This window comes from Ammospiza caudacuta, chromosome 2 (assembly GCF_027887145.1).
Source record: "Ammospiza caudacuta isolate bAmmCau1 chromosome 2, bAmmCau1.pri, whole genome shotgun sequence".
Classification (NCBI taxonomy): domain Eukaryota; kingdom Metazoa; phylum Chordata; class Aves; order Passeriformes; family Passerellidae; genus Ammospiza; species Ammospiza caudacuta.
Genome location: NC_080594.1, coordinates 17,057,062 through 17,270,566, shown reverse-complemented (window position 1 = coordinate 17,270,566; position 213,505 = coordinate 17,057,062). Strand labels below are relative to the sequence as shown.

At 38.0% G+C, this 213,505-nt stretch overlaps 2 protein-coding genes across 28 annotated transcripts; one reads left to right on the top strand and one right to left on the bottom strand.

Moving 5' to 3' along the window:
- Positions 1-54,918: 54,918 nt before the first annotated feature.
- On the top strand, positions 54,919-190,553 carry ABI3BP (ABI family member 3 binding protein). 24 transcript variants are annotated; one of them, XM_058800280.1, is made up of 58 exons: positions 54,919-55,090; positions 75,324-75,503; positions 82,561-82,629; positions 84,660-84,792; positions 93,853-94,034; positions 96,938-96,999; positions 101,853-101,904; positions 102,281-102,343; positions 103,369-103,464; positions 103,788-103,865; positions 108,897-108,977; positions 110,286-110,360; positions 112,909-112,974; positions 113,469-113,543; positions 114,712-114,780; positions 116,210-116,284; positions 117,720-117,779; positions 118,152-118,217; positions 119,800-119,874; positions 121,873-121,938; positions 122,457-122,531; positions 126,397-126,462; positions 127,952-128,011; positions 128,382-128,447; positions 129,382-129,456; positions 130,533-130,607; positions 131,547-131,621; positions 132,456-132,530; positions 133,061-133,135; positions 133,311-133,376; positions 134,613-134,693; positions 137,899-137,964; positions 140,613-140,660; positions 141,135-141,209; positions 142,771-142,818; positions 143,299-143,373; positions 145,546-145,620; positions 146,456-146,530; positions 147,800-147,874; positions 148,491-148,565; positions 150,175-150,249; positions 150,879-150,953; positions 151,436-151,510; positions 153,195-153,269; positions 153,749-153,823; positions 154,934-154,999; positions 155,325-155,399; positions 160,694-160,789; positions 164,832-164,942; positions 167,706-167,789; positions 169,244-169,312; positions 169,958-170,170; positions 171,620-171,731; positions 180,603-180,682; positions 182,123-182,152; positions 183,133-183,294; positions 187,008-187,121; positions 189,205-190,553. In XM_058800280.1, the coding sequence occupies exons 1-58, from the start codon at positions 55,015-55,017 to the stop codon at positions 189,318-189,320; spliced, it is 4,803 nt and encodes a 1,600-aa protein (XP_058656263.1). In that variant the 5' UTR covers positions 54,919-55,014; the 3' UTR covers positions 189,321-190,553. The 24 variants fall into 24 exon arrangements, with proteins under 24 accessions (XP_058656263.1, XP_058656262.1, XP_058656261.1 ...); XM_058800279.1 differs by having other exon boundaries at positions 132,453-132,530; XM_058800278.1 differs by having other exon boundaries at positions 130,533-130,613.
- Positions 190,554-191,394: 841 nt separating this feature from the next.
- Positions 191,395-212,980, bottom strand: TFG (trafficking from ER to golgi regulator). 4 transcript variants are annotated; one of them, XM_058800303.1, is made up of 9 exons: positions 212,875-212,980; positions 210,494-210,596; positions 208,608-208,815; positions 203,656-203,739; positions 202,636-202,782; positions 201,011-201,178; positions 198,631-198,771; positions 194,608-194,697; positions 191,395-192,174 (listed from the first exon to the last, which is right to left on the bottom strand). In XM_058800303.1, exons 3-9 carry the CDS (start codon positions 208,789-208,791, stop codon positions 191,816-191,818), a joined length of 1,173 nt encoding a protein of 390 aa, XP_058656286.1. In that variant the 5' UTR covers positions 208,792-208,815; positions 210,494-210,596; positions 212,875-212,980; the 3' UTR covers positions 191,395-191,815. The 4 variants fall into 4 exon arrangements, with proteins under 4 accessions (XP_058656286.1, XP_058656288.1, XP_058656287.1 ...); XM_058800305.1 differs by having other exon boundaries at positions 191,395-192,171; XM_058800304.1 differs by lacking the exon at positions 212,875-212,980 and adding an exon at positions 212,145-212,309.
- Between the last annotated feature and the right edge of the window lie 525 nt (positions 212,981-213,505).

Sequence of the window (213,505 nt, the reverse complement as noted above, 5' to 3'; positions counted from 1 at the left end):
GCAGGGGATGGGTATCAGAGCCACACATCTGTCAAAGAAATGCTTATATAAACCACTGAAAGCCAAATAATGCCAGACAGCAGGAAATATTATGGTGCTGCTGAACACTGTGAGCAGATGTTATGAGACAGAGTTCTGCTGGCAGGCCCAGGGGCTGTCAGAGTCTGAGGCACTGCCCAATCCTCGTGGCCCTGAGCATCCCATAATGCCAGGGCCTGTGATCAGAGCAGAGAATTCCTGGGCTCAGGGTGGGCAGCAGCCTGGGACTTGTTTCTGTGCAGCTCAGCTGCCAGCCTGGGAGATTTGGTGATGCTCCTGCTGGGTGCAGCTGGGGTCACAGAGGTTTTCCAGGTGTTCTGCTGTGCACAAGCTGAGATGAGGCTTGGTTACACTGAGTGTGAGGTGGTTCAGTGAACATACAGTGATATTTTCTTTGTGTGTGTGTGTATACATATGAACATGATGGTATGTTTTCACTACAATAAAAAATTATTTCCAAAATATTTTCTCTATAACATTCATGTAGAGACTATGAGTTGATACGGAGAAGGTGTCTTAGCCATGAGCATTTGTGTGTGTGTAAGATCAGAAATTAGAGTTGGCTAAGCTGTTAAACTCCTTTGCTAACAAAAGTGCCAAATAGAGTCCATTAACACTTGCAAGGTTATAGACTGAAAATTCATGCTGGAAAGTACATACCTGGGTGCTTTGCTTTCAGTTAAACTCTTTTGAAGGTGTTTCAATCAAAAAGCCAAGAACTTAATGAATGATTGAGTTTCTAAACAACAAAAAAAGCCAACGACCACCCAACCAGGTCTGTGTACAAGTCTATCAGTCTGTTATCAGTGAGCATGCACTTTTTCACTAGATAAAAGTAATGACTTGAATGAGTTGGCTTAATTTAAGAGCATGGAGAAAAGCAGGTATTGTTTACCAAATGCTGACAGGTCTATCTGCATCTGTGGCTCCCCTCAAGGCTGGAAACATGGGAGAAAATGAGGTCCCCCAGGATGCTGCCAGCTGCCCCTTTAACAGAGGATCTCAAACACACAGAGCCCAGGCTGGATCTCTCAAGGCCTCATTTTTAAACCTCAAGGCACTAATCCACAGTGGCAGAATTCTACCAGGGCCAGAAATTCTAAGAGAAAACAAGTGTTCAGAGCTGCAAGTCTAGCACACAAGCCTGCCAGGAATTGTGTGCTTGTTCTGTATTTGTTTTTTCACATAGTATAGAGCCTTTCCCAGCAAGAAGCTAGAAGATATCAAGTGACTCAGTCTCTATTCCATGAAGCCCCAGACTGTGAGATTCCTGTACTGCTGGATAACAGTTTAGTTCCAGAAATAAAGGCTTTTTCAGGTTCTCAGAGACAGCTGAAGCTACACATTTCTCCTATCTCCTTCAAGCCAAGGAAGTGCATGAATAAACTATTTAGGTTTTAAGAACTTACAGCTGAAATGTTAAAATGAAAAAAGACTTTAATAATCAAGACTTTCATTACCATTTCTCATCAGACTTGCTGGAAATGGTCCTTATTCTAAAGGGCTGCAGGAGTATGAGAGGACTGTGAGCCCTCTGCCCCATGGATGCTGTGAAGAGGGGCACACAAAGGTGCTAGAGCTCCAGCGTAGGTAGAGTCATCTCATCCTATAAAACACAAAACAAAAATATTCACCAATCCAAATTCATTTGTCTATCTGTAAGCATCATAGGACAGACACAGACTGACTCTGTACAGCATAGGAAATGGCTCAGGGCATTGTTGCTGTTTTAAATATTAGTAAAAAACTCACAGGGCTTTTGTGGTGTTTGTTTTATTTGAAGAGTACACAACACCAGCAGCATTTCTGTCTTATCCTTCTGCTACTCGATCCAGTTTGGGAACAGATGCATCATCTTCTATATTACATTGATCCATTTGCTTTGGTTTTGCAGCTGGAAAAAAATTCCAAAGCTATTCCTGTGCCAGTTTTTTTTAAATTTGTTAGACCAAGTGGGAAAATTTTCGTTTTGCCATATTTACCACTAATTAGCTCTCCTATTCCAGATTATTAATGACCCCCAGGAATTTTTGCTGAGTTCCTGTCCTCTTGGACTCTTGTTTGTGCTGCTACTCATCCTCCTCGCTGGGTCACCCACCACACTGAGCAGTGCAGGCAGCTCTGCCTGGGGGATGGCAGCAGGTTGCAGAACTAAAATTGTCATCTTGCCTGAGGTGCTACCGCTGATCTGAGCCTGTTCTTTTAGTTTTCCTGTGTTTCCAGTTAAACACAAAAGTAGATTTCACCTCTTAGTTGTTTCAGGATGAGAAATACCCTCAATACTAGAATTTTGTGAGACATATGCCAATTTATATTTTTTAAAACTCAATTCTACCATCAGCATATCTAAGGACTTTGTTTCTGTACTAAATATATAAGTTGGAGTGAACTACACTTAAAGCCTGACCTTTATAGAAGGGGACACTGCCCCTAGCTCTCATTCATACAACTAAACCAACAAAATTTGACTATCTGTCTTGAATCATTGGAGGTTTAAATGTTGTTCAAAAATCTATTAAGCACAAATTAGAGCTGGTGTTAATTAGGCTTGCAGTTGCATCTCCACAGCTGATTACCAGATGGGGAAACCATGTCTTTCTGGAAAGGCTGACATACCTTGAACAGAAATTAAAATGGGAGCAATAAAGGATATGTCTGTACATCAAAACGTTATGTGGTAGCACGGGCTTGTGGCTGGATAAAAGAGTAAGTGAAGAGGTAGATTTTCAGAGGTGAGCTTACAAGCAATCTGAAGTGGGAAATATTTCCATTTTGAGGACATCCACTCAGCCCCACCTAAAGATTACACAGTGATTGGATGGAATCTTGTCTCAGAAAGGGAGGGGGATGCAGAGCACTCCCAGCAGCAGCACAGGACTCCTCTCCTGCCATGACCTGCAGGTGACTGACTGCACTTCACTCTTTGTACATCCCCTCATCTGCTCAGTAAGGCAGTGGCTTTTCTTCCCATCCCAGGTTTCACATGGAAAGATCAGAATGTTTTGATCCAGAAGAATGCTTTATACAGCTCTCCAGTAAACCAGAGACTGATGCACAGCTTTCTCTTTTTCCTTTTTTATCCTTTATTATTTAAAGCTTTGATTAAAAAATTAAACTAAAACAACCAGAAACAACAACAAAAATGACAACAAAAGTCAACAAAACCTTCCCACACTTATCTTGAGTGTTTGCTTAACATGTGTGCTATACAAACTCCTTAGTCATGGAGGCAAACCCACAGCCATGATGGGAAGGCAGTGTGGTCTACAGAACTTTTCCACATGGAATTCTCACTTTGCTCTTCTTCCCACCACAGCAACATTTACAAAGTCAGCACATGAATATCTGTTAAAAAAAACATCAAGTTTCAAAAATGATCCCACACTGGAATGTCCTCCCGGGGCTGGGAGGGAATGTGAATGGGATCCTCATAAACACAGAGACTGACCCTAAAACCTTTAGCATTGCACACATAGCTCCTGATGGGACATGCCCAATGCACCACTGAATACACCAAGCTAACAAAAGCAGAAGCAGTGGGTATGTGACTTCAGAGTAAGGTGGATGGTAAATGCTTTGGGGTTATCTCTAAGAATATTGATGGACATTTTTCAAAGAGCAAAGCACATGAGAGCTTTTCACTTATCTGCCAAGAAAAGAAAGGAAATAAAACTCTTGGTAAGGTGTTCAAAGCAGAGAACCCATCCACAGTTTTCAACCAGACCAAACCAGTCTCTAAAAGGGAATCACTTAGCCTGGAAAGATGGACTAAAGTCATGTCAGGAGAAACAAAGTAAACAAAGAGGTTATATTTTAAAGGGTTTTTTTCCTATATAAGGAAGCGGAGAAATACCCCCCAACCATTATGATTTGATAAACCTTCTAGTAAGTCAAGCTGTTATGTAATTATCCTTAATATTGCTTTGCAAAGGGGAGGGCAGAACTCTGAGAATTTTGCCCAGTCAGGCCCTGTGCAGCCTGCTCTGCACACAGAGATGAGCAGGGAGGATGAAGTATGCTGTGTGCATCTGTCCTTGGAGGTTACATGGAAAATTTTACTTCTGAAATATTAGTGAGGGATGTGCATGACCCAGTAGAGCAGAGGTTCTGCAGCTTCACTGCTCAGCACCTGTTCAAGAACTGCCTTGTATCAGGTACTCTCAGCTGCTTGTGAACTGTGCACTGTTCCTCTGCAGGTGGAGCACTGCAGCACCCCTTGCCATCATATAAAAACCTGATTAGCTGTGATGACCAGTATGGTTCAGAAGCACTTAACAAAACTTCCCACTCTTTAATTACTAGTGTGCAAAAACCAGGTGATTTTATAACAGGAGAAACTTGGTCATTGGGGAAATGACCAGCAAAAATAGGAGAGCTGTTCAGCCCTGTAATATAGAAAACCAAAGATGAGAATTCTCCAACACTCATGTGAACCTCTCATGAACATTCCTTAAACAAGCTCTAGGTAACTAAGCCTTCTGACATACAATGGTTGTGCCCTGTCCCCATTCTGCTCTGGGAAAAGGGAAATCTCAAATTTAGCAAAGATCGGTCATCAGAGGATGCATTCAGGGACCAAATCTGAAAATCAGAAGTATTTATCCAGCTTTAAATGAAAGATCATGCAAAATCCCACAGAAAATTAATGCTGAAAAACAGAACTGATACAGAAAAATGCCATTACTTTGGCTGCACTTTATAAGACCATCAGCTGTCTCAGGCATCTGGGATTATTTGATCATTTCAGGACATCTGCTTATCTCCGGGGTGCTTGCCTCAAAACCCTGCCACTCTGAGCTTTCTTCCCTCTAGTTAGTATCAAAGAGAAAGGCCTAATCAAAACTTGGTTCAAATTAAAGAAGCAGCCCAGCCCAGTAGCAACAGCAATACTAACTGCTCTACATCCATATCAATTGGATCCCACTTTGGGGTGCTTTTGAGGCTGGGAGGAAGGAGCAAAAGAAGGGGAGAAAAACAGAGAAAAGACAAAGCTACAGTCTGAGTCATCAACAACAGCTTAGATACAAGTCTATGAGAAACTGTAGAAAGGGAAAGAAGTCTCATCCACCTGTGTTTATAGGGTCTTTCCAAGGGCAGGACAAAGAACTGATACCAGCCTACACTAGTTAAAAGATTTTTGGCTGATTCCAACTGATTACATCTCATTTAGAGTTATTTTCAAAATAAGTTATGGACAAACAGGGTTCTCCTGAGCAACAGCAAGGAGACCAAAGCGTTACAGCCTACCAAGCAAGTGTCAGCCTACTAAGCAAGTGACGCTGCCATAAAAGATGCAGACCACAAAAAGATATCATACTGAGAGGGAAGATTGCCAGCCTAGCTTGGGTTCAGGGCAGAGGTCTAGAGATAAAGGCCTGTTCAGGGTAGCACAGTCTGAAGTTCAGTGAAGGCCAACTTGCCCTCTTGGGTAAGCTATTCCACATGGACTGTAAAGTTGCTCAGGTTGCTGCCAGACTAGGGGACCTCACAGAACACACAAGTGATGGTTTGATCAGTGCTGATCTGGTGCCTTGATCAGCAGCTGAGCTCTGGAAAAGCAGGTTGGCTGCAGCTGGCAATTGCTGGCCTGGAAAGGCTCATCCCATGGGGCAGCCACATCACCCTGGTCATTTCACCTGCACTGATGGCAGCTGTCCTCTCAGCAAGAGCCCTATCCACACCTTCCCACGGGTAGGGAGGCCAAGCTCCCTCCCCAGAGATGGCAGAGCAGTTCAGCCTGGCCAAGAAGGGTGCCCTGGCTTTGGTGGGTGCTCACATCTGGCACACACAGCATTGTACTGGTTCTCCAGATGGCACAGGCTGGAAGGATGCTGGACACTGCTCCTGCCAAGGGTGGACACGCTGCAGCTGTCAAACAGACATTTTCCAGGGTCTCCTGAGCAGACAGAACTACAAAGACAAAAGTGTTCTCTGGTTTCAGGATCTGACAGTTCACCTCATAGCTTGTTATGGAGAGTGGTTTCATGACTAACTCCTCTGCAGAAGACATCAACTACTGCCTTCACTTCTTAAAGGAAGACTGAATAAATGCAGTTCTATTCCAACTGTCAGCACAAGGTTTGACATTTTACTTGCTTTGAAATTATTTCTTTAAATCATGCTGAAAATCTTACGCTTATCACTTTTAGAAAGCGACCTGTTAACTCAGATATTGACACATTACTGAGAAATCTGCCACAAGGTGTTTCTAGGGGCACTGTGTTGTAGCCAGGGTGCTTTGTGCAGAAAGTTGGCTGAATATCACCCTGGACACTTAGTAGCCAGAAGAACATCCAGCCATTGAACAAACCCCTGAGAGTTGTCCCAGAATTAATCATGACCCAGTCTTGAAAAATTCTGACCTAGGTAAACTCCTTCAACACTAAATCCTTTCCTCCACAGCTCCCTCCAAAACTGCCATCTACCCACACAATCACCAAGATCCAATCTTATTGTATCTTCAATAAGTTCTGCTTCCAGAACCTCAGAGCAGTCTCATCCCAGTCTAGTAGGTCCTTCCCAGCAGGGACAGTAAGCACCACTGCTCACAGTAAAACATTTTCAGTAGTAATAATTAGCTATTTTCCACCCAAACACGTATCACTTTCCAAGTTATCACACTTATCTGCAGTTTGCCTCTCTGCTGAGCTGCTGGTGACAATCCATAGCCACAGGAGACTGCCATGGAGACCATTTCACATAAACCACCAAAGCACTATCCAAGGAAAATTGATTTTCTAGTTGGCACTGAATCTCATGAGCACTCACACAAAACCCCATGTACTCAAAGTTACACTTCATCTGAACATTACCCACATAAATAAGTATGGATGTTAATAAAAGGGAGATGTCAGCACTAAAAGGTGTTGAAAATTATTTTAGGAATAATGAATACTTTGGGGATTAACAGTAGCATATGGTACCTTTCACCTCCAATTTACTGGTACAAATCCAGCTAGAGCAGCATGGATAAAAACCTTTACCATCTGGTGACTTATTGCTTTATGGAAAATAAGCAAAATCCACCACCATAACTGGAAGTCTTGTTGGCTTTCTCAGCAGACAGATCAAAGAGGGGTAGAACACTCTTCTCCCCCTCCAGTACAACTGGTCTATTGACCTGAGAAGTGAGGACAGCTGAATGCCAAATACTACTACCAATTCAATACCAGAAATTAAAATATGACATACTTTATTCCCTTTACTAGGGAACAGGATGATTTATGGTTTTCAACCCAAAACCTCATCTATTTCTTTCGTCCATCACAATCCCCCAAAGCAGTAGGTGTAACAATATTCTCCTTTTCTAAAAGCTTTATCTAGCTTCTTAAATCATTGCTGCTATGGCAGGGCTACTTTACCATGATTCACATTTAGTAGCTCTCATATCACCCATAACAAGGAAGCCTGCAGTAATCAGCTTCCATGCCACTGTGAATTCTTTTGAACATGATGCTTTTTTATTCAAGAGTACCATCCAAGTTTGAGTTACCTGGTTTGTTTATAAATTTGCTCTCTCATGCGCCAATTTCTCCCTATGAGTTAGAAAGGTTTTTTTCTAAAAGAAATATTATCATTAATGTTGTAGGAAACATGCAAGCAGTTACTATCTGTTTTAAAATTAATAGCAACAGGTGCATAAAAGTCCTCTGAATTTCCTTCTAATTTATCACTTGGAAATCACCTTATATATAGCAGAAGTTACTAGCTGTTTAATATATCTGATCTTTCTTAATGGCATATGGGAGCTTCTCTGAATAACTTGAAACTGGGGTAGTCAGAAGATAATTTGCTTGCCTTCTTTAAAGCTTTATTTTTATCCCAGAGCAACAAGTGTGTTTTTGGCTAAGGCTGAGAGCAGCTACTTTCCCATCATGTAAGGACCAGGAACACAAATCCCATCAGAGAAATCCCTTAAGTTTCCTTGGCAAATCTGCACCTGTTGTTTTGGAGCCTCTTAATAAAAACCCCCAATAAGGGTTCTTATTTCATTACCCCATGTACACTTTAAGCACTACTGATCAAAGGCATGACAATGCAAACTGGAGACTTTCTGTTCTCTCTACTTTGCCCGTTTTATCGGGATGATTAACACATGCCAAGTAAGACAAAGCTAGAAATAACTAAAAGGGATTGAGATCTGCCAGAAACACCATCTCACAGATCATATTATGTCTTTTCATACTCCAGCCACACCAGCTCCCTGTTCTGACCACCTGTGTCTGGATACACTGTCTGGCAGGGCTCCCCAGGGAACATTTTCATGCATTTGCTAAACTTTCCAGGTATCTTTGGGCTTTTATCCTTAATCTAAGAAAAATAATATTAAAATAAAGCATCAGTAACTACTCAGTCACCGAATATTTGGAGCCAAAAGTAGCCCTGTACAACAGAGAACAGTCTGCATCACTTCATAGTGACCAAACTCCAGGCTGCAGTTTAAACACAGTGGTCTCTGTAATGACTTCTCCCTTCCAGCTTTAATATGCTATGAATTACACAGCTGCTGAACCACAGTGGAATTCCTGGCTGAAGGAATGTGCAAAGTTTCAAGGGGTGCTCTTCTGAAAATAAAGTGCAACGCATGAGAAGTTACTCAAGAATTTCAAGGGCCAGAAAGTGCACGGGCCCAGATGCCTGCCCATAACTGCATGGCCTGCTAGAAAGACAACTCAATTTAGCATTTGCTTGACACTTTTCCTGTTGGAATCCTTAAGGTTAGAGGGTTTTTAGGAAATGGTTAAAAAAGTATAGGCCTCAGACTGAAGTTTTGTTAGCATTGCAAATACAGCAGAAAAGTTTCCCATGCAAGCAGAAAAGTTTCCCAAGCAGTAGACATGACAAACCACAATAGGTCTTTGTGGAATTGGCTTTAGGATGGCAACAAGGTTATTTAATGTATATCTTTAGAAGGTTAGCATGAATAGAACTCTGTTCTTTGTCTCTTATGAACTAGTCTTTGTTTTAGCTACGATTACGTATGTTTTATAAGATTGGATAGAATGCTTGTCAATATGTGTTTTCTGTGTCTGATTGGCTAAATTCTAGTCTGAGATGATTTTATGTATTGCTGTACCAGCGCTGTTGAGGGAGACATTTTTGGTGTGGATCAGTGAGCTGTCATGTCTCCATTTTGTATTTTGAGACTGATGTGCTGGAAATAAAAGCAAAAATCTCTTCACTGGTCTGGTTACAATGTTATCCATATTTGGATATTTTGCCGCGGCCTAGTGGGTTCCTTTTTTAAGGCGTGGGTTCCTGACACCATTGGACTTATACCTGTCCTGTCCCCCGCATTTTCCATTTAAGACTTCAATGCACAGCCCTTGTCCTTCAGATTCTTTTATGTATTTGTGGCACAGACAAAAGGAAAGACTGCTTAATTTGAGCCTTGCTTTCAGATAGTCCTGACAAGTTTCCTGTCTCTCATCAATAATGATCTGAATATTTTAGACTTGAGGAGAAACTGAACCTTTCTTTAGTGTTACATCTTCTTTAAACACAATCATAGAGCATGGTTGTATGAATGGCAATATAAGTTTGATAGCATTATATGTTACTGAATGTCTATTAATCAAAGTAAATGGCTTCTTTAAGGCTCTCTGTCAGCTGGTGCACTGCTCTAGCAAGTTTTGCAGGAAAAAAACAACAATAACATAAATACAAAACCAGAATGGAAAAGTAACCAATTGACACAGGTTTAAATACAATTACAAGCTGGCTGAAACTAGATGGAGTCCTAGAAAAGAGATAAAGGGGCAAAGTTTGCTTTGAAATGGACCACAAAACTTCAACACAAGCTTGTGCTCTTTTAACAAAAGGCAAACCAGAAGGACAGGGGGTACCAGAGACTCACTGCCATCCCCACAAAACCAGCTCAAACCAGAGTGCAGTGGCATTTGCAAGGCAAACCAGGTGTCTTACTGGATGTTGTGTAAAACCAGAGCAAAGATCCCAAGAGGTTTGGTAAGGTGTCCAATTCACAGAGTCTAAGCTAGCAGTGGCTTCCCACAATTTGCAGCTCCTCTGGGACCAAGCTTTCCAAAAGCCAGAGAAATTAATTCATGATTGGTGCCTCTGCACATTGCAAAGACTTCTGCAGTGAACTCTCAGAAGCCTTGGGCTCCATGTTGGAGCACACATCATCACAGCCATGGATGCAGGAATATTCTTCTAGCTGAGCCTAAACTCAGAGTGCACACCTTGGTGCTAGAGTCACTTTTGGATTTACATTTGCAGTAATAAGCAAGGAAAACTGCCTCTAACTTTGTAATTAGCAAGCTTCCTCACTGAGAGGACTCAGCCTGTGGAAACTGCTGAGCCTGTTATGCCTTGTTAACTCTTTTAGCTCAGTCTCCAAGTGAATAAATAAATAAGTAAAATAAAATATCAAATGTGAATTTCAAAAAAATGACATACAACAACTGCAGCAGACTTCAATGGTATTAGAAGTACCAGAAAACACTCAGAGAAAAAAGGGGTGTGTGCTAAGACTATATTCTCTATTTCTTACTGTTTTCCTCACCCCAGTTTCTCTTTTAGTTTCTGATTTTTTGCTCCTTTAATTTTCTCAACTTCTCCCACTTCTTAACTGCATTTCTTATAGTACAGGTACAATCTAGTATAATATTTCATTTTCTCCTGTCACAAAGCGGGACTTGAATGTGTGTTGCACACTGAATGGTTGCTGATTTTCTCAGGTGTCTCAACTTTAAACAGTATTTTGTATCCCCTTATATCCAGTTGCTTTTCCTTGATCAGATTGTTATGCCTCAATATTGTTGTTATCATGAGCTAATAATTGAAAATAAGGAGTAAAATCTTGCTATTCACCTGTAATAAAAGAAACTTTCTGAGACTGGAGGACTTTGCATACAAAGACATTTAACAAGATCCTGTGACCTGACAATGAACTTAAGAGAATTGGGCAACAAATGAGAAATACTCAGGCATTTAAACACACAGTGGCTCTGGAGGGGTTGCATGGATTCTGGACTCCCACTTGGAGTCCTCAAACCTAAATACTGTTTCCCCCAGCTTTCTAAAGTGGGACAGCTGAGCTTCACTTCCAAGAGGGAAATGTGATGGGCACCCTTGAAGGCATCTGACAGCAATACCTTTGAGCACGAGCATGCATGTGGACTTCATCCTTGTCCTCATTTACACCCCTGACTGAGCTGACCACACCAAAGTGACATATTGCTTCAGCCATCACCATCTCTCCTCATCTGCCTTTGGCAATTCTGCTCCACATTCTGCACATGGCTGCTGTGATATAGCTGAGCCTCAGGGTACAGAAACACTTACGTGAGACTGCGTTTACTTAGCATAAAAATCAGCATATCTGCGTCGTACCCATAAAAAATCATGTACACACCCAGAGCTATCCCAGCCAGCAAGTTTGCACTGTCCTGTTCTCTGTAACAAAGATGGAAACCAGTGCCAAAGGGAACAAAGCTCTGGAAAGTTAATGCATGCACATTCTGCTAGAAGTTTTCTCACATTCTCATGACTCACATTCTTAACTCTGTTAGATCCTAAGGGGGCTTCTTCCCTCAAAAATTGTGAATTTCACAAACTGTTCACAAAGAAAAAAAATTTTGATCCATCTTTTGTCAGCTCCTGGATCCTGACGAAAGGTTCACTTTTTATTTTTTCCAGACATTCTGTAATGGTTTTAATACAACATGGTCAAAAACAAAATTGGATTCTTCCTCTGTAAAGATATCACACTTGTGACACTGACCACAGCATTTTTCGTGTGTGTCTCATCTCCAGCCTGTGCCTGCTATTTCTTTCTTTGTAATACCTATAGAATCTGATCCCTCTCATCAGCTTGATATTTTTTCTTTCAGCCCCATCACCACTGGCCTTTCTACACTCATCACGTTTCCTCACAGCTATTCAGTGTAGCACTGTTTATATAGTTACCCTAAGCAGGGCTTCAATTACATTTTCTTCATTGATCAGTCATCCTCATAAGCCTGGGAGCTGTACCAGGACTCATGCTCTGCCTCCAGGAACATACCTTGTCTTACCCTGTACTGCTTTACTGTGCTGCCATCCATCCCATCTAGTGCCACCACCCTTTGTTGTCCCACTCTCTGTACCACCTCCAATGGAAAACTCTTGTCCACATCTCTCTGTGGAGATTTCCCTGTCTTCCTTTTTGGAACACTTTTAATGATTGGGGTGACTGGGCTGGTTTCCCAACCCCACAGACATGGTTTCCCAGAAGGAAATCTACCCAACAGATGTATCAAATGAGCACTGCTAACTTAAAAAAAATCCTACCAATCCCAACTTACAAAAGTAAGAAAAGAAAATTGAACTTCCTTTTAATAACACAGAGAAGAGGATCCCATTTCCAGTTTTTTATATAGTTATAAACACACCATTCTTATATTATGAAATTATGTCTGGCCTTGTACATTTAGTTTACAGAATCACATTCAGTTTTCTCTGCTCTGGGCCACATTCCTAGCTGTCACAGGGTTTCTGTGTTGTTCTGGGCAAGCTGCTAAGTTACTAAATATCGGGAAATCTGGAGCACTTACTTCCTCTTCCACAGAACCAAGGGAAGTACTCAGCTTTCTCAGGTTAATGGTAGGCCAAATTATATTTATGTGTATGCCTTTTCCTCAGTTCTCCCCTAATAATTAGACAGAGATTATATTAGTGCCTCATTTGGGTGCTGAAGAGGCCCCTTAAGCATTTGAGGAAAGTTCACATAGAAGCTGTACAAATTAATTTTGGTAAAAGAGCAAAACTAAAACCCAACAAAAGCCATTAAATCTGGCCAAAACTAAACAGAAAAGCAAAACAGTGAAACACCTCAATCCCTAATAGTGCAGGACAAGTAAAGTTTTATGAAAGCTTGTATAACCTGTTAAACATATATTACCTCTCCTCCAAATTACATGTAGAAAATTCTCTGCATTTACATGGTTCTCTTCATGTCTCACTAACCACAGTGTCAGGGTCTTTGCAAGCTGTCAGCTGACATAAGGAGTAACAGTTGTCTTAAATTAAGATTGCATGCTGAACTAGCAGCACGAGGGCTCATTAGAAAGAATGAAGGAGAAAACCTGGCCAAACTTCTCTTCAATTTTCATTTATCCTTTAAGGACAATCAGGAGAGCAGATGGTGTATCATTCCTGCACAGCTTCTGAGTAAAGAAAGCTGATCCATTTATTTAATAGTCTTACCTCCTGTCAGTCCTGTCTTTGGCAAATGGCATAGTGCAAGCTTTCCCCTCACTACAAGACTTCTTTCCTGACAGGCATGGAAAAATTTAAGCTTTCCTGTCAGTCAGATGAGTCCCTTTATCCCATTTGGCAACAAACCAGCAAGTCTGTAAAAATAGACTGCCATCTGACTAAGCAACTGTGAGGCTGTAGGACATGCTGGAATGCCAACCTGAATGCAGTTTATCAGCTGGTGCCTTTCCAGCAACACCTTCTGGCTGCTCATAAAGCACAGGAAACCTCTTTCAATGGTGCACTTAAAAGAACATATTTAAAATGGCTATTTGCTTTGCTTTCTTTGGTGTGAGGATGTGTGTGTGTGTTTTTGTGGCTGTAATTGTGCTCTGATTTTAAAGATTTGTTAACTTGAGCCTTTCTCATGAGATCTCTCTAGAAAGTCTCGTGCTATTTCTTTTCACCTTTTGTGCTTTGGGACAAAAGGGAAAGATAAGAGACTCAAACCCAGACATAGTTCAGAAGGCTTTAGTTCAGAAGACTTCTACATAAAGGCTGTTTGATGTAGTGCATACTGGTTTGGCAGACAGGAATGACCATTGTTGGCTATTAGGAAGGCAGCAGACAAACATGGATCAATTTTGTGAAAGTGAAGTATTATTGTAAAATCAGGACCCCTGATGAAGGAAGTGATTGGCATCTGACTCCATGGAATGCTGAATTCTCACTTTATTAAAAGTATATTATATTACATTATACTATAACTATACTACATCATACTTACGTCTAACTAACGACTGAAAAACTCGTGACTGTCAGCCAACAGTCCTGACACCCACACGTGGATCCAACTGGTCAATGAATCAAAACCCCCTCACCAGAATCCAATCAAGTGATCACCTTGGGTAAACAATCTTCCAACATATTCCACATGTTCAAAAACACAGGAGCAGCAAATGAAATAAGAATTGTTTTGACCATTCTTTTCTCTGCTTCTCTCTGTTCAGAGGGCATGTGAATACCACAAAGTAGTTCATGGTATCTGACAGTATCAAGAGTATTTTGGTATTATTGACAGAAAATGTTTCCATTTAAAATAAATTAAACTCCCTCCATTCAGATCAATCACCAAGACAAGCTAGAAAGAGTCAATAAAGTAACTGGAGTGAAAGACACTCCTCCTTCCTCTCAATATCTGCTTCACCAGTTTAGTCTCCTAAACAGGGTTACCTTGAATAAAGAAGTAAAATGTAAATTACTTGCTGACATCAATCTATTCTGTTATTTCAGGCTGAATAATAAAATGTGATGGCTTCAAATAAATAAAATAATTCTACAGCTATGAAATGTAACAATTAATAAAAACACCTGAGAAATTTTTGAGGTATGTATACAGGCTCTACTTCGCTATCTGAAATTCACATTTTGGATCACAGGGAAACACTCACCTGCCTTTCCAACACTGCTTCTATTCCCTCACTCTCAAATGCATTTAAGCAGATAACCTACAGCACACTCTGCTGGAATTTCTAGGCTGGTACTTAACTAAGAATTTTTTCACTCATGCTTTTCCAAGTAATTTACTTTTATACCTATACAAATGATAATTACAATTAAAAGCATAATATTATTACATTGTGCCCTGGAGATGCATTACAAAAGGTACCTGCTCTTCAAATAATGAGCACACAATTTTAATTAGAAGTAAGCACCAGTGTGGGACAACAGGGAAGGAAATTTCAGGGAAGAAGTCAATACCTACTGTCTTAAGGACAGGGCACAGACTAGACTGTTACATCTAGACTGCTGTCCCAAATTACTACAGAAGACTTCACTTCAACGATAACTTTCAAGAAAAATGGAAAAAAATGCTATGTCAAATATGAGAGGAAAAGTCAACTTGCAAGAGAAAAGTGGAGACGCAGTATTCATTTAATTATTTTTTATCATGATTATCTGTACTGAAGGGAAGAGTGGAAAGAAGAAAGTTCCTAAATTTTGCTGTTGCCCACCCCATTATTTTATTATTATTATTATTGTCTCAAAGACATACCATGGCACTCTACAAGACTAGGTGAGCTATTAAATCAATACATCTCCAGAAAATAACCATGCATTTAGAGTTACACAGAAAAAATTGTTAATTATAGAGTAAAATATGTGTATCTCAGTCCTCTACTGAAGTCTTTGAGGAGAGAAACACATCTCCAAGATATAACTAAAATTAGGTGAGGAAAATTTGCCACTTTCTACTAAACTCCACAACAGAGAAATTCTGACTGGAAATTGTGCATCGCTATGAATATTGTGAGAAGGCAGAGAAAGCTGTTCACCATTTTGCAACTGGGCACAACCCATTTGTGATGTAGGAGTTTTGTTTGCTTGGTTTCTTTTTAAAAACTAAAAATAACATCCTTTTGCAAACAGATGGTAGCAACTAGTTTGACACAAACATTAAATGTAAAATTTCCCTGTTTTGCCTACTCCCTGTGTAATTTTATTGGGGCAAATGTTCCAGATCTTGCCGAGGCTATGTCCATAGATCCCAGAGCAGACAGGCAAAGTCCAAATTAACTTCCTTTTAAACATGGTGATTAGTTCTTGGTCTCAACTTTTTTTAAATTGGGATACCAAAAAAGATACCAAGAATCAAATTTTGCTACCTAGAACTGGAAAGCCTGTAAAGAGCAAGTGTATACACTAAAAAAGAAGAGATGTCTAAATCACAGCAAGAACGTGAGCTCCTCATTTCTCCAGATGATACTCTAATCTGTTAGAAGGAAGGTCAGTTTAGGATTATTGTGGTATGTACTTTCCTTTAGCTGGGGGCCTCCTGCTCCCCCAAATGCTGTTTTTCCTTTTAAGTGCAGGAAGGAATGTTCATTCCAGTTGTGGAGCATGCAGTCAGTCTAATTTATTGCATTTGGGCTGAAAAGGATCAAATTAACATTTAAGGCCAAAAACCCTGTAGCTGTTAAGCTAATTATAGCAGGGGTGAGTGTGTGGGAGGAGAGATGAGAGTTGCTGGACTTGAACAGGAGATGTAGCAAACCTGCACAAGTGGAAATGTCAAGGGTTGGCTGCAATGCAAATGCTGGCATGGAAGCTTGAGCAGGACCTGTCTCCTAGACCAAAAAGACAGGAAATGTGAGCTGCTGGAACATCTTCCCATCTTCCAGCAGCATGAGCAAAAAGAGCACATCCTATTGCCAATTTTTCTCCCTTTTTCTCTGAGCACTTGTTTTTGAGGCATGTGCTTTCCAGTACCTATTTTTTGGGGGAAGTGTGCTTTCCATCATCTATGAAAGCATTCATCAGTGTGCTTTGAGAGACAGCTCCCCAGTCCTTCCTCTTATTGAATTTCCTGCCCTAAATAACTAAGCATTCTTACCGCTCACCAATATCTCAATGTTTATAATCTTCAATTTCCATCTTCATGTCGTGTGGAAAATCACACTATGAAAAGCCACTGCTCACAAAAGAGACACCAAAGTCCTGCACCTTTGCTCAAATAAAGGGAGAGAGGCCACTGGGGACTCATGGGGTTTCTCTCTCAAGGTTTCGGAGGCTGCAGCCTCCTTTTACCCTAAACTCCCCGTGCATATTGCCCCATTGGCTGAGGTACTGCGAAGGTACAGCCTTTCCAAACAGCCTAGCATGTATTTATAGTATTTGCAGGAGCCCCCAGTGAGGGGAGAGAATGATGCATCTGACTCCATCTGATCAGAAGGCTAATTAATTATCATATTATATTACATTACATCTAAACTGAATCTGCCAAGCACTCAACTCTGCACTCCACTGCACAGAATCTCGTGGCTGTCAGCCGACAGTCCCAACACACACACACGCTTGGCCGTGATAGGCCAAGGAAGCAAAACACCATCACTTTGGGTAAACAATCTCCATACTGCATTCTACTTTTGCACAAACACAGGCACAGCAAATGATAAGAATTGTTTTTCCTTTCTCTGAGGTTCAGAGGATGCGAACCCCAGAAATATTCTTGGGAAGAATTGTGCCTTGCTTTTCTCTGTGAAGAGAAATGTGGCAACACCTATTCCCCCACAAACCTCTCCATTTCCTCCAAAGTTTCTAAGCCCAGGTTATCTGGGTTCTGCAATAGACTCTGTGGGGACACATTTGTCCAATTACCCTAAAGTTCACGAGCTCCAACACAGCTTCCCTTGCCCCAAGCAGCAGCGCCTGGGCAGCGGCCCTGCCCCGCTACAGTCCCGAGACCTCTGCGGGGTCCCTGGCTGAGGTGATGGCTGTATTCTCTTCTGAATGGCTGATGCTCTCCCATGGTTTGTGGTGGGGTTTGCTCCGATGCTCTGAGGCCTTTTTGGGTTCTCAGAGTGTATGTGTGTGGGGGGGAGTTGTGTGTTGATTTGGGTTTGCCAGCACGTAGGATTGACACTGGGATGCCCGAGATGTAAGGCTCATTTTGTTGTTCGCTCATTTATTGATGCATGGCTGAGTGAATTTTGGGGTTTTGTGGCAACTGCTGTCCACTGTGCTTTGATTTCTGTGTGTGTAGCTGAAATTGCATCTGTGGGTGTGAAGTGCCCTCTTGTTTCAGTCTTAGTGATTGCAAGATCTGGTATGGGTTTAGAATTTTCATCGCAGGCTCCAGACAGAGGAATACCAAGAAGTTCACCTCTAGATTGTATTTTTCAAGGCTGGAAGAGGTTTGAAGGGGAGCATTTAACAACTGATGTTGTCTTGTGCTAGCCTTGTGTACACTGCATGTGCTCTCTATGCACTCTGAGGAGCTGCAGCTGTGCCAATCACCAAAGATTAGGAACAGGCTGCTCTTAACAGGCCACAGCTGTGTCCAATGAGGAGTGCTACAAAAGAGTGGGTTAGCTGGGTGAGGAGGGAGTTGGAGTTTGTTGGCTGTGCTCTGAGGAAGAAGTAGTCAGTGCTGTGAGGAGCTGCCTACGAGCAATCACTGAGAAGGTATGGGAACTTTGCAATTAGATGATAATATATATTGGAGGCTCAGATTGAATTTAAAGATGGAAAAATATAGTTATTGGTACCCAGGACTAAAGCCATTGAGGCAAGGAATTTTATGTTACAGGGAACACTGAAACTAGGCAATTGTGGAAGAATACCAGAAGCCACAGAAAATGCAGTAGCACCCTTGATTTGGGCTGGCAGAGGTCCAGGTTGTTCTGCTGAGCTCAGTCTGTGAACATTACCCTAAAACTACTCTGCAAGGCACATCAATGTGGGGATTCACAAATTCACATAGGAAGTAGACTTGCACAGAAAGCTGTGAGAGAGGTTGTACGACAGGGCATCTTAGCATTGGTTGATAATCGCTACCCTGAGATGCGTAGGATGTCTCTGAAGAACGAGTCTGGACTCTTCACTTTTTGGTCTTGAGGTTGTTTATTATTTCCTATCTATAAAATTTTCTTTCTGCCCGGCAGAGATCTGCTCTGCAGGGCAGCCACGAGCGCTCTGACCGGCCCCGAGGCGGTGCTGTCCTTTTATACTACAAACTACGTATATCCTATTTACACTTAATTCCCAATACCTATCACCTATGTTGGACAGTGCACTTCTACTCTAGACCAATCCCAAAGTGCCAACATCCCAGCAGAAAATGGAGAACAAGAAGAAAAAGGAGGAAGGTCAGACATGCCCAGATTCCTCCATCTTGTCCCCATAACCCCTGTACCAAAAATCCTAAAATCTACATTTTCACCCTGTGATCATTTTATTATTACACTATTTAAACATCTGTGACTTTTAGGTCCTCATACAAAGTTGGCAACTTGCTCCAAGGGTCAAAATCAAATCCCCAGGTGTTCTGGGCAGCATGCCAAGGTCTCCGGGGTCCTTGGCAACTCTGGACACCCAGAGGGATGTACTGGGTTCTGACAAGCATTAATGCATAAGAAAGTTCTTTCATTCCAGAAGTTAACCCTGGATACAGTCAAGCTGTTTCAAAGTTAACTACTTAGCTCAAAGCCCAGAATAGAGGGTGGGTAGTTGGTGACTCCCATCACAACTGGTGTTGCAAATTGTGAAAGAGAAACATCAGCAAACCCACTGGGGAACTGCTGCTATGGTGATTGGTCTGTGGATTCAAATACTTGGTGTACATGACAAAAATTGTCAGGTCTGTTATAGAAAAATGCCTGATATGTCTTAAAAATAGCATTTTGAATTCAAAAAGGCTGCCCCAGGAATTACTAAGAGAAAAACGCTCCTGGGGGTTACTGGCAAGTTAATTTTTCTGAGCTACCATGCCAAGGATACAAGTATTTCCTGGTATCAGTAGATACTTTTTCCAGGTGTCCAGAAACTTTCCCCTGCTGCACCAACAAAGTTATGGAAGTCACCAAGGTACTCCTCAAAGAGATCATACCCAGGTCTGGACGTGACCTGATAGGGCACCTGTGGTGGTGCTCACAGGGGTTTTCAGGTGGGGGAAGAGACGAGAATGTTGACTCCATGTTCAGAAGGCTTGTTTTATTATTTTATGATATACATTACATTAAAACTATAGTAAAAAGAATAGAAGTTTCATCTCAGAAGGCTAGCTAAGCTAAGAATAGAACAGAAAAGAATGCTAACAAAGGCAGCTGCCTCAGATTCTCTGTCTGAGTCAGCTCTGTTTGGCCATTAATTACAAACAACCACATGAGACCAATCACAGATGCACCTGTTGCATTCCAGGGCAGCAGATAACTATTGTTTACATTTTGTTCCTGAAGCCCCTCAACTTCTCAGGAAGAAAAAATCTTAAGGAAAGATTTTTAATGAAAAGATGTCTGCAACAGGCATCCCATTTTATATCTGATGTGTTACATCAGCTTAGTAAGCATTGGGTATTAGTTGGGATTTGCATAGTCCATGGAGACCACAGTCTAATGGAATGGTTCCACAAATGAATCAAACCTTGAAAGGGAACATTAGCAAAATGTGTCAGGAAACTTTCTTGAAATGGTTTTTCCACTGGCCTAGTTATAAATTTGAGTACTGGCCTGAACTGCCCTGAAGGTGAGCCCTTATCAGTTTATGTTTGGGAGACTATTGCAACCTTCCTTGGGTCTAAGGAACAAATTTGGAATCAGGAAATAAAATATTTAATTTCATTAGAGAAATCCTTGAATTAACATGGAAGGTTTATCTTTCTCTCAGAATGATAAATCTCTCTTACCCTACACACTCCAGTTCATTGATTTCAGCCAGGGATCACATATACATCATGACCTGGAAATGTGAGCCACTTCAGGAGCACTGGGAAAGAACTTTTCTGGTTTTGTTGACTAGAAGAATTGCCGTGAAAGGAATTAACTCCTGGATATATTGCACCCAAATTAAGAGGGCTCTCAACCCAGAGTAGACAATGGAAAACACCACACCTTGGTAGCTGAAAATTTCAAGAACAACTGTAAATGAGCAGCAAAACGTATAGATTAATGTTTATGGGAATAATTTTATCTTTAGGTGACTGTAGTGTTGAAGAAAATTTAATATTGACTTTAATCCAGGGGTTTGGCAAAATGTGCAATCTGTTCAGCATTACAGCCTGCTTCCCTATCCCCAGTTCAGAAGGGGAACGTATTCCTTGGGGAATTATCCCCATAGGTCTGTCAATGATTCAATATGATAATCTGACTAATGTAATGGCAAAGAAACTTGGTAAGTAAGGAAACTATCCAAAGTCACAGAAAAGGGATTCCAGGTTTTAAACAGATACTAAAATAGTATTACAAACCAGAATGGCCTTGGATCTATTATTGGCCAAAGAACAAGGGGTTTGTAGATAGAGATCATTGTTGTATGCACATCCCAAATGTAAAAGAGGATCTCCAAAGACAACAAAATAGAGCAAGTTGCTGACAGCAATGCTATCCAAACAGCCTCTGAAACTAAATGACTCAATAAAATTTTCCAAGAAATAAGAGAATGGTCTCTGAAAGGATGGCTGGCTAAGGTACAGGAAACCACTATAATGGTGATTATAATTGTAATAATTATCAGCATTGCAATTGGTTGTGTTCACAAAAGGATTGAGCTTAAACTTGCAGGAATATATGTACTTGGATAAAACCTGAGTTGAGACTTATCAAATGGCCTTAAGGAATTTGAGAAGTTTCAAATGGGGGAATTGATTTCAAAGGATTAATCTAAGAACAAGGAGTTCTACTGCATCTATGCTCTCTTAGCAACGCAACAGGGTGCAGAGGATGTGCTCGCTGAGCAAGGACAGAAGGGAGACAAAGGAACCTTGGAGGGGAGTGTGCCAGGCTTGGAATGCAGCCAAAGACCATGAAAGGGGCTGAACCAGGGGAGGGTTTTATGGTAATGAACAATTATAACATGTAATGGCTTTCTGGGAATTGTGATGGCTTGCAGAGGATGGGAGCGCACGCTGGATGGAGCTGTGCCCTGCGGGTACAGCTGACAATGTTCACTCCCTGCTTGATGCTGCACTGCTGCTCAGGAGCTCTGTTTACCCGGCTTTCCTCGTTTTCGGTGGCAGAACTGCCAGAACACCGTCTTTAATAATACTTCTGACAACACTATAAGAGATGAATGTGGTTTATAATCATTCTAACATGTGTATAAAACTGAATAATTGATGCTGCATTGTTTGCAGGGAGGTTCTGTAGTATTGTCAGTGCTGTCTAGGACACTTCCCACATTCGGCTCTCTGCTGGGAGTCAGAGCCAACAGTAGTGATTCAACTAGTGGAAACCTTTGAAAAAATGATCATGATTCTACTTCTGTCATCTTGATTTATTAACAAGAAGTAATGCAGAAACAATTGTGCCAATGCAGATGTTGCTACAATTAAGATGATGTAGCATGTTTTCCTCAAGAGTATGGTACAGTGACAGAGCACAGCAAGGGCTCTCCTGACTATGTTGAGTTCATTCTCTATGTTTGCAGCATGTTTACAGGATCTTTAAAGGATAAATAATGCCTGCAAGAGTCACTTCCACAGAAATCCAGCATAGTGGCATACCTATGACATGATGAGTTTTTGATGTGGGTGTGTCCTTTTTAACAGGAGGATCAGATTCTGTTGTTCTAGGGATTAGAGTTGAGATTTACATTTTACTTTGTAAGCCCTGTCAAAATGGTAGAACTACCTTTGTGAGTTGCTGAGATAACAAATATCTTGCCCAGTTACCTTGTTAGTTGGGGTTTTTTATAATTTTTTAAAAGCTGCGAGAGTTAATAGCAGGAAAAGTTAGGAACACCTAAGGGCCCTGCTTGCTTCTATGCTGTTATAAAAACTCCTTCAAGCTTATCTGTTGACAAATAATGTAACATTAATTAATATCATGTTTTTGGCATGTTCCAGTTGTCAATAGGGGAGATAGTAAAAGAGCCAAGTTGTCTTAAGATTCTTCTTAATACTTTTTCTCATCTTTGTGTTGTTTCTGAAAATAATGTGCACATTGGCATTCTCATGTTTTTAATACACATGAGCTGAGCCAGCTATCTTTAAAGAGAGATTTGAACATCAAAAACTTTAAAAGCATTGTTACTTATGACACTCTCACCTAAAAATAGCATATGATGTTTGTGACAAAATATAATCTGCTGAGAAAGGACTTGAATGTTCTCCGTTTTTTCCTTATTTAATCATCATTGGTTAAATTTACTCCATATGTAAGCAACGCCTACATTTGGATTCCCTTTTAACCAAACAACAAATGCTTAAAAGCAGCATATTGCTGTCACCTGAGTAAGATGCTGACAAAGCTGCAAGTAAAGAAAGCTCATTTTTAAAATAATTCTCTCCAGGGTTTAGAAGTACAAAAGTAACGAAGGGGTAAAGGTGGCAGGGGCAGAAATAGCTTTTGCTCTCTCTGTTAAGAATCGGTGCCTTTTTCTGTATTAAAGTGGTAAAGTTTAATTAATAGAAAAGCTGTTCTTTTACTGAGTCCACATGTTCTTTTGAGGGTGAATTTTAGAATGCTTTACTTCACCTCAAGAAGCCCTTAACATTGAACCATGGCTGTCCTTTAATATTTTTGGCTGTAATATGAGTAATAGAATTGGGACCATACTATGGCAAAGAAAATTATGGATGTTAATGCTAAAAAAATCCCACATGAGAATGATAACATTTTTCATGCCTTGCAGATTGAAGTTCTTATGCTGCTCCAAAAGGAGTAAGAGGTGACATATTTTTCTATTTCCTGACTTGCTTTCAAATAATTTCAAGAGATTTATGCTTTTAAGTAATAGCTCAGTTTTCAGGGAAATTATGGTGTGGTGATGTACAGTGATTTGGAAATACTGAGATAGGAGAAAGAATTGGTGACAGAGGGATTTATGCACATAGATAAATTTTTTTATTTTTGTTACCATAATCACTTCCTTTGAAAACTGATTGAATTAATGAAGGTGGTATTCTTTCTATGTTTTTCTCTTCAAATTTTAAGATATGCTCTTTGAGATTTGTTTTCAAGTTGCAAAACCATTTGTTTATAAAAGCAATCCTAAAATAACATAGAGGTCTTGTTTCTTTTGGGAAGGGCTCAAGGTTCCAAGGCTTGATGGCTGGTTCTTACTGCTCTAAACTTTGTTCTCCTGACATGCTGGACTGATAGAAAAAAGCCCCTAAGGAATAAGGCCCACAAGAAAGATGAGAGATCAGCCCAAAGTGGAATGTCTGAGCGCTGACTCCTTGGCTCACCATTTAATGGCAAAGTTTTCCTCTGCTTCCCTCATGTGTTGTTCCCTTCTAAGCTGTCTGTATGGCACTGGTTTACTTCCCAGATAGGACTGCCCTGGTTAATTCCTCTGACACAGTCTAATAGGGTGCCAGCCATGGTCAAAACTTTTTGAATCTTTAAGACCTCAAAGACTTTTAATCTTTGAGAGTTAACCTTTGCAGTTTTACACAGGCTAAGCTATGCAGTAATCTTCTTTGTTTTTCCCTTTGGCATGCAGAAGTTGGATTGTGTATTGTGCTTGTGTGGACTGTGTTTTGAGACAATGTTCAGAGAACTTAATCAACAGCTGGTTCCTACATTGCCAATTACATCTATTTTAATGACAGAAAATGAGATGTTATGAATAGATATGGAGAGTATATTAATTGGAGAATATGGAAGTATATGCATAGAATTAACATCTCTAAGTTAAAGACTGGACTAATTCAATATCCTCAATTACTGATTTATATCTGGTGAACTTTCATAATCTATTAACAATTGCTTTGCTGCTGCTAGGAGTGTTAAAATCCCATTCAGCCACTGACATCCATGAAACCCTGTGCAAATACAAATTTATGTCTAAAACAGTCTCCCAATGCTTGTTTCGTAGTCTGTTGTGTCTTGTTTGCATCAATTCCTCTCCCAGCAGGCAGCTCTCTAAACTGCACAAGTAACTACTGTTTATGGTGTTGATATCTTTGTTGGCAGCTTTTGCTAAATAAACAGCTGAACTGGTTGGGCATTAAACTTGGCATTAAACAGGTAGAGCAGTCACCAGACATTCTGGAAGAGGCCATACTAAACACTGAACGTGTTCTGTCTGTATCAGCTTCTCTGCTGTATCTTCTCACCTGTCATGTGCAGCTCCATGCACATGTATTTTCTTCCAAATGTCATATTCAGCAAAACATATTAATGGAAAAAGACACTAATCCATGTACTCTGACAGATTCCACCAGTAATCTGAGAGTCCTGCATCACTGAAACTCAACAGACCTTTTAAACTTAACATGTGGCCAAGCATTGAAACATGGCTGTGCTTGATCTAGGTGTTTATCTAATATTTACCTAGTAGTTTAGCTATTTAAGTATACTGCATATTGTTTTATATCTGGCACCAAGTGGATCAAATCCTACACTTTTTTGTATTGTGCAAATTATTTTAATCTTGACTTGGGAAAGCTTTAGAAATTGTGGTTCTTCTAATGGGAAATTGTGAAAAAAAAATCCTTTGACAAGTCTCTGGTTTGGCACAGTAGCATATTTTTGGTTTTGGTTTGTTGTGTTTTTCTGAGGTTTGTAATTTTTAATTTGGCTTGGTTAACTAAGTCTGGACTGCTGACCAAAAATTTAATGTTTAAATGCTTTAGTTCTGTCTATTTTCCTTCAGGGAAATATGAGTCAAATGAGGTATTTGATCTCTCTCACTCTATGCTAAATTAAATCTTTAATATAAGACTACGAAGTATTTGACTTTTTCTACAGACTTAGTTAATTACATGTAGTAAAAAAAATGCAGCTAGCATTTTTAAGTTCCTCTATAGGAAGTGAAATAATCAATTTGTGTAATAAGTAAGTTAACATTTAGAAATGAACTGCATTATTAGCATTGAGAGATTGTAGTGACAGGTGCCACACTTTATTTCACCTCTTTGCTCTTTATGTTGTTTATTTTTGTACTGACAGGATGGCTTATGTGGTCACAGTGCTGCTGAACAAATGAACCTCAGTCACGAGTTGAGTAGACTGTGAATTGTTTTCCCTTTGCACCACCCCAGATTTTGAGAAGGGTGCCAGCAAGCTGTTACAGATGTTGATGTGTAGAGCAATTGTTTTTACTACTTAGACCAGAACAGAGATATACTTATAATGTCAGTTGATAAAAGTGGCCTATAAAGGTTTTGTAAAATATTATCTGAAATAATGTATTTAATTTGCCATCTTAGTTTTAGTCTTTCTTGCAGATCATGTCATTCAAAATTCACATAATTATGAGAACAACAACACGTTTGCAATTCTAGCCTAGGTTAAACTGGTTGCTGTTTGTGTCTAGTTTTACCAGTCACTGTGTTGATGCACAGCAGACTTGAAAGGAAAAGTCTAATTAAATTTTTCCTAGGGAATTTCTGCTGAGTTGATTTCCTATATGACTAAGTTCTAATCTTAATTTGTAAAAGAAAGATGGATGTATATGATCTCTTTAATTGGGTCAAACAACAGATGATAATTATGTTGATATGATGCTGAGTTTCATATTTTCATTGCTTATCAGTCTAAAACTTCGGTGATTCCCATTTTTATCAGTATCTGGTTTTGTTGAGAGTAACCTGTTTTTTATTTAAGATTAATTTTTCTTTGGGGCAAGGCTGCTTCTTTACTCTGTTTTTCTATTATTTCATGTGTCAGTTCTAACTTTTGATTTTTTTGGACAGTGCTGTCCACTGTAGTACAGCCATATGTTATGTCTATAAACACTTTGTTAATGATATAAAGGGCTTTGTATTAAATGTTTTTTGTATTAAGCTTAAGTGTTCTGAAATGAAACCTGGTATTGATTCATACGCTTAGATTGATTATATTTGTAAATCTGTAAGTATAAAAAAGGCAATGGCTATTTGTAGTACCAGTAAAAATGTTTTGCAATTTGAGTGTTATATATATTTTGGTTCACTTCTATTCTCTAGGTCTTCAATAATTAATATCCTTTAAAATGTTGTGAATGTAAACCACAGCTATTTTGATTCTTTGTGACATAGTTTACTGTATTTTACAACTTTGGTGTCCCCCAAGAACTTTTCTTTCTTTGTCCCTGGAGTGAGGTTGAAACAGTCTCCAGACCTCTCAGAAGAGTGTTTCAATAAAATAGATGTCTCTCAGAGTTAAATGACTTCCACTGGTTTCTTGTCCTCAGTCATCTCTGAGCCTAGCACCTCTTTTCCAATTGTTCAAAAAGAATAAGGAGCTGCAGGTTATGTTTTGCTGTGGGTATCAACTGCATTTATATCAGGAGCAATATGGCCTTGGGGTTATTAGGATTACATACTGGGAAGATGGAATACAAAAATATCACCCTCTACCTACCACTGTTCTGGAGGTATCTCCTTCCTTTTGTCACAGCCTCCTAGGAGTAGACCTTTACTATTCCCTTTGTCATGACATAGCATGTTGCCTCTCAGAAATTCACTGTTAAAACTTCCTGAGCAAAGAGTGGAGAACTTTGCCAGTAATCTGAAAGTTTTGTTTCTTCTTGTGTAGCTTCTTCCAGTTGCTCTCACAGTAAACAGTACCAGCTCCTGCTACCATGGCCCTTCACAGGGCTGATTTAGTCTTAAGAGGTGTAGAAATGCACATGTTTCAAATGAGTATATGTGTCAGGAAATTACAAATATCAGTCATCTTGGCATTTATGATGCTTAGTAAGAAAGAATGCTCATAATATGGAAGAAAATTCAAAATGTAAAGGATAAATGGTATATCATATTTCATAATAATTTGCATATAGAATTGATTTGTCCTTGGTAGTTTGATCAACTAACATTGTGCATGTGATCTCCAGTTGTTAGTAGCTCTGTAGTAGCTGACTATGCATTCCTCAGAATCAGATTTCCTTTATACAATCAAGAGGCCGTTTATATAAAGTTAGGTTCAGGGGTCAGTGTGTAAGATGGTGCTATGCATCTTTGAGTTTTTATTCCACTCCTGTTTATCTGATTGTTGCATAGGTGAGTAGTTTTGAAATGCTAACTTCATGATTCATGAATGAGTCTTAGGCTAATTCAAAATTACTTCCATTTGGGATTCAATTTTGGCAAGTGTTCTTGTAGCTAGCCCCAAGTAACATTTTCTATATAAATAATAAACTGTGGTGTCTAGTGGAAATTTTCTGCCATTTATAACAAGCATGTTGTACCATAAGCAATACTGTGTACAGTGTGATCTTTCATAACTGGTACAAGTTGTTACTCTGGTTATGCTTTTTCACTTTGGCATCAAAGAATTGGCTCCATTGGTGTTTCCCTCCCCTAAAGAATTTCATGTGTAGGTAACAGTAGGCAACTCTAGGCTTTGAATTTCCATAGAAAGTACTGCATTTATTAAAGCTACTTTCTACTATCCCTTCTTTGATGTGAAGTGCTCTTACCTTTTATTCAGACTTTTCCAGGAATATTAGATAATTTCTTTTTTCTATTAAGAATGTGCATTTTCCAAAACTGGAATTACTTTTGGAAAAGGATTACATATATGAATTCATTAACTTCAAGAAAAAAAGAAATAATTCAAACTCATGGATATTTATATTCCATAAATGGCTGTTGGGCTTTTTAGTTTTAGTTTTTTAGTTTTTCAGCACAATGAAAAAATTATGCTGGAATTACCAGTATTACTATTTCTTAAAATGGTTGTGTTTATTTTTTTTCTAGTTTAGGTATATGATACACTTTAAGACTTTCCTTATAGCTTTCTTTGGATTGGATCCCACTACCCACAAAAGATGAAAGTAAAAATCCACTTTGTGTACTTTTTCAGAGTATGAAAACAATCCTCCTGATTTTGTTCACATTCCCTAAACTGACAAGTTTGGGTCTCACAATTGTACTTTTTTCTATTTCTTGTCTGTATTTTTTTATCTTTAATCTTTCTTACCCATTTAGAACCCATTAAAAGTGTGAACATAGAACACCTATGAGATTTGTGCAAAAAGAGATTTCTTCCAATCTACTCATCTTCCCCCCCACACACTGTAAATTTTTTAATTTAGTATATTAATATATAATGATAATAGTGCATTTAAGACTATTACCATCCACAGTACACTTGAATTCAAACCAGATGAAATGTGGAAGAGAGCACATGGAATAAAACTATTTTGAAGCACTTGGTTTACCAGAACTGTCTGAGGACCAATGTACCATTTTTGGTCTGATTTTCTAAGAAAATGAAGCTGTTATGAGCATATATTTTGCTTACATTGTTGTCCTTTATGTAAATGTCCTTTATGCTACAGCAATATTAACATTCTGTAAACATCCAGAGAGAAAGTAGCAGAGCGAAATTGTTAAATGCATGCTGTTTTGAATCCCATACTATTTTTAAAGTAAGTACTTTAGGAGAAAAAAAGAAACAAGAGGCATGTTTCATTTCTGCCCTTGAAAGTTCAGTTCAATTGTTTCTGGCCTCATGATTAGGGAGAAAGGAAAAAATTGCTTCCCTTTCACCTTTAAGATTCCACTACTGATTCACACATCTTTAGGGTAGGAGCCTTCAGCTGCTGTTTCCCCTGTTGAAAAGTTTTGGGTGGGGTTTTTTCGGTTGCCTTATTTACTCATTTATTTTGAAATAAATTTATTCTTCTTTTATTCTTCTTGTGGATTCGACTTCTGAACTTTGCCCACTGTTGCTTTTTTTCTTCATCTTTTCACTTCTGCCATCTCCATTTTATTGAGTTTGGGGCATGGGGCAGAGACAGCTGCATCACTTGTACCTTCTGTGCTTTATACAGTTTTTAGGCACAGTGATATTCTTTGTTGCCTCTTTCTTAATGATTTATATTCATTCAACTGTCTTTTATTGCTGATTTGTGTAGCTAGATCAACAGCATATTTTGTTGCATTACAGTTTCTCTTTTTTTTCTTAAACTTGTATTTTGAGGAACACAGGTTTGAAGGACACTTTTACAGATAGTATTCTCTAAGTAGATAAAAGTAGATATCAATGTATTAAATCTTTCCATTTGGTATTTATGGTGTTCAGTTTTACCATGTGTATTTAAATTTGTAATCAAGTCAGCGTAATTCCTGTTTGTAATGTTTCTTTCATTCTGGTTTAATTCAGTATTTTTTCAGTCATTACGAACAGGCAAGACAAAAAACCTTAGTAATGGATGCGCTCTTTTTAAAAAGACAGTTTACAAGTTCATGTGGGTGTTGGCTTTTCTGGGATTATTGTTTTGGCATGCTCTGAGGGGAAGTGGTGCTTGAGGAAGCTGTGAGCCTTTGAACGCAGTGTACTCAGTCGGGGTGGGGTTTGTGAGGCACACATTGCACGTGCCTCTGGGAATTTGTGGGTTTTCCAGGGGTAGTAATGGCTTTTTGTTAAATTGCACCTTCCCCCAGCTGTGAACCACGGGGGCGCTGGCTGATGAGTAAGGATGGAGAGCCAGCGCAGGGCTTGGCCAGGAGAGATGATTGGGATCTCATCTGTCACTTGCTTTGTGTGACCCGATTTAAGGAAAAATTGTGAATGGCATTGTAATATATGTTATAAAATAGTTAGTGCTAAAGGAAATTAAAAACCACTGCATTTTGTGTACTAAAGCCAGTGTCAGACAGCAAGCAGTTACAGGCTAAGTGATAAGGATGGAGATTGAAACACCAGGAGGACACTGTCTCCAGAGATTAATATTTCAAGGGATTTTTTCATCTGACAAGACCCCAGCAGGAGGCAATTTGATAGGCATCATCAATAAGATATTAGACACCATAAGTTTATCCCAGATGATTTTCACCTGACAGGATTTCAGCAATTATTCACCAGTTCCAAAAACATGGCAACAAGAAAAAAAACCCTACAATAATATGCTAAAGAAGGGCCCCTTCCAGAGCCCAAAAGCCTGCACAAAATGAACCCCCTAGAAATGACATTTGTAGACCCACGGGGACTTTGGTGTGATAGAGGCCAAGTCCTGGGTTTCCCAACTCTGATCGCCCGGTTCAGAGTTGAATTGGCTTGTGGCTTTTTCCAAATTTATACTTTGATTATTTAATAAATTTCCTTATTATTAAATTGGAGTATTCATTTATAACAGCATTTTCCAAAACATGTTTGAATTTATTTTAGAAGGGCTGGCTCACTGTGTTGAGGTCTGGAGAAGCAAAGAAGCCCAAGTTAGTACCAAGATTTTGATACTGTGTGTCCAACCCACCATTCTGTTAGGTGATATGTTATCTCCTTGCCCTTCTAGACAGATATAATTTAGATCACCTTTCTGATTTTTTTATGAAAAAAAAACCTTTTCAGTGTGTGCTTGCAGACAGGGCATAATAGCAAGGAAATGATGTTATGGCTTGAATAAGTAAATAATTTGAAATTTGTAGTTTCTTCATCACCACCATGTTGTTTTGCACAATAGAAGAGCAGGAAGAGGGTATTCAAAATCACTCTTGAGGAGGACAGCATGTTTAGGAATATAAATTCTGTGTTGTCATTACAGGCCTTCTACTACACTTTCATTAACTGGCCATTTCTGCCACTGATCTGGTTAACTTTGTCTGGTTTAATAATTCCAAACTTACTTCAAGACAATTTCAGCAGCTCTGAACAGCAGAGCTTTTAATTCCCAAGCCTATTCTTTCACTATCAGTAAATTGTGGTATAATTTCAGCTTACTCCTTTGGTTTCTAGAATTGCAGTTTCTTCTTGCAATAGCCTGAATGTTCTAGATGCTGAAGGATGCCAGTTTCATATTTTGCCTGTATTCTCCTCTTATCCTAATAAATAGATTAATTAATTCATATCAATACTCAGATCTGACAGATGATATTGTTTATCTATGTTTCTTGTCTCAAGATTGCACCAGTTCTACTTCACTGCTCTGTGGCTGGATGATTTGACTTTAATTAAAAGACAGAGATTTTGTCTACCAAAAATTTACAGCTTGCACAGCTCATAGTTGTTCTTCCTTCTTCTAAACCACTCAAACATTTTACCAGCTTAGAAAGAGAAGGTATATAAATGAAGTGAATACCCAGAAGATGTGAGTGGAAGGATCTAGTGACTTAGAGAGTCTTTTCTGCATTGCAGAGACCAGCTCAAATCCTGATCATCCTCCCTTTCTTTGGCGCTTTGTCAAGAAAGGGACACCCTTAAATGAAACTCTTTGTTTCATTGGTTGGTTATGTGTTTTTTCTTTAATGTACCTATCCAAATTCTAGGCAGTGCCAAGTCAGAAAAAAGTGCAAACTATTTACATGGATTCAGGATGTTGTCAGCACTCACTAACATTTTATCTAAAGTAAAAAATCTATCATCATCATTGCACCTGTGTTTTATCTTGAAAAATATAATTGAAGAAGATGGGGGAAGCATCTTGTTTGGTTTGCAATTTGGCAAGGCACATCCATGTAAAATATCAGGAGTGAAATTAAAAGGTTTCAGGAGAGAAAAGTGAAATGTTTCTGACGTGGAAATACTTATTTTATGGCAGAAAATCATTACTGTATGCCCGCCCAAATAAAAGGATTCTAACACAAAGCTTGGAAGCCGGAATGGAGGTACAGGCTTACTCTGTTAAACAAGTACACACTTTGTCCAGCCATCTCTTTAGGAAGTGACTTTAGATGGTGTAAATTTTACCCTGGATCTGGGCCTGACTTGGGATTTGTTTTTTGTTGCTGAGGAGCATATTTATTTAAAGGACACTTGGGTTAGGAAAATTGTTGGACAGCTGAAACCTTGTAGAAATGGAAAAAGTATAAATAATTGAAAAACTGCTCAGCCTAATTCAGCAAACTGTGACATTAACTAGTATCCTTTTGCCAGTGAAAGCTATGTCTACATTAGGATATTTTGGAACTATAGCTAGGCCAAATATTGTGCATCTGAGTCTTTGCCACAGCAGAAAGAAAAACTTTCATATTTTCTCCTCTAGTTGCACTGCTGAAGGAAAACAGTGCAAAAGATTATCTAAATATAAAAACCTCAAAAAATCAACTGAAGTAACTGTCAATTGTTCTTTGCATAGAAAATAAACTGTGGTATCACAAATGGATCTGGATGAGCTTTCAAGCACCTCCTGCTTGCCTCAGGCTGATCAAACCTCCAGGCATTTGTCCAAGCATAGCAGGCTTGGTAACTCTGCCTGGAGTTAAAAGGCAAGGAGTAAACAATGACATTTTTGCTCTGGAAAGTGCCTGGTCTCTGCCAAAAGGCTCTTTCCTTCCCCATGTGGAAGTTGTATAGCAATGGAATTACGTTGTCAGGGCTTTAATCTCTGAACTGAGAGATTATTCCAGCAATTGACCCTCTCAGTTTAGGACTGAAGCTGTGGGTTCTGTCAGGAAGTATTAGTGGGTGGAGATTTGCAGCTTTCTGCAAACAGCACTGGTGTGAAAAGCTTTCTGCACACTCCACTGTGGTTTGTAGGACATGCCAGCAGCTGCAGTGGTGATCAGGAAAATGATCTGGAATCCTGCTACCTGTAATTAAAGAGAGAACAACCATGTGCAATTAGATACAATTAACATTAATAATTCAAATTAAGTAAGTGAAAGAATTCAAACAATACCCTTATCATCAAATGGTTGTTATATAGATGTGGTTTATGTCTCACCTGGCTACTGAAGACAAAAATGTTGAAAGTTGAGGCAAGCTAAAAGGAGGGAAGCCCTATTGATGCAAGCCTAAAGCTGCAGGGAAGTAATTTTTCCCTGGGAAAGTGGTTATTGGTGTACCTATGTATATGTATAATTATGTATGGATAAATAGTTGTATTTATTTGGGATTTTAAAACGTGCATCATCGTTCTTGCACATAGTATCTTTCCAGACTAATGTTATGTTCTGAATAAGCATGTAAATGGTGCGCATTAAAGCAGAGGACAATTTTTTTTTAGCAGATTTGATTGCTTCATGGTTTAACTTCTGCCTAAACATTTTGACTTTGAGAGAGTACTGGGGACCAAAGAGTTTCCCAACAAATTTTAGTTATTTAGGTTGTTCCTACAGACACATTTATGTGAACACTTTCTCAGGGTCAGTTTGGATATGTAGCTCCTTCCCCCCAAACTAGGTGAATCCAGGACTCTCTAGGATGAGAATTAGGCACTGATTTACAGAACTGCTACTGCCTCTACAATGAGCAGAACAGAAGATGTAGTGTTTTGAATTAAGGATGTACATGGCTCCCCTGCTGTGGATTTTTAATGCAATATTTCTAATATCACGTCCTCCCTGTCACATGTAAAAAACAAAAAATTTCCCAAAGCAAAATATATGTTCCCTCATACAAGAATCATGTAAATAGCTAGGAATAATTATGAATTTGTTAGAAGCTGCTTTGCTTCTGTCATAGGTATTATTTTAAAAATATAAAAGAAGAGGAAGTTCTGGGATTTACAGCTTAACAATCATCATAAAAGACAAGCCAACAAAACCTTCAAGTAGGTGGACAAAAGGAGACAAAAAATGTCTTCTGTGAATCTGCTCTACTCTGATATCAGATAAACTTACTCAATTTAAAATTATTCTATTGAAACACAGGCTTTCCAAATTTGCCATGCATGGTCACTAAAACAAAGTAAATGAACATATTTTCTGTATTGTTTAAAGGCTTTCGTTCCATATCTTGCCATTTTTAAAGAGTCTCTAGTTAGCAAGCCTGAAAATAAACTTTGAAAGAAGCAAATCTCTTGCATGCATGTTTTACTCAAAAGGAGCCCAAGCTTCCAAGACAGAAACACTAGCCTCAGTAGGTGCTTTTATTTAAGGTCTTCATCTCATTTTGCTGTTTTTTAGAGTTCTCTGTGTAAATCTTTGCATGGGCTAAGGTCTTGCTGCTCATCAGAATTGCAGTCCCCAAATGCAGTCAGAATGTGAGGCCTTATCAATGACCAGCTCATTTTTAATATTGTTTTTTAAGGATTGCAGCTTCCTGAAGACTTGACCAAGCCAAAATTTGCTTTAATATGCAGGAAGCTATTTGAATACTACTCAGATGTGAGTTTTTGTGATGTCAACCTTCTCCATTTCACGATACCTTTTCTCTCTGACTTTTATATCTGAAAGTGAATATTATTTTTAGATTCTATCTGAGTCAGATGCTTGAGTAGGAGTTTTTATTCACTGGCAAGAAGAGTAGTTTCATGTTAGACTAAACAAGATATGGTGACAAAGCAGCCAGATAAGCATTCAGCAATGTCATCAGAAAAAGTGAGTTTTCTTTTTTCGTCCTCTGCTTTGCAGTCAAACTTCAGCAGTATTGTTTAATCTGTGTAATGAAGATTGAAAAGTGTATCAGTGGAGTGTCTGCTCCTTTCAGGTTAATCAGCAGGGCCAGACTGTTCAACCACACCAATTTTTTTTGGTTCTTTTAGGGTTCATCAAGAACAATGTTACACAGTGTTCTTCCCTTGCTCTTCATCTGGCTTGGCTTACTTGCACAATGAGGGAGTGTCAGATGCATCTGCTAGGGAAAAAAATAAATCTATTTGAGCACAATATACAGGAGTTTTTTCCAAGTCTCAGCTTTTAGACAGTGAAGTTGTTAGTCATTCCTGAGCCAAGAAGATAAACAAATGAATTCCCTTGCTTTTGACAACTCTTGCCACTTAAGGATGGTGATTCTAAATACTACAGGCACTATGCACGAGTAAGCCATGGGTTCCAGGATTGTGCAAGCAGAAAAGTCTGATGTTTAGCCCTAAGTATGTTCAGAAAAAATGGAATTTCTGGAATAATTTCCAGTAAGCTAAAATTTCTTGACTTTTACAGTCACAATGCCAAATTAATTCAGCCTAAGATGAGAAAAAAGACCACATGTGACCACTTAAAAAAATCCTTGTGGCTTAATCGTCAATGATCAGAACTAAGACAATGGCATTTACTTGTAGGCTGACAAATTAATTCTCTTGTGGTAATTGAGCCCACACTGGAAATTTAGGGGAACATAAATTTTATTTTAAAATAGAATTTGTATAACACAATACTGAGTAAATGTTCATGAGCTTGGGCAGGCATCACTTTGTGACTGTGTAACAATAAGTTTTTGTTGGTGATGCTGCTTATTGAAGCTGTTTTTATTCTGATTGCTATTCTTGTCTTCTGTGAGAAGAGGAGAGGATCTTTCTGTAGTTCCAACCTAGGAAAACACTTCCCTTCTCTGTATGTGGCATGTTTAAAACTGGTTAAAATATGGATGTCTCATTTGAAATACATGTCTTTAATGTACATGAGAGGAGTAGGAAGTGATCAAGCTGGAAAGGACAATTGTGTGGTTCACAGAAAATATCTGTAAAGATTTTAAATAGAACTTATTTATTGTTTGGCTGCCTGTGGGGAAAGGCTTAAAATGGTAAGAGCCATCTAGTCTGTCTTTTTGGCATTCTGCCCACCAGAGGAACAGAGAGTGGGAGTGTTGTTATAGGACTGGTGACAGTTTCTAATGCAAAATGTACCAGAAAATCAGTCAGAGAACTCTTAACAGAGCATCAATGCCTTGCCTCAGAGAAATGGCATCATGCTAGCGTGGTTAGAAGTGTTTGAACCAGATGGATTCTCCCACTGGCAAATGAGAGAATCAAGTTGTGATTGTTCAACAGAGATTCTGATAAAAGTATCAGAGTGTGAGTGTGGAAAGTCTGCACGTGTCCTAAACCACCTAGGGAGTTATGAGCAAGCAGCATCTTCCTCTTGAACTTGATTGTAAAATACGCTGATTGTTTTGTTTGCTTGGGGCAGGGTACTGACAAGAAGTTCCTTTTGACTCATCTCTACTTCTTTAGCCAAAAATATAGTAAGTATTCTTCAGTCTCAAAGTCATATCCACTGTGTCTTCTATTCATAAAATCATGTTTTTAAGATGATGAATGAACTTGTTTGAAAAGCCTCACCATGAGTATTTTCTTAGACTAAGCAGAAAAAGCATGAAAGAACATGTAGCTGAGAGATTTCTTTCTCTGGATGCACAGGCTGTTTCCGTCTGCGAGAGAAGGCAACTGGTTCAGGGAGCAGATTTCAGAGTGTGAATGTGTCATAGCTTCCCTGCATTTTTCAAACCCACTGTATTCAAATATTTCATCAAAATTTACATCAAGATCAGCTGGTGTATACCACCATACAAAAAATAATTATTTTCTGAGCTCTTTTTGAGTTATTTTCTTGGTTTTTCTGTGCTTTTACATTTCCATCTTGGTTTTTCAGTGTTCATTAGCATATGTTTTATTTTCCTGCTGTTCCATCTCTGTTTGCCCCTTCAGAGAGCAGAGTGACTGAGGAACAGCAGAATCCTATCATGACTATCATATACTTCAAATAAAATAAGGGGGCAGAGGACTCATGCTGCTTCAACTAATTTATTATGTTTGCAAACTAATACCAATTAATTCAGCTTTTGTGTAATAAAGTCCCTACCTAGTTACCTGTCCATTTAAATAAGTATTCTCTTATTGTAACTGTGTACATAGGCAACTACACTGTACAAGGATACATTATTTTGTTACCATGCAGAAATACTTCAGTTATCCTGTATTGTCAATCCTCTTCCACATTTAAATTGCATTTGCTCAGAAGGCTGTGCTAGAATCTTACAATACTCCAACATTTCTTATTGAGAAACATGCATTTCATTTAAAGCCACAGATGAGAGGGGATTTTATAATTACCTTATTTTGTTATGACTGTATGGCCTCAGGGTGATTAACAGTGTTAGTCAAAAATCCTATCCAGGCATGTATTTAATGATGTGTAATAAATAAATTATGTGTTCTCACAGAAGGAAGTTTGTAGTTTTTTTAAACATAGGGTAATAGGCTACCAAATATGAAAACTGGACAGTATTATTTGAAAATAATAATTTGAAAATTGGTATTTGATACTGGGGTATCTACCACATTATATAAATGATGCTGCATGGTGTAGCTATTTTGGAAGTCTTGTAAAATGCAGTGGGGCAACTTAAACATGAGCCATACACTAATTTTTTTGGTTGATTTTGCTCAAGTTTTTTGGTCCCTCATTTCCTTGCTAATTAGTTTAAATAAGTATTGGGTATGGGGCTTTATTGCCAGCTGAATAAGGTTAGAAAAGCTATAAAAGCTGAGTTGAGTTCATCCCTGGGGACGTACAAGCCTTTTGCCACCCTCAGTTTTGCTTCTGCTTGTCACAGGTGTGACTCCTAAAGACAAGACTCAGGGATGATGAACATTGGGATGTTTTGCCTGAAGAAGTAACCACAGCACCAAAGTCTCACTAGAAAAGATTGAAGTGGAAAGTGTAAACTGCTTGGAGCTGTAAGTATCAAATTAATTGGTATTTATGAAATCAAAAGTGCTACTTTGCTTTATCTTTTTTGGTTTTTTTAAATCTGTACAATTTTCTTCAAGAGATGTTACTTTTGTATCTTTACTTGTAATAGTACCACACATTCTTGTGCACTTGATTTTCTTGCATTCTGTGATTTAAAGTCTTGTTTGTGGCTTTTAAATTTTTATGTGCCACTGGCAGAGTATTCCTAAGGTTCAGATGAAACCTGTCTCTTATATGGGATCTTTGCATTACAGAAAAATTCTTGCTTTTTGGAATGAATCTCAAACCTTGTTCCCAACGTTGTCGGTTCAGCCAGATGCTAAATTTCTGTGTTCTGTTAATTTTGCCTTTCTGTCATAGTATAAGCTGTATGAGGTCTCTCAAATCACGTTGCTTTACATCTGTGTCATCATACTCTGGTGGAGGCATTAAAAGGATTTCCTCACACCAGGGTATGGGAACTGCCATAAGTGATCATGCCCATGCTTAGCATACCTTATCTTCAGAGAAGAATATAGTAAAAAGCCTCAAACTCGGAACCATTTCCATAGGAATGCTCTCTCCTAATTCCTTTTTGGCTTGGCACATTTATTGTAAATTAGTATCTTCAGTGTTAATGTTAATGGTTATCTTCAGTGTTAATGTTTATGGTATGGTAAACTCTAACTGAGAATTAAGGGAGTTCTGAAATCGTGTTGGAATTGGAGTTCATATATGGTCAATATTTACTAAGCAGGTCTTTGAAATACATTTTTTTCCCAGCAATTTCATGTTGACAATTACCAGGCCCAAAAGAGACAAAGTACTGTATCTCTGCATCCTTTAGAACATATTTTTGCTAATGATAAATTTGCATCATCCGAGATCTTGACACTGGCATTTTGATTTAAGTGTTCCTTGTTTTAGCAACATGCCACTAGCTTCTGACATGAGATTCTGTTAGTCTTATTTCTGGAATAGCTCAACATGGGTGTCTTTCTGGTTTCAGAACCCTCAGAATTCTTTAGAGTCCTTTAAGTCACAACCTGAGGGACTGAATTTATGGACATGTTTGCCATTCATTAATTTTCTTCCCTTCTTAGAACAGCTGACAGCCTTTCTCTGCAGTACCAAGGTTCTGGCAGCAGAAGCAGGTATTGAAGATTAAAATGCTGGAATTATAAAATTATGGATTGTTGAGCAGTAGCCTGCTTAAGGTTCCACACTATTATTCCTCATGATTTACTACTCATGGCTTTCTTATGCACAGATTTAGAGCTATTGAGCACCAGTTTTGAAATTAGGAAGCCTTTATAAAGTTTGGAACCATCTCAGTCAAGGACAAACCCACTTTTCTCATTAACAGTGACTTGCAGTGCAACAGCTGATGTAATGATGGGTGTGTATAAACAAATTGCTCATTTCCTAGCAAATATTCTGATACCACTGCCTTGCCTTCATTGCTATCAGGTTTCCTCGGGATGGTTACAGCTTTTACTTTTTTCTTTTTTGGTTCCCATAAGGAGCTTGCATAAGAGTCATGTGTATGTATAATCTCATACAAGTATTTCTGGTATTTGTCTAGCTTAGTCACAACATACACTGGATTTCAGGACTGCTGTGCAGAATACTTATGAACAAAATCAAAGTTATTATGGGCAGTCATGTGGTCTCTAAGGCAATAAGAGACTATTACATCATTTGGTCTTACTGCCTGTGTATAACAAATCGTTTTCCGTAAAAGCAGAAATTGCCTTTAATGAAAGTTTTTTGAGTGGGGAGGTCTTGTCCAGTTATTGTTTGAATCCCAATTGGTGGTCTTCTTAATTTTTTTCTTCCTTTGCATTGAAGAGCAGAGCATAGCTGTAAGTTGATCTGAACACCAAGGAGAGATCTGCTGCTTTGACTTTCCTCCATGTGGTACCTGTTCAAGGTGTTTGATCCACAAGTTCTCAGTGCTGCAATGTTTCCCTGACACTGTGGATTTTGTCTGTGTGTGTAAGCCCTGCACCGTGGAATCAGCAGGTTCTGGAAATACACAGAGGCCAGCAGACCCATCCACACTGTCCTCTTTGCTCACCTGAACCTGCATGTGGGGACAGCCTGCACATTAGTTTGGGACTGGTCCTGTTCCTGACCACTACTTTCTCCTCAGTATCCCCCTTTGGTAGAAGAAGGGTTATTGATCATCTATAAAGCTTGTTCAGCATGAGTAGTAAGTCATGAGGGAGAATAATGTGGAACCTTAAGCAGGTTACTGCTCAACAATCCATAATTTTACCATGCCAGCATTTTAAACTTCAACATCTGCTTCTACATCCAGAAACTTGGTACTGCAGAGAAAGTCAGCTGTTCTAAGAAAGGGGGAAAAAAATGAATAGCAAACATCTCAGCAAATTCAGTCCCTCAGGCTTGGACTTACCTGAGGGAAAGGAATCCCAGGAAACAGTGTCAAAAGCCTTACTAAAGTTGAGTTGAACATCTGCCACTCTTCCCTCATCTAAGGGAAGATTATCACCAAGATAATCACCATTGAAGAAGATTTGTAGGCTTATTAAGCATGATTTCCCCTTCATAAATCCATGTTTACTACTCCCAGTGGCATTAATGTATCTGGAAATTGTTTCCAAGATTAATTCCTCCTCGCCTTATTGTGGACTGGCTTCCTGTTGCCTAAATCCTCCTTCTCGCCTTTCTTGAAGACTGTGACACTTACTTCTTCTGATCATGGGGAATCTCTCCTGATCACCACAACATTTCAAAGATACTCAAGTGTGGTCTTGCAAATTCATCAGTCAGCTTTCTCAGCATCCATGGATTCCTTCTGTCAGGCTCCATGGACTTACATACACTCAGGTATTTTGCTGAGGTGAAGCTTTCCTTGCATCTAGGCATGATTAGATCATCAGTTCCATTGTGTTTCTGGCAAATATGTAATTCAGCACTACTCCCTCCTCTCTATGTAGAAATACACATATATATAAACTCATGAGACTCCAGCAACCTCTTCTAGACTTTTCTGTTCTCCTGTCAAAGATCTTCCTTAAGAGATAACTTGAATTTTATTTTAAGGAGTATTCAATAGTATTCATGTTATTAAAATTTTATTAGAAGTAGTTACACAGAAAAGCTCCAGATACAGAAAAATATTACTGTACTTAAGACTATAATGATCATGTTTTGGTCAAATCCTTATTGGCATTCTCTTTAGACTTTTAAAAAAGGTCCCAACAGAATATTGAGACAGCAATAGCTGTCCTGTGTATTTTTGATTAGCCCTTAAAATTCAACTAGAAAGAGAAAAAAATCAGCAGAAATCTCACAAATACCTTGGTAGGATGAACATCAGACAAGGGTAAAAAGGATCAAGAAATAGGGAACAGGATTCACACCACAGATCAATACAATCTGTTTTGAGTAATTCAGCTGCTACTTCTAACTCCTTTTTGCCTTTCAAAGGATGCTGCAGACACTACTTAAAACACAGGATGGTCTGGGATTCCTTCTGTGTCCTGTGAAATCCTAATAGACCAACTGGCAAATTATGGCTTAGATAAGTGGATAGTGAGATAGATTGAAAACGCAAAAGCCTTTGCTGTTTCGAGCCAGAATTGTGAGTGTTTTGACAGTTATTCATTGGATGAAGGCAGAGGTAATGAAATCCAGGACATCTTTGTTGCAGTTTGCTAGGATTATTTTGACTTTTGGCAATCCTCAAGGTGAATGTTCAAAATTGTTTCGTTTAATGATTAAGTATTACTTAACAGAAATCTGCCTACTATAGTAAAATTCTTCATCATAGTTAAAAGGATGGTATGAAAAATTTCACAATGCAACAGAAGGGCTATTGCCTTTGTATCAATAAAGCAGAGCAAGCATAAAATGAATGCTGTAACAGGAGCATGTAAGGGACATGATGGTGACTAAGAAGAATTTTTTCTTTTTAGAAAAGGATAAAGTAAGATGAATGAAAAATAAAGGCTAACTTAGGCTCACATAACCAGGTGAATACATTTGTAATACTCATTTTGAATATGGAGATCTCAAGGCAGTTGTTTCATGCACATTTTTGTGTACGGATTTTAATATTCATCCAGCCATGCACTGCTCTGAAGGGGACAATCTTGATCTAAGCCTGGAGTTGTTACTTTTGACTTCATTCTTTTGGTCAGTGCTGGAGAAGATAAAAGCTCTCTCTTTCTCAGTCTCCCCCAACTCCTTCCCTCCATTAACTTGATAATGCATTGAGTAACAGTTGGCAGCTTTGTGAGTTGTTTTGAAAGCTAAAAAAAACCCATTTTGTACCTTAGAGACTAAATGCTGCTTGTGAAATAAGTGATGCTGTATGCTTTGTCAGTTTATTGGCCGCTTTCTCACATGCTCTTTTGGAAAATCCCTGTAGTCCTCATGCACTTCTTCCCACCATTCCCTTCCCCTACTTGCACACTACAGAAGATACCTCCAGTTTTTCTATTGTCATGTTGCTTGAAAAGCTTTTGTCTTTTAGCATCCAAATGCTGTTCCCAGGGGATCTTCTAGAAATTGTTCACCCTGACTCATGTGAAACTGAGCTAAATCTCTTCCGATCAAAAGAGTTTAAAACTGTTTTTCTGAGAAAATGATGTCTGACACTGTAATTTCCATTTGAAAACAGCTAACATCTGTGGAAAGTACATAACCAATGCCTGAGGAATTTCTGCGAATTAAGTCCATGTCATGTTTGACTTTTTTCAGTTCTCCTATAGAAGAAAAGGGTGGGTGGGGGGAACAGGGGGAAGAAGCCTCTGACCCAAGACTGAGCTAATTTTGATTTCAGCATACCCTGGAGCATGAAGAGGTCGTTTTTGTTTCTGCTGTTTTTCTCTTTTTTTAGGACTGCTCTACACTTGCAGCACTTGTTCCCTTGTCCCTGGTTCACTGAGGGTGAGCCAACATCTTGAATACTGATTGAAGAATTGATTCAGTAGATTAACTCCATTTTTGTACTGCTCACACGATACCACTGATGCTGCGGGCTTTTCCCCTTAACTACTTTTACTCATCATTGCCCACAAATTTTTAGGGATATGGCAGATGACAGAATATTTTGCTGTTAAAGGAAAGGCTTGTTACAAAAGGTATGCCTGTATGCCCATGTGTAGTTAATAAAAAGGTTTATCTCCATCTACTAAATGATTCCAGTAGCCAAGACTGGGTTGTAATTTGGAGCAGTAGCAAAAATGATGTGCATTATGTTATTCTGTAACATTTTTATACCATTCCAGGAGTTCTGTTTGAAGACAGAGAGCTTTTGATGCCCTTTTATGTTCCAAATTTTCTAAACCAAATCTCCTGGTATTATCAGAGTTGTTATAAATTATACAGGGGAATGCAAGCTATTTAGCTGTTGTGATACTATCCAAAGGCCAGACACATCCCACTAGTAATTTGAAGTTTTGAGTACTTTCCTGAGTTGGCTAGGGAAATTTTCATCCATGGGGAAGCATGCACACTGCTTTAATTGAAAAGTGATTTCATCATGTAATGAGAGTGGAATCCATTCTGTTTGGACAAACTATGACTTCTTTGAACACCAATTATTTTGCACATCTGTCTCTTCATGTTCTCATCAAATTAAACTAAGAAATGGTGGTACTGTAATTCTTTTCTGCCTTTACAGTCTGAAGAGTTTTCTTACCAAGTGGTATTCTTTTCTTTGTACGTTCTGATGGTTTATCTTATGCCACACTCAAACTAGGAAATCTCTTTGTCAATTCTTTTTTAAAGCTCATCTGTGCAAAAGCATGTTCAGCATCTGCTTATAAAAATAAAAATGGCATATGCAAGATGAGAATATATTTCCAATTTCATAGGTATGTGAAAGGAGATTTAGATCCATTTTGATCCATACTGATTCTGATCTGGAATGCACAGATTTGTGGCTAAGATTCAGAGATTCAGTTTCTCACGGTATGCCAGTAAGTAGCTTTTAACTAAAATAAAAAGGGAGATTTTTTTTTCCCCCTGTGCACTGGAGAGGTTATAGCAAGACAGTTGCAATGTGAAAAGGAAGGAAAAGATTGAATGAATCAAATCCACAAATTATCTTCATATTCTCTCTTAATTGCAAGATTAAAATTGAAAATCTATGCAATGGTGAGCAGGCATGTGTTAATGTTTCTCCATATGTATTTAACTAGTATTTCTCATCATTGAATCCTTCACTTTTTCATTGGTGTAGCAGTAACAGAGCTTATTTAAAAACTTCTAGTTTTTCTATTAATTGATGCAAATTTGAACTTATTTGGAACAAATGTAATTTGCTATCCATTAAGTGTCCCAAAATTCTTATTTTTTTATGCCAGGGCATAGTCATGTATGTGGTTATGTGGCTTCTTGTGCCTTGCCAGTGAGGGTTTTATACTGTCATGTAATAGTCATCCAGAAGATTTGGTTTTGTGGTGTTTCATGCGTTTGCCATAATTTGAGAGCAGGTCAGGGTCCTCTGCAAACATCTCTGTGGTGAGCTGGTAGTGACTGCAGGCAGGTGCCAGGGCTGTAAAATGAACACAATGCTCAGAGTTCTCTGCAGTGACACCAAAGATTAACAGCTTGAGAGAGGAAGTCTCCTTGTTTGGAGAATGTCCTTGCATTTTATGGCTGATGCAAACTGGCAGAATACAGTTACTGACCTAGTAAAGTATTTGTGCAGTGATTAAACAGGAATTCATAGTTGAGGGTCATCTGGCACTCTGTGCTCCATTCAGGAATCCTTCAGAATTGTCCTACTCTGTGCTGTCAACCTTTCTCTGAAAATAGAGAAACAATAATTTTGTGGGAAAAGGTTTTGAAATGAGCTCTAAGTTTGCGTGCATGTTTCTGTTTGTTCACTCATGTTTGCTGTAACATAAACACAGATGCTGGTATTATTTGATAAATATTAGTATCAACTGTTACAAAAATACCTCACTGTTGCACAAGAAGAGATTTCCAAAATGTGCTATTACAACTGGGTGTACTCCAGAGAGTGTCCATGTCTCTGTAGCAGTTCCCAGCTCTTACAGACTGTCTGAGCTCTCAAAGACTTGCATTTTGGACACTATGCTTCTTGAAAGCTTTTCAAGATCCTGAGGTACAACAGGTTCAAGAGGTTCTACATATTTTCACAAAATCCAACTTTATATGAAAGTCTTGCAGGATTTTAAACTGGCAAAGAACTCAGAATTCAGTTTCTCAGCTTTTCAAATTATGAGACAGTTCCCAAACTCTAGGTTTCCCAAATACTAGGGATTTTTTAAGACAAATTATGTTAAAATGGGCTTTGTTCTGGACATGCGATGTTATAACTCTTCTGTGTTGCAGTTCCCTTTCATTTGGTAGACTGTTGGATTTCTTTAGCTGTCAATATTACTTTAAATTTAGAAATTTACAGAATTCTAAATTTTTAAATTTACAGAAAAGATTGTATTCTCCAATATTGACTTTACATGCTAGGAAGTATTCTGGTTCAATTTTTACATACATATATATATGAATGCCTGGAAAGATACTCTCCTACTCATCCCCACTTAATTTTGTTGATGTGATGGGAATGTTTTGGACAGCATAGCTGGACTATTTTAAAATGGAACTGAATTAGAAAGTAAGATCCATTTTATAGGGTGCAACCCTCCATAGCCACTTGGGTTTGCTTGGCTTGACTTTGGTAGCAGGGATGGCCACAGCAGTGGCTTCTGTGAGAAGCTGCTAGAAGGTTCCACTGTGTCCAACAGAGTCAATTCCTGGCAATTCCAAAGACAGATATGCTGCTGGGCTAATTGGAGATGGTGGTAAGGTCTCTTTGATAATAGATACAAAAAGAAATCATAACAAAGGTGATGGCACAGTTTAAATGACAGTCATAGGAGTGGAAATGAGAATACGTGAGAACAACTCTGCAGACACTGAGTCAGTGGACAGGGAAGGAGAGGAGGTGCTCCTGGCACTGAGATTCCTCTGCAGGCCATGGTGATGACCATGGTGTGAAGCAGGTTGTCCCTATGGATGTCTACCAGGGATGCAGAGATCCACCCACAGCCTGTGGAGAAGGTGCTCACACTGGAGCAGGTGGATGCCTGGAGGAGGCTGTGACCCTGTGGGAGACCCCTGGAGAGAGAAGCCCTGGCTCCCAGGCTGGAGCAGCCTGTCCTTGAGGGACTGCACCCCATGGAAGAGTGACCCACCCCACAGCAGTTTTGGGAGGAATGCTGCCCATGGGAAGGACTCTGGTTGCAGCAGTTTTGGGAGGGCTATTGCTTGTGAGATTGAGCCACATCAGAGAAGTTCATGGAGAACTGTCTCCCATGGGAGGGATCCCCTGAAGCAGCAGAGGAACAACTCCTCTCTCTGAGCAGCAGGAGGAGCTTCAGGTGATGAACTGACCATAACCCCCATTCCTTGTCTCCTGGTGCCACTGGGGTAGGTGGCAGAGCTGGGAAGGAGGGAAGGGTGAGGGGAAGGTGGTTTTTAAGGGCTTATTTTACTTCTCATTATCCTGCTCTGATTTTGTTAGTAATAAATCCACTTTATATCTCCAAGTTGAGCCTGATTTGCCTGTGATGGTATTTAATGAGTGATCTCTCCAAGTCCTTATCGCAACCCATAGACCCTTGGTTAAATTTCCTCTCCTCTGTCCAGGTGCAGAGGGGGATGAGTGAGTGGCTTTTGTGGGTGTCTGGCATCAGGCTTGGGTCAGCCCATGACACCACCACTGGCCATCTGGGCCACAGACCAAGGTCAAGACCAGTATTAAGTAACTTATGCTTGACCGTACAAAGCCATTTCTTTTAAGCTGTGCTTTTTTGCTAAAGAAAAGCACAGACCTTGGCATAAAAGAAATCTTCTAACACACATTTGAGAGCTACCTGTTGGAAATGTGCAGTTGCTGCTCATTTTTGAAGTGAAACATAATCCCTTTCCTCTACAGACAATATGCTTTGAGCATAATGTTTCAGAGTTGTTTTGATTAGATTTACAGTTGTTAAATACTTGCTCCAAGAATGCCATGCAAATAATTTTTTTCTAAAGATAGCATTTAGAGTTTATTTAATCCTGGGTTTAGTTTGCTTCAAACAAATTGTGCATGCACTGTTACATTAATCTTCATGTAATATAACTTCCTATTTTTTTATCCCTGGATACAGAAGACAATTATGACAAGTAAACATATGAATTTCATATTAATGTGTACAAGTCCTTTATTATAAATGTGCTGCGTACTTTACAATAATGTGTTTCTGTTACTTATTGGCTGCCTTTTTCAGCTTTAAGTGAAGTGTATAGTTCATAGTGTTTTTTAGATGTTTAAATCCTGTGCACAGTAGTGACAAGCAATGACACTTGAATGTTATTCACAGTATTCTGACCTAGATAAGCCTGCTGATGTCGAGTGCAAACTAATGTAGCCAAATTCAGCCAAAAAGTTTCTGGAAGATGTGTTTTAGGCCAAAATGACTCATAAGGAGAGAGGAAAAAACATGAATTATTTCCCTCCTGTCTTTGCATGCATTCATCAAATCTGTGCATCCTAGCCAAAGAACTAATTTTCTTATGCCAAGAAAATAATATCTTTTATTAAAACTAAGAATCTGGTCGTATTCCTTCATATAACTTGGAGATAACTTTTATGAAAAGTGGAGAAGTCGACAGTGTTTTGTTTTTATTATTTGCTCTAGTTTTTGCAGGGCTTCCCCTGGCTTTTTGTCGGAATATTTGAGAGATTGGTGTAGAGAAAGGGAGGAGGGAAGAGGGAAATAAGCACAGTTTAAGGCTGCACCTGCTGTCTCTGGAGTGGGCCAGATTCAGCGCTGAGCTGCATTCAGTTCAGTGTCCCCATTGTAGTGAGGCAGAACTTAAACCTTTTCTTTTTTTTTTTTTTTTTTTCTGTGATGAATTGAGCCAGCAGCCATGGGGAAGAATAAATTTTTCTATTTTAAGTAAAAGAGCAACAGCCTTGTAGGCTTTTATGCACTGCCTCGATACAAGAGCAGTTTGGCGTCTCCCTCCATTCTCTCCTTGGAGCTTATGCTGGGAGGCGCCACGAAATACACAGGGAAAAGCCCAACAGGCCACGGGCAGAGCCAGCAGGGCTTGGTGGCCGCCACTGTCCGTGTGTGGCTACAGGAGGAGCAGCTTGAGCAGCAGCAATCCTCCCGGCCCTTCCTGTCTCCAGAGACACGGACTGCGCTGTGTAGGGGCACACCTCGCTCTCCTGCCGGGGCCCAGCGGGATCGCCGAGCCCTTCCTTGAGGGCTCTGCGGAGCGCGCCGCGGCCCGGCTGGGCAGCCGGACGCGGCCCGGTGCTCTCCCCGCTGTCCCTGTCCCAGGTGTCCCCGCTGTCCCAGGTGTCCCCCTTGTCCCTGTCCCGCTGTCCCGAGGCCGCGCCCTGGCGGCCGGCGGCGGCAGCGCCCGGGGCGGGATCCCCGGAGCTGGAACGCTGGGAAGGCCGCTAAGGAGCGAGCCCAGGTAAAGGCGCAGGGCACAGAAAAATGGTAGATGTATTGAGAAGTAAGGAAGCGTATTAAATCTCTTTGAGATGGAAGCCAGAAGTGCTTGATAGAATGTGGCTGAGCAATGAGAAGCGGTAGCATAAGGGCATAGTAGTTTGTCCTGTGGCAATAATCCAAAATAAAGCGAATCTGTGTCAGATATGTGATATGACATGGGGCATGTGGTATTTACTCCTGTACAAACCCACTATAATATAACTTGGCAAGCATCAGAGAAGTCAATCATTAGCACTTCACTGTTATCTTCTGAGGTGAGTGCTTCTGCAAGATCTGTGATACAGACAGATCTCTCTTCTTCAAAACAGAATTGCCAATGGCATCAACATTCATGTTCTAAACGTATAAACAGATTTTGTATCCTATCCTAGTGTGTAGTAATAGACTCCAGACTTCACATCTGAGTTCACTAATCTGGACTGTGATCTTACATTATCTGCACAAGTCAGAACATATTGTGGAAAGAGACTGAAAGAGACCAGGACGTGCTGACTTCTGCAAAGGAAGATTGTAACAGAGTACTGAAAGACCAAGACTCAGTATAGCATGGATTATGAAGCCCACCTTCCAAAGCAATCTGAGACAGGACTGTGCTTAAAGTCTTTGCTCATATTTTAAGCATGTGTAGAATAATTGAATTATAATTGAGAATAATTTAGGCTATCCAAAATTCATTCTAATCATAGGAAAATCAATATATGCTAAGATTTATTTGATTCATGCAATTACTCTGCTAAAGGCTCATTACTGTCACATACCTTTTTGCTTCTGCCTGTATTTCAAGTTAATCAGATTGTGTTTAGAGATATGATGGTGGGAAAGGCTGAGGCAAAAGATGTTTGGAAGGCACGTTCAGAGGAAATCCAATAATAGAGAGGCTGTAATTGTGTTAATTACCTCAAGTGGCACAAAGGTATTGATAGAAGAGGAGAATAAAGTTGTTTTCTTCACAGACAGAAGCAATGTCTTCAGAACTTAGTAATTACATAGTGCTTGAAAGGCCAGTCTTTGGTTTTGCTCTAGAGACTTGATGAGGTGGGCAGATTTATTTCTGTTAAGATGTAACAATGAAAGGGAAGCTTTCAGGTGAGGAACCCATTTGATGTGTTGAGTGTTTGCTTAAAGAAGCTAGGTTTCTAGATAGTGTTCTAAAATATAAATTGTAGCACATGTCATGTGTTTGATGGAGTGCACCTGTACCAAAGTGGCTCACATAGACTGTGATCAACTATCTGGCCAAGTAAGTGGTTGGATGCTTGGGCTCAGGGAGCAGTAGTTAATGCATCATACACTACCTAGATGGGGGTAACAAGTGGAGCACCATAGCTGGTTATCTTAGGATAAACCTATTGGTTTAGCATCTTTGACACAAATTTGGATGATCGCTTGATACTCCTTAGGGCAGGGATGCTCCCACCACACTGGAGGAATGGGCTGACAGGAACATAATGAAATTCAACAAGCACAACTGCAAAGTGCTGTATCTGTTTGGGATTAACCCCTGCAGTGACACAGGCTGGGGACTGCTGGTTGGAGCAGCCCTGGTGAAAAGCAGGGGGATCTTGGTGGGCAGGAGGCTGCACAGGAGCCAGCAGTGGGTCCTGGCAGCAAGGCAGGTCAGCAGTGCCCAGGGCTGTATGAACAGGAGCATGGCCAGGAGAGTGAGGGAAGTCATTTCCCCCACTACTCGTCGCTTGGTGAATTACACAGCTAGGCAGCATCCAGTGTTGGTCTCTCACCCCACCCCCAAATTCAGGATAGACAACAATAAACTGGAGCAAGTCTAGAGAAGGGCAAGCAAGATGGTCAGGGACTTGCTCAGGTGGGATAAGGGAACCTAACAGCAGCCCTTACAGGGTTTCCCAAGAGGTGTCCAAGAACTTGGAGGCAGGCTCCTCACATTGCTGTGATGGGAGCATGAGAAAAAACAGGCATGAGCTAAAACAAGGGGGGTTTAGACTGGTTATAAGGGAAAAATGTTTTTCCCCTGTGTGGATGGTACCAGGAGCCTAGTGACACTCTGCAGAGTCCTTCCTTGGAGTCAGTCAAAACCTGATAGTTAAAAAATAATTTTAAAAGGCAAATAAAATAATACAAAGCCTTGGTAACGGGGAGGAGTGGCGCTGTGGAAAACCTGGAATTGTGTTGGTTCTTCATGTGGCAGGTCATGATAATGTTATCAAAACTGCAGAACTGAGTGTAGCAGGTTATTTGCATTACAAAGGGAGCAATAAGTCAATACTTAATAGAGACAATAAATACTTAATAGAGAAATTAAATAAATGGGATTTTGTTATTTCACTCCATGTTGTACAGAATTTTGGTGAAATACACTGCCTGTTAGAAAAGATGAGTCACTGTCTGAAATGATGAGTGTCACATGAGTGAGTGCTGAAAGAGTTTGAACTATGTAAAACATGTCACAGAAACCAGTTAGTCTGTCCACGCCTTTTCACTGAAATTCTTCTTTTCACTTTGTCTCAAATCCCATTAATTTGGAAATCTGGAAATCAGTTTGGGATAAGGACACTAGAATGCCCTGTGTTTGTCTTTTATGCTATGAAATGAGTTTACTTACATTTGACTAATAGACTAATGTGTGAACCCTGTATTTTTGATAGCGTGAGAGCTCAAATATTTGCTTACCAAAATGAGAATGGAATATTGGAAAAAAGTAATTACAGACTTCTAGTAAGTGGAGTTACAGTTTTCTTTTTTCTTTTTCTTCTATAAACAGCACATCTGAAAGAATGTTCCTTGGCATCTCTTTTTCCTGAAGGTCTTTAGAGGAAATCCCATGATATTTGCAAGAGAGAGTCCAATAATTGAGTCACCCATAAGAGAATGGAAATTATAATTAACATTTATATAGCATATTTTATGAAAAACACGCTTCACAAATAATTGAAAAACATTGCTGAAGTGTACAGTATCAACCAGAAATTTTCTGAGAAAAAGCAGATCAAGTGTACTGTAAGTCTTTACCCTTGGAGAGCTCCACATGCCATTATTGTGCTTTTCAAAGTGAAGACAGGATTTTGTTTGTTAATGTTATTCTTTGCACCTTCTTCCTGCTTTAAATTAGAGCAGCAAGGAGTTGAGGCACCTTGGCTTTTGCTTGTCAAAATAATCAGGAATGATAGGTGAATTGTGACTGAGCCCAAATCTCAACAAAAGCATATTTGTATTTGGAAACAGAATGTAAAATCTTGTCTCCTGCTCTTCTTCCTCTTCTTCATCTTTTCTTCCCATACTTTTGTTTTCGTTGTACTTGCTAGGACTAGACAAGCTCTGCTTTGCCCCCAGATGTGCTGTGATACTATCTTGTTGGAATCTCCATTTTTGAGATCTAACGCACAGAGAACCAGTTGAGGTAATCAAGTAAACTTTTGAGTGCTTGAATTTGTTACTTAAACATTAGCTTGGTGCTGAAAAGGAGGAGTCACTAGAGGATCAGAGGGTTTGTCTTTTCCTGTTTGATCTGCTTGAGACTTCTCATTCCTGCACTTAGCTCAGTATTCTTGCCTTTTATGTTAAAAGTGCAACACAAAACTGTCATTAACTGAATCTTCTTGGTTTAATGTTTTCCTTCTGAGGAGTCAAGGGATGGGTAATGTACTTCTAGGTCTGTGTGAATGAGAGAAACCTGAGGAATGTGCTAGGTTTGATAACTTTGTGAATGGAAATCAGATTCTCTCTCTGTTTCAATGGAGGAGAGAGTTGGATACCTGAGGAGGTAAATTGGAGGAGAAATTGGATACCTGAACAGCATTTATGGAAGTGCAGGGTAGTGTTTGAAGTCCCAGGAACTCCCTTATGTTCCCTTGTTTAGTTTTGCATTGTCAACATCCATTGAAATGGCAGGAGGATTTAGGAGAAAGGAAAGCAGAAGCTTTCCTTTAGGAGAAAGAAAATAAAGATTTTTTTTTTCTTTTTTCATTTTTCATGTAGAAGAGGTTTCCTAGGAAAGGTTAGTCCTGCAAGAAAAGAAGTGGACAAAATCAGCGATATTCTATTTGTCATCTATGGATGGTGCAGATGAGGGGACCATATTAGAAAATGAGAAGATGATATTATATAACTGATTCTTGTACTCCTGATGTATATTAAATGGAAAGTTACACTTGCATCTGCTTATACCAAAATGGTTCCTGACAAAGCTTGATAAGACAGAAGAAAATGCATCTTGGCATGGGTTTTTGAACTCTGGGCTGGGAAGGGCTGTGTTCCACAGGGATCAGAGGGAAAGGGACCTGCACAGTCTGCCAGGGTCTCAAGGGGAAGGTTAAATATCTGTATGGAACACCTAAGCAGAGAAGACATGGTTGGATGATGCACCAAGAAGGAAGAAGTAAGATGTAAGTGGCACCAGAGAAGCAAGTGTTTGTGAAAACAGGGATGGGACCATATTTATCTATGAGAGGGCTTGTGAGCTAGGCAAGTAATTAATATGTTTGTTTCACTGATTTCTCTGAGTAGAAGTTGGCCTCTGTGCATTTTTTTTGGAAGGTGTTGTGTAATCTTGTGAAGGAAAGTGAGTTTGCCCTAAGACAAATAGGAGAGTCCAGTTTTCACTAATACAAAGACAGCTCTGTGTAACCATGGAGCAATTTTTCTCATTATTCGTCCCAAGAGACAGTTACATCAAATTACTGATTTCTTATTTTTAAATTTTGAGGAGAAAAAATAGAATATGGTCTCTGGAACATTTTTGAAAATAGTACTTCAACTTAAAAAACAATAAGAATGACATGTTTTCTTCTTGTATCCATCTTTCTGCCATTTAACACTCTTTTGGTGTGTTGTTTTGGGAGACCCCTGTCTAACTGTATGGCCTTTCAAATGTCTTTTCATCTCCTTCTAATTGTACCTGTCTCATTTACCTGTTCAGAGTGTTCATATTTAAGATCTGAATCCTCCCAAAGATGCTTCAGGTAATAGTGCTTGGGGATTTTTTGGAGTCTGTCTCAAATATTGACTTTCAAGTTGCTCTTCCCAGACTTGGTTAGTGAATAATAAAAAACTTTTCCTTATGTCCAAATTCAGATAGTATGATGAGTCTGGAACACATTCCCATAGTCCAGCTGGTTTTGTTATAGCCGTGTGCTGTCCATATTGATTAGAAGAGCTTGAAATTCCTCAGGTTTGCCTCTAAGACAATGACTGCTGCTTTCTTTAGTGAAGTTCTTCTTGAATTATGGCAAACACGGGGTCTTTTTAAGTACCTGATTGATCTGATCTTTAAGAAATGTTCTCATATGTTTCAAGATATTATTTTTTATTTTAAACTACTAGTTTCCAACCCAGGTATGAGCTCTGTGATTTTCCCTGCTTATAAACACTATGGAAGCAGAACAATGTCAGGTCCAGTCAAGCAGGGAGTGGGAGCAGATTAAGCCTACTGAAGAACTTCACATATTGTAAGCAAGAGATATATTTAAGTTTGGTTGTTGATAATTCTTTTGGTTTGGTTTTGGTTAGATTTTTTTGTGTTATTTTTTTCCCCTTGGGGACAGCCTTGGGTTTTCTTTGTTTGTTGGGTTGTTCCTTGATTGGTTTTGGGGTTTTTATTTTGAGGCAGAGACAGAGAGAGCTATCGCTACTTAGTTGAATAGATTTAATCTCTTTGGAAACTTTTCCAGATACTGAGACTAAATTCTTCCTTTTCTTCTGCTTTACCCTTTCCTTCCCACCTTCTCACTTGTGAGTGGGACCAAATGCTGTGCTTACTTGGCTCATTGTAAACCTGGAATACAACAGCTTTTAATGGAAAAATGGAACAACTTTTCTATCTAAAGTTATGAAACTGGTGAGAAGATCACCCTGGAATGGGAAGTGTTGCTTTATTCCTTTCAATGTGCGTTGTACCCATTAACTCACCAGACACTTATGAAAGGGAAAATTATAAAGTATTTTTAAATTGCCAGCACTAGATACAAGTGAAAAAATGACATTTAGATTTTTCAAGTCCAGTTCTTTTTCTGAATAAATATTTACAATGCCTGTTTATAATGTCATGTCAAATTAAACTAGTATTTATTTTGCCTGGACGAAAGCCACAAGTAGCCTGAATTAACCTTAAGAAAAATGTTGAGATTGCAAAAATACTGAGGTCAATATAGCAAACAGTTCTCTGAGTACTGCAAATGCTGTTTTTGCAGTTTAAGTCCAGCTCTCTTGGATAAAACAGTGAAAATGTCTCTCAGATCAGTTTTCCATTAACAGAAAGTTTGATACTCATAATTTTATTTTCATGAAATATAAGTAATAAAATGGTAATGTGTTACACTTAGTGATGGAAAAGATTTTGTAACAAACTCCAGAAAACTATCACAGGGGGAGGCTGATAATATTTTTTTATGCTAATTCTGGTTTTGCAGTGGGAGTGAATGATGTCATCCTGTCTCCTCCCACTGTGTAAACTCAGCTCGTGTCAAAGTGTTGCTGCCTCTTGTCACAGAGAGAACGGTTCCCTTAAATGCAGCTGCAGTCCTTCTGTGTGGTACCTGTCAGAGCCATTCCCAGTGCGAGGTTGGGTTTGTGACCATCATGTCAAGATTTGTCTGTCTGCTTGTCTGTGGATATATTGCACTAAATCTGGGAAATACTCAGAAATTGCCAAGAGGCAAGTAGCTATGAACGACTTTCTGGGGGTTTGTTTGTTTTTCTGTTGTGGGACTTGGGGGAGTTTTTAAAGTCTGTGTTTTGTTATGGAAATTTGCTTTCAACGTGTTAGAAATGATTAAAGGTAATAGACAAGATGAAAGGAGGTCAGGGAAATGGGCAAATCCCGGTATGACAGCAACCTTAAAGCTCTTGTATAAAATAAGCTCAAAAGTTTTCATGGTATCTTGTGACTGTAATGAGAATTATCATGACAAAGTTACTGTATTTAATGATTTTATAGTGATTTGGACAGCAGTGTGCAGGTCTGTGGTTTAATATCTTAAAGACAATGTGACTTGGAGGCACCCTGTGCTGCTGGTGGAAGATTTCAGTTCCGTCTTTGAAAGAACTTGTATACTCTCCCTTTATCTCTATCCTAACAATTCAGTAGGAATTGACTAGTGTTGGGCAGGTTGCATGCATTTTGAGGGAGAGAAATATGACTGATTAAAATTTATACAAGTAGAAAAAACCCTCCAAACTTGTGTGAATATTTGTTTACCCATTCCTTTCTCCCAGAGTCTGGAAGTACAGTAGATTTGCAAAGCTGGCAGTGATCTCTTCTTCTCCATGGTTATATGACACATGTAACATTGGCATTTTAATAGTATTTTATTGCTTACTGCATGAAGAGCAGTAAGAGCATAAAATTAAAAGAATATTTCTCTATCTGGATGGTAAAACACTTTGTAGTGCCTTGGCATTAAGGCAGCAATTTCACAACTGTTTCTGTGCTGCACGTATTGCTCTCACTTTGTGGCAGTGCTTGCCTGAGTCCACTGTGCTTTGTAATGCATTTCACATCTGCATTCTCCTGCAGCCACCGACTGCAGAAGAACCTGTGATTCAGTTATGAGAGTGTTTATTGACAAATAAGCACTTTGAGGGCTTCCTAGGAGATTCTCTTTCATAGAAGGGAAATCTAAAGGTATTTTGGGGAGTTGAGGTGATTTTTGATCCCCACCCCTCTTTAAGATACTTTCTTTTTCCAGAATTTCATTATTTTTCTTTCTTTCCTATGATGATGTTCTTTTGAAATTATCTTCCTTTTAACCTCGTGTTCTGGAGCCAGTGTGGAGATTTTTTTGCATACTGGTAATAGTAGAACAGTGTGTAGTCTGCAAGTAATAGATATGCAGTTCAAGTCAAGCTAACTCTAAGAATTTAGTTTTGTCAAAAAAGGACTTAAGAGAGGATTATGTTGACCAGACAGGAATCTTGTATGTGTTGCCTAGACTGAGGGAAGGAACTTTTCCAGTGCTTGTCTTTTTAAATGATTTCACTGGCCTTTCTGCTCACTACTGTAGAATAGTGGCTCTAAGTTTATGCTAACTGTGAAATTCAGACAAAGCTTCTAATCCACTGCAAGATTAACTCTGGCATGCATTTTTTCTGTCCTAAAATAACATTGCAGAAGTGAAGTTCTGTTTGCCAAGTGCATAAAACTGCAGGTGGAAACTTCATTTCTTTTCAGTGAAATAACGTTTTTAAGATCCTCCCATTGCAGTCTAATTCTTTTGTTTGTAGCTGCCTCTCCAGTTACTATTTTCAAATAATGCATTGAAAACACAAGTGTATTAGTACTTAGCTGCTATCCAGAAATGTTGAAAGGATTGTCTTCTACAGCACTGTCTTGTTTGATAGGGATTACAGACTTTTTTTTGTAAGCAAAGAGAATGTGTGGATCTTAAAGTGTTTTAAAAATGAAAATATGTACTAGTAATATTCTGTTTTAAGAGGGCTTCTCTGCCTTGCTCTGCAAGCTTAAATTCCAGTGAACTCCTGTGCTCTTTAAGTCCCAAAGCATGTAACTGAGGTTTCAGAGTCACTCTTGCTCTCTGGGGAGCAATGGAATCAAGTTCATAACTTGAAGGAGAGCAATCTGGCAAATTCACTTTCTGGTGGTGCAGGTACTTGTGGGAACAGGTTATCAGAGTAAATCTTGCCCTTCTTACCAGCACTTTGCAATTCTAGTGCTCAAATCTTCTCTCCCAGAGGTGAAACACATTGACCCCATGTCTCATGGACTGGGATTTCCTTGCACTGGTACAAGGTGGAAGGAACATCTTGCCTCCTGCAGCTGCAAAGGAACAGAGCCAGCACAGTGACTTCCAGAGCTGTTTGAGAGACATGTGCAAATGTGCTGGTCAGAGGGCTGGAACACAAATTGCTTCCCTTTTCCCAAAGTGTTTTTGTACTTTCACCTCCATACGTGTGTGTTTTACTAGGATAAAAAAGGAAATATTATTGCTGCTCTCAAAAGTGTTTTTTTATTAATGAATTCTTTCATTGTTTTGACATGAAAGATTAAGGTATTGTTGGAGGAATAATAATGACAAGTGAAGACAATATAATTGGGGAAGGAAGGCTGATGGGTAGTGTGTTCTAGTAAGAAGGCAGTGGTTTTTTTGCACTTATGTTTGTGTTTCGTTTGAGGGATCAGCTGCTAAGAAAATTCTGCAGTGCCTTTGGATGCTGAGTGAGGGATCACAGAACATCAGAGTGAGAGATGGTGGTACCATTACAGATGACATTTCATCCAGTATTTCAGCAGCTATCTGTTTAACTTTGTCTAGCCTCTAAAGTTTTCTTCTAATTAGAATTTTTCTACTTATTTTTCTCATTATGCCATTATGCCAGTGCCACCCAACGTACATGATTCTAAAGTTCAACACTGCTGTGCTTTATTGATGGATGGCAACATGCTCTAATTTTTATGGTTCTGCATAACAGAAAAGTTCCATTCTTAAAGAGCTCAGTATTGTGTCTCTAGACAGGAATTAAGTACAGACAAAAAGACTTCTCTTTAGAGAATGAGTTGGTAAGCAGATCATCCCAGATCTGAGACAGAGATGAGAAAACAAAGCCACAGAATCCAGAACAAACAAGTTACAGGATGTAATCCCCGAGATTGTACTGCCCTATAAACCGTGTTTCATTGTCATCTTTCCAGTTGGAGCTGATACAATTGTTGAAGGAACAACTGAAGAATAAGTTTTTAGTGTTTGGTAAAACAGGATTTCATGTTTTTGATTTTGTCACTTGACTTTCCAGTTACAGCACAGAGGCACATGGAAATGTGGTTTTTCACTAGAATCTTTGTTTGTGATAGCTTTGTCTATCTTCAGGTTCTGTTTTACTTTGTTAGAGCTGAAAAGAATTTGGGGTTGATCCCTTCTTATAAAATTTCAGTTTTAGGAAGTTATTTACGAAAAGAGTCTCAATGTTTTTTCTGTTTTTTTTTTCAGGGGATTTTTTGACATATTTCTGACCACTGTGGTTTTCCTACTATTTGAATTAGTCATCAGGTACAGTGGAATTCAGGTCCATCCTGGTTCTACTTTCCAGGACTCAGACCTATCCTACTGTGCTGTCTAGGAAGGACTCAGGAAACCCTAATTTGGCTTTCTCCTGGTTGCTGTCTTCTTAGGGAAAGAGAATATGGACTTGGCATGTCTTAGGGGACCATGTGAAAAAGCCTGATTTACAAACTCGTGTAGGGAAAACCAGATCCAAAACTTCCTTGTATCTACAGTTGTCAGCAGTGGGGTTAAGTGGGAAAAAGAATTGTTTTGCACTGAGGATTTGTTTCTTTGTTTGGAATCCTGAATACGTTTGGTCTGATATTGTAGATAGCTACTAGCTAATATTTGTACTTAAGGTAATTATAACTGACATGCCTTTTAGAGTGAATGCTTTATTTACAGTAGACTCCCAAACTTTGACATTTGAGAAAAGGAGGAGACTAATTTTATTCCTAGCTAAGTTTGCTGGCTGTGCTATGTTACGTAATGCATCTTACTAAGCTGAGCATGTGTTTTCATTTACTAGTGTCAAATAGTTAAAACAATGTGGAGTTATTGCAATGTATCACAGTTATTATATTGCAACAGCCAAACTTTAAACTTTTGTGCTGCCCCCTCTCCCTTCCTGCCTTTGGTAGCAGTAGGGTGGCAGGGCAAAAACTGTAAGACAGGGAAAAGTCTCCTGGAAGTTGTGGCTTTTGAGCATGCAATGAAGCTGGCGTATCAAAATATCACAAAAGGATTGAAATGACGAGTGGTTTATAGGTTACTGTCCCCATGGTTTATAAAACATCTTTCTGGGAACTATTTTTCAAAATGCACAATGCATTAACCTTTTAAAAAATGTTCTTGAGAAGAAGAGCCAGTTTGAACCAAATTATTCAACTTCATTTTTTGTTGTGTCTGGAAAAAGAAGTGCAAAATTAATTTGGGGTTTTTGTGAAATATTTTTCTTATGTTTAATGACACATAAGTGACAAGTCCAACAGGAAATTTAAAAGGTATCCTTTATCTGGTGTCAGAGAGTGAGACAAGGGTTTTCAGTCACTAGGTATGTCGTGGCAAATTTGGCTGATTCTTGCTGAGAGTGAAAACAGCCCATAAGAATGTAACAATTATAGCAGTTCATTTAATCAAAGTTATCTTATCACGCAGACAGTTGTGTCCTAGGCTTGCACATAAACATATCAAAAGCCAGTACTGAGTGTCAGGCTTCTGAGTTCAAAGATAATCTGTAGTACCAGAATTCCATTTTTGTATTGGCACATGCAGTGGTGCAACATTGTGATGATACATATGGGTGGATTCTGCCAGAATTAAATTCCACTGCATGTGAATGCCTCCAAAATGATCTCACTGCTGGGTAATCTATATAACCTTCCACCTCTGCATTTTAATTTTCGTTTTCCCAAGTATCTCTTTTCAAACCTTATTTTTCAGCTCTCCTTCATATAATCTTTGACTCTAGCTGTTCCAGAAGGACAAGCTACATAATTCACTTGAGGGGAGAGCTTTAGGCTAAATCCTGCTGCTGCTGTGGGGCCAGACCTACTGTTTATGGATGGTACAGTCTGTGTATCTGTTGACTGATAATACAGTGAATGGACAATGGGTTTGAGCCTTCTTGGACCTTTTGGGCTCACCAGGTGTGCACTGCATATGGCAACAAAAACCTCTGCCCGCTCCAGGGGGAAAAGATGGCTAGCAGTGACCTGCCATAGTCAGAACTGTTCATGCAGCTCCTAGAGGATTTATTTTCCTTGGGGGAATTCAAGTGCAGACTTGAAATTGTTTGTGAGCAAGACAGATTTGTTGCTGTGGAACAGCATTCTTGACTGCTGCCTTTTACAGAAGACAGTTGGAGTCCTCCTCACTGGCATGGTGGATAATGGTGAGACCAGAAGCAGGTATTTGTGCTCTGGACAGCCTGCAGCCTAAAACAGGTGCCATTAAGCATAACAGCCCAGTCTGCAATGTCTTCCCAAGTGAAAAGGGCAGCTGGAAACAGGCCAAATCCTATTCACACTTGCTTGGCAGGCCTTAGTTCAAATGGTCTTAGTTAAAATTGCTTTTTCTACAATACAGGATAACATGTATGTAATGCTAGTTTGCATTGTGAGATACGTATTTGCCTTTTTGGGCTGTGAGATGGTGCTTGTGAAGATGGCTACTGGCAGCATCATGAATGAAACCAGTGCGTGGGCAGGGCCTGGGCCAACTTTTCCTGTACTGCCATCCCTCAAAACAAAACAATGATGTGCCATTTTACTCTGGCTACATCAATTCTAAACCTCCTCATTTGAGCAAACTAGAGTGTGTCATATCAAGGGGAAGAAAAAACAGCTCAAGTTTTGAACCCATAAATGAATTTCTACTGTTCATGAAGTCGTGATTGTAGTTATGGTCACCAGAACTGAATGCTTTTGCACTCACTGCTTCACCAAAGTGATGTGATCAGAGTGTGCAGGTATCCAGGCAAGGTTGTGGAAGGATGGTTGCATTAAGAATATCAACACAGTCTTCACCCATTCAGAGCTGCTGAATAAAATGCTGGTGAAGAGTTGAGGCTCTAGCTACGAAGATTCTAGACCTAAGGGCAGGGAGTAGGGAATGCTCTTCTATGAGAGGAAAACTACTTTCTTCCCGGTCTGGAGAGGAGTTTTACTGCATTTCTTCAGAGGTTGGTAGACAAAATATAACCTGTGTTCTCTAAAATGCTTTGGAGTTGTTGCTGAGGTCCATCACTTTGCAAGAATTTAGTATTATTTACAGCATCTTCTGGAAGAAAAATAAATGAGGCAAGTGAATCCATAAATTATTTTTAGACTAATTGTAGCCATGGCTCTTATATTAATACTGTTTACCTTGAACAAACATGTCATTAGGGCTCCATGTGAATAAATCCACTTTGATAAAACCCAACTTATGACATGCATAAACCTCTGTGTGTGATTTGATTTTTATTTATTTTGTGTGTGTATGGGGTATGCTAACACTAGGGTGTCACTGCATGTACTTAAAAAGAAATTGTAATTCTATACTCTTTCTCAAGCTGAAGAGTAGATAGAATAGGCAAAATAGAATCTCAAAGTATGAGGGAATTATTTTTTAGGGCTATTCCAGAATTTAATATGGTTCTAAGGTTTTGCATTATTCTTAAAAATCTGCTCAGGAATAGCATGATTAAATAGAGTGGGAAAAGATTCTTTCCAATCACCTGCAATTGTGGCATTAGTTTATGAATCTATAAATGGCCACAGAATGCTTGATATGAGTTTACATAATTAATACTTTGGGAACCTGGCCAATTTTAAAGGACTGAGAGTGTATGTGGGATAACATTATTTTTAAACTCACATTTGGAAAAGACTTTTCTTCTTTTGTCAGCTGCTTGCAATATCTGCCTTATATTAATTATTCACTTTCATTTTTCTTTCTGTGATGGAAATGTCTGGAGTAATTTTAGAACACATAAAATTGTGGTTGGTTCAAAAATACACATATGTGTACTTGAAATGTCCCAGAAGATAGTTTTCTGACTCCGAAGTTAAAACATTTTCTGGCAATTTAGATTACCTCATTAGCACGGTTCAAGCCTATACATGAACAAGAAAAATGCACACTGAGAAAATGACAAGACTTTCAGACTTTATCACTTGTCACTGTTCTTTTGAAAGCTCAGTGTCAGTACAACATGAACAAACACACTGAAAACAAAGGCAGGGGTGCAATAGTCTGAAAGTTGATAAGAAATTGAGCTTTGAGATAGAAATAATAGAAATAAAACTGCTGTGTGACCTGAACGTTTTGGCAGAGTTCCATTCTGTGGCTCATACAAACCCTGAAGTAGTTGGATTAAATGGCAGGGCAGAGTTTTTATTTATAGCACAGTGTGCAGCTTGCTTCACAGTCAGGGAAGTGGCTGCAGTCAGGCTCAAGAGCCATTAATTCCCTTGGTTTGATGGAGAGCTGACTCAGGTAAAAGTGGTGAGGTTTCATATTCAGCTTGAATCAACAGGTCTCCTTCTTCTGTCATAAAGCTAATTAAGAGACATTTACTGTGTGAACATGTCTGTGAAATTGCTCCACAGTGACAGCTCATCATTTGCTACCTTACAGATGAGCACTAGCTTTTAGCTATGATCTGACAAGCACCAATAGTGCATCCCTTCAGCAATCCTTCCTTCTCTTGGTTGAGTTACAAGGAGCACAAGAACTGGCAATTCTAATAGAAATGTCTTCTTGCTTGTGTTGGTTATGTAACTCAGTTGCTGTTATGGAGTAGGAGGTAATTTATGTCCTTTGTGAATCAAGCCTGTATAAACATAAGATTTTTTTTTTCCCAGAAGATTAAAATGCTAATTATGCAATTAATTTTAGCTGAAGAACTTGTTTTGAATTGTTGGCAGATTTGGGGATTTTTACTCCTAACAGAAAATCTGTGCTCACCTTGCACACAAGTAACCAAGTCATGAGTGTGATTTCACACAGACTCTCTGGTACACTAAGGCATACCCGTGCACACACAAATGCAGTGTGAGATCTTGCTCATTTGATTTTGGTAAATGCATTTCATAAAAAATTGCCTTTTTAAATGTTTCACACTTTGATCAATCCCCTGTACTCTCACAATTTTGGTAACCTGATCAAATGGCAGTTGATAAAAGCATTAGTATGTTGTTAATGTACAGCCATGAATTCTTAGAAAGCAGCTTCTCAGTAATGTAGCAGATGTTTGTGTTCCCTTTCCACTCAGAAATACTTACAGCAACTAGCAAGGGAGATGATATGCTATTATTATACTTATTTGAAGGCAATGTGAGGTTGCTCATAGTATTAAGGATAAGAAAAGTTGCATATAGGGAATAGATAATATAGGGAATAGATAATCTCATTTATGCCCTGTTGAAACTTTGGGCATTGTGAATAATTTTTTCTGTGACGTGGCCCTTCTAATTTTTTTTCAAATAATTTGTTTTTGCAGTATTAAAACACTTGTCAAAAACACTGGCACAGGGAATACATCTTATGTGAAGATTCTGAAGTTGTGAAGCATTATTTATGTGCTTAATACACTCTTAAGTGAGAGAGCATTCCTTGGGAATTAATGTAATCTACTGCACACTGGGTTACAAGATCAGTAATGAGAGAGACATAGCTTCCTACATACCATAAATTCTCCATGAGCATTTGGATAAATGCCTGAGAGAAGTACAAGTAAAAGTGCAAAGTCAGGCCTACAAGGATTGCTTAGCTGATGGTGTGCATAGATGTACATGCCCCTATCCCACCCCAAAGTTTTCAAAAGCCTGCCTTTTGTGTAGCTGATAGTGTTCTTCATTGGCATTTTTCTTTCAATGAAACACCAGCTGGAGAATTTATTTTAAAAAATAATATAGGCATAGGAAGATAGCTTGGGAAGAGAGATTACTTCCTGCAGCTTTCTTTGATCTCTGTAGAAAAAAGGCAATATGGTGAAAATAGAGCAGGTGATGTAACAGATAAAGAATTTGGAAATATAGTCAGAGAGCATGAACTTTATGCCATGTCCTGGGTAGGAAGGGAAATATGTGGGAGAAAAGATGAAACACCTTCATTATAAAAATAAAAAAAACTATTTGTCTTATCTTAGCACTCCATTAATCATAGACATAGCTTTTATTTTATGTCTGGTACATTTACTAGGATTGGTGTCCATTATTGTCTATTTGATTTAGTGGATAGCAGATTTAGTGGAACAATTTACTTCATATTTTAGTTTTCTTAAGATAAGTTAACAATGCCTCTGCTTCACAGTGTGTTCATAAAGCTGAAAAAGAATTTCTGTCAAATTTAGGAATTCTAAACATATGATGTATTTATTAGTACTTTTTAAATTAAAGATGTAATTCGTTGCTTCTTTTCTCCAGATGTGTTTGAACTGTAGGATCTTTCCTTTGATATCTGCAAACTCAAAATGTGGAAGAATATAGAAGAAGATTAAAAGGATCACCTCTGATTTTTCCTAATCTGTTGGGGTTTTTGTTGGGTTTATTTTAAAGTAGTAGTAAAAAGCCAGGTCATCAGTCCTGAGATCTGTCTCATCTAATGGTGCAAGATAAGATATATTTTCCAGCTGGGAAAACTATTTGCAGTTGGAATCAATCCTTATAGGATTGGCTGCATCCAGCAAGTGTCACAGACATGTGTGAGAACGTTCAGTTTGGAGACCAGGAACATAAGTGAAACCACTTTATTTTGACTGCTCTTTTGGAAACATAGGGCAATTTTTTAAATTTACATTTCGTTTGTTTGTTTGTGTCTACAGCTTTCTAAACCAAAGGAAAGTAACTGGCTGAAAGCTTTTTTGACTCCATTGACTAGCCCAATCAATAGAATTTAATATTTCAGTACTGCTTTTGTTACTGACAGAGTTTTCTTACTCTTTCTGAGTTTAGCATTTGATATACAACACTGCCCAGGAATTCTTATGTGTGCTTCAGATATTTAATTGCTTTATCATCTGTCTGCTTTTTAAAAGTGGGGAATTTATTCCAAAGTTAACACAGAATATTGCAAACACCTTTGCCAAGTGCCATTCGGAGCTGTTAATCCTTGCTCTATTTGAAGTCCTGGGTGTTGGGTGTTATTTGGAGCAGAGAACACAGGTATTTTGGGTGATCATGTGTGGGTTGCAATGCTGGAAGTGGAAAACAATTGTGACTTCAGAAAAAGGATAATCCCATTCCATTTCCATATTTTTGCATATTATTTTAAAGATTCTTGCTTCAATTATACCCAGCATAGTGGGGGGACTTATAAACAGAATATCACCTATTTCTGAATGGGCGTCAGCATCTAATTTTCCTTCAATTCCTAAGCAGGTCATTATGGACAACTCATCTGCTTCTATTCTTTTCCACAACCCAAGTTCTTTCCCCAGTGTACACAAAGCACAAAACATTCTCCCTCACTGAAGTGAGAATAGGAATTACACTGGATGTTGCTCAAGAACCAGAAAGAGCTTCTTAAGCAATATCAAAGAGGTATCAAAAGGGACTTGGACTTTTAAGCACTGACTGCAATTCTTTGAGCCCAGTTTTCCATCTCCCCTGTAATGTAGGCATTTCTGCATTTGTCCAGTCTGACAGGAAGGATACCTGTGGAAATTGTGCCAAAGTTGAAGTAAATGATGTTCACCCCTTTCCCATTGTTTGCAAAGCCAGGAATAACATTACAGAAGGCAGCAAGCTTTGCCAGACAGCCTGGCCTTGGTAAATTTGCTCTGGCTGTTTCAAATCACCTTCTTGTTTATCATGTGCATAGGTGGGACTGTTCCTGGTGACTGAGCCTAGGGACAACAGCTTGCAGTTTCCTGGATGCTCTTTCTTGCCTTTACTCAATCGATTGCACAGAGATATTTTTCTCTTCTCCATAATAAATAAATCTTACTTCTCCCTGGCAGTTCTCTTATGCCTATATATCTAGTGAAGAGACCATGCCTTATTGGATTTTCATTTTCTATGTCTTAGAGACAGGAAGTAGGATACTGGGATTCGTGCAGGACACTGAGGAGGGCAGCCCTCCTTGATGCTTTATGGTATATACTTAGATGTGCAGAGCAAAAGCAGTAACTATTGGAAAAAGAGCATTTTTTGCAAGGAAACTTAGGACTGAAATGGACTTCCTGAACTTATTTTGACCACTTCATTCTTATTCTCAAGACCATTTGTTCCAGAGTGTATCTCCCTGTATCAGTTTTCCAGGTATATTCCTTGCTGCAGTTTGTCTCTTCTCTTCACAAATATGGAGCAGAAGTAATTTATGCTGCTTTTCCTCAGGGCTTTGTTTGTTTGCCGTGTGTATTTGGATACTGTTTTCATATCTGTCTATGTACTTTTCCTCCAAGCTCAATGACTCCTATTTTCTCAGGCTTCTTTCCTGGGTAATATACTCTGTACCTCTAGTCATTGAATTTGATTTTTTTCCTGAATTTATCAAGATGATCTGTTTTGCATTGCTTATCTAGTGGATGACAAACTATGTATTTATCCATTAGTGATAAGAGACCTTTTTAGAAGTAAGAACTAACATAAAAGGACTGGGATCCATTTCTTCAGATTTCAAATAGAGAAGGCAACAATTTTGAAACATACCTAGACATGTTGGGGATTCTGAGACTCATAGATTAATTTACAACTGAAGGGTTGGAAGTACGTCTTGGTTTCAAATTTATTCTGTTGCTACAGCTTGTAAATCCTCCTAGTTGTCTAAATACTACTATCTTTAAGCAGGTTTGTCCCTAAAAAATAACCATGTGCTTAATCAGAGAAGGAGGTAAAACAAAGTTAGCTTTAAAATCATCTAACCCCATGTTACCGAATACTCAGCTAAAGACTTGCTCCTTCATTTGCTTGGATTCTGGCAAATAAGGTAATACTTATCACAGAAGAGGATTTCAGTGTACGACTACCTATTTTGTTCTATTAATGCAGATAAACCTGCACATTTCAATTTATTACTGCTTGAAGTTTTTTAACTGTTGATTTGGAGCTGCCTTATTGTAACACAGTAGAATTTATACTTTCTGGCTGTTGGTTATTTTGATATTCTTCTTTTGAATGATTCCTCCCAAAGTGTTTCAAAAGATCCCCTGATGAATAGTCACAGAGTGGAAAAAAAATTAAGTATTATGATGTAATAAATGGTGATGACATGTAAGGAATAGACTCCAAATTGGCTGTTGGAAATGAGTCCCTCACTACAACCTGGGTACACAGTAACTCATAAAGTAGATTATCTGTGCACTCAGTGATAAACACTACATCCTGGATTGTCAGGTGTAGTGTCCTCACCCTTCTCACAGAACCAAAGATGGCTGCAGTTCCAGACTGTTTTTATTAGGCCTTCAATTTTCGACTCTTTACAAATCTTTGTAAATTGGAGGTGCTGAAGGAAGTGGAGGTGCCAAACAGTGCCTGGCACTGAGCAGGTAATGGCAGTGATAATGAGCACAGTCATGGGAGACTTCCTGCATTCAGGTCTGTGGTCTTTAATACCAATTGCTTCAATACATTTGAAGTTTATGGGCAGAGCCAGTCCAACAGCATCAGAATTCTTCACCTGCTCAAGTTCTTAGTATTTTGTTGAACTTTTCCTATTGAGGAGAGGCTGTTAAAGAAAGTCCCTGATTTTATTCAACTGATCAACTCTAAAGTATGACCACCTTGTATGAGGCCAGGTCCAAAGACCACATTTCTTTTTTGGTGTTTCCATCGGCTTTTTAAAGGCTTAAAAAAGGGATTTAGCCCTAGAAAATTTGTGAGACTCTCCATGCTCTGCACAGTCTTCTGCTTGCCTTTACTGAATATATTTCAGCAGAATCTGTCAGGTTCTTTGGCCAGGACACAGTTTTCTCCATAGCCCAGCCTGGGTGGAGTTGCCTTGGACTTGTTTCCTTGGACAGGAGAAGGAGCCAGGATTGGAAAGACAGCTCTTCTGGGCAAGATGCAGTCACTGTCTCATCAGCTCTGTCCAGGTGAAATTACATCCTGAAAAATACATACCAGGCCAGTCTGGAAAAAGCAACAACAAATAATGAGCTTTGAGAGAAAAGCCAGGGGAATAAGGCCCTGGATAACCTAAAGACATCAGATCAAAATTAAGATTTATCCTAATACAAATAAGTGATCCATAATCTAAATTGAAATAAGAATTTCAAGTTTCTTTATTAACAAGTAGTTTTTGTCTTGTCCTTTTAAATTTGTACACTGGTTTTTCTTTAGAAGTTATCTATCAAAAATTATTCAGCTTGAAGGAGTTTCAAAGGGCATTATGCATTGAAAATAATGAATAGGCTTGATTTTGTCCCTATCTTTCAAAAATGTTGAAATGTTCAATGTTGAATTTTATAAATTTTTACCATCAAACACCAAACTAAGTTTACTAACTGGACACATAAAGGAGCTGAATTTTCTGAGGTTCAAAATAAAAATGAAACAGAATCCCACAAGAGGAGCCAGGGTCAGGTTCTTTTAAATCATACCAAAGAAGTTTTCAGAGGTCTAACTCCTCTTCCCTTTTCTAGAGGTGCAGGCTTGGTTATTTTCAAACAACAGTTTTCTTCCTTGTTTTCAGTTTTGTTTTGTATTTTAATAAGTGATGGAAAATGACCTGCAGAATGGAAGATGGAATTGGGGGTTGGACCACTGAAATGGGATCCCAAGGTTAAATCCAGACTGTTTTCAGCTTTTCATCCTGAAAATAAGGACAATTACTTTACTAAGTCAACTAAGAAGTAACTTTAAACCAGCATGTTTAAGGAGCCTTGTGAAGGAGATAAAGATGGAAGTGGAACTTCAGTGAAGTTCTTGAATGACCTGAAAACTGGTGAAACAGATGGCAACATTTGAGCAATGAATTTCCTATGTACAATTGTTTCTGTACCTGGAATAGAAGCTGGAATTGCTAATACATCTTTACCTCTGCATTGACCTAACTGGTCCTAAAATACTAATGAATACAGCTTATTCACACAGTTCTGAACTGTAATAACCACTGGAGAGGGAGTGGCAAAATAAGTTTTAAAACCTTGTAATTTTGTAATATAAATGCTCTAACAATTCTCCTTCAGAAGTATATGTTTAGTTTATAACATTAAAGAGCAGCATATTTTTGATTAGCATTAATAAATCTAAATATGCATAGCAACTGGAGGGAAAGGTGTGAGTAACCTTGGAATAGAGCTGTGAGAAAGGATGCAGGAAGGGATGGGGCTATGAGGACCCTGGGCCCTCACAGGGCATCTCTTCCTTTTGGGTCACTACCTTCAGCTGAACACCAATATTGAGGAGTTTCCCTACTGCATATTTCAGCTACTCCTGAAATTCCTATTCATTTATTAGTGAATTTCTTCAGTATGAAATTAATTTAGTAGTGAATTTCTCTATAATTTAAATTACTAAAATGCCCCCAGATATGAAAGAAATATGGAAGGAATTACAGTTTATGCTATTTTATTTGCTGTGTGCATTCTGTTAAGAATGTTGATACATCTAAGAAAAGTTGCCCTCTTTGAAATGAAAGTAGTTCACTTCAGGTGGAAGTTGAGAGCTCAAGGGTTAGGTTTTTGTAGATAGACATGTTTGTTTTGTACTGCTGCATGTTGACAGCTAATTCTTCTGAAGCAATGTTAGACTTGTGTAGGCATAATAATACTTTGAAAAAAATGATTGGGGAACTTCATTTGCAAATGACAAAACTACATGCAAGGCTGTTAGCTCACCCTCCCCTAAAAAGGTATTCTTGGTTGCCCTCTTCATATGGTACCTACTTTAATCATTCAGAGTATTTGTGAATGTGAATTTCATGCTAGGAACCTTAGTGTTTGATGTAATCTCTTATGAGAAAGGATCCTCAGCTATCTTATTGGAGAGTACAAAGATTTTCTGCAGAAGTGCAGAGTAATTTGGCAAGAGGCGCTGGGCACAAACTGGAATACGGGAAATTCCAGTTAGATATTAGGACTTTTCTTTTAAACAGAAGTATGCTAAGCACTGAAACAGATTACCCCAGAGATGTTAAGGAATCTGTGTCCTCAGAGGTGTTCAAGACTCAGCTGGATGTGGCCCTGAGCAGCTTGAGGCTTTGAGCAGGGAGTTGAACTAGATGACTTAGAGAAGTTCCTTCCACCCAAAGTTATTCCATTATTCTGTGCTTGTGGCTGCTTTAGAAGTGTCTTGTTTATTGTAGTACATAGAAACAGAACTATTTTTAAATGTTTCCCATTTTAAGATATATTTGGGTTGCAGCCAAACAACCAATATTTCTCCATGTTTGGCAGCCAAAATAAATACAAAAATATAAAAGAGCAGAAAAGAAAAGTTTCATAGTTTTAGATTATCATTGAAAACTTGCCTGGTGGTACTATGACACCAGATTTGGAAAAATCAAAGCACTGCTGTGAATGATTTGGATAAATGAGGTAGTGCTCACAAATAGATGGTGGTAATATATTTTCATAAGGCACACTTCATCTGTCTAGCACTCTGGGAGGCAGTGCTGGGTCTTGCCTTCATGCCCCTTAAAATCTTTGAAATAGTGGAAAATAAACACTTCCAATGTAAGGCAAAAGGAATTCTGGCAACAAAGCCAAATTTGGTGTAATACACTACAGCTGTATTCACCCTCTAGTTCTGTAGGGCAGAGTTCAAGGATCCTCACTCTATGGATAAAACAAAAAATAGGACTGTATTTGGTCACAAGAGAACCATGCACACCTAAAGCACACAGCAGAATCCTGATGTGAGTGAGAGGAACACCTAAACTTTTAAAAGTTTCAATATATTCTTGCCTTTGTTTCCTGTTGCCTATGCATTCCAACTAGCCAAACTATGGTGCTCCCAGCTGGATTCTTTGAGCCATTGGTAGCTATTTTCTTCTTTCTGAAGAGCTGGTGGTGGCTGGTCCTCTGATGATGCAGCTGATTCATTATTAAGCTGTTTTACATTCCCTCCTAGTACAGGCAGGCTCCTTTTCTCAGAGTGAATCCAACACTCCAAGTGCTCTGATGCACTTAATGTTGTGCTTTTACTTCAGATGTGCTTTGCACAGTTTCTCCTGCTGATCTTGGCCATCAGCTGACTTTTGTTGAAGAGAATACTTGCAGATCAGTGTGGAATTTCTGTTGGCAAGCATGGGGGGAAAGATTGTGTTTCGGAGGCAGCCATAGATCTCAGAATCTTCCATTTGGAAATGGGCTCAATGTAAAAGAATTGCATTACAAATGCAAATTCTTAAGACCAGGATTTCACTAATAAATGCCAAAACCTGACACAAATGAATGAAATTAGACAGCATCTAGTTTATCATTTGAGTCTTTCAGCAGGGAAAAAAAGGTCTCCCGGATTCCTAAGACAAAAAAAAAATTCTCAAAATCAAATAGATTCTTATCATAGTATCATAAGAATTAAGATCCTATGATTTCCCTTGTCTATTCAATCATATTTAATGAATCTTTATCTGAGTGATGATTAAAAGAGACATATTACTCAGAATGGGAATGCTTTCCTGGTTAATTGTTCAAAACACTGTGAGATCAGCACAAGTGAAATCTATATTGCTAATATGCTGACTGGGGCAGTCCCCATTTACCAAGATAATTTATAAATAATTTATATCTGCCTTGTTCCAGGCTGGCCCTCTCTTGATTAGACTGGCAGTGTCTGTGCAGCAAGTAGGATTGAGCTCTCCTTGTCCTTGGTTGCTCCACTCTGTACACTTCCAGAAACTGTCATTTATTCTTTTACCAGTTAATATTCATCCCTCACTCTCCCTGATTCTGGAATGCACACAGCCCACGAATAGGAATGGGGTTTAGTCATATGAAGTGTGGCATCTGTGTTGTTGCTTTAGCAGTTATTTTCCCTGAAAAACATGTGGCCAACTTAAAGTGAAGAAGGAGATTTGTCTGCTTGCTCTTCACTGCTCTTTGGGTCCGGTTTTAGGAAAGACAGGTCCTCCTTGCTTAACCTGATCTCCTCTTATGGCAGGGTCACACACTTACCGGATGAGAAAAAGGTTGTGGATATTGTGGATATCTTCACCAGGCCAAATGCTGCACCTGTCTCATGACAACCCAAAGCTGCCTGGTCAGAAAGGACTTGGGTATGCTGGTCACCAGCAGCTGAGCACGAGTCAGGGGGTACCCAGGTGGCCAAGAGCCCAGTGGAAGCCCATTTATCAGCAACAGTTTGCCAAGCAGAACCAGGGAAGTGGTCACCCCCCTGCACTTGGCACTGGTAGGGCTGCACTCTAAATTCTATATTGAGTTTTGAGTCCCTCTCTACAAGAAAGATGTTGAGGAGCTGAAGCATGTCCACAGAAGGGTCACAAAGCTGCTGAAGGGACTGGAGCAAAAGTCTTATGAGGAGGCATTGAGGGAGCTGGAGAAAAGGAGGTTTGGGGGGACCTCATCTCTCTCTCTACAAATCCCTGAAAGGAGGGTGTGGGGGCCAGGTCGGGGTCAGCCTCTTCTCCCAAGTAACAAGTGACAGGACAAGGGCAAATGGCCTCAAGTTGTGCCGGGGGAGCTTTAAGTTGGGTACTAGGAAAAATATCTTCACCAAAACATGAAACATTGGCACAGACTGATGATGTTTGAGGCACGATCCTGGGAGGTATTTGAAGGTTGTGTAGATGTGGTGCTTGGGGACATGGTTTAGTGGTGGACTTCACAGTGCTGGGTTTATGGTTGAACTTGATGATCTTGATGGTCTTTTCCAACCTAAATAATTTTGTCTTTTTTTTGTTTTTTCTAAAGTCTGCAATACTTTTTGCCATCGCTGTACTTAAAAGTAAATTAGCAGAAAATGACCTACCCTATCAAGACAGGGTGGTGAGGACAAGGATTTATTTTTTAAATTTCAAGTGCATCTCCTTCTTTCCTGCTCTATTTTCCTTTTTAAAATAAATATATATATTATTCCTGTTTATTTTCTTCTAGAACTGTCTTTGATTTTAAAAGCTCTCATGGTGGTTTTGATATGCTAGCTATAAAAAAGAGGTCTAAAAGGTATTATCTCAAAGCTAGTACTGTTTTAGGATCCCATTTGAACTTTCTAATTGCAGAAACCTCACTGAGTTTTAAGGCTTTAACAAAATCAAGACTCTTTGTCACTAATTGACTGCTTATGAATAAACAACGGTATCCATCTATCTGAAGTCAGACCCAGTTGAATAAAATCTTGATACAGAATTAAGTCTTCAAATTGATGTAAAGTACAACAGAGATACATAGATACAATTGTGGGGAGAAATGGTTTAAATTGTTGTAAATTTAAAATTAAATAGATGTTCTCTAACTTTTTTTAATAAATTCAGGTCTAAGGCTGATTAAGAAATTTATTATGGAACTCAAATTACCATATTTGAATTAAGTTCTGTAAGTCTTCTTTTATCCTTAGGCATGAATACTCAATAGTGAGCAGGAGACCATCATTTCAATGATGCTTAATGGGTTTTGAAGAATCCATAATTTAAACAGATGTAGCTCACTGTCAGTCAGAGATAAAAATCCTAAACTTTGTTACCAGTTTTTACTAAGTGTCTTTATGAAGCCTGTTTGGGGTACTTGAAGTGTGTTGTGTTTTCTTCCTGGTTTGTGCTGTCTGGAGCCCTGTCAATATTCAGAGTTGCCCATCCTCAGCAGTCTGGTGTACTGAAAATAAACGAGCTAGGATGTCACAGAGATTAGAAGCCACTGCCACCCTTTTCCCTGTGAAGGTATTGCTCTGCTGAAAATGCCAGAGAACTGAATTTTCTAGAAGCCTTGCAGTCTTCTGGAACCTGGCAGAGTTGCCTTTGGAAAACTGTGACAGTTTCCTGGCTGAATGATTTTTCTTGATCAGTCTTTAGATAAAGGAAGGGAGGCAGATGTTTTCCATCAATTTTACTTGTACGCTTCTTTCTGTAAAGGGAAGAGGCATAAAGTGTTGGCTTTTGGCTTTACATTCTGTGTGCAGACAACTGCAGATGCTCAAATCATCTACTAAAACAAAGTGAGGGTTTTGGTCACTTGGCAACTCTAGTCATTAGAATTTCTCTAAAAAAAGCAGGGTATGTTGGGGTGATACCAGAGAATCAATATGTGCTTGTCTAGAGTAAGTTGAATATCAGTCTGCAATTACAATTATTGAGAAATAAGAGAAAGAGAGAGAAAGGGAAAGAAGGAAAGAAAGAAAAAGTTTAGTATCGTTCTATCCTATTATGCAATGATATATGATTTATCATTTATCTCAATATATCATTCAATGATATATTATTTAACATTTATCTTATAGGTGTTCTTCAGGATTTAGTTCCCAAAGCAAAATGATTATCTGAGAAATTCTGGTTTTTCCTGATAAGTTCATTTCAACCCTCATGTTTGAACAGATGCCTGAAAATCTGCTGGGGATAAAAATGTATATTTTGAGAATGAGAAGAGAAATAACAACAGAAAATGTACTAGCCCAGTACTGGTGTTGTAAGTTTGGGGGAAAGCCAGCAATTCAACAGTTCTGAAAATATGATAGGCCTAACAGTAACAAGGGAGTACTAAAATTGTACATACCAAGGAAGGAAAAGGGAAAAGCCAGTCCTCCCTTACCCCGGCAAGAGAAAGCCAAAACACCAACTTGTAGCCTAAAAAGTTATTTATTCTATTGTGAAGTCATTCTCTGTTGCTAGAAGTTAAATTTTTACAGATGGATATACAAGATGTTTCTTACTTTATGTGCTGTTCCCCTGGAAAGCATAAAAATGAATGTTTAAAAAGAGTTTCTTCGTAGTTTTGAGTAAAGTAGTTATGTTAGTTAGGTGTCCTGGTATAATTCCAAATACAAAATTACATTTCCAGCCCAACATAGCAGGAAAATTTTAGAAGATTTATTTGGATCTAGTTGCTGTTTATCCACTAACATAATTTTTGAGTGTGATTAACTGATTAACTTAGTTTTAAAACTTCATGTTTTCTACTAATAAGCAAAAAAAAAAATCAAACAAAAAACTTGGACATTTAACTCCTGTGGGTCTTACATATGGCTAATACTGCTATAACTCTTGCATTTAAAGGAAAAAATACTTGCATTTTTTCCACTTACTTCATGCATGGTTTTACTACTGCAATTGTAGATGTTAAAGCAAATGATAATGCTGAACTAGTGGAAAAACAGTCATGTTGGCAACCACTCTTATACATGACTGTTAGTTCACCTTTATAAATACATTGTGTTTCTAGGAGACATCACCTATAAGAAATTTTTCAGTTGCATGCTATTAGCAAATTAAATTGTTATATTGTCATGTTCCATTACTGAATGATGGCAAGGCAATGCATTCTGATCTCCTCTTTTTCCCCTCTTTCCCCAGTGAAAAGGCAGAGCCTGAAGGTTCAGATCAATGCCACAGATGACACTGTTTGCATGAGGTTTCTTCGACCAAGTCAAAGCACCAAACTAGAAGGTTTTGTCCTGGGTTATGGAAGCAACTTCTTTTCTAATCAGTACATCCCTTTACCTTCAGAAGGAAAAAACTATATAACAGAGCTTGGTAAGACATATTTGCTTTGCATGCTGTTGTTGTAATGAATTATGGGAAGAGACTGAGGAGAATATGAATCTTTTGTTCACCTAATTTTTTGTTTTATTGGGTTGTTGCTCACGGTTTCTTTGTCTTTATAAGGTTACTGTCAAGAATTTCAGTGGAAAGTGGAATTAGCAGATCCTTCAAGGAGAACAACTAGTTCTTGTTGTCTGGAAATTTTGCTTACTGGTATTTGTTTTGGGGATTTTTGCTTTAGTGAGAGCCTGCACTATACTTGAACAAATCACACGTCAGATGGGATGGTTTGCCCAAAAATGCAGATATAAAGGAGACTACAAGGAAGATGTACATGCTTTTAACAAACAATAGAAAAAGCAGTGAAAGAGTCTGGAGAATTGTGTGGTTGATAGCTTTTGACAGAAACATTCATATTAACGTGATGCCTCTTCTTGTAGGGATCTACTCCAGGATTGCATGTTATAGATTAACCTCTAGCTTCCATGTCAGAAGGTACCGATGGAATTCCATGGGCTGTTTTATGGAAGAGATTAAACCATGTCATGAATGCTATATCCTGTTATCTGGAATAGAGAGAAGGAAGACTGAATTATTAAAACATTGATTTATCAGGATTTGACCTTTTGAGAAATCTGTTAAATCCCTAAGGATTTTCCTATTGATTTCTTTATGTTTTTCTAGCCTGAAATGAATCAATTTACCCTCATCATTGAAATGCTTGTGATCTTGGTGTGAAGCAAGCTGGAGGAAAGGATGCATGAGCATACAAGTAATAATTGCCATGTTTTTGATGTGTTCAGTTAAGGCCATTGTGGGTGTCTGCTCCAGGCTGAAACCTGCAGAATAAAAACTGAAAAAATAAGATGTTAGACACAGGATAATTAATAAATTGGAGACTGATAGGATCACTGTGGCAAAAGTTAACTTTCCTTTTTGTGAGTTGGTACTCCTGGGATCTCTCTGTAATTCTATCACCCATCTGGCATACCTGATTCATCCTATGTGTAACTTCTGAATCAGTTTTCTAAGAATGATGTACAGGATTTTCTGTAGTATACTGTGCATTAGGCATAACAATGCCTGCTGTAGGAGTAGTGAGGATTAATTTTTGAGGATTAATTTTTTTGGTACTCGGAGATCTTAAGGAAGAGCAAAAAAAGGACTGAATGTAATATTGTGTAAGATCATTTTAACTCCCTATGTAATAGAAAATTTTATACCTAATGTTTTGCAAAACTGAAAGTTCAAGGTCACCTGGAATTTCAGCTATATTGATATTTTGTAGCTTTAACCTTAACAGTTAATGGCTGGACTCTAGGCACCTTTCTTTAGTTCCACAGCACATCAGAGCACTGACCATATGCATATCCATTTGCTGTAAGGTGTCTGGAGAGGGAAAAGCACAAATGTTGAGGAATGCTCTTCCTTTATGGTTATTTCAAAGGAGAATAATGTCAAAATTTTATCTCCCTCACGCTAATAGAAATTGTTAGTTTCCTTGCGACAATAAATCTATGTTTGTGACTTCTGAATGTCCAGTAACTAAACATGCAAAATGCAACATAATATAGATAGCAAGACAAGCATTTCTAACCTTCAGAAAAATGCCACCTTTGAAAAGACAGGAGTAAAAGAAGTTATCAGCAATATGTACTTCATGTGGCAAACATTTATTTGAGGCAATTACCAGTATGTTTATTGGAACTGTTGCTTTTAGTTGAGAGGTTTAGGGTTTGATTGAATGCCTTGGGGACTTTTTATTGGAAGCGGAGAGTGCATAATCATTCCATTTCACAAATATTAAACACAACATTAAACTTCAGCTTTGACTGCGCCTTCCAAATATGTATGGAACACGAGCTAAAGCAATAAACATCAGTTGTGCTTTGGCTCTACTTTAGAGTGACTTGTGTGGCAGAAATGAAGACAGAGATGATTGCTAGCACACTCCCTCCTCCCCATCATATTTAGGGATCAGTTGCTGGCAGAAACTGGAAGAACTGCAGAATGGTTTGCAATTCTAGGAACAATGAGTAAGTTTTATTGTGGCAACCAGAGACCTCAGCTCTAGCATACACTTTATATTGATTTTAGAAAAAGCAAGGTGTTGGAGAGGGACAATAAAAATACTCTCAAGAAATATGCCAAAGATTTAAACCCTCTAGACTCTATTGCTGAAAAATTTCAGATTATCTTTGTACTCCTAGTACAATTTGATGAAGTTGGCCTAGTATGTTGTCTTCATATTAAAACAATGTACTTTTAAATTTCACACTCAAGGTTGTCAATCCCATGTTCTAGATATTCGGTGATCCAAATGCCACTGCACACTCTGAAAATAGTCTTCAGTGTGTTCCACACATTTTTCTACAGTCAAAACTTCTAGGTTTAGACAAAAAAAAAATTAATTTTTGCCCTGAGAACTCCTTTTTGGTTCTCTCATGCTTTGACCTATCCGAATTTTACAGAAAGCAGGTGAGTTTATAGGCTTCCCTGAACAGTGATGGGTGTAGCTTTTATTGAGCAGACTGTGGAAGAAGTGGTTCCTTCCTTGTGATTTAAGGATCACAGCCTTAAATCAGTGAAAGGTAAAGATGAGAAATGGACGTTTAAGGGCATTTGTTACTCTCTGAAAGGTTTGTGTATTTTTCTAATGCATTAAGGAGCAATGCTGTGGAATATAATCCCCTGGGAGAGAGATTACATCCAGGAAAATGGAAGATCCATGAAAGTGGATCTTGTGCTGGTAATATTAAAATTGTTTATTCTGTGAAAATTTTAAAGGAAAAATTGTACAGATATGCAATCAGCTGTAGACTCCCAAAAAATATGGGAGCAGGAAATAACCGTTCTTTAACAGGGAAGAAAAATAAAAGGATGAAATAAACAATGCAGTACACTAGAACAACACTGACAGAGTCAGAACACAACCTGACCCTGTGGGTCAGGGTGTTGGTAGCAGTCCAAATGGAATTGTGGCTGCAGTGCTCCTGGTGTGGTTCTGTTGGAGCCGGGGGTGGGGGGGGTCCTGTAGAGAAGGATGTATTCTTCTGAAGATCCAGTGGAAGAAGAGGCAGCTGCTGTTCCTCTGGGGAATCCAGTGGGGAAAGCTGCGCTGGTGTCTCAAAAACTTCCAGATTATATCTGGGTAGGAATGCTTGGCTCCTTCCTCTGGGTGGAGCATCTCACAATGGGATGTTATAGTTTTTATCAGTCATGCAGTGACATTCAATAGCCTGTTATCAGCAGGTGTCCCCTCCTGAGGGAGGAGTGGTTGTAATCACTCAAAGAGAGAGAAAAAGCAAACTGCCCACTTGACAAAAGACAACTGCCATACAGATGGTAATAGAATATGCCCTGCCTGGCAATCTGGAACAATGGTAAATTTTTAGCAATCCCTAAATACAGATTAAGGACTTGCAGCCTGAAGCAAAAAAAGACTTTGTTTTGATTTCTGAATCCAATGGTCCATGAATTGTAATGATGCAGTTGTAACATCTTCAACATTTGTAACATCATTCTTGTATTTTAAGATTTATTCTAAGTTCATCAGTCAGTTCATACTTATATTGTGTTACTTGCAAGTGCATACTGGCTGGGCCCTGAATAGTGTGCTTGAACAGAAGCAGAATTTCCTAGCATTTTGTGGTGCCTGTTGGTTGCCTGCTGCCACTGATTTGATAGCCTAGCTCAAGGCATGTGAAAATGCTCTCCTTTGTTAATCTGATATGTCAGTGGCATGTATTTTTGTTACATTCTGGTTGTCTTCATAAGTTGTTAAGGTGGGTAATAGAAGTTTTATTCTTTTAATAATTTAATTTATTAATAAAATAGCCTATGTTTGGGGGATTACACCACTAATAATGAGGCATGGATTTATGGAGGAGCACTTCTCTGGTACATGTGGGTGTTTTCCTAGAGTATTTTGTGGTTAAAGGATTGAAGGTGGTCACTCTTTGGACTTTATTTCTGATCTGAAAGGAGTTCTTAGCCAAGATATTTGTTGTTCTAGCCTTGAAGGGGGTTAGACAGTAATAGATTCAGCAAGTGGTCATAGAGTAGCAGCCCTCCAAGAACGGGTTAGGCATCAAGGAGCTGCTAAGATTTTCCTAGCAAATTATTTCAAACTTAACTTGCTAAAGCTTGCATTGTTTTTTAGAGATCCTTCATTTATGAGATTTTGGATCCTCACTGATGGGAGACAGATCTATGTTTTGCATCTTTATCATATATGTCTCTGTTATATACTGATTAATGGTGAAATGGTTTTGGAGGCAGATGCTGGATTCATCTGCCTGCATCTGTGTCCAGACATTTCAACATTGATCTTAATTACATAACTATCCTTTTCTTACTAAATACAATTCAGAAAAAATAAGAAATATTCAGTTGCAAACAGAATTGTCTGTTTTCTGTGGTGTAGTTTGCTTTTATTTGAGGCTATAATTTTATTTTTCAAACAAGCTTCACTTCTTGAATATATTTTCATGCAAATAGCTGTTCTATTCTGTGAATCATAATTACATCCTGTGAAACATCCATATTTTTTTGACTGTCACATTTTCCTACCTACCTCCTATTTCAGCAATTTATCTCTTAAGCATTACATGAATTAGTGCAAATTATGGTTTTATTTGAGTTCTGGTATTCTGCAGAATTTTCATTTTCTTCTGCTGTATTACCTCTCCCCAAGATTCCTGCTTCTTATAGACACTGATCTGTCTATAAGAATCCATGGAATGGATTATGACTATATAGGCATCATAAATAACACAGATTATCATGAAATATTTCCTGTAACTTGACAGAATTTAATACATGGGTGAGGCCATGTTTGAACGCCCTGAAAATGAATTGAGTCATAGTGGCATCAGATGATTTCAGCATTGTGATGATGACTGATAGTCATATTTCTCAGCAAGGCTGAATCAGTGCAGAAACTCAGTAGTCTTCTGAACTTACTGAAAGAAATGTTGATTTGCAGTGGAAGACTAAGAAGGAACTCCCAGTTCTAATGAGTCAGGGCTCATTATGCGATATTGAAAAAGCTCTCTGCATTTTTAAATTTCATTTGTCTTGGATATAGAATGTATATCTGCCCAAAATAAAAGCATTTCAAGGCATGTGTCCTCCTGTCTGTGCACAATGCTTTGGTACTGGGCATCAAACCAATGAATTTAACTTAAATTACAGTTGCTCTGATCTTAACATCTATATAGTAGCATGGGTGGTTGTGCTCAGGAATCATGGAATCATATTTCTAAATTAAGATATAGCTTAAACACAGTACAGAAACTTATAGTTGTATCCCATGTATTGAGTGGATTTGTTTAAAAAATTCATTTTCTGATTTCAGTTATAATGATCATAATATTGTCCTAAGTTCAGTGGTTCTAAAGAAGTGGTACTTTTTAAACCTGCCTCTTCTCTAACAGCCCTCTGTCAACATCTAATCTCAGCCTGTTTTCCTAAATGCTTCCTTTTGTAGGTTGTATTACAGTCAGAAGAGCTATGAATTCTCTGGAAAATGGCAATGTGTTGTATTCTTTATTAAGGCAACATTTGTTAAATTCACCAAAATAAAGCTTAATGAACAGCATAAAACACAAAATATTTCCACAGAGAACACTTTGTTACAGAACAAAAACATCTGCTAGAACTAATGAATCCTGAAAACTGCCAGGTTTTGTAGATGAGATGTCCAGTGAGGCATTAACAGTCTTTGTGTATTGCCATATTTTGTTTAGCAGTTAATCTCTTTCTATACTGCTACACAAGTAATTTCAGATTTCAGCCAGAATTAATTTTTCCATTTATGGAGCAGGGAAAAACTGTTTCAAAGTATTTAAATAATTTTCTTTCAAAATTCTTGGACATTTTACTGGTAAACCCATACATTTTTAGTTTTGAAGACTGGCTTTGTAATTCTTGAACTTTCAAGGTCATGTTTTAAAATAATCCTGTTGAATACTTCGTGAGAGTTATAACATCTCACGAGTGGGCATAAATGCAGAGCAGAAAACTGAGTTTGTAATACAGGGAAACCAAATTATTTTAAAGTGATGCTTATTTCTGTTTTTCAGTCTCAATACAAAAAATATCCAAGTGGTTACACAGCTCCCATGCTTGTGTACCCCTCTCAATAACAAAAAACATTTTTTGTAAGTGAAGATGTATTTGCACTTTTGGGTTCCTTTTTTTAATTAATTCTTTTTCCACGCTGCTTTGAACAGCTATTTTCAGTGCTTATCTTGGGTATTTGGTGCAGATGAAACACATTTAAAAAGACTAATTAAACAATTAAGGTACATCCACAGTATGGGTTTCCAGTGCTTTAGGTGCACAGAATCAGAGAAGTTAAGTTAGAGTGGTTTTCCCCACACTGGCAGAACCTTTTCAGTAGTACAGCAAGCTTTTGGGTTTTCTGGTACTGCTTTTCCTTTCTCTCTCTTTATAGAAAGAGTGTAAGAGAAAAATGAATGATTTCTTAGCAGTTCTGTTTAGCTGGTAGAATTTAAGGGGCCTCTTACACTGAAATACTCAGGAAATTTAGTCTCTTATTTATACCGTACATTTAGATAAATGTATCTAAACTAGAATAAGAATTCTATGTAGACTAATCCTGTTTTTTAAAAGCTATAGTAAAAATAATTTTGGTCAGCAGAGAGTGAGACAAATTCTGCCTGTGGATATCTTGCTGGAGTCTCCTAAGACAACTTCTCTCATGTTGCAATTAAGAGGGAGTAGAGCTTGGTTTTAAATAATTAAGAAAGCCAGAAATCTCTGACATCTGGCTTTAAGTGTAAGGGAAAATCTTATATCTGAAGAGGAGTTCCCCCAACTAAAATAAATATCTCAACCTTGTTTTAATTGCATCATTTATAATTTTGGACTCAATGAATTTTAAAGAAAACAGCCTGATGATCGTGAAGACTGGACAATGTGTCAAAAATTCACTATTTGACTTTTTCTTAAAAATTTCAGATTAATCTCTTTTTCAAATAAATAGCACATCTGTACTAATTCCTTTTTCCTTCATTTGCAGATGCAGAGCCGCGGTATTTGGTTTCAGTAAGACCAGCACGTGTTTCAAATAACAAGAAATCTTGTTCAGGTATTTTAATATTACTGCATCTCTTTCTGAAAATATTTGAAAGAAAACACACCCTTCTGCTGGGTTTCTCTGAAAAGATGTTTCTACCTGTAGGCATCTCACTGGGATGCACAAATTCCATATGTGGACTGGTAAAATGTCAGACAGTGTTTCCTAGTCAGCAGCCACACACATGGTGCTCAAAACATGAAGATGTACCTAAAGATTTTTTTGCATAAAGTTCTTACAAATGAGAATTTAAATTTAGAATACTAATTTCTGATGTTTAAAGACATAATTCTTTCCAAACTACAAGTAAGGATTCCTTCATCCATAGACATGTTAATGTTTTCTTAGTTCCTCATTGGTGTGTGTCTGTTTCTATATCAATCTACTGCTAAGTTTACTATTGCAAGAAGTTACAGAAAGAGATGTTTCCAGCTGAATCTATACACAACAGAGAAGAAATCTGAACTTTGTTCTCATCGTTCAAAGATGATGAACTTTGTTCTCATCTTTCAAAGTCTTTCTATATGACCTTAATCATGTAATTCATTGATATTGTCAATTCTGAATTCCTTACTTTAATGTGGAGACTTAATTCTGTGCTTTAATGTGGAGAATTCTTGCAGGAAGTATTTTCCTGCAGGCAGAATTTTTTGTAACTGGACTGTTACAAAAAATAAACTCATGACCTATCCATGGGAGCACTCAAGATCAGGTTGGACAGATCACATCTGAGAAACCTGATCCAATTGAAGATGTCCCTGCTCACGGCAGGGGACTTGGGCAAGAAGGTCCTTAAAAGTCCCTTACAACCCAAATTATTCTATGATCTTTGGATGATTTTTTTTCTCCTAACTCCTGGTAATGATCAGGATAAACGTTTTTCTTGCTCTTTGCCAGGTATAACACAATGTCTGGAAAGATTTTGGAAAGTGATTTACCCTTCAGATGCAGCATATATATATATGTTGTTTTTAACATAGGTTTTGTAGCAACATATTAATAATCAACATAAAGATAAAACCAGCATGGTTAACATTTCTAAATGTACACACATGTATTGATTGAAAATACAAAACAGGCTGTCACTGGGACTGGTTAAGTGAAGAGGCAATAGGGTTGAAAATGTGTCAGTAGAAAGTTAATCAAATCTGGTTCACAACAGTGAGAAAAAACCCTTTAGATCAGTGGCTTATAAATTTTCAGGAAATGTTGGTCACCTGTATGTTTTGAGGAGGTACAGATCCTTTAGATTTTCGAAGTATGTAATGTGATGTAAATATATTGATTTCCTATAGTCAATCATCTTTCAAACACCAGAGATTCTGCTTGAGCCTGTATTAGTCCATAAACTACAGGTTCAAAATAGAGTCTCTACATAATTTGTTCATTTCCATCTGTTAGCTTTTAAACTTTCTTTAAAATAAATTATTTCTTCCCACAAGAACTGTACTCCTTTATACAGAGCAAAGCTGAAGTTCAGTATCATGCAAAACCTGATTTCAATATAGTCGGTAATTAAAGGAGAAAATTCCTGCAGATAAAGACACTGATTCAGATCTGCCTGCAGTTAAAAGCAAAAGAACTTTTGTAGGTTTTATTTTGCTCCTAAGAATGCCCTAGAAAATATTTATTATGTGTAGATATATTTGCAGTGTTACTGAGAAACCTGCCAAGAAGTTACTATTTTTATCACATCCATGGAGACTTTCTAATGTCCTGGACTCTGTCATGTCTTGATATAGTTCAATAGCCAGAGTTTTTAATTTAATCTACCTGTAGCTTATTCTTATACTAAGTGTACTTAAACCACTAAATGACCATTTTCAAAAACTAGTTTTAACTGGAATGTTAGGTTGAAAAAGTGACCATGGACACTGCCACTTTTGTAAATCGTATGTTAGAAATAGTGACCATGAAAATTAGGGAACTGCTGTACCTTTCCCTTCAAGCTTAGAAGAGATCTTAATTTCCTTAATTATCCATCTGCAAAAACTTTACATAATGCAGGAGAGAGCAATTAACTTTATATGTTCCTTGTGTAGGTCGGAACAAGACACAGAAGCCCCTGCAGCTGGTGGTTGGCACTCTCACCCCAACGTCTGTGTTCCTCTCCTGGGGCATCCTGGTCAACCCTCAACATGACTGGACAGCAACAAGTAACTGTGCTAGTGACAGGTAACAACAGAAATGGATGGGCTTTATTGCTACCATGAGTTCACTCAGGGCAGCTCCCTGCTGTGATTAATATAATTTTTACAGTAAAAATTTAAATGTTGTAAACAATAGTTCTGAATATGAAGTCAGGTTTTTCATTTGCTAACGCTAGTGCTTTGCAAATCTTTACTCGACAGCAACTTTAGTGAGACATCTACATGCTGAATTACAAATCTTGCTATTTCACACTGGATCCTTTGTTCTTAAATTAATGGCCTTGGATCTACCTTCATTTGTATCTCAACCAATTGAAACTTTGTTAAATTACAGGAAATATTTTACTTTAGAGTTGACTGAAAAAGTGTGAAAGAAGCCTTTTGTTGTGCTGATCTGGGGGAATGATGCCTTAACACCGTTTGATTTTTGTTTTTTTATTTTATCTTATCACTAAAACTGATGCAGAACAGCTTTCATTAATTTTCTGTTGCAAGTAAAAAAGGATCTCTTCTATGTTAATATTTTTGGCATGTACTGGATGGCACAGTAGGTGGGAAACTCAGGAGGTCTTGCCAAGTAGCAGTTTCAAGACAAGTCATAGTGCAGAAGAACTTCTCAATTAAGTGCACTATTATGGTTTAGTCAGCCCTCTGTAGATGAATAAAATTATTTAAATTGCTAATGCAGATGTTTTCCCTACTTGTGTTTCTCCTTATATTCTTCCTTGAATATTTTTGGTTTCATTTATATTGTGTGAAGCTCTTTTCTACTCAACAGTGTTTTGTAAACATTGTGAACCCATGGGATGCATCTACATCTATTTTGCAACTGTTATCTTTTGGGTTTAAATATTCTCTTTTTTTTTATGATTCAGAACATTTCTTTTACCTGTTTAATATTTGTCAAATTTGTGGCTGTCTAATTTAGACTTGACTTTTCTTACTCTGGTGTTCATAAGAAAACTCTAGCTGGCATGATTAAACTGGATGTCAAACATAGGCTGTGTTAAAAAAGACATCCCATTTAGCCAGGATTATTTTTTTCATACCTTTACAAAAGCTTCATACCTCACAACAGGACTGATCCTTTTCAAGCATCAGAAACTTCTGATGAAAAAATTTTGGATCTTCATCACCAATCAGAATTTCAAACACTATTGAAAAAAATGTTAACGTTTGTTAGGAAACAGTTATGGAATGTTAGTAAATGTCCACGAATGAAATCTGATCAGATTTTTCTTCAATAGAAATAAAAGTTGGTTAAGGCTCAGATTTTGCTCTTTCCATAAAGGAAGAAGCAAATATTTTCCTACTGTGTGAAACTGAAGAAATGAGCTGATCTTGGATGAGACTGTAAAGTGTTCGAACGTAGTGGTTTTATCTTTGTGATGGGTCAGCAAGGAATTAATCTTTATGTGATGTGTCAGCACCAATATTGCAGCAGCCATTGTGCAGTGGGAATGAAGAACACTTCAGGAGAAGCCTATATCCTGTCTTAATCCACCTGGAAATTCAAGGCAAATGGTATCCACCACCATGCCTTCATCAATTCTGTGTTTTCTCCTCAGTAGCTGAATTTTCTTTTTGGACATTCATTGACTCAAAGTGGGAACAAAGTTTTTAACAAAGTTTTTCAGTCAGGGCAGTGTGCTACTAGTGTCTTGCTGTGTTTAGAATATATTCTGAGAAATTCCTCCTCTCAGGAATTAAAGTGCACATTTTATTGAAATATTGTCAGGAGTGGCTAGTTTAAAAACATTTATATCAGTTACAAATGATCTTATCAAAGATAGGTATATACCTATAACCAGATTTCTGTTTTACAATCAAGCATAACAAGAAAGTTAATGAAGAAAACAAAAAGTCACTTAAGTGGTGCTCTTATTAATTTTACCCTTACTGGACTAAAGTGCTTGTGATTTGTATAAATTATGAGAATAGTTGTCCAAGTGACCATGGTATGTATATCTAGAATTCTAAGAAAGATTAGATCCACATATATTTCTAGTCAGTGTGTAGAAGAAAAACTATTAATTTATTATATTGATTTGAATGACAGTTGATAATGTACAATAAGAAAAAAATAGGAAGCAGCCCATTCTTAGCAAGTTAGTTTTGTGATAAAAGTACAAGTCTTAAAAAGCCAGTAACAGATTCACCGAAATTTCAGTCTATTTAAGGGGCAATCTACCTGGCTTGATGCTTTTTCGTCTGGCATATTCTCCTTACTGTGACTGTTAATCATCCCCAAGATTGCTGTTAGTGGGTAACCTCTAACCTTTGGCATTGGCAGTACATAGCAGTCCTCAGGACCTCTTAACTCAGTTCTGTCAGTCAATGTCCCACCAAGGTTTAAATTTGTAACTCCCCGTGACCTGAAATGGAGTCACTGTTCTCAGCCTCAGATTTTACTATCTCCATGTGGATGTTAGGCTTTTGTACAAGTGTTGCATAATAAAAGTTATTTCAATGTGTTACTGAGTCAGAAGATAGAAACCACATGGAACTAGTACAGTTCTTCTGGCCAAGGTTTTCTCCAGTGCAAGTTTGACCTCAGTGGGATATTCCTTGGAAGATCTGGTTTTGTGAGCAAATGAGCTTGGAGTAAGAGGTTCCATATTCTCTAACAGCCTTGATATCTTTTACTGCTTCAGTGACATTACTGCTTCCTTCTTCAGGGAACATTGTGGTCTTCTGTATCTATGAGATTTTTTAAGAAACTCAGATGAAAGAAAATTACTGTGACATTTTTCAACAAACCATTCTTTTGGCTTAACTCCCTAGAGATTAAGAGCATAAGCCAATAGAGTGCTACATATTTCCCTCAAGATAACCCCAAATGCTAATCCCCCGTTGAAACAAAAGTATTCACTGCCATTTTTGTGGACCAGAAATGGAGGGTGAAATTTTGAAGCATTCTTGAAGTGACTATTATCTCTCATCAGACCCTTAGTACTGGAATTTAAAATAAACCAAAAATATCTAAATCAAAAAACTCAAGTACAGTTTGTGGAACCTTTCTCAGCATCCTCTGCTTTCTGACACCAGTGGAAGACGGTTGATGAGGGAAGATGGCAAAATCACAATATCCTGCTGCACTGCCATGTTCAGTTCCTCTTTTTATTATCTCCAAGAGAGTAAGAGGTTTTTTCCCTCTCTGCCTAGCTGTGTTCAAACAAATATTAGTGGACAGATCTGTCAAAATAAAAGTACTGGGGCTTCATTTACTCTCCATCCAGGTCTGAAAAAGAGAGAATACTCTGTAGAATTTTCTTTCTTTGTATTTGCTTTGATTAGAACACCTCTGTAGCTGGGGATCAAAAAAGGTGGACTTCAACTTTCATTTCTTTAGGAAGAGAAGTCAGGGGATGGAACAAAACCCGTTATTTTCTGTGTTAGATTAAAGCAGCGTTTATAGATAATATAAAAATATAATATTCCATTGAGTGGATTGTGTAGAAAAACAAACACACTTTAGATACATGCAAAAATAGGAATTTAAAACATGAAGGTATGTCTATTTTAAGTTAAATGCTGTGACATTTTCACATTGGCATTGTTTTAATTTCTTTACCTGTAATTTAAATGTCCTAATGTTGTACTTGCAAGTAGCAGAAATTTTGTGGTTTATTTTGTTTTTATCTGATGCTTTAAAAAGAAAATGTAAGAAAAACAGTAAGGGAAAACCAGGGAAGAGTCCATACTTAGTCTTTTTGTTGCATAGTACATAGAAGTAGGGTTTTTAAAATCTGAAATTCAGAAACAAATGTACCTATCTTCTCCTGTGCTTATTTACAAACTTCCATCATTATGCAGCTGCCAACTAAGTCATACTTTGTCTTGCAAGTGTCATACAAAATGTATTTTAAACATAGCAGACTTTCTTAAAGGAAAACATACAGCAGCAAATACACTCCTTGGATTTCAGATGCTTTTGAGTTGCTGCTATGGGAGTACATGCTAAAAGCTTGTTTAAATTGGAATGATTTGTTCAGTCTCTCCTTTTTCAGACTCTCACTCTTCATTTCAGTCATTCTACTGAAAGTTTTAAGTGGAAGAAGTGAATTTTAGTGATCATGTAAGAGTCAAAACTAAATTAGAAAGTGTTTTGCAAACCTAACTGGTAACCATCACTGGTGTAATTATTACAATTTTTTATATATGTCAGTGTCTGTTACTTTAAAGTAAACTTAGTGGTAAAAAAGGAAACAATATAATCAACTTCATGGGTCAATTTGTGCAACACTCAGTGTATGAAAAATCATAGTTCAAACAATTTCTTTTATTGCTTTCTAGCATTAAATGGATGCTGCACTTCTAATGAAGTCTAACTGTAAATAAATAAATACCTGTTATGCTGATAGTCTCTTTTAAAAAATTGTGATTACATTTCTGTGAGCAAAAAAGAAATGAGCTTTCTAATCTATTGTCTCTGGCAACACAAAAGCACAGAACTGGAATGTTCTTATATCTCCAAGGCTTAATTGTTTGTTTAGTGTTATGTGGGACTAAAATAGTAATGATTAAGTTGTTTGGAGTTTTGGTTGGGACCTGGTTCCAAATAAATCCATGGTATTTATACAAACTGACCTAGTCTTGAAATCTCACAAAACCATCTGCCTTATAAGATTTCCAGTATCTAATTGTTTGTGTCTGAATATTTGACTGTGGAAGCATGTTCTGGGAACCTGGCTGAAATGAGATTTGGTTTAAAAATGGAAAAATGGCACTGGAATTCTTGGCAAAACAGTATCATTCACACTGATAGATGAAAACTTAATGTCTTGCCTATCCATCCTAGGATTCTACTTCTTTTAACAATGAATAAGATTTGCTTCATCTCAAAAGAAAAACTCTCTGTGCTCTTTTCTTAAAATTCTCATTTTATTTTGATTTCTAGTGCAATGAAAAGGCTGTCTCTAAACTGAGCACTGCCTTGCATTGTAGAGCTTTAAAAAACAAACTTTGTGAGCTGAACATAGAAGAGAAACAGCCTTTTGTGTCAGGCTGACAGTCTTTTACATTGACTCTGCAGCCACAGGAATCACTACAGTGGTTGGCCTGTGAGTAGTCTTGTGCTCTTGTGGCTTCCTTTGAATTATGAACTTGGCCTCACTTATTTAATTTCTGCCATCGCACTTTGTGTAGGTCTTATGTGGAGGAAAGCAAAGTAAAAATATCATCAAAGATACATAGTTTCAGGAATGTAGACACTAAGGATTCCATTATTTTGCACAAATGTTTATGGAGAGAGGCTCTCCTGATGAATGGAGGCTCTTTATTCCTCTGCTGTGGCAAATTTTGCCTTTTTTTCCCCCCTCATTATTACAGAGATTATTTCTGAGAGCAACAAAACCTCTCACCTGCTCATGCCACCTTTTGTTTTAAATTATTGGAGTTTTAGCTGTCCAGTAAAAAGGAAGGAGGTGAAATTTTTCTACAGTTCCTAGGGTGGCCTCGTTGGTGGTATCTTCAAATGAGTGAAGCATTGCCTGTTAGTGGAGAGAGAGAGGCACTAACTTTCATGGAATTTAACAAAAGAGCTCTAATGTTTTATAGAGTGCTAGCTGGCAAAGAAACAGAGTAACCCCTGCAATAATTTGATTAATATTTGTTGTAAATATAAATACAAGCGTATTCAATAAACATTTTTCTGGTAAAATATCCCCCACCAAAGCACATAACAAATCAATTAATCGAAATGCATTGTTAAGTTAAATATTGTTAGGTCTTTATGCCTGCTGGGAATCTAGATTGAAATAATTTATCACCAGCATAGCTGGCTGTGCCATCTCCTTGCTGAAACATCAAACCAGTACTCACAGGTGGGAATAGCATTCCTAGGAGCATTCCACAGTGTATTACCTGTTAGGACCCCGTGGTGAGCAATCAGTTTTTCCTTTTCTTGCTTCACAGAGATAATGGGAAATATTTTATTTGAGGAACATGTAGTGTAGCTTTCCCTTCTGTGTTAGTATGACAGCACTCTATTTCAGCCTGCCTTATGTTGTTCTGGAGGGGACCTATGCAGATGTTGTGCTGAATGTTTCCAGCTCAGCCAGCTGCACTCGTTTTGTGCCTGTATGTCACTGCCACGAGGGGATTGATAGATGTGAGTGGTGACTGGATCTTGCTGCTTACTCATGTCTTCAATTACATGTGTTGACTGTTTGATATTGTATTTTTGATGAAAGAAAGGTTCGAAAAAGGGAGAAATTAAAATTACAACAATATTCAATCAGTACATTGTTCTCAGGCAGACACTGACATTGCATTTTATCTGGCAGTTTTTTGGTCTGGTTTAACAATGAGTTGTTGTTCTTTGATGACAAAACTTGGCATTTCTGAATTTTCACTCTATAAACAAATGATTGCATTTTCCCAAAAGCACATGTAGATATTTAGATATTTTCAATAGTCAAATGATTGTGACCTGCAAATTCTTAAATGGAACTTCATTTTTATTGCTTTTTATTGAAATGGTTGAGGAAATTCTGTCATCAGAGTCAATGTTTTTAGTACTCACTATGGCAAGTTTCCACTGAAATAATTATACCCTTGGTGAAGTTTTAATAGGCTTGGAAATCTTGGAGTTGAGAGCACATTTCTTCTGTGCTGTATGTTTCTCTTTCTTTCTACTGGCATAGTTTGGCACAATTATGAAAATCTTCTTTTCAGATTTTATAATGGTCTTGAATTTAAGTGAAAGATGGGGCCTTTTTTTTTTTATTGTGCATATGTTCTTAGTATTTTAATTTATATTAGAGTGAAGAAATTTCCAGGTGTGGAGACAGCATTAAAAAGTACAACATTTTGTCCACTAGAAGCAAGTGGGGACAGTCACTTAAAAGCCTATTCATTATCAACAAGTTTTTAGTGTTTTTTTTTTCTCCTTGTTTCTGGTGCAGCTGTTCTTTTAGATTGTTTAATAACTGAACTGAAGCAGTATACTCTCTTTTTTCCATCACATGCAAACACTTTATTTCTATCCCATTGGATTAAAGTAGGTAGGAAAATGTGAGGATGAAGATGAAAACCATTGAAAATTCCTCTTTCAGGCAAGGGGAGAAGGTGACTATTCCCAGTTGAATTCACATCTGATGTCTGTCTTTACTTATTCCAAACCTCTCTCCAAAAAACTGTATGGGGTCCAGTAAGAGGCATTTGTGTTGAAGATTGAATTTGTTTATTAAAGTTGCATCCTTTGCAAGACAGTGACAGGGAGTTCAAATAAGCTTTTCCTCTTGGTTAATGTCTTTGTGGCTACATACAAATAGATTAAGAGGACAAAGGAGAAGAATTTTTCCTTCTTTTAATGTTGCCAGTAATGGATTGTTTAAAATGCTCTTTGTCAGTTTAACTGACAATTAGGTCTGTTATTTGACATTTGATTAGATCACAGCCCACAGAAGTAAGGAGGCAGATTATTACTTGGTACTCCTGGAACTGAGAAAGGATATTCACTACTTGTCTGTCTTTTTTTTCCCTTACTGTTTTTTTCTTTCTTTCGTTTTCAAGTTTTAAGATAGACTATATCTTGTTTTGAACACAAAGTAGTACAGTTAATGGAGTTATGTGAGCCAATGTAAATATTGGTCTTGGAACCTGGTAAAGTACCTGAATGAGCTGAATTGTAGCTCCTTGGTTTACCAGGAGAATGTATATTTTTTGGTGCCAAGACAACAAGTTTGACAGTTATGAGATAAAGTATGTAAAAAAAGTGAACCATTATGTATGGAAATATTTTCCATGAGTGACACTAGCCTTGTCTTAGGTTGTGTTTTAATAGTGAAGTAGGAATTTCTGTCTACTCAACAGTCACATTTCATGTAAGCTGTACTCTGAAAGTGCTGTTCTGTAACTTCAACAGAAGCAGCTTTATGAATTGGCTGTATTAGGTTTGGTCCACTAAGTAATTTTAGTCTGGACTTTTGAAAATTTTTCAGTTGATTAAGAATCTTCTTTGGTTGGTTTGGGGTTTTTTAAGGAAGAGATTCCTTTGTCTCTATACAATTGCCTGTATAATGCCTGTAATAGGTCTCACAACTTTGATTTGCATGCATTAAGTTTTTCTGTTTAAGTGTGGCAAAATTCAATTGGACTGAATTTGTCCCTTTTCAGATGATGTAAGTGTGAGATAGTATGAATGATGGATATGAGTTATTTATGTTATGTGTAAAAATTTTCAGTAATACTTGGATTAAAAAGTTGCCAGATCTTTCTGAGATTTGCTTTTCCAAGAAAAGAAACCTCCACTCCATTCTGGTAGTGATTCAGTAAGTATATTGAAAATGAGATTATGTCAGCCAGGGGAGTTCTTGTGCTGAAGCTCTCACCATTTCCACTACCTTGATTTTGATTGGTTAGCATTGCAGTCATGCTTTTTCAGGGTGGTGCTCCTTGATAGAATTGGGCAATTTCTGGAGAAATGTTTCCTAATTTCACAATCTGTTAGCATTCATCATGTTATTAAACTGCTGGAAGGAATGTCTTGGTTTATTTTTTTTGTTTGAAGTGGGGGCAATACATAATGGGATCTCTGAATGAGGAATGTATTATGCAAACAACAGATATTACTGGTTTTCCCTGGATAATGTTTTTGGACTAATTTTGACAGGAACACCTTTCACTGGATGAATATAGATGATTTTGAGAAATCGGTAGAAGCTTCTTAGCAGGCTCAGGCTTCAATTGACTGGTTCTGGCATATGTCAGAATTACAGCAACTGCTTGGACAATAAGCTTACACTTTGTGGTTAAAACCTTGCATAGAATGGGTGTTTGTGAATAAGGAGACTGTCCTTTTGCTCTTTGTACAATATTCCTAATGTCAGGGTCTATAATATGTGGAATAAATCTGGCTTTTCTGATATTTGGTGACCATAAAGACCCAGAAAGAAGAACAAGAACAATAGAACATTATTATTTACTATAATTATTATCATTATTATCATTATAATTATATCATTATTATTATTATAATTATTATTATATCTTTATTATTATTATCATTATCATTATTATTTTCTCACAAAAATTGTTGTAGTGAATCCTTTGTGTAGATTTATTTTTTTTTCCCGAGCAGGTTCTATACAGTTCGCTACAGAGAAAAAGGTAAAGACAAGAAATGGGTTTTTCAGCTCTGCCCAGCTACAGAGACAGTGATTGACAATCTGAAGCCAAACACACCTTATGAATTTGGAGTTAAAGACAATGCAGAGGATAGTGTTTGGAGCAAGACTTTGAATCATAAGACAGTTCTCTCTGGTAAGTATTTGACAATAGTTAATCAAATAGCTACTGATTTTGACAGTATTTTCCCCTCTATTATGGAATTAGAATAAGTTACTGATAAAGTTTTTATTGTTTAAATGTCATGCATTACGCCCCTAAAAATTCTCTTATGAATTGCTGAAACTAGAAATATTTTGGTTTTGAAAAACTGCCACCTAGTCTTCTGAAAGGTATCCTCTTGTCATTGCAAATAGAGGATCTGCTGCAGGTTATTAGAATTCTAATGGTGTTTAGTACAGATACACATCAAGTGTTGAGTATGAATACTTATACTCCTGACTGGATTCTAAGCTTTTTCCTTAGGCCCTGAATAATAAGATGATCAAGTAATGAACTAATCCATCAACCATCACCCAACTAATCTATTGAATTTCTTTTTCATCATGAGTGATGGAAATCATTAGCGTTATTTGAATCTTCTTTTACACCTGCATTTACATTGAAGCTGCTCTTCAAGCTAGAGCCTGTCCTGCCTTAATGGGCCCTTTATGACTCCACTCAGAAGATGAATTTGAAGCTAATTTACAATTAAAGTATTATATGGATCATGTCTGAAGCATGCAGTGTCATGTATGCTTTTGTTTTAGTTTTCATGGAGCAGTGTATAACACCTATGGCTGGCTGTCAGTCATATTTTAAGGTTCTCCTCTGAAATCCCAAGATAATGCAGGAAAAGTGATGTCAAATTAACCCTTGTAAAAGCATGTATTGCTGAAAGAATCGATCATACCAGTAGAGGAAACAGGCATCAGTACAGTTTTCCTCGTAATGAGAAGAAGAGAGGACTTAACAGATTATCCAATTTGGTTTATTTTCCTCAAGTATTTGCATAAAGGTATTTTGAAGCATGATATTGCTCAGAAGATGGTGGAAACTCCTATGCTTAGTATTTTTAGCTTCACTCAAAATATAAAGAATGGGAATTCTCATTAGAGAGCCTTATTCATATGAGATTTCCAGCTGAAATTTAATTTGGACTTCACTTTTAACTTGTAGGTGAGTTACAGAGCTCAATATACTTGAGGATAAGGGAGGGGAGCAGCATGGTGACTTGTAAAACCTTCATACTCCCTATTAAACAGCTTTGTTGGCCTTAATAATAAAGTACAAAGCTCTAACTTTGAAGCACCTGTGTCCTTGGAGCTGTTTTAGCAGTCCAGAATAATGCCATGGATATCGCACACCTGAAGAGGATATTGGTGGTAGCCTTTATCTATTCCTCACAAAAAGTTCTGCTTTGCAGCCTTACAGATATCCTACTAAGTGGTTTTTTTCTGTGCTTTTCTACATTTCAAAAGTCTTAAAGTCATCTGTAGAGCAAGTGATGAAATATATTTCAGCACTTATAATAAGAGGGAGTGATGAGTGCAAATATTCATAGTTTATTACTTGTTCAAGACTGGTGAAAACATCACCAAATTTTATCTTTCTTTATAATGTATTTCTAACTTCTTTTTCTTACAGACATTTTACATTTTTAATAGGTCAGGAGAATCATTCTTGTAAATTTATGGAGTCCCACTGAATTTGGTTGAAAGATGATTTCTTCTAAGAGTTCATATTCTATTTACATAAGATTTCTTTTGTCTGCAGTGTAGACTTGTGTGTTCAGTGGATGCTTCTGCAGCAGCTAAATCCCAGGAGTTTTTAATTACCCTGCATGTCTATATTCTGGTCTAATGTTAAAGAATCTTATAATGAGAAAATTGTCAGCACTTTCAAATTCAAACCTTTCATACTTTTTGTGGTAGATACAGAAAATGTGGGCAGTAAACAGAAAGTGTGTCTTTATAATAAATGTACAACCAGATCCCTGTAAAGTTTATCAATCAACACAAACAGACACTTCTTTCCTGTGCTAATTTCTTCTTTTGTGTCAAGTTCTTCTCATATAGGAGAAGCATCTCAACCTAAACCAAACATCCTTCACTGTACGTGTTCTTTTTCCCACTGAAGAATATATCAATTATAAAAAATGAAAGTTCTTGTGCATGTTCCTAGATTTGTTGAATCCACAGGCAGAATTTTTGTTATACACTAAACACGTTGGGAGGGGCTGGGAGGAGAATCTGCTTTTAATTCATTATTTGAAAACACATTAAAGGCATGGCGAAAGTTCAACATTTATTTAACTGATTTTTTTCAGAAGAGATGAAAGTAGCTTATTTCAGACTGCCTTGCCATGATTTTCTCATGAAGTCATTGAGAAACTTGTGTCACTTTTCTCTTGAATTTAGGCCAATAGTAAGTCCTGTTATTTAGAAGTATCAAGCGCTTTGAAAGATTTGTTTCCAACAGAAATGTATCTCAATTGATATTTCTTTAGAGTTGAATTTTTTTTCTACTTCTCATCTGTTTAGGATGGAATTTGTAAAAAATATGGTAACATATAGCTTGACTCTTGTTTGCACATCCATTGTTGGAAGGGCAGCAGAAAACTGTAAAGGTGGAAGACGCAGAGAAAGTTTCAAGCAGCAAGCTAGAATAGAGCAGGTGCTGAACAGGACTGTTTCTTGACTTACTCAACAGCTGCATCATAAGAAACTTCTAATACTTAGGAACTAAGAGGAAAACTTAAGAGAAAAACTTCAGAGTTTAAGTCTGGGGGTTTGTTGATACACTGAGATAAACAAAACCATGAACAAAACAAGAAGAATACATTTCATTTCCTTGCTGTCAAAATGTGAAGAGAGGGACTTGCAGATATATTAATGGATCTGGAGACACAGGACAAAACAATTTTTCCGTGGTGTGTTTTTATACAAGCTTTTAATTAAACCTTCTAACTTTCCAAAGGTGAATAAACTTGGTTTGCTTTCCTTTGGACAAAACAAAAAATTAATTCTGTGAATTTATTTTTCTTTCTGTCAAAATAGGTAAAAAAGTAAATGGACAACTCCAGAATATGTATAAGTTGGTACCCAATTCCCAAACACAGGTATGCAAAACAGTCTTTTTTTTAAGCTGATTTGTATTTTATATGATCACATTTTTTATTCTCTGTTAGAGTTCAGTGAGAAAGAAATTATCAAGGCCACAAACTGCCAGTATAGAAAACAATCTGTTAAATGCATTGTGTGGAAAATGTTTAAATGTGTTGATGGACAAAATAACTGAGAACTGTAACTGAGATGATTACCTACACTTTTTCCAACCTATCTAAGATAAATCTGATGATTTCCAGCTGTAGATTCAAAACCTAGACATTGCTTATTCCTTTGTAGAAGTCAGGTTTGTTAAACTGTGATATTTGTTGTGATCAGTTAAGTTAGGGAAAACGTGGTGATGTGATTTTATAGAGTTATTTTGTATATACTCAAGTTTTCTAAATTAGTCATCCCACTGAATTGACTGATAGTTCCCATATGTGAGGCAAGTGTTTGCAGAACCAGAGGAAGTGGGAAAGGGCAATTTAATCAAGTTTGCTGGGCTGTCCATTAAATCCTTTTATGTGGCATGGTAAATTTTTTACCATTTAATTTTAAAAAAATTGATTTTTATAAATAAAGATTTTTTTTTCCCCTCACTTGACTTTTTCCATAAACATTCTCAAACAAGCATGGATGGATTTCATTTGTTTATGGGTTCGTGTACCCAGATTTTTTTTTCTTCCAAGAGCTGAAGCATAAATGAAGGATCTCTAGATCAAACCAGCTAGTGGGTTTTAATACAGTGAAAAAGAGATGTTTAAGTCATTACTTGTGAGCATTACCAGTTCTACTATGAGATTAAATTGGTTTATTTATATTTCCTTTCCTTTTTTTTTTAATCAGAGTACAATTTTCAGCATCTAATCTTCTGGAGGACTTTTTTTGTTCTGCTTCTTTTTAAGTTACTATCCCTGAGGCAGACTATGGGATAACTTCCCAAGAAAAGTTGTAGAAATCTGTCTTTAAAGATTTTAGAGGGTTAACTCATGAGTGTTAATTATTACAAAAGAATAACCCATTCTTCACAATTCTCTTCTGAGATTTTCCAAATGTTTTCATGGTAGGAAATGGTAATGCATGCTTTCTCATTGTTTGTTTTTCATAGTTCAGAATATTGTAAATGGTCTGTAATTATCGGACCTGGAATTCCTTCAGGACTCAAATCATAATTCATTAAATACATTTCCTTCTAGGAATGCTCAGAATCATAGAATCAATGAGGTTAGAAAAGATCTTTAAGTTCCTGAAGTCCAACTGCTAACCCAGCACCACCACCATGTTTACCATTAAACCATGTCCTCTTGTGCTGTATCCATGTATTTTTGAACACTTCCAGGCATCATTTCCCTACTGTTTCCCTGGGCAGCCATTTCCAATGCTTGACACCCCTTTCTGTGAAAATGAATTTTCCTAATATCTGATCTAAACCTCCCCAGTGCAACTTGAGGCCACGTCCATTCACTTAGGACAGTAATACTTCAATAATTGCATTACATACAGAGTAGGATCAGTGGAATGCTTACATTATTGGAAATATACTTATGTCCTGAGTTCAGGAGAAAAGGTTTTTATTTGTGAGTAATATAAATCCAGTTGGTTAGATATTCAGGAGGGTGCTCATCTCATTATGTTGATGAAGTCAACTTTACTGTTCTTCTCCTTGGTCCCACGAGCGTCTCTAAAGTTGCACAGCCTGAGATCAGGGAATTCACTCTGGGCCATGGAGTGCAAGCTGAGTTCCTTTGCTCCTCTTAGCAAACCCTGTGTGCCAGAACCCTGACTGTTATGCTGCTTCTGTGCAAGTAGGGATTCTATTTATGCAGGAGAAGTCCTGAGAAAATGAGCTAAACCAGTTCTCCAAATATTTGCGCAGCTCAAGTATGAAAGGAGGACTAGAGCCAACATCTAGTCTTTTCTGTGATCTTCACGGGGCTCAGCTCCAGAGCAGCACTGCTTTATCACCCTCCACAGAAATATCATTAAAACATACCATAGATTATTCTAATTGTTCTCTTATCATTCTTGTTTTAGTGGTGCAAAAAGCCAAAAAGCAGATAGTTTGCTTTGTTCCTTCAGTTTCCACAGCACTAGGTGGGGAATGGTTCAGTGGTGTGATCAGATCATTGATGCAAAGCCAGAATGAGTGTGATTTAGGCCAAGTTTGTTTGTGCTTTATTTTGCTCCAAAGACACAACTGACTCATATCAACATGGTCCTAACTCTTCTCTGTAAGGACATTTTTAAAGGCTGTTTATTAAAACAACGTTACCAACCCATCTAGTCATTCTGCCCTTTCAACATCAGTCACATATCATCTTGTGTTTCTTTTGGCAGTTTCATCCTTTAAGTTTGTCTAAGCTCCCAGGGCTGTTTGAGCAGCAACTCAGGAGAGAGTGGAAGAAAAGGAGTGTTCTAGAAATGGTCATTCTTCTTCTTTTCATAAACAATGGGTAGTGGTAGGGCAGAAAAAATGCAGTAGAAATTTATTTCCTCTTCTTTCTGGTTAAGTTCCTCTAGTTTCATGTTCGCCTGGAAGGTGGGATCCTTCCCAATTTTCCAGCCAAAAAGGACTCAGCTTCTACCATTTGTTAAACTATAGAAGGAAATATTCCTGCTCTTCCAAACCTTATTCAGTCCAGACTGACTATGATCCTTCCTTGAGGAGTCTCTTATGTGCATGCCAGCTAGTTTTGGTTTTTTGAAGTGTCAGAATACAAGACAGAAAGAAAGAACAAGTCTCTTAAAGTAATGTTACCATATGCTGTTTCACAGAACATTTGAGATTTGCAGTCCTGTAAGAATATGCTGAATGTATATGGCAAGAAGTAAGATGCCTGACCTATGGTATAATTTACATCTCTCATTTTCCTCTGAAAATAAGGAATATATTATTTACCATCTTCTTTGATGATGGCAGCAGCTGTATAAATAACTGATGTTCCTAATACCTGTATGCTTTAGGTTCCCTATCTGAAACATATAGTTGATAGTGCCATTCCTACAGATGATAGGCTGACATTTCCAAAATAGTTTGTACAAGTAGTAAATATTACTAGGAATATCTAAATTAGTCACTTTGTGGAAACTGAGAAGGCTTTGACAGCATGGGTAGATTTCAAGTTAGTGGTTACAGATTTATGCAGGTGAGCAGTCTAATTATAGCAGCTGGGGAATGTGGATTTCATGTAATTATTCATTCCTGAGTGAAAAACTACATTTTTAATAGATTTAAATGTATTTTGAGTTTTTATATTGCTATCATTGTAGCCATCCATTATTAGTCAGGAAAGAAAGAATGCTTTTGTCCATACAAGAAATTTTTAGTAGTAAAAAGGCTGATAGTAATTATGATTAGAAGTTCTACAGCAGAGGTCACACAAGCACTCACTACACCTTAAGAGCTGTTTGATTGTAAGGCTTCTGAGGAGAAATAAAATAAAATGGCCACCTTCTTCTAACAAATGCATTCCATCCCATCTGTTAGTCACATGAATAGGAGGGCTACTTCAAAAGCAGATGATCTGCAACACAATTTTTTCACCAGGAAAGAAAATGGAAATGTAAAAAAGGAAAAATAAAGAAGGAAGTTTATTTCTATCCTTATATAATGACAATGATTGAGCCATGTTCTCACCAATGCAAAATTGTTATTAGGTAGCAGACAGTGATCATAGTGTAAGTTGCCTCCATCCATTTCCCCAAGGAAAGGTCCTTCTTACTTGTGGAGATTGGCCTTCTTCCAGCTTCTTAAACTTTGGTATGTGTTTAATGTGTACCCAACCATTGCTTTTAAAGCTTTTCACAAGTATTTAGAATAGAACAAAAATAGCTATCCTTAGGTAGATGATTAGCACTTTGTCATCAAGTGCTGACTTCTCATGCAAGTGTTCTTTCACATGAAGTAGGCCAGATGTCATCAAGAACAAAATTAACATTATCTGGTTCTGATTTCAGCAGAATGTATTTAGAATGGAAGGAGTTATTTTCTTTCTTGTAACGCAAATATAACTAAAACAATTCCCTTTTAATGTATGTAGCTTTTTTATGTCATTAGCATTACAGTCTACCTTCTCTCATCAGTTGAGGGTATTATTAAGCTTTCAGAATTTGTTCATAATTCTTATCTCTGTTATCAGCTGTTTTGTTTTAATAGCTGTGGGGTCCATTCAGGTATTCCTTTTTTTTTTTTTATGGTATCAATATAATTTCACATTCACATTTAGGCAAGATGTAATCTGGGTCAAAGAGATATGAATAGCATAAGAGTCCAAGTATTTAGCATAAAAATTTAAGAATTATGTGGGTGGCTGGCCGCTTGTGCTTTGGAAACAATTCCACTAAATAAGATTTTTCTGAGCTAATCTACTTTAATCAGGCTATGCACCCAAGAGTGCTGATGGTTTACAAATGTTTACCTGGTTCTGGAATAGTCTATGTTCTAAATATAGTGTTCCTGAGAAATTATTTGTGTCCTGTGACCAAATTGTAATTGCCTATGTTTCACATGTTTTCCTGTAGTTAAATTTCATCTTTTCTTCAGCATTCTGGACTACTCCCCAGTGAGTGCTGTAGAGATCCTTAAGAGAAGAAAGAATTGGGGTTTCCTAAGCTTTACAATACTGTGGTTTTATTAAGCAAAACATCTCAAGCAGATAGAAGGAGATCAAAATGTGATATTACCACATTAGCCCGTGGGAACTGAAGCACAACCATCAGGGACCAGGGCCAGAGCCATATCCACTGTTAACTTGGCACAGGCATGGTATTGGATTAGAATCCTCTATTTTTATTACTCAGTTCAATTACTACTATGGCAGTTCTCCCAAGGCACTACTTTGATCCATTTTTTCTCTTTTTTCAGATTATACTGAGTGATAATAAGAAATTGGTCCCTGTCACAATAATCAAACAAAGTAAGTTTGTGCATTGTTTAAAATGTGTTCTTATACTCTGCAAGAGTAACTTGAGACTAAAATGAGTGTCAGGGGAATGGGATGTCCTGCAGCTGGCCCTATAATAACATAAGCACAGAATTTCAGTTTCACCAAAATTAATGTGCCAGGGGAAAGAGACGCACAGTTAGGAGACAATGTAGAGAAAACAGAGTTTGCAGTCTCTTAAACTGAATGTAAATGCAGGAAGGATTAGGATGGTGTCCTAATCTGCAAATTGAGGAAAGGTTTTTAGAATGCTGGGGTTTGTTTCAGGTGTGGTTTTTTTCTTATTTCAGTTTTGTTGTTGTTATTGTTGTTTTAATTATCTTTTAATATCCCTGTGTTGTCTCCACAGTTATTCAAAATCGGACGCAGTCAAAAGCACCAGATAGTTCCTCTCTCCCAGGAGCAATATTAGGTGACTAGAAGATACTTTTATTATTTCTCTTAACCCCTGGTTGAAACTTAGAATTGCGCAAATGCTTGTAATTTTCTTGATCTTAATTGTTTTTCCTTGCATATCAAAGGGTATTTTGCAGCTGGTGCAGACAATATTTGTTGCATTTTATGGTGGTACAGATGGTTCAAGAATGTTGTTACTTAATTGAAGTAGAATCATTTAATTGTTATTGTATTTAAAAGAAGAAACTGTGATTGTTTAAGTCAAGGAGTTGTTTCATACTTCAAATGAAGTTCTATGGCAAAGATCTTGTTGAGATGAGGGATTGTTCTTACTGGGCTTTTCAGGTAGCACAGTAACTTCACATCTCCAGTCACAAACCTGATATTTTAAACTACAGAAGTCTTGCAATTAGAAATTGATGTTAGATCTCAGGGCATTACTGTTTCCCTCCAAGCCATTCAGCTTCATGCTTTTTGTTCTTGTTTCACCTATAAGAATATGCAATATTGGCTTAGAACATTAAACCAGGGGAAAGTCTGTCATACAGTGTGATGAACTACTGGTCTGCCTGAAATTTCCATGAAAGGCTCACTGCACCATGTACCTTGCGACCAATTTATTCCTGGATTTATTGTTTATCCCTTTATATATTTTCTATGACTGCTTAACTTTGGCTGGAGCTTTCTTTGTGTGAGTTTCAGTGTATTGATGTGAGTCAAACACATACATACAAACCCAGTCTGGTGTTGAGCCCACTTGGCCTACCAGACAGAATCTGCCCCAGTATCTGTGATGCTGAGTTGTGTGTTCCAGAGTCAAATGCTTTCCAACTCTGATAAATCATGAGATGGTGGTGATAGAAGAAGTGGTATAAAGGGCAAATAGCACAAAATGGGATAGATAATTACAGGATAGAACAAATTCATTTTCCAAATATTCAGCCTGAGCTCCCAGTGGTTCAGTGGTAGTTACTCATCTCAGAGAGCAGACTGTGTGCTTTCATGTCTTCTGGAATTAATGGCATACATCTTTCTCTGTAGTGCACCTAATTGTTCCAGGTCTCAATGAAAGTCAGCAGAAACTTCCTCCTCTCCTGACAATAGATGACATACCTCAAGCATCCAGGAAAAAACTGGGTAAGCAGAAATGCTAAGCAAATGAGAAATGCTGAAAACTATTTTGCACTGTGAAAATAATGATTCATAAGTCATTAAATCGTCACTGTAAATTTTTATTTTTAAAATATCTTTTAATGAACAAAACAAAACCAAAACCACATGTGTTTAACATAGCTTGCAGTGATTGTGCAGTGGAAATTCATTTGGTCCTAAAGGTACTCAGCTGTCCACATTAATCCATGTTGGCTTACTTAGTCAAACTAAAGTGAGACAGAAATAAATCTGTGGTAAAAGAGAGCAGATACATATTTGTAATTACTCTCTAATGCCTGTTCTTTTAGCTAAGAATGAAACTGGAGTATGGCCTGCTGAATCCAAAACACCAGAAGTTCAAGAAATCTCCCCACAGTCCCTTCCAGGTAATGAAAATTCTGTTTTTAGAAACTCTGTGGAATATCTTTGCCAAATACATAAACTAAAATGAAACCCATCTTTGTGCTCTACAGCTAAAATAGTAGTTGGAAAGCAGGAGGATAGTGGCTGAATTAGCAAGGAGTGGTAATGTAGATAAAAAATCTGAATCCAACTCTGGACAAAAGTTTCAGGTGAAATAATTATTAAGTTTCTAAAACTACTTGGAATTAGAATTATACTTTGTGGCATGATGGATGCCTTTAAATTTGAAAAATGGCAAAGTGAGTTTTTTTGTGAGACACAGACTACTTTATGAATTTGTATGACAAGTATAGTCATATGTTTGAACATATCAGTCTGGGGGCGAGGGAGGAAAGTATTGGAAAGAGCTGAGTTGTTCAGAGTCAAATGATGAAGATCACTTATCACCCACTTTATTGACCCACATTTCAGAATTGCTTAAGAAGGCATATGCCTATCTTCATTTTCTATAGTCTGGCCCTAATCCTATAACTGATTTGGAAGTTTTGGTTCTGCTCTCACAAGAGACAAGAGCTGCCTTCTGCCAACTGCTTTGCTGAAAGGAAGAAGGGATGCTTGAGCAGTGGCAAGAATTTAAAACTAAAAAGGAATTTGAGGAAACAATGACCAAAGGTTTGCTTTGGTTTGGTTTAGACATATTATGTGACCTTGCTGGAGTTATTCTCTTCTGTCTGTCAAGTCTTTCCTGGCTGGATGGAGTAGTCTAGCATGTGGTTTCTTTGACATCACACAACTCAGACAGATACTGCCCTTAAATATGGTTGTGTTTATTTTATTCCTTAAGTATATAAAAAAATGCTATGCTTAACTTCATCATAGCACTTTAGTCTTAAAAAAAAACAAAGCAGAATTAAAAACCCTTCAAAAAATAAATAGGGAATTAAAAAAGGTGGAAAGAAATGCAGCAATATCCTGTGATCATTGATAACAATCTTTCAGACTAACTGCTCCATCTTTTTTTCTTCTGTGAAAATGTTAGAACCTAATTTTCTACTCAATAGATAAACACATTTTCCAAATTCTGCTTTAAATTATTCCTTCCTGGCTGCAAAACTTTCACAGGGATAGCTCTTTTCTGTTCATCCTAAATATTAAGAGGGGAAAAAACTATGCCTCTTCACAAGAATTTATTATCAAAGGATGCATTGAAAATGTGTGGATCCTTTTCAGAAAGCTGTAAGGAGTTTTTAGGTTGTTTGATTGGTTTGTTTTCTCTTGCAGTTCAAGGTCTCTTGTGGAATTATTTTTTTTATTATTTTACTAGATTATTTAGCTTGTTTAAGTAATGGCTGTTTAAGAACTGGCAATCTGGAAGTCTATTTGCCATTTTTTGTGAAAGTGAGAACTGAATACATTTGTATGGTTGGTTCTCCATCAGAATCCATGACCTCAAATCTCAGCCCTCAAGCTTGCATTCCTCTAATCAAAATGTGTTGTTCTTTGTTGATGGAATGTATTGGTCAGTGAGCTAAAGAGTGAAAGGTGGCAGATGAGGAGGAGAGTGTTCTGTAATTATATTTATGTACCAACATGTAGGATTTCTGACCATAAACAATGCCATGTCTAGACATGGCACAGAACTGTATGTTTATGAAGCTGGAGAAATTTTCATTACTCTGATAATAATTGGCAAGTACTCTCTTTTCTTGTAACAATTTAGTAACAATTTGTTACAACTAAACACATTCTTATTGCTCTCACACCAATAGTTACTTATGGAAATATTTAGAATTTTCATCTTCCATTTCAAGCTTCCTTTGTGGCTTTGCTTCCATGACTTTTTTCCCTGTGGTGACCATTCCTTTCAGATATTATTTGTTGATCTCAGCACCAGTGCCTCGTGTTCAAGTAAGAGTATGTCACACTCCATTGTGGTTACAGTATTTCAGTTAAAGAGAAAAAAAAAAAGTCAGGAAACAGGGAAGTGCAAATTAATCCTTTAAAAGAAAAATGCTCTTCAGGTCTTGCCATGGAACATGGAAAAAGAACTTGTCTGGCTAAAATGCTGAAGTATTCTTTTATGCGTAGCTTAGGTGAGAGATCTGAGCACGAACCCTCCAACCCTTTTCAAGGGATGCATTTAAACAGTTTAGTATATAGACATAATTAATTGAGTTTAGTATATAGACATAATTAATTGAGTTTAGCAATAGGATCTACTTCATTATATTTAATTCTGAACATTGCTATTTGAAAAATCATCCCGGATTCTTTGAGTAAGGCATAATAATTATTTGCTGTGGAGGGTTTAAGGACTGGTGCCAGACTGGCAAGAGCACAGTGCTTTAGCAGGAGCTCTGTGCTGTAGCAGCTGTTGTGTCATCAGCCATGCTAGAAGGGAAAAAGGGAGCTCCAAGTATTTCAGCAAGCAGTCCATCTGAAAGGCTCTGTGAGCTGGGCTGCACTTGTCTTCCACTGGCTCTTCATCAAAGGGTGTGTTCTGTGATGTCACACAGTTTAGTAACTTTTTTTCATGTATTTGTCTACCAGGAATCCCATCATTTTCCTAATTTCAATCCTCCCCTCCCTTGGCATGCATTTCCATGGAAAGACTTGTTAGTAAGCTCTTTCATTCTTTGTCTTTGCCAGGCTTGTTACAATATTTTCCACTCAGAACTCATTTATTCTTAACACAACAGCTTGAATCTCTTGTGTTTTCCTCAATCTTTGAATTGTTGTCTAATATACCTCAAACTGCTGCTACAACTTTTTTTTCCTCTGCCAAATGTGTCTTTCTATTAACTTCACAGGGAAATTGGAGCTCACCAACCCTTAGAAATATGAGCACATTAGTCTGGGAGATGAAAGAACTAGTTTCTCCTTTTTTTTCTTTTTTTTAAACAAAACAAAAAAAAAAACCCACAAAAAAAGAAAGCTAGTCATTTATGTGAGGCATTATGCTACAAATTTAGGAATTAGGTTTGTGAAATATGGAATAGGCTTGAAATGAGAAGTGCCACCTGTGAATCCATCAACCAGGGTTAATGTTCAGTTTAAATAACTCCTTTGTTGCCATGTCTCCCAAGTTCTGTTCCTCCTGTCCTCATTCTGCCCCCTGAAGAGTTCCCCTTGTGCTCACAGGGTATATCAGGAGTGAGATTAATGTTTTCATCATAATGTCTTTCATCATCATGAAGATGAAAAGAGAATCAAGAGAAATCAGAGGAAAGAGCTTAAGAAGCATTGTCTAGGTGCATTCTTGCTGTGTTCCATGCTGTGATGATAAAGTAACTTGGCTGTGTTAATGCTTTACTTTGCAGAACCACTGCAATAGGCCTAACTTGTCTGCTGCCCTGGAATAATCAGAGGAATTTCTTTTCTCTAGTTTTGCTTTCAGAGCCTAAACTTTCTTCTTCCTGTATCTTCTTTTTAACATAAATATCCGTCTTATTTTCATGCCATCTCTGCAATGTTTTAGGCAAAACTAAGAGCTTCGTTTCTTTTGTTCTAATTCTAAGCATATTTTATCTTGTTCAGCTTGCTCAGCAAAGATACATTTCATTTTAGTGTAAACTCTCTGACCTCAAAAAAGAAAAAATTAAGAACATGAGTTCTGTATTTGCTTGTGTTTTGAGAGTTTCTTCATTATTGCACCTCACCAACAAGAAATTTTAGATTTTGAACTGCTCCTGAGGTACAGGTAGTTAGTTATTCCTTCAGTATTTCTTATGAGTGAATTCTCTCCCACAAGTTGCACAGAGGGAAATTTTTCTGCCTTCTCTGGACAATTAATTCCTCCTTGCACTGATGGCCGTGACTGCACTGTGGCTGACTTAGAAGATGAGTTGAGCCATAACAAAGCAGCATCTGTAAAGGCTCCAGACTGTTTGACACATTCTCCAAACTAGAAAACAGTGTAATTGTAACTGTGATAGCATCTGAACACCACTCTTTAGAATGTGGGAAACAGCACTTTTTTTTTTCACTAAATGAAGTAAGAAGCTTATAAACCTCCATGACCAGCTCTGGCTTGAAGTGTGTTAAATAGATTGTGGAAAAACCAAAATTTCTTCTAATGTGTCTCAAAAAGAAAACGATCTTTTATTAAATTAATACTAAAACTTAGTGCAATATTAATGCCAAACATCAATATTAAAGATCTCTTCCAAGTAGCTACATGCACTAAATGCTGTGCAATTTGCTCTGTGGAGGGCATTAATGTGCTTGCGGCATTCAAGGCTGAGCCCTTACCATTCTGTGTTCTATATTCATGTCATTTTACAGTCTTAGATGACCAATTCTGGGTACTGCATGACTCATTAAACACCTCTGGGATCTCCAGCAAGATGCAGAGGAAAGAAGTGACCTTGACTGAATTACTATTGGCATTAATTGTTATGTGAAACAGCATGCAGAGTATAGTTGTGCAGTAGTACATTAAAATATGGCCAGCAATTCAGTTTAGGTATATTTAATTGCTGTTTAATAAACTGCCTATGTATTATTCTAAAAATGTGCAATTATAAGAATGAATGGAAATCAAAACCTATTCTATAACAAATTCTATAATTACTAGAAAATTAGTAATTTTCTGAGATTAGTAATAATTCTGAGATATTACAGGTGAGTATTTATTACATTCCTGAAAATTTTTATATTAAAAGGATTAAAAACCATTCTGAATAACAGGGAATATATTTGTAAATATTTTGTGTAAATTGCTTTATGATGTAATGAATCTTGTTTACAATCTATTGTAATGAATTTAAGAGGCTGTAACAAAAGTACAGTGTGAGTTTCTGACCTTAACTTTGCTGTTCGTGACTTTTATTTTCTTTTGTTAATATAAAACTGCAGCAAAATAAATCCAAAGCATCATATAGATTTCACATCTGGATACAAAAGTAAATATAAATCATGATGGAGTTGAGCTGCTGTAGAAATCATTCTAATGATGTGACATGAAATGGTGATAAGAAAAACATCAGGCTTTGGGTAGTAAATCAAGAGAAGTTCAAGGGGATTTTAAATTACATTAAGGTTCTTTCTTCTAGCTCAGCCTGAGAAAACACATGGACCTGAAGACTTTAGATCAACGCCTAAACCCAAATTGGTGCAAACTCAAAAGATCCCGGGTAACTAATTTTTCTTCTTTTTACATTCTTTCTACATTAAATACTTTTTTATTTTCAGCAGAATTTTTCTACTTCTTGCTGCATCCTCTTTGTTTTGGCTCCAAAGAAAGTCCTGATTAAAATATTCTGGTTTCTTTTGTGGTTTCAGTGACTAATAGTGGAATGAATTGTAAAGCAGGATGCACCTAGCTCTGGCTGCACTGTGGCTTTCACGGATTTCACTGCGTGATTCAATTTGATTTTCAAAATTACTGCTTTCTGTCTATGTGATCTGCATGTTTGACATAACATAAAATGTCCATCTGTAGAATTGACCTCAGTGATAGAATTTAAATAATTACCTCCTTGATTTTCTTCTGATTACAGATTCTTTAAGTAACACCAACAGAATGAGTAAGAACAATTTTATATAGCACGTGATGGGATATAACTGTATTTGTCTTGAAGGAAGGAGAAGCTCTACTGATTTTTAAATTTTTTAATCTCAATGTTGTATGGTTAGTTTTGTGATTTGGTGTAACACTTATTAAGTTCAGTTATTCAGAATTCTGAATTCTCTAATGTTGATTTTATTGCATGTATTTTCTTCCCTGAGCCATGCAAAATTACGAGGACAAATCTGAACTTGAGGTTGTGTTTAATTCTATTCTTTAAAAAAACTTCACTTAGATTTTCCTAAAGCACAGCTAACCTCCATTCAGGAGGCTGTATGCTAAAGGAAATGACCAGGAATGCTTGCAGGACCGAAATGCAAATCTTCCCATGAAGAGGACTGCTAATGCTTCTCAATAAATGCATTTTACACAATCCTATGGATTCACATTTGTGTCTTACTTGCACTTTTTTCTTTTTTCATTTAAATTTGACAGCAGATTTCCAGAATTTACTGAAGCAAAACCAGCAGTCAATCTAATTTCATTTTAATTTCTAATTGCCCTTTTTTAACCATACTCAATTTTCCTTGGTTATGCTATGTTTCAAAGATTAAAATATGAAAACTAATCAAGATGGATCATTGATTAATTTTAAACTAGGTGCTTGTAGTTACTTACAGATGTTCATTGTCAGATTCCCATGACTGATAGATATTTGTTTAACAAGTAGGGAAAAAAGGGCTTCCTTCATATTCCACATACCTTTTTAAGTGGCAATTTATGTGGTTTTTTTCTAGGTTGGAACCACTTTTTCTTTTCTTTATTAATTATCTTTTTTTTCAGGAGTGAGTGGTCCAGAAGACAAACATAAATCCGTGTTGTGCCTTGTATTATTCTTAATCAAGAGACCTTTTGGTTATTTTTCTTATCGTAGCTTCTAATGAAATACAGCTACCTCCTTCCGGATCCAGAATCCCTGATGCTCCAAAAAGTCCATTGACAGAACTTGGTAATTACTTTCTTTGTAAATATGAGTAAACTTTTCTGAAATAATATCTTCACAAAGCTTGCTCCAATAAGAGAAGCAATGTAATTAGAACAGTAACGCACAAGTGACTTATATTGTGCCCTTTTTTGCGTGCTATGTACACCCCTTTGTTACGTAATTGGACCCTAAACCCGGAGCTTTGATGCTTGTGTTGGTGATGAGTGGGGATATTTCAGCAAGTTATGAGCATCTGGAGTCCTGTGCTGGGAAGAACATGATGTTTGTGTGGATGCTTTGTTCCTCTTCCCTTCTTCCTTACTTTCTTCTGCTGGGAGATCTCTCAGATGTGAGCTCACCGCATAGGGGACCATTTGTGCATGGTTGATATTATTTCTTGTCCTTGTTGTTACCCTGAACTAATTTTTGTCCAGTTCCAAGTGTGCAGTTTTTATAAGTGATGTTGTTGAGCTGTTTGTGGCAGGGGGTGTCCAGTGCCAACCTCAGTCCCACCTCTCACCATCTCCTGCCTCCACTCCTCTACGTTGTACCCTGTGTCTCCCTTGCTCAAGACCTCTGATTTCATAACAGGCCCGTATTTTCTCTGTGTTTGTGTTAAATTAGCTCGTTCTACCAAAACTATTGCTTGTTGCTGCTTTCAGTATTAACAGCTATTACACTTGTTACCTGGAGGGCCCTTGAATCAGATTCATTTCTATGTCATTAAGCATTAGTCAAGAAGTTATTATAGAATAGTGCTGGCTTATTAGGATGGCATAATCTAGTCAGCAAAATTTTAAAATAATTTCCAGGAATGCCTCTTAGTTCTTGAAATGCATATTTGAAGCAGATTCTCAAGAACATGAAAATTATCTTCATAATCTGTTCTTAATTGGTTAGATTCTTTTGACAACAATTTTCCAGATATCTTTGAGGGGATGGGGAGAGACATTTGGTTAAATCCAATTAGAAGCAGCACTGGAAAAAGAGAAACACAGTGATTTAAGAACCTATTTGCTATAAATGTAGTTGGAAAACTGAAAATTATTAGGGATGTAAAATATTTTTTCTTTCTATAAAAAAAAGAACAATCTAATCCTATGTTTGTCTCAGTGAAAAAGGTGGAATAATAGCAACATTTGAGGAAAAAAGAAGTGTTTCATTCAAGTATTTATTATGATTTTGTTCTCGTGTCCTCCATTCCCTTTGAATAGTTCCACTTGGCAAAAGTGGAATTTCATTATGAGAGGTTAGGCCAAGCCAGTGGGTCGAAGGGAGCATCTGTGCTCTCCATGAAATCACTGCTGAAGTGAAAGATGTTCTGTGAGAGTCAGGGCATGGTTATACAGAGGAGATTTCTCTGCACTGTGCCTCTGCATGCTTTGATCACCTGCTGTCATAAAACCAGCAAAGCAAGCAAAATTTAGTTTATGAAGTTCAACTGTGTGTGACCTGTATTCTGCCCTAGCTCCCCTGAAGAATATTTTGTTTATTTTTCTATCTGGATTGTGCTAGAGGGAGATCTCTCCTTTGTTTTGTAAACTTCCTGTGTGGTCAGTATCTTTTTGGATTCAAATGTTTCTGAAAAGATAGCTTTGTGAACATGCCTTCAATGTTCTGATGCCTTTGGAAGATCTCTTATAGCTCTTGCTGGGTGTGCATGGATCAATGGAAGCTTTTGCCAAAAGCTGTGAATCATATGGCTTTTGTTGGCAGTGTTTTCTTCTCTAGACATATAGAATAGAATGGTTTCATTTGAAAGGGACCTGCAGTGATCATCCAGTTGAACTGCTGAGTTCAGCTATATCAGGATAGTAACCCAGGATCCAAATTGTTAATGTGATAAGGTAGATTGAAGGTAAATGGGAAAGCAGATCCAATGTGTGACAAAAAAAGCTGTTCACTTTTTGGCATGGATATTCATATTTCCCATACTGGAAATGAACACTGCACCTAATTATTTGAATGGGGGTTTTAACAGAAAGAAAAGTACTTACTGACCAGTTCACACAGTTAAGTAGGATCAGTAGCAGCACAGCAGTGCAAAACCTGCACATGGTGGAAGCTTGTTCAGGATGGCTTTAGAGTAAGAGTGCCCAATTCCATCTTGACTCCATTTTCATTAAAGCGCACTTCAGGTTATCCACACTTCAAAGTGAGGAAACCAGATCTTTGTAATAATCCTCATCACAGATAACAGCTAGTAGGTGTTGTTACTAACTTCAACAATTATTTCACTGATTTGATTGTACTACTCTTCTCTTATCTTTTGCCATTACAACTTCTTTAAAAATAGTTATACATGATGCAGTAGTGACTAGAGACCTGCAAGTGGTGTGAATATCAAATGTTGTGTTGTAGCTGCCTTGCTGTGAGTAAAATCCTCTCATGTAATAAGGATTCAGTTTGATGAGGTAGGGTATGCTAAATATGAATGGGGTAGAAATTAATGTAGCAAAGAGACATTCAAACAGAAAAATCCTTGTTAGCTACAGTTGAAATTAGATTTTGTATCACTTGCCAAAAGAGTCTGTCTTGGAATAATAAAATTTTGTTTCATGTTTGCTCTTAGCTACTCAGAGTCCAGACTTGAAATCCATATCTCTACCTTCTGCAGGAAAAAAAGAGATGGAAATGGGTAATTAGCAGATTAGTTCTGTGATTTTTTTCCATTATCGTGGCATCATATAGATCTGCAAATTTTAATCTTGGCTACCAACATTCATAGAGAGCTGCTTATTCACCATTCTTGTGTCTGTGTAACCACCTGAAGAATGTATCTGTTGTCAGCTTAAAAACTGCCCAAACACAGTGTGGTCATATCTCATCATCATCTTACTCTTTCGGTATAGCTGCAGCCCTTACCCAGAAAATTTAATAAGAGAGAATTCCTTGCTGGTAAGACTTCTTTCAAGCATGTGGCACTTGCATTCCAAGGCCAGAAGCCTGTATTTTCCAGCCATCCCCTCCCCTTGTCGCAGCCATTGTCTCACATCTCACTTGAGGCCATCTGCTGTCTTGCTCAGCTTAGCGTTGGCACCATCTGGAAATGCACAGCCTTTGCTCAGTGTTTGATGCTAATCCATCAAATCACAGCTCTCTCAGCATTTTAAGCTTAGATTCTTTTTTCAGCTTTTGAGGAAAAAGAGACTGTTTCTTCAGGATCCAAGTCATCCAGTACCATGGAAGTGCAACCAACTCGACCCGGTAATGGTTCTCATGAGGTTAATCCTCCTGACAGTTGGGAATTTTTGGAGGAGACGGTGCCCCTCATGGAATAGTTTGTTCAGTTTAACATAAATGAAGAATAACTGTGGGTATGAAAGCGCTGCATCAAGTATTAGGTCTCTTTATGACATTCCATGTGAAATACTAAGCTAGTAGTTCAGGGGCTTTTCCATGTTTGGCAACAGCATGCAATTCTTAGTTTTAAATGTAAATTGGACTTACTGTAAATATAAAATTTAAATAGGACTGTCCACACCTGAGTTTCATAAATAGAATATCCTGATTTGCTGAAGGATTCTGAGTTCTAAGAGATTAATGAGAATTGAAGAAGTTCCAACATATTTTGAAACGATCACTCATCTCTTAGCCTTTCTGTATAAACAGAGATATAATTCTGCCCAGATTTCTGAAGTGGCACTATAAAAACATATCACTGAAGATTCAGATGCTTTCTAGTTGGCCCTTACGAAATTTCTGTTATGTGTTTCTATTATTTTATAGATGTTATTTGCCTGGGGCAACTGACAGTTTTCCAAAATAATGAAAAAGAATAATAAGATGAGAGCCAGTTGGAAAGATTTCATTTCATTAGCATGCCAATAGTATAATGCCTGATGCATATGTTTTTGGAAGAAATTAACATTGAAGAAAATCCCTTACTGAGGGGGAGATTGGTTACAATAGTTAGCTGTTCACATATCTGACAAAAGGCAGTTTCTATGTTTCATTTGGTCCAGCTCCTGTTTTGTCATCCTTTTTCCTTCTCCAGTTTTAGCACCAGGATATTGTTCTTCCTGATCCTAGAAAAAAATTCCATGCAGTCACAGTTTGCTACTTTTTATTAATATGTTCTCCTATTTTGAATAGCCTTGTATTTTCACTTTTTAAATCTGTATGTCACCTTTTTATGTGAGTCTGATAAAAATTTGGTCAAAAAATGCATTATGCATTAATGCGTGTTTTTGGAAATAATTTCCAAGTCAAAAACTTAATCAGTTATTGTACATTTCAGACTCTGTCTTTCTGTGCAACATAATATGTTAAGTATTACCCAAAAGTTTTGTCAGCTTATGAAGGAATATGATGTTGCAGAAGGTTTTTTATCACTTCAAAACAATACAGCATTATTTTTGCTTTTATTTTCCAGCTTCACATGACTTTCTTCATGTTATTTCTACTCCCCAGACTTTTACAGCTTCAGAAATACCAGACACTGGTAAATTATAATAATATTCTTTCAAAAGCCTTTTATACCCTTTTGATTGGTTGGTGATGAAAAGTTCTTTGCTGCTTCCATGTTGGTGATTTCAGACAGACATTGCATACCCCTTGCCGTGGGTGTAGCTCTACATCTTATTTTTTCCACTCCTGTGTCACCATTCTCATTCCTGTGATCAGGCAGAGCACAAGTTTAAAGGAAGTCTGCAAGTAGCTTGTAGAATAATACAGTATTGATCAAAGAGCTATGTCAGGAAAGGATTTAAATTTTGCAAGGCTTAAGCCTGTTCCAGGTATAATACCATGCTTTTTTGTGATATTTTCATTTCTTTTATCCTGTCAATTTTTTGCAAACAGTTTGCTGAGATTTTTTTCCTATGTATTGTCTTAAAATAAGTAAATCAACATAACTAAGGCCAGACCTTTCCAACTAAGCTATACTTTGAGTTATAGCTTTGGGAGTAGATTATTTTTCCTGTAGCCTTAGGGAGGTGAGGATGCCCAAGTTAACATCTTCAGCTAAGTAATTAGTGATGGTATTTGAAATGGAAAAGGAGGTTAATTTTTAAATAAATAAGCAAAAAAATAATAAATGCTTTGCCGAGTAGTGGAAAGTAAAGTTTCTCTTCACCGATGTTCCTTTTTAATTTACTTATATTAAATTATTTCTCAGGTTGTTTTATTGTGTTGTTTTTTTTTTTTTAACAGCAGCTAGTGATATTACTGATTTGGAAATACCCATGCCTGTAATTACTACAGAGGTTCAGCCGTTAGAATGGCATGGGGTAAAATTCAAAAGTTTACTTCGATATAGTTTCAAAATTTTGTTTTCTTTTTTCTTTTATCCTTGCTACTATTTTTGGAAGTTTTGCTTTAGTTGTCATCATCACAGTAATTTATACATTTATTGCTGTTGTAACTAGATTCTCATCTGTACTTACTATTCATCTTTGTGGATGAAGGATTAGAGGCAGAGATGAGAGTTCCCTTTAGTTGGTTGTGTTTGGTTTTCCCATTGTTAAGATTCCCAGATGCAGACCTGCCTTAGTTTTGGGGGTTTTTTCCTGTGCTGAGAGAACTTAGTTTGAGAGGGAATAAAAAGCTTACACATATTTCTGTGTACTGTTTCCATTAAAAGGCAAACCCCCTAGCTACTTTCTGGATCCAAAGGTGTTTTATTAATATCTACCATGTATTATATGCCAAGATTATTAGGTAATAAGAATTCTCATCAGTATGAATAACATGGTTTCCACATTGATTCCACACCAGCCTAGCAGTCCATGAGACAGAGTAATGCCCAACTGACTTGCCAGCAATCATCCCTGTGCTTCCATTTTAACAAAACCACACCTGTTGGCCAAGTCCTGAGTTATTCAGGTAGCTCTGAGGCAATTAAACCTTTTAACACAAGATTATCTTTCCAGATTTAGGTGAAAGGGAACCTCTTTCTTCAGGAGTCACAACATCTGGCATGCCAGAAATGCCACCAATCTCAGCTGGTAATGATATCTGTCTTCTCTGTAGTTCTCCTCACATCTAGGCAGCCTCTCAAAAGACACAGCAATGCTTTGCTAAATGAAGGGTTTATTCTAACTTGCTCTGTATAAAGCAGTAAGACAGAAACTATTTGCTGCAAGGTTTGAGACATTTGGAAGGAAATATTGCAATGATAAGATGATTTTTTTTTTTAATGTTGGTAAACAATTAGCTTGTCCGGATTTTCTTGTGAAGGATTGTTTGTATAGATAGATATATTTATATATGTGTTTAGGCCCCATCATTGTTAGGAATGATTAAATAAATGTTAACATGTCCAATTTGCTCCTTTTGCACATTGGAAATGCTCCTCCACAGGCAGAAAAAAGATTTATCTACAATTCTTAAGCAGGTGCAAACACTTTTGTTAGTGAGTCATTTTGTTTTGCTGGGAAAGGATCGAAAACTAAACAAAAGGATTTCCATTTCCAAAGACTGGGAATATCAACATATCCCATAGGAATCATTCAGACTATTTCCTTATTACTGCCAGCTGCATCCAAGGGCATGTTTGTAAACTGTCACAAGTCTTGCCTGCCTTAAACCTGAAACCAAGCCCAAAGCAATGGGCAAATGTGCACAGTAGTAGTGAGTACACATAGTCCAGATTTGGCACTAGTTTATGTGTTAGGTTGTGCATTCTCCCTGTGCAAAATTAGGGTAACAGGGTATGAAGAGATGACTTGAGTAGAGGGACTTGTTCTTCAGTGTACAAAGAAATGTTGAGTTGTACAATTGTAAGTTGTAAGATGTGCTAGAATTCTATGGAAAATATTCCTTTTTTCACTTGCTGTCAAGCATTTATACACAGAGATAAATGCTCTACACTGTATTTTATTAGTGCCAGGGAAAATAATTTCTGACCCACAAGCATTTATATATAGAGAGATAAATTCTCTACACTGTATTTTATTAGTGCCAGGGAAAATAATTTCTGACCCACAAGCATTTATATATAGAGAGATAAATTCTCTACACTGTGTTTTATTAGTGCTGGGAAAATAATTTCTGACCCATAGAATTAAGGATTTCGTTGATTGTAGGGAAACCTGAAATCAGATCTTGAACTCTAAATACATAGGTACGATTCTTGCCATGTTACCTCTGCAAGAACTGTTAGAATCTGTAGAGGAAATGTCAAGAGTGGTTTGGTGAATTGGATATTTGGCATTTTTCTGCTGATGTAGAACCATTTAGCCACTGAGGCTCAGGGAGTATTGTGTTGGTTGCAACCACAACAAGACACTTGATTGCGGGTTTGAGTCACAGGGTGCTGTCAGGAAAGGGCACGTGTGGCCCTAAATACAGACATTTAGGGTGTTGTACTGCTGGGGCTGCTTGTACTGCTGGGGCAAGGCTGGGTGCACATCTCAAGATCATTTCTGTGTCTGACCATAGCAACCAAGAGACCAGACCTGGAATGGACCCCGTCTGCTCCACGGGAAACCACAAGGAAGGGTAAATAGCCAGCAATTCCCTCCTCCACTGCTTCCTTTGGCCATGCTCTTCTCTGCAGTGATGAGCCTGTGCAGATGTGCTGCTGGCCCAAAGAGTGGGACAGTGATGTGGCTGGACCTTTATGGCCCCTTACTAAAAATCCTTCTACCTGCAGATGTTCTGGGGAACCATTTCTAGGTTTGCTCTCATGCCTTGGCTGCCAGTGCCAGTGAAAGGCAGCATTGTGCCACCACCGTGGGCAGTGAAGCTGTGACATGGTAGCCTGGCCCAAGCAGGGCCACATCCCCTTCTTTGTGCTGCTCTGTCTTGATGTGAGCTGTGTGACAGCAGCCTGTGAGAGGAGCTGAAGGCAGTTTCTGTGTTTGATCTTAGCTGCTCGAAGACCGAGGCCGAAGTCCACCACTCCTTCCTCCCTGACAACTCAACAAACTGTGATGGGTAACTAGCAACAGCCTCCTTTCCCATTGTCTGCCATCTCTTTCCCTGCCCATCACACCTCCCACCCCAAACCACCTGGCATCCTTTGTCATCTGCCATGGACAGGATGGAGTCTCGTTGGTGCAGCTTGGCTTGCCGAAGCACTGGCCACAGCAGTTCTGCAATTCTCCTGTTTGATCCCACGCTTTTTCCATGGCCCACGAGCATTTTCTGCAGGAAGCATGTGACATTCTGCAGAGAGACCACATGGCTGCAGCTGGCCCTCAGCTCCATCCCTGCTTCTTTGTGTTTGGGTGGTGGGTCTTGCTTTCTCTGATGCATTCAAACACAGTGCACAAGAACACAGCACAGCAGCTCAGCCACCCTCCAGGCCTTCCTTGGGCAAGGCTGTGCCTCTTGGTTCCCTCACCACTGACACTCAAGGCTGCTGGTTTTTTTCTGCCCATGCCTTTCTGTTGCCATCACCTGGAACTGGGAATGCTCTGCCCTGCTGCTTCTTTTGAGGCTGTGTTATTTTTTTTTTTACTTGATCCCTCATTTCAGCTTTTGGTGAATATTCTTATGTTTCTCCATGGTTTAAGACACTGGCAGCCTCTGGTACTAACAATATTTCTTCCAGATCTGACAACTATTCAAGGCAGCAGTGTCCCAAAGAGATATTTTTGTGCTTTTAGCCAACTTGTGACTTTTCTTGGGCCTAAATTGGGATAAACCTTCAGTGTAGATGTAAATGGGGCCATACATGCAAACCCTATTTATTTCAGGCATTGCCTGTGGCACTTAGCAGCAGTGGGGGAGATGCTTGTGGCAGCAGCTTCTTTCACACTGCAGGTGTGCAAGACCAGTCCTGGGTCCTTGCAGTATTTTTGGCCCATGGGGTAACAAAGAATTACATGAGCAGCCTGGTGTGCCTAAAATCTGAAGCTGAGTGCGAGTTAAAAATGTAATGAACAGTAAAAAGTGACTTGGCACTTTTTTCTGGAGCAGTCTTGCTTTCATATCAACTGAGATATTTCATGCACTTCAGGATCTTTTCCAGGGAATTTACATTCCCTACTTTGCATTACTTGAAGTTATTTTCTGAGCTGTCTTGGTTTTACAGTGGAGAAATCAGATACTTGTAATTATAACAAGGCATATGAATTTGGCTGGGCTAAGGATATTCATTTCTCTTTCCCCGCCTGGTGATGTTGTCTGAATCACTTTTTATGTTCTCTTATTTTTGCCAAAATTTTAAATTGGATTTTTTCCAGTATCTTCATCTCATAAATTCACTTTCTCCTTGACTCCTCTTGGCCGGTGTTCTTGTACTTATTCAGTCTTGCATTCCTTCTGACCACATGGGAATTTTTTCCATATTCCTTGTGTCATTCTGTTTAATTTTTTGCATTATATTTTTTGTGGGTTTACACATCTTTGCATATTAACATATTTCTTTTTAAAGTTCTGCTAGTTTTGCAAAATATATCTCTTTTCTGTTCTTTATTGTTTGAAATCTAAGCCATTGAGTCCATGGTTGCAGGTGATGCCATGGTGTGATTGTTCATGTATTTTTTAAATAATAAGCCACCATTTTTTCCAGCCTCACATGACTTTCTTCATGTTACTTCCACTCCCCAAACTTCTACATCTGGAAAAATGTCAGAGCGAGAGACTGGTAAATGGCATTTATTTTATGCCCTATCCTTGATTTTTCTTGATATTCGAGTGGTACGATTTTGATGTCTCTTATATATCCTCTATTTTTAATGTTATCTCCAGTGATCTTTCCTTTGTTCATTATGGCTTCATGTTATTTGTAGTAATCACCAGTGTATAATTAGTAGTTCTAGCCTCAAGTAAGTGATCTTGATGCCACCTGCCACTTTCAGACTAGTATTGTATTTCTGAAGGGTTCTGATGTGGTCAGTGGGGCAGAATTTAGCACTTAAGAGGAAACTCTCAGGCTTTGATGAATTTTGGGATATCAGCATAACAGTTATCCTTTGTAGTGGGAAAGTTTTTCTTTACCTGCTAGACACATTTAAAGAGATTCATTGGTTGGTCTTTGGTTTCCTGTTCACAACTTTTTGAAGTAGTCTCTGATATTTAAAAGGCTGCTTCAGTACACAATTTTGGTATAAAAGCTATTTTTACAGGTATTTCTGCTAATAATTTATTATTTCCCTCCATTTATTCATGAAGAATAAAGATTTTTAGTCACAATTTATGCATTTGTATTTGAGCATGAGATTTTCCCAGCATATAGTAATAAAAAATAGTAGAATGTTGCTGGGAGGTTCTCATCCTTGCTCCTGTTCCTTCTAGCATGATTTAACAAGTGACATTTATTACATCAGTGTATCAAACATCACTCTCTTTCTGGGGACCAATCAAATGGAATTGGGTAATTGAGCATTGATGTAGTTCATCGTCTGAAGATTAGCTAATCACAAAATGCATACACTATTTGTGTTTTCTCTGGTCTGATTTGGCTACAGTTTGATCAGTGTTCTTTTAGCTTCCCTTCACAGATAAATTTAGAAAAGCTTTTATCTGTTGCAGAATTCACACTGAACACAAACATGATGCAGCTGTACTAATACTCAGTGGGTGGTGCTGACAGTTATCTTGCCTCTGCATGAACACAAGACCTTTGTTTTCTTTTGAAGCTGAGAACTCTCTCTATCCAAGGTCATTTCTATCTTCAGTAGACAGAAAACTTTTAGCAGTTTATGAGGCATGACTTTGCTGTTGCCTTCAGTATTGTTCTCACCAAGTTACCACCACCTTCTCTCTTGATTTAAAGAACTGGGCTACTTACTTATTACTTGGCCTTACACTCTAGTAAATCATGAGTGTTCTTCTCATTAAGAGTACCCACTCTTCATTTTTTCATATAATACCACTCACAGAAATGTTTCTTTCATGCTCTAGGCTCCATAATTTCTCTAATGGAAATGGTGGTCTTAGCGGCTGATAGAATCTGGGTTTGTTGGGGTTTTTTGGTTTTTTTTTGGTGTTTTTATTAGTTTGTTTGTTTTGTTGTTATTGTTGTTTGTTTTGTTTGGTGGTTGTTGGGTTTTAGCTTTTGTTCTTTTTTTTTATTTTGGGTTTTATTAATACATTGTCAGAAAAGCCTAAAAATATTTTTAAGCCATTATCTGGTGAAGATGGCCTGTCTCAAAAATCCTGCTTCTATCAAAGCAGGATTTGTAGCTTTGTGGCAGTTTCAGAGAAAATCTGATTCTTGGCCAAAATATGAATTTGTGAGAAAATGTCTTGATACCACCTGTGTGAAAATTTTGTGCATGCTGTATCAAAATCACATTGGGAATTTGCAACTCCTTAGTTAAAAGATTTTTCTGGCTCATCCAAACTAAAGTGTAGAGGAGAAGGGGTTTACTGTCAGCTGTTGCTATTGGATAGAATTTTAAAATCAGATGAGACAGTTGGCCTCGTAGCTAATGCCTAAAATTAGATGTTATGTATCCAAAAAAGAAATTACCCCATGAGACAAAAATGTAGTAGGCTACCACAAATATCAATTAGAAGTGTGCACACAAGAATCATAAAATAAATATATGTCCCTTGGACCTGCTAAGGGCTGAAGATCACCTTATCTAAAGGCTGATTTCACTTACTGTTTCAAGATTATTTTCATATTTGATCTTAGCTACGCAGGGATCAGGCCTGGAGATCACTTCTCATCCCTCCATGGAAACCAGAGGGAGTGTGATGGGTAAATAGCTTATAATTCCATTAGCTTTTCCATTGCTTGCCATCCCTTCCAGCAGCTGTGGAGAGTGCCAAGCTTCATTCAGACACGTTGCTCCAAAGACTGCTTGATGCTGGGCTTTCTCCCCACACCCCACCCCTGCTCCACTCAGGCATTTCTGTGCAGTCTGAGCTGGAAAATAATTCCCCACAGTGACTGAGCAGCAATCCACAAATAGACCTCTGCTAGCTTATGTTGCCTCTAGGTTTCTTCTGGCAGCTGCAGTTTTCTTTCAAAGAATAAGTGCTTTAAAAAAGAGGCCAGTGAGAAGAAGATTGCCTCACATGAGCTACTGGAATTGACTCTCCTTCATTTCACACCAGCTTCAGTGTTCATGTAACACCTCATTTCTCAGTTGATCTTTACAGCTGCTGTCACCTTGCTTGATCTCACATCAATGTTGTCTTGAGCTGCCCAACAGCTGATGGCCAAATCTGTGGATCTGAAGCCAGTTCTAATTTTAACTCCAGATTTTCTTTCAGCTTTTGATGAAAATCAGCACATTTCTTCAAGACCTGAAACGTCAGGCATCCAAGAAATACCATCAGCTATACCTGGTAATACTTGACAAATGTGATTTTAAATAGAAATTGCCCCAGAGATTTTAACAAAAAAAATTGTATATTGTTAGTTAAGTTTAATATTACTCAAAATAGCTTCATAACTGTTGTAATTAGGTTGCTCTCTCAAATACCAGACTAATTTAGGAAATTTTGCATGAAATAGTAAATATTTTTGTCTGATTTTGGCTTATATTCCTGGTATATTTACAAGTCTGTATTGCTGTGTTTGGTGTTAATAGGCATGTCTTATTACATAGAGTTTTCTTTCTAAGTTGCAATGCTGCAGAGGAGTACAGTGAAAGGTAATATTTTGTATAAATCCCTGGATGAAACCATTCTAAGTTGGAACTGTTGAGTAAGTCCTTACAAATGGCAGGAACAATAGCAATGAACATAGAGAGTTCAAAATGGTGGACAATAGACTCTAAAATGCTTTAATTTGAATATATTTAAAGCAGTGATTAAGTTAGACATTTGGCTGCAAGAAAGGGAGACTGCATAGGCACGAGACTAATAGAAACAAAAATGTGCAATGTCGAGGGTGTTGCTGTATTGCTTGAGTACAACTTTGCAAATAAAAGGCACAACAGTGTAATTAAAGAAAACATTTGCAACAAATTGCTCTTGACCACACACTTCCATGGTAAATCTGATGCTTCCAAACACCCTTGAAACCTGTTATACCAGATCCCAGTAAAATTGAACTGGTAGATTAATAGTATTTTATTGACACTTAAATTAATTACACCTAATAATATGTAATAATCTATATAGTTTTCATCTTCTTCCTTATCAGCATTTATCCTTCAGGCTCCTTCTACTTCCTCAATTCATAAAATAAGCTAATTTATCAATACCTTACCTTACGAAATGGAGCACTGAACAAATGCAGTTTTATCAGTGCTCAAGATTCTGTTTTGTTTAGTGTCCCTGCAAGAAGAAATATTTAATTTCCATTCAATAATGACATTTTCCTTCAAAGTCAATTTCAAGTTGTTACCAAAACCCCCCTGCAGCAAAAAGTAGGTGGGTTTAATTTTCATCTCATTGCCAGTTGCTTCCTTTTTTCTGCTGTGAACACATTTTCTTCTAAGTCCAAATGGCCAGCCTGTTAACGGACAGTTTTGTATCTTCACTTCTTGATGAGCAGCTAGAAAGCATTTTTTGGTACAAGGTGCAAAACGACTTATCTTTTTCACCCACTTGTATGAATTTCTTCCTTGTGTTGGTGTAATTTAAACTCCAGAAAGTGTTGAAGAAGATTCTTAGGTGTTCTGTCAAGTGTCAGATACTGGATCTTCTTGTCACCATATTGGGACACACCTTTCTCCAACACAGAAAGGACTTTGAAGTGTCCAGTATCTTGCTTGTGCTTGCAGTGACATCATCCTGAGCAACACAGCTTGTGTGTTTGCTATCCCAGCAACAGTCAGATTCCTGAGCACTTAAAATCCAGATTTTCTGTGCAGCTCTTAATGAAACACAGACAGTTTCTCAATTCCCATCTAAAGCATCTGGAGTCACGGAAATACCATCAGCTCAGTTTGGTATTGACATTTCTTGCAAACTGACTGTTCTTGAAGGGTTCCCAGGGTGCTTTTGGTGAAATGTTGATTTCCTTTCCTTTAGGGATTAGAACAACTGCAAGATAAAAATTCTCGATCTGATGCTATTTTTGTTTAAGGCAATATCTATGATGTTTAAAATACTGGATTATCATCTTTCCAAATTGAGTTCACTTTTGCAGTACTAATTGGTAGTGTTAGCCATGATTGCTACTGACCAGTTATGTATTATTTAATGTCATAAAACTTTACCATGTGATACTATAGGGCTTGTGACCAAACTTTAATTTCTCTACTATATGCAGTGTATCTTGATACAGATAGCTATGGTATTGCTTCAAGTCATACTCTTTTTTATTTTCTAATTGCTTTGTCATTACCAAAGTCTATTTCCATGATTATTGGTATTTAAGACATTGTCCTGATCAATTACAATGCTGGGGGCAGAGAGTGACATGTGCAGGAAATTTTTTTTGTGGATTTATCTTCTGTAAATACTGTTCGTGTTCAGTTGTGGTTTTAAAACTACTTAATGGTTGTTCAAGTTGTAAATCCTGAAGTTACACAGAATATTCAAGTATATTTCTCATTAAGGAGGACTCTCCAGCTACGGCAAAAATCCTTTTAGGGAGATTAAAGGTAGCACAGTGAGCATTGCAAACCCAAGTTCAGGGTTAGGGGCTTTTTTAAACAGCTTGAGACTTGATAGTCTAGCTACATTTTTGGGGAGAAAAAACCCTTTATTTGGGGAGATAAAGGTTTGTCAGCTTTCCGCATGTGTCCTAAGTGATCCAGTCAATTTCTTTCATATTTTCTTCCTCTATAGGACAAATTTAATGCTGAACACAGGAACTCTCCTTTTTTTCTCCTGGTATTCTCTGAACCTTGTCTTCTCCTGCAGATCTCTATAGATAATTGTAAATATTCTGTAGTATCCCCCTGTATATTAACAAGTAGGTACTTCCTTTTATATTTGCCATCATAACAATTATGTTAAACAGTTCTTTAAACCACTGATAGGCAAGGAGAAGATATTCAGAAAATGTATTTGTGAAACTCTTATTATTTCCATTTTTCACCAACAAAATTAAGATGGAGAGGACAATAAGGAGCCCTGTGCCACAGAGAAGTATGTAGTCAGATGAAAAGGGATAATTTCTGAAACTCTTACAATCCATTCCCCTGTCAATTTACCCTGCAAACTTTTGATGCATTTCTGAAAGATTTTATTTGCTAAGACTGGAGGAGTCTAACAGAATTTTCAGAACAAGAGCTCCTTTTTTGAAATGTTCTCTTTGTTGGTCCATCAGATTTGTGCTCTTCTACTTTTTCTGTACTGTTTTCTTGCAAGTGTCGTGATAGTGTTCAAACTTTGAATCCATTTTCTGAGATAAACTGTTTGATTATCATCTGTTTGTGTTAGGAATTTGTTGTATACTTGTATGAGAAACTTTTTTCCCTTTCAAGAATACATTCTTAAACAGGAGAATGGATTTTTATTGTGATCTTTGCATTCACTGTTGTCATTTCCATATCTGTTCACTAATTACTGTGTGGTAAATGTGACTCTTCTTGTAACTTATCCTTGTCTTCCAGTGTCTATATGAAATTCTGTCTGTTTGAAGTACTTCATAGTACTTCATACCTGTTCAGAATGAAAACTTGTAAATTAATCAAGCTGTTCTACTAGAGATTCTTATGGATTTTTGGTTAAGAAGGCACAAGTTGGTTTTCTTCTACGAGGGTGCCCAACTCATGATGCAAATCCTTATTAAGTTCACCTTTATGCATTTTTCAATGGAGAAACTATTGTTTCTCTATTTTTTTTTTTACAGGCATATCTTAGTTTAGACCAAAGTTTACTTTTAAGTGTGGTGAAGTTGTGATAATAATCAGAGCTAGTTAAGTTTTTCAGATTAAATATAAGGTGGGCAGTATCTTTGATGCAAACAAAAGTTCTGGCTGTATATTGATTGACTAGTTTGCAATTTATAGTTGGAAAATATTTGATGCCTGAAAGAGGATTTTGGAATGTGTCATTTACTGCAGTTAAAAGCAGCTCTGGAGCATCATGACTGCCACTGTTGTGCAATAGGATCAGTGTTTAGCTAGTGCTGGGGATTTGTGGTAATATCAAGGGACTATGAACTGATGTAGGATTTGTTGGTAGAAAGGGCACACATGAGAAACCACAACTTAAATATTGACTTATTTGAGTGTGATTGAAGTAATGCCTTCATATGCATTGATAGACTGTGATAACATCTCAAGACAGTTTCCATCTCTAACCTTAGCTCTCCCGAGACCAGTTCTGGAGCCCACATCTTTTCCTTTCCTGAAAACCACGAGGACAGTGATGGGTAAACAGTGATTCCATCCTAATTTCTATCATTTCACAATACTTAAATAAGAAAAGCTGTACTTTAAAATTTAGTCCAAACATTTCAGTTCTTTTGCTGATAGTGGCAATGCCAAACATTTCAGCAAGGTCATCAATCATTTATGTAAATGATGAGATACTTAATTATTAGGTTTCTCAATTGCTCTTCCTCATTTTCATCTCTATAGGCTTAGTTCACTAAAAGAGTAACTGTCTGTATACAACACTAACTCAACTAAGCCCTCCAGATTTTGAAGTGGAATAACCTTATAATGAATGCAAATAGTTATGTAAAAAAGCTGAACGTAATATGGACTTTAATCACACAGTCCTATACTGACTCATCTTTAAAAAAAGAAATTAGTCACTATTTCTCAAAGTTTTCTGATTTAATCTTAGTTACTAAGAGACCAAAGCTGAAATCTTCTTCTCCTTACCTTGCAAGCCAAGGAACAGTGGAGGGTAAAAATACATTTGAATTTTTTCTTTTTTCTTGATGTCATTTGACATAATTTTCATTTGCTTTGAGCAATATCTGTGGTTTGTTAATGCACTTTAGAACACTTGCCATACTAATGACATGGTTATGATGTTTGAACATGTTTTTTTCCATCACTTGAAAAGTCAGTTTTGAAGGCACCAGTGACAAAATAAATTTGTCACAGAATTCCTGTGTGACTCCATATGCAGTTGTTATTTTGAAAAGTCTTTTTAGAATGAAATATTCCAATATGACAGAAACATAATTTTGTGTCTTCTTACTAACATGGATTTGTTAGCATATAGAACTTTTTTTATCTTTTTGAATGAGGACTAAATTCAAGCTTGATGAATAGGCATGTTAATCAATGGCTTATAGAGTAACTGTAAAGAAGAAGGGGAATTATATTTCACAGGGAATTGCAACGCCTTTCATGTGAATGATCAGAGCTTAAATATGCTGTTATATTCAAAAAACATTAATAGTGAAAACAGTAAGAAAATACTTCCATAAATTACTGAACTTTTAAGAAAGGTTGGAGTTATGACTAAATATTGATAACACAATGTGCAATTTATTTCTCATGCTTGCAAAATTAGTAATTAGCATTTGCAGCTGCTTGCATTGGAGACTTACCCAGCACTTGTCATCCTGAATTTTGAATTTAAAGATGAGTCTTGGCTCATGCTCTGTCTACATTTTCTGCTGATTTTGCATCTTCCAAGGATGCATAAGGAGTGGGTTGGTGAATTGGATATTTGGCATTTTTCTGCTGATGTAGAACCATTTAGCTACTGAGGCTCAGTATTTTGTTACTTGCAACCACAGCAAGACACTTGATTTCGGGTTTGAGTCACAGGGTGCTGTCAGGAAAGGGCACGTGTGGCCCTAAATACAGACATTTAGGGTGTTGTACTGCTGGGGCTGCTTGTACTGCTGGGGCAAGGCTGGGTGCACATCTCAAGATCATTTCTGTGTCTGACCATAGCAACCAAGAGACCAGACCTGGAATGGACCCCGTCTGCTCCACGGGAAACCACAAGGAAGGGTAAATAGCCAGCAATTCCCTCCTCCACTGCTTCCTTTGGCCATGCTCTTCTCTGCAGTGATGAGCCTGTGCAGATGTGCTGCTGGCCCAAGGAGTGGGGCTGTGATGTGGCTGGACCTTTATGGCCCCTTACTAAAAATCCTTCTACCTGCAGATGTTCTGGGGAACCATTTCTAGGTTTGCTCTCATGCCTTGGCTGCCAGTGCCAGTGAAAGGCAGCATTGTGCCACCACCGTGGGCAGTGAAGCTGTGACATGGTAGCCTGGCCCAAGCAGGGCCACATCCCCTTCTTTGTAGCTCTGTCTTGATGTGAGCTGTGTGACAGCAGCCTGTGAGAGGAGCTGAAGGCAGTTTCTGTGTTTGATCTTAGCTGCTCGAAGACCGAGGCCGAAGTCCACCACTCCTTCCTCCCTGACAACTCAACAAACTGTGATGGGTAACTAGCAACAGCCTCCTTTCCCATTGTCTGCCATCTCTTTCCCTGCCCATCACACCTCCCACCCCAAACCACCTGGCATCCTTTGTCATCTGCCATGGACAGGATGGAGTCTCGTTGGTGCAGCTTGGCTTGCCGAAGCACTGGCCACAGCAGTTCTGCAATTCTCCTGTTTGATCCCACGCTTTTTCCATGGCCCACGAGCATTTTCTGCAGGAAGCATGTGACATTCTGCAGAGAGACCACATGGCTGCAGCTGGCCCTCAGCTCCATCCCTGCTTCTTTGTGTTTGGGTGGTGGGTCTTGCTTTCTCTGATGCATTCAAACACGACAGCGTTCCTAAGAGACAAACCCAGCTGGGCTGGCACAAGAGGACCCACCTTTCCATTGCCATCACTTGGAACTGGGAATGCTCTGCTCTGCTGCTGCTTTTGAGGCCATGTTAGGGTTTTAAGACCAAAACCTCATTTCAGCATTTAGTGAATCATAGGATGTTTCTTCACGGTTAGAGACACCAGCTGTCTGTGGCAGTAATATTTATTGCAGCTCTGGTAGCGATGAGAGAAGGGAATTATCCCAAGAGATATTGTTGTTCTTTTAGCCAACCTGCTCCTTCTCTTGGGCCTAGATTTGGGTAAAGCTTAGTGTGCAGATAAAAGGGGCCGTACGTGCAAAACCACATTTAATTCCAGCTTTGGCTATGGCAGTTCCACTTCTCTTGTAATGTGGTCTCTTCATTTTTCTTCTAGCAGCTTCTTCATAATTTTCATCATCAGTGCATTTTCACACATTTACATTAGGAAATCCATGGCATGTTCATTTGAGATGTTTTCCTTTCCCAAATCCCTAGTTTCTTAGTCATGTTTTGAAACCTGTTCAGTGTATGTGTTTAGATGATGCCAAAAAATGTTTTGTTTTGGTTTTCTTTTTCCAGCTTCACTGGACTCTAATCATATTAGTTTCCTGTCCCAAACTTCTGCATCTGCAGAAATACCAAAAACAGAGACTGGTAAATTGTATTTATCATTCTTCCATTGCTCAGTGTTTGGTTTTGCATCAAGGATATTACAGTTACAGGCTGTTTGCTCTGATTGCTTGGTGTCTGAAACAGAATTTTGGTTGCAGTGTCTGATAGGCTCTATAATTACATGATGATATTTTGTGGTATAGGATCTGATACAAATGAAACCACAGGAATTCATATTTTTTGGTATGGTTTTAAGCTGTTGAATAGATTAGGACCAATAAATCAAATAGCTAGATAGGTTCATTATCAGTTATAAAGATAAGTTCTTGATCGGGGCATTTCACCATGGGGGATTTTCTGTTAGCCATATCATACACATTATTTTCCTGTTTTCTCTATTCATAAGGCTTTTTTTCAGGTTATGTTTCTATTGCACCTTGAAACTTTTATTGCTGGGGTTATAGGTATTCAAGAACATATTTGTATTCATTACAAAGGTAGGAATGTGCAAGAGATAAAAAGGAAAATTATCCTAAACCTGGCAGTCGATATTTCAACAGTTTTGTGTTAGATTTTCTGCCTCAGTCTGTCTCTTCTATCTATCACAGAAGTTTTGTTAATTTGTATTATGTCAATTAGGTAAAATACCACAAATGACAAATTACATGATGTGTAGTACATTAAAACCCATTAGTCAAAATACTGACTTTTGTTTTATTGAAACAAGTAAAGCTTTGACAATAGAAATACCTGGTTCTACAAATTCATATTTGCATGCATTTAAAGTACATAGGTCTCTTTCTGTGGGTGCAGGTGAAGTCAAAAATACAGGTTTTTCATGTTATGTGGGTACAGATCAATGGACTCCTGTTGATGAATCTGCTTTTAGGGGGACTGCAGTTCCTGTCAGGATGTGTTTATGAGGTGCATGTGACATCTTCAAAACTTTGAAGTTTTGTTACTTTCTTTTGAAGTTGGAAATATATGAAACTCTGTTATAGTGGTGTATCATCTTACAAAGCAATGTAAAGCAATCTTTCTTTTTTCTGATTTTTGCCCCCCTTGCTGTGTCTGCATCAATGTGCACCTGTCTCAGGGATATTTACATTTTTCCACAGTTACAAGTTCAGCTGACCTGGAAAAACCTATGCCTCCATTTTCCAGAACACCTCATGTGCTAACAACAACCGCGGGTAATAGTAATGCATCAGCTTTTCAGTTAAACTCCTTTTGGTGTTTGGACAGCCATTTCCGAAATGTTATTAATCCTAGGTATTTTCATCATCTTCCATTCTGTCTTCTGTGTGAGTCATGATCATTGAAAACATCCTTTTTTCATGACAGCTTGCATTTTCTGCTGAGAAACTCACCTGGTGCGTTTCTGATCTCACATCCATTTCTCTAAAAGCTTCTAGGGCTATTTGTGAGATATCCTTACATGAAGTAAACCTGGTTTAATACTACTAAACTAGGTTTAATACTGCTACTGACTAAATCTTAATAAGAATTCTTAAATTACTTGTTGTTTTCTTACAAGCCTAATTGTTATATGCTCAGTTAAAACACATGTTTTTATACTAAATATTGTCTTGCCAGCATAGGAAGCTCCTTTCTTACCATTTTTCTGCTGTTGAACAATTTTTTTAACTTCACCCTTGTTTTTCATGTGTGTATGACAGATTATATGACATTAAAATTCACTAAAAATATTGACAGAAAAAGTGCTGGAGAGAACTAAGGCAGGTGCTTTTCTTCCTGGAAATAAGCTTGCAGTGTTTTTTAGTTTTTATAGTTTTTGGGGTGGGGGAGGATTGAGTATACTTTATAATTGTGGTATTAGAAGTTTTTATCTTTGTATTTTCTGGTTTGCTTTAAGCTGTGTGGACCATGTGATGCTAAGCAATGTTAGTTTTGGTTGGCTGACAATTTAGTTTTAATTCTCACTTTAAGCACTACCTTCAGCTCACACACTAATCCAATACTGCTCCATTCCTGAGGTAAGGTGTGCTTATGGTGAAGTACAAATTAGGTGTGCCATAACATATCACAATTTTTGGTTGTTTTTCTATGATCAAAAAAAGCTGTGTTTAGAATTAATAATCACAGCTAACATGACGTGGTTTTTTTTATAGTTTTCAGTGATATTCAGCCTCTTCTTTCAAGTCCCGTGGCACCTAGTAAGCCTGAAATAGCAGAAGCTGGACCAGGTACAATAATCTCTACCTAGTTCTTAATCCAGCAGCTCAAACCATGCTCTAAAACTCAAGTAAAATTAATATACTTCTGTTATTTTCAGTGGACATTTGGATTAGCCCCTAAGAGCTGATTTCAAATTTGTGTTGCTGCTAATGGTTGAACTTGGTGTTTTCTCACAGTAATAATGCATATGGCAACTCACAGTCGCATGATTCAGTATGTTAAAAATGTGCCACATAGAAAATTGAGAAAACAATTTGTAGAGCAGTTCTGATGAAAACATTGTGATGTGAACTGTGGGTTGCATTTTATTGTTGTAGCATCAGTAAAAACATTAACATTAGTGCATCCTTAACAGCGTGAAATTGGTTAACAGTTACAGACATTCAGTGGTTTTGGACTGAAACCACAGCTGGATCTGTTGTCAGGTTTCTGTTCCAAATTTTATATGTTTTAATGTGTGACTAATTGATTGTTCAACATGTCCTCTTCATTAGATATCTACATTGTACACTGTACCAGCTCCCTTAAGTATTGGACCAAAACTCAAAATGTTCAAGAGCTCTACTTAAAATCTTACTTGGCAGTGGTTGAGATCCAGACCAGTTGCAATGAAAGGAAATAAATATCCAGAATTTTTGTGCATCACAGATGTGCTGATTTATAGTCACTGAAGCTCTGTGCAGTTCTGAATTTGTCCCTAATGCATACTAAAGTGATAAATGTCCAAACATCAGTGAAATATTTGTTTTTCTTGTTAAAAAAAAATTATTTTTGTTCATGAAGGAAGAGTTTCTTCCATTAGCTCTTTGCTCTCCTATGACTGTCATCATTTCTTCCAGCAGCGACAAGTGAATCCATTCTGGAATCTTTCACACCTAAAACTTCCCGTCCTTTTCAATGGCCAAGGGTAACATTAGGTAATGTTGTTTTCTCCCGGTGAAAAACTCTATGTTTGTTTTGAGCACTCCATCCCATGTGAATGCATTCCTTCCATCATTTCACATGCATAACCATTCTTCTTCCTGGTGACAGAGTCTTGTTCTTCCATCATTGTTATATTGACTGCTCTTGACATACCTGTGTATGAGAACAAGCTTCTGGGTGGATTTACTGTCTCAGAGAAATAAAACTTGTCTCTTGCATGATAAAACACCATCATCATTTTATTAGTGTTCTGTCTCTTTTACTCTCAATGTGCTGATTGTCTCTGATATGTAAAGCTTTCAAAATGGAAATTTTCTCTCTTTTGGGCTCACAGAATCTTATTTCTCATCAACGTACAGCATTTCAGTATCATCTCCATTCCACTCTTCAAAATCTGATTTCATCAGCTGGCTTTGACATTCCATACTAAGTTGTCTTCAATATAAACATGTGACATGTGCTGTTTGTTGTGGGAAATGCTTGTTAAACAATTTTTCATTGCAAACTGAGCTCTTTCTTTCAGCTCCAAAAGAAAAACCACTTATTCCTTCTAAACCGAAACCATCTGCTACCCTAGAAGTGCAACATGTGAAACCTGGTAATTGTGCACATCATTTTCATAAGTTGGTTTGCAGGGAGATATGCTCTCTAAAATTCTAAGGAAAACTTCCTAAAAAGGACAGGAGCTATGCGATACATGGGCATCCTGACTAACTCATCCATTTCAACTTGGTCATTATTGGTTTGATTACACTTGAATTTTTCTTTTCTAGCCCCTAAACCACCACTTTTGGAGCCTAAAACTTCTGAGACTGTTAAACGACCAAAAGCAACCCTAGGTAATAAATGTTTCTGTAGCTGTTAGTCACTCTTTGCAGTCCAAGCCACAGTTTGTACTCTGTTACTTTAGCTCATAGCTTTCACTGTATTTAATCCATTTCTCTGAAAGAAGAAAGTTTGGAGATAAGCATTCAGAAATGTTTTTCTAAACGTAGGAGAAAAAGAAACCAATTTTTCCCCACAGTTTTGCGAGTTCTATGGTACAGTAAAAATTTTTGTCTTCCATTTTGCTGAGAGCTTGTCTAAGCCAACACTCTTTATTCAGAAACTCATTGGAAATACAATTGAACTGCCACGTGTAAAGGTAGTATTGTGGATGTTAATCCCAGAACTCTCAGTGAAGGATTCCTGTGGTACCAGGTTAACTTGTTATTTCCACTGCTTTATGAATCCTCCTGAATGTCATTTTGACTTGAAGAACACCTCTCAGACACTTCATGGCTCACTCCTCTCTGCTCTTTTTGTAGATATCAAACATTTTTCACTGCATCAATTGCTATGAAACATTTTATTGGAAAGCAGTCTCATAGCACTGCTTTTTAAAAATGTACAAAGTTACTTACCTCTGCCTGAAACTGAGTTTACACTTTGTCTGGAGTCAGACTAACAGGCAGATTAACTAATTACAGTTTCAACCCATGCATGTTTGGTGGGAAAAGGGTTTCTAGGACTCATTGTTCTTAATTTTTACCATTTACATGATACTGCTTTTCTACTTATATTACTCAACTTATATTAGCTACTTCTATTCCATTAGCAGAATTCAATGACTGCAGCTATGAAGCAGTTCAATTTTTTTAATTGATTCCATGTTCTTTCAGCTGTTTGCCAGTAATTTCTTTACCATGCCAAAAAATGAGGACATTTCTGTATATTTTGTCTATCTATGTTTCTTATGGCTTCAAATTGACCTGGAATTCAAAATTATAAAAAGCATTATTATTTTATCTATTAGGTATCTTGCAAAAATTAATTTGCTAACTTAATAAGAGGAACATTCAGATGTGATTGCATGTTTCAACTGCATATTTAAATGCAATTACTCACTTTTACAATGAAAGACAAACAGGGATCTTGCTGGACTAGTGAATTCTGAGGAAGATTTTTTGAGAAGCCTTCTTGGCATATCTGATTCTACCACTTGCTTTTTTTCCCAGTAGCCATTCATTGCCTCATTTAATTTTTTTGTAATACAGTGGAAAGCATAAAATTATAATCCAGTATATTTCTTTCAGCTCCTAAAGAAGCAAAGCTCACTACTTCTGCATCTAAACCTAGACCATCTGCCAGACCCAAAAAGCCACGAACTAAACCTGGTAACTAATTTCCATAGCAAACATTTGTTATAGTGTATCACTTAAATAGTGCATTTTAGCTTGAATTTCTTCTGTGCGAATGTGAAGTTCAGCACTTAATCATCAGAAAGGTGAGGAATTCCTCTTTGAGGAATAATATTTTTGTATTGGATCCCCCAAAAAATGGAAGCAAAGCAAAAAACCTTTTAACGTTAATATCCCAAGTCACCAACTCACGCAGCCAGATATCAAAGCAAATTGTTTCCCTGCTTTTCATTTTGGAATAACAAGTTTTCCAACTTAGTTCAGCATAGGGTCCAGAAAACACAAATTCTACTGTTTTGCTGATGGTTATAGCATCTTACATAGAACCATAGGATTTGATTGGTTCAGTGATCATTAGAGCATATGTAGACTTACATGAAACTGTGAACTGGAATTCAGTAAAGACATATTTTATGATCCCAAATGAAATAGCACCTTCACAAGTTAAATTTCATCTATGATGTATGGCAGAGAGTAAGACACACCTGGCATTTTCTGGACCTGAAGAATAAATAGAGTTGTAAAAATATTTCTAGTGTTACATGGTTTATAATGAAATTATAAAGCGTGAAATTGCATAATTGTTTATTGTAAGAATATATTACTCAATACTGGAAGAGATCAGATGATTTTATTAAATTCTTTCCAGATTCCCTGCAAATTATTTTTTGCCCATAACCAGAAATTAACTCTCTTCAGACCAAATTATTCCCTGTGAAGCTTGTTCAAGGAATGGCACTTATGAATTGGAATTGTCTCAGAATACTGAGCATAATTAGTGTTTTATGCTTATTACAGCTCTTGCATAATTTTAAGTGTAGGAAATCCAGTATTGTATTACAAAAATTATTACTTTTGTCTCTGCTGTAGATTTCTATGTCTGAGTATCAATCTGAGTCCTGCCTGTTGTTTTTTGAACAACTTGCAGGACTCAGATTTATATTCAGCAACTCATGCACAATTCATGCATGAGTTGCTTTTTTTCTTTGGCTGAGGAAGAAAAGCAACTCATTTGGAAACTGCTGCATAGATTTGTTTTACACCCTGGGACTGCCAAGATCAAGATTTTATCCTGGTGTTTCCCCACTGAGGGGTTCTATAGCAAGTTTCTATATGCCTAAGAAGAAAGGTGATATTTTTAAATATTTGTACACACGCCTCTGGTTTTTTCTTTCCCAGTAGTGGTTTCACAAATCAATCAGGTAGAATGCTGAAACACTTTTTAATCTTGATAAAGCTTGTCATGATTCTCTTTTAAGTAGGTAGCGAAACTGGCGTGTGTTCTAATGTGACAAATGATATTCTTGTTTAGAAAATACGATTTGAGCCATAAAATATGCTGTGCATGGGGATAAGATGGCTTTTGAGTAGGTGGCAAAATGGTGAAAGAGCAGGAGCCCATCTGTGTTCCAGCTTCACCTGGAAGTTCAGCTTAAATTAGAAACTTGTGTCATGACAGTGGTTGTCACCTTTCCCTAAGAGTAAATCAAAATAATGAACAATAAATGCCAAATTCATATTTAATCAATTACTTACTGCCCTTACTGCCAGATAACTGCCTTTGGGTGAAGCAATTAATTTTGGCTCTCATTATTGATATTATTTTTGTGCTGTTTCTGGTAAAGTATTTGTCTTTTTTGGCAGTAGAGAAAAAATTTTCATTTAAAAAACCCCAAACATTTAAATGATTTTCAGATTCTCCAGCTAACAAACTGTACATTCTAGTGAAAGTTCACAGTTTCATTCTCTTTCTTGGCATTTGGGTAACTGAATCTGTTGCCCATATGAAAAAAATAAGTTTTCTTGCCAATGTGATCATGTCCAGCCATTGTCCTCACTTTTCTTATTGTTAGCATGAGTACCTCTCTCCATTTTTCAGAAAAGGAAATTATAATGAATTTTCTATTGTGCACACAAATACATTGCCACACTTTCTTTACAGAAAAGTTTTAAAATATCTCCAGGGATCAAGACTCCACAAGTTCTCTGGGTATTTACTGAAATGCACAAATTATTTGTCCTGAAGACATTTTGGAGTATTTTGTTTTCTTAAAATAGTGGCAATATTATAAAATATAATAGGTGTCTAAGCTATAAAAAACGCCAATAAAGAAAAGAGAGAAAATTTAGAAATCTGAAATAAATCAGTCTTTTAAATTTAAACACCCTCCACCCAGGTAAACCATCATAAACCTTCATGTGGGGAAATAGAGACTTTTAAATTAAGAATATGATTTTCTGTCTAAACTGACAGAATTTTGGAACTGTTAGGTCTCAGATTTTACTGTATTTCAAAATTTTAAGGTAACTTCCTTTAAATAAGTTTTCTTGTGAGACTTAAAATGTTTGTGAATTACAACATGACAAATTGTTAGCATGTCCAAAAATATAGACTGAGGCCCATCATACAGTATTTATCAATCACTTTTTCTTTCCCAGTTAAAATCTGTTGGGAGGAACAGAGGCTAAGAGTCAAAACAGAGAAACAAAGCAAAATTTAAAGGGGAACCACAAAGATTACTCAATGATTGTGGATGTGTTTAGGAACGAAAATGGATTCTGTTTGTAAAGTCACACTACTATCAAACCATTCTACCAATTTTGACTTCAAAGTTCTTTATATTTTTCAGGGTGTTTGGGGTTTGTTCCTTTCAAACCCAATTGCGTACTCTAGGTAAAGATGGGAAGCTTGTTAACTTATTGATCTAATGTGCAGTGGCGCTAGATAATCTGCTGGGATCTCCAGCCTTGCTCTCTGGGACTTTACTGTTATTTACACCTGAAGCTTTCATATCTATCCTTTGTATCACTATGGGAGAAACACAGGAAAATTTATAGAAAGATTTACCAAAGGAAATGTTCTCTGGAGCTGTTTCTTTCCAGTGGTCTACAGCCATAAAGACATAAAAGAAATTCAGTAAAACAGCAAGGTGAAGCCTTTAGAGAGCTCCTCTCCCAGTGTGATCCTGTAGCATAAATGCACTTTTTATTTTCCAAAAGCAGCAAAAGCCACACAGGGTAATTTCAGTAAATTTATCATTCATTCAGTGTTTCCATTTGAAGAGTTTTGAAGTGGTGGATTTTAGTTGGGAAGCAAGAGCAGCTGAGCTGTACCAGCACATAAAAAACAGATACCGATGCACCTGTATTTCTCTTAAGAAAATTCTCTTTATTCCAACAGCAACCATTCCAGTGTCAGGCACTTCTAGGAGTCCCTACACATATGAACGTCCAAAGACTGCAGAGGGTAATGATTATGAGTCATCCTTAGTCATTCTGCTTTTCACTGGTCTCATATTATGAGCAGTTGAAAACAGCATTTCCTGGAGGCTTCTTGCTTATTCATGTGTGGTCCAAACCCAGCAAATGGAAGAATGATCTTGATGCTTTATTGTTTCTCCATGTTTCTAACATGGAGATAGCTTCTAAAAGACAGGATATCACTTAAAAAGTATTTACCTGAAAGTTACAATTAGAAGAAGAAAGAATAAGAATTATTGCAGTAATCAAGATTTTATGGAGTATATAAATAATATAATCTAAAATTACATTTAAAACTACACACTGGTTAACAATTCCTGCAGAAGGAGTTTCGTGGCATATTGCTTGAGATTTTCTCAAATGTATGGAAAATACTGCATTTTTTCAGTTAATACATCCAAACGTGCTCAATTTAAAGGAAAAGAAAAGTGATTTTATTTTTAATGAGGAGCACAGTTTAGATAAAATAATACATGGCCTTTTTTTAGTATGGGAATATATGTTAAGTGATATGTTTAATATATACATTTTTTTATGCAGACAAAGAACAAGGGTCTCTCCTTTGCAGTGAGCCCTGAAATGCTTTATCTAATTTAAAGGAAAATTTGAATCCCTGTCTGCATTTGCTGTGCAAGTTGTATTCTGGGAAGGGCTTCAAGGTGTTTTCAGCAGTCTAGCTTTGGTCGTTAAAACCTGGATGAAGCTGAGTATATGTATGATACTTCACAGGACAAGGACATCTTTAATCCATACTTAAATTATTTGATAGAACAAGTCACTTAAAATCATAGTTTTCAACTGCAACAATTTATACACCATGAAATTCTCTCAAAACTCCTCTACTGACATTGACTTCTCAAGGTCAATGTTGCATAACAACCTTTTCTTAGCATTGCTTGTTAAGTCTTTTCGTTGGCTTTTGACTAAACTATGAGTAGTTAATTTTGCTGCTCAAGAACATCCAGCTCTTTGATTATCCATCAAATGGATAATCATTGCTTCTTTTGTTCATATCCAACAATATTTCATGCATTAAACACATAGTACAATTCCTTTTTCTGTGGTTATTCATTGATAGGGACAGAGGCTCATTTCCTAGCCTTCATTTCTTTGTTGCTGAACCTGAATGTGATTTACTATGGGACCATTTACTTTCAGCTTAAATGCAGGTTTCCACAAAACAAACATTTACCAGTATCCAAAATACACATTCCTCACATTTGAAGCCCAAATGATCTGCTAAGATCAAAACACCTCAAGCTAAGTCTGATGAGGCACTTCTTTTGAAATTATGTACTTTGAGACTTGCTATTAGTGCAGAAAGTAAAGAAGAGAACAACTTTTTTTTTTTTTCCTCTAGGTGGGGAGAAGCGAGATTCAATTTTTTTGGATAATAATTGTACAGAAGGAAATAATATTGCTCCAGAAAACAGTTTGCAGACCTAAGAAATAATATAAATATATTTCTATTATTGAAAGCTGTTTTTCCCTTTGTAAGAAGTGACTGATTTTTCAAAAGCAACCTGAAAATAGAAATCAGTGTTTTCCAGGAAAAGATTTTGAATTTGAATTCCAAAAGTAACTGATGAGCTTGAATAATGGCAAAGTCTTTGCAAACCAGGCATACGTAGCAAGAACATTTGAAAAATTAGTGGCTGGTCTGACGTTTCTATGGAGTATCTGGCCACTGTCAGTAGAAGTTAATACTGGTTGGTTTGGCTTTTTTTCTTCATTTGCAGCAATATTAATACTACAGAATGTTGTACTGTGCATGTTAATAGGCATGTAATAAATACTTTAGTATTAGCCTCCTCATTTGCAATCAAAGTTTTATATTGTTATTGACTCTGGAGCCCATTTTCAAAATGGGTAGATGCATATGAGAGTTTGGGAGATAAGTGAATGTGGGTTGTAGAACAGATTCTATCTTTAGGTGTGTATATCTGTGTGTTATACCCTATTTGACTTGTTACTGCCTTGAGATGAAAGAGTTAATGCATTAAAATAGGTTTTCTTTATTGCCAAGAAATTTTTATCGATTCTGCCATCTCATAAGTTTTTGTCTCATTTGGTTCAGTTTGTCACCAGGAAAAGGGCATGATATATTGGTTTTGTGATTCAAATTTTAAGTGGATATGAGAAAAAATTAACAGGCTTTATCAAACTAATTTTTTTCAGATGACTGATAAATACAGCTCTACCAATAACAGCCTTTTAGTCCTCTGCTTAATTACTCACTTTAGAGGAAAAATTCAACTATTTTTTCACAGTCAGCACACTACTTTGAAATAACAGAGTTCAGTCTGACATTCTGTACATCAAGAGTCCCTTGCTGTCTCTAAGTTAAACTCTGCAATCTCTTCTCTTGCTTGTTCTTGGATTTACTGATTTATATCCACATTTACTGATTTATATCCACATATTTTTGCTTCTATTGCCATCCAGTTTGTCCAATTATTTATTTCTTATTTTACCTGTATTATTAAGAATTGTAATTGCCCATGATTTAAAAGTCAGCTTGAAGATCCATAGTACTGGTTTTTGTGTTAGTGCCTGCTTTTCTACTTACCATTGGAGTATTGAAATTTTTTGAGTGTGTTCCTTACTCACTTTGTCACACTGTTTCTGTTGCAGTCTTGGAACCTATTACACTTAGAACTGAACCACCAAGGTCACCCATAGGTAATAATATTTCCTTGGCAAGCTGTTGTGTTTGCTTTATTTACATCACAGCAAGCATCACTGAAGTTAGTCACCTCCTGCCTCAGGATTGTTTCATTTAACCCCATTTTTCTTCTAGGTAATTATCTTGCTTGGCATTCAGAACAGTTGGGTGCACTGCTTTCTTCACAGCTGGAATGTCTCCTTTAGGAAAAAAGAAATTATGCTGGCAGCTCTCAATCACCTTTCTCATAATTATGCTTATTTGCGCTTGTTCTAGTTTTTATTTTAAAACACAAACAAAAACTGAGCTTCAAAAATGACTAAAATTCCACTTTCTTGCTTAGATTGTTGCAAGCACATGGAGAGTATTACCTGATTTGCCTATTTCTTCTCAGTTGCAGGTGTGAGGTTTCTGTGCTTGTGTGTTCAGCTGGTATCACATGTAATTGCTGTGCAATTTAACCAACTCACTGCCCACATTTTCTCTTCCAGCTCCAAGGGTGACTCCACGTGTTCCTTCTAAACCTAAAACTTCACCCAAACCTCACGTTCCACAAGCCAAAGATGGTAAACTACTTTGTGATTTTTTTCTAGTACAGTTTATTTTGGATTGAAATGTGTTTATAAGCAGCTGTTTAGTTACCTGAGCCAGTTAAAACAGAATAAAGGTATGTTCTGTACTATTCAGCAACTTAATTGCAACTTTCATGAGTAGTGACATTTGCTAGGTATTTTTCACTGAGCAAAAGAATAAACCTCTGCTACTTCAAGGCAGCAGGATGAGAACAGTGTTGTTACACTCAGATTAACCCTGCTAACTAAAGCAAATACAAGGCAAATAAAGTGTGTACTGAGGCTACTTGGGAGGTAAAATTCTTTCCAATGTCGCTTTGCATTGTTAAAATGAATCTGTTTCCCTTCTAAGCCACACTCAATTAATTTCATGTCATTATTATTTTCTGCATGAGGGACTAAATTGCTCAGTTATACATGCATACTTAGTATTTGCTTATAAACATTTATTGGCATTAATGATCCTTTCCATTGTATTCCAAAATACTGGATTTTTATGTCATTAAATATGAGACCAGTGGAATTTAGTGGTAGGCAGAAAAAATTACTTTCTGTCCCATGCTTTCCAGTTTGTAATAGCAACAGAAAATTGCAAGGGTCTCAAATATCAATATCTGTTACCCTTTGGTAAATGTAAAAAATTTAAGGATAAATACTTTTTGAAGATCTTTAAATTGTAGATGTAGGCCAATATTTTTGAAATTTGATGTTATCTATTAAGTGTGATTTCCTCATGTAGGAAACAGTCAAAATCCTTGTCTTCTCATAACTTTTTAACCATGGCATCTGATTATAAAACATTGTTTCCAAGTTACACCTTAAGATGCAACTTCTCATAGACTCAGTTTTTACCTTTGTGGCCATTTTTCATTGTTATGGTAGCCTAGCTTTCTCAGAAATGGTTTATGATTTTGTCACACAAAAGTTATGAGCTTGTGTTGATCTGTGTTTAAAACAAATTAACAAGCAAACAAAAGCAAAAGCCCCTACAACTTAGTGTTTCTTCGACAATCTGTAATATACAGAACATTTTCTACAGCATCATCCACTTATCTTAAATTGTCTTAAAATATCCAAAGATATTTCTTCTTTTTGTTAAATTGTAATCCATACAGAAGAATTGACACATTGATTTCACATCCTTATGACTCTAAACCAATAGTCTCTAGATCCACTCCAGTCTAGAGCTGAATTATACGACTGTGCAATGCAATACACCATGTAATGCTCTTTAATGACAGTGTTCAGTACACAAGCACTTTCTGATTCCAGTTGTGTATATAGAGTGCATTTGAAGCACATCACCAAGGAAAGAGATTTGTGTCCCTAAAAAGCCATTTTCTGAATAACAGAATGATAATATTTGGATATTTCATTGAAGCCTATGGGAGAACAAAGCTCACACTATGTTGAAGGTTTCACTGCTTTCTCAGATATTTCTTTTAATACAACTGTTTCTGTATGAGGCAGTATACAAAGTATATTATTCAAAAAGTAGTGCTAATTGTAAATTTTCAACTTTCAAAACATATTTTCCATTTTTTTTCTGATACAGTCCTGGAATCTATAACACTTAGAACTGATCAACTAAAACCAACAATAGGTAACAGTTTTACCTACAGGGTAAATCACCTGGGGACCATCACATCTAGCTTTTTTCTCACTGACCATCACAAGCACTGCTTCATTGCACTCCACTCATAATTTTTTACCATTAAAGTTCATCCTGTAACATGGGGTATGGTGATTTTTCACTAATGATTCATAATAATCTTTTTGGTTGTTTTCCTCACACAAATGTGTTCTGCAAAGGGGATGGAAGCACCACAACCTACCTTTGACTGCTTGTCTCTATACTCCATTTCTATCATGTGCTGCTTCACCTTTCATACTGTGCAACAATATTTGCCTTGTTTTATATTGTCCTCTTACAGAGGTTTTCCATCAGCACAAGTGTTCATATTTCTCCATTACTCAAGCTTTTGTGATTCCAAAGGGTCCCAAAGGCATGTGTTCTTCTTTAATGTTATTCTTTCTGTCAGTATCAGTTCCAAAAAAATTCTAATATTTGCTATTTTTTTAGTTCCTAGAGGACCACAGTATTTTCCTTCCAAACCTAGAACATCACCAAGCCCAGAGGTGCCACGAACAAGACCTGGTAGGTTCATTATTTTTTTTTCCTTTTCGTACTGACACGTGTCTTATGGATTCTACTGTGATCACTGGAGCTTCAGATTTGTGTGTATTCCTTGGGCATATATTTTAGAATATTCCTTGAGGGGTAAAATCCAGTGACATGTAGAATTTATAAACAACCTGGTAAGTTGAAAATATCTTCAGTTATTTATTACATTGTAAGTCAGTGCAGAAATGGATGTTTTCTGTACAATTCTCAGTGAAAATAAGTCTTTGTTGTATAACTTGTGTTCTGTTAAAGTGAAGATGAAAATGAGGGGTGTCATTGCAAAGAGGAAGGATTCTGCTCTGTATTTCTTAAATTGTTCCTGTTTTTTGGGGGTTTTTTTAGGCACAAGGTTTCATTCATACTTCTGGTTCACTTTTCCAGAGCCCTTGTGTTGTTCAGAGATTGAAGAATGTATAATACTTCCTATAATTGTGTCTGCATGGTTTGTTGTACCCATTTACAACCTTAGGAGAATTAAGGAGGGAGAAAGTAAATTATGCAACTCGCATTTGCATGTGTGAGGTCCCATAGTGGGTTGACCCTGCCAGAAGCTAAGCACATGCTAACCTCCTGCTCATTCTACCCCACAGTGGTCTGGGGAAGAGAATCAGATAAGAAGTAAAAAAAAAAGAAAAAAGAGGAGAAAAAATCATAGTTCAAGATAAAGGCAGTTTAATAAGGGAGGATAAAAAGAGATGGAAGAAAGGAAGTGCACAAAACAACCTCACACCACATCCCACAGGCAGAGTGGTGCTGGTCTAGGAACAATGGGTGCTTTGGAAAGTTTTGCTGCTAAGATGGCTTTATGTGAGGTGGAATATCCCTTTGGCCAGGGTGGTTCTGCTGTCCTGTTTGTGTCCTCTCCAAGCACCCTGCCCACTGCTAGCCCAGCCCTCTTGCCTGGGGGCAGAGTGAAAAACAAAGTATTCCTGGATGCTGTGACAAGGCGTATTCAGCAACAGCTAAAACGTTGGTATTTTATCAACACTTCCTTGGTCATGAATCCAAAACACAGTACAGAAGGGCTGCTATGAAGAAAATAACCCCCATTCCAGCCAGACCCAGTATGGGCATCCAAAGTACATGGAGTATTAGATGGTGCTGGTGAAGAGGTGGCCAGAGAGACAACAACTCAGGTTCCTTTTCTCCCCAGTAAGTCTGCACCTATTGTTTGAACAAAATAAGTCAGGAAAGTGTACAAAGCTGAAGGTAAAAAAATAACCACCCACAGTCTCTTTGTGGCTTTTACAAAAACTTCAGATATTTGGGATCTGTTCTGTATTAGAACTGCTACCTTGAACTGGAGGAAACTCTGTGGAACATAACACTTGGATGTTGAGTTTCAGGGAGGAGTGACTATCTGTCATCAGCCCTAGCAGGGATGGTATGAGTATTGTGGAGACAGTGATTGTTCTTGGTAGTACTTTGGTTTTGTTGTTTTATTATGCTAATGCAGTTCTGGAAACAATTAGATTCAGAACTGAGAAACCAAAGGCAACAATAGGTAATGATGCTTTCTTGTTTGAATGGTCACATCGTCTTTCTTCTTCAGCACAAATTGTTAAAAGCAAACCTGAAAAAAATTGTCATCTTTCTTTGCATGTTCCTTAATAATTTAACTGTCAAGGTTCTCGGTGTCTTCTTATTTTCTATAAAACAAATAAGGAGAATCCTTGGTTTTTTCAAGTTGTTATGCACGTAAGATAGGAAATTTTCCTTCAATATTTAATGGTAAGAAGCAGAGGGCAGATCCTTATTATATGTTTTTAGTCATCCTCTGGAGACAGCACCATTGGCAGTGCAGAGCACCATGGGTGGGCAGAGCTGCATCCTGAAAGCTTTCTTTCTCTTTCTTTTTCTTCCCTTCCCCTCCAGTTTTATGAATTGAAATTCAATCCTTCATAGCAGACTGGAAAATAATTCTGTTCCATTCAAACCTCAATTTCACTGTCAGAGCACAATCACTTCATTAATTCTGGGTCATATGATTGCTTGAGGCAGATCCATTTGACTAAGGCTTTTTTGTCACTTGAATTTGATATTGTGAATCATTCCAGGACTACACCCATTACAGAGCAGTTTATTTATATTTGAATCTACTTACTACTTTAATAATGCTTAACCCAGTTTCTTTCTTTCTTTCAGCTTCTAAAGATATATATCACAGGCCTTCCAAACCTAAAACATCACCCAGTCCACGTGTTCCTCCAACCAGAGCAAGTAAGCTTATCAATATTTTGCCCTTTAGTGCATGAAAGTTTTGTCACTTTGATAATGCTCAAAATGGATGAATTCTGTGAAGATACAGAGATACTTATTGTCTAGGCTGTGCTTCACTGTCATAATAAAATTTTGCTTTACAGCTGTCATTGAACATAATCAGCTGGATATTTGTACATGTCAATGACACACAGTGGAGATATGTGTGTTAGCACTCGTCCTTAGCCCTTGCACACAGGAAAATCTGCATTTTGATTTCCTTAATATCTGTATTTTTGAGTTGCTTCTTTAAAAGTGTAAAATTACAGTACTTTTCTGTTCCCAAAACTTTGGATATAGCTCTGTCAATTTGAAAATTAGAGGTAAATTTCCATGTTTCTTCTGCTTTGACTTGTTTGCTGAGGATTTTTTTTTTTTTAATGCAAAGTTGATTTAAATGAGCAGCAGGTTTTTGGAATATGAAACACTTGTGAAGCACAACTATGAAGTGTTAGAACTACAGCAGTTTACTCTGTAAAAATCTGTGTTTGTTATTGCTGTTAGGAGTGGGGAGTTGATCTGACCCTGCACTGTAAAAGTCACTTTTTCTTTAGTCTCTGCACTGGCATTGTATTGATTCCACTAACAGGAGATCTCTTTGGGATTATTTTAAAATGACAGAAATAATCCCTAAAAAATTTCTTATCAGAAAACAAATCTTCTGATTCAGCAGAAAAGTTGAAAGATGTATGTTAAATCATCATCCTCAACAATGTGTTCAAAACTTTGCACATCTTCATAAGTCCAAGAATCATCATCCTCAATAATAAATTCAAAACTTTGCTCATTTCCACAGGTCCCAAAGAAAGTTGGCGTGTCCCTTCCAAGCCCAGGGCATCACCAAGTCCGGATGTCCCATACACAAGACCTGGTACACATTGTTCTTTTGTTGTGATTGAATATCCAGGGTTCTTTTGGGTTGTCTTTCCTCAGCAAACCAAGGGCTGATTAACATTTCTTCACATTGCAAATATGTTCTCTGATGATTATTAAATATGTGGTTCCAGGAAAACAGAGCTGATTTCTGTTTTTAATGTCTGAGTTTTAGTAGTAGCCTCTGCTTTTCAGCCACAAGACATCTATCACAGCTGAATAATCTGTACAGCAGGGTAGACAACGCAGAAACACCATGAGAAGTTGGAAGAAGTTGCATCTCTTTTGTGCCTGTCAAAAGGTGCTTGGAGAAAAACCTATTTGAGGGCCTTAATGTATGACTCCAAATATCTCTAACTGAAACACTCATAGGTTTGTGTGACCTGGTAATGGAATGTCACCCTCAAAAATAAACTTAATAGGGATTTACATACTAATGAATGACCAAACCTCTGTAACTTCTAACAGTTCTGAGAGTATCTCTTGAACATTATTTTGAGTGAGTGTATATTCACTAATTTTACAAAGAAAAGCAAAAAAAAAAAAAGAATGTGGTCCAAATTGAAAACAAGCCAGTCATGCCAAAGGGAGTATTTTTACCACTAACTTATACTCACCACTAACTCTGTGCATCTTGTTGTTTTCATGGAGTTTTGGCAGTACATTTACAGTTGAACAAAAAAAGACGGCAGCAGGTGAATTTGTTACCTTGAGCTGGTCATTATTATTTTTTCAGTACTCCTTGGGCCAATGTTTATATATCACTAGTCTGTTTTTCACATAATGTGTTTGTGGTTTTGAGTTGTTCTCTTTTCTACTAATTGAACTACATTCTACTCTGTTGCAGGTACTGAAAGATTCCTAGCTGGTTTTTTGTCTTCGCATAAAATTTCTTTTTCTGTCACACATGATAGAATTCCTTTGAATTCCTCCTTGTAGGAGACAAGCACACCATGGGTATTGCAGTTATGGGTTCTGAAATACAGAACTACCTTCCCTGTAGCTGTCTGTGCTCTTTCTGGCTTTGTTGCTTGACTCCAGATTTTGCTTACCTGATTAATTTTCCGTTCATGTTTTCATTCAGGATTTTGTTTTCTCTTGAATTCCTGACATGTATCTGACCTGTTCTTGATGTGTATCTGACACTCAGTTTTTCAGGCTGTCATGCAAGGATTGTTTTTCTTTGCAAGCATGAGACATGCAGTGCCTGTGCAACAAACCTAATTTTGTCAAAGTATAAACCCTTAAAATAGTTCTTTTCTTTCAGCTGTTAAAGAACCACATCATATTCCTTTTAAACCTAGAACAACTCCCATCCCGGATGCTCCATACAGGAGGCCTGGTAAATTATCTGGTCTTTTTGAAGCTTCAGTGGATAATTGAACAATTGCTTTTGGGGTGGCAATGGGGGGAATAATCATCAGTGCATCAGCTGTCGCCTGGTTACTATTCTAGGTTAAGAAATCTTTGCAATTAAATATGACAGAAACTTCAACAGTTCAAGAGTTTTTGTATTTTATGTCGATATTAACAGAAGAAATAGTATCAGCCTATATGTTTTAATCAAGGATAAAAAGTTATTTGCAGCTTCTATCTGAGCAACACACTTTAATAGTGTGCACCGTGTTTTTGAAGCTTTTATGAGAGAAACTTCCTAACACTGTTGCAATGCTTTTTCTTTATACATGCATTTTTACCCAGATTAGAGTGAGGATTCCCTTCAATTCTATTTTGCTTAGGTGACTCCCCATCATAAATCCAACTGATCTATGTAATATAATCAGTGATTTCACTGAGGGTTTGTTGCTGCTGTTTCCTAACCATAAATTTCTGAGGGTAAATGCTATGACATCCCTTTCCTGTTGTATAGAGTATAGTGCTGAAAGGATTTTTGAGAAAAAGAGGAAAGGGAGATTCCTTTCGTTATTCAGATAATTTATTGACATTTTTTCCAACAGAGATTCTTCCAACCTTTGATGAACAAGATACAACTATGATTCCTCATATTCCTGAAAGAACAAGGGCAATATTTGGTAACTGTTATTTCATAAATAATTATTCTATTTTACACCTTTTTTAGAGAATATCGTCTTAGAGAGAGCTTATTATATTTTATTAAAAGCTAATAATGAAATTTTGCTCTTCTTGTAGATACTTACTTGATCTTTGGTCTTGATAAGGGTAATGATGCATGAGCTCATTTACTTTCAAAGGTCCTTTTCCTCCTCTTCTAGCCTTTCCAGTCAGGATGATGCAATTCCTCCAGATGTTATCTATTTTCTAGTAAAAGGGAACTTTGTGAAGCATCACTATCTGCTCTTTAAATAGAGTCATAGTATATTCTGGGCTGGAAGGGACCCACAAGGATCATCAAGTCCAACTCTGAAGTAAACTGGCTCATCACAACCCTTGCATTATCACCATGCTCTAACCAGCTGAGTTAATGCCCTGTTCTTCATGTGAATTATGGTTGTTTTCATTCTAAAATACTCTTCTTCTTCACCCCTCATGGTTTAATTTTAGAGAAAAATTTTAATATATCAACAATGACACAGTCTCCAGAGCAGCTATCTAAATAGCTCCAGAGCAGACCATCTAAATCCCACTCTACTACTTGAAACCATCCTCTCTGCTTTCTTCAGTTATCCATGTTGGGAAGACTTGCTTAAATACATGAAACCTTAGCTGAGTGTTCATCTTGTTAAATTGTCACTTGTGGACCAAGTAAGGGTCACTGAACCAGCACTATCTGGGAGCAGGAGCATTGCTTGAGCAATCGTTGTTCAACCAGTTTTCTGTCCCCAGCTTCAGAGACAGACCTTGACTGTGATTTTCTGAGAATGAAATGTTAATAGGCATTTTATAATCTTCAAACTATGTTTCTTTTCTTTTTGAGGAAGAGGAAATTAAAATTGCTTTTAAACATGTTTCTATTTCAATTTATATTCCCTGTATGCAGAGATACTTAGGTTAGTATTCTTTCAGTATCTGTTCATCAATGAACAGATAGGCATTTATGAAGTAGGTGCTCTGTTGTAAACACCTGAGCTACCTGAGCAAGAGTCAGATGCAGAAAATGATTCTTCAGAGCAAGAGGGATGAAAACTGCACAGGCTAAGGCAGATAATTTTGGACCTCTCACATTGATGTAGACCACAGACTAAAAAGTGCTAAGATAACCTTTTCCAGTAAATGATTCCTAATTTTAGTTACACAATTTTTTTATCTGTATAGTGTGAAGATAATATTAAATCATTCCAACATAAGAACAAAATAATTTAAGTTAAAAATCAGTTTGACACAAATGTTCCAGTAAAAAAGAAATCCTGCCCTCATCTATTCATATGTGGCAGATGAGGAAGACACAGGTTACCACTGTCTATTTTTGTCCTATTACCATATGATGATGTATATTCCAGACTGCTTGATGCAAAGCTACAAATTTGTATATATTTTTTAGAAGTCTTTTGGCATAAGTGGCCATTTAACTTGTTTTCCTTTCTTTGCAGGAATTCCAGCTTTCAGTTTATTCTTACATAATTTGCCTTATTCTAGATCAGATCATAGTTATGTTCCCCGTGTGCTGTGAAAAGCAGTGTTTTTTTTCATTATTGTTTTGGGTGCTTTCTGTTTTTATTCCAGCTCCAACTGAAAAACCATTCATTCATACCAAACGAAAAACAACTGAAAGACCAAGAGTGCCATACACCAGACCTGGTAATGGAGGCATTATTTTAATTTGGTGTTCAATCATTCTTTCCCCAATATCAGGTTTTGTGCTTCTTAATGGGATTATCCCTAGCCAGTTTTGTGGTGAAGCAAATGCATTACACTTCAGATGATCAATCCAAAATAAGCCAAAACTGCACTACAAATAATAGCAATATATGTATAATATATATCATGGTATTCCTCTGTCTATTACATATAGCAAATGATGACTGGAATGTAGTAGTGTGGGTATTGACAAATTTCAGTGCCTAGGCAGACTGAGTTCTCTGTGATTACTGGTAATCTTGGGTACTCTGTGAATATTTTTTGTTAATCTTTTCTTGAAATGCAGCAGAACTCCTTTACAATGTGCTTGTGCAGTTAGCTACAGACATTGTCTGCTGTACTGAAATGAAAATAGCTTTAAAAATAGTTCTGGAGGGCTGTGTGCTTTCCCATTTTTGATATAAATATATAGCAGAAGTTAATAGAGAGATAATTATGTCTGTCAGCAGCTGGTTTTCAAAATATTCTGCTACTCCTTAGTTTGGGACATTTTACAGATTTTAGCAAATGCTGCTTTGTTTGGATTACAAATAAATATTCTAAGATTTTTCACATTTTCTCCTTAACAGCAATATATCCGACAACTCCGCAACCAATTTTTACAAAATCTTCTACCACCACTGGTCGGTCAAGGGCAACGATGGGTAAATAAGTTTCCTTAACATTAAGATGCAGGTATTTCTAATTTTTCAGTGGAGAAATTTCTAGAGAACATGCTCCAATGCGGTATTTATATAACACCATTCCACTATCCGTCATTCTGCTGCCACGTGCATGTGTCTTAGGATACAGACGATTCTCATTTCTATTTGTCAAGTAAAGCAAAAATAGCATACAACTTATGTCTGATCAGAAGTCTGTATTTGTCAGATCTCCAACCAGAAGTCAGTGGCCTCATTTTTCTTTTAGAGCAAGAATTTTAGCCCCTAACTCAACTTATCCTACAGCACGCTGCTGGGACTTTTCTGTGTTTTGGCTAGTGGTTTTGTTTCAGGTTCCAGAAAGCCATGGAATTGTTATTGTCTTTTTTTCAGGCATTTGAGGCATGCATTTTCTGTGGGCTAAGTATGGCATTGGATCATGACTCCTGAAGACTACAATAATAATCTTTTTCCTTTTCTTTCAGCTCCAAAAGAAACACTGCTCATTCCTTCCAAATCCAAAACATCTGTTGGGCCAGAAGTACCACAAACTAAACCTGGTAATTTACAGTTTGTAACTTTAGAAGTGTTACTGTGGCACTGCCTTAGTTATATTTCTGCTGTCACTGAGATTTGTGGTCATGAGGTATGCATAATAAGTAGACAGAATTTTGTGTCGTTGTTCAGCTGAGAACTTGTTCATAAATTATATCAAAGTGAATGCCCAAGAATTGGATCAATTTCCATGGAAAGAAGTTGAATGGGCTTAGTAGCCATCAAAAAATGTGAGAAATTTAATTAATTTTAATAAAAATATATTTCTGTGCTTACATTCAAAAAAATTCTTTTGTTTTGGGGAATTTTGTTTTTCTAAAAACATGTGATTCAATTTCTCAAGTACTTTTGAAAATCGGTATACAGAGTTTCAGTCCAAGATATTTGACATGCTAAGAGTAGAAGTGCCTTCAATACCAGTGATTTTTGCAGTAACCATGGTACATTCAGAGATGCACATCTATAGTGAAGGGTGATGATATCTGAGCTTTAGCACAAGGTGATCTATTTCAGTAGAAATTGCTAAGGAGGAAAGGAACAGCAGAAAAATACAGTTAGGTGAGGAGAGACTACATGTCTATAAGAGCAGCTCCTGAACTTTCCTTCTCTCTGATCTAACCTCTGAATTGATAAAATTTTATTCTCAGACAAATAGCTTAATCGGTAGTTTAGTAATTTCCTCCCCACTTCTTTCTCCTTGCCCATTTTTTATGGTGAAAGAGATTCCACTATTCATTCAAGAACTGTATTCTATCTATACATACACCATATGTACATATATATTACTGTGTACATCAAACTGAACAGTCCAGGAAAAAGATTTCTTTTCTAAATGCCTTGTTTTGACAGGCTGTTCAATAACAAAGTTAGATTTTTAGTCTCAGTTGAATAAGAGCTATTTGCAATCATGTCATAGTTAACATGTGCCATCTTTTGGTACCACTACAAATTTAGTTTTAGGGAAAGAATTTCAGAGAACAGAATTTAGAGGCTTATTTTTTGCCTTTTAAAAAAATATGAAATTTATATATTAAGTCTAAATCATTATAAAGGTGCATATGCAAAACAAGCTACTGGTAGGAAAAACTGTAAACAAACTTTTTTTGTGAATATACATATTTCACAGTATATTTTACTGTGAAATATAAATGGCACCTTTCAGCAGCTCTCCTTATGCCAGTAAGGAGGTTATTTTCCAGCTTCCATATTCTTACCTTATTTCTTATTTATTTTACCTTATTTTCTTATTTATTGAAAGACAAAAGTCATGTAGTGTGTGCCTCTGCCTGCTAGTCTGTCCTTTTCATCCGGTAACTTAGAGACCTTTTAATTAATTCATTCAAATTTGAGTGAGGTCTGAAAAATAAATACATTACTCATAGCTTCTAGAATTTTCTTTTGAGAAATGTTAATTAATCAACAAGTATGAGAAAGACCAAAGACTGTCAGAACTCCAGGTTTAGGACAAGTGTTCTGAAGTTAGTGGGGGCCCAGCAGAATGCTTGCACTGTCTGGTTGTCAGCATGAAAATACATCCAGACTAATCAGAATGTGCCTGTCTCATGTCTGTTCAAATTGCCCTAGCAGATGTGCAGATAGGATTTTAGGAAACAATGGAGAGAGAGATCCTTCATGAAATCCAACTTCTTTAATTTGCCTTCTCACAGAACAATGGTTTATTTTTTATAGCTCCAAGGGCAACACACCTGGGATCAATTAACCTTGTAACAGTTCATGTTGTTGATGGGTCCAAAATAACTTTGGGTAATGAGAATATTGCATCAGTTTATTTTTCATCAATCTTTACTTTCTCTGCTTTTGCTATATGGCTAAACCTACAGTTTAATCAAAAGAAAAACTTTCATATATCTTTGTCATGTTCATTTGTTAGTTACAGTCCAGTGCATGTAAAAAATGTTGCTGGTTTTAATTTTCCAGTCATTTTTCTTATTTATGTGATTCTTTGTAGAAATAAGTACTACATGTACAAGGCTGAGGAGTCACATATAAAGGCATTGCCTTATCATCTTTTCTGGTTTTGTCTGACTTACTAATGATACATATCTTACCAGACTTGAAAAGTCTTTTACATTTATAAAAGCATGATTTTCAGCTAGATTTCTAGCACTGACTCTTTTGTTTATGATTTGCACAGACAGTTTGAATTTCCTTTCCATCTGTGATGTCTTATGTTTAAAAGGAAATAATTTGCATTTGCTAAGCAGTAATATGTCCATTTTCAGTTCCCAATGAAACATACCACATTTCACCCAGGCCCAAAATTGGTCAAGCAACTGAAATTCCTTGGTTTGATACAGGTAATTTTTTTAAGACTTTCTTAAGTTGTGGTGTTGAGAGTCTGTAGATCTTAAGTAAAATCAGTACAGTTTAATATTTAATAGTCTGTTCATTATTACCTTTAAAACTGTTTCAAATATGCAATATGAAAATTTATTTTTCCCCTTATCAAATATTTTAGTTTATTGCTCTGAAAATGGGATTTGCACAGTATTGCCTCAAATCTTGAAGATTATGTGAAGTTTTTAAACAGTATTAGAGCTGTGTATTGGATGCTCATGTATATAGTGTTGCAAACATTGATGCCGAGTTTCAACTTTTTTTTACAAAATCTAAATCTGTAAAACATCCCCAGTCTAAATGTTAAAAATGAGTAATATGTTCTGGCCTGTATTTTCTCCGATGCTTTGGAGAGGCTGGATTAAATGTTATGGGTCGAACATTTATTTGTCTTGACTATCAAATAGCCAGCTCTACTTGAAAAACCTGATTTACCGACGTTGCTAATTGGGCACATGGTAACAGTGACTATTGCTTATGCTTTCAGCTTCCACAGATCCCATAACATAGGGTGTCAAAATTATTTTGCAAGTGAAAGGCAACAATAAAAAAAGGTTGAGGGCTTCTGATTTCAGCCTTGCTGATGACGCTGTTCTTCAGCTGCCCTGCACAGTGTCTGCATTGAATGCTCCCAGTTGTTTTCTCAGCAATATTTTAATGTCTCATAGTTTTATCTAAGTCTTTGGTTTGGGGGGTTTCAGTTCGGTGTTTTATTTTGAGGTTTTTTGTTTGTTTGTTTTTTACAGAACCTAATTAAATGTCTTAAGGCCATGGATACCTTGCAGAGCTAACTCTGTATCCATATACAGTTGGGTAACTGGCTGTAAATATTTTACATCTTTTTCCTAAACCTACATATGAATGTAACTGGTCAGACTGCATGATGGAGCCATCTGGCCACTAAAGAAACTAGCATTTTCCACATGCATTTTGGATTAGATCTCATAGAACTCTCATGTGTCCATTTTGCTGTATCACATTGGTGCATGGACCTTTTTGTCTGGCAAATTGCACTGCACTGTCCCTGTTCTGTTACACACAGCATTGAAACAGGACCTTATTTCTTTTAGCACCTCATAAAACTCATCTCACTTCTGCAAGACCGCAGCCTACGGATAAAGCACAGACCAGACCTGGTAATAATTGTTTATTCAGTCTGGGATGGGGAGGAGATTAAATAGTTAATTAATTTTATCTATTCTTAGGAGAATTTTAAGTATTGCTGGGAGGGAAAAAAGGGGATAATTTTCAATCAATTAATAAGTCTAGTGGTAAACCCTTTCCAAATCAGAAAAAAAAAAAAAATGAAACCAAAAATATGTGTGTCATCACAGCAGGTTTTATTTCTTCTCTAGTGTGGAATTCTTGGCATCACATAGAAGTCTGTTGGGTACTCTTCTCATGGAACTTCTTTCTTTTTTTTCTTCTTTTTCCTTTTCTTCTTTTTAAACTCTCTTACAGCTTTTAGTAGAACCACACTACCGCCACTCAGAACAAGAGCACCTGGACTGCCAAAGTGGATTATGCCAACAACAGGTAGAGTTCTGGGTTTGGGGTGGTTTTTTTTTAATTTATCAATAAAAGACTGGAATGTGGCTTGCCCAAGTCATCTTGAGCCCTGCAAAATATCTCACTGTGTTTTATTCTAGAATTTCATTCCTCAGAGTGGAATGTGTAATTGCTTTTACTGATCTTGTCATACAATTCCTGAGGGTGATTATGAAATTATATTGGCACTCAGTCTGTGTAAATTTACGGGTTTATTACTGTGTGGCTACTCTTTACTAATGCTTTCTAGATGTCACATCCACAATAAGTTCTGGAAAATGCTCCATTGAAAAAGATCACCCGTTTGTTTGAGCCCAAGTCAGGAGACTTGGTAGGGAAGCCTTAAAGCCAAGGATCTCTCTAGTTACTGCCTGTGCCCGTGGTGTGTTCACATCAGACCATGCAGTGTTTGGACTGTGCAGTATTCAGGCTTGGATACTTCAGCATCACAAAATTCCATGTTGGTGGATGGCAGACAACAGTGAGAGCTTCAATTTACATATCCTTAACCAACAGATAACAAATGTCCCTAACCCCAAAGATTTATTAAAAGTACATGTCTTCTTGGGGGAAAAATAATTTATGCTTTTTCAGTTGGTCTTGATTTTTCCATCCAATCAACATAATATTTTCAGTGATAATTCATAATGAATCCATTTTTTTTCTTTCCTAGAGCATTGATTTATTACATCAATACAAATAGCATTGGAGATTATTTTTATACAGCCATTGATTAATTAAAAATTAAATTAAATCTTGTACCAACAGTACAAGTTTAAAATAATAAATAATATAAATAAATAAATAATGTATATATTCAAGGCAAACGTTTAGCTGACCACCCACTAAAAGTTCTATTGTCCCATATTATTGCTGGCTCCTGTTACTATTTCTGTGCTAGCTAGATTAGGATAGCCTGAGGGATATTCCATCTATTCTAAAAATTTTTGCCTGTGTAATGTTTCTTTCTGCTATATTTGGCAAGTTAATACCTGTTGCTGATCATAGAATGCCTTGAGCAACTCATTCCTGTACATTTTCACAAGCCCACCATGTTGTTAGAAATGATAACATTTCTAACATTCTAAAAATTCAGCAGAGATGGTTGTATATTTAAATTGAAATAAATTTAACCTATTTAGAGTATGGCATACATTTCTGTATTACATATGGAGTGAATGCCTTCACTAGAGGTACAAGTTCTTTGACCTTTCATAGTCCTTCTGGTAAATTAAATAAGGCCATCAAATTCCAGACATCAGAGCCAGTTAAAGCATTAATTGCCTGATTTCAGTAGTTGTGGCTCAAAAGGTTTTGTTGCTAACTTGCACTGGAAATCACCTTATACAAGTGAGCTTTCTTATGTTTGATTACTGGAATAGGAGAATGCCCAAGGTCTCCAGGAGTTATCATATTATTAAATTATGCACTAACACACAATTACATTACACAGCATATTGAGCTTTCTCCCCTCTGGTCATAACCTCAGCAGAAGTATTTGGTAGGTTATTAAAAACACCTGCAAAAAATTAATACATGCTTAGTAAATCAGTAGTATAAGCACAATAGTAGTAAAACCTACGTGGAGTTTTGTGTTAATGCTGGTTTAAGTTGCTAAGGTACTGTTTTAAGCAATCATATTGTAAGTGGCCCTCTTGGTGTGCCCATCATTTGTTATTATTTCCATGGCTTTGTAGTAGTGCTTGTTGCCAGGAAGAACTAGAGTTTCATTGTGGTAGATTGTGTCAGAAGTCACCACAAAACTACTAATTACTGGGCATGCTATGTGTACTCACTGGTAAATAAGTACCTTCTTTTAGAATTCTTCTGAAAAATGATACTTCCAGTAGTGGTTTCCACTGCCAAGTTAAATAAGTATATTTTTTTTCTCTAAGTTAAAGAATCATGCTGTAGATGTCTTTTAGGTAAATTTTGTGTGCTGCCAAGTAAGCCCTTTAAGTCAAAGTATCCAAAATATCAAAGGCCTTTGTTATCTCCTGCCCACTTCTTTGTACCTGCAACCCCACTGCCACAACAGCTCATTGACACATTTCTGTGAGTCTGCAACTTTCTTCTGAGAAGTGTAAGAGAAATCACCAATGAATTCATACATTTATGTCATCTTGAGAGGGGACTGCAGCTTGTCACAACTTTTCAGTTCTGTGCTTTTCTTGATGATCAGTAAGTGAAATCCCAAATCTTCTGTAAGGCAAGTACATCACAGCATTGAGCCAGTGTCTGAGACACAGGGCTGACTGTGCCCACAAAAATAAACTTGCACAAAAAGGAATTCAGGTAACCAATTCAAGAAATCTTCTCTATCTCTCCCAAGCAATGTGCAGTTAATTATCTATTGCAAAAGAATTCCTATGTCTGCAAAAATCACTAGGGAAAGAACTCTATAACCTGGAACCCCAAATCCTACCAGCTGAGCAAAGACAGAAAAGGTTCCTTTTTCACTCTTTTCTGTGGTTGGTTTATCAAAATCCTGAACTTTTGACCTAAGATGATCAGAATTTTTAAGTGGGCTGTTAGGAATATATATATCCTCTATATATATATATATCCTCTATATGTGTAACAATATGTTTTCAGACTTACCTTTAGACATTACATCACTTATTCTAGGATATTCTGTTATTTGGACACCAGTTTGGATCTTTTCATTCCTTGCTGGACTGGCACTGCTGTTGATTGTGCTCCATTTCTTGCTCCTGGCTGGGCTTGTTAGCCTCAGTGCAAAGATGTTTCACCCCATGCAGGGAGGGTTGGCAGCTGCAGGTGATAAGCAGTGGAATTTGTTTTTTCCAGCACCAGCACATGGGGTTGTGGCTGGTTTCCTGGCAGGCTTCTCAGCCTCGGGGCCAGCTCTAGTGCCAGGTGGTAAACTGCACTGTGGAAAGGGGGCAGGGATTGCTTCCTCATGGCTAGCATTTCTTTTAGGTTTTTGTCATGTTTTAGCCATTTTCTCTAGAATGCCATTTTATTCAGATGGCTTTTCATGTTGGTGTATGTAATTTACCTTACTGGGTTGTTTTTTAATTTAATCCTAACCATGTAAATACTGCTCCTGATCTACTGAGCTTTCTGACAAATGTCAGCAAACAAACTTTGAACAACATTTTTATTTCCCTTGTGAAATGGAGGCATACATGGTTTTCATTAAAATGACCATTAACTTTTTGTTCTGTTTTCTTTTTATTTTTTAAACTGTGTGTGTATAGCCAAGTTCCAGAGGAACTCAAGTATAAAGGTATTTCAGTTTATTTTATCAAGAGGACTTTTTTCAATATTTCCCTTTAAATGATCCACCCTCCTAATAGTATTCCTACAATTAAAGACATCAGAACCAGGAGAGGTTGGTTTAACATGTTCCAGACCCCATGAGTCTTTCCAGGAAAAAATATAAAATTAAAAGAAGACTCAAAGACATATGCAAGTAATAGGTCTATTCTAAATTCTAGCTAAAAGTTTGGATGAACATGGTAAGTGCTTTTAATAAGCAAGTTACATTAGGTAGAGTAAGGCAAATGCTATGACAAATTCAGCAAACTTTGGTTGTGCAGGTACCTTGTGTGAAAATATAAACTTTCATGTAACTTGAAGTACTCAAAATAGGAGATTTTGTCAACATGAAGGTATTGTGGTTTGAAACTTTGACTTATTTTTCATTACTACTTTACCGATGTCTGAACAGTAGTGCATGTTTCTGAAAAGAAAACAAAATTACTTCTTCCAGCTAGAACATGTGCAATATTTTGTTCATTCTCAGCTGACATAACTCAGAAAATATTATTAATCTAAATTTGATTCTAAGAAGCAGAATAGAGATTGGTTTTCTGTAGAGACTGTAGCATGCACAAATAATTTAGGCTTGTTATACACACTTGAGTGATTTAACGTGAATTAGTCAATGTGCAACCACATTTTGTTGATATGTTCACTTAAAAGTGAGCTGAGAAACTAAACTTGCTCTAACTATACCTCATGATGTACAAGATTATTTTTATTTTTTTTAAGGCTGGTGCTGGTCTTCTCATGCCTTTTCTTCCTTGAACGTCATTCGCATGAAACATTGATTATCGCTCTGGTGCTTTGTATAGCTGAAGATCTAATTAATCTTTTTAATTATCTGAAGACAAATTGCAGTTATATAAAACCATAGGTATGATGTGTTCAGATATTTTATACACAGGGACCAGGTCACCTGTGTCCATTTCCCAGCTTCCTGCAAGTCTTACTCCCAGCTTACTTTAATCTTCAGTAAATTATTTATCATGTATGGACTGTGGATTTATAATGAACATGCAACAAAAAATGGTCAAATAGTAAAGTAATTGAAAAATTACCTGCTTCATTCCATTAAAATACTAGTGAAATATCAAATCAAATTTAGATCCAGATTATAAATCTATGAAATCTTTAGCTGAAGTGATTAGGTCGTGTTGGAACAGGGTTGGAATTTGATAATTATAATAATATTGAGATTTTTTTTTAAATATAATAAATTTTAGGGATTTTTGCCTAACATCCTGAGCAAGGGTGCAGGGGGGTTTTCCCACAAACATGATGAAGCTGCAATGCATCTTCTTGCTTTACTGGATAAAGTAAATATACTTACTTTATGTAGAGACAGGATATTAGTTTAACATTCTGGCTGTCCTATAAATACCAGCATGTCAAACAGTCGTTCTGCACCAGGAGTTGTGTTGATCTTTTAATGCCACTTACTTTTTTAAAAATGTGTTTATATAACTTTTAAGTAGGATTTTCTCTTATATGCAGACTGGAGATACTGTATACTTTGTCTCCTGTACTCCAAACATGGTGAATAATTCGGTCCAGAATTGCTCTAACCATTTAATATGGAGGATGACCAGAGATCCTATAATGGGGAGAAGGAGAATTTTGTCCTTTGCAAAAATCAATGGACATTTTACTCTTTACACTGAAAAACTAGAATGTTCTCTCAACTCATTTTTCCACAAATAATCTTGGTTTAACTCATCTGTTACCTCTTCATCTTATTAATTTTCTCTTTCCAAATATACTTTACTTGAGGAATGTTTGAACTTAAACTGCAGACTTTGTAGAACCAGATCATTTTCCACTTACCCGAATAAGAAGATAATGGATATGACCAAGTTATCAGTAAAAACATGGATGAGACACTTGTTGGTTTTGCACATGATATCACCTGGAGTTTGAACATATTCAATATACAAATATACCATGACTTGGTGCCACACTGTAGATACTTATTTCATTTTTTTTTTTTACAGATGGCTTTTATACACCTGAGGCTACTCCCAGACCAATTGACATGGATGTCAAAAGACCTCCAGACTATGTTGACACCTGGCAAAGGCCAATTCCTGGTAAGGTTAATAAAACTAAATAACAGAGCAATTTTTAACAGTTGTTATTAAAAATAAAAACACTGCCTTTTCTGCACACAAAGCACCTCCACTGAGAAGAAAAAATAGTTCATAATCATCTTCATCAATACAAATTCTTGTGGCTTCAGGATTCTACTAAAAGAGATAATAATAATAATTTATAGTCACAACATAGTCACTTACATATGCTTAGTCACTACATATGGTAGAAATTTTCACCACCAGAGCTGTATCCTTATGATCTAACAGCTACAATACGTAAGCACTGATTTTTTTAATGCTAATGTTTTCCATATAGCAAAGGAGAATCAGGTAACCAACTTGTACTCCCATGTATGAGGAAGTTTCATTGAATATTTGGATTGTTGGGAAAATTAGAACATTAGGCTTGACGGAAAATAACAACGTGGAGTAAATCAGGTTACAGGGGTTTTATACATGTATAATACAAGACTTGTAAGGTTTACTCTTCTGGCAAATCTTGCAATCATGTTTTCAAATCTAAATATTTTAACTGAAACATACATACCACAGGTAAGTACCCTGATGTATAAATAATTTCTCTGCTTCATAAGCATAATCAAGCACAAAATTTGCTTTAGTTGTGGTTTTTTCTGACATAGAAACTGACTGAAAATGAAATATTTTGTTTTCCTCTTGGATTTACTACTCAGCTGCAGATGTTCTTTTTAGGTGGCTTCTTTTTGAGAACATGTTACTGGATTTTAAAACACTAATTTATAAACTGCTGTGTGTTCCTAATCCCTGTTGGATTTCCTTTGCATCTAATTTACCTCTACAAAGATAAGAGCCTATCTTGATGGCCAGGTTCTGATGTTTTATCATTTTTTAGTTTATTCAGTCTGACCACTGTACTTTGCAAAGATTAAATCTAGTCTGATGTACTATTAGTAGCAGCTGAAGGCCAAATGCAAAATCAAAATAAGGATGATACTCTGCACTTTTTGTTACTGAATGTCAGGCAGTGGTGTTTCCTTAAGTAAATCCAACTTGTGATTTGCAGAGACTTGAAGGTTTTTTATGCACATAGATTTGGGGGGACATTAAGACTAACTTTTACTTGTTTTATGACATTTGATGTCTAAAGTTAAGCTTTTAGAGATTTAAGGTCAGTCAATACCTTGAACTGTAGTCATAAAAGGCAGTTGGGTATGGTTGTGAAATTACCTACTACTCTTTCATAATTTTCTTGTATAACTGGAGTCTCATCTCTCTTCATGTGGCTTTAACATGTATATCAAAATTCATGGAATTGTAGAATGAGTTGGGTAAGAAGGAAAGTTTAAAGATCAAAGAGTTCCACTCACCTGCCTTGGGAGGGACACCTTCTACCAAACCAGGTTGCTTCAAGCCCCATCCAATGGTGCCAGGGATGGGGCAGCCACAGTTTCTCTGGGCAACCTATTCCAGTGCCTCACCACCCTCACAGTAAAGAATTTCTTCCTAAAATCTAATCCAAACCACCTCTCTTCCAGTATATATTATTATCTAATATAAATCTACCCTTTAAACAGTTTAAAACTCTCTCTCCTTGTCTCCTACCATTGTTAGAAGCCCTTTCTCCATTTCTCTCACAAGCCCTCTATAAGTACTGCATGTTGCACTAAGGTCTCTCTGGAGCCTTCTCCCCATTAAACAACCCCAACTCTCTGAGGTTCTTCATAGCAGAAGGGCTCCAGCCCCCTGATGGATTTTGTGGCCCTTCCATGGACTTGTTCTAACAGGTCTGTGTTGTTGTTTTTCTGGAGACCCCCACAGCTGGATGCAGCACTCCAGCAGAGGGGTAGAATAACCTCCCCTGCCCTGCTGGCCACACTCCTTCTGGTGCAGCCCAGGACACAAATGGCTTTCTGGGCTGCAAGCCCACATTGCTGGTTTGTCTCTAGTTTTTCATTCACCAGTATCCTCAAGTCCATACCTGCAGAGCAGGGCTGTTTATAGTCTTTCATCTAGCCAGCACTGAGACTGGTCATTGCACCCAAACCAGGAGCTAGATTTTGTGCTTGGCTTTATGGACTTTATGAGGTTTGCATTGGCCACTGCTCAACCTGCCAGAGTTGTCTGGATGGGATCCTTCCCTCCAGTGTCCACTGCACAACCAGCTTGTTATCATCCACAGAATTGCTGAGGGTGCCCCCATTCCCATTCTGTATGTCACCAATAAAGATGTCTGCCCTAAGAGACTGCTCATCCTTCTCTTTCATCAAGAGAGTCTGAGTTAAGGACTCCCAATCCATAAAGAAGCCTAGAGATTAATTAAATAAGAACATTTCACCATGTTGTTGTCCTTACAAGAATCTACACTCACGAAATCCCTAAATTCTGTTGTGCATCCTAGCTTACAAGTTCAGTCTCCACACACTGATAATTAGATTTTGTAGCATCATCGACCAGCACCCAAATCATTGTTGGAAGTAGCAGAAGGGAAAAGTAGAAATTCTTGTTTTTCCAGAGTACACTTCAGTAGATTCTATTGTGACCCAGTACTCTGAATGTTTTGTTTTAGTTATGTGCAACTGTTGTAGTTATGCTGCTCAGAAAATATTATAGAAACCACTGGCAAGTCAATACTTGCACATTTTTACTTCATAAATACCTTGGACAACCCCCTCTCTAATTATGAGCAGGGGGAAAAGTAATGATGAATACTACCATATAGTAATATCTAGGATATGATGACATATACACAAAAATTTATTATATTTTTTCTGGCCTTAAGCATATTTTTTTCATCTCCATCTGGAAATTAAGAATTACTATGAAACCTACAAATGCTATTTTCAAAACCACTACATCCTCCTAAATTAGATAGAGCATTATTTTCTGCCTTGATCTGAGTGATTTAAAAAAAATTAATCCACTGTTTTATAAGTGACTACAAGAGTCCAAAAAGGAAAAGAGAAGAGAGAGAGAGAGATGGAGATATTCCTGGTTGCATATTGTAATTATTTCCAAAAAAGCTCTCCTAAATCAGTCTTTGGATTTGTTCCCTTCTCGCCCACAGTCTCTCTATTTATAGGGTGAGCCAAGGACTGATACACAGGACCTGAGGTACCTTATGGTGCCAGTAATTCAGTATCAGGCAATTTGCAGAGTTGTTGACATTGGCAGTCTTATGATAATTGTACTACTCTTGAGGATTTTCTCCTTTTAGGTACAAAAAGGCTTTTGTTACATAAATGTGTTGCACATATCTCCTGGATTTTCTTAAGGAAAGAAGGGCAAAGGTGAATAATGGAACAAAAATCTTTGCCTTTCCATTGCATAATAAAATCCTTCATAATTGTCTGGAAAGTACAGTAAAAGGATTTGTAAGTATGAATTAAGGGGCTTATGTTTTCCTTTTATACCTCACTGTCAAAAGAAATTATCAGATAAATGTAGTGGGTACTGGCTGGAACTGCACATTGAAATAACCAAGTTGGGTGCTTCAGAAATTTCAGCAATGGTAATTGTCTTTACCTGTGTCAGTGTATGAGGTGACAGAAACTTTTTTCAGTTTTGGATGACATAGAATAAAGTGTTCCTAATGATAATTTCATTTTCTTACACATTTTGCTTCAAGCTGAGGGTGGCCAGTTGTGTTAGTCAGAAAGTACAAGAGGTCAGAAATTTTGTGAGTAAGATACTGAAGATGTTTCCTAGCATATTGAGATGGTGTTTGTTGTGTGAAGATGTATCCATTTGAATGCCAAAAATTACCGTCAACAAAAATGAGTAACTACACAGAAAGTGAGTCACTGAAACACTTGTGCAAAATCTCAAAGGAACTACATTTTTTCAGTGTAAACTTTTTGTAAAACTTCATGGCACACAGTTCTCAGAGATTTAAGGCTGAAAGTGTAGCTCAGATCATCTCCTAATCTCACCTCTCCACTTTTGATATTAAATCAGATATGAAACATTGCTTGAGAAGTCAGAATACAACTTCTAGTGTGTTTCTGCTTTGATGGAATTTGATGTTAAATAATTAATAATGCTGTCTTGTAATGTCATTCAGTGACTCTACCACCTGGCCCTCAGCACCCTCCTATTCCTCCTGCCAGACCTACACCAATGAGAAGAAAACCTCTGCCTCCTAACACCGTCACTGGTAAACCAGGGAGCCCAGGTATTTCAGCCTTTTCAGCATAATCATTTTATTGTGTGTGAGATAAAACTGGCTAGCAGGGTATAGGAGACTTCTGTAGCATAGATTTCTTTGATCTGTGATATCTATAGAAACTAGTCTTTTGGAACATACAGGCCTTGTGGTTTTTTGTCTTCTTACAAAAACCTTGTTTCTTTTTTTTCCCCCTAACCTAGGTATATCAAAGTCACACCTAGTAAGGAAGCTGAAAGCAAAATAGCACACTCCAAGTCATCCTTTAAGATCAACCTTAAGAATATTTCTTGTCTACTAATATGATTTTTTTGCTATTTAATGTGCATGTTGGATGGAGAGATGTTGACTATTGTGCTTCAGTTCCTAGCTATTTGTTAACTGGTTATTTGTTATGGAATTGCTCATATATATATATATATATGTATATATATATGGTACATCCATTAACCACTGCAAAAGTGAGCTGATAGTCACCCAGACAACTGACTGCACTGGGAGTCTATTATATATACTGGGAAGTAGAGCAAGCTGAGTTGTTCCATGTGCAGAGTTTAGCTTGATTATTGTACTCTGGCTTCTCAGTATTGGTTTAAGAGGACACACAAAATGTCACCTTTCCTATTTTATTTTAAGTTAATCCTGAAGCAGGTATTCAGTATCCACATGGATGTTCTGGCAGTGGATTCTACATAAGAATCCTTAGGCTAACATAACTCCACATAGTCAGAAACTATCATCTCCTTAAGCTTAACATCATGACAGCTTTTTTCCTCTTCATGTTGATCTCTGTAGTTCCTTGGAGGTACAAAGGTGTTTATGCATTAGAATATACAGCTATATATGAATATATAGCTCTACTGGATTTCCTATCGTGGTTTTTGTTGTTGTTTGTTTATTTTATTTGGGACTTTATCTGCTATTAAGGTGCTAAAGACCTAAATAATACTTAAGTATTTTGTGTCAGATGAGTAGCAAGAATCTCCCGGATGGATGAGACAATCTATATATTTATTCATCAGCAGAGCCAAGATTGAAATACTGTGTCTGTACTTGTTGTTGTTGGGTGGTGTTTCCTTAGCAATAGTTCCCAGAAAACAGAAGACCTCCTCAGTCTTAAACCTGATATATTTTCTTTAGTTTGTATTGGGATCTATACTAATTTGCTCCAGTAAGTGTCTAATTAATTTACCAGTGTTTTGAAATTTCAACAAAATTTTCAATTTTTCCTGACAGTGGAGGCTATGTGGTAGTCAGTATTTACCATACCTTCCTAGGCTTTCAAGATGGAATAAATTGCTTGAATCATCTGGTTCTTCCTTGTGGGGACAGTAGATTTTCCTTCTTCTGTGTTTCCTGGTGTTTTATCCAGCTTAGTTTTAAACATTGTAATTTTGTTTCTTCTGGTTCCCTGGAGAGAGAGACAGTTCCACTGTACCAACAGGAAAAATTTGCCTCAATGTTCTTGGATTTTTCCTGTCAGAATTCTGTCCTATTTCTCATTAACACTGTAATTAATTCCTTACTTGCATCTTTCTAACTCATCCAGTGGATATTATGGAAAGGTTTCTATGCAGACATTAAGTCTCCTGAATGGATAAAAAGAAATGGAAATGAGAGTTCCAGAAACTTTGTGAAACTGAACTCTAGCGAGAATATTTCAGATTTCCACTTCATTAAGAAAATTAGTGGAAAGTAGGGATTTTTGTTGCCTTAAACTTGGCTCTCCAGAGTTCTGCCTTCAGTTGCCACATTCTGTGTCATATATGATGGGGAGGTAACTACATTATGTAGTTCTTGACTCTTCAGAGTTCAGATTTCGCTGTCGTATCATGGTTATCTGGGAGTATCTGCATGTTTTATGAATTTAATTCTTGTCTTTTACAGCCATTATGCAAGAAATCAAGACCTTTACCATGGATTGTTTGCCTCTTAGAAACCTGTTTTCTTTATTAGGTGGTAACAGCTGAAGAATAACAGCAATGTCACATAATCTGAAATACTTTTTTTAAATAGTTGTCTAACTATAGGTGATAATATTGCCTCTATCAGTTAGTTTCTGTCCAGACTTATGGAACCTACTACAGAAATTATTTCAGCAATAAAACTTTTCTTCTTGATTGATATAGTGCTATAAATGTTGAAAATGCTGGACTTGGCTGCCTTTTCTTTGCTTTCATTTGAGGTTTTTCTTAATTTCATTTAGTGTAAGCTCCAGTACTGTTCTGTGGTGAAACTCTTAATGCAGACCACAGTTAAGGACTCAGTGTTTATCACTAGAAATGTTCAGCACCACTAATGTCTGTGCTATATTGAGAGCAGAAATTAATTAATCTTACCTATATTTGAGGGAAGAATCTCCAAGTTTCAGTTGCTGACTTCAGCTATTGTGCCTTGCAACTCAGGAAGAAATGTGCTCTTTCTTCAAGGAACAGCAATGTCAGAGCTGGTCATTTTGCATCCTTTTACCAGTCTGTGTAGGATGGTTCTGTGCATTAAACCAGGTTATATTCTAGACAACTAAAGTCCTCCAAACAACCTCAAAGTAGCAAAGAAATTTCTTACTGGGTTTCAGGATTAGGTTACGTTTGCAACTAGCACAGTTCAGAACTTTCCTGAATCCAGCTGAGGGATTACTAGGATTTGAATGAAAATATTTGTTTCATGAAGCAGTTGTCACAAACTGAGTTCTCTTAGAAAATGAGAAAGCTGTTTGACTCCTTCAAATGCTGAATGTCTTGTTGCTACAAGTCCCTCCATCTGTCACTGTAGCTAAGCCTGCTGGACCAACACCACCTGTGAGGACAGGAACATTATATAAGACACCAACAGCTTTTGCAACTCCAGAGTACTACGGTAAGCATGTTAGAAACAGTTCTGGTTTCTTCTTTTTTTTTCTTTTTTTTTCTTTTTTTTTTTTTTTTTTCTTTTTTTTTTTTTTTTTTTTTATTTACATTAAGGTTTCCATTTTTCTTTTGCTTCCCTTCCCTGAACTTTATTGATGCGCTGTATATTCAACATAAGAAATTATTGTGTCTGGAGTGATTCTGATTTCTTTTATGCCTTTGACTTTTCTGATTTGACTGACTGAGATCTAGCTTGCTTCTTGTCTTGGTAATTGAGAACATGACAAGGCTTCCATTTTCCTAGAAACCCATACATGCTTAGCAGGCTTTCACTACTGCTCTGTGGCCATTTAAAGCTGTGCAAAGATTGGACAAGGCACTTCTTTACCTGGATGTTTCAATTTTCCCAGGACATAAACTCAACATGTTATTTGCCAGTGGCTGACAGTGCTCATCATAGATGTGATGGCCTCCTTTATTTGATCAAACTGCCACCATTTAAACTGAAAAAATTGTAGTAGTGCAATCATAGTGGTCAGAGGGTAATTTGCCCGTTATAAAACTGGGAGCTGATTACAAATTCAGAGCTAAGTCTTTCCAAGGTGGCACACAGTAATGGGTTTGGAGGAGGATTTGCTTAGAATTTTTGGGCCAAATGTGCAGTTCTTGGTATATTGCCATGAATGATGCTGCTTCTAATTTTCCTGGATTTATAGTAATTCTTAAATTCTTGTCTCCTTACAATGCTCATGAACTCACTGTGACCCACAGTGCCCAGAAAAGCATGCTGGATGCTAGATTTATTTATAAATGCTTCTTGGGAAGGTATTGTGTTTTATCTGTTGAGGTCCATTTTAATATTTGCATCATGTTCAGTGTAGTGGCTGATTAATACAACATTGTATCATGAATCCTGACTGCTTTAGCACATTTCTCTTCACCACTATATTTGCTTTCAATTCCCTTCAAATTTTGTTGTAGTTGTACACTCTGAAGATAAATTTTTTTTTTATTTCCTTATTGTTATTTTTAGAGAAGTTACTGTGCCAATGTAATAGTTCTATATATCCCAGGAATATCAAAAAAGCTCCAAGCTAAACAGCCAGCACAGTGCAAAAACCTCCTTTTTCCATGGCTGACCTTCTTCTTCCTTACAAAAAAATTAAACTAAAGCAAATGCAAGACAATGGTCTAAAAAGTATTTTATATATATTACATTAATTGAATCCAGCTGCAGACATTAAATCTGTCATTTTGATTACGGCTGGCTGTACTAGCAGGTAAGTACAGGGTTTACACAGCATCACAGAAAAAACACCTAAAATGAAGAGCCAGATCTGCCAGCAAATGTCTACCATTTATCTGTTCTTATAATTATTTAAAATGCCAAAGGAACTGTGAAATGATTCAGTTCTAACACTGAAATTTTGTATTTATTGCAAATTATAACTGTGTTTTCTACAGTTGATGCAACAGTCTTCAGCTCAAGTCCTACATCAGAAACAGATTCTTCAGGAAAACCAAGGTACCAAGGTAGGATGTTCATAGCTGTGGTATTTTTATTTCAGGGAGTCTGAGCTATTTTGCATCAAATTATCTTATTTGGGTATTCAAACGCCAACATTTTATTTGATTCTGTGTCACTTCAGTGGCAGATATAAGAGCTGCAGTACAAACCAGCATTTTCTGGACTGAAGTTGTTGCTCCTTCTGGTGAAACAAAAGTGTATGTCTTTGTATTAGCATACCCGTCAAAAGCTGCAAGTAGAATTATAGTCTCATTTTACTATAGAAGAAATAAAGTTGATTTTTTTTAATTTTGTGACAGATTTTAATTCTTTCAAACAGTGTGTATCACCTACTAATATCTTCAGAGTGCCATTTCATCAGTGGTGCCAGGGAGTGAAGCAGTGCAGATTCCAGGTCGAACAATAATAAGAAAAATTTTAAAACAAGGAAAAAACCAAAAACAAAAACATAAAATCCAAAACAAACAGATAAAAATGAGAACAAGCAGCTTCATATTGAATATATGGGGTTTATTCTGGAAGCTTTGTGTTTCACTTGTGCAGACTTTTACTTGGTGTCCTGAGATGGATGTTGTGCACCAGGTGAAATGGCGCTGCCATTTTTTAAATACACTCTATAGAATAACAGCTCTTTCCTATATTGTTCTTAGCCCCCCATGTCAAGTACATGAAGAAGGATGATGATGTGCCTTGCTCCATCACAAGCTCTCTTGAACATTTTCCCCAAGAAGAAGTTGGCAGCAAGGAAGAACCCACTCGTCCTCCCCAGAATCCTCCAACCAACCTCACAGTGGTGACTGTAGAGGGCTGTCCATCCTTTGTCATATTGGATTGGGAAAAACCAGATAATGACACTGTTACTGGTTGGTTTGATTTCTTTCCTCCATTGCCTGATAATACAGCATTTCCAGCTTAATTTACTTTCACAGTAGTTTTTTGTCATTTAAAAGTACTTTAATCTCCAGGGATTAAAGGAGCCCAGTGGTTTGGGGTATTCTTGTGCTACTCCAGTGTGGATAAGAAAATCTACTAGATTATAACAAGATTTGTACAACAAGGATCATTGGTGTCAGTGATGACATGAAAAAACATTTAAGAAATATGACTCTGTATCTCCTCCAATTTTCTGGGTCCTCTCTGTACAGAATCTGGTAAGATCTAGTCAAGAAGTTCCAACAATATAGCAGCATATCTAGATGCACACACATAAAGTAGGCATCTTTCTTGACCTGAGGCTGTTGTTTCACAGTGGGCCAGGCACAATCAAAGCTTACACCCATCTAGTATGTCAGTAGCACTTTGCCAGCATAATGCCTGCAGTATTATGACCCACTGCAAGAGGGTCCACAAGCCCACTCTGTTAAAAGAGTCTGTTTTTTCTTTCATTTCTCAAGGAAGGGGTTTATATTAGGAATAAATGCCTGTGAGTCATGCAGGGCTCAGCACACAGACAGGTAAACATGCAAGATGGCCATTCTTAATTCTTCCATCTTCTGTATTTCAACATTGGCTGACAAAAATTGAACATTGAAATTAACTGACAACTCAGTTAATGACTCATCAAAATCAATTCTGAATTCAAGAGAAGGCATTGAATCCTGTTTTCTGAAAACAGTGATTGCTTCATATTGGCACCAGTACAACATTACTTGTTTAGACAGGCTTAAACCAGTTTTGCTGCCATCTCTTTCTATTTTTGTAGTTTATGCATGTTTTTCCAATCATCTTATTTAGACATCACATCTCTTTTTTAAAAATAAATGTGCTGTTTCAGATAGAAATGTGGAAACAGAAAACATACTTTGTTGCATCATTCTGCCTTTTGAATGCTTACTTTGCTTGACTTTAACTGTGTACAAGGGCTTTCATTGGGTACGCCCAAAGCCAAAGCATAATGGAAAGGTCTAACAAATAACAACCAAAGCAGTGATCACACTCACCTCCTTGTTTTCATAAAAGCTTCAAGTGTCAGGAACCAAGACCATTCTGCTCATGCTTTGCTGTTTGTGTTGCCACAGAAAGGAAGGGCAGTTTGTTGCCTTGTGCACTGAGTAGCAAGCAGGCACTGGATGGACTTGGTAGTTCTTGGTTTGTGCATGCACGTATTTGTATGCTCATTCATTTCCTGCATTTTCTCTTCCAACTTGAATGAATTAAAATGTCCACATCACGTATTGACTTCAGGCTGGCAAAAGGCAGAAAGGTTGAATTCCTGTAAAATTGCATACTCATTCACTATCTGGTTGTATTTAAGAAGCTTGAGTAAGAGACTCAATTACTTGATCTAATTTTTCTTTACTGTAATTTTCCAGAGTATGAGGTTGTGTCAACTGAAAATGGAGGAAGTGATGGTGAAAAGGAGAAATCAATTATCACTACAAATCAAACCCATTCTACTGTGGAAAACCTAAAACCTGACACAAGGTAGCTAAATAACATAATTTTTTAAGTTAATCCAACTAATTTAGACTGCCAGCTGTCTGCCACTTCAAATGGAAATACCTATGGAAATAAGACCTAATCGGTTTTACTCCTGTTTTGATAGAAAAAAAAATTTATAGTTTGGTTTAGTTTTTTTGTAAGTTAACAGATAAAACATATTTGAGGAATCTTTAGGAAATTTACAAGAATGTTTGTGGTCTGGACAAGGTGCAGAAGTGACCTATTGTATCAGAAAGACTACTTGTCAAAAGCAAGAAAATTACCATGGGAGGAAAAATGCATTTGTCCAGAATATATAATTTTCTTTTAGTGTCTCAAAAGAACTGGCAAACTAAAAATGAGTAAGTGAATTCCAGTTCATGTGTGCCTCTCATGCAACTAATTCAAATAAGCATGATCAGTCTTTAAATAACAAATCTTATTAAAAAGTGTTCTTTTTATGGTAAAATTCAGAGCAGAGAAGAGAACCATTTGTCTTTTGTTATGTTGTTTACTAATTCCATCAGAAAGGTAATGAGTGACACTTGGATTTTTCCTGCAAGACCATCCATTTGGCTTTGGTGAATGGATGTTTCTGTTTTAGATAAAATAAGATATAAAGGCATAGCTATTCCTGAGAAGGGAGAAGCTACCATTCACCAACCCCAGCCTCAAAAAGGAAAGACAGTGAAAGCCTTTCTGGATCCAGAGGGCCACTGGCCAAATATATATAAATTTGATATAAATTGCTTTCCTATAAATTGCAATGGTGCCTGTCCCCCAAGTCTCACCAGATTTAAGGATGTAAAGTCCTCAGAGTGGCTCAGTTAAATAAAACTCCCATTTCAAGCAAAATGTGTGTTTCCTAACAGTGAGGACACCTTGAGAGCTTTGGCAGAAGCACAAGTTACTGTTACCCCTCAAATCCAGGCACACTAAATTCAGGTAAAACAAGAAAGTGGTTAAGACAGGTGTCATCATGTAGACAGTATCTGTTCTGCCAAGAAACATCACATGTCCATCATAAAAGTCTTCTGTCTATCAGGAGATGCTCATTAGATGAAGGAAATGTGCTTGTGAATAAAATTGACTAAATGGGAGGAAGAGCAAAATTTAAACACAGCTCAGTATTCATTAACAAAGTCCCTGATATGTGTAAAAATTCATCAAGGAATATATTAGACTGGGAAGGAAATGTTTCCATAACTATCCTCAAACGGAAGAGGTAGAGCTGGAAAAGAAACTTGGCAGAGAAATAGAAATCCCTCCCACAAATGCTCAGCATTTGCAGAAGTACCAGCAATGTATGGAAAGAGAGATGCTCAGCAGCAGAAGGGGGATTAACTGGGAAGAACCTCTTGGCCTGGGAACACTTTGGAGAAACTGACAGGCTGAATTAGAGACCCTGTTTTTTCCAGCTTTCCTGAAGCCCTCAGTGAGGCTTGTGTGAGCCCCCTTTGCTGCTCTGAAGGTCCAGTGCACTCAGAGCTAAAGGCAGGTCAGGACAGATCTAAAGCAGACAGACCTAAAGAAAGACTTCCCAAAAAGGCATAAAAAATGTGAATTTGTCATCTGAGCCTTCATGGGTAAGTCTAAACCAGAAAGCCCCTGTAGCAGCAAGCAGTTCAGGGCTGTAGCTGTGCAGATGTGGGCTCTTGAGGAGCTGTACCTGGCAGAGACAGTCTGCAGTTGTGTTGGCCAAGGTCAGGCATTCTATTGAGGTACTTCAGGTAGGATATGGTAGTGCCTGGCCCAGAAGCTAAAGAGTTAATTGCCACAACCAACAGGAGGGAAGCAAGACAATTTTTTGGTGTGAAGGGGGAGGACAAGCAGCAGGGAAAACCTGGGTGCCAGATCATGCTGTTTGTTTGCTTCACTCTTTTACATTCTTCAAATAGGTGATGCTGCTGCACCTCTGGGAAGCTCTGCAGCAAGGCAGACATCCTTCTCCCTTTGAGCTGGCCTTTACACAAGGCAGCTTGTAAAGATTAGGAGCTGATGGCCAGACTTTAAATATTTCAGGAATTTGGACAGTGTTAGGGAGGCAACAAAGAGACTTTTACAGTCGCTCATCAAAAATTGCATCTGTGACTGCAGCTGTCAGTAAGTACAAACACAGAAGTTAAATGGATGAGGATTATGGTGTAGTATTCTGTGTGTCCATTTAGCTGTCTGAAAAGTGACTAGATCCAGAAAAAATGCACTGGCTGAAAAGAGTTTTGACTTTGAGTACAGTTATCAAGTACATGGTTTTAGCAGTCTCATACCATGACAATATGGAGGTGGAAATGAAAATGGACTTTCATAGATGTCCCATAACTTGTGAAGGTAAATTTTAAACAAATCAAGTTGTATATATTATGGAAGTTTGTTGCCTTTCTGTATTATATATGCTAGCTTTATGGGTTCTTGGTGACTTGACTGCAAGTCTGATACTCTGAGATGAAAGTAAAATAGAGATTTGAAAGGACATAGACCTTTTAAATAAATGTGGAGCACAGTCAGCTGCCTTCTAATGCAATAGGTTTTTTGGGTTTTTTTCTTTAAAAAAAATGTTTTAGAGATGCCTGTACAATGTGATTTCATTGGAAATCCATCTGGTTTTTGCCCAAGGAAAGACATATCATATCCGTGACATTTTCCACAGTAAGGCACACCTCACAGTTGACAACCACATATTAATTTAAAAGATTTTTCTCCTTTTTACCTAGAGATTTATCGAATGTGGTGATTGCAGGATTTCAAGTTTCAGAAGATTCCTGATTTAATAATTTTTAAATAACCCGGAAAGTTCAAATCTTGATATCCATTATTTGGTTGGTCAGAGTTCTTGACACTGGTACTCTTGCTGTCAGTAAGCTACTGATTGGCTTCAGTCTAGAATTCTGTTTAATTTCATCAGATTTGCTTCTGACTGTAACCTTTACCTAAAATATCTCAAAGCATGTGGTGGTGTTATGCCATGTGAGCTAGGTAACAATATACATCTTCCTTGTACAGATAGTTAATTGGATATAAATGATGCCTGAAGAAAACTTCCTTTTATTTTATTAATGTCTTCTACTTAAACATTTCTCTTATAGATGTGCTTTTATGATCTACTATTCACATGTACACAGTGTTGATTATGACTTTGTACTGTAGTTAGCTTTTATTAGCCTTTATATGATTTCCAAGGAGTTTAGAGTAGGTTCAGATCACATTTCACTCAGCCTCCTGTTCATTATCACACTGAAGCACACACCAAAATTTCTGCAGTATCTTTGTTCTTTTAATGAAAAGACTTATTTTTTTTCTGCTGGTTAGTCTGAACAGAGTAGTGAGCTACTCAGTCTTTACTCTGCTGTTTAAACAGTGAGTGTCTGCCACTATGAACCCTGAGCTCAAAGCAGCTGAAGAGGAGCCTGGACCAGGTCACCTTCATAGGTGTCTTACAGCACAGATTATTTATTGTAAAATTGGACCTATGGGGCAGTTTCTGGTCTTGTAGATCTCAGTTTCCTCCAGTTTTTTTAATGCAGGCAGAGGTGGCTTAGTGTGTTAATGCAAATGTCATTTCTATCTTAGCCAAAAAAAAAATGAGAGAAACAAATGCACTAGTATGAGCTAACAATTTTTCATCCTCCACATGGAAATTCTGTGATTCTTATGGTGAGAAATGCAGTGTTTATTCCACTTGGAAAAGAGTCAAACTGCAAGACTGATCGTTTTGGTCAAAGTAGTTACAGTCTAACTTCCAAGGAGCCATTTGAGGAATGAGACCTGCAATATTCCATCTCAGTTGTCATACAGGTCTCCTGTTCCTGAGTTTCCCTAAAAGGCTGCTACATTGGAACTCCCAGTGGGAGTACCACTGGCATGCCCAGGACTCTGCTCTTTCCTTGTTTTACATTAAAATTTCATAAGAAAACATTGCAGCAATTTCTCCTATGTTAATAGTCAAGCAAGATCTTTCATATGTGAGTCAAGATAAGGTTATTATCCAAAGTTTTCAGTATTTTCCTCCTTGAACTGCTTGTTTGTAACAAACATTGAGAGGCCTGAGAGAGAAATGGGCTTACTGTGGTTTTTGTTGTCTTAATTCCATCTCTTCTGTAGTAATAATGGTGTTCCTCTGCATATTCTCCTTGGAAAAAATATTGGATTCACTGGTCTGGGGTTTTTTCATGGACTTTCCTAGCCTAAAATATTAAATGCAGATGTTGTTTGGGTTTTTTTTCCAATGAGATTTTTTGTTATTTCTGCTGGTTTCTCTGCCAAAATATGTAGTTCTTATTTCTGTATCCCTGCCCTATCTTGAAGCCCTTTTTTTTTTGGGTCAATGTACATTTTCTCTTTCATGCTGGTGGTTTGTTTAAGGGCAGTGTAGCCCATAGCACAGACCATAGTGTCCAGGAAGTTCTACAGCCCAAATTTCTATACAATCCTTCAAAAAAGAGCCTGAAGACTGCTGAAAACTGCTCTCATGCATGTTGGTGATGGGAGTAATTGGAAGGTAGTAAAGAAAAATATTAAGACTTGTCACAAATAGCTCTAGGGAAGTTTGAGTAGCCATTGGAGGACATGTCCCACCAGCCTACTGCTGTAGAAAAAGAGTATTAATAAGAGAAAAAAAAAATTGTGATACTTGCATTCCACAGTTTTGTATAGCTTCCCATTAGGTACTGATCTGCTTCCCCATTAATAATTTTGATTTCAAATATACTCTTCTCCTTTTTAAAAGTGTTTTGAGTGGTTTCTGCTGGATTTTTGGGGTTGATTGTGTCCTAAGGCTGTTATCACCTTTATCTAATATTGGTTTTTATTGTAGTTAGTACCCAAATGTTCTAATCACATACAAGGAAAAACCCAAGAAAACCTCTATCAATGCTTTTGTTTGAGAGTTTAGCTTTTGTTAACAGCAAGGGTCAAGAGATAGAAACTATAAAGGAAAATGCAGCAAAATTCAGAAAGGGACAGAAAAATGCTGGAGGTTTCTATTTGTTTTATTAAAAAAATAACAGATATTGTACTAAACTGCTGTTGATATCAGTGTCCATGGATAAGCATTTCCCATTTTTCTTAGCCCTTCTTCCAACTTTGTTATGAGAAAAATTCCTCAAACAAGCATAGCAGTTCATTCTCTCTCTCTCTTTCTCTCTCTCTTTTCCTTTCCTCATTTCTTTCCTGGTCACTCTGCCATCCAAGCACACTCTGCAGACTCAGAGGAGCTCTGTGCACAGAGCCCTGCACAATTGCCATCCAACACCAGCATCTCCCCAGAAATAGCCCCAAGTCCCAGCACTGTACTCAGCTGCTCAGGTTCTCCTATTATGGTGAAAATCTTTCTTCACCTATTTTCAGTTCTGCAATCTTCAATCTTCTCCTTCTGCATGATTTGAAAAATGCAGGAGCAGCTGCATTTGCCAGAGTTCCATGTGCTATAGCGATTTCCTGTGGTGGAAAAATACACTCCAAGTAGTAATTACTGCAAGTCAAGTCCATTTCATCTGCACAAGGACTTTCACTGTCTCACTTAGTTTGAGAGGATTTGGAAGCCTGGTCTCCAAAAGTTTCTAGGATAGCAATCTTATAGATGTTAAGGGTCTGAGGCATGAGATTGCTGCTTACATAGGACAGCAGAGTTTTGGAATATTAGCCAGGCAGATATAATGATGGAATATCGACTCCAGTTTCTTGTTTGTAGCTATGATATTTTCTGAAAATCCTTTTCTTTAAGATTTTTCCTCCTGAGAAGCTGAGGCCTCAGGAACAAAATGTAAACAATGGTTTGCTGCTGCTGTGGAATGCAACAGGTGCATCTGTGATTGGTCTCATAGAGTTGTTTCTAATTAATGACCAATCACAGTCAGCTGGCTCAGACTCTGTCCGAGCCACAAGCCTTTGTTATTCATTCCTTCCTTTTCTATTCTTAGCTACCCTTCTGATGAAATCCTTTCTTCTATTCTTTTAGAATAGTTTTAATATAATATATATCATAAAATAATAAATCAGCCTTCTGAAGCATGGAGTCAGATCCTCGTCTCTTCCCTCATCCTCGGACCCCTGTGAACACTGTCACACTCGTTAGGTAAATTTAATTAAGCAGCAGACATGGATTCTATTAATTTTGATGTACATTCTTCTCGAAACTCTGAGCACTTTTCCCCTTCTTTGTGGTTTCTATAGCAGTGCATAACAGACCAGATGGTACACTTTTTTACCATTTTAATTATATTTTTTCAGATCTTTCACCTTACACAAAAAAGGTGTGTGGATTGTCTTCTATTAAAACAGCCACAGAATAGCTTTAAAAATACAGTAAACTATGTCATATTGTGATCCCAGTCTGCCATTTCCTTCCTCTCCTTTTCAGTGTTCTGTCAACTAACTAATTCTCTTCATCCCCAAAAGTGGCTGTTTGTTATTTTTGTACTGTGGAAGCCACTGGTATTGTTTTAGGATTGAAATTGGCCAAGGAAAGGAACCTGTGATGCTTGTAAAAACACACACCACAGAACTGTAGAACTGCATGTATTTTAGCTTCTAAAATTTCCTTTTAACATTATTAATAAGAGGCTTCCCTAATTGACTGAGCTAAACTTTGGACATTTCTTTATTATTTTTCTTTTCTCCGATTTTCTTTATATGTTTACATAGGCTGAACTCTCTATCTGTAGATTTCAGTTCTTTATTTAAATTTTGCCCTTATTTTCCAAGCTGTGGTTTGGTCTTTTGCAGAGAACCTAGTGATCTCTAAACCACAATTTGAAAAACAGGGCTTGGAAAATAACCTTGTTTTTGTCTCTTTGGAATTGATGAGTCCAAGTTCATAGACTAAAGATTTTTGGGAACAAGACTGATTCCTATGAAGAACGTTGCCTAATGCACACAAAGTAGAGCATATCAACTATTGAGAACAATATATTTGCTCAAAAATCAGCAAAAACACATACAAAGGGACAAAACCAGTTTATTATCACCCATGAGATCAAATCATAAGCTGCCCATAAAACAATAGAACATTCCATCTTGATGATCACTATTACAATAATAGCTTTAGGTCAAGTGTTCCTCCTGTGAAGGAAGCAGGAAAACTTTGCAGTCTTCTATCTCTAGGTGTGGATTAATTTTCTACATTTTAAAAACTGTATCATCTAGCTATTACTTTATCCCCCAACATATTAGGAAATCTTTGTTTGTGCTTCAGTTATTCTTCAGAAAGAATCTCTGACTCCTTTGCTACTGTTATCTACATTATGATATTTCCCACCAGATAGGAACACTTATTGACCAAAAAAGTTACTGTACCATGTGGCCAATGTGAATACTAACTACTTAAGTCCTATTTTTAAAAGTATGTTTTTGTTTAAGCAATTTGAAGTTGAGAATGAAGATTTATAAATTTCTTAAATGGATTGTTTAGTTAATGTCTCCCTCCTACTGTGGGGTAGTATGGGTAGTTCCAAATCCTCTTTCAGCATGTTTAAATAAATGTAAAGATTTCTCCAAATAGATTTTTTCAACTCAAAACAAGCCCATGTTTCTCTTAGCAATATCCATGAATTTCCACAATGCATCTGTTCAGCATACCAGTCTATATAAGTATTTCTCTCAAAAAGAAAAGAAAACCCTAGAAATAAAGGCAATTGCTTAAGCAAGCAATTTTAAATATTGTCTTAGAAGTACAGTGGATGGAAAACAGTTGCTGGGTTCTGCATGAATACTCCACTGAGGTTAATTAGCTCAGGTTTTGCGGGAGCCAAGGAGGAATGAAAGGTAATCCAAAGTTTGGATTGAGTTATTCTTCTGGGGAACTGCAAATGGAGTTTACAAATTTCCAACTGTGCAGAGTGTGGTATGGGGGTTTTCTTTCTTTAGAAAGTTGCTGTTTGGAAATGGTTCCAACAATACATTGCAATGCTATGTTACAGTCACAAGCTACCAAAATTACCATGGGTAAATGATCCCTCTCAAGTCAAGAGCTGAAGGTTTAGTTGCCCACTTCTGGGGCTCCCATTTTTTATGTGTTTACAGCAAAATGCCTCTAATTTGGGGCCTGTTTTCCAGGCCTACAGTCCCTTTGACTCGTGTCCTGTCACTGAAGAAGGGACCCTCTCTGTTAGGAGAGATTCACCATGAATCAGAGTATGGGAGATGTCCCTCTGCACATGGCACTTCCATTGGTAATCAAGCACTCGGAGCTGGGGGAGGCTTAAGAAGAGGAGGCTGGTTTGGATTTTTTTTCCTCAGTCATGTTGTTTTCACAGCGCTGTGTTTGGTTCCCAACACAGTGATGAAAAGGGATTGTGAGATCACCACAGCACAGGCCAGTGTTGTGCCACATCAGTAAAAACACATGCAAAAGAAACTCTGCACAGTGTCTTGTCATTGCTTCATATACTTATTATTAACATACATTCAAGCAATTGGATCTTTGCCTTGGCTGAGCTCCTGTCCTGGAAGACTTGCCCTGTGTTTTGCTACTGGTCCTGTCTGTCACTGTGGGTGGGCCTGACAGGCATTGAATTGGAGGTTTGTGCTCTTAAAAAAGCAAAAAGTACAAATAAATAGCAATGCCCTTTACTCAGTCTCTACTTATCAGGTTGCCTCAGACCTCATCTGAACTTGGTCCCTTTGCCAGAATTGAAACTGTTGTGTGAGAGGAGACACAGACAAGTCAGTGTTGAATTAAATCAAATATTAATAGTATGTGTGCAAAGAATTATCAAAAGGACTTGTTAATATAGGACAAAAATGTCTCAGTGGTTTTGTGGCAAGAAATTGATTTTTTGTTCTCCAGAAGGGGAGTAGCTCCAATATACATGTTAGCTCCAGACTATTCAAGAATGCTTAGTTTTGCAAAATTTTCATGTCTTCTATTTTATTCCCCAGTTATGAATTCCACGTGAAACCCAGGAACCCCCTTGGTGAAGGTCCGAGTAGCAATGTTGTGTCATTCAGTACTGAATCAGGTAAGAACTTCCAAAGATCAGACCACCATTTACAGCACTTTTAGTACCCATGTTTGTGGGATGCATGAAAGGCTCTCTCACTTCATTTTGTGCATTCAGTCCTGCTCTTTGCTGTCTCCTGATTGGCTTTTTACCACCATGCCTGAAAAGTCAGCCTGGGATCAGAACTGTGTTGTGTGGGGATGTAAGATGGACAGACTGCAAGAGAGAAAAACAGAGGAACATTGTCTGGTATTCATTGCAAAGAAAATTACTTCATCCTTAGAGAGGGCTCAGTCAGTTAAGATTTATATTCCTGACCTTTTTGCATCTATCCAACTCATTAACAGCTTCTGGATGGGAACATTAGGGTTTTTTTGGGCTGGTGTGTTCATAGGTGTTTTTGTACCTGTTCAATAAGGCTGCTGTAAACAGTGATGCTGTTTGGCTGAAATAGGGATTGAGAAAGAGCTGTTGTGAAAAGTCAGTGTCCCAGTAGGTCCCCTTCCATCCTGTTTACTCCCCAGTGAAACTCTTTAAGAGGTATATACAAGCCTGTTTTGGCCACTGGTTGGTTCCCAGGTGAATTTCTCTCTGACTCACAGGTGAGAATCAGAGAACTTTTGCTTTGCCTGTTCTTGCTGACTTGTTGACTTTAGGCAAGCAAGATACCATCTTTTGTGCAGAAGTGTTTATTGCTTGGTGGTACTGAAAGACCACATAAAACACAAAATGGATTTAGCCTTTTTAAAGGGACTTTCTCAATCTGTGTTTTGAGCCAGGTGTAATAATTTAATAGTCCTCAACTAGTGCTGTCACTGATGGATGAGAATTTTGCCTGAGCAAAGGAGGAGGAGTGCAGACTATGCCACACATATTTAAAACCTCTGAATACACTCTTTGTAATTCTAGATTGTTAAAAGTGAAAAAAACATTTGCACCAAGTGCAATTTTCATGAATGACAAGGCTTATGTTCCGTCTCCTATTTAGTGTTTTGAGTGGTTTCTGCTATTTAGTTTGGACAAATAAAGCATGCAGTTTTGTTTTTTCTTAATAGCACACATCCATTTCTCACCTTTGGGCTTTCAAAGCCAAGTTTTTTGTGGCAAGTATTACAGATGTGCCCTTTTTATTATTTAGGTTTTGAAACTGAAATTTTAATAAGACACAGTACAACTGGTTACAGGTTTAAAGTCTTGTTTTTACTAGAGCTCTGCTTGGCTGGTGTTGTCCCATAAGTAAAATTATTAAAAGCCCATTGATACTGGAGTTTCACACAAGAAATATATTTCTTCTAATTTAATTTAATACAAAATTTAACTTCACTTCCAAAACTCTTTCTGCTTCACATATTACAGCTTACGTCAGCTGTAAAAAATCACTTACCAATGCTTTTCCATAGAATTATTGGAAACGTTCATTTTACAGTGTCTGATTGAATGTTTGTTTTCTTCCCCCAGCGGACCCAAGAGTGAGTGAGCCAATTTCAAGTAAGTGTTTTATACATAAATCTGATCAGCAGTTTTTTCAGAAATGAGATAGCAGAATTTTACAAGGAGGGTGGCTCTGCAGCACCAGCTGGATGAGCTACAGAATCAAACAGCATTCACACACAATTTCACTCCTTCCACCCATGCCCCTGCCAAGGAATTCGTGCGGGGCTGTTTGTTTACCTGAGCATAAGGCAATCAATGTGATGTGGAGCTCCCATGGCAGCTGGGATGGCTTCAAACCAATGTACACAAATGAGCCAAAGACAGCCTCACATTTTCTCAACCTTGTCATTAAAGCAAAGAAAGCTCTGCAAAATGAATAAGCTATTCCACACTTTTTAAGTGAGTTAACAGAGCACAACTTGGAGGATTCTATTTATCTTTGTGTTTTAGGAAAATTTTCTGCTTCAGAAGGTTTGATCTAGCTCTGCCTTAGGCCACTTAACAAGACTCTTCCTGTCCTTGATGGAAGGTGGACTGAGCTTTTGAAGAAGAGCTGGGATCATTGGAGCAAACTGGGCTGCTTTTTGTATTTGTAATAGTCATCACTTTCACTTTGACAAACACTGTGGCACCATTTTCCTCCACATAATTAATGGCCCTTCATTTTTGTATGTATTTTTGTTACATCACAGTTTGCTGCAAGTTGATTGTCTTGGCTTGAACGCACTGAAGAATGGTGACTGTATCACACACTTCGTAAATGAGAGTATTTCCAATACAAACATTGTCCCCCTAACAGGTTCCTAGAATGAACCTATTCCAAACCTGCACCAGAGGACAGCAGGAGGAGTTCACAGCACCAATTGTATCTGCATACTTTGGTGCTCCCCTGAAATATTTCTCATGTTCAAAATGCAGGTGTCATGGTACCTTCTGCTTCACCAAGGTTTCTAATTCTAGTTATTCAAATGCATTTGTTGTGTGTAATTTTGTATGCAGCATCATACTTCAGCCTCTTTTTTCCTCTCCTGCAGTGGGGAAAGATGCAATCTGGACTGAAATCCCATTCAATTCAGACTCATACTCAGAATGCAAAGGCAAACAATATGTAAAGAGGACTTGGTATAAGAAGTTTGTGGGTGTGCAGCTGTGCAATTCTTTGAGATACAAGATATACCTCAGTGATTCACTTACAGGTAAGAAACATTCAAATCAATGCTGTCCATATTATGCATTCCTGAAAGATGTTATGGTTTCTGAAATAAAAGGTTTACCAAGATGAGCTCTGCTGAAGTGTGATCAGATTTGTTTGATTTAGCCCACAGATTAACCATAAACAGTAATCTGCTTGTGCTCAGTAACCACTGATATGTTTGATACTGAGTTTTCAGACACCAGAGGAATCTCTCTGTGGTGATAATCTGATTTTAAGCACCTGTTTATATACTGGGGATCATACAGAAAACAAATAAAGATCAGAGTGAATAGCATATATTGTAAAACAGCCAAACTGGTGTTTAATTATTAATTAGAGAATAATTATTAATTAGAATTATTAATTAGCGGATCAGGACCTCATTTTATACCAGGATTACTCCTATCATTTTCACTCCTTTCGGTAAATATCTGGTTACTTCATTACTGGGAGGCTTATAAATACATGACTATAACTCTAGTCAACAGGTTTTACCCACCTGCTTTGAAATTTTTGTGTTGTTTTCATATTCCCAATTTTTGCTTATGATCTTTTCTTCTCACCTTTTTGTTTTCCTCGGATTATATTTCATTACTAAGGGAAACTTCTGGCCTTACATTCTCAAGTTTTGTTCGGTGTTTTAAGGCCAGTTGAGTGTGATGTGTTTAAGACCTGAATCAGGTGACACATGCTGGGGAAACAGCCTTTGAGAAATGTTTTCCAGTTAGTGGATAGGAGATCTTTGTGTCTCGTGCAGCTTGTCCAAGCTGTATCTGCTACACTGAAAAATACGTTAACTTCTTATAATGCATCCCAAGCTTCTGGCTCTCTTCTGTATGAAGTCTCTTATCACAGACAGCTCTGTGACAATGGCATTAGCATGGCATCTGAGCACAAAGACGTGTGGGAAATGCCTTTTGAGTGCAAGTCAGGCAAGTGTGTTCAACACATCCCATTGAATTAGCTGGGGCGAGACTGTGGCTGGAAGAATCCACTTTCATACCCTAAAGTTGCCCTCACAGGAGCAGGGCATGGAAAGAATATGGAAGGAAAAGAGCAAGGGAGTGTAGGGCAGCCCATGTTGCCATAATTTTAAGCTTCCCTGCCTTGCATCCAGCACTGTTCTCTGATGAGCAGAAAAGGAAGGAAGGCCTTGTCATTAATAGTCAGTACAATATTCCAAATGTAAATAGTATCTTAGATATTTTGTGAATAAAAGAGGATGTTTTGAACAGATGTATCATTCATTCAACTGTTGCTGTACTAACCAGCTGTGATCAAACGACAAGCACTGGCAATGATGTGTCCCAAAACCAGCCAGCAGAGGAAATAGCAGTGCTAATCTAGCAGGACTGGACTTCAGCCCTAAATCAAGTGAATTAACACTGCAGTGAAAGCAACTCCAATCTGAAAACTTTAATATCAGGAGCCCATTTTCCTATTTTCATTAGATTGTTTTTGTTCTTGCTGGAAGGGTGTTGGTTTAACCTTGTTGGAAGAAGATGAGATAGACACACTGTATTCATTATACTTCTAAGCCCGGTTCTTGCACTTGAATTGTTACAACCAGTGCTGACCAGTTGTCACAATATTTAAAAGAAGTGAAATATTTATGTAGAAGGAAAGCTGCTTCTGCCTTGTTTGCTAAGTGAGGCCTGTGTGTGTGTGAGTGAGAAGTTTCCCTGTTTGAAACCAAGCTCTGCTCTGATGTGTCTCATGGCCACCTCACCTGGCCATGTCCCCAAGGCCAGGAAGTGTCCCTGCAAGCACCAGCCAGCTGCACCAGGTGTGCACAGAGCTCTGAATTCCACTGGACACTGAAAAACCTTCCAAAGCTTTGCTGTTGAAGCAGGGTAATTGCCTGGAAGCTTGGGGACTCTGTACATGCCATTGTATAAGGCAGGCAGCAACTGTATCTTTGCATGCTGTTTTTTAGCATGGATTTATTCTTCTAGTGCTGTGGAATTTATAATGTATAAAACAAGGTTTGTATGTAAGATTGTAAGGCCACCCACAAGGGAACACTGGCGAAAAATACCTGACTTTTTTGCTAGAAACCAGTTATTTGTTAGCTGAATGGTTTTAAGTGTGTTCTTTTATTACAGAAATAATTTGGCAGTAAGAATGTAATAGTCACTGAGAATGCTGCTAATTTATGAAGCCCAATTGTTTGAGTTATGCATAGGTTAAGCTGTGGGCCAGAGGAATTTGTGTGTATCTGCAAGTTACTGTGCTGGTGTTAGCCATTAAAATATCTGGCTTATTCTCTCTCTTATGGAGAAAAACTGATCTCCTTTACACATGCCAGGACTGTTCCATAAACCAGCATCTACTGCTGACCTCATTTAACAGTCCTCAGAGCAGTCACTGTAGGCATTCCAGAAAAGCAGGCCACCTAAAAATAAGTATTTATTGAGGGAAGGAAAAAAAGAAATTCAATGTGTGACCTTCAACAGCTGTGGAAAAAAAAAAAAAGGCTTTCTTGGGCAGCCTGAATGTTCTTAATTTCAGAGCAAAAAATTTGCTGAGAGGAACTCCCTCTGACCAGTTCTCCTACGGAAAAAACATGTTTGCAGCCAAAGCTAGATAGCAATAAATAATTTTGTAAAGCTAGAGAAGAACCACATGCACAGAGGCCGTCAAATGGAGGTGAGAAATTTTGGCAAAGTATTGCTCAGATCACAAAAACGTTTGAGTTTATTGGTGGGCTGCTTTTTTTATTAATTGCTCTTTGGTAGCAGTATTATAACGCACCCCACCACCTCTCAAATGCCCAGACTGGCATGGATTCAAGACTCCAGGACATCCAGTATCTACTGAGTAACTAGACTTTCTACCTAGCTTATACCTCCATCCTGAGCCTTTTTCTAAATTCCCTCACCTTTCCTTTCAACATCTCAACCAAAGGTTGAACATATTGAGAACTAAATGCTGTGAAAGAAGATTTGAAAGAATGGTAAGTTTATCTACAAAGGGGTCTGTCCCAGGTTTGGGAAGAGAATGTAGCATGCTCTCCTCCATCTTCTGAACTGAGTTTTACTAATGTCTAGCGAATCAAATCAGCAAGTAAAAACATCTGTCAAAGCTCCTTCACTGTGCCTGTTAACAGGATAAGCACAGTCTGTAAGGTCAGCACGTGCTACATGGGACACTTGAGACCTTGATTGCTACTCAGTTGCAGTCAAGTGTCCTGTTAAGCAATTCTGCAAGCAAATACATGGGCACACTCCATGCTCTGGATAAGGACTTAGTGTCTGAGGTCATCTATATGTTAAGGGCTATCACTTGCACATACATGTTGTAAAAATATGATGATTTATAAAACAGGCCTTGGCTATGTTAGGAGGTGGTCTGTAAAAACATCTCTGAAGGTACTGGGGGCTTCCTGACAGGGAACCAGGCCTGCCTTCCATTCAAATCACTACCAAAACTTGCTTTTTGATGATGTTCTTGGTAGTAACAGAATTTCTCTTACTGTATGAAATGTAAGGAGAGGGAAAAATTATGTCCAGGCATAGATTTTGGCCAGGAGTGGGGCCTTAGCCTTGAGCACTTGGAGCCTGCATGTCATGTTCAAATTACAGCTGCAGGTCCTGAGAGGAAAAGAATCATAGCATTCACCTTGGCTTCTCCACAGAGGAAAGAGCACAGCCCATTGCCTCTGGTGGTTTTTGGAAATAGCCTTCACTAACTCTGCTGCTTCTTTGCTTTCAGGAAAATTTTATAACATAGGAGACCAAAGGGGCCATGGAGAAGATCATTGCCAATTTGTAGACTCATTCTTAGACGGAAGGACAGGACAGCAAGAAGATCTGCCAGTCAAAGATGGTAATTCCCAACACCTGTACCTGTAGCAAACCTGGGCAATTCCTTTCTTTGTTTCTATTTCCTGCCAGTGGATTCCATGCCCACTGCTGGTGGGCCATGAAAGGAGCTGCCAGCTATGCAGGCAGAAGAGGGCCAAGAAGTTCTTTGACAGTGAATGATAACTTATTAAGACAGTTATGTATGGGTTCTGTTAGGTAGCAAACAGCCTCTCTCCTGTTTAAAACAGCCCTACATATTATTCACAGTTGGTATTACATATTTAAACCCAACCACAAATTTGAGTTTGCAGAGAGGCATTAAGTGGTATGTTCAAACTAGCAAGGTTGATTTAAAGCACAGTACATAATCAGCTGGGCATTAAACACCTTGTTTGGTACTAATGAGAAACTGAAAATTTATGGCCGGAAAATATAATTCATGCTGCAGTAATTCTGTGTGTACTGATAGCAAAAGGGTGCCCAAAATTCCACTCTGGTCTAAGTGGACATGACGCTGGATGTGCTAAACACAGCTGTGACCTGCCTGGCTCTTTTTCATCCATTGCTGAGATAGAAGAAATTTGTACTTCTGTCAGCTGCAGTCCTGCCTTGCTGCTGGCAGCAGTGCCAGGGTGAGGTGCTCTGTTCCTTGTGGGGTAAGAGCTCAGGCTGTGCTGGGACGTGCACGCGTGCTGAGCGTGTCATGGAACATTTCACTGAGGAAAACAGCAAAACACTTTCAGTACAATATCAGCATGATGACCAAACCTTCCTTACAAAACACCCCACATGAGTCCAGGTACGCGTCAAGGTAGGTGTGGGAGATGAATGTGAAGTTCCTAAGTCTTTCACAAGTTTTTCCAAAAACAAAGTTATTGAACGGTCTGAAGGGTGCTTGTTTAGGTGTTTTGTGTGTTTCTTCTAAAGAGGTTTTTGCTCTTTCCTTCCCAGTCAGTGCTGCCCATCCAAAATGATATTTTGCGTAAGAGATGGTCAGAATCCAATTTGCATTGCCAGGACAGCAAACTTCTCAGTTATACCAGATTCAGAGTTTTAAAAATATTTGAATATTTAAAAAAAAAAAATTACCTAACAGTTTAAAATACACATATAAACAATTTGATTTCAGCAACTGGATTTGAGTGAATTCATGAACTATGATCATTTTTAGGCCAAAATAAACAACAACAGAAGAAAACAAAAGACTTCACCTTTTCAGTAGCTTGTATTTCTAGCAAATGAACTGAACAAACCAACAGACCAATTGTTCTTAGCTTGCAGCAGATTGATTTCTGAAATAACTTCACATATTTGACCTGAAGTGCTGTGAGAGAATCAGAGTGAAAAAAAACACAGGATAGGGACATGTTGTAGGATAATGTGTAGGAAAGCTGGCTCCCTGTTCTTGAGGTATGGTTTATAGCGTGTTTTGAAAGATACATTGTGTATATTTGACCCGAAGTGCTGTGAGGGAATCACGGCTGATGCCATCTCAGTATTTTTTGTGTGTGGCTCCAGCCACACATACATTCCTTATGGTCAGGTTGGATGGAGCCCCAGTTCCTCACTGTAATTTCTTACCTAATGTTAATTGTTTGAATGGGAAGCAAATGTGTTGTCAAAAGCAACAGAGTGAAAACAGGAGGATGATTTGGGTGGGGAGATGCTGTGAACTTTCCCCAGTGGCCGGGTTTTATTGAGGCTCACTGCAGTGTCAAGCTGCACAGTGGGGACTATTTGTCACTGTCACTTTGCAGTGCAGAGCTGCCTCCTGTTCCGAGAGCCCAGCACAGCCAGAGGAAGGACAGAGGGGCACAGGCTGTGCCCAGCCAGCCCCACCCACAGCAGGGTGCTGGGATCTCCAGGGAGGCACACTTCAGCTCTGTGCTGCCATCCCAAGCACTTTTGCTTTGAGCTAGGTGGGCAAACTGCAGAGTGCTAGTGGATGTAGGGGCAGCAAACAGCTCTGCTTGTGGCAGGTGGGTTAAAGGCTTGGTGACTATTTCAGCCACACACTGAATTGTTAGTTACAGACTTCTCAGGGAACCAAAGCACGGTCCTGTCCTGAGAGCTTTGTGCCAACAAAACTCTCTTCTCTGTTGCAGGGTTTTTCAGGGCAGTTCGTCAGGAACCCGTCAAATTTGGGAAGATAGGCGGGGAGACTCAGATTAACTACGTGCGCTGGTACGAGTGTGGCACATCGATACCTGGCAAGTGGTGATGCCACACACAGAGGGTGCCAAGGCCCCGCTGCCCAGCGCCGGCTGCATAAAGGCAACGCTCACAGGGCTGGCCGATGTGCAAGGCTTGTACCAGTCTAATGCCAATACTGCGTTAATTGTGTAATAGTGTAGGCTGCTTACTGTAGTTATCCAGTGTTACAAATTTGTTTTTAGAATTTAAAAAGAAGAAACAACACAGGCTAGGGACATGTTGTAGGATAATGCACAGGGAAGCTGGCTCCCTATTCTTGAGGTATGGTTTATATGGTATTTTAAAAGATACAGTGTGTATATTATTTATCACGATGCTGTAATAAATGTTTAAGGCACAGATATGCCAGAGTTGGTCATGGAATGCAATGTGCGTTAGTTTTAAATATTCACTGGTCCTGTAATGCAAGTGCCATAAGCTACCCATCCTAATCCATCTGTAACATCTCCCAGTCATAAATTATAGAAAAGATCCTATAATTTTTAACATCCTGCAGCCAGTAAACTTGAAGCACTTTCTCCTTACACGTTCAAACAGTTTATGCTCCTGCCAAAATGCCAGGTAGGTTGCTGTATGTGCAGCTTTAAATGATAAAGTTCAGTGGAGTTTTCTTCCATGTCTGTTTTCAAATGTTTCAGCCCCAGCCAAAGCCATGTTCAGCCTGTCACTATGGAGGCAGAGCCTGGCAGTGGCTGGCAGGGAGGGCTGGTGTTCTCTAATTGAAGTGGACAGGTACATATGTACATGGAAAGAAAAAACAAAGCTGGCCTCCACAGATGGGGTTTTTCAGGAAAATGTCGTTTTCAGAGTCTGACACTTACTGGTTCAAAAGCCAAATGTATGTACCATGCAAGGGGACTTGGAAAGACAAATGAAAGAGGAAGAAGAATAAACTAATTATAAGAGCATGATCAGGTTTATTTCATTTAAAAAGAAAAATTCTGGTTTAAAACAGTTTTCATTGGGGACAAAGGGGAAATACTGATAACTGAACTTTAGAACTGCTTTACAGTTATTTTAATTAAAACCTCTCCCAAAGCTACTTGTTGTACTGCTTGAACATTTATGAACTAAATAAAGAGATGTAGGTTTTTTTTTAAGGTGTTATTCATTACCTTACTAATGTATTGAAGAAATATGAACAGGAACTACCAGATCTATATAGTAGTCATTTATAGAAAATGCCTTATAAAGTACATTGCAGGTACACTGTACTCCTAATAAAATATTTTTTAATCAAGTGGTTTTTTTCAAGTGTTTTACATGAAAACAAGGCTTAGTTTCTGTGGTAAATGCTGTTATTCAGAACAAACTGCTTGCTGGAACCAAGCCCCTGTTAAATGGCCTGATGAACATGGGGTGTGTTCGGTCCAAGAGCAGAAATGGGAGGAGGTACAGCCACAGCTTACTGAGTAACTGGGCACAGCACTGTTTAAGGATGCTGAAGGTAGGAATATTTTCACTCAACTTCCTAATTTGTCTTCAGGAGAGCTCAAGCAGCTTGCCCCAGCTCATTTTTTATTCCCCGCTTAGTTTTACATATTCCTAGAATCTGCAAAGTGGAAAATATTAACTGGGAAAATGTTTTGCTCTCTGCTGCAATGTGGTCTATTGACTTCATTACAGCCCTTGATCTGCTTTTTCTTGGCTCAAAAGTGAGTCACTAGGATTGCACTCCCAAGTTCTTCTGGGTGGCAAAGAACCTGTGGAATGTTGGGGGCTTTTTAAGAGCTCTTTTTTTAAATTACCCATTTGGTTCAAATCTTCAAGTAAAAAATGAATTCTCTCCCACACCTTGTTAAAGCAAAATTGATAAGAGACTTTAAGATTTTACGGATTGGTTTCTAATTATTTGGTAAGAGAGTCACTTGACGATTAATGACAGCAGACAGCACCAAACCAGCCCCTGCTGTGAAACCTCTGTGCAAGCCAGCTGCAGTCCCAGCACCTCTCCATTTCCACACCCAGCAATCTGCCTCTCCTCCTACAGACCCCAGCACCGCTGCTCTTCACCACAAATCTCTGCACCCAGCATGCACACTGGTCTTAGCACACTTGTCTTCTAAAATCAAGATCAGGCATTTAATAGATTCAGGATTTTTATTAGTTTTTCCATGTGAACATTACAATTTATAATACATCATATCTAGTTTGACCTCCAGAATGAATCTAATTTAGTACATCATGGTATTAGTAAGAACAAGCCTGATAAGTGGGCTAAACTTCCAACTAGTATCTTCATATCCCTCAGACAAGGCAAGCTAGAATGTCAATCACTTTACAGACATTTAAGTAGTGTTTTCCAAAAACCACCCAGCCCCAAATTAAACTAGGAAGCGAATACAATTTAAAGCAGGAAAGATTTGGTAATTTCCCTCCCCCCAGCAGAATTTAATTAACAGCTATAGTTTTGCCTCATTACAGTTTTGGAATCTCAATTAAAAATTCTGGAGTCTGTCGGGATGGAATCGCACGCGTCAGTCGCTGTCTTCGGGCACCTCCTTAGCGGTAGCCGGGCCCGGGCTGGGTGTAGCCCTGCGGCCCGAACGGGGGACGGCTGCGGGCGTAGGGGTTGGGCCCGCTGGGCGGGGGAGTCATGGTGCTGCCGGGCGGGGGGGTGAAGCCGGGCCGCGGCTGGAAGGTGCCCGGGGCCGCCTGGGAGCCGCTGTAGGCGGCGGGCTGCGAGGCCTGCGTGGTGTAGGGCTGCGGGGGGAAGCTGCCCGTCGCGTACTGCGGCTGCTGCGCCGGCAGCTGCTGCGCCTGGCCCGGGAAGGCGGCGGCCGGGGCCGGGGCGGCCGCCTGGTTGTAGGCCGGGAACTGCTGCGCTTGCTGCGACGGGGGCTGCTGCTGGCTGTAGCCTGCTGGAAAGGCAGAGAGCAGGGTGGCGTGAGAGACACTAAGGAGCCCGGGTGCCTGCAGAAAGACCTGCTGTTCCTAATGTTCACAGCGACAAACGCAAAACGATGCGGGAAGCACAGAAAAGGCAAACCAAGCGTGAACTGCGAGTTTTTCTGCCTCTCACATAAGCGCACGGCCGGGGTTTTGGTGCACACCGCGGCAGCACAGCACACTGACAACAGTTACTATAAAACAGTTTTCCTGTGACTGACAAGAAATAAATTTTAAAAAAGGCAAGTAGTCTCTTCCTAAATATCACACACAAAAAATAAAGTCTTCATTGGCAAATGAGGCAAAATTCAATCCTTTTCCCAAATAAAACCTCCAAATTAAACTGTCTCGACAATACTCTCAGGGTTTTATATTTAAAAACAAAAATTGGTGAAATCATAGGTGTTTTCAGTTCCTTAGTGGTAAATATGAAAAGGTTATGTAGAACAAAACACTTGAGCACAAAACTTCCATTTACACATGTCTCAAATTTGATTTTTCTGTATAACACTAGCTTCCAAAGGGAATTTCTCTTCTCAGAAATTTTAAAATGGAACAAAGTCCTTTCATGAAGAAATAGCTACTTTTATCCAACACACCTGCAGCTACTTGCAATGAAACCTCTCCAGTGACTGGAATCCTGTCAGCATTAAACACCAGACACACAAATTATTAAAAGTGCACAGCCCTAAATGGAAAGAGTAAGGGTAAGAATGCACTGCAGTAAACTCACCTTGAAACTGGGATCAAAATTTACTCATGAGACAAACCTCTGAAGTGTCCATTTTTACACCCATGAATAAATAGCCACTGTTGCCTAGTAGATCTACAAGAGTGGGAAGGTATCCTGCTCTTGGGGAGACATGGGTTTGAAAGGAGACACAATACTCATGAGAACTAAAGCAACACAAACAAAAAGATCCTATGACTCAACATCTCCATCTCTACTTGACATCTCTGCTGTCAAGAAGTCCTCAAAGCAAACTCTGTTTCTGAAGATATTGTGATTAGTTATGACAACCAGAGGTGCCCAGGAAGTTTCTGGTGGCATTTCATTCATACTTGACAATGATGTTGGAAAGCAAAACTCACATTGCGCTAGGGTTTTCACAGAAACATCAGTAAAATAATGGATTAGACAATGGTAGGATATGTCTAGAAAGCAGATTGGAATTCCTTTGTTTCCTCACTCAGTTTTTAAGCCTAGAGTGTCAGACAGACCCTTCTACTTCCAACAGGCTTGCTACTTCTGAAATTATACCTCAGTACATCTGTCTCTGTATTCTAATTACCAGTGTGGTGGGGAGAAATCTGCAGATAACAAGATTTCATTTAAACACTCAAACCAATGAGCTCTCACACAGTGCACAGGAACAAGGTCTGAGGCACAACCTTCAGTCCAAGTATTCTAGGGTTCTTATCCAAGCTAAGCGTGGAATTTCTTTGTGAGCTCTGCAAACCCTCTCATCTATATAAAAAGTGATGCACTCCCACTGTGCACCAAGAAAAGGTCACACTGGCTCCGAGTCACTTAATGGGAGTCTTTTGTTTAGTTTAAGGAGGATTTTTTAAAACAAGGAATGATAAATGCTTTGTATCATTTTCTAAAATTGTTAAGCAAAATGCAATTTGTTACAGAATCTACTCTAACAGGTTCATCCCTAAACCTCATCTGGACTGTCATTCCTAGCATATACTATGCATTCCTAGATGCCAGCTGCTCCTAAAGGAACTGAAAGTTCTGAGTTCAAGTTTATTTTGGGTATACACCAAAGCTAGCTTTTCATATTTCACTGCACATAAACCTCTAGTGCACTAAAATATTCTTCTGCTGAAAGTCTACTTGCACCTTTAGTTAAGGTATCGGCAAAATCAAAAACTAAAAAAGAAAAACTATCTCTTGAAAGTTTTTCTGGGATTTTACAGTATGTCTATTAGGCAAGGATTTACTGAATGACAACTACAGAGTTTGCACCAGTAAATTTTGCATACAGAGATCATTCTAGACACATGAAATAGGGGCCATCTTTAGACATCTTTGATATTTAAGGAAGCTAAATTGGGATATTTAGTCACTTACTTGCTAGAATCCCATGACTGCAGAATATAATCCTGAAGGCTATTCACCCTTCAGGTGATTCATTTTGCCTGCCTTTTTAACAAGGCATTCTGCTGATTTGCAACAAGGTCTGCCTTTGGTCACAATCAAGCAGGACTGAACTCTGACTACATACTAACAATTTAAACAGCTACAGCGCTCTCTTCCTGGCAGTTTCTGAATTGTGCCAGCTCCCATAAGGAACACAGGCACGTGGGCAGCTCAGCACCCTGGCTGCCCCACAGGGTCAGGAATGAAGCCTGCCAGGGTGGGGCACTGCAGGAGCTGCTGCCGCAGAGCTGCTTACCTGGGTACTGCACGCCGTACTGCTGCTGGGGCTGAGCCTGCGGCTGCTGAGCAGGGTAACCAGGCTGCTGGTACTGCTGATACATCTGACCTAGGGATTAAAAACGCATTTCATTGAAGCCCAGTACCCTGGTGCACCACAGTGAACGATACCCTGACAGTCCAACAGCACAGAAACAAACCCAGTGACATCAAAGTACAGACTGTCGTTTCTGAAACGCGCTGTTCTGGCTAAATGAAGTTTATCTAAAGAGCTACATGAGGCTTACTATTGCACATTTTCAGAGGCTGCCAGAATCTGCCACCTTAGCTAGCACTGCTCTGGTGGGTAACAGACCAGGAATCTTTAAACATCTTCATAACTGCTCCAGAACGTACACTGTAAATTAAGTACTTCAAAAGTTAAACATGTCCTCAGATTGTCTGTTTAGATTAGCTTTTTAAGACCATTTCTGCAACCAAGTACTGTAAGCAAGTGGTACATTATTTATGCTGACCACATTTTCCAGATAAGACATCCATCTCTTAGCATTGCCAAGTTTTCTTAAGAGACCCAGCAGTATACACCAGAAGCAAAAATAAAACCATATATTCTTAAGCTTGGTAGTCCAAGCCAATGCTTATTTTTCCTACATTCACTGTTTTCAATTTCTTGGCCAGAAGATGCAGAATATTTGTTTACACAACCTATGGGTCCTATTGAGGCTTTATGCTTCTGCTGTTTTTCAATCTAGAAAGTCACAGTCAAAGAACAAAATCAATTATCTGCCAAAACTAAAGCTTAGCTGAACTGAAGCAGACATGGAAACTTTACTATTATGAAGTGTTACTGTACTATTATTCATTCTGCAAAGATCAGCAGACTGTATAAACAGACTGTAAACTCTATGTTCAGAGCTGCACAGAGACAAAAGCAACTTGACTGCTCCAAGTTCTCCCAGACAGACCCCTGTCCACAGTGATTTAAAGTAACTCCTAATTTCTTCTTTAATCTGTATTACTTGCAGCTGAAAGTAACAGTATTTTATATTCACACTAAGATGTTTAGAATACTTTATACAGATGCAGTAACTTAAAATATTATTTGGTGTGCAATTATTGTGGGATGATGAGTGCAAAACACAAGTCTTGAAAATAATTTAAGTCTGTTAGCTTGATAATTAAGAATCAGAAACTCAGAAAGTTCTCTTTCTCAAGCTCATTTGACATGGGGAAGTTCTGGGAGAATAACCAGCAGGCTGCCTATCTTGGGATAGTTTCCTACAGGCTAATACAGAGACCACACTGGCACCTGCTGGAAATCCCAGGTAAAGGGATAGCAAAGAAACAGCATGGAGTTTTACCAAGGGTTTCTGAGAAGGTTTGCTGTCTTCTCCAGGGCTGAGGTGTTAGTGAGGAACAGAGAGGTGCTCCAGTGCCATTTAAAAAAACATTCTTAATTTACAGCCATGAATACAGGCAGGGATACTCTGGGCCCTCAGACACAGAGTCTTTTCTTTCCCTGGGTTTTTACTCTGAAAACTAGATGAGCTACAGCACTGATGTCTGGTTTTGTACTTAGAGGTGCTTATTGCAGTGAAAGGTCTGCCAGCATTTGCCATTGTTCCCATGCACTGAAAGACTTTTAGTCTGATTCAGAATCCAGACCATTTACATATATTCACACAACATTCTTTTCCCTAGAAGACCATGAAGTGCTTATGGGACAATTTCACATATATTTCAGCAAAGACTAAAAAAGCATCCACATCTGTATATAATTGCTTCTTATGTGTGTTTAGGACTGAATTTAGTGATAGAAAAGCAGAGGCCACAAGACACAGCACTGTACAGAACATCTTTGCTGGATTAATTTAATTCAAATTAGTGAATGCTGAAAACTTCTCAATGGAGGCAGCCCTTCAGTAGTATCCACACAGAAGTGAGGTAACTGGTTCTTAGGTTGTTACATGTGAATATCAAATCACAATCATCAATCACAGTGTTTACTAGCAGAGAAAGCCATTAATAAATAAACCCTGATACACCAGAATGACTGACACATGATTGGCATCACCAGTTTACTTCAATCTTCAAAGTACTGGGAAAGTGTGTGGGGGAAGCAGAGCTTGGGGAATTTGGGGCTTTTTATGAAATGAACTAATAATTTCAAATTAGTCTCCAAACTAGTTTCTAACAGAACCTGCTGTTCACCAGCAGGGCCATTTATGTGAGTCCATCCTGTTGAAAACCTAACAATCAAAACCTACCCAAACTTCTTGCTGGGTTATGGCTTTGGGGGGACAGCACAAGCCCCCACATTACCCCTGGACTGAGGTGCTATCAGACCTCAGTGAAGTATAAAAAACTACTCCATGTTTCAAAGAAAAGTCTTTGAACACTTTGGAATAGAATTGATAATTGCAATTACACTATCCAGCTTTTGGTGAGAGACTGCTGTTTACCACATACACACCATGCACAGCATGAGCAATGTGTCTCTAATTTCTAATGAACAAGGACAAAAGTTACTTCTGATCTCTTCCCAAAGACTGAACCACAGAGTGAGGAAAATATAATCAATACTTAAAAGATTGCAGTAGCAGTAATAAAAACTACATAAAGCTACAGATCATACCCTTTATAATTAGTACTTGCTGCTACTATACTTTCCTTGACCCAAGTCTAGAAAAATCACACATCTACTCTGATACATAAGCCTAGATAACATCTTCTCCCCAAGTAAGAGGAGTTTTACTGAAACAAATACTTTTCCCTTTCCCTGGTGTTAGCAGCCATACAGGATTCCAAGCTGGTGCTGCTAGTGCTTTTAAATGCTTCACTTCTTGGTTTCAGTTCCAGTTTAACAGCAATACTTAAAACTTCTTACCTTACTGTATTAAACTAAAGTAAAAAATTAAACTCATAAAATGCAAGTTTAGTAGCTGAGAATATGGTTTCTGAACATTAGGTTTTCCGGCTGCCAACAGAAGAACCTGGAGCCCTTTTTTGCAAAAGTAACTTTTATACATAAACACCAAACTGATCTATCTTTAAGCTACAAAGATGTCTCTTGCTTTGTTATAACACTTGACTAATGAGCAAGAAAAGGCTGAAAGCAGCAAAATAAGTGTTTCATAAGCTCCACTTCAACCAGCAGTATTCATATCTCTTTAAATGTTACACATAAGTACCAGCTGTTCAAATGCTGTGCTCGATCAAAATTTCCCTTCAGGCAAGGCAATCCAAGAGACTGTGGATACTGTGATCACTATCTCACACTTGTCTGAATATCAGTAAAGCAAGCATCAGGGGGCTCTCACTTGTGCCTACAGCAGCACAGAAACAATTTTATATTATTCTTCATATGGAGGAAGAAGAAACAAAGCAGGTTACTTCACACACAGTTAAATGCAGGAGTGTGAAGGTCTAAAGGCTCAGTGCACTTGGAAAAAAGCACCAGAAAAATGATGCCCAAATGTAGGAAACCTCAGAATACATAAACTTTGAGAAGTTAAATAACTTTTTTAATGTCATAGTGCAAACAAAATTGAATGTCAGTTAAGACCTTAACTTTAAAAGAGAGCTAGCTGAGCTCTCAGGAGTTATAAGGAACTACCATGTATTTAAGATGGTTATAGGGTTTAACTTGACTAGCACAGAGCCATGCACAAAAAGGAAGCAATGAAATACTAGCTCCAGTCTGTTAGACAGAAATGGTGAGTAAACAACAGTTTTAATACATAGTAGACAAGCCCACAAACTGAGTTGAGTGAAAGCTTGACACAACACACAGTGTATGACAAGAGCACAGATGCAAGCAGAAAACAGTACCATGAAAATCCTCTCGTGCCACACCACCCGCCCTTTCAAACGGAGCCACTGCTCCCCCTGCTGTTTCTGCAGGGACCAGCAAGGACAAAAGCTGCTCTGCCGAGGTGCACACATGGATCGGCAGTTTGGTGTCCACTTTGGCTCTGCTAATTCAAGGCAGAATCAGACAACATCCTTCACATCCTGGACAGCAGGAAAGCACGCTGCTTACCTTCCACCTGCCCTGTCTGTGGCTGCGGGCTGGGGTAGGGGGGCTGCTGTGCCTGGACCCCAGGGGGATGGGCTGCAGAAGAGGAGGAAGCGATGCTGTCCGGCGTTCCTGATCGCTCCTCTGCAGGGGCACTGGGCGGTCCTAGAGGAGCAAGAACAAAATACGGTATGTGAAATGAACACCAAGCTGCAATTAAAAAATTCTAATACAAGATCCCTCCCTTGCAATGTTTTTAACGTTTTTTCCACTTCAGATTTACATGTGTGTCATACCCAAGCTAAAACTAAGTGTGTATTTAGACACCTAAACTTTCATTTGAAAATATTGGGAGGGGCAGGCAGAGGGGGCAAAATTTTCCACCTATCTCTAGGTCACTCAGATTTCATTCTTCTGAGGAACCTGACTCATTTGTGAGATAAAACCCTTCATGGCAGCATATTTTTTTCAACAGCTTCAAGTGTTAACCTTGCACGCACACACACTGAGGAGCTGCCACATTTGGACACAACATGCACTTATCTATTTTTTCTTATCTGGAAGAGAGGCAAAAGATTGCATGGAGCTATCCAAATGGATTAGCATATTGCTGTGAAATACATGGACCAGGCCACAAAGTGCTTTACTGCTAGTCAAATAGCACATGAACAGAAAACCTCCAAAGAAGTGTTAAAATCACACTCCCAGACAGGATATGGCAGGCTTTAGTCCAAAAGCAATTGTCTGCTCTGCTAATTCTGAAAATATTCCAGCTGACACCCAAAGACAGCATGGAAACTGGGAATTCAAATTTTCTCTACATTATTAAGAAGTTCTGAAACACACATGTGAACAAATATACTACAATTTAATGCAAAATATTTTGTTAGAAACTAGGGAGCTTAAACCTGGATCTTTCCAGCTGTATGAATGCTAAGAGATACTACTTTCAAATTTAAGCACAAGTACTAAAACTGCTGCCAATACATGTTTAATTTTAAGACAGTTATATTTACACATTATAAATATGCATCCAACAAGCCCCTGATTGTGTTTTCATTACAACCTTATTAGGAGAAAGTTAATTAAATCTGCCTACTGCTTGATTTGCATTTATATACATAACTGCAGGATTACAGCTTTAGAAATGGGATTTCTTATACCCTGCTTAAATGGTCCTCTGTGGAGTTCTTTGCACATTCAAAGAATGGTCAAGTAAGTTCCCTCTCTCAGAAGAATTATGGAGACACAAATATTGAAATATCACTGATCAAAACCACTAATTCAAAAAATAACTCAAATTTTCTGCCAGTTGTGCTTCACTTGCTATTGCTTACTTGTTCAGCTAGCCCACTGCAAGTTTTCATCTGGTCTGTGAAAGAACCATGTTGTGACAATACCCAAAATGTGCCAAGGAGGAAGAGATCACACAACAGGCCTGGTCCACAGACTTGTACTTCATATTGAAGTCAGCCACTGTCTGTGGGTACAACTTTAGATACTGCACAGTCACAGTAGTGCAGATAAATTACTTTTACTCCCCACTTTTGCCATGGCAGGCATACTGGAGAATGACCTCCAGTTCCTACTGGTTTGCTCATCTGTATCATTACTTCACACATCATATAAACTCACTTGCTCTGGAGATGAGAGTACACAAATCCTGTTAGCTAACAGCAGTTCCATTCTCATGTTTCAATGAACCACTAAACCTTGCCAGGCCTGCACAGGTTCTGTGCAAAATCACTTCCCTAAGTTCTGCATCACACTCCTAATCACATTCAACACTGCTTTTCTAGCTTCAGTTACCCTGTCTCAAGTTGACAGCATTCATTTAGTATAGTCAGTTTCCATATGTTTAGCATTCTATTACTAGGGCCAGCAGTCCTTCAGATGTTCAAAAATAAATATAATTCAGACAAGGATGTTATTCCATTGTTAACAGTAAAAACGTTCATTCTATTTACTTCTAAAATGAAACAGAGAAAAGGTGGGATCATACAACACATTCTGAATGACCCAAAGAGCAGAAGCACAAGCCAAAAACATGAACTGCAAGATGAAACCTTAAAGCAGCAGTGAGTTCTACTATCATTGACAGATACCAATTAAGTTAGTCCACACAACAGTTTTCAGTAATTAAATTTTTTTTTTAAATGAAGCCATTTTGTACTCTAAGCTAAAGCACAATGCTAAAATCAACTGCAGCATTTCAATATTTTGTACACAAAAGTTAGCACATAGACACAACACCTTAACACAGCAAGTTTTAGAATTCTGAAGACACAGTGAACACAGAACACAGCTTAATACATCCAACATACAAATGCTTTGTGACAAATCAAAACTGGAGCAATTGATTATGAACAGGCTTAGCTTTCCTTTTCACCAGCCACGTCCTTACCTGACACCTGATCATCTGTCAAGCCAAAGGCTGACATGACATTCTTGCTGATTTCATCCTGGTTCTTTAGCGGATCGAATGCAGACATGCTCGCTGCTATAACTTGAGTGGATGGCTTAACATTAGCGTCAGCAGCAGCAGGCTTTTCGTCCCTACCATCTACAGCATCTACAAAGCAAAACGCGCGGTTACCAGCTCTCCAGAACTGAGACACCAGCACACACACACACTGCACCGCAGCAATCGCAACACCGCATTCGGGGGCTCCAAAATGTGACTGTTGGAATGTGCACCTTGGGATGGCTGTGAATAACCACTGATGGATCTCAGACTGGGAGGGATCACACAGCTTGGGTTTCTTTCACACTTACTTAAAGATACACTAACACTGTGGACTATCAATATCATATATGACAGGCACAAAGCTCCTGCTTCAAACAAATGAACTGGCCACAAAGAATCCAAAATTAGGAAAACATACATCGTAGTTCCAACTTATGGTGTTTTATCATCTGCAGTTTCTGGTTTGTACTCCACCTTTCTCCACTAATCTTTCCTAAGCTGACAGGTGAAGTTGAGCTCTTTGCAACTACTATACACGTAGCTGAATTGCTCAGAAATGCCTTACCTAAGAGTTATACATTTTCTGTTAAAAGCAAACAACTACAGATAGATACAGACTGGCTAATTTTGTTTACACTCTTAGATCATCACTCTAACCTCCTTCCAAGTAGTTTGTAACCAGAATCCATGGTATTCCACTGAAATTACAAATTGCATGAATTGTAGGAACAGGGCTGGGATTTTTTTAAGCAACAAAACCATAAAAGGTCAAAGTCCAAATACAAAAGCAACATTTCCTAAAAGGCAGGCTGATGTTCTCAGTTCACCTCTTTACTCAGAGCACTGTACTTCATGGCTTTGTGTCATTATTTCTGTGTCCAGCTTACCTAAACTCTGTAGTTAAGCACACAGAGATACAGTACAAATTTTGCATTTGCAGTACAACTGCCCTAAGCTAGGGGATCAATGCCTCAAAACTGTGAGAATAAGACTTTCTTTCCCATTTTGCCCTCCCCAAAAATCCTTTCCCACCCCTACCTGCACCCTCGTGCTGCTTACCCTGAGACAGCTCTGATGCTGGTCTGAGCGCAAAATGTGTGGTTTCAATTTCCTAACCTGGCAAAAAAAGTGGATATAATTTTTGCTGAATTCACTTCTTACTGTTTTAGTGAATCAAACTTGCTTAGCAACACAAGATAAGCACCAGAGCTAGCCCAAAGTAAGCAGAGGGACTACTCAACTGCGAGCAAGAACTCTTCAGCAACAACAAACTATTAATTTGGCTAAAAGCCCTCAAAAGACATTGCTGGAGTTCACAGGTGTTAGTTACAGTGTTCTCATACATTGCAACAAAACCTCGGATTCTGAAGTTTTATTCCTAAGTTAGTTCAGGGCTTTACTCTAGATACATCAAACCAAAATTCTGTCTCTGAAATAACTAAAGCATTAAAAGTTAAGTTCTGGGCCATCAAGCAACAATTATAAATGATCCATATTTCACTTTGTTAAACAGCACACCACTCTGCAAATCAAAGCAAACAGCTCTTTGCCAGGCTGCCTACCACTCTCAGGCAGGTTAGTGGAGAGCCCTGGTTCCGCTGGCGGCTCTAAACAGTCCAGCAAACGATTGACTTTATTGCGCAGTTCTATCAGCTCCCGGCGCAGGTACTTCACCTGGTTGGATTCTAGGGGTCTTGGTTGGCCATTCACTGCAAAACAGCAATTAGATCAACTTAACACTGCAGGAACATCCACTTTAAGATGACCAAAAAAATTCAAACTTTTATTTGCTTGTAGCATCATCATCCTTTGCCAAGTTTAAAGTGACAGAGTTCAGTCCACACAGAGAACTCATTCTAGAGCTTACTGTTCCTTTAATATAATCTCAGTTCAGGAAAAGCTAAAAGTATCAAAATCCACGGTAAGTGTCTGCATTGTTTACTCATTTCCCTGAATATACCCTGACTGAGGCAGTGGCTCTGGAAAGTGTCCCTTTAGAACTAACGCAGTCCACACGACACTGCTGCAATTCATAAATAAGGTCAGTGTCCAACTTAAAGGCTTGGAACTACATGCTAAGTTATCTATGGTAGTTTGAAAATAAAGAACTTTTGCACAAAAGCTAAATGATAAACGTTAACATCTATTCAACTCCAAACACCTAACACTAGTTTGGAGCAGTGCACCACTGTGAGATAAAGTGTCAGCTTCAAATTCTCATGCACCTGTGAAAAAACCCCCACAAATGCTAGAGTGGAGAGAACATGGAAAAGGGCACTAAGGAAGAAAGAACCACTGATCACATGTATATGCACACATGCCAAATACTTCAATGCTTTTTACACTTTAAGCAAGTGTAAAAAAGCAGTAGTTTCCATTTCCATTAAGTTTGGAAGTTTAATGAAAAACATCGAGAAAACAGGTATTATGTATTAACTCAGCAATACCAACTTACTGATTGCATTTTCTTCACCTTCTGAGGTGACAATTAAAGTATTTTGTACCTCTCAGTGAAGTCCACTGCCTGAATTTTAATAAATATTATTTAAAAGAAACAGAAAAACACAGTATTCTATACTTACCAAACAATGTCAGCTTAAGTATCCTACTGCATTGAATTGCAAAGGAGAGATCTGAGCTATCAAAAATTGTTATAAGATCTCCATCTGAAAAGAACACAAAAAAGTTACATTAAAATCACAGCCTATGACTACTGAGTTTCACATCAGGACAGAAATAGTTCCTTCATTACTCAAAAATAACCTTCATATTTGATTGTAAATTCGCTAGAAAAAAATGTTTATTATTTTAGTGCAAGAATCAGCGTGCAGAGAAATTGTGCACAGAAGGTAAGACAGAAGCATGAATGGCTCCAGAAGGGAATCTTCTGACATTAGCCCATTGATGTTCCATATAGTTCATCATTCTTTTATGTTTCCATTCAGGATGAAATATTAGAGCTAAGAGGTCATGAAGTCCAACACCAGGAAGAATGACGCTACCAGTTATAAATGAAATGCCTACACTAAGTGGCTCCAGAACTGTGCTGTTCATGAACAGACAAGAGTCAGATAAATGGCACAAGCCAAAACCAATTCAGTTTTTAAAAACCAAAAGAAAATTTCAAATGTCTAGAACACTTCCTCAGGTATATATTCAGAACATGAGTTGCAAGACTATTATCATTCCCTTGCTGAAAAACAAAGTTAATATGTAGAAGTGAATAGTAAAGATCTCTCTCAGCTTTAACTCACAAGTATGAAGACATGAAGATGCCAAAATAGTTAGCAGAAAACTTCTCTCAAACAGGAATTTTACACACAATTTTACAAGTCACAACTCTTAGGCATGGATTTCTTCTATGTTACATGTCAGAGGATCCTAATGAATTTGCACATTGCCATCTGGCCCAGGAACTATATTAGAACTGGATGGGATCATTTATTCTTAAGATACAAAGGGCTATGCACAAAGCACTGATCACCTGTAATCATAATAATCTCCAAAAGAGATACCAAATTCCCATTAAGTCTGGTCTCTCACGATTTTTAAGTTGAGTTAAGGAAAGCTATCTTTGCTTACTCAACAAAATCACAACTAAAACAAGACTACTGTCTTTGGCAAGACAGATTTTCTGGTGTTTAACATGTTCAACAGGTTATTCATAGGTTAAATGAACCCAAGCTAAGCAGTGCAAAGGAAAGAGTGAGAGCACATTATCAGGGAAATGTGTACTGGCACAAGGGATAGCAGGAACACTTCCTGCCTGAGCAGTTTCATAACTGAGGTGAAACACCACCGAGTGAAGTTTCACCTCAGAAAGCAACAGTGTTTGGATAAATGCCACAGAGCTTGGAACAAAGCCAACTCCAGGCTGCCCAGGCTCCTCCACAAAACACTGTAGCAAGGGGGCTCTGTGGACCAACACAGGAAGGTGTTTTCAATTACAGGTTACTGCCCAAAAGTTCTGAGTGTATATAAATTCCTCACACATTGGTGACAAGGGCAAACTGTAAGTTATAGTTAAAATTTTCAAAGAAAATAATGCTTCAGTATGAATAGTAATAAAACACATGACATCAAGTAGAAACAGCTCAGAATTTGAAGAACTACATACTCTAATTTTGTCATCCCTGACTACAAGTAACATCTCTGCAAAGGAAGGTTTTCTTAAGTACTATTAGTAACACCTCACAGTGCCTGTCAGTCTCCAAAGAAGGTGCTTTCTAACAAAATGAAGTTACAAACACTAATAAAGTGATGGCATATTAAATAATTTTCCAGTTTTCCTGAAAGAAATAGCGCTGCCTCCCAAGTTTGGTTTTTTTAATGTCCTGTTTTCACTTTTACAATCTCAAAAGACACCTGTTGATAGCAGTACCAGTCAGGGATTCTCTGAGTAGAGACTGAAAAGTCTCCAGAAGCAAGGGCTCCAAACCCCACCAGGCAGCCTGTTCCAGTGACACACTGCCCTCCTGGCCATAACTCATGCTCAGCCTCTCAAACTGCAATTTCTGGCTGCTGCCATCTGGTGCTACTGCAAATTGCTCACATTCGATGGTCACACTGCACTCAGTGGTCACAATGCTCACATTGCAACTCCCTTTCCCCTGGTTCTGCCCTCAGCCCCCTCTGCAGCACAGTGAATAAGCCTGGCTCCCTCCAATGCTCCCACCTGCACAAAGACCCTCCCTGTCCTCAGCACACCCTGCCAGACCCCTCTGCAGCTTTTCCAAGCTCTTTTTGTCCTGGAGTGCACACATTAAAAGTGAGCACAGCCACGCAGTGGTCCTTTTTTACTATGGCAGTAAAGAGGGCTGTGATGAGGTGTGTGCTCCCTCCAACTCAACAGTTTCTCTAGCTTTCAATAACCTTTCCTAAATGCTGATACCAAAACCCATCAGTGTCTTAACACAAAGCCCTTCTATTCCTTATCATCAGGTAACACAATAAATTATAATTACTTAACAATCTATAAAATTGGCAAAGCATCCTTCTGTCATACCAGCCAACAGTCAGATTCACTGCCTGAACAAAGATGCATGCTCTTAGCAGTCTATCCTGCACATGAAAATGCACATCATCACACATGGCTTACATGGATTAATGTCACCCAAAAGAACTGGGATCATTCCATCCTCATTCTCCCTCACCTATTTTAACCTTTAGGTTGAAGGCATTAAGAATAACGAACAAATTTTCTATTAGCAAATTCTTTTGTTAGCGGGGAAAAAAAAGGCTGAGAAGTACCAAGTACAGAATCTTGCTAGATGCATAAAGTCAGTTTTATGATTCCTATTGACAGCCATCAAATTATTATCCAAGTAGAGTATAATCTAGGATTCATAAGGTATATGTCAAGCCATAGAAGTCTATGACAATTTAAGTATATTAGATATAGCAAAAAAACCTCTTCATCTTAAGGAATGCCAATTAAACTTAATTCCTGTTACCATGACACAGATAGAATTACACAATGTTAATTATTTTCTGTTGAAAAATAAAACACTTTCCTTTATTTTCCCTTTCAATCTTGTTATTTGTTATTTTAGGAATTTATCTTTCTCATTTTTACAAGGGACACTGCTTTCCTTCTCTACAATTTCCCATGATGTACCACATTCTCTGTCATGCCAATTCTAACTTTTTTCTTTCCATAAATAAGTAACTCCCTTAAACTAACCACTGGGCTGCAAAGTATTTCAGCATTAATGCTGCATCACCATGATGTGTTCATGACATTAGAAATCTGACTCATTCCTTCACCCTGCCAGCTGTTTCCTCATCTACTAAGCTTCATTATCTATTAGGCTTATCCACCCTTTTATTTCTCATTTAGTCCATTTTTGAAAAAACAAAAACAAACCACAAAACCCTACACAATCAAAAAACCCCACTACATCAAAATGTAGTTTTCCTTCACTCTAGTACATTTACCAAAGGCTGAGATTACTGACTAGCACAGCAGCTTGAATACATGCAGCACGAGTAAACAATCTTCTATTACAAGGTAATGCAGAGCAAGAGCAAAAAGGCCAATCTCACATGACACCCTGTTTTAAATTCAAGCATAACTTTAAAAAAGCAAAGTTCCTGTTATTGGCTCGACAGGGCCTTTTAGGAAGTGTAACTTGCTAAAAGTTGGTGTGTTTAAGATGCAATTTTACTCTTTGATTCACACAAATTCACTGCTGACAGTCCTCATTAGTTTGTTTGGGGTTGAGGTTTTTTAGCTGACATTGGGTTATGTGTGTTCAAGAACTTTAAATAGCACATGAAAATTGTTTCACATCTAGCAGAGCAATTTCCTTAGCTCAGGAGTTTGAAAGCTTGAAGATAAAACTTGACTTCACAAAGCAGCATTCAACCTGAGGCTTCTTTTCTCTGGTAATTAATAAAAGCACCACATAACCTAAATATCATGTAGGAATATGGAGGGGTAGATGAAACACTGAAAGACTGCATATGAATTCAGAGAAGGCACAGGTGGAGGTTATGGAAGGAGTGGACATTGTTAGACCAGTTTAAGGTATCTCCTCATAACAGATCCAGACAAGCATTCCTGCAGGTCTGCAGGGATAAAGAACAAAACATAAATTGCTACAATGTATATATTATTATATCTATTATATACCTTATCCAAGGCATCTAATGACTGAAATGGATTTAAAGAAGAATCTTAGTTTAGCTGAAATGAAGTTAAGGATGTAACAGCTCTCATATAACAAGCAAACTGAAGCCTTGTTAACCTTTTCTTGGTCACTCACAACTCTGACAGCAATAACATTTATTAGTTTAGAGTGGTGATGATCAGCTAGCATAGCACACACTGAAATCCCAGTGGAGTAGTGGTACATTCTGTGTGGTGGGTTACCCTGGCTGGATGGCAGCTTTCCACCAAAGCCACTCCATCACTCCCCTCCACAAGTGGCCAGGACAGAGAACTAAGGACAAGATATGAGATAAGAACAGGAAGAGATCACAAATCAATTACCCTCATGGGCAAAACAGACTCAGCTTGGGGAGATTAACTGAATTTATTACCAGTCAAAATCAAAGCAGGATAATTCACCTTTCAACCCCTCCTTCCTTTCCAGCTCTATCTCTTCCAACAATCAAGAATTACTACCATTTAGATCAAGTTTTCAGAACTTGTGTTAGGTCATACATGCTTATTGTCTTTAAACCTTGAAAACCACTGAAAACTCAAAAAAAAAAAAAAAAGATTAAATGAATGAACAGAAGAGAAATCTGCAATCAACTTCTTGCAACAGCAAAAAGTGCACATTCTGAGAGAAAAATTGAGGAAATATTTCAGGAAAGAAATAGAGAAAATGCTGTTAAGAGAGCATAACAGGAGATAATGAAACACAGCTTCTACTGTCTGACCAAAAAGATTTCACAAGAAATCTCCTGCATTTGCCTGTGACATTGGACAATTCTAAAAGGTGAATGGCAAAGTTTCTATCCACTGATAAACCAGATCAGAGCAAGAATAGCCAATTAAACCTCAACAGCAGTAATTAAACCTTACCTTCATCTTTATATTTTATTGTGACTTCATCATTGCTCAGAAGCTTTCCTCTAAAAACTCTTTGCATCATTAGCACCAATTCATCATAGGTGATATCTTCATTATGAATAGGGATTCTCCTAATATCCTCCCCAAGCTGAGCTTTGATGATCAGCTTCCCACTTAAGTCCAGCTGCCCATTCATGGTGGTTTCCTTATCACCTCAGACCTGTTAGCAGCAAAACATTAAGAACATTTCAGAAAATAACTGTTAGTTATTGTAATCTATCTGATGACAGTTCTAAAGCTTTACATTATCCCCCAATTTGATTATTTTTACATGCCCCCCCATTATGAAAAAGAACAAATGGCTTTTTTTTTATTTAAGAAAAGATTGCCAGAACAAATAACTCAAAGATTTCAGGCTCTAGGGCAGCTTTACTAAGGGGATCAAGCTGAATCATGCATGATTTTCTAAACAAAGAAGTGCAGAGCTAAACATTGGTTTTATCACATGGATGATCAGAACTCACTGAGGGTTCCTCTCCAGAAAGGAACATATACAATTTTTTAATTTTTGAAAACTTTGATTGGGATATTTTAACCAAGATTTTAGACTTTTAAAAGCAGCTCAATAGACCACATATTAGCTACTCATTGGGCTCAACACATGGTCACAACAGTCTGTTACTCTCAGTGTTTTAAGAGGTGAAAAACTGCTCCAACTGAGTAGCAAATCATCTTGTGTCCTATCAGCACACAGCATATACTTCTGTTATATCTTTAACATTTTAGTTAAGAAAATTTAAACATTACCACTTTGTATTAAGCATCTCTCATTTAAAAACATAAAGGCTTTACATTTAAAAATCTGAAACTACAGTGAAGTTACTCAAATAAAGGAATAAGAGGGGAAAAAAACCACAAAAAGAGATTCAGGTAGTTAGTCAAACGTCCCGTCCTGTTTTCACTGTTTTGGACAGGGCCAAAACAATAGATCAAGAATGAAGATCAATTAAAGAAATCTTTAATTGATCTTAATTGATCTTAAAGGATCAATTAAAGAAATCTTAACATTTGAAATACAACTACTGGAGATCTCAAACCACAGGCAGCCCATATGCAACTCAAGATTTCTGAAGCCACGTGCAGGCAAGTACATTGTTCATTCTCTTGCACAAGAACTCCCAGAGACATGCAACTATTTTTCTTTTACCTTAAAGAATGTTATAACACAGTGCCCCATGAGAAAAATGAATTTTGCTATAGTCAGTCTATTTTTGAAGTGCTGCACTAAAAATTCTCTCCTACCAGAAACAAGACACTCCACTAAAGCCTTTAATACACTCCTTGATGCACCTCTATATATTTAACTCTATTTTTTCAGTGACAATATTTTGCATTAAAAAGATGGAGTATAATGCCATCTTTAGACTGCAATTAAATTTCTGGGAGTGTTGGTAATTAACTTAACACAAAGCAAAGATTTCAGGCAAAGGCCTTTGTTTAGCCCAAAAAGATACAAGCAATTATTGATCAAAACTCTTCTCATCACATGTAAGAAGAGGTAGGTGGACACAGCCTAACTGCAGGGAAAAGGGGCCAGCAAAGAACACCGCCACGTTGCTGCTGAGGCACTGTGATCAAACTGAGAGGTTTATAGTACTGGTAATGCTCACTAATGCATTATTCAGCTTTTGCAACAGAGGAGTCTTGACTGCAGGCACATCAAGCCAACCTAATTAACTCTAAATTACATTTAAGAGCACAGGGTTTTGCACAAGTTGGTTGGTTGGTTGGTTGGTTGGTTGTTGGGATTTTTTTTTATTTAAGCATTAAAAAATAAAACAGTATTGACCCACAGATTTTCTTCAATCTGCTTTCCAAAAATATTCATTTATCATTACCTTGTCTGTTTAGTGCTGCTGGATTATGGGACAGTTTTCCCACCTCACTGCAGGGCAGAGTTAGGATAAGCCGCCATGCACTGTCAATGCAGGGAACAGGAACCTGCATCAGAAAATAAAATAAACATATTTACAGTCACACTTCCTAGAATGCCACCATTCACATCAATCTTTCACTTCAGAACATCTTACTGAATACCCAATAGAAAAAGCCCTTGCTTTATCCACAATGTAACAATCAGATTTATACTTTTGAGTATTGGAGAATTTGCATTCATCTAAAAGAGATCTCAAACAAGACTTCTGATTTTATAAAAAAAATATTTCATTTTTCTAATGGCATTCCTAACAGTAATGTATTCCTTTCCAGGACTAAGATCAAGAGATTATTTAGCATACAGAACAGTCCAATAGGGAACACCCCTGGCTCCTCCCTTTTGACCCCATGGGTGCACCCTCCTGGCAACTCCTCTTTCACATGCACAGCCAATTTCAACAATCCATAATCTGATTTTTAGATGATTCACTGCTAACCAGAGGAAAAAAGTAGGTTCCCCTTTATTCACATAAAGCTGGGCTTCCCAGCTCTCCTGTTTCAGCTCATCTGGAAGTAAACTGGAACACACAGGATGAAGGCAGAGAACAAGCAAACCCCAGAAGAGACACCAAGCCACTCTGGTTCTCAAAGGCTGGCAGCTGCTCCCCTCATCCTGGGTAGGAAATGCTCCCCTTGCAAAGGGCTGTGCCTGCTCCTGACAGTGAGACTGCTGTGACACACGGAGCAGGGGAACAGGAAGAGACTACTTCTCTGATGCCTCACTCGCACTTTATGAAATAAGTAAGGCAGGAAGATAACACCCCTTTCACCCCAGCCTGCTACAGCTCCAGGTAAGTTCACTGCACTGGATAAATACAGATAATGCATCTAGGAGTGCTTGAACCAAAGAGTTCATTTAGCTACCCCCTCACCTTGTTTAAGTGTAAGACTTGGGCACTGGTTTTGCTTCTTCAGCATTACAGTATTTGCTACTCAGGAACTGTTAACAGTAATAACTGAACCTCATCTCTAAGTCCTAAACATACACACATTTTGGTGGACACAGCTGAACTCCTTTCAACAGATAGAATGTATCGTTCGTTTCTTTGTGCAAGAAAGGAGTTACTGTAATGCCTTATTTACCCACATTACCCACAGAAACCTGCTGTACATCTCTGACTACGAAAAGGTAGCAGGAAAATAAATGCACTTTTTTTGGTCTAGCTGTTCTCCCTTCTGCTTTAAGGTGTCCAGATTTAAAGACACAGATTCTAAACAGTGCAGTTGCTTGATACTGTTACAGAAAACTATGTTAAATACTCAAACTGCTGAATTACACAGCACTAAAGCTTTTTCCCTCACTGTGACACAGCTGAATGGATGACTCCATTGAGAGAGTTCTACAGAGAACACATCCAGAATGCACACTAATGAGCCTTTTAACAAAATCAGTGTCTACTTTCCTGGGGCAGGGAGGAAGCAACCAAACATTTACGTCTCCATCTTTCAGCCTACAGGCTGCTTTCCATAAGAACCACACTGACATCTTTCTAACCTTCGTGGTGTACCACTTGCATTTTACAGGTACAGACTTCTCCTCCCCTCCCGGCTCACCTTCCATTCACATCATGCACTAATCTAGGTGGTGCATGTGGACAGGGATTGCCCAATCTAGGCCAGTCACTTCAGGGTCCCCTCTAAAACCAGCATCTCATGACCACGTTGCATTTCACTACCCTTTCTGCGCAGCAGCAGAGAAAAACAGAGAAAACAAGGGAGGGACAGACACTCCTGCTTTAATTTTTTTCTGATCAAAACAGGGTTCAGGATTAGAGTGACGCCGACAGAAACACGAGCAAGCAGGAGTGCCTCGCAAACGCCACACGAGAGAGAGCCATGAGTATTCCCAAGGCAGGCGGGGGGTGACGCGAGGGAGCAGAAGGGAGAAGAGCTCTTTTCGGGTTTCTCTGTTCCCATGCGGGCAGGCCCAGCCCAAAGGGGAACAGAAATCACAGCCAACGCCTGCCCGGCAGTGAGGAGCCGGCAGCTCTGGTGGCTGGGTGCCCCAGGAAGCAGCGGGCCGAGCAGGGGCAGGGATCCCGGGCTCTCCCGCTCCGGGCCCAGGAGGCCGCGGCCGCTCTCCGCCTCCCTCCGCCGCGCCCGGGGGGACGCCAGGGGTCTCCCGGCCCCTCCGCCAGGGGCCGCGTCGCCCCTAGCACCGGGGAACGATGGGGCCGGGAGGAGGGGGCGGCCGGCTCACCCCAAACCCAAAGCTACCCCTCTCTCCCTCCTTCCCGCCGCTTCCACACGCGGCTGCTCCCGCGAGCAGCCACGGCTCTCTTACTCTGGCTTCTCCGCCGTCCCGCCGGTGTAGCCCCCCCGTCCAGCCCCGGGCACGGCCGCCGCCGCCCGTACGTGGCAGGGCAGAGAGAAGGGGCCGGAGCGAGGCCGGGCCTGCGCGAGCCGCGCGCGCGTGCGCGCTGTGCCGCGCGGGGCCCCGCCCCCTGCCGGCCGACATGGCGGGTCCTCATCGGCCGCTGTGCCAGCTCTGAGGTGCTGCAGCCAGGCTGCGCACTGACGGAGCGCTTCTTTCGAAATACGAGCCTTGGCCTTCGTAGGCTGGCAGTGTTCAGATAAAAAACGGGCCGTAAAATTCCCCTGTACTTGTTAGACTTGCTAGACACCCACACACAGGAGTCATTCATCCTGGTCATTCATCATTACTCCGGTAGCCGCACACACCCTCACACCCTCACCCTCTCACACGCTCCCACGCTCCCACACTCCCCTGTCTCGCATTCAGAGCTTGTCCCCTCTAATAAATGTTATAAAGTAATTCATGCTTAAGGGGACAATGTATATAATAAAAATTGTAAAAAGAATGTAACATCCAACGAGCCTCTGACCGCCAGCAACCTGGAGACAGATTACTACACTGGAATTACGAAACTCTTGGTGGCAGCAGGAGAACAATG

Bases quoted from the DNA above. Each gene is read 5' to 3' on its own strand.
- ABI3BP (XM_058800277.1), top strand. From the start codon at position 55,015: ATGTCAAGATTTGTCTGTCTGCTTGTCTGTGGATATATTGCACTAAAT. The intron at 113,544-114,711 runs GTAATGGTTCTC...TTTATTTTCCAG, and splicing joins AGTGCAACCAACTCGACCCG to CTTCACATGACTTTCTTCAT. The intron at 142,819-143,298 runs GTAACAGTTTTA...CTATTTTTTTAG, and splicing joins TCAACTAAAACCAACAATAG to TTCCTAGAGGACCACAGTAT.
- TFG (XM_058800303.1), bottom strand. From the start codon at position 208,791: ATGAATGGGCAGCTGGACTTAAGTGGGAAGCTGATCATCAAAGCTCAG. The intron at 203,740-208,607 runs GTAAGGTTTAAT...TGTTCTTTTCAG, and splicing joins AATAAAATATAAAGATGAAG to ATGGAGATCTTATAACAATT. The intron at 198,772-201,010 runs GTAAGGACGTGG...TTGCTCCTCTAG, and splicing joins GACAGATGATCAGGTGTCAG to GACCGCCCAGTGCCCCTGCA.